Here is a 288,358-nt window from a genome sequence, read left to right as displayed (position 1 = left end):
TGTGACTCTCTGTGTCGCCTTTTCCTCCCTGGCCAGCTGTGTACCCCACGTCTGAGCATATGTGGGGCTTACTTAAAACCCAACCCAGTCATGTTGTGTTTCATGTTAAATACATTTTATTTGATAGTTTACTTATGACTTCTCTTTTGCTTTTCTCCTTATCGTTTTTCAGCTTATTATAAAACTTTTTTTTAAATAACTTTTTAAAAAACTTTTCATTAAAACTAATCACTTTGAGAACTGTGAGGAAAAGTCCAGGATGTCAAGAGATGTAGTAGGTCTTGATCAAAATGTATTGTTTACATTTTTGAAGAAAAAGGGAAACATCTATTTTAAGAAGTACTTAAAGTGAAGAATGGGTGAGAGGTTGACAGAGAGTAGATACTTTTGCCCCCGTTAGAAATGTGTTTTCCTAAATGAATCTGTTTTTGCCTGTTCAGAAAGATGAAAGTATTGTTTTAACTGAAGGGAAAACGAGGTTAAATAATCAAGCCATCAGGCAGAGGATTTAAAACTCTTCTTTTTATTAAAAACCAGTGCAGACTTTTAATATGAATACTTTTATTATTGTCATTCATTTCCCTTTAATGAAGTGAAACTTACCCAAAACTAACACATTCTCTTCTTCCCTCCATCCTTCCTCTTCTGTTCTATGGGAGAGACCAGCTTTTAGACTCTATAGTCCCTATTCCCGACACTATCCCTGTCAAATTGTACAGGCATTATTTCTCTCAGAGTTGCCTTATTCTGAATTTCATGTCAGTTTCTTTGTTACTTTAGCAAGTGGACCCTTCCTCCAGCTTTCTCTGTGGAGGTGGAGGGCTGTGCGAAAGTCACTTGGATTCCACTGGAGGCAGGACTCACGCTAGAGTCAGTGGCTCCTTGGAGGGCTGTGAGCGTTGCTGACCTGGGTGCTGTAGCAATTTAACGAAACACGGAGAAAGAAGTGCCTATCTGGCATGTGTATGTGAGAGAGACATTACTCCAGTTTAAACTGAAAACAGTGAGGAGACTAGATCAATTTTAGAGCCATTGTAGACTGGAAGCTCCTTGAAGGTAGGTCTGTGTTTGGTGTTTTATTTCCAGTGCCTGAAGGTGTCTGCCACATCGGTGTTCATTTGCTGTCTTCTTGCTGGCAAGTGACTACACAGAAACCCCATCCTGATGCCCTTATATAATTTACCTAGGTTTTTGGTAAGCATTTTTGCTTCCAGGTAGACCTGCTCTCATCCTCAGCATCAGGCCCATTATTATTATTTGAAAGTTTGAAAATACTGGCAGAGGCAAGTTACAGTGCACTGGGGACCTTAATTTTCCAACATCTGCTGCAAGTTCGTCCTGCCACAAGCTCATCTGACACATTTTTGGCCTGCCTGGCTGACAGTTTCGTTGCTTAGAAAGCAGAGGAAACACCAAGGAGGGCTGATAGTGGACTCCTAAGGAGGAAATGCTCACTGACAAGGAAGTGATGGGAATTTGGGAAGGTGACTTTGTCATTTTGGCATGGCTACCAGGGAGTAAAATAAACATTATATGTATTCAGACATGTGTCCCAGCCTTTGTGAAGGCAGATATCCAAAAGTTCAGAGAAAACATCATCTTGTGGGAAGAGATTCCATAAGTTTAGAAGCCTCTATAAGGTTTCCTCCTGTACACAAACTCCAAAGAGAAAGTAAAGGATTGGCTTCCGGAGAGTTCCAAATCGTGATGGCAATAGGGAACATGTAGGCAAGGCTTCCTTTGTGCTGGCCATGGTTCCAAGCTCTTTACAACTCATTTGATCTTCTCAACAATTCCATGAGATGGATATTGTATTTTTTTTTGGCAAATGAGGAAATTGAAGCACAAAGAGGAACTTGCTCAACATCACCCAGCTAAGAAGTGGCAGGGGTGGCATCTAAACCCAGCAGTCTGGTCCAGAGACTTTAAACCCCACAGCCTGAATGTGTCAAAAAGCCCAAACCCCCAAATGAACTGAGGCTTTTCAGCATAAAGTGAACAACAAACGGATAGGCCAATAGTTAAAGAGGATAGCATGGTGTTAGCAGGTGGCGAGAAGACCAGGCTACTCAAGTTTCATTCTAAAGGAATAACCTCCAAGCTGAGAACACTTCTAGGAGAGAAACAGAATCTGGCAACATACCGAAGACTAGCTCCTCCAAGTTAACTCCAGTAGTGTTGAGTTACATCCCGCTGCAATGAAACAGCTTGCAGGGGACACTGAGGAAACACTGTTAAGAGCATGTGAGATTCAAGAAAACGAGAGATGAGCAAGTGCCCTGGTTAAAAAAAAAAAAGAAAAAGGTTAGGGAAACAACAGACCAGTAAACTCGATGTTAAAACCTTGAAATTCCCAAAAGAATTAGAGAAAAAAAAAGGGGGTGATTTTTTCGGAGGCACAAAGGGTTCAATTGAAGAAGGCATGTCAGGACCACGTAATATGGAATCAGTTTAGTGTCTAGACTACTAAATGATGGGAATATAACCGTAACATCCTCATTGCCACCATCACTGTCATCCTAACGATTATGGAGCAGTTTCCACGTGCCAGGCACTGTCTGAGGCACTCAGCATGTATCTCATTTAATCTTCAGACCCAGTCATCATGTCATAGTCATCATCTCTCTTAATCCTAACTCACTGAACAAAATTTCTTAACTTTGAACAAAAATAAAATAGAGTAGTTGCTGGTATTATTGGGGGATTCGTAAGTGATACTTGGAAAAGAAAAGGATTTAAGCGTACATAAACACAGCTGTGTGGACAACAATACTTAAAATGTGTTGCCGTCTTCTGTTGGTTCTGTACAGTTTAATATTTTCATTAATTACTTAGGTAAAGGAATCAAAGATTTTTCAGATGATGTATTTTTGATAGGGACAGATAATATTAGAAATAGGATCAAGAGTGAAAAAGCTCAATAAGCTAGAAAAAGAGAATGAAAGCAATAAACTAGAAGCAAAAAGCACTTCAATTTGGGGATTTGGGGTTTTTTTTCAAGCTACATAACACAGTTTGGGGAGACCCAGAATTACTGAATTTCATTGTTGGAAGGAACTTTTGGTCTTCAGGCTCACCCAAGCAGTCCCAGTAAATAGTGTTCTAGTCCAGTGTATTTCAATCTGCATCATAGGGCATGGGAGGTGAAATCAACTTACTGATTAAAAGTCAAAATTTTTAGAAAGTAAAATGCAAAAAATCAAAATGCACCGTTTATAGTAATTATTAGTGTTATTGTGTTAGGCTTTTGTTTCCATTTTATCCTTGGTTATGTATGCATTTGGTGGTGATGTTATGTTTTCTACTATAGATTTTGGTCAAAAAATTAGCCACTGCTGTGGCCACCTCTTAAATATCTTTCATTACTTCATTAATAGACACTGTGGGGAAACCTGGAGATTTATACTTTGTATAGATATGACTCATAGGAAGATTTGTCTTGTAATATGGAATTTGAATTTGTCTCACTGTAGCTTGAGCACGTTGGTTGTGTCTCAGCCCTGCCACATACTGGCCATGTGATCTTGCTCAAATTATTTTGAATCTTTAATCCAAAAACATCCTAATCTGTGAAAATGGAAATATTACTAAAAACAAAGCAATAATACTTTCCAAACCTCATGTGATAGTAAAGTCTGTTTTTTTTTAAAAGAAGGCACTTTAAAAACTCTGAAGATGTTATCAGTGCTATTCCTTTGTAACCTCTGGACAAGCCTAATCTTTTCTTATCGGCTCTTGGGCTATTTGAAGACTGCTGTCATGAACTTCTCCCCTCAAGAAACTCCCCGTCTGTTTATCTGCTCTTCAGAAATGCGCGATTTGGAGTCCACAAACCACTCTGGTCGCTTTCCCGTTTGTATGTGTTTATTCTGTTTTATTTATTTCCTCCTGTATACTCATTTTAAAGTAAGGACACGACATGAAAAATGACATGCAAACAATGAAAATAGATGTGTTTGGTTGGAAGAGCTTATTGATGATTACTTTGCTGTTTCAAAAATTGTTTTGAATGCTAGTATATACCCATCTTCCATGGAAATAAAGCAGGGTACCCAGAAGCCAATTCCATATGCGGACTAGTAATCTCAGAGTATGATGGGAAAATTATATTCCTTGTTCAGGAGATAAAATCGCATTAAAGTTTTTTTTTTTGTATTGTGTTTTAGTGATATGTTTTCAGCTTAAACCTCTAAAGTTTTTTATTTTTATTTTTTTTCATGCCTGCTGGTGAGCCATATCTCCTCCATCTTGGGTTTATGCCATTGGTTTTTTTCTGACCTAAGTAAAGCACTTAACATTTGTCCTTGTTTAATTTCATCTTGTTAGATTCAGCTCATTGCTCTAGCCTGTCAAGATTATTTTTCATCATTATTCTGCCATGCAGTCATCTGCTTGCCCCTCCCAGCAGCTGATTACCCACAGGCCAGAGTCGCATGCCCGCTACACCTTCCTCTCTCAGCTCTGAAGGGAAGGAGCCACAGAAACCCCTGTCCAGGTGACGTGATGGAGCTGATTATCAGCATCCTTCAGGGAAGTCCTTCAGCCAATTTAGAATCCTTGTTGTCCTTCTGCTATTTTAGCCCACTTTTTCCCCTATAGTCCATAAAAATGAGAAGTAAGCAACTGATTATATTTACCTTGTTTACTTAGCTGCCAGGAAGCTGAGAACCTGGGCCAATCATCCATTTTTAATAAGTCTAAGCCATTCAAAAAATCCATAGAAATAAAATAATAAAACATGTGGTAAAAGCTTTTTTTAGAAAAATGATGAATTTGTATAATATGTGTAATTTTAAAGAATTTGGCTATATAGAGTAAATCCTACTTGGTACTGCTCCATATCTTGTGCATTTCAAATTATGTTATTTCTGTACACATTACATAGAAAAGCAAAACATCTTAAGGGACTGCCATATTTGAATTTTGTTTAAACTTAAACTATGTTCAAACGATGTTCTGCTTAACTCTGGATCCTTCAGTAATACATGGTGCATTTGGCTTTGGGATAAAAATACAGGTGCATGGTGAGAGGAGTAATACTGATTTTAACAGAAACATCCCTGTTCCTCAGCCTTGCGAGTTAGGCAAATAAGTCAGCGTCAGGTTTAGTGAAATGGTAGAGTTAAAGTGGTATTATTGGCTCCACCTGTGGTAGACCTGTCAAACTTTTAAGGACGCTGTTGCCACGTGGATTTTGCATGCTTCCCTGTAGCGTTTTTATGCGCAGGCACTGGCCTGGGAACTGGGAAGTCTGCTGTTTCTCCTTTCAGCTTTCCTAGACTGCTGTATGGTTGGAAGCAAATGAGTACATTTCTCTGAGGTGCCCCAAACTCACGGAGATGTGGGCCGCCCTCTCGTGTTAGAGGTGTGTGCAGAGGACACATGTGAATAATTCAATAATGATGCCGGGCATTTTGTTCCCCTGAGTGCTGGCTCAGACCCCCGGGGGTCACTGCAGGTGTAGTATTGAGGGGCCAAGAGGCTGACTTCTACTGCTGTTAAAGGGAGCCGGTGAATGAGGCCTATCAGTTTTAGGTGTCTGTTTAGTAGAAGAAAGGGCCGTTGATAACAGAACGTGACAGAACTATGCCTGGTTTGGGGAAAATGTGGACCCAGCTCTGGAGTTGAGAGTCATAAAGCAAAAGAAGAAATTTGTCCTGCAGATATGGTCTATAAAAGTGAACCAGAGGATCATTTTTGGAGTTTGGTCTTTGTTGGTGCCTTGAAAAATGTTTAAAAAGTACAAAAAAAGTAAAAATGTTGGGGTTGGCCCAGTGGCATAGTGGTTAAGTTCACATGCTCCACTTCAGTGGTCCAGGGTTCATGGGTTTGGAAGCCAGGGATGGACTTACACACTGCTCATCAAGCCGTGCCTGTGGCAGCATCCCACATATAAAAAAATAGAGGAAGATTGGCACAGATGTTAGCTCAGGGCCAATATTCCTCACCAAAAAATAAATTTGATGAAGAACTTTCACATTCAAAGATTTTGGCATTTTTCCCATTGCCAAGGGAGGGCAGAGGCTAACCAAACAATTTGCTTCTTCTTGGTACATAAAAGATAAGCAGTTTGGATCTCTTCTATAAAGGAGAATAAACCCTGTTTGTTGTGACTGTGCCCGAGATGGGAGATAAAGGGCCATGTGAGGGGTTAGAAAATGAACGATGATACTTAGGTAAGTCAAATAAACATAATGCTGCATTCTTTATTTTACAAAGAAAAGCGAGAAAAGAAAATATGTCCTTAGAATTTTTAAGTGTTCTTTAATTTGAGAAAATCTATCATGGATAGAAGGAAGGACAAACACTTGTTCGGCATCAAGGACTCCTGAAGTCTGGTTGCACTGCAGTGGCTTTCACCTGCGTGCTGTGACACCGTGGGTTTGCCTGCTCAGGTGGGTCTGCAGAGTAGACGTGCGAGGTCTTCGGTGAGGGGATGTTCTAGCCAGGTGCCCAGCTTACCCTGAGTGTCCTTCCACACCCTGGTCCCAGAAGTAGGGCATTGAAATCTGGCCTGCTGCCATTAATTTGCTATTTTGAACCATCACAGGCCACTCTCTCTGTATATTTCAGTTTTCTTGAACATCTGGAGGCAGTGGTAGCACCACGGAGGTTAGGAGCACAGGCTCCTCTGCAGAGGTTTACAACTCACCTCCTCCACTGATCTTAATCTTTCTGTGGCTCAGTTTCCTCATCTGTGAAGTGGGAGGGTATGAGTAGATGTTTCACAGGATCGTTGTGAGGCTTAGATGAGGTGATAAGCGAAAAGCATCAGATGGGTGCCTGGCACGTAGTAAGAGCCCAGTAAGTGGAAGCTATTGTTCCTACTTCCCTTGAAAGGTTGGAAGAAGGATGATTCAAATAAATGAAACATGTAGAGTTCTCAACAGAGACATGTGCACACCTTGATCTTCCTGAGCTTCTTGTCTGTGCTAAATTATTTAACAGATGACTTATGATGAGCGTGGTACTGTGCTGTGCATGGGATCTAAGCAATTTTCAGATGATTCCTACCCCCCAGGGCTTGGAGGTAGGTTGATATAAAAGATAGCACACACAAAGCCCATCCGTTGCAATGGAGGGCAGTAGGTGGGACCAGGTGCCCACATGAGGATAAAGAGTGTATGTGGAGTAGGATCCTAAGAAGGTGCCTCAAAACAGTCATTTATGTAGAAGTCCCCAGAATTATTTCAAAACTGATCTTGGAGAATAATTTCTGGCATCTAACCACAAGCTGTGAATGTTTGGTTTTTTTGAAAAGGGAAAAGGAAATTCATAACCCCCAGATCCTCCTCTTCTGACCTGCTGTGATAACATGTGATCATCTGTCTCCTCATCATGTATCTCCTTGTTTTGTGATCGTCTACTGATGCGTTAGTCTCCATTACCAGCCCTGGAGAGGCAGACACTGTGTGTTATTCATCTCTGTATCCCCTGCCCTGAGCACACAGCCTCCACTAAGTAGGCATTTAGCAAAGGTTGGCGGAAGGAATTAATGAAAGCTGAGTGCATTTCCAGCATATCTAACATTGAATGCCACCAACTTCCCTGTTTCAGATATAAGTTATATTATTCGTTCAGGCTTTCTAAATATCATTCTTTTTTTACAAACCCCTCCTTTGCCTCCATATAGTCTCCAGATCTTACTGATTCTTCCTTTACTTCCGTTTACTCCCATCCACATCACCGTCTCCATCGCTTTCCATCAGCGATGCCTCCTTTTATTTCTGGATAATTATAACAAACACAATGTGTTCCTTCCGCTTTCACACCTTTGTTCCAGCTCTCCTTCCTGTTTTGTGTGTTCCGTTACCCCTCTCTATCCATCCAAACCCACCTAACCTCCAAGATCAAGCATCTTTTCTTGCTCCTTGTTCAAATATCCCTCTCTACTCTAAATTCTGGTAGCCTGGCTTTTTCCCCCCTTCTGATAAGAGCTTTCTTTTTTTGGTGTGCATCATTGTGCTAGTACATCTAGTCCTTACAACATTCTTGTGAGAATTCTAATAGTCTCCCCCACTTTACAGATGGGAAAAACTGAGGCTCACCAACATTAATGAACTTGTCCAAGGTCACACAGCTGACTTGGTGTCTGACTTTAGAGCTCTTTCTTCTGCATCTTGCCACCAAGTAAAATGTCAGCTCCTAGATACTTTCTTGCATCAGCAGAGTATCGCTTTGCAAATAATAAGTGTTCAAATATTGATTAATTTTAATGTCCTGTTTGTATTGTTCTTTATTGGGGAAAATGGAGTAGAAATTGGGCAGAAAAAGAGCACTAAACCATTCCTTTTTTTAACGGAAGAAAGTGCACAGTAGCATGGAGAATGAAGCAAAAGTCAACAAACCTGCTAAATGTCCATAAATGTCCATTGATTTCCCATTTCTAAGAAAATTAAAGTTGAGTTTGAAGAAAATTGTGAGAATTTTTCTCGTTTTTACACAGATTATCCCAGCACTCCAGAAATCTGTAGGCTTTAGAAAAAATTATCTAGGTAAGTATTAAAATGCTCACTACAATATTGATGCTAGAATAGCCAGCGTCTATGTAAAAACAGTAGTCAATTTCAGTGGAAATTCATGATGAAGGCAGGAAAAAGGGAAAAAGGCTGTTAACGAGTTACCAAAGGCACATGATCCATTTCCAGAGAACTCTGAAAATGAAGGCTTTGTCCACGTGTCTACTGGAGTTAAGGACCCAGAGACGGGACTGGAACAGAGAGCTCTGTTGACCTATTGGTGCTTCCTTTCTGAGGATTCAATGGGCAGTTGTGAAAACTTGTTCAAGGCTAACTCCTGAGCCAGGAGTGATATGAGATGGTGTCAATGCTGGTAATATGTGCCAGCATACCTTTATGACTAAAATAAAACTTGAAGAATATGTGTAATTCTCTAGCTGGAAGAAATCTAAGAGATTTAGTAATTCAAACCTTTTATTTTATACCTGAGGCAACCCAGAGAAGTTAAGTGATTTGCCAAAGGACACAAAGCTTCTGATTTGTAACCATAAATCCCACCACGAGACTTCTTGTGTATGACATTAAAGTAACTGTTCTAGTCAGGGCCACGTGATGTTAATGTAACGATTTAGTCACGTTAATATATCAAGCCCAGCCTAACTGCTAGTGTGAGGTGACTGAAGCAGATTCAAACAGAAACCCAATGTTTTCTTACTTCCCGCACTGGGCCTCCTTCACATTGGAAACTCTGAGGTTGAGGGGTGAATCCGAACGCCCGAGGAGCCTCGCTCTCTTGCTCTCTCTCTGGTTCTCACTTCCCCTCTTGCCGTCTCTCACAGTCACACTCTCTGGCCCCCTCTCTGGGCCACAGGCACAGAAGCATCTCCTCTCTGTGCACAGGCTCCATCATCTTTAGCTCAGCCAGTTTTCTTTCCCAAACAAAACTTGTCTGTGCTCTTCCTTTGTGTCAAACCCCGTGCTGAGCTAACTGCTTATTATTTATTACCTCTTTGAGACGTCACAAGAACTTTGGGATGTAGGCACAAGAATTACAGTTACCTCCATTCTGTAGATGAGATTTCACAGGTGGTCGGTGGCAAAGCTGTGGTGAGAGACCACATCTATCACAGCCTGAAAGCTCTGTGACCTTTGGCAAGTTATGTAAATGCTGTGACTTGGTTTCCTCACCTGTAAAATGGGATAATAATAACTGGGACCTCATAGTGTTGTGAATATTAATGAGGTAACTTACTAACTGGTTGACCAGCTTTGGGGAGAGAGTAGCACAGGGCATGCTGCCAGCTCATCAGAGGCTGTGGGTGGCAGGCAATGAGGGTCATGTCCAGGGGAAGGCATCCTCCTGGTTTCCAACAACAGGAACTACTTCATGGGTGAATGGCAGGATTATTTATTGAGCTGTTTGTGTGTGCTCTCTCTACCTCTTTGCCACGTCCTCTCTCGCCTGGTGGCTGGGCCTTTTGAGGCCTCTGCTTCAGGGAGCTGGGGTTGCAGGGCCAAAGCAGAAGTGCGGTAGATTACCCTCTACCTGTGGTAGGTAGGTTATGCCGGGTCCCCTGGGAGACGGGGAAGGAGAGCCGGGAGACTTTTGGCCCTAAGACTGGGAAGGGAGTGGAGGGGAGGTTAGGCACGCTCCCCCCAGCAGCAGGAATCTGTGCCCCACTCCTAGGAGTACCAAGGGTGGGAGACCCTCAGGGGGCAGGGCCACACTGTGCATCTGGGGACGTGCAGCCCCCAGCCTGGCTGAAGACTTGAGCATGGAAGCTTCTGAACTAACTGCCTTCATGTGATTGGGAAAACTGGGACAGCAGCAGCAATGGAAGGCTCCCACCCCAATTATCTAGGCCTCCCAGGTTCTCTCATGACTTAACCGAAGATTGAGCTTTCCTCCTTCCTGGTGTGACAGCTTAGAGGAGCCAGATCTGATCAGTTTGATTTCACTGCGTAGGAAGTACTGGAGTCCTAGGCCAAGGCAGTGCAGCCTCCTCTTTTTCTAGGGTAGAGAGTCTTTACATTCGCCATGACAGGCTAAGCAGCTTGGCCCCAAAACCGACATGACAAGGATAGAACTGTCGTCTCTAAATTAGTGCTATGCCCCTTAAGTCGCTCATTTCATTAGGCTTTCCTGGAATGGAGACGAGGCCTAATCGTCAAACCATCACGCTGACCACTGTCAGCCTGGAGACCCCGCTCCGTATCACCCTGCACCATCTGTGTTAGGATTCTCTCTTGGACACCTCGCCTTCAGTCGGTCACCAGATTATCCCAACTCTACCTCCAAGTGATCTCAGCCCATCCCTCTCGCTAGCCCCATCGTCACTGTTCACCTCATCATTTCTTACTGACCTTAGTATAGCAGCCTCCTCCACAGCCTCTGGCTCTCCAGCTGTTTCCAAAACTGTCTTTACGGAATCCCAACGGCCTGTCCCACTACTCTACTGCTTACACAGCCACAGTAGCTCCTTATTTCCCACAGAATATGGTTCGATCTCCTCACTCGGATATACAAGTCCCTTCAGAGTTTGATTGCTACAATTCTCAGCCTTGCTTTCCTCCTCCCTCGCAGCCTCCTTTCCAGGCATGTCTCAAACATGCCAGAACCTTTCCAGGACTCCATAGTCAAGTGTCATAGGTGGAAAAACAAAAACAAGTAAGCAAATGCACAAAAGCCCTCTCAAACTAGTTCCAATAAAGGGGAAGGAGTACATTCCAGAGAGCTCTTGGAAATGAAATTCAGTTTGGCTTGCCGTGTCACCTATTCCAATCCTACCTTTCCTTAACCTTTTAGCTCAAATGATCTGTGTTTCTTGAAAAGTCCAGATTCTCAAGTCAGCTTGGTTGGTTGCTGCCCAGTCAATGATTGACGGGTCTTGGGTAAAGTGGCCATCTCTGACCAATCAGTCACGGTGAGGGGGTTGTCATATGGTATGTAGGGGCTCTTTCAAGGGCTAAAATCTGGGCAGATTCTCTAGAACAGTGCTTCCAGGCCTTACTGTGCCTATGAATCCTCTGGGGAGCTTGTTAAAACGTGGAAACTAACTCAGTGGATCTGCAGTGGGGCCTTGAGATTCTGCATTTCCAACCAGCTCCTTGGTGATACTGATGCTACGGTCTATGGACCACACTTTGAATAGTGAGACTCTACAAGGGGTTGTGGTCAGGGCATGCCGTAAAAAGTATTCAATACATTCCTTTTATTCTAGAATGTTCTCCATTCTTCGCTGCCAGGAAAAGTTCTGCTCAGTGTTTAAGACGCAGTTGAAATGTAACCTCTGCGAAACTTGTTTGGGCTCTTAGAGAGTTAATCTCCTGTAACTCCTTTGTGATAAACCAGTTTTCTTTTGCCTAATAGTTATTTGGGTATATTTGTCACCATCATTTTTTGTTTATTCTACTTTTTCATTTATGTACAGTAAAATCCACTTTTTGGTGTGCAGTCTATGAGTTTTAATAAGCTCATACAGTTGTATAACTACCACCACAATAGATTCAGAACAGTTCCATCCCCCAAAAAATTCCCTCGAGTGCCCTTTGTAGCCACTCCTCCCCACAACCCCAGCCCCTGACAACCACCGGCCTGTTTCTGTTCCTATAATTTTGCCTTTTTCAGAATGTTATATGAATGGGCTCATACACTAGGTAACCTTTTGAGTCTCCTCCATTTTGCTGTGTCTGTGGATTTGGGATAGTGTCTAATGCATCTTTGGTTTTGCCCAAATAAATGCCTAACACCAAGTTGGTGTTCAGATACTCATATTAATAACTTTTATTGTAATTAGTCAAATATCCTTTCAGAAGCCTGGCATCTTTATCAATAAATCCTCGATGGCATTGGTCCACTAGAGGCTTGGTGGTTTCACTGACTTTGTGGTGTTTCTTCAATTCAGTGTTTTCCCAACTTGCCTGGTCATAAGAATCTCCCGGGGTGTGTAATAAAACCAATACTCTCTCCTGCAGATTCAGATTTCACAGTCTGGAGAGAAGCCTGGGGAATCTATACCAGCACTTCTCAAATTTCACTTACATCAGAATCACCTGGAGGGCTGGGTTGTTGGCTGTCTTCCTGAGTTGCTGATCCAGTAGGTGTGGAGTGGCGTCCCGGAATGTGTGCTTCTAACAAGCTTCCACATGATGCTGATGCTGTGCTCTGGGGACCCCACTTTGAGAACCACTACAGGAGCTATGCTATGATCAGGTGTCTCAGGTGGTTCTTATATGCATCCAGATTTGTGAAATCCAGCTTTAGTGCAATTCATAGGGGAGGGAGTGTGCTGTGGTACTTTTTTGTACCAAACATTGCTCTCTGGCCATGACATCAATCCCACTTCACCAGGGTTAACTTCTTCAGCCTACATTGACTCAGAAGCAGAGAATGCTGAGATTTGATTCAATCATTCTCCTCTTGCCAGGGAGACCAAGATGAAGGCATCCGGCTCCTGCTGAGGATGCCAATGCCAGTCGTGTGCAAAACCAGTTCCAGTTCTTTCTAATTCTTCACACAGCCTTGAACAATGTTGATGTGGAAACTGTGTGAGTATGTGTATGTGGTCTTAGAGAAAACCAATGCGATTAAGGCTGGACTTGGACACGGAGGGGCAGTTCCTATGGATGCCGAGGATTAGCGGTAACAGCTGGTATCCTGCCCATTAGAGGAGATGCTGAAGGGAGAAGAAAAGACTTGTTTCAAGGATGTGTCTTTGCAGCTCTGAGGGGGGAGGCCGTTCCATCAAGCCTGAAGGCAAGTGTGCTCCTAGGTAAGTGGATGCTTTTCTGGGTTCAGTTAGGCAACGTGCTGGTGGGAAAGGGGGGGATTTGGCTGTGGCCATGAGCTGTGGGACATGGCCCTCACCCCCTTCCTCCAGAGGCATCTGTGTTTGATCTGCCTTTGGAGAGAGGAAGAGGAGACCATCTTCTGCCATCAACAAGGGCTCAGGGGGCATTTTCTCTGTGGCCCTTCTGAAACAAAATAGGAAGAGCCCTGAGTCTCCTCAACTGAAAATACGCTTTTACAGCTCATCATTTGTTATCTCCTAACGTGTCTGGGAAGCTGTCGGAATGCTCCCTTGTGGTGTAGAGGTTTTTGACTTTCAGTGCCTCATGGAAAGCAAACCTAGCAGAGAAAGGTATTGTCTGAAGGACTCTTAAGACAAGTCTAAGCGATCTGAGTTATGGGTCATACTCCTTGTGTCTCTCTTTGTCTGGTCCATGTAAAGAGTGGCGATCTGTGAAGATAGGATGGGAGTATGGATTATCTCCTTAGTCTACTGCTTTTAGAGCTAGTTTCACTAAATTTTTACATTTTATTTTTACATTTTAAAACCAACTTATTAGAATGGAAGGCTGTTGTTGCCTTACATTGCTCCTTAGATCAAAGTATTAGCAGAACTTTTAAAATACGTGTGCATAGGACTATAAAAACAATTTTTTAAAAATGCCCTGGCCCAGCCCAGTGGTGCAGCGGTTAAGTTCGCACGTTCCACTTCTCCGTGGCCTGGGGTTCACCGTTTCGGATCCTGGGTGTGAACATGGCACCGCTTGGCACACCATGCTGTGGTAGGTGTCCCACATATAAAGTAGAGGAAGATGGGCACGGATGTTAGCTCAGGGCCAGGCTTCCTCAGCAAAAAAGAGGAGGACTGGCAGTAGTTAGCTCAGGGCTAATCTTCCTCAAAAATAAATAAATAAATAAATAAATAAATAAAATAAAAAATAAATAAAAATGCCCAACAGTCCTGAATATTTATTCAAAGAGATTTCACCTATCTTATTTGCTCTCTCTCACTTTATTTTCATCTGTGAACTTCTTTACACAGTCAACTTTTAATTCTTTCTGTTGACGGGCATTAAAGGTGGCAAACAAAAATGAAATTTATTCTATAAATGTTATTTTATCTGATCGTTTTATTCTATTCCTGAGCCAGTTTTTTTGCCAGAATATTTAAGAAGGTATGGAAGAAATCAGCTTGAGTATAACTTTCTTTGTTCATCTTCTCTGCAAAAAAGTGGTGAAATAACTAAAAACGGTCAACAGGAGAAAGGACAAGGAGATATCAAAGCATTGCAAATTTAGCAATCACCTCTAAATAATTGATAGGTGGCAGACGTTTTGTAGCATTTAACTCTAGTTTGCAATTAAGAGATAAGACACTAATCCAAGCCAGCACTTGCCATGCTGGAATATTGGTGTCTCACTTAGCAATAATATTTCATAGCTCACTCTGCCGTTGTTATCAGACAGCTTGTAAGGAGTTCTCTGTAGGATACAAACATTTTCTGGCTCTGTTTCCTTGACTTAATTATTAAATTCTCTCTTTAAAAAGAAGCAGTGTGGTCTTATGAGAAAGTTACGAGAAGAGAGGTTTAAAAAAAAGAGGGTTTAGAAAGGAAATACTCCGTATAGGCTGGCCTGTCTTTTTGTTTTTGACCTTGGGCACCTGCGTCTGGGGAGGCAGCATTAACAGCATTTCAGGTTCAAAGGCAGTGTGGACTCTGGTCAGTCACATTCAAAAAGACGACATACCATTTTCTTAAGTAGTATCTGGATTGAAGCTGTTGTTTCTCATGACCCAGGAAAGGGCAGGATGAGGGTCCCCGCTGCCCTCACAGGCTGGGCTTGTGCTACCCTCTGCCTGGCTTCCTGCTCATCTGCCTTTTCCCACGGTGCCGGCTTGGTGGCCTGTGAGGACATGCAGCCCAAGCATATTGGAGCCCAGCCTCAGGACCCTGGGACCCACCACATCACCATTCACACCAGCAGGTCTTCCTACTCACCAGGTGACACAGTTCCAGGTACGTACGGGAGAGGCTTTGAGGCCCTGAGGAGCTTCAGGGCCCTAGTGACAAATCTCGAGTTGTGTTTGTCCCAGGCAGGAGTTTCCTGGGCTGAAGTTTGGCTTAATCCTAAGAGGCAATTATGTGGCCAAAAATAAGCATGAAATAATTGTATCATGAAAACCACATAACTAATCTCTATATTGACATTAATCTTCATAAGAGGGCACAAATGACATCATTATAAAAAATTATTTTTTCCTTATTATAAGATATAAATATAGTTATCCTGAACAAACTTTATGTATCATGTGTGTGTGAGAAATAAACTTTTTTCCTCGTTATTTAAAACTAAAATTATTTGGGGAGTGAAAAGAGTATTTGCTGCTATTTTAGTTTAGGAGCTTAGAAAAGCAGAGAAAGAACTTGAATGCAGGTGGTTTATTTGGGAGGTGCTCCCAGGAAGCACAGATGACGAAGAGGGGACAGGGAGACAGGGAAGAGGGAGACGCCAATAAGAGGTATGAAACAGAGCAGGTCACTGCTGTGGGCGACACACTGGGGCTCAGTTCCAGTGGAGACTCTCTGAGAAACCACATGAAACACACCTCTGAATCACCTCTCAGGAGAATGGAAGGAGTAGGGTATTTATTGGTTGAGGGTAGCCTTCCAGGGGCCTTTCCACCAACCCCTACTGCCCCCCAACACACCCACACACACACACACACTCCTCAGAGTCACACCTGCCTACCTTGGACCAAGCTCCCAAGGTGCCAGCTAGAAAAGGCAGGGAAGGAAGCTGCAGATGCTGAAGGTGGCAGCTAAATGTGGTTGGAGAAGTATTCGTGTGGCTACAGTGGTGTAGGTCCACGCCCAGGAACCAAACCCGGGTCGCCAAAGTGGAGCGCGCCAAACTTAACTACTAGGCCATGAGGCCGGCCCTCAGACAATGTATATAATAAAGGGCTCAAGGGAGCACCATGTGGACTCAGTGAGAATTGTGTTCTGATTACACATTTTTTTGCTGGGATCCCACACTAATCTGTGAGCTCCTTGAAGGTAAGGACCATGTATGTTATCCTGTTCATGGATGTATACTCAAGGCCTCGTACAGTGCCTGGTGTTAAATAATAACACTAAATATTTGTAAAACGTTTATTAATAAAAGTTCAAATGCATGGAAAACTGTAACGTCTGGGTTCCCTTAGCAGAGAATAAGTGGAGAAAGGCTTCTGGGTCGTGAACCTCAGTGTTTGCCATACTTATTTATGCAGGTATGTCAGTAGGAAAAATTCCTACAAGTGAAATTGGTAGATCAAAGGGTAACTGCATTTTGCGTGTGTGTGTGTGTGTGTGTGTGTGTGTGTAGTTAAAATATGCGTAACATAGGGGAGTTAGCCCCGTGGCGAGCGGTTGAAGTTCTGCTCACTTTGCTTTGGCTGCCTGGGTTCACAGGTTCGGATCTTGGGTGTGGACCTACTCCACTCATCACCCATGCTGTGGAGGCAACCTGCATACAAAGTAGAGGAAGACTGGCACAGATGTTAGCTCAGGGCGAATCTTCCTTAAAAAAAAAAAAGAAAAAGTAAAAAATAGTAAAAAAAATACGTAATATAAAATTTACCATTTTAACCAATTTTAAGTATACTATTCAGTGGCATTAAATACAGTCACGATGTTGTAAAACCATCACCATTATCCGTTTCCAGAACTTTTTCATAATCCCAAACAGAAGCTCTGTACCCAATTAAACAATCACTTTCTATCCCTCTCTTCCCCCAGGCCCTGGTAATCTCTAGTCCTCTTTCTGTCTCTATGAATTTGCCTACTCTAGGTACCTCATATAAGTGGAATCATGCAATTGTTGTCATTTTAGGCCTGGCTTATTTCAATTACTCTAATGTTTTCTAGGTCCATCCATGTTGTAGCATATGTCAGAGGTAACTGCATTTTAAATATGGAAAATACGATCAGGTTACCCCCTCAAAGAGTTGCCTGGTTTATAGTTCTAGCACTACTGAATGAAGGCCCTACCTTCTCCGTAGTCCTATCAATACTGGTTATAATTACACATTTTAAAATTTGTTAATGTGATAGGTATAAAAGAGTGTCTCATTTGTAATTTTTTTTTTTTATGAGGAAGATTGGCCTTGAGCTAACATCTCTTGCCAATCTTCCTCTTTTTTTTTCCTCCCCAAAGCTCAGTACATAGTTGTACATCCTACTTGTAAGTTGTTCTAGTTCTTCTCTTTGGGATGCCGTCACAGCATGGCCTGACAAGTGATGTGTATGTCTACACTGAGGATCCAAACTGGCAAACCCCAAGCCACCAAAACAGAGCAGTGAACTCAGCCACTACACCACTGGGTTGGCCCTTGTAATTATTTTTTAAAATATGATTGTACCTGTTTTGTTTTCTATTTGTGCCCTTTGATAATTTTGGATTTGGTCATTTTTTTAATTCCCTATAACTCTGTATATTTGTCAGTTTTGTAACTTACAAATACTTTTCTCAGTTTATCATTTGTCTTTTGATTTCTTCCATATTCAGAATTTTTAAAAATCATCTTTTTCCTTTATGGCTACTGGGTTTTGCTTACAGAGGCATTCCTAACTCCAGTATTAAAAAACAAACAAGGGGCCGGCCCTGTGGCATAGTGGTTAAGTTCACACGCTCCACTTCAGTGACCCGGGGTTGCGGGATTTGCCAGTTCTGATCCTGGGCATGACCTAGTACTGCTCATCAGGCCATGCTGAGGCAGCGTCCCGCATAGAAGAACTAGAAGGACCCACAACTAGGATATGCAACTATGTCCTGGGGGCTTTGGGGGAGATTAAAAAAAAAAAAAGAAGATTGGTAATAGATGTTAGCTCAGGCCCAATCTTCCTCACCAAAAAAGCCCCAATCAAACAACCAAACAAAACAAAACCAAATCATTGTTTTTAGTTCTTTTGTATTTTGTTTTCACCTATCTTTGATTCAAATGGAATTTATTTTGGGTGGGAAATAACACTTCAACTTTTTTTTTTCCCCTAATGAATTGTTTACTTTCTGGGGGCTGGTCTTAAGCTTTCAGTTTTGAAAAGCCCCATCTGAAATCGCCGAATGGAACTATGTCAGGCGCTCACCTTGAATGAATGTTTTCTGTTGCAGTGACTGTGAGGAGCGGTCGTAATTTCATGGGATTTCTGCTTCAGGCTCGAAGAGTGTCTGATCATCAAATAGCAGGCACTTTCGTTTTCGTTCCTCCTCAGTCCAAACTGATGACTTGTTTTGAAGAGGCTGACACCGTCACCCACTCTGACAAGTCTCGGAAGAGAAACCTGTCGTTCGAGTGGAAGGCCCCTGCCCAGCCTGTCGGGGACATCAGATTCCTGTAAGAGACAGTGGAGTGCTGGTTCTTAGTCACTGAGCCTTCCCCTTTGAAGACAGGGCAGCTTCTCCTTCCTTCAAGTTGCCTGTTCCCTACCTCTGGCCACCTTATAGCAAGGACAGGGTCACGGGGGCTGCCCCAGCTAGAGCCTATGCAGAGCGTAACTAAAAAAAAAATTTGTCCCCAGCTCACCCTTTGTCATAGTCCATGGTCCAGGGTTGTGATTTCCTCTTCTTCTGGGCCCAGATGAATCTTGGCCAGTCTCTCCAGGAAATTCTGACTAGAGCTGCTGGTGGGAAGGTAGGGAAAGAGCTGAGAAAGAGAGGGACTGAGGCACACAGACAAGTAGACACTTTCCTGGGCTCAGGGAAAGTCACAGAAGTCTCTGTGCCTTGGTTTGTTGTCTGTTAACTGGATGTGATAATGACAGTACCCACTTCATGGGACTGTGCGAAGGTGAAAAAGCCAATATATGCAAAGCACTTAGAACAGTTCCTGGCAACAGTAAGTACTGTACAAGCATCATCAGTACTCAAAATGAGACACTAGCTTTGACATTCTTTTCAGACACTTGCATTTTCCAAGAAAGACTTTTTCTTTTGCTTGTAGGAAAGGATGTGTGTTCTTCAGTTTCTTTTCCCCACACTCTCATGTATATAACATGGAGGCTGTGCCTGAGGGTGGAGGCATCCAGACCCCGTGTTTCCCCTCCTGGCTTTCCCCTCTGTTCCTCTGGGGAACAGAGACGAGTCATGGGGCCCCCACCCCTCAGTGTCTCTATTCCATCCCTTCCTGGTGGCCTAATGCAGCAGCAGGACAGCAAGGAGGCAAGCGCTGTGCCTTAACAATTTTGCCCATTTGGAAAGGCCAGTGCCCACTTGACTGTTGGTGTAACCCAACATCTGCTGTGGCTTTGGTTCTGATCCAACGCAGAGGGTGTGTGTTGATTGAAGTCCTTACATCTGTACAGGTACTTTCATTTCCCAAAGCACCTCCATTTCTATTTCCAGGTTATTATCATAGCTGCTATGTGCTACATGGGAAGTAGTCTAGAAGCTATTATCTCCATTTGACAGGCAAGTCACTTGATCAGAAGCCTCTCGCAAAGTCACCCAATGCTCTCTCACCTCCCAGATCCTTTCCCACGATAACATTGATCTGTTTGAGGCTTGAACCACGCCTCTGACTTGCACCTTACCTCTCTGCATGACCGCTGCTAAATCAATCACGTTTTTATAACTGCCTTATTTAAAGTGAGAAAAATGACACTTGCCAGTAATCCCTACCTCAGTAGGGAATTTTGGGGGTGGATAAATGAGATAATGTTTGTGAAAATGATTTTTACTGGAGAAAGGCATTATGTATACAAAATGTTATTTAGAGTATTAATGATTTATCTCTAATTTTCAATAGAATCTACAATTGCAATTCGAATTGTATGATTATACAATAGAACAAAATTTTGAATTAACAGTGTAATTCGATTAACAATATACCAGTAATGGCTAATATTAAAGTTGAAGATGAAACCTTTGACTCTAAACAGTTTAAGAAAACACCTTTTAGTCAAGAGATTTTTAATGACTCTATTTAGGAGGGTAATTGATTGGTACATATCCTCTCCTATTTTAATTATTTGCTGCTATCGAGTTTGTTTATGAAAAGAATGGACTCCCCCAAGGATAATACGGTCATTTCTTTTTGGTTCTGTTCGTTTAAACTTTTGTTCTTTATCTTTTTGTTTGTTCTCGCCTTTCTATTAGGATGGCCCGAGGTATTATTTCAGGGAAACTAAATCCTCGAATGCCTCTGCCTGCTTTTTCCACAGTTTATCAGTAGTCCAGTCGTACTTCATTTACTGGGCAAGGATTGAATCATCTGTTGTGTCTCAGCAGACACACAGCAGAGCCCATTCCGCCGGCCGTGTGGAGCCGGGCTCACGGATGCCAACCCCAGGGCAGAGGCCGGAGGGTGTGGAAGGAACCGCCCCAGGTACAGCTTGCCACGGTATTTGCTAGCCTAATTAGCATCATTATGTTTATAGTTATCTATTTTCACTTAAAAGTTACTCCTGCCAGTTTCCAGTTCCTGCACCACAAGCAATAAACACCTGCCTTGGCCGACTGCCCCCGTTCTTGGGGACGTGATAACAGCTGTGAGCAGGAGGGCCGTGATGACACAGATTGCCATTGCTGTGTTTGTTGCAGCAAACACACTTTGTCCGGCTCAACCTCACAAATTAAGTTGGGCCCTGGAGCGAAGAGGCAGAACTTTGCTGCAAACCCTCCAAACAGCGCACTCCTCCCCCTACCCCCACGTTTACCAATCATCACAATATTTCAGCTCTTTTCCTCAGACCCCTGCAGCTACACAGGGCGCACAAGAAATAAATGATCTTTTCTTCTTTTTTTATAAAAACTCATCCAGTTGTGTGTTTTTTGGAGGAAGATTGGTCCTCAGCTAAGATCCTTTCCGTTCTTCCTCTATTTTATATGTGGGACTCCTGCCACAGCATGGCTTGTTAAGCAGTGTGTGGGCCTGCACCCGACCTGGGCAGGGGAACACAGGCCTGCAAAGCGGAGCGCACAAACTTAACCCCTACGCCACCAAGCTGGCCCCAAAATCTCCTCCAGTTTTTACTGTTACTTTCTACATGTAGGTAGATGGCTCTTTGCAGCCTGGGTTGGAGAAGAGAATCAGAAATGAGAGGCTGTTTCAATGGCAATGGACTTTTTCCTGGTTCACCACATGACTTTAGACCCCATTGGCCCATGAACACCTGAAAAAAAAAACCAACCAGCTAGAGCGTGTTTGACCTTTGTGAAATTCCCTGCTGATATGGAATTCATTTTCATTATTTATTTGTAGTTAAATGCTGTGAACAGACACACTCATAAAGGCAACGGTCACTTGCACAGAAAAGCCAGTGTTTGATCCACTCAACCCCACTTTCCCTTATTCTTGGCTAACATGTGACAGCTAGGATCCGATTTGAATCCCTGACTTTGCTCCGTCTATCAGACCCAGGCACAAAGATGACCCGGGGCGGCCTTCCATACTCTGCCTGTGACCAAAACCTTTGCCTTCCCCACATTGCCCAGCAGTGCTCCTCTACCGTTTCTGCCAAGGTGGTCCTCAAAGCAGATTAGAGATCTCAGGGCCTCAGAGTGTGGTCTGAAGAACCTGCAAACCCAACATGTATTTGAAGTCTCATGTTTTGTTTTATAAATCATGCAAATGTTGCATTCGAATCCCAGGCATGTTTGTTTTAATATGAATATGAATAAAAGTGAGCCTTCAGGATGTTGCCTCGTGTTCACCCTGTAGTCTCTCTGATGGTTGACCCTGCTGGGAACCTTGTCCCCCAGGGAGTGACAGACTCCAGTCTGAGCAACTACAGGATAAACTCCTTATTATGTTCCAAACCTCACTCCCCTTCTGTACCCAGCCTGTTTTCCTGCCCTTTCCTTTACACAAACCCTACTGTTTCCCAAAGGAAAAAGGAGCGTGCGTGCATGTGCGTGGGTGCATGTGTGTTTGTTGGAGGAGGGGTCATCTAACAAAGAGAAGTAGATTTCTTAACTGTAAGAAGACTTCAGTAGGCAGGTGTGAATTATGAATTTTCACATTGGGAAGATGGTATATTGTATTTCTCAAACTTATTTCCCAACAGAGCCTTGGGACACTTTGACCCTATTAGGCATGATCTGTTTGTATAGCTCCATGTCTGCCTTCTGACATTTCCTCAGACTGGGCTGTTCCTCCTGATGATCTATTTATCTTTCAGGGGGTGGTTCATATATCTCCTTTGTAAAACTTTTCCTCATACTTCTTGGTGGGCAAATGTAACTGCGTCCTTAGTTCTGATTTTAAAGCTCTCATCACACTGTAATTTAGAAGGTTCAACATCTAAGAGTCTTTCCTAGATTTTGAGTTCAGAAACAACAATAACCAATCTGCATCACGTCTGCATCCCCTGCACACAGTGGGTCTGCAGAAAAATGTCCAAATGCATGTAGAGTTCAGGCAGGAGACGAAAACCGTCTGAGCTTTTCCCACATTCTTTGTGTCTGTTAGGCTTCGTTGTTTTTCACTTCAGTCTCAATGTTTTTGAGTGATGAAGGCCTTGGAACAAAGTGGCACCAAAAAAAAAAAAAAAAAGATTCAATCTAACCCACTTGGAGCCCTGGTCAGAGAAAGTTTTGCCAACACGTTTTTTTTTTTTTGTGAACACCATCATCATCATCCTAATATAACCGTGGTAAACTCTCAGTGCACGTCGCATGTGTGCCAGGCACTGTGCTTCATGCTTCCATATCTGTGATTTTATTTTACCCCCTCAATAACTCTAAGCTGTAGCTACCGTTACTGGTCCCATTTTGCAAAAAAGACACTGATGCTCTGGGAGGACTTGCCCCAAACCAGGAATTCGCAGAGTGGAGAATCGAACCCAGACAACAATCTGACTCCAAAACCAGTGCTTGCTTGCTTGCTTGCTGCACTGTGTGACGCTATTTCTAATGTTCTGGGCCATCATGTCAGCCAGTCATGGATGGGAAATGAGATGGTAGGAGGCAGTGGTAGGCAATGATCTTGTCTCTGCCCACAGCAGAGGCTCAAGTTATCACCACTGGGGAAACCTTGGTGTTGACGATATGGCAAGAAAGATCTAGGACTTTTAAAAATCTTTGACTTATAGGATCTACTTTCTTTTTCTAGCTAGAAGCAGTTTTGAGTAGAGGCGAGAAAAAATATAGTGGTTACAGAGGTTTCTATATTTCCTGGGTATAACTGTTAAGAATGCACAAGCTCAGAAGGGCCAGCCAGGGACATACTCTTTAAAAAGATGTAAGAAGGGCAGGCCCGGTGGTGTGGTGGTTAAGTTTGCATGCTCTGCTTGGATACCCCGGGGTTCACAGGTTCAGATCCTGGGTGCGGACCTACACGCTGCTCATCAAGCCATACTGTGGCAGTGTCCCACACACAAAATAGAGGAAGATTGACATAGATGTTAGCTCAGTGACAATCTTCCTCAAGCAAAAAGAGAAATTGACAACAGATGTTAGCTCAGGGCCAATCTTCCTCACACACACACAAAAAGATGTAAAAAATTGAGTCCTTTGCTGCTTGGTCAGAGGCTTGTATTACTGGGCAGATCATCTTTTTCTTGACACTTTTGAGTGTCTCACACTTACTGGTCTGTTCTCAAGGCACATTGAAGTCTCTAGTACTTAGCCCATTATAGTAGCTGTTTTTGCTAATCAAGACAAAGAAAATGCTCTCACTCTCTCTCTGTGGTGTTTTTGGGCCCCTCCCTAGCTGCCAGTCTCCCCAACACTCTTCTACAGCAGCACGCAGATGTCTTTGCTGTTGCCCTAACTGGACCTGCAGAGGAGGACAGCTTAGATCCTGTTCCCACCAGTTTTGGGGTGACAGAGTTTCCTGGGGGTGCAGAGACTCTGTTTCAACCATCTTCACACACAGCTACTGCAGTCAGCAATGGCCAGCCACCCAGTGGGGACAGCAGCCCACCCCTGGAACCATCCCTGGATGTCCGTGGGCTGGAGAGGCTGGTGGCCCTTGGGAGATTCTCCTCAGAGGGCTTTCCTTCCAGCCCTAGCACCTCCCACAGGTAACACCCCAGGGGGTGGGCCATTCAGTCAGGTGGTGGGATGAGGCCAAACACTGGGGTGCTGAGCAAATGTACACTTCTTGGAGCCTGACAGAAAAGGATCTTACCATATTTATTCTTACATGCCCAAGAAACCTTCACTGTGGAATGACTACTGGTCAGAAGGGGTGGGTGTAAAAACTGCCTGAGGAAACTACTTTCTTGGACAGAGTGAGGTCTCAGAGATGCTGTTGTAAAAAAAATAATTTTCTATTTTAGTTATGTAAATTTACAAGTTTTATGTAAAACAAATAAAAGCACTCACTGAGTCTTTGCTGCCATCTTGACTCACCTCTCCCCTTCCAGTCCCCAACTCCAAAATCAGGAGTCTTTCCAAGAAAATCTGATTTTATCAATATACATAGCAGAGATAGGAAGCATTGCTTTTTGATCCATATACTTAGTGGGCCCTTCTCTTCTTCCCTTTAGGACTCAGGATGATCCACGCTTTGATTCCTCAGAAACTTGCCTGCCCTCAGATAGTGATGCACAGGTAACAGCCTGAGTTGTGCATGGGCAGTGAGGTTGGTATTTTGACCCCAGAGTGGGAAGTTCCAGGCTGGGAAATAAGAGCTGTTAGAATAGTAGCCAAAATTAGAGAGAAGGAAGCAAGTGTATGATATACACACAGCATCGTTTCACTAATCAATACCAGCCTTTCCATTATATGCAGTGTCTCTGAAGTTATCGGCAATTGTAGAAACTGATGGTTTTAGTGATTTGTTTTCCCACTTAGCTTTGGTTAATGATTCCTCTCTCCTCCACACCCCACCCTTTCCTTCATAACATTGGCCTTAAAACACCATGTATGGTCCCAGAGGTTAGATCAATGGGCAGCGTAAAATATACATGCCCACTGATTTACTATTCCTTTGAAGTCTTAAAAGGACACAAAATAAAACATGATATAATATTCGTACTCAAATTTATCAGAACCTACAGCAAGATTAAATGGTCCCTCTTGCATGAGTCCTAGTATAAAAAGACTCAAAGCTTTCAGCCACTTGAGATGACAATCACCCATATTGGTCTGGAAGCCTCTTAGAGGACCCTGAGTTTATTCTTGTAACTGGCCTCCATGCTGTCTCTGTGGGGCTTCCATTAGCTGCCCCATTCCCATCTATAACAAGTGCATATTCATCTACTTGGGCATTTTACTCTGAGCTCTCTTAGGAGAAAGCACGAGGCTGGGTTTTCAGCTGCTGCCTAGGCTTCTTTAAGGAACACAGGTTAGTTGCAAAGTTCGGTGGCAGCTTAGGGGAAGACCAGCTCCTTTGACTTCTTTTTTTGTTTGCTTTTCTAGGACAAGATGGAGATCTCTAATAGGACTGTAATGAGGCCCCCTCTGTACACTGTCCATCCTACCTATCCTCAGCGCCTCCGGTCCTCTGAAGCACTTACTAGGAATGGGGCTGTGGCAGCCAACCCAAACCCTGTATTCCACACCTCTGCCACTCCCAGGCCACATGCTGCTGGTGGCCAGTCAGAGGCATCAAGGCCCTCTGTTAGCTTCTTGCCTCAGTCAAAGCACAAGGAGCCCAGAGTCGGGGAAGGAAATGGAGAGGGCAGAGTGGGACACCCTAGGAAGACCAACCCAAAGCCTGAGGTTGGGCAAGAGGGAGCCAGTGACCCTTCAGGGATCCATCTCAGGACTCCACAGCTGGGAATCCTGCTTGGGCTTTCAGCCACCTTGGGCATGGCCCTGGCTGCTGGCCTTTGCTACCTGCACACCCAGTATTGCCACAAGCAGACGGAAGTGTCCTTCAGTGAGCCTGCCCGGGATGCTGTTGTCAGGAGCGATGGTGGTGAGATTGTGCATGTCAGGAAGATTGGGGAGAACAGTTTTGTTTTGGTTGAAGCCGAATACAACTGGACCGCTCCCTCCGTGGGTGACAAGAAAACAATCCTCTGAGAAGCCCGGTGTCCCAGGCCTCTCAGCGGCCCTCCTTAGACCCTGTAGAGTGTCTCAGGCAGAACAGAGCTAATGAGAATAGCTGATGACAGGGATTCACTGTGCTCCCGTCGGTGAGCAGGGAGTGGAGGAAGCTGTGAAAGGACAGTTTTATCAACAGAGGGAGTTCTTCCCGAGCTTTGTTGTCTTAACATCTGTAATGTAGCTGCTTTTTTTCTTTCACAATTAGATGTTCTGTTTGAAGAGTTAAACTCAACACAATGAATATTGTATAACCTGCTCATTAACTAGACTCCTGTGGCCGCTAAGCTTCCTCCATTGCCTTAAGGAACCTGCAGAAATAAAATTTCTGTCCCTCCTCAGTGTGTCAGCCTCATCTCCTCTAACTCTTTGAAAAAACGTAATGTTGGGTTGTGTCTCCTGCAAGAAAAAGAACGGCAGCCCTGACTTTGCCTCTCCAAACCACACCAAAACGAATTTTGCTTCCAAAACTGGAGTTCAAAATTGGCAGTGATTTAGTTGGCTAGGCTAGAGTTAGGGTATTCCATCTTTTTGGAAACTCAAAAGCCTAGCAAATCTGCCATGGAAATTGGTCCAAAGCAAGGAGAGTTTTAGAGAGCTGTATTGAACACGTCTATGGGAAAACACATCCAAGCAGCATACACACCAGAGTGGCGTAAGCAAGCCTCTCCATCAGGTGTAAATGGATCTGAGACCTCCATCCATTTACACTTGGTGAGAGGCTCTGTGTCCTAGCAGCTGGCGAACAGTCTGCCTTTTGCCAAAGGTCAGGCTGAAAAAAATGATGATGCCACACAGTTTGAAGAACAGTGCTACTCGTCTTTTCAGAGGGGAATGGAAAAAAGCATCAAGGACGAAGACCATCCACCAGCTCCTAGGACTTTATGAGGATCACTTTGATTTAGCAGGAGTCCCATAAATGCTACACGAAGTCAAAACAACAGGTTTGAAAACACCTCTTGAATGTGCTCACCTAATATGACATATTAGCTGCCTTTTCAGAGGTAAACCTATTAGAGAGTCATGATCCATTTTAATGTGGAAACAAAAACTACCGTAAATTCGAAAAGGGTATTTACTGATTAAGCACCTAAAACACACAGGTACCGTGCTCAGAACTTTACATATATTTTCACATTTAACTCTCACGATAACTTAATAAGGAATACATTCAGTCACTTGCCAAAGAGACAGAGGCGTTCCTGACATCTCAATTCAACAACGAAAGCATTTTTTTTTTTAAATTGGGTATGTAAGAAGCTGTATTCCCAGCCCCTTTTTAACTCACTGGGCATCAGTTCCAAGACTGTTTCCTCTTTGATTCTGGGAGAGGCAGATCCGTTCCCCGGCTTCAGTCAAGTGCCCCACTGGGCTCATGGGACCTAGGTAATTGTGTGTAATGAAAGTGTTCTAGGAATGCTGTGGAAAGAAACAAGTGTACCGTATTCCAACAGGGGCCACAGGTATCCCTCCTACACACCCAATGCTCCTCAAAGATATCCTCCCAAAGGTGCAAAAGAGGGATCTCATAGTGAAGTGCTCTCATCTGGCCAAATCAGAGCCGGGTGCACCATCTATACAACATCTTCAAGATCTTTCCTGTCTAAGAGGATATTATCCTGTGTAAACAGACTGTAACAGATTGTTTTGGTTATCTATTGCTGTGGAACAAAATACTCCAAAACTCACTGGTTTGAAACAACCACTATTACCACCATTTATTATCTTTCACGATTCTGGGGTTGCCTGGGCTCCGCTGGACAGTTCTTCTGCTCCGTGTGTTGTTGAATGGGCTGGAACCTCCCAGGTGACTCACTCACATGGCTGGCACTGGGTGCTGCCTGCCAGATAGGGGCTCACCTGGGGCTGCTGATGAGTATAGGAGGCAATTTGCTTCTCCTCTTCGTGGCTGGGTTCCAAGGTGGAGTGTTCCAAGCAGACAAAACCAGAAGCTGGGGATCTCTTAAGGCCTAGCCTGGGAAGTTACATGGTTTCACCTCTGCCACATTCTGGTGGTCACAGCAAATTACAGGGCCAGCCCTCATTCTTTGAAGAGAAGGGCACTAGATTTCATTTTTTAAAAAAATTAAAAAAAAAATTTTTTTTGAGGAAGATTAGCTCTGAGCTAACTGCTGCCAATCCTCCTCTTTTTGCTGAGGAAGACTGGCCCTGAGCTCACATCCGTGCCCATCTTCCTCTACTTTATATGTGGGATGCCTACCACAGTATGGCTTGCCAAGTGGTGCCATGTCCACACCTGGGATCCTAACCGGAAAACCCCAGGCCACTGAAGTGGAACATGCACACTTAGCCGCTGCCCCACCGAGCTGGCCCCTAGATTTCACTTTTTGATGGGAGACGTGGCAAAGGATTTGAAGCTATCTATCTTTAATTCCCTACATCTCTGTTTAGACTGCTGACCTGCCAGGGGACTTATGTGAGAGCAGGAGAGGCTGTTCATCCCTAGGAGATGCCGTGAGTCACCTTTCCTGCAAAGCATCAAAGGGAGTGAGGGAAATCTCCAGGCTTCAGAGTTAAGGCATTTCCTCATCTCCAGCTGAGAACTCCAGCGAAGGCAAAACAGTGAAGTGATGCAGAAGAGTCAGCCAGTCTTTGAGCCTCAGCTTCCTCATCAGAGAAAAGTGGATCACAAAGTTATTTACCTCTTTGGCTTTCGTGAAGATTAGATGCATGTTCAACCCTTAGCTATCTCTAACTACCTACTTACTTGACATGCCATTGTAATTAACACCATCCTGCACATGCAACGGTATCTTTAAATCTAGACCATTTAGAGAAATTCTGTGACCACCCTTTCCATGACAGCTTCTGCCCCCTGCAGCTCCTCCATCCCCAGCCCAGCAAATGGAAGTGGTCATCACACCAGTTGTCATGGTAGCCACTGGCTACAATTCCTGCCAGGGTCATTTTTGCTGAGACATTCTGAGTAAACTCTTTTTTGGCAAGGGCAGCTGGAGTCCATAGGCCTGTAGTCAGGAGATATAAAACCCCTCTGTTACTGTGATCTTGAAGGTCCTCTAAGCTTGGCTTGGAGAAGCCCCAGAGGGGAGCAAGTAGGAAGTGTTAACTTAACCTGAATGCTCTTACTAAAGCACAAAGCCATTAAAAGTTAAAAAAAGGCAAAAGACTCAAATGCAACATCTTAAAATAGCTTTTTTGTTTTGCAGGAACAGCTACAGAATTGTTTAGCCAACCACTTCTTGGAGAAGGAGGTTTGAGGCTAAACACACATTTAAGGAAAAATAACAGAAAAACAATTGCTGAAAACTCTTTATACTTAGAACAAGTGTTTTCACATCTATTGTGTTAATTTAATAACCACAGATCGGAGGTAGGGGTGAGCCTTAACCTTTTACATTCAGAGATATTTCTGATATTTCTAATTAATTTCTCCCCTCGGATACAACAATTTTGGCCCATCACAACAAATGCTTAAGCATCGCCAGGCTGAGCTCTCTCACTGTCAAGGCTGTCTGGATTAATTTGCTGTTACAATGTTTGTTTCCTTTAAAAAAAAAATTCTAATTAACAACAACAAAAAAATGGGTCAACAAGCCAGTAAATATTTAAACAAGTGTCACGTTTTATTTGAAAAGTTGTCTGGGAAAGGCTGGCAATTTATGAATAAATTACGGAGAACATACCCTCTTCCCGGCTAGGCCTTCCGATATTAATTAGTGATCGCAGCCTTTCTGGAGTGCAGGCCCTGTGATTTGACTTCATTTTACTCCAGCCTATCCTTCTAAAAGTGGTGTGTGGCAAGGAATTTCTTTTATTCAAGTGAAATGAGTTTGCATTAATTTGTTTTATTAAACTTGAGAACTTTTTCAGAACTCTGCTTCATCTGGCTTCAGGGTGTTGCAAAACCAGACACAGTGATCTCTGGTTTGGAATATCAGGAGGGCCTTTATGATAAAAGGGAGGCCGATGTTTTGTTTATTCTGTTCTATAAATGCAAAAAGAAAATGTGAACATTGTGAGACTCTGGTCCGTTGACAATGATTAGTGGAGCAGCCAGGACAACTGAAGCCTGTCAAATGCAAACTTTTTTTTGCTTTTAAAACACAAATCAGTTTATGCCACACTGTCTCTAACTTCTCTAATGGCTTTCCACCTCTCTCAGAATAAAATCGGAACATCTGATTGGGCTGACCAGGTACTGCGAGACCTGGCCCTCTGACCACTTTCTTCCTGGCTCCAGCACATTCCCGCGCTGCTGTGCACGCTGCTCAGCCCCACTCAGCTCACTTGCTCAGGCTGTTCTTGTGGCCTGGAACCCCATCCCCCTGGACATCCACAAGCCTTCAGAACTTTGTTCCAATGTCACCTCATCAGAGAGGCTCCTCCTGGCCACTGCAACCTCTTCTCACTCTCTCTGCCCATCCCTGCTCTATAATGTTTATAGCACACATTACTTCCTGAATCTTATGTGTTTATTTGTGTTTTGTTTATTTTCTGCCTCCTCCTGACTAGGATGCCTTATAAAGGCAGAGACTTTGTTTTGTTCATTGCTATGCCCTTAGCACCTGGAATTGTTCCCAGTACAGAGTAAGGAATCAATAAGTATTTGTTAAATGAGGGAACAAAAAGTTCAATATTTGTGCTACTATCACCAGCTCTTGGTCTAGATCGAAGTTGATTGACTGTGTAGCACCTTGGGCAGCTCCCAGATGCTTGGGCATCCCGCAGTGCAGGGTTCTCTCTAGAGGTGAACTAGAGTCCTCAGGGCAAGGAATGGTCTGTGTCTCAGCTCAAAGGCTCAGGGGAGTCCTTGGAAGGGGGGAGCTGAGACTAGACAAACTCTCAGTCCGAGGTGAGGCAGAAGGAGAGCTGAATGGGGTCTTTCCACCACAGAAACTCCCCTGTGAGCATTCTTTCTTCAGTTCCTGTAGTCTGGCGCAGAGTTTCTCAACCTCCATGCTCTCAACATTTTGGGCTAGATCATTCTTTGTTGTGGGGGCTGTCCTATGCCTTATAGGATGTTTAGCAGTATCCCTGGCCTCTACCCACGAGATGCCACTAGCTCCCTCCTCCAGAGCTGTAACAACCAAAAGTGTCTCCAGACATGGCCAAATGTCCCCTGGAGGACAAAATCACCCCCATTTGGGAACCACTGGTCTAGTAACTAAGAGATACAATTATAAGTGCCAAGATGAAGCAGCATTTCTTGTATCATTTCCACACTCAGCGATGGAGTGGGCAGTTTTGAGATAGAGAACTATAGAATTTAAAAATTAGAAATGGCTTTGAAGATCGTCTGACTCAGTGGTTTTTGAATTTTTAATTTTGTCTGTTGGGTGCAACAATAAAAGCTGAATGCTCTAGTTGAAATTTGAGGACATCTTCCTCCTTTTCTCCCCCATTCTCCCTTTCACCTTACCTTGAGGCCTCAGGAATTTAGGGCTCCAACAAGCATGGGTTAAAAATCATTAAGAACACCTCCTTTTTACAGATGACAAAAGGCCGCTGAGGGGTCAAAGGCAAACACCAAGTTAGAGTCTAGGGTAGTCCTCAGATTCCTTCCTCCCATCCTGACTTTCGGTCCACTTTTCTTTTCACCATCCTTGGCAGATCATTTATTTTCTTGGAGCATGTTGGGTGCTATAAATATTTCAGTGGATCTAGAGAGAGCCTGGAATCAAGTAGAAAAACGTCCTGGAACGATTAATCTACAGCTGCCATTAGAGCCAGGACGATGAGACTTTGGAGACTGTCTACGCATGGTGGGCCAGGCCAATGCATGACCTGCTAGCTGTGACAGGGCCCCCACAGTGGGCTGAGGGGAGGAGACGTACCGAAGGGAAAAGGGACCCATGGGCTTGATGGGGAAGGTGCTGGCTGTCATTGTCCCACTACCCAGCTAAGAGCCACCACTGTAAGAAGGTGTTTCCTTGCCTTCCAGCCACCGTCTTGAACTTGCTGCCTCCCTTCCTCTGGGCTCTACACTTTCCTTCCTTCAAGTGGCACCTTGGGAGAATCTTCCCCTATCAGCTGATGATAGATGGTTTCTGAAAAGTGTTTTGTTACTTTATGGAGGAAAGAGGCTGCCTGGAAATCCATTCCATTGGATATTAAAGAATGTATTTTCCTGATTTACAGTCAGGCTAGACAGGGTTGTCAGAGAGGCAAGGAACCAATGGGGATATCCATTTTGACTAATGATTAATTATTGTATCTAAAGTGATGTTTTCCTATCAACTGATAGGCTGGAAAAATAGACCACAGCTTGCTAGGTTAGCACCACGGGTCACAGATGTTGCCTCTGCGTTTTCAGATTGTATTATCCATTACAGACAGTACCTTCTCATTTAGAAACATAATTTGTTGTTCTCTCAGACAAAAAAAAAAAAAAAAAAGCTGACATTTCACATGCAAGCCAGAGATTAGAACGACTGCACAGGGTTGCGTGTGGAAGTACATTAGGATGTGGTGTCCCCGAACCAAGGACGCAAGGCGGCTTGTGCTGAGAGAGATGTAGAAGGCACTGACTTCTGATCTTTATTATGCAAATGTGCAGCCCGTGAGCCAGGCCGTTTAACCTCATCAGGCGAATGTCACTGATCATTTCAAGCTCCAAATGTAGCACCACCATTAGTCCTATTATGTTATTACTATTATTATTTGTAGGGCATTTTGTAAGCCCAAGCCCTCCGATTAAGCAGAGCCCCTACTTGCCCAGACCGTCTAGAATTAAAAATCAACTCCTCTTGATAGTAACAAACAGATAAACATATTTTTTTCTCTCTCTTTAATGTTTGTGGAGCGGGTACTTTCCCAATCTGGGGTCTGCCAGGCCTGGGTGAAGATGGTGTCAGTAGTGCAACATCCAATTTCCACCCCCAGATGCTCAATGACAGGCTACCTTCTCTCTCCTCCAAAGCCTATGCCCCAAAGCAGGGTTGTCTAGATGAAGCTTAAAGAATGGCGTTGGGTGGCCAGCCCTGTAGCCTAGTGGTTAAGTTTGGTGTGCTCAGCTTTGGCAGTCTGGGTTCGCTGGTTTGGATCATGGGCATGGACCTACACCACCCATCAGCCATGCTGTGGTGGCAACCCGCATATAAAATAGAGGAAGACAGGCACAGATGTTAGCTCAGGGCTAATCTTCCTCAAGCAAAAAAAGAGGAAGATTGGCAACAGATGTTAGCTCAGAGCTAATCTTCCTCAGCAAAAACAAAAACAGAGAATGGCATTGGGATAGGAGAGGGATACATATGGGGGTGGGAAATGGTGATGAGGATTGAAAAGAGAGAGATGCTGCATGAAATTAGAGAAGAAAGCCTAAGGAGGGGAGAGGTCCTTTGTTCCTGCTCCTAGGCCACTGCTGTCCAAAGGAGCCATAAAGAAAACCGAGAAGGCTGCCAGATCTACAAGGTGCAGACAAAAAGAGCTTGGAAACAAGCAACAAAGGAAAGGAAGTCAGTGAGAAGGGGGAGAGTCACGGACAGTTAATGAGTGGTCCAGGGGTGAGAGAAGGTGAAGGCCGCACACCTCTGGGATCCAGATTCCAGGACCCAAATTGGCAAGGTCCTACTCTCAGAAGAAAAGACTCCTGATGTGGGAAACTAAGAAACAGAAGTAAAACATACAGCTGTAGTGAAATTCTGGAGGAAACAAAAAGCAAGTTGTGTACTTTCCCTTTTCCTCACACAGCCTGGTACTCAGGGAAAGATCCAGCTTTAATAAGTAACAGAGGAGGGAAGAAGACTAGAAGCTTCTCCACAGTCCTTCAGAGCCCCTCTCATCTAGCCCCTAAGCCTTCAGATAGAAACACTGATGTCAGGTTCCCAATCCAATTAAATCAGACTTCTGGGGAGTGGGGCCCATGTCCACATTTCTTTTTTTAAAGGTTCCAGGTGATTCGAATGTGCTGCCAGAGCTGAGAATGGCTGATCCAGATTCTGATGACTAAAACTCTACAAAGGCAGAGACTCGTGTTTGTGTATTTTCTGCTACATCCCCCAGCATCACAGCACATAGTAGAAATTGAATATAGATTTACTACATGAATGGATAGTGGGCGAAACAAGGCATTTCTGTAATAGAAACAAGGCTGTGTACAATTAGGGCATTCAGAGCATCTGTGCAGGGGGGTTACCTCCCAGGCCTCTAGGAGCCATGCTGTCAGGCACAGGTTTATTCCTCGTTGTCCCAGATTGGGTAGAGATGTAGCGTGCTCCCAGTTCTTCCTGAGCTTAAAGCCAAGGTTGTACACGTGGGACCAGCAATTATCTCTAGGGAATAGCACGGGGAGGCAGCAGGGAGCCCCTTCCATGGGCCATGCTTCCTGAAGGCTTCCTTTGAATTCTGGAGGAAACCCCTTTGCCTTCTCGCCAGCCCTCTCTGGGCTTGGTCAAGAGTGGTTTGGAAGAGGAGAGGTTGAAAATCAAAGAATAAAGGAATAAAAAGAGAAGGCTTAGACCAAAAGGACTAAGCAAAACAAATCCTAAGCTAGAGACTTAACTGGAGCCCGAATGAATTCAGATCACTTTGGTAAACATTGTGTTGGAGGTGGAGGATACAGAGGGAAGTAAGTCTTGGTTCCTGCCTCGAAGGAGTGGGCCAAAGGCAGGCTGGTGACATCATCTGATTTCAAAGCTGGACTAAAGGTTATTACACCCAGTCCCCACCCCAAGCCATCGTCCCTCTCTTCTGAGCATCAGAAGTCCTTTTTCAAAAGGAACCTGCTCTTTGTGTGTGTGTGTGAGGAAGATTGTCACTGAGCTAACATCTATGCCAATTTTCCTCTATTTTATGTGGGACGCTGCCACAGTGTGGCTTGATGAGTGGTGCCAGGTCCACGTCTGGGACCCAAACCTGCGAACCCCAGGCCGCCAAAGCAGAGCACGTGAGCTTAACCATTACACCACCAGGCCAACCCCAAAAGGAATCTGCTCTGAATGGGAGCCCAATGTGTAAATCAGGTCAAAGCACAGCCAGTCTGGATTGGAGAGAAGTCTGCCCCTCTCACCTCCTTTACTTGTCCCTCTGTCATTCCTCCTCAAAAATGCTTCCCTGAGTCCTTGGGGGCTGAGAACCCAGGTTGAAGACCACTGCTCGGAGTAACTGTTTCTCTAGATCTATGTTTAGCTGATACCAAATCAACAACCCCATCACCCAAGGAGTTGATCCAATTGTCCTCTGTTTTCCTGGGAATGTGGTGTGACAACAAAGCTTTCAGAGGAGATGGGGCTCAAACCGTCATACTACTACCTTCATGCAGCCCACTGTGGGTTGTTATCTTTCCCCGCCAGCAGCTGAGGAATAGTCAAGGGTCACTTCTGGTTGCCTTTTCTTCCTTCCTGTTCCTGCTCAGGGTCCGGTCAGTGATGAGTTTTGCATAAGTGGAGGGTGACCTTTCCCCAGAGTCAGGAGACCTGTCCCTGGGCTGCAGGATGAGAGGGGCCTTGCGAAGGGAAGCGAAGGAGGAACTCTGGGTGTGGACTCAGCTCTGAGTTAGTTGAGTAGAGGAGTACCTCAGCATCTCTTCAGGACAAAGGCTGAGGGAGTCTGAAACCAACTGTCAGACTTGTGTACCACTGTCAAGAGCTGGCGAAGCAACACACTTAATTGAAGGTGTAACCGGTGTGCTGTCTTGGTCCTTTCTCTACTCCAGCAAGAGTCCTTCAGCCAGATTCTGAGCGGTAGGTGGATCGGTGTCCTGGTAACCCACTTGAGACAGCGTGGCATGCCTTGACAAAGATGTTGGGATTTTATTGTTTATCCCCATTTTCACCAACCAACATAGCATAGGAAAAGAAAAAAATTAAACGTTTGAGAGTAAGATGGGCTTTAATTCAAACTTGCCAGTGCTACTGATGAACTCTATAACTTTTGGCAAGTCCTTTCATCGCTCTTAAACTCAGTTTTCACATCTATAAAATGAGCATGATGCAATTTACTTGGCAGATTTGTTGCAAGCAATAGTTCTTAGGGCTATTTTGAAATCCTGTTGTTTGTATCTTATGAAATTATTATTTCACCATTGGACTCTGAAGACTGTGAAGAAATGTACAGATAGCATTTTCTTTATCTTTGTATCCTCAACATCTAACATGGTAAATAGCTGGCACATAATAGATGCTTAAATGTAACCTTCTCAGAACGGTCTGCCCAAATGCTTCATCTAGGCAGGCGTCTCCTTGTTATTCATTACACAATGTCAGTTTCTTCATAGCCTCAAAATGATATCTTGCCTGTCATCTGTCTCCACACTAGGCTGTAATTTCCATGACGTCAGGCGGTGTCTGTCTTGGTAGTCAGAGTCTAGAACAGTGCCTGGGCCGGAGTAAGGGCTCAGAACATATTTGTTGAATGGAGAAATAAAGGAACGACAGCTGTTTTTTACTACCAGTAGTAGCAGTAGTTACAGGATGAATCAGAATCATCCCAAACAGATAAAAATTAATCCTCTTTGGAAAGCTCACCAGGAAAGGTGGGAATGATCAAAAGCCATTCAAGTTACCGCCTACAGACTTCTGCCTGAGAACCTGGATTTAGGACCAGTGATTTTCTTAGGCCTCCGCTAGGAGGCCCTTCAAGCTAAACTGAGCAGAATGAATGAGGTTTTATGAGGTGGACAAGAGCTGCCTCGGAGCCAGCACTGGGGCCCTGCGAGGGGGGGAGGGGGCACACCCTCCCCTGGGTTCTCCTCTATTGAAAGGCTCCAGACGGCTTGGGCCCTGCGCCAAGCTGCTTGGTTCCAGTGGGAAAGCTGACCTTGGCCAGGAAGAACCAGGAAGAGGCACAAATGACTCATTGTCCCACATCCTCCAAGGTAAAAGCCCAGCAGTGTGTGTGGCCTTTGGGGCTGGACATGATTGCAGCCTTGGCTCCCTCCGCAGCCAAAATAAAAGCACCGGGCCAGCAACACATGCGCAGCCTAGGAATACAACCAAGGGCTCTCTTCCATTGTCTCCTTCCACACAGTTCCCTGTGCCTAAAAGTTTCAAAATACTGTCCCCAGAACATGATTTCCATTTCCTGAAGTAGAGCACGATTTCCTTTTAAAGACTTAAGGCAGCCTTCATTTCCAATCAAGGCCATGTGGCATTTTATGGACTTGTGGCAGAAATTTGATATGTTTTCGGGTCACGCGTGAAGGAGGTCTCGCTGGAATGTGCTTTATTTTTATTCAGGAGTTTGGGATGCAAGTCCCTTGTTTGTAAGACGTGCCACTGCCTTCAGATTTCCACTAGAGGGCGCTCTTGGAAAATATTTATAAATACATATTTTATTGCTCTGTCTAGGAAATGCTGTTTTTAAAAAGAAGAAAAAATACCTCGCCCGTCTAAATTTCAGGGCAAGCCTTTTACCTCTACTTGGAACGGTTCCTGATTCTTCCAGAAGCACGGCTAGGGAAGGAAGTTGGAGAACACAGAGGCAGCTGCTTCCCTCTTCCCCTGTCCTTTTGTCCACATGGGATGCAGCTGGCCAAGCTGCTGAGCTGGCCCACGGGCCAGAGCCCAGAGCTCGTCCGCTCCGCAGGGGCCACGCCTGGCCCAACAAGAGAATCACCTCGGAAAGGGCCTGCGGGATGCTGAATTTGGGCCTCTCTGGTTTGAGTTCAGCCTTTGCTGAGATTCCTTCCAAGGAGTCTCGTCTTCTGCCCTTCCCTCACAAGCTAGCGGTGGCCGGAAATCCTCAGAAAAGTGCCAGGAAGGGTCAGGGGGCAGCTGGGGCTTGAACAATTAAAAATAGGGCTTCCGGGCAGGCAGCCATGGAGATCTCGCTCGATATGTAAATAAGTGTAAATAAGACCAAGTCTTGGTGCTGAAAGGACGCTGTGCACATTTTGTATAGCCAAGGTTGTCCAGGGCGGCCGTGAGCAGCCTTCTTTTTGCACATAGCCCAATTTAGAAGGAAAAAAAAATTTTTTTCCACCCAAAAAGAAAATAGCTCCATTGAGTTCCCAGGATGGTCGGGGGGTGGGGGAGGGGCGAGCGGGGAGAGGAGATTATTCTTACAACTTAAATTTTTTACTCCATGAATAGAAGAAGGTCAATGGGTAAATTAGAGCTGCTTTTCAGCCACTGAAAACAGTGGAGCCTGTTTGATATGCAGCATTCAACCCTCCCATCCCCGACGTTTGTGTTGCCTTATAGAGTTCCATCATTCACTGATGTGAGCGACCTCATTTCATTCTGGAAACAGCTCGCATCCCCGTTTCAGAGAAGGAAACCAGACTCAGGGAGGGCCAGTGATCTGAACGAGGACACACAGCGGTGGCAGGGCCGGGGGCAGAAGTAGTTCACTTTCTTCCAGGTGATGTTTCATTGAGCATCTGCCATGTGCCAGGCTCAGGGCTAGGTGTGAACCGGAGGCTGCTTCCTGCCCTTCCTCAAAAACAGGCTCTCTAAATGTCAGGGCAAGCCCTTTGCTTCCCCGGGCACCATTCCTCATTCTTCCAGGAGCATAGCTAGAGATGGAAGCTGGAGAGCACAAAGGTACTGCTCCCTTTTGTTCACGTGGGCATCTCCCGGGCAGTAAGAGCTTCACTCTGCTTGGGCTGGACCAGCAGGGAGCGCCCTTCCCTCGGGGCATCATACTTTCTGGAACATCAGGGCTTGGTCAGATGCTCAAGAGCATGGCTAGCTTCGGGCTCAGCCTGGCAGGCAGGCGAGCATCCCGCCTCTCCTGGGGGCCAATCCCCTCTGCTGACCCTGGTCCCTCAGTGCTCTCCCACTTGAGCAGATGAGCATCCTCAGAAGGCTTCTCTCTGTCTGGGGTTTGAGCTGCGGGCTGCTCCTTCTCTAGTTCCTGTGCTTCGGGGACTCTGAAAGGCTGCATTTGAAAGTAGCCTTGAGGACTCTGGGGAGAAGCAAGGTGGCCACAAGTGACTCATGAGGGGCTTTGCTGTGACCGAGGGGCTACAGCAGCAGAAGGTCAGAGAGGCAGAGAGCAAAGAGGGGCTCGGGGGCAGCGGTTCTCAAAGTGTGCTCTGCAGATCTGACTTTTCACTCCATTCTGAATTTTTTTCTGTGAGCATATATGGCTTTATAGCTAAACATGCAGGTGCACGTGCACACACACACAGCTTTAAAACCCAGTTCCTGTCCAGTTTGTGAGGAAAAGCAACACCATATGCTGTAGCAGTGACTGTGCATATGGATAGAGCCCCCGCAGAAATTCGGATGCAGCAGGGAATCCGTCTTCAAACTGCTGGTAGATATGAACAGCAACGGACAGAATAAGGCTGTCTCCATTGAATATACCAGTGTGTCTAACGGACAGTGCAAACAGAATGAAAAATGCAAATTGGGAATCTGGGGGCTTCTTTCTGCTTCAGAAAATCAGAGGAGGGGGTAAGAATACTGGGGCCCCAGTCTCTTCTCCCCAACTCAGCCAAACAAGGGATGAGTTCCAGCTCAGGTCTGGGGACCCCGTGCTCCTGCTGCTTCTGTCCAATGGGCAGGGCTGGAGGACACAGAGAGGAGGAGAAAATGGGTTTCCCAGGGACTGAAGCATGGTGTGGATCCCCTGGTCCTTTGCTCTTAGAGATGGCCCAGGAGGTCCCTCCACATGCCTTGGCCAGGTTCCCACAAGCCAGGTGACCCTAGAGTCTAAAGGGCCAACTCTGGTCAACAGAAGGGACAAGCAGTCTGCCCCACGCTGGCCGAGGGAGTCTCCAGACAGCAAACTCGCTGGGGAAGGACCCAAATAGACCAGTGGGCTTCTTCTGTCCAGAGTCGGAGAGTCGTGGGAGGACTGGCCACTTCTGGGCTGACCCAGGAGTGGCTGACTCTGCAGCAGCCCCCCAGGAGGAGTTGAAAAGAAGGACACCTTTGACGATGAAGCTCTCTGAGGGCCAGACTGGAGTTGCACAGTGCCGGCACGTCTCCCCGCCCCAGTGAAGGGGGAAGGGGTGGGAAGTTCGCAGCTGAGTCAGACCCTGCTCTGCATTTTCCAGAACAATCTGGGACAGGGTGTGAGTTCCTCCCACTTGGGCATGGGGAGGAAAGCCCAGTCTGGGGAAGTGTATAGACACTCTTCTGAGGGTTCGGCAGGGCTGTCTGTGAGCAGGAGGGGAAGAAGCATCTTTCTGAGCTTGAAATGCCTTTGGACTGGTGGCTAGATGGTTCTAAGAGGGAAGAAGAGAGTTGAAAATGGAACCGCAGAGGGGATTGCCCCCCAGTGCCGCTCATCCAGAGAGCTTTGTGGTGAAGGTGCTGTGTCGGGCCTACCCTGCCCAGAGCCCCACGCCTTCCACTGGACACAGCAGTCCAGCCAGCCCAGGCCCCCAGCCCAGGCCCCCAGCCCAGCCCCGCCCTGCCAAGGATAAAAATATCCCTTTAGATGTTTTTCTGTTGTGATTTTGGCCACTCTTCTTTCAATGCTGCAGATCAGATTTTCTCAGCTGTTCCATTACTTCAAACTACTTGTTTAACAAAGTCTTCAGAGGAGAAAAAACAACCAGATTAATAAAGCGCTCATGAAAGGGGAGGGGAGAGGAAGCTGTCAGACCCCCACGCAGAGAATGCTGAAGTGCAGGCCCGGCTTGGCCTCCAAGACCTGCCTGAGACCCGGGCCACCATCGCATGACTTCTCCTCCGTCCCCACAGAGTCGAGAGCTGCTTAGTGCCAAGTGTGATGTGGACACTTGCCTGCTGGACGGAGACAGAAACTCATTTTCCATCTGTCAGGCAGCCTGACACAGAGCTGGTAATGATTTTCTGTCAGGCGAGGCCAGGCTGGATCTGAACAAGTGACCCCGAGGTAAAAGGCCTTGATGCAGGGCTCCCTTGACAAGAGCCGGCCTGCCTGTGCCTTGTTACCCCTGGCCCCGTGCTCTCTTTTGCATCTGCCCATGTGTTCTCCTTGGCTAGTTGAGTTTTGGCTGGATCCTAACTTAGCATTGGGACTGATGGTTAATGTCCCAGGAGGGCAAGCTCGGGATGTGCTTGTGTCCTGGGGGAATGGGAAATGGAAGGCCGGTGAACGGCAGAGAGGTGGGGCCTGTTTAATTAGCCTGGGGCCAAAAGCCACATGCTCCTCCCAGGCTGCGTGGCTGACCCTGACCTCAGGACCTTTGCACGCATGTAGGCAGAGAGATGGCTCCCATGCAGAGGCCGCAACAAGAAGCATGTGTCTGGAGGGGTACTGAGGTCTAGATTCTCAGGGTCTCACTATTCTAGGGTTGAAATTGTCATCATTGTTTTTACTGATTGTTTTCATGAAAAAAGAAAAGTCCTTTAGGGAGCAATTGTAGATTGATTAAATGATGATTCAGGGCATGTGGGGTTAGGGGTGCCTTGAGAATACCCAGGTGGGAGTGTCCAAATGCATCGGAAATGTGGGCTCAGGGCTGCGGGTCTGGGAGCTCTTGCTGGTTTACAGAAGGTGGCCGACGCTGTGGGAGGGGCCCACAAGTTCCCAGTGGGAGAGCGTGTGGGGTGGGGAGAAAGCGTGGAGACCAGAATTTCTGGAAATGTTAAGGTTAAAGGGGCGAGTGGAAAGGGGGGCCTGTGATGGGAACAGCCAGCCACTCCAGGACCATGGCGTCACTCGACGAAGTGGAAAGGGGACATTTCAGCCTGCACGCAGCCAGAGCTCACGGGGCGGCCCTCCGACGGGGCCCTGATTGGAGTGACTGCTTTAGGGGGAGCCCCACAGTCGGAACTCCTCTCAGACAGGCGTCAGTACATCGGAATCAATACGGGGGCAGCTCTGTCTGTCAGCTGCTTTATCAGATGGTTCTCAGCCAGACTCGGGGCTTTTGGGAAAACTTCTGCTTCGAGTTTTTTTGGAGTAGGCAGAAAAAGGCAAGACCCACGCAGCAGTGGTGGGCTGGGAAGGCCTTTCCATCCTTGTTGGAAGCTGGGGATTGCTGCAACATCTTAAAATTCAGAATCAGGTGTCTTCATTAACTGATGAAGTGGAAGCTTATGCCCTGGTCACTTCCTGACTTGATTAGTGACATTTAATGGACTTTGTAATAGGTCTTTTGCATAGATTAGAAGTCATGCAGAATAGCGACTGACACCTGACCCCACACATCCAATATGGTTTCCCCAGGTCCCATTGGTGTTGAACAATAATAATAGCTGCCACTTATTCTGTTCTTGCCAATTGCCAGGCCCTGGGACAAGCTGTTTGGAGGAATTCTCTCATTCAGCCCTGATTACAAACCTGTGGTATTATGCATTTCTCACTTCGGCTTCAGGAGCAGAGAAGTGAGCTACACAAAAGATATTTTGCTTTGTCTCCAACATGCGTATGTATAGAGATATTCTTAGGCATGGAGATGGAGGAGCTGCTAAGGGGAGGGGGTGTTGTCAGAATGTACCACATATGAGATGATAATAGCAGTGGGTCCCAGGGTAGGAGGTTGTGGTAGACATTTATTGGTGGATGAGTTCTAGCCATGTTGGTAAAACCAGCCGAGGAGGCCACACTGACAACAGTGCTCTCTGTGAACACCTAGAATCAGAGTCTAGAACTTCCAGCAGTGAGCAGAAATGGATGTGGTTGCAAGGATTTTGAGTTTGGAACTGGCAGTAATGAAGGAATGCTCTATTTCCATGGCAGAGGCTGGGATCTATCTCCTCAGTGTGTTGTCTTTTCCTTCCAGTGGACTCTGAGGCCCCGTGTATGTCAGAAACCCTAGGCTCCTTCCTTCCCTTGTCTGGAATTTCTTTTGATTTGCCCCACATGAAGAGAGAACAACATCCTTTTTCAAAACATTGGTTGCAGAACTCAGGTAGAGTTCAGAATCATTGCTAGTTTCCCAAATTTTAGAACATGAGAAAATAAGATCTTGCAAGGAGCCTGTGATTTTCGGGTTGTAGGGGAGTGAGCTTGGTGGTTAGTCATGTGGGCTCTGGAGTCAGAAAAAGCTGAGTTCGAATCTCAACTCCACCACTTAAGAGTTGTGAACCTTGCATGCACCACTTAGCTTTTTGGCCTTCATTTCCTTATCCATACAATGCAGATAATAATGGCACATATGCCCCTAGGGTTGTTGAAAGAATTAAATGAAAAATTTGGGTAAAGCACCAAGTATTGACCTATAGTGCAGGGGTGTGCTGGAGTCAGCTTGTGTCACCTCGTGAGAGGCAATCGCTAACTCGAAGAGATATCTGTACCTCTATGATCCTTGCAGCCAGGATATGAAAACAACCTAAATGACCATCAACAGGCGAAGGGATAAAGGAAATGTGGTGTGTATACACAATGGAATATTATTCAGCCTTAAAAAGGAAGGAAATCCCGTCATTTGCAACAACGTGGATGAACCTGGAGGGCATTATGCTAAGTAAAATAAGCCAGAAAGAGAAAGACCAATACTGCAAGGTATCATTTAAACGTGGAATCTAAAAAAAAAAAATGAAGAACTCAAAGAAACAGAGTAGAAAAGTGGTTGCCAGGGGCTGGGGGGGTGGGGCAGGGGACTGGGAAGGGGTTGGTTAAACGGTACAAGCTTTCAGTCACAGGATGAACAAGGTCTGAGGATCTAATGTACAACATGGTGACTGTAGTTCAAAACATTGTATCATTGAAATTTGCTAAGAGTAGATATTAAGCATTCTCACCCAAAAAAGAAAAAACCCAGAAAAAATCATGTGAGGTGACGAATGTTAATTAAGTTGATTGTGGAAATCCTTTCACAATGAATATTTCTATCAGGTCATCATGTTGTATACTTTAAATATCTTACAAATTTTATTTGTCAATTATACCTCAATAAAGCTGAAAAAAATTTGATAAAAATGATGATGATAATGATAACCACAACAGCACCCCTCTCCTACATGCTGTACTCACTCATGTTGTTACTTCCTCAGAAGGCCCTTGGCCATTCTGCCATCAGACAGTTCTCCCTGGATTGTCTTTTCCCTGTCTGTAGCCATGTGGTAGGCTCTCTTCCTCTCTTCTTCCTCTTCTCCCTATTCTTAGACCCCTTGACTCCCTTTCCCATGCTGTCCACTCCAACCCAAAATTCTTCTCACCTCAATTCGTAGAAGAGTCGATTCCCTTGTCTTGCCCTCACCCACCTTGGTTGTGCTGAGAGGCCTCATCTTTCTCCACCAAAGACGTCTTGCTTGCCAAGTACGCCATGGCTCAGAGATGAACTATGCCATGCCCTCAAGAAGTAGCAGAGGCAGCACCAGTTTGTGCTTCATGCTTATTGTAATGCCTCCAAAGTGTAACTAAAATAAAACGTACAATTCAAAGTATAACCCCCTCCTCTGCATTCTTGCTTCTTTGGAGTAACCACTGTTAAGTAGTCTAATTGTGGTTAAAATGCACCCACTTACTAATTTTGCAGCCTTGAGCAAGACACTTAGTCTGGGACTCAGTTTCTCATCTGTAAAATGGGGATAATATTACCTACCTCACAGAGTTGTTGAGAGGGTTAGAGGAGATGAGGCACAGTGCTTGGAATAGTGCCAGGCATAAAGAATGAGCTCAAGAAATGTCAGTTCTATCTATCCTTCTGAACATTTTTTATACATGTAGTGTCCCTATACATATGTAACATATATTTTAAGTATGAAAATATGGGATCTATAAAAATAGGATGACAAAATGCATATTTTTTCCTGAAATTTATTTTTATGCCCACTGAAAAATACATTATTACAAGGTAATCTATCTTTAATTCTTTTAATGGCTAAATAATGTTCTTCAATGAGAACATACCATTGATTATTTAAACATCTCCCTGATTTGGGGAACTTGAGTGGCCTTTCAGCCTTATCAAGGCCTTGTCAATAGATCCTTGGGCGATTGTCTATTTCTGCAGGGTAGATTCCTAGAAATGAAGAGCTGGGTTGAAGAACACAAATATTTAAACTTTTGATGGTACCGCTAAATAGCTCTGTAGAAATTCCACTCCCATTTTTGCTCCCACTGGAAGGGCATGCGTGCCTTCTCCCCAAATGCTTGTCAGCATTTGGATATTATCAAACTTTAACCTTTGTGTCAATCTCATAGATGAAAAACAGTATCTCATTTAAATGTGTATTTCCCTGATCTCTGGTAAGATTGAATATTTTAAAATGTGTCTATTATCCATTTTTATTTCATCTTGTATAAATTACCCATTCATATAGTTTTCCTGTCTTTCTAGTGTTTATGGAAGAGTGACATATTCCCTACTCCTCTCCTCCCTGACATTTGGGGTACAGCTTGTCCAGGACACAGATAAATCCTCATATTGCCTCATTCCAAAGCCCAGTTTAGAAATGTGAGCTAGCCTGAAAGATAGGAAAACGGACATTATGAAGTTACCGTCATCAGGTTATGTAGGCGTCTAAGGGAAGACGGCTTTTTATAGGAGCATCCTGTGGCTGTTGCAAACAGGCCCTAGGGGATGTTCAGGAAGTCAGAGAATGAGCAGAGAGGGCTAAATGTCTGTGAATTTTGGGGTTGGGGAGAGAAGGAAGGGGGAGAGGAGGAGCTGGTAACAGGGCAGGTGGATGGAGCCTATGCGGAAGGAAGGTCAGTGAGGAATTCCAGGTGGCAGGGTGGCTGGGAGAGGAGTGGGAACAGGACGGCTAATATTCAATTTTAGGTTTGTACATCCCCAAACATTCAGTGTGTCTAGACTTTTGTAGAAATCAAGGAACTGGAACCGAATTCCATGTCTGGGTGGAGTGCAGAGCAGAGAACAGCTGTGGAGTCTGAGGCGTGGAGATCTGGAAAAGTCCATTGGGATCATCTGGATGACCCTCTGATGACTCAACATGGCCCTGTGATTTCAGTGCTCTCCTCTGCTCGGGTTCACAGGCACACTGGCTCCCCCTGATCGTTAGTGTGACAGCATTTAATGTTTAATACAGTTTCTCATAATTGGCTCCGTAGATAAGTTCTCCAGGGTCTATGAGAATTTTTTTTGCCTTTAAATAAGGTTAGTTTTTTACTCATATTTGAGAAGCTGCCCTATATTGCAAATAAGATTAGTTTGTTTGTTAAAGAGAACAAAATCTTATGAGACCTTTTGTATATGTCTACGTATAAACATGAATGATATGATGATAATCATAATAATTTGTATCCAGTCTTTATAGTATGTCAGAATTTCTATAAGAAAAACCCTTTATTTTTTATGCATATAAAGTATTCACTAATTCAGATCAACTCAATCTGAATTATTGAGGGTTTACTCTTCTATCAAAGCATACACAATGACAGTTGTTTGCACATCACACTTGCAGCCTCGCCTTGGAGGTTAATGTTTACACAGCTGGGAAGTAATGCACTTCTCTGAGTAGCACAATGCAGCTTCACAGTTTTATCAAGATAGGAATAGTAGAAAAAAGTCAGTTTTCCTTGTAAACTAGTAATGATCTCTATGTGAGGAATGGCTCTTTCATAATTTGAAGGCTCATGTCCTACTTATTAAGATCACAATTTGGAATGTCAATACACATTTTTTTTTGCTACTATTTTGAGCCATGCACTGTGCTGGGCACAGGAGAAAAACATAAATGAGGACCACAGTGGAGGAGACAGGTAAGTAAAGTGATGATTAGACGATGCACAGGTTTCAGGAGACTTGAGGGGCCTGTTCTAAGGGCACATCAAAAGGGGCAAGTCTAGCTCTGGCTGGGGAGGCAGGAAAGCCGTGTCAGGGAGGTGACATTTCCATCAGCTTCCAGGGAGAAGAGAAGACTGGCTCAGCCAAGACAGCAAAACAGGAACACAAAGGCATGGAATTCTACACAGGTAAGTTGCTCATTAAGAAACACTGGGTTTGGAAAAGGCATTCTAAGGTTTCATCTTTCCTATCCTTTAAAAATATGACAAGAGTGGCTAAAATTCAGATCACCTAAATTTTGCCCCTTCTGTTGGGTATGTTTCTCTTTTGGTCCTCAACCTGAGGTAGGGAACACTTATCTCTAATGAAAAAGCAAGGGCTCCTCCTGGACTTTAACATCATGGCGTGGTGGCAGTATGGAGATGGATGCCCCGAAGACTATGAAGCTTATGTCTATTTAACCATGACAGATATAACAGGACTGGAATGAATCAAGAGAAATCTATAGATACTTGGAAGGCATTTTGAGTGCATCTGAAGTCAGGTAAAAAATAAGCCACAGCTTCTCTTGTGATTTCTGAAACATCTCTTTGTTTAATCATAGAATCATTTTCATCTTCCACTCACCATAAATAATCCACTTCATGACTTCACCAATCCTTTGGAAAAATTTGGTATTTAGCATAAACAAATACTGAAGATTGGCCAGAGGTGTGTTAGTTTTAAACAGAATAGGGAAGAGTAAAAAAGAAAAAAACATAAAATTTTAAAACTAAGAACACATGAAAAGATTAACATTATCATCCATTAAAAAATCAAATTTCATAACAGCCATTAAGAAAAAATCCAGGTGGAAAAATGGGTAAACATAAATATAATCTAACGTATTTCTTTCATAAATACATTTAGACAAAATAAATGCATAAAACAGAGAGCTTGACAGTGTATATACATAGGGAAACATTTTAAGAACTGAATAATTAAATCCCAATAAACACAATTAAAAATAAATTTTGATTTTATTTTTTGTTCTTTATGGAAAAATATCCATGGCATTTGTGTAAAAAAAGAAATAGGCATAAACATATCACTAAAGCCACCAAAACTCACTATGTAGAGAAGGTTATTTGAAAACAAAACACATTTTTTAAAGCAAAAGATAAAATGTTATAGCATTTTCAGTTGAATTTTATCCCATAATCACACCTAAAACCTAGGTGTTAGACAATAGAGGTAGATAAGTTGAGGGGAAAAATCAGTATTCTACGCTAGGGAGAAAGATTTTTATGATAGCTCAGACAGACAGACAATTCCATTTACTCTGAAACTCAAAGAAGCTCGTAGGGACAAAACATGAAAGCCTTTCTTTGCTCCGTATGTAAGCATCAAGGTATCAAGCAAAATTACTGTAGTTTTAGACACCAGTGAAATTCTTGACAACAGAAGTTCTTGACAAACAGCCTGTTTAGCATAGATTTTTGCAGGGTCTGGCAGTAGTCTTGAAATTTACACTGAGGATAACTCTTGTGAAATTTATGAGCTTCAATGATACTGAAATGAGTCAGAAGTAGCACAAGAGGAGACCTGGTAGTAACAATAATATAAATTTACACTACTGATAAACTTGGTAAGTTTCAAAGGAATGATTTTTTTGTTGTTGACAAAACAACAAGACAGGTGCTGAGGAGAGAGTGCGGCCTCAGTGTGACCCAGGATGCCAATATCATCCGTCAAATCAAGAAGAGACACATAGAGACGATGCGACATGAGAGCGTGCAGGAAACAGAAGAAAAGTGTTCCCTTAATTCTATATATTGCTTTATTCTTTATTTGGGTCCAGTGAAAGCTGTTCCAGCCATAGTAGAAGCAAACATTGGATACTCCTTTGAAAGCTGATGCTCAATTGGGAACTAATTCTACTTGATATTTTGGCTAATGAATGCTTTTGCATTTTCTGTGTCCTTTTTTCTTTCCATCTGGCTAGACAGAATGTGTATATGTAACATTTGTTTGCATCTATGACCTTTATATTTTCATTTATTCATAAGAGCACTACGATTTAATTTTTTTAAAAATGTTGCAAACATTTGTCAAATGTGCCAAGAAAACTTTCCTTAATAACTTGTCTCAAATGCCTTAAGTGTGCTTACTTCAAAGATGTAACAGGCTGTTTCTGGCTAAAAGGGGCAATTTGTGCTCAGCACATCTGTAGAACAGGAAAAGAAATTTTGGTCTCAGTGTGGAATGTGAATTGTTGCCACTCTCCAACTGTAATATTTTTCTGTCTCACATTTGGCTGTTATGAGTTTGCAAGTGTGTTGGAAAACAGGAGAGAAAGAAATTATGGAAGAAAAAGGAAAAGCATATTGAAATATAATTTAAAAAATCCTGAAAACCAAATCCTGTAGTTTACCTCAAAACTTCACTTACTTGACTCATAACTCAAACATCAGACCCTTTCTTTGAAGCAGCTTATAATAAATTTAAGACATGTAACACCACAATCTCTTATAATGGGGCTGAGGAATTTCTGTGTGGAAACTATTTGAAGGAATGTCTAAAAAAATGATGCCAAGAAATGCAGATAAGTTATGATTTTCAGCATCTATGACCCCTGCTGAGTTGATAAGGAAGAGGCATGTCACAGTTGTAGAAAAAAAGAACCACAGACTAAATCAAAGTATTCATGAATAAGACTTTGGAAATTTTCGCTGTCATCAGAAGGGCATCTTCCTGATGGTGTGACCTCATTTCAAACAGTACAGTAACTAGTATAGAGTTGTATTGCACAAAAGGTGGAAAGAGAAAAATGTGTTTGCTTTTTGTCACTTACAATGACTGCTTTCTGCATTAGGGAAAAAACCATTAAACAACTCCAAAATACTGTACCACCCCTGGCAGTAACCAACAAAGGAGGTTTTGGGAATAGTGCTCTTGTCAAATACATTTTAAGGCACTTAAACAGTTATATCATATTTTTGTGTAAAAAAATAAAATATGCATCGAAGCAACTTTCACAAGTACAAGTCTTCAGAAGTGTTTGTATGTACAATCCTGTACATATATACATCGCTGCATAAAGAGCGCCTCTTTCATTATACTGTTGGCCTCGTCAACTTCACTCCCTACAAGAAAGGAAAACACGCTGTTCAGAGTTGGACAGTATCCACGAGCAAAGTGAAAGCCTCAATTAACACTAGATAATTTATGCTACTAGAAGGGAGAAGAGGCCCACCCAGATAGCATTATACAACCAATGAGCCAAACCTCTGGATACAGATTCACCTGGCCACCTCATTGACAGGCAGACTTTGTCATCTCTCCCAGCTCGGCCTGGCTACTCATATGGTCCCGCTGTCACTACATGGTGGCTGTGGGCCTCAATCAGTACTGATGGAAAGCAGAGGAGACACTCACGGATACTCTTAAGATTGACATTTTGTATTTATTTTTGTGGTCAAGTGGGATAGATAAATATTCCAAGTCTTCTGGATTATTCTAAGTTAGCCAGTGGTCCCCTGGTTTGGAGCAGTTTCTGTGCAAAGGGAAAATGAACAGCATTGCCCAAGTTAGTCTCCCTTTTGGAAACACTTCTGTTGCTCTGTAGAATAAATTCCAGAGCTTTTAAACATTTAGAGGTAAACTCCACTCTGATTAATTTGCTGTTCACTATGACTGCATATTATTGATAGAGTATTAGGATTTTCAAATAATTTTCTTCATTTTTTATCAAAATTTATAGGTGTAAATTCTGGCCTACAATGGCATACACATTGATAAACATAAGCATAAATATAAATAGACGTTTTCAAGGGGGATAAATAGTAAAAGAAAGAAAAAGTTACTGAACTACTCCTCTACCAACTCTGAGTGGGAGGACCAGAGCCTGGAGTGGTACCCAGCACAGAATGGTGATCACTAACATTTTATTAAATAATGAGACGAGTGAAGGTGCTGGATGGGCTAACCTTCCTAGGAAGGATCCTGGGGACCTAGGATGCTCCTTCTAAAAGCAATGTTATATTTCTGTCTGGAGTGTTATCATGGTGTAGTGGAAAAATTTTGGGGGCCAAATAGACTAGAGTTCAAGTCCTAATTCTTGCACTGACCAAACCACCAACATAACCTTGGGCAAGTTGCTCAATTCTTTGAGCCTATTTCCTAACCTTTAAAATGGGGATAGCAAAGCTTGCTTTGAATGGTGTTGCAGATAACAATAAACAACAATGACAATATAGTAATAATAGCAGCTAGCTTTTATCAAACACCTGCCACCTAATCTTCTACAACTCTAAGGAGTGGATATTGTCATTAGTTTTAGAGCTGCAGAAACTGAGGTACAGGGAAGTGAAGGAACATGCCCAAGGTCACCCAGTGAGAAGGTGGCAGAGCTGGCAGCCTGGCTCAAGGGTCTACTCTCTGAACCAGGTAAAGGCTGAGATGTGCTTAGGACACACAGCTCAATAGGTGGCATTGTGGCTATTCCATTTCAGGATGCTAAGGACACGACACAGGGCACTCCTCTGTCATTGGCTGTCTCTTCTTCCTACTCATCTCCCGATAACAGTCGCCACCTTGTGTACGGCTGAAAGATGTCGTATAAAGTCCAAGCCACTGGGAAGAAGCCCGCTCTATGGGCGCTTCCATGGTATATGCAGCATCGAAACTTCATGTGAATCACCTGGCTGATTTTATTTTGGCTTATAATTTAGGAAATCATATCCACAAATACCAAATAAATAACAAGACCCTGAGCTAAGTGTAGTGAATTGACATTGTGTGGGCTCCTTTGTTACTGAAATTTTATTTTTTAATGCCCAAACACATAGTTTTGCTATACAAAGAAGTTATTATGTATCTGGAAAATTAAAAATAAAGTAGGCATTCTAAAAAAGGGCAGCTGCTATGATATTTAGAAAGGCACGTGAAGTCAGGACACATGTGAAAGACCGAGTGGGACAAAGACGGTATACACCGGTTGGAGGGATACGTGTATTTATTGAAACTTTACTCCATTGCGATACGCCCTTCAGTATAAGCAAGTTAAAAAGAGCTTTCTAAAACCACATTTTAAGTATAATTCTACTTTTATAACAATATAAAACATTTAGCCCTCAATTCTCCTGTTCAAATTGAAATGGATCAATGCATCATTACTGTATTTAGTTAAAATATGTACTTGAGAACAAAGATATGCGAGCAAAAGTTAAAGTGTATAAACAGCTAAGATTCAGAAATAGCATTTCAATCTGATTTAGATTCAAATAAGATCCTTCTAGAGTCTCACCTTCTGCCTTGACACCATCCAAGACTTTATTGTTGGCACCAGCACACTGCCCAGCAGGATCTGAACCGGGTGGTAGATGAGCAGGGGGACGGATATTAACGAGAGGTGCTCGTGGCCTGCAAACACTATCTTCAGCATTGGAATCCCTGAAGAACAAAGAAGACAGAAAACCTAGAGGCAAATTCAGCCTGTCATCAAATTAAAGACATACTCCATTAAAATCAGAACTCTGGAATAGGCCCTCACCATATTTCCCCCATGTCTGTTCACAGAACTGAAAGGGGAAGGTCTCAAACGAGTCACCAAGTCTTTCCATCCTCCTTTCACTATATAAAGCTCTAAGCTCTACCTAGAACAGATTCAAGCTGAAAAGGTGGTCAGTGTTCAAGGGCACCGATGACTCTCACCGCAGATTAGCAGCCTGTCAACAAGGAGAGGAGAGAAGATCGTGTGGAATATAGCTGCTTCAAGAAGGCTCAAAAATACCAGTGAGGCAGAAGCTCAAAATGGACCTTTTCTTGCTTAGTAGTGAAAAGTCTGTTGGTCTTTAGGGAGGCCTGTCTGGCACCATTTCAAAGCCTTCAAGTTCACTTTTGAGAGTTGAAAGGATATGGTAAGATAATGAATGGTATATACTGCTATAAGTAGGAGGGTACTTGGGCCAAATAAACGTTAACAAAGGCTTTGCATGTTCTCTTTTGGCCAAGGATCTCAAAGCGCTTTACGCAATATTGTATATGGCATGTGAATTCTGAGATTGGTGCTGAATGTTCAAACCCCACAGTGAAGGTCTTACTAGAACTTAGGTAAACGAATACTACTTCATGAGTCTCCCATTCTATTAAACCCAGGGCAAGGTGTGCATATTTTGTAAGCAGCTGCCTATAGTGTGTACCTATTAAGCTTCCATAACAGAATTCAGACACTGGCAGTTTCACTATTATTACCAATTGTTTTAATATGGCCCACTTGTCAGAACTGCTGTGTGTATGTCAGCTTTTTCAACTGAACAGCTTTAACAGCTTAGCTTTCTTCTTGTTTCTTTGAGAACAGCCCCTGAAAAGGACCCAAGCTCCTAGCCATGCACAATGATGGCACATAAATAACTTTTTATTATAATCCAGCGAGGAAAGCTCTGCTTTTTCAATTATTTTTACCTTCTAATAAATTTCAAACCTTTATGCAAAAATGCATTTCATGTATTTCATGGCTGCTTCTTTTTTCATGGCCTCACATATCATTGCCATAAACTGAAAACACTTAACTCTTCCTAAACAATGTCCCTCTCAGAGCTTCAAAAGTACGTGTTTAGGTTTTTGCAGTTTCCGTCATCTCATGAATATAAAAAACAAAAGAACTTTATTTTAAAAAATAATATGCCTCATCCACTTATAGCTGAAAAGCAGCACCTGATGTTATAGTCCTGGAAAGTTATTACGATGAGAAAATAAGACTTGAACATGCTCATCCTTTCCCCAGGGATGATGCAGAGGAGTTGGGGGATGAGGATGGAGTCAAAGTGGGGCTAGAAGGAGGAAGTGATAGAAATATGGAGACACTTGTCCCTAAAAATGATCAGAGCAGGGGTTTCTGATCCCAAATTCGAGAACCATGGCTGCTGGGCTAGCTCACGTGAGTTCTCCTTTCTTGGCTAAGACTCAGGCTCTGTGTCGTTCTTCAGCAAGCTGACGTGGGCTCTGAGGGGAAGCCACAGAGACAATCACAGGGCTGCCGCCACAGTAAGTAAACAAAAAGTCGACTGCAAGGTATACAAGGTATCCTGCTGTAACCAAGGTCAGAAATTCACCATAGTGTGATGAATTAGGTACATGCAGTGTGTGCTTACCAGATGTCACGTGCTCTCAAGAGCTCGCCCATATTCACTGACTAAGCCTCACAGTAATGCTGGTAGGTTGATGAAAACGACTGTTGGCACCATTTTATTGATGAGGAAACGAAAACAGCCAGCAGCTGGGAAACTTTCCCAAGGGGTGAAGTCCGAAATGCAACCCAGGGGACTTGAACATCCAGTTCTCTGTGTCAGATAAGGTCCCAGGCCTCTGAAGACCTCAAGATGCCAGGGGGAGTGCAGCTCCATTATGCTGAAGAGGGCCTGGTATGCAAAATGCTTTCTAGTCATAAGTCCTTCTGGAACCCATTCCCTTTGGGCCCCTTCCGGAAGCACTTACAGGGGCAGCAGACCTCATCACACTTCTGGCAACCCACACCAGGATGTCCTGTGATTTCATGTGGGGGAGCAGCTAAGTAACTGTAACTGAGACTACACCCACAGTGGCAAGGGAACCAGAGACTGAAAGATGTGGCCAAGTCTTTACCCTCAAGAAGCTTCCAGTGTACGAGTGACCTTCTACCTTCTTTGGACCCTAAAACCAATTTGTAGGAAGGTCTCTTCTGGCCGTGTGCTGGTTCTTCAGCTCTTATATCTCATCTTTAAACATACCCTTCTGTACACTGCTCCTTGATGGAGCTGGGACTCCGCAGACATTGTTTCTCCTTGTCAGGCGGCTCCCTGGACAGTTCTACCAACAGGGGCACTGGAGGAAGGCCGGAGAAGGAGGAGGTGCTTGGGGCTCCTGCCGACAACAGCACCTTCAAGAGGGCAGCAGTAGTTGGCTCCAGCCCATAGCTCACTGTTCCCTCCTCGCAGGTCTGAGCTCCCATTTCCTCCTCCAAGCTTGTAGGTTCTGAGAACCCAACTTCTTCCCTTTGTTCCCCAGGCTCGGGCTACTTCCTGCAGTGATTCCTCATTTGGTCCCCAGTACGACGTACTGCTTAATCTTCCCTGTATCGAAGGAGTGGCGTCTGCCTTCCTCACGGACCCTGGGGAGACAGGCCCCTTTCTTACTATGCCTCACACTGTAGTCATTCACCGCGTGCTTGAAAAAGAGAAAGGATCCATGATGACCTGCAGCTGCTGTAGATATTTGTCCAATTAAACAGGGATTTCTTTTCACCACTCTATGTGCCTGCAATGCCTTCTTGTTAATCGTTAATCAAATTTCCTATCACCACAACTCCAAGTGACTAATGTTAAAAATATTATTGAAAATAATATATCAGTGGAAAAAACTTAGTTTCCCAGAGATTAGGGCCCAAGCCCCTTTCACGTGTCCTTGCTTGTCACTCTCATATGGTGGATTCACAAGTTGATCACTGGGCGAGGCGAGGAGACTCCAGCAATGCAAGTTATGTTATTTGTTTTGAGAACCTTTATTTTCCTTCAGTCTTAAGATCTGCTTTACTTTTCAATCATTTGATTATCTACTTTCCTTTTCAAATATTAGAGTTTTTTCTCTATCTCCTGTTTATCTCCATCTTTCTTCTTTCCTGCTTTCCTGCAGTTTCTTCCCCACTCCCCTCCCCATCCCACACCAGCAGGGTGTCCACTCAGTGCTTTTTCATTTTCTCAAAGGTCAGAGAAGAAGGAGAAGTTGGGAGAAGCAGAGTGAGAGTTAACTTCTCCATGTTCGAGTGGCCCATGCTGCGGGGCACTCATTTGGATGCAGAGTGTGATATCTGTTCTAGGGTATCTTTGCCATGTCTCCAGCACTATCGGACGACAACTGGAAACTCAGCAGAGAGAGGCTGGAGCATGGGAGCTCCACAGCACTCACCATACCGTGATTTCTGATGCCTGGCTATGAATTTGGCAAAATCTGATCTTCAAGTCAAATCAAAGAAAATCAGCTATAGCTTTTATTCCAGAAGCCTATGTAATGAACCACCCTTGCATCCTCTTCACTCACTTGCTTAATAATTCATTGATCACTCATTCATTCATTCAATTAGCACTCATGCAACTGATTAACTACTCTGTGAACAGGCTAGACAGGAAGGGGGATATGACATAACCTTGCATTTAAGTAACTTGCCGGGCTCCTCTGTGCCCATTCATACTTCCCTCCCCATAACCTTCCCTCAGGACACAGGCAGCTCTCAACTGCACTTCCTGCACTATCTCCAAACCAGTCTCTGCCTTCAGGCTTGTCCTGTTCAAGCTATTTTCCACTCTGCAACCAGAAGGAACATTCTTGATTACAAATCTGATTATGTCAAGTCATGCAGGAGTTTCTCACACAGGAGGGGCTCCCAAACGTGGTGGACCAGGATCTTCAGGACCCGGCCCCAACTCCCTCTGTGTCTGCCCTCTCCTGCCCTCTTCTACCTCTGTGCTCCAGCACGAAGAGTGCCCCACCCCTGCCCAGGTGGCCATGCCCATGCTGTCTCACCTCTAGGCCTTTGCACATGAGCTCCTTTCGCCTACAATGCCCATCAGCCACTTCTCGACCTGCCCAATGCTTTAGCTTTCAGCTCTTAAGTCGCCTCCTCTGGAAAGCCATCCTCCAAGTCCCAAGGCTGGCTTTACATCAGTTTACTCTATGCCTGCCTAACCTAGGGCACATTCTGGCCTAGTGTGCACAGCACTTATTATCATTGCCTGATTCTTGTGTTTCCCTCACTAAGCTGTAAGCTTCTTAGGGTAAGCAACTATTTCTTCTTCATCTTTGAGCATTTAGTGGGTGCTCAAAAAGAGTGTGTTGAATGAATGGATTTGTATTTTTCCAGATCCCATCAAAAAGTTCCTGTGCAGACTATCACTCTATTTTCACTACATTCATTAACTAGGAAAAAAAAGAAGCAATAATTTAAAAAAACCAAACAAACTTCCTAGAAAGAGTTTTCTTTTTAAAGTAAAATTTAAATATAGGACTCTTTTCATCTTGCTATCACTGCAGTAATATAAATGAAGCAAATTAATTTTAATGCTCCCAGGTACTGATTCTGTGTCACCATGGTTGACAGGATCCAGCTAGACTTTATGAGATGGCATTTGACTTTATGGAAGTGAACACTAGGCACGCATTTACAATTTTACAGGGACTTTAAGCTGTCATGCTGAAAAATGTTTATAAAACATTAATCAAAAAATGCCTCTTTAATACAATGCATTGTCTGAAAGATGTTAGAAGGCGCATATTGTAAATGGATTCTTCTTCTGACTAAAGTAATTTCCACCAAAAGCATTTCCCCACTGCTCTACAAGTACACTGTGTGGAGAGATAAAGAGCACTTTCCCAGCACATTACTACCTGATCCAAACACTTGGGAAATCACTAATGTACAGCATGCCATATTTCCATGTCACACATGACACATTCGTCTAAAATTATCCAACAGAGTTTGACACTGCAGCATATTCCATAAGCAGAGCTTTCAACTGACATCTGCCAAGTCGGAACTTCAAGTGAGAGCTTTCTTCTTCTAACAAGCAAGTAAGGGGTTTCTTTTATCCTATACCCAGGATGGAAAGGATAAAACAAGACGTACAAGAACAAGTGTTTTTTTTCTTATTTTAAATATGTTTATTTTATGTCCTCTGAATTAGAAAATTCCCTTTGTTATCAGTGTTCAAGTTGCAACAGTTACTACTTTCTATTGGATGAGCAGGTTTTTAAATTTTTTCCTTGAGAAATAGACATTTTTCTTCCTATATTAAATACGGACTTTTATATAACTCCCACTGAAGGCTGCTCTATGGTTCACAATATAAAAACTATCTACCTTATATCATTGTTCAGAGTTTACTTACTTATAGGTGTACAATGTTCTCACCATCTATTCATTCAAAAAATAGTTTCTGGGTCTCTGCTGTATGTGAGTTCCTGTTCTCGGTGCTAAGGATCTAAGGAGAAGAGCACAGACAAAGTCCCTGCCTTCTTGGGGTCCCCTGTCTAGTAGCTCTTGCCCTGATGGCCTCAGCTTTCCTCTGTCCAAGGGATGAGTGCTGGGATATCGCGTGTCATCCCTTCTGTCACTGGTTTACCCAGTTTCTACAACTCAAAGCCTGGGATCATCTTTGACGAATCCCATTGTCTTTTTACCTCTAAATCAAACCACCAGATTCTGTAGATTCTTTCCTCTACCTACTATTCTCCTTCTGAGTTTTCACTGCCACCTTCCTAATTCAGTTGCTCATAAAATGAAGCCAAGATTACTCTTACAGCCTCCTGACATAACCCCTTGTCTTTCAGATTCTTCCCTTCATCAATCCTACAAACCGCAGCCAGATTAATCTTCCTAAAACCCACATTAATTAAAGCCAATACCTTGCTCAAGAATTACAATGACTTTCCAGTGCCCATTCATCAAATCCTCTACTTATTCAACTTCAGTGAAAAACCATTGCTCCTATCGCCATTTTGTAAGTGCTCACTGCATGCTAAGTGCATTGCTTGCATTATCTCATTTAATCCTGCAAAGGCTCAGTGAAGTAGGTGGAAATTTTCCCATTTAAAGATGAGGGAACTGAGGTTTAGAGCAGGTAAGTGACTTGCCTACCATCATACATCTGGTAGGTGGTGGAGGCAGAATGAGAGCTCAGTCTATTGACTTTTAATCACTAAGCTGTGTTAACTCGATTAAACCAAACTTTCAGTTGCCAATTGCTGTCACTGGCTCAGGCCTTGCACTTCCCTGTCTTTGTATAAGCTGAGCCCCTGCCTGGCTCTTGTCCTCTCTCTCCATGTACCTAAACCCTATGTGTTTTTGGGTTCAGCTTTATATTTTCCTCCCCCATGAAGGTAACCTCCCTACAGATTTCTTCTTTGGAAGGATGAAGGCACTCTTCCTAGTTAGACCACATAATTTAGCATTTGCTTATGCTGCCATTATTTTCTTTTGTGTAGGTTTTCTTTTCCCCTGAACACAGGTAAAGTATTATATTTTTCTTTTACTCTCCAGCGGTGTTTAAGCACAGGACTGGTGCTCAATACATAAAGGATCGATTATTCAAGAATAGGTGCTAAAGGCATGTTTCCTATCGAAAAAAGCAGGATAGAGAATAAATACCAGTGGCTTTACTAGATGGTGAAGAGAATCATTCACACACCCCTCTGGGAAAGGACTGTATTTCATAGGACAAAACACATATTTGATATGGCAGGAAGGTAAGACACTGGACTGACTGTGGAATGCAAAATTTGAAATGAGTAGTGAGTGTGGAGTACGAGAGGAAATATGTTGAAAAACCCCCCTCTGTGTCTTCTGAAGTCTGACATTACACTTACTTTCCCACTTAGCGCAGAAAGAGTACACTCCAATCACCTGGATCATTTCCTGTCTTTCAAAGATTCATTCGCCTGAATTCACATGACTTGTTTTCCATTTAAATGCTTTCTCAGACTTTTCACTGAGTTCTGGAAAGAGCTGCTGGCAAATCTGGAATCCAGTTGCTTCTCTCTTTAGTTGTCATGGTGATTTCCCACTTTTGTTTAGTTTGTTCTTAGTTAGAAACATCCATAAGTTTAGTACCCAAATGTCCTACACATTGTTATTTGAATTCTCTCTCTGCCCCCTAAGTGAATCTCTCAGAAAAGCCCATGTTTGCCTTCAAAAGTCATTGGGATGGATGGTCTCCCGAGTCATAATGTAACCCAGGAAGGCAGTCGCTGCTTGAGGAACATAGCCATTCTTTTCCAGCATCTCTAAACTAAACTAAACGCCAATCTCTGTGTCCCTTCCCCACCACCACACGAACACACACAAAAACACACAAACACAGTCTTTCTCTTCAGAGACAAATAGTCACAGAAAGTCAAACTCACTGGCACTGATTTATTTCAATTACTTAACAAAGGGGCAGTTATATGCCATCTCTAGAGCACGAAATGATGCCATGATAAGGTAGAACAACACTTTTGGAATTTGCTTAGAAAAAGCCTTCAATTGGTATTATCCTACAGCAAGCTAATCTTCAGTGATACAGCTGATTTCACGCCATGATTTACGGTTTATTATGTCCAGTAGCCGACGTGAGGCAGTCCAGGGTAGCAGTCGAGAAGCCTGACCCAAGAGTCAGCCCTGGCTTGGAATCCCATGTCTACTACCTACCACCTGTGTGACCTTGGTTGGGCTGGTTATTTAACCTCAATTTTCACATCTGTAAAATGTACGTACTTTGTTTTTTTTTAAAATAAAATAAACATGAGTGAAATACTACACAATGTATGGCGAGTTGTAAGTCTTCATTCATTATGTGCCAGACACTGTTCTAGGTGCAGTGAACAAATGTAAGAAACCCCCCCACCTTCATGGAGCTTCTGTTCCTACTCCTATAATGAGGAGAGAAGATAGAGCCATTTCAAAGCTAGACAAAGAACAAATTCCACTCAATAACAAAATCACGGCACCAGGTGGTGAGAAAATGCAGCACTGCTGTCTAGCAAAAACATGTTAGGCAAAAAGTGGATCAGTGAACATTTGGGTTATGTTAATTTTTTTTTGGTAAGGAAGACTGGCCCTGAGCTAACATCTATTGCCATGCCAATCTTCCTCTTTTTGCTTGAGGAAGATTGTCACTGAGCTAACATCTGTGCCAGTATTCCTCTAGTTTGTACGTGGGATGCCACCACAGCATGGCTTGATGACCAGTATGTAGATCGGTGCCAGGATCTGAACTGGTGAACCCTGGGCTGTGCAAGTGGAGCGTGCGAACTTAATCACTATTCCACCGGGCTAGCCCCTGGGTTATTCTAATTTTTCTCTCTCTTTTAGAGTGGGTAAAACCTACTTCCATGTTGACAGGTATGCCTTGGCTTGCTGTCCATCAGAGGCCTGTGAGATCAGGCAAACACTACTTCAAGATGTGGCCTTTTGGAGGAGGTGGTGTTTAGTCGGCACAGCCCCCAGAATTATATTCTGCTCACAATCCTGGCTATTCTAGGACATCCCCCAAACCCATTTTGGAATGTTGCAAAGGCTGACAAGTCAATTCCTGCGGATTCCCTTAGGAAGGGGGACAGAAGGTCACAGATCATGTGACCTGCTCTCATTCACTCCTATCTAAATGATTGGTCTTTTGCTCAAATTCTCCAGGGTATTTTAATACCTTGCCGATGATTTACATTTTACTTGCTTCCCTGTTCTTTTCTTGGCGTTCCATCTTTAAGTGAAAACTCCTGCCATATTATCTTTGGTATGACTTCACCACAGCATTAGAACCTCTCTTGTTGCTTTAGGACACACAGAAGAAAACATTTTTGTCCTTTTTATACAAAGAGTCATCCAAAATGAGGTACAACTAAATAGTACATGCAAATAAGAGCTCTCTAGTAGTTTTCTCAGTGTTCGAGTGATGGGATCAGGGAACCCACATAGATGTAGAGCATTTCCAAATTGTTGCACACGAAGCAACAGCAGCAGCTCCAGGATGTCTAACAACCCCCCTTGGCCAGGCCTCTGGCAGAAAAACAAGATAATCTTGTACCAGTTTAAGAGATATGTACAAATGGAATTTTAATTTCCAACCTCTGAAACCTGAGAAATGTCATATGGTTATCTCTGTGGATAGCGTGTGAGAGGGAAGGGGCACTTCAAAATCCTTACAGGAGACGTCAGTAAATGAGCTTCACAAACGGGACTCAAACACTCTCTCTGCCATGTTCTAAGGGCTCCCACTGCTCCCGCGCCCCCTACAGTTGGGGAGACTTTAAAGCTCCGTGTCTTTTCTGGTGCAGTCGGGAGCTATTTAGCTATGCTAAATAGAGGTTTATGTCAAACTTCCCTAAGAGATTTATCCTTCCTTCATAGTTCCAAACCAGAATTCCACAATATTCCTTTATCCAGAAGGGAGAGTTAGGCCTGGAAGAGCTGGAAAACGAACAAATACAAGGTCACAAGCTAAATGTCTGAGGCCATCTTTAAGAGAAAGGAACTCTCTTCCCAGCAATCAAGAGCTTTAGAAAAAAGAGAGCAGTATTCATGTCTCAGTCCTTCAGCAATGCCACCTCACACAGACTTTGGAAGCCATGTCGGGAGTTCAAGGACATTTTTAGTCTTCATCTGGATGATACTAGGCTGAATAGAGATTGCAGAAAATAATTACGGGGGCTCACTATGCATCTGGCGCCATTCTGAGAGTGTGCAAACATAAACTCATTCACTCCTCACATCTACAATGTGAGTAAAGCTACTGCTATTATCTCCATTTTTCAGATGAGGAAACTGACAGATGAGGCAGCAGATGAATAAAAATTTCCTGAAGGCCATAACAGCCAGCGACAGGATGTAGCTGGGATGCGGGTACAGACAGACTGGCTCCAGGGCCCATGCTCTTCACACGGTCTGTGCCTGCAATGCCTGAAATGGTCACTTATTAGAGTACTTGCGAACCCTAGAGAAAAGAGATGCCTGATAATATCAACATAGACTAACAGAGGGTGAAACTTAAGGAAAATAATATTTACACAAGAAAGGTCTGGAAGGAAGAGAGGCACTCCTTTCTACAAAGGTGCTTATGTGGCTGGCCTTTACTTGCTTCGAATAAAAGTTGGTTGATGAGCATTTTTGGCCCATTAGGAAAATTAAAGATTGTGTTTTTGCCTTCAGTTACCTGGGCTGTAATCTTACTACTTTGCTGAAAGTTTTATGTAAATAAAGATGCAGGAAAAGACCATGATGAGCAGCTGGTATTATTTTCTTTTTGAAACAGGTATGTTCTGATTGGAAAAGATGTTTAATGAATGACCTGAGCCAACTTGCCAGATGCTGACAATGAAACATTTAACTCTATCAATTGAAGGTTTCTTCCTCGGAAGATTAGGTACACCCTCACCTGCCTGACAGCGTTGTAGGAGTAATTAGCAAACAGGGAAATCAAGAATGAATTAAAGAACTGAGCTACGGAGTCTTCATTCAAATGCTGGCAGTGGTGTCTAGAGCAGGGGGGCCACCATATTTACGGAGACAAGGTGGGCAGGAAGTAGAGTGAGATGACCTTTTTCCTTTTCTAGGCTGTGAATGAAGAGTTGCTCATCTTCTAAAGAGAAAATCTAGCTAATGTTCACACTAACAGGATGTGAAAACATCAAAAATAGAGTGAGAATTTCATATGACAAAAATAACACAAGGTCATCAGAAAATATTTAACATGGTCACCAACACAGAACTGGCTTCATCTGACTGGCTCTGGAAAGCTGTGTCTAACTTCATAGAATATTTTGATGTGCTTTATATAAAGAAAAACACTTGAACCTTCTAAGTCTCAGGCAAAGAGAAGCTGGTGGGTGTGCTATGCGCTTTCATGGATTCTGCCAAGCTCCCACCACCTAAACTTAGTTTTCCCTAAAATTTTGCATTCATAATCCTCTTAATAATGGAACTTCTGGAAGGCTTCCAAATCTTAGTTAAGTGGTAACTGTGAGTAAGCTGTGACCCAAATGCACATTATTTTTAATATACTTTTTGTTTTGTTTTTGTCATTAATCACCCTCTGGCAGTAATTTTCTTCATGATGGGTCCATGTTATGATGAACATAAACCTAAGAAGATATGTCTTCTGACAAAAAAGAACAAGACAGTTTTGATTTGGGGATTAGGAATCACAGTTATTTATTCTTAAATCCATCTGTCCTAAAAAGGTTGTCTTCAGTTTCTGTGATTTAACTTGGCTAGAAGATGCCCTGCTAATTTACTCTGCCCTTTTAAAATTTATTCTCAATAACACAAAAATTGGGGAGTTAAGACCTCATTTAGAAGATTTTTGAGCAAAGGAAGAAATTAAGAAAACCCTGGAAGCCATTTCTGGAAATAATGATGTTTTTCTAATCCCCTTGGTTTCCTTTAAACTCTGAATACTTAACACACCTAATCATAACGCAGAGAATTGTGGTTTTCACAAATCAGTACAAGCGGTCAATTTTATTAACAAATGAGTAGGTATAATCCTAACTTGCATGTTTTCGGAACACAGTAGAGCATAAATACATATAAATATAGAACGTAGTCTGGCGCAGTGGTTCCCAGGGCCAGCTGCACATTAGAATCACCCGAGTGGCTTTTAAACACTATGATCCCTGGGTCTATCCTGAGAGACTCTGAGTTAACAGGTGTGGGGAGGGGTCCCAGCAGCACTGTTATTGAACAGCTCCCAGATGATTCTAATGTGAGTGGGGTTGAGAAGCTGGGTCTGGTAATAAGGGAGAGCTAGAGGACTCGGGAGGATTCTGGAAGTAGCCAGATGGGCCACTGCATACTGGCTCTGCCATTTACACATTGTGTGAATTGGAGTGAGTTATTTGACCTCTTGGAGGCTCGGTTTTCAAGTTTGGATAATGGGATCAATAATAGCTATTGTGCAGGGTTGTTGTGAAGATTAAATGAGATAATAAATGCCTAATACAACTTGCAATTTACATGTCTAATACAGTTCCTAGCATGTAGTAGGTACCAAATAAATGCCAGAGCTTTCTCCTTTTAATGTTTCAAAGTGTCTTCACATCTACTTTCTGAGTTAACGTTCACCTCAACCTCGTGAGACAAGGAGGAAAATACAGGCTTGCCAGTTTGGATGTCTGTATGCCTGGCTGATTTAGATTTTCAAATTTTATTATCAAAATAATTTTAAATCCTCTCTAATCTCTGGAGAGCCTCAATGCTCAGTCCTCAGAGCTCTTCTCTCCTCTATCTACCTAGTCTATCTACAGGCTGATAGCTTAAAATAACACCTATATGCTGAAAAATCCAGCCTGGATCAGAATTCCAGACTCATAAAACTGACTCTCCACTGGGTGTCAAAAAGACACCTCAAACTTAACATGTTTAAAATGGAACTCTTGCTCGGCCTCCGCAGCCCTCTTCTACCACTGAAATCTGCCTTTGCAGTCTCCCCCAGGCCAGTAAACGGCAACTCCATCCTTCTAGCCCCTCATGGCAAACATCTAGGAATCATCTTTACTTCCTCTTTCTCTTACATACACATCCAATTCATCAGCAAATCCTAGTACAGTTCTGCGCTCAAAATACATCCAAAACCCAACACTTCTCACCGCCTCCACCTCTATTACCTTTGACCAAAGCACCCTGAGCTCTTGTCTGGATTAAAGCTTCTTGACTGCTCTTCCGGTTTCTCACTTCTTCAGCCTTCCACCCACCCAACCATAGGGATCCTTTCAATGTGGAAGTTGGATGTTGTCACCTGTCTACTCAAAACCTTCCAAGGCTTTCCCTCTCATTCTGAGTAAAAGGTAAGTCCTTACCACGGCTATAGGCCTCGTACAACATCACTCAACGCAACCTCACTCCTATTACCTTTCACCAGGTCTCCTGTCACTCCCTCACTCATTCTGTTCCCTGAACACTGGCCCCTCCCTCTTCCTCCAACTTGCCAAACCACTGTTGCCTTGGACGCTTCACCCTTGCTGCTCCCTCTGGTTGGAATCTCCTTCCCCTACATGCCCACAGGGCTTGCTCCCTCTTTCCTTCAGGTCTTCGATCCAATGTCTCCTTTAAGCCTGAAACCTTTCCACCTCCACTCTGGCACTCCTTATTCTCCTTCCTGGTTTTATTTTCCTCCATAACACTGACCACCATCGGATGGGCCATATATTTAAACAGTCGTCTGTTTAACCCCACAAAAGAGGAAGCTAGATAAGGGCGAGAATTTCTTTGTGTCTGGTTCACTGCTCTACCCCATAGGGCCTAGAACAAGTCCTGGCACATAGTAGGCACTACAGAAACACTTGTTGGATGAATGAATGAATCAAGTAGATTGTGTTTTAAAAGCACCTTTTCATTGGCACCAGTGCTTCCTGTTCATCTCTGTACGTGTTGTCAGTTGCAGAGGGTTTTTTTAATTATTATTAATATTTAGAAAATTTGCTCGAGTAGCATTAGAGAAGCAGAGTACTAGTACACAGAGGAGAGTACTAATACACAGAGGAGAGTACTAGTACACAGAGGAGAGTACTAGTACTAGAGCAAACCTCCAGCAATGGTGGCTCTGGGAAGGGTCACCACTACAGTATCATTGGTGTGCCCAGCTTCAGGATAGATGACATTCCAAATGGGCTGTCTTCCTGGGACCCAGGAATCTTTTGCATTGCATCCAAGTTTACATCTGTCCCCAGGGTAACTTGTCAAAAACCTACGTATAGCCCATGGCTTTAAAAACTGGGCAGTCAACTTTAATTTCTGGCTGGAGTTCCTAGGATGGGGCTGTAGATGGGGACAAGGAGGTGGTGAGTATGTCCCTCAATTTGCAGCTACAGGTTCATTTATTCTTTATTGTAAAGAAGCATGGAGCTGGCTGTCATTAAGTACATGCCAACTGGTTTATAGTGTCTAGTTCAGTTAAGGGAACTTCTGGGAAGAGATAGGACCAAATAAATAATGGAGAGATGGAACTCTGAAATGACAATCGTTATTCATCGATCTCTGTTTGCAAGTTGAGATTGAGAGATATAAACTTCAAGTGAATGAGATCTCCTGAGTGAGATTCTTCACTTCAAACACAGTAAACAACTGTTGTTCTGTGATGCACATTTTAGTACTGCTAGAGGCAAGCTTTCTAAATATTAATAATAATAATAATAATAATAATAAAACCCTCTACAACTGACGGTGAGTACAGAGATGAACAGGAAGCACCGGGAAATGGGCCCTTGTCTGCTCTCCTAGATGTGGCAAAGTCCTCATCAGAAAGGACAAGCTCCACAACAGCAGAATGTGTTCCTCTAACTTCTTGTGGAATTTCCCTTTCAGAGCATGGGGTGTATACGACTTCAGGCACATGAGTTTATCATCAATCTGTAAAATTATTTTCTTTGGAGCTACTTCTAACTAGAACAAGGTGGTTTTTACTTTGAAATAAGTATGCAACTATGGAATTAAAAGCTTCTACCACCAAGAGTAGACATCAAGAAGCATACAGGGATAAAGATTCGGTATATGGTTTGAGGTACCACTGTATAATATGTGGGATTTTTATGTTTTCTTGCTGTTGAACTGCAGAGTAACAACTCCAAGCCAAGCCCAGCTGTAGTGGAGCTGATGCATGGAAACACTGGCCTCTCTGCTCCTGCTCGATCCCTGAGACTGAGCGAGCAGCACACAGCTAACATGCCACGCTCAGTATTTCTTGAGGACTGGGTGGTGTGACGGGAAGGACCTGAGCTTTGATGTCAGAAACCTGGCTTTAGATCCTGACTGTGCCACCCACTAGCTATGTGACTGGGGGATCTAACCCTAATACCCTCAGTTTCCACATCTGCTCAAAATGAGGTTAAAAGAACTCTCTCAAATGGTAGTCGGAGGTTTCAGTGAGACAGGGTATGTCAACTACCTAGTACAGCAACTGGCATAGAGTCAGCACCTCCAAAATGAGAGCCATCACTATTATTATTAGAAATTGCACTATGGAACAGTATTGAGGGGCTTAGTCTATAAAACTGAGCAGGGAAGGGGTTTGTCACTGAAATCGTCTAGGATAAAGTCTGAAGCATTCCTAAAACTTTTGAGAACGGAGGCTGCTGAGAATTGCCACAGGAACTACAGCCTCCTACCTCGGATGCTCTCCAAACCTCCAGTGGCCTCCATCTGTTTACAGCCTCCCGATAAGAGCCTATGATTCTATTGGGTCTGCTGCCCCTTTCGGAGCGCTGACTCCTGGAAAGCCGTGATTCTATCTTGTGTTTCTTTTCTTTATCTTTCCACAGTACAATATCAATTATGCTGTGAAATGTTTTGGGAAAATCATATATATTTCCTTTCATAAAGGGACTTTCATATAAGGTAACTTTTCATATAAGGGTAACTTTCAAATAGTAGGCATTCTGAAATTATTTTAAATATGCTTACATTTTGCCTTCAGCTTGATAGGAAGACATGGTCTTAAAGAAAGCAAGCCCCACTTTTAGAGTGAGCGCTAGGTACGATGGGCACTAAGTCAATGGCTTTCTTTTTTTTTTATTTAAATATCAACTTTATTGAGATATGATTTACATACCATAAAATTTACCCTTTTAAAGTGTGCAATTCAGTGGGTTTTGGTATATTCACAAAGTGGTGCAACCATCACCACTATCTTATTCCAGAACATTCATATCACCCTAAAAAGAAGCCCATACCCATTAGCAGTCACTTCCCATCCCTTCCTCCCTCGGCTCCTGGCAACCACTAATCAACTTTTTGTCTCTGATCTACTTTCTGTCAAATCTATGGATTTGCCTATTCTGGACATTTAATATACAGTCATGCACCGCATAACAATATTTTGGTCAGTGATGAACTGTGTGTACGATGGTTATCCCATAGGATTCGTACCACACAGCCTAGATGTGTAGAGGCTATACCATCTAGGTTTGTGAAAGTACACTCTATGATGTTCACACAATGACAAAATTGAAGTCAATGGCTTTCTTTTGATCAGGTTATAGCTTGTTAAATATTGGCATACTTCTACAACAAAACACTGTAGTTTAACCAAATTGGTACAAAGAGAACTTAGGAGAATATTCAAAGGCAAAACTATGGCAACCCCAGCTACAGATTAAAAAATGGGTGCGGGTTTTATTCTTCCTAGACACGACCATGAAGCCATAGAGGAAGGCGGTGATTCCTAGAAATCAGGATCCAGGCCTAGTGAGTTGTTGTTTTTTAATTTTAGTGTTTATTTATTTTACAGTGCTTAGTAGTGTGTCATGAGTCTCTATGTCCTAACTGTCTCATTTTGGCTAATGATGGGATAACAAGTAGCTAAAAGTAGGGCACACCATGGCCAGGCCAAAGTTAAAAAAAAAACTCAACCACCTAGGTTGGCCCAAGCTGGTTCCCACTGTCATCAAAAAGCACTTACACAACACTTGACTGAATGCTCTGCTCGATCAAAAGCTTCCCTGAGAACCTGGGTGCGTGAGCTGGCTTCTCTGGAAGCTGAGAGGTGATTATGGATGTGTGTAATATGGTGGCTCTTAAACTTGCATGTGCATAATACTCTTTTTTGGAGTATGTTACAAAAATCAGACTCCAGGGTCTTGTTCTTAAAAATTCCAAATCAGTAGGCCTCAGATGAAGCCCAGTAACCTATGATTTTTTTTTTAAGAAGCAATTTGCTATAATTTTGAGGGCCACCCTCAATGATCTTATGGGGTCCCTCTGAATGACTCAAGATTCTAAAGCTAAATACATAAGGGTTTGAAAATCAGAGAATTACTGAATGTCAGAACTAGAAGGGTCCCAGAGATTGTCTCGCCTAAACTCTTCATGGCTGGCAGACCACAGCACTGATTCCAGAGTCCAGGACTCTCTGTAGAACTCTGACTATAGCTCAGCACAGTGGCTCAGAGTCAGATCTGGCCTGACTTCTGGCTCTGCCACTTGGGGTGATGTGACATGGGTAAGCTGTTATCACTTTGGAACCTCACTTTCCTTATCCGAGGTGATTGTGGGAGTGATGTGAGCTGGTGCATGTAAAGGACTGTTGGTGCACGTAAGTGACCCACAGCAGGCTGGCCATGCATAAGTTCCAGATTCTTTCTGGCAGATAGTGTGTAATAGCTAAAGAAGTTTAAGGCAGTGAAGATTAGCTACACCCCCACAACCTTGCCAGCAGGTTTGAATGAAGGTAAACTGCCACCTATACAGGTATTTGTAACTCAACACATATTAGCAGTCAAACGCAAAAATTGTTTAAGCAACTATCCTGTCAACTCAAAGTCCCAGCTCTGACCTTCCAAGTGCCCTCACCAGCACCTCGCACGAGAGGGGCAATCAGAGCACAACAGCTCCGTTCCAGAGCAGGATCTAGGGACCCCTACAGTTAGCCTCGGCAACCACAGACCCTGCTCACAGTAGCTGGGCACAAAACTGGGTAGAGATGGAGCCTCCAGCACAGCCCTCAGGATTTCATGTTCAGGCCATGGGATTTGCTAGATTCTTTTAGCAAGTGGGAGAGTGTCTCTCAAGTTTTGAGGCAGTCTACATATCAATGAGAGGCCATTTATTACATTTATCACGCAAAGTAACAAGTCAGTAATTTCATCAATAAAAATCTATTTCTGAATTTACTATGCTAATTAGTAAAGTTTCTGGTTGATACAGAGGATATAGATAACAAAAACATTTGTTGTGGCTGCCTTTGGAATATTTCTTTTCTGATAAAATAGTAGCTGAACACTCCAGTGAGAATTTCCCATTACAGCAACTGGCTGCTCCTGGCGCTGGTCTCCACTAACTAGAACACACAGGACATCACGCTGTCGGTACGGAAGTACTTTCAAGTAAATTACTTCTTGCATTAAGCACTTAGCACAGTGTTTGCCTATTAAGTACCCAATTAATGTTAGCTGTTATTACTATTACTACTACTGAAAACATGTTAACTAGAGAAGCAATTTAAAAGATAAATCAACAAAAGGTATAGAAACTCTGTTATAGAAGCTGAATTAATACAATCTCAATGTAGGTGATCTTACGTTACCGCAAATCAAGAATTAATCTGTGTCTTAATTTAGCTCTGGCTCCTACATAGTATCAGAAATTTGGGTTCAAGTTCAGTGAAAAAGGGATAGCAGTAGCCAAAGCCTACATGGTTACTATTTGAAGAAGAGGATAAAATCTCACCAAGCAAGATATAAAGTAATATTTTTCAGACCTTGGATTATGAACCATTAATGAGTTGCGAAATCAGTTTACTGGGTTTTATCTAGCACTTGGCTAGAATAGAAATGTATCACATAAAGTAAGAGTAAATGTTGTTTTGTAAAACTTGTACACACATGCAAGTGTTTCCTGGATCACACTGTAAATATATTTCTAACTGGAGGCTGTGTCTGCAAACACAGTCCCCGCATAGGAGACACGGAGGAGAAGTGTGGGGCTATCAGGGCATTGGTCTTCCAGCAGCACATCTCCTGGCATATCGTTAAGATGAACGGTCCTGGAGGGAGAGGCTGGGGATCCCCCAAAGAGGTTTTATTATCTTTAGTTTCATATTTGATGCCTAGAACCTGGAGCCTTCCTAATTTTTTACTACAAAGTCTAGAAATGCTAGCAACGATTTTCAGACACCAAATCCAGAATCAAAAATTCAAAACAAAATAATCCACAAACCTTGTAGGAACATAAATGTATCACTTTTTTGAGAACTTGCATTTTTCTCTTTCTTTTTGTGGATCAGAAAATGGCACAAAATGACAGACGCTCCCCTGATTTTCTTCAGCATGGCAGTAAAATCTACCCGATCTTTAATTTCAGTGGCATCTTTAAAAATCTGTCAAATGGCAGGGGTCCCCAAACTGCCTTTCCTTACAGAACTATAACTTCAGGGATGGACTGCAGGACAAAAATGTATGTATGGCCATGTCCCAAAGACAAATTTCCATTTTCTGTCTTTACTTTGGATTTCTATTTCTTCTTTAACAGTTTATTTCAAAAGCACCGTGGCTCTTAGTTTGCAAGAATAGAGTGCAGACAGTGATGCCTCATGAAAGGTAAGGATGGCTCATCAAGACTCACTTTAAACACAATAAAACTTTTTGTTAATAAAGAAAATATAAGGAATGAGTACCAGCTTATGACTGGGTTACATGGAAATATATCCTTATGGGAACAATTACAGATATTAACTGTTTTATAACTAGCAATGCAATCAGAATTAATTTTCTTTTTTTTAAACAATTAATAAACTAATGAAAACCCATGCTGAGATTACACATTTACAATATTGGAATCAGTACAGCACTTTTTGGTCTTCAAAGTGCTTTCATAGCCTATGATCCAATGCAGTGCTGGAAATTAGGAGGCTTGGAGTCTAGTCTCCATTAGTTATATAATCTGGAATAAGTTAAAAAATTTTTCTATGCTTTCACTTCTTTGTATGCAAAATAAGATAATAATTACTGACTTGCTAATATTCAAGGCTGTTCAGGTAACATGACTTAATGGTTAAGGGCTTTAAAAAAGTGCTTCCCATTTGTAGGGTAGTTTTATTAAGATAGTAGTCTTTATGCATCAAATAGAATCACAGATAAGCTTTAGGAGAAAAAAAAACAGAAATGCAAACTTTCATATTTCAATACCATTTCCTCTCGAGAAAATAACCCAGATGTTATTAAATGATCTTTTCAGCCCAAGTTGGAGGTAATCCTTTAGCATTCTTGAAAGCCTTCTGAGTAAAATTGAAAACAAGATCCTTTTCAGATTTTGTTTCTCCTATAAAACTCTTGAGACTCTGAAGATAATTTTAACTTCTTTAGGAATAAGTAACGGTCATATTTCCTTTCCTCTAATATTGTAACATTATTTACATAACTGCCTTTTAAGAACTCTTTTCCTTTTCACACATAGCAGGGAAACGTTATCTTATAGAACGGAAATATCAGTCACTGAGCACAGCCTCATAGAAACCTACAACTGGAAGGAATCACAAGCATCATCTTGTCCATCTTCTCATTTTACAGATGAGGAAATTGAGGCCTATAGCATTTAAGTGACTTGTTCTAGCTTTTGGTGACAGAACTGGAACTTGAATCCAGACTAGAAGCAGGTATGTTCTTTCCATTTTTTCCAGAATCCTATGTCTACTAAAAAGCTATATTCTTTTTTGCTTAATGCATAATTTCTTGACACAGTTTAGCTGTATAACCAAAACCACAGACTCACAAATAAGTTCAATGTGAGGAATAGCTGCCTTGATTCGCCTTTGTATACAAATGTCTATAAATGGTAAGACACACGGTGGACTTTTAATAAGCATTGATCATGACATTCTTAAAATTTAAATAGCATTCTTTCAATTCAGAAATGCTTTTGGAAATAAACCAACTAGGAATCTCACAATTGATTGCCAATAGTCAGTTGACATGCTCTAAGAGTATGTGCTTTCATTCTGGTATTTAAAAACATTAAAAACTAATATAAACATACACAACTTAAGGATCTCAAACATCCTGAAACATTCTCTTTCTAGGTATAGTGAAAAAGTTTTCTTCATATATTAGAACTCTAGATAAGCAAAGTGATTTGAATACTCAAGAGAAAAAGATAAATAAAATAAAAGTAAAACACTAATTCCATAGGGTATCTTGGATCGAATTTGTTTCTTGATGAGATCAATTGACTGTGCACTGAGCCATTGTTAACCAGGGTACAAGCTGTTCTTCAATCTCTGCTATGTAAATTATCTTCTCCTTATTATACAAATATCACCATCCAACTAGAGAATAATTTAGGAGAGTTCATGGCTTTTATAGCAAACGACAGCAAGTGATGCTGTCTTGACAAAATATAAAATCGCCTCCAAGCCTGAGCTGAGACTACGGGAGAGCAGCAAACAAGCCCTGTAGTATTGTTTCAGATGAAGCACAGTGATAGCCCTGCACTTCCTCCCGGCCTCCTCTTTCTTCCTGAACGAACTCCAGGGAATGGCATCATGTCAGGCTTTCCAGATGGATTATGTGAAGCCATAGCTCAATGTCATTTTCAATAGGAAGCCTCATAATTAAAGGTCAAATAGTCACTTCATCTGCAATCAATCAATAGAAAAAGTACTAATACGAAGAACTAATCAATCAATGGCAAATGCTCTAATAAAAGCAATGAATCACATTCAGCATGTGTGTAGATGCAAGTACATGGAAGAGATTGAGACAGGGCAAGAGCAAGAACAATAAAATAAATTGAAAGTATATGTTCAAGAGAATATTCAGAAAGCTTCTCAAGCAAGAGTTTTCATCTTTGGTTCATTAGTTACGTGGGTACCTCTTGGCCTGCAATGATTTATTCTTAAATACAAATACTGGATGTAATAATGAATGGTATTTCCTAAGGCTCATTTAATTATTCTATGTGAGATGTTATGTGTTCACAACAAGGAAATATTGTGACAGTGATCGCAAACGGAATAGGTAGATTTTCTAAATGCCAAATAGATATAATGTGTTGTATTTCAACTTTGTGTAAGAGGTGAGAGAAAGTATAACTCTGAGTGATATTACCTGAAATTTCCCCCTGCTTTGTGGAATATGAATTCTTCACACTTACTGTGATGTGCTTTCATTTCCATGCAGATGAGAAGTTCCATTGGGATAATTATTAGCCTGTAGTTCATGTCACTGTCATGGCACCTCCTCTGTACCAGTGATGTCAGGTCACCAGTAGAGGGTAATGTGCATTGGATCTTGTGAAAACTGATACAGTAAATTGACAGAGCTTAACAAGGTCATTTTAGCAATAGGATCCAAACATCCCTGCTATATGTGGAAATAAGGGCGCTCCTGGGTCAAGAGTGATCCATGCCACCTCGGAGACATGGTAAGTGGTGAGAAGAGGCCATTTTTACGGATGTGACCTAGGAGACTGCAGGGGGGAAGCCAGGTGTGATCATGGCATGATAGAGTAGTTGAATTAGAAGTAAAATTCCCTAACCTATGGAAACTGAGGCCTGAAGGTACCTTCCACTGAAGGTATCAGTGGAAGAATCAGAATAAGTATTTAGGTCTTGCAATTCCAAGAGAGCGTAAGTGTGTCATGTTAGGGAAGTAACTAAGGATTTACATTACACACTTACTTAGGTATTTAGTTACACTAACATCTTTTTGGAGGGTCTAAGTATCTATTTCATGGGAGAACACTGCAAAAGCAAAGCAAAGTCCAAGTTAACCTAACCCTTTTTAGCAAAACAGCTACTTCTGATTGGTGATCAGAACACGTACCTGTTTGCCTGAAAATTAGCTTCAAAAAGCATCAGGACAGAATATGGCTTTGGGATTAACAAAAATGAAAGGACAAAAAAGATTGAGGGGGCAGGTATTTTTCTCATAGAAAAGAAAAGAATACTGATCATGCTGCAGCATGCTTCTTGGGTAGAACTCTTTGTTCAACACAGCCGGCTCCAGCACAGAAGAACATCATGGAGAAACAAAAAAAGTCATTTTGGTTTTCCTGACAAAAGCAAACCCCTAGGGGTGGGTCGGGTTTAAAAGCCCATTGCAAAAAAGCGTGTATCTGGTGTAGCCATGGTTCAGCACCTGCTCTGAAAACATGGGATCATTTGATTCCTAACTCTGGACATCTGAGGCATCTGGTGGCACCCCTCTCTGGACTCCCTACATTTATAACAGCCCCTTACTTTTAGGGAACCTGGAACATAAGAAATTACACCATAATAACCACATGGGAAAAAAGCTAAAGATGCTTTGTTTGAGATCAACAACTGAACCACACTTGTTACACGAAAATCTACAAGACAGAGGTCAGGGGACTGGAACCCTGGAAATGCCCACACAGTCATAACTAATATAGCTAATAATAATTAGCAACAATAGCTATCGCTTAAAGAGTATCTGCTGTGTGCCAGGCAGCATACCAAGCTCCTTAGGTGGCTATCTCATTTAGTCCACAGCAATCTCTATATAGTGCAATTATTGCACACATTCTGTCATGTACTGACTACCTATTATGTACAAATACTGTGCTAAGTACTAAACAAATTTTATGTTTAATCCTTACAATAACCTTACAAAGTACATATTATTCTGCCCCATTTTACAGATGAGAACGCAAGGGTTCAGGGAGGTGAACTGAAGTGATTTGTCCAGGGTCACAAAAGAAGGATTAGAAAGTGGCTTCCAAAGCTCGTTCAACTCAATTTGATGATGATTAAGAGAAAACCAAACAAACGTACTGCAATGTATGGAGAGCATATGTATAATTTATTCAAGGAAGCTGAAGCCCTAGATAACAACTGTTCCGTAAGGAGTTTGTCCAATTTCTAAACCATTTTCCAAACTTGCTAAGACTGACAATAGCCTCTATCAGACAAATATGTAGGGGTTAGTAAAAACATAAAATGTCTTAGTTTTCAAGTTTATAGACGGAACTTCTTTAACATGAGGCAAACTTAGGGCAACGTCATGATTCTTCATTTCTCTTAATATGCCAAAAAGTAAAGAAATTTTTAATATGAGTTTTTACCACAGTGTCCCTACGACCCCATGGAGTTTGTGAATGATGCAAATTTCAATAAAGTTTCTGATTATTTAATTACTTTTAATGACTAAAAACATGGATTCCAGATGTCTGGACAGGTTATTGGGATAATGCCACTAAAATGGATAAAGCTAAGTAGTAAACAGCATGCTTTTCTTCTCGATCTATTTTTCTCTGTTAAATAAGTACTTATTTCACTTTAGGTGCTAATCAGATTGAGTTAATGATAACTATAATGTGTTTATGGAAATAACATAACATTCTGAAATGAACTTCAACCTAATATCAATATCAAATTAGAATAATAACATTATTTCCACCTTGCTTCAAGCTTCCAGAATAAGTTAACCTTTTCCAGGGGCAACTCTAGAGAGCCTTCCAAAGCGGAGTTTTCGCCCATTCCTTTTTCAGATGCAGTTCCCTGTGCCCTCTCCCTCCCCCCCCCCCAGCTTTTAACATTAACATTCTATGTTGAAAACGTTTTATGAGAATCAAAAACCTAATCACAAATCAAGCTAAACCCTACATTATTAAATTTAGGCCCTCAAAAACTGGTTCAGTCAAATAACGGTATTCCAAAGCAAAGACCCATCCTCACTTTGCTACTGTTCTTTATCTAACAGAGTGGAGAGTACCCATTCCATTTAATTTGAAGAGTTACTTGAATTTCAAAATCATTACGATGTAACTATCTAAAGGGAATATTAAGTTGGTTTTTAAGTCTGCGAATCACTTACCCAGCGTGAGGGATTTGTGTGTAGAACAGAAAATGATAGCCACAGTGTCTGCTGGTGTGAAGCCCGAATTATTCCTAGGGGCAAAAAAAGTGTTTTATAAATACTTTTATAAAAAAACCCATTTAACACATCCTAAATCAAATGTAGTACCTACCTTCATGTTAACATCCCTTTGATGTTAACCTGGTGACAGAAGTAATTCTGTGCCCAAACGTACAGAAATGTCTAAATTTCTTTTTAGAGAGTCACTTCTGAGACATTTATCCATGAAAAGGAGACAGTTTTAAAAATTTGTGGTAGGGGTCTCCTGAGATCATACATGTAATCAGCCAGTGGTGCAGGACTTTAAGGAAATCATGCAGCAAGGAACTCTGTTAGCAAGTCACTAGGTTATCACTTGATATTAACCCAGTGGCTTGAAGGGGTTAACGTATCTCCAAAACTGTTCCCCTCAAGGAGCAACATATCCTTTTGGCAGCAAACACAGCCTTTTGAGGAATACATGGTATGAACAAAAATCTAACATCACACGTTTTAGTAAAAAATAATATCACTCTTTGAGCATTTACTGTGTATCAAGTACTCCTCTAAGGTCTTTCCATGTAAAGACAACAACCCCATAAAGCAGGTGATACAACATCCCTATTTACAGATGAGAAAACTGAGGTACACTGAAGTTGTGTAACCTACTCAGGGCCCCATAGCTAGTAAGTGACAGAGCCAGGATTTAGATCAAGCCTGGCTCCTGTGTCTATGCTTTTAACTGCTCTGTTCTACTATTGTTATAGAATATGTTAAGCTTAGAAAAAATCTCGCTTAGTTAAAATCCATTAAATCTCAAGGAGGTCAGTTCTGGTGACTATCACATTCGGATTTCCTCTTTTAGATTATAAAGATTTAGAGAGCCAGGAGCCAAAAAGGTTAGAAATGTAATTATTATTGTGTCCTTGATTTGTTGGAAATTGTTCCTTCCTGCAGAATCAGGGTTTGAAGATATGGTGAGTCTATTCCTTGCCTGCCCTAAACTCAGACAAGAGCATTAGCAAAGGAAAAATGCTCTAAAACCTGATTGCAGGTATATAGTTGCAGATACAACAATCTGTCCAATTTGTAAGAACCTCTAAAGAAAGAGATCCCACCATTTGCCTCAGTAACCTCATCCTCATATATAACTTTCACTGGGAGAAAAATCTTCCCTGAATGGATCCCACATCTGTTTTCTTTGGTATATACTCACTGGAGGGGAGAAAGGCCTTCTCCCCCTCCTCTTCCACATCTCTGTGCACATGTTAAGAGAATATTTAAGTTGCCCTTTGGTCTTCTCTCCTTTGAAAGGTCACCTATGTCATGCTTCCTAATCAGTCTCACCTCCAGCTCTTTTTTGATAACAACTTCCCAAACTGAATTTTTGATGTCTCACCTCAGTTAAGAATCCCCTACAGCTGTGTATCACTTAAGAATAAGATTGCCTTACTCTTCCCATATTTTATTCTCATATTTATATTGTGATACTATTCTTGTTTCTTAAACATTGCACTATATGGCTGACACATTCCTTGACCCCTTTATTTGTCATGTAGGCCTAATGTGGAAGCAGCTATGTAAGGTTCTGTAAAGGCATGGATGAAAGGAGTATAGATATATACTTTATAAAAGAGAAAGAGATTGAGAATGAGAGAGAGTGAGTGAGTTTTGGCACCAAAGAGAAGGATTATCTCAAGCTCGGCAGGGGACTGGGGGATGATGACGGAGCACACAGACAACCTTCTTGGAGGACATAATAAATGAGCTGAGCTTTAAAGAGCACGGTTAGACACATGAGATGTGTATCTGAGGGAAGGGATAGTGAAACTGAAGTGTGGGAGTGCAGGGGTGCTGTTGGCAAAGAGCAGATTCTTCAGGCTGACTTGTGTGCAGGGCCACTGGCATGTGACCAGGAGTGTGGACTTGATAAGATGATAGAGGGGGAACAGCTGAAGGACTTGGGAGAGTACAGTGACATGACTGGACCTGTTCCTAAGGAGGAGTAATCACACAGCACGGTGCATGACTGAAGATGATGAGGCCAGGCAGGAAGCAGAAAGCTCTAAGGCCTGGAGAACCACAGCGCAGGCAGGAGATGGTGGTAAGAGACATGAAGATAGAATTTAAAAACTTGTCAACTGTTAACCTCTATGAAAGATTCCCTCCCAACACTTAAGAGCACAGGCTTTGGGGGCAAATGAACTTGAATTTAAATTCAGACCATCCTTTTGCTTATATACAAAAGAGGGATAATATTGCCTGCCTCTTAGGGTCACTGTGAGGATAAATGCCAATGTTTGGTAAGGATTTGGCACATTGCAAGTGTTTATTTAATACAGCCTAGTCGACATTTTTATTGTTATTGTTGCTTTGAGAGAGGAGGAAGAATTAAAGAGAAATCAGAAGCTCTGAGCATATATATATGAGCATTAAGGCATGAATGGAAATAGGGAATGGGAGAAGAGGCCAATGGGGTTTGGGGAGGAGGCCAAGGAGCTGATGTTTAAACGTACTGAATTTGTAGTAGTGAGAGGGGACAGTGTTTTCAAGAAATCTGCTAAAGAGAAGAAAAGAGTCATGGGAGATTTTAACATGATATATAGAGAGTGAGGATGCAGCAGGTAGAAACAACTGATGAAACCAGGTCCCCAAACACAGCTGAGAGGACGAGACTGAGGGTGTCAGCCTGAGAGGGGAATTCCCTACAGTCTGTGAGCTGGAAACAAAAGGCCATAAGGTGAGTAAACATACAGAAATTTTTCAGGTGGAGAACGGGAAAGTGGAGGCAACTTATATCAGAGACTGTATTTTCTTTGTAAAGCGTGAGACACTTCACTCATCCACAGAGTCTGAGGTAATACTGAGGCCCGGGAACATAAGATATTAGAAAAGCCTGAAATGGGCAGATTGGAGAATATGATCCACAGTCAATTCACAATGAATAAGAAACTTCTACAGGAATGGATGCCCACCTGTGCTTGTAGCACATGTAACATAACCAACTGGCCTAGTTTTGGGCTGTTCTCCAGCAATGCCTGTGGTGTCAGTAACACTACAAAGGCCTTTTTGCTCTTTTGCTGACCTTGTTTATAAGCAACTGTTGCTGCATCTGGATTTATGCAGTTTGATTTTCTTCCAAGAGAGTCTGGCAAGACACCTCTCCTTTAGTGAACTCTATTCTGCTTGATATCTTGCTCTTTTCCAGAGTATAGGACATTTCCAATGTGTCAAAATCTCTGGCCAAAAAGGCTGTGATTTCATCTGGTGCTGGCTGCCATTTGTTCGAGCAGCACTTAGCGTGTAGCTGAACAGGATCTTTGCAAGAATGCTCACTTGTCCTCTGTTTCAGGTAAGGAGACTGAAGCTGGGCCTGCACTGGGAGGCTTCTGGCCTGATTTGAATTGAAACGTTGCCCTATCATTCTATTGGCACAAAGCCTGTCAGTCGGGAGAGAGGATCAGGACATAAAAATGGAATGTTCAAGGTCAAAAACGATATTTCCCCTAAACAGCACTGACTTATATTCTACCTATAAAGTAAGAGACTCTTCTACAGCATGGATCTCGGGGAAAGCCAATAGAGCAGATGCTCACTTAACCCTCCATTCAAAATGAGGATGACGATGACGATGAATGACCACAGCAGTAAACATTTATGGAGCACTTTTCTAAGCACTTTGCTTCCAGTACTTCTTCCTTCTTCGAACAGCCTTATAAGGTAGATAATATTATTGCCTCGCTTTTTCCACAGACGGAACTTGCAGCACCGAGAGGTTAAACAACTTGCTTAAAGCCACGCAACTAGTAAGTAGGCTGCCCTAACTCTTGGAAGTAAGTTTGCCTTCTGAGAAGGAAATTATAAAAAAGTAAAACAAAAACAAAAACCACCACACAATTTAGTGGACGAGAGCAGCTATCTTAGGAAGAGACCCTCCCTCAGCCATGCTATGTCAAAAGGTGGCTTCATGGTGGAAAGTCATGACAACACACAGGAAATAAAGTGTCCTGGACATTATATTTAAGTGGTAATAACTGTAAATATTTTCAGTGATTAACATCTCTATTGTGTCTGTTCACATTCTTGAAAGGAATCACATTATTATTTATTTTCTAACTCTACCTTATCTCTTTTTAATATTGATTTTCTTTTTATCCTGTTTTTATAATTCTTTTGATCACTTTGGTTTCCCTTGAGATGTTTATTTCCTTTTCTTCCCAACTGGCCTTTTTATTCTCTCTTACAAAGCTTTCAATCAGTGTTTTCCACATAATATTTATTTTGCCTTCCTTTGCAGTACCCACAAAGGAAAACATGTCAGAAGGTTTTACTGGTAGAATCACGGAATGTGGAGCAGAAAGGGTCCTCTGAGAGAGTTCCATCCAAGCCCACAGTTTTTAGAGGAGGAAACTTCCATGTGAATACTTTCCTTTGTTAACCTCTGTACCTGTGTTTTGTCTTTGCTCATTTTAGGAGAAGACCTTGTCTGTCGTCAGCCGTGTGGCACTAAACAAGGTACCCAGTGCTCTGTGGCTTAACTGCCTCATCTCCGAAATGGTATGGAGACTCACCGTTAATAATAATGCCCTCTTTCTTCCCACCCTCCCTTCTCTCTCTCCCAGCCTTCATGCTGCCCTCCTTCCCTCTCAGGGCTATAGTGAAAGGCCCATTGAGAAATCTGCTTGAAAATGTACTGATAAGCATTAAAACACCTTCACAAATATTTGAATCTTTGTTTTCTTTTCTTAACGGTTTCTGTTGTCACTCCAGTGACAGGTTTCTATTACTCTAGTTCTCAGCTTACCAAACTGTCTTTTATATATTTTTTAAAGGCTCCCAATTACTACTTTCTTTTTCTAAGCTTTTTCAACATTTTTTTAAAACTTTGACAGCTTCCCAAAGTTGCAGAAAGCTTGGGTCACTATGGACAGCTGACTCTTGGTTTAATGAATCAACTCATTTCCTAGCAACTGTGACAGAGAAACGACAAAAAGAATGTATTACAAAGCTGGAAATGCTAATTCCCTTACTTTCATAATTAGTTTTTGAAATATAAACTATTTTGATATAATAAATAAATATTCTACAGTAGCTAACATTTAATGAGCACTTACTAGATGCTAGGTATTATGCTGAGGGCTTTATGTGCATATTATTTAATTCTCTAAATGACTCCAAATGAGATAGGTATTATTACTATCACCACTTTACAAATGAGGAAAGTGACAAAGTTATTAAATAGGATTGAAACCCAAGTCCATTTGATTCCAGAGTTGGAGTTTTAACCCTGACACTATTCTGTACACAGATAAATGAGAACACAGAGTAATAACTCTCAAATGTATTTTAAGTACTCAAAGTAGAAGAGATTCACATGCCACACACTAGAATGGTAACATGTCAGGTCAGTAAATCTAAGAAATGTTAATCAAGCAAGTGGAGTGTTGCAGGAAAGTAGAATTTTCTAGGCTGGGTCTCTCCTGGTTTATGCTGAACTTCCATCATCAGAGGTCAGCGGCATGCTGTACAAAAAAAGACATACTGATTTCCATGCTGAGATTTTTGTCTCTTGATATCTGGATTGGTTTTAGATTCACTGAATCGGTAAGAAAAAGATTAAAAAAAACCCCAAAACCACAGGCCAATTTCACAAATTTTAAATAGGAAGGAATAAAAAGTAGGAAAACAAAACAAAACTCAACAGAGTATAAACCAATGGGTCCTAGTTCAAACTCTTGCTATCTTTGACTAATTTGTGTATGTATGTGTTAATTTGAAGAATCCAGTTAAACACTCTCTACAAATTCCCTAACCAAAACAAGTATATGAACTTTAAAAGTAATTGAAGTAGTTTAGTGCAGTGGAAAAAGAATGGGCAAATGCTTTTGGAAATGTCAAATGGAAATGGATTTCAATTCTATATGTACTATTTGCCATCTGTTATTAAACTACTAAAATCTGATTTTAAACTAAATTAACCACTCTAAGGATGGGTTCTCATCTGCAAAATAGCAACAAAAATGTATAGCATCATAGTCTTTGCTGTCAAACTTACATGAAGTAACACAGGCACAATCCCGTGCACAGAGCCTGGCACAGAGGAGGGTTCAATCAATGCTGGTATTTTTAATTCCTCCAGTAAAATCCTCAGGCACTATGGGGTCTCTCAGCATGAAAAAAATGTGAAAACCATCTTCTAAACTCTGTCTAGTTGAAAAATCCCCAAATTTTAATGGAATATTTTGGGGCTACACAACCATTACCCAAGAGCATGGTTATAGCCACTCCATATTCTGTTGTTTATCAAAGCACACGCCTGTCTGACAGTGGGCCAAGCAAGTTCAGAATGCGACAAAACTTCAGTGAAGGCAGAATAAGGCAGAATAGAAGGGTCTCGAAACCATGAGAGCTTATGAAAGTCCAGTCTACTCCATGATGAAAATTCTCAATTTTAATTCAACTAGTTGTGATGCCCCCTCCCCTGCCTACAGCAATCCCAATAGTGGCTATTCTGCGCTTTTCAAGGAATTTTTCAGTCACTGACAGGATATCTGTATCCTACCTAGTCTGAGAGGATCGGCTGGGTGGGTCTGATTATTACTTCTGCCACAAGAACCAGCAAACAGCCGGTGAAAGGGAAACATCTTTTCTAAGGTGACATAACAAGCCATTTACAAAAAGAACTTTAAAATAGCTCCTACTCTCAGACTTACACAATTAAGCCACATTTTCTCTGTGACTTAATGGCTCCAGGCTTTACTCTGACTTGATAAATCACAACCACAAGCTCGGGAAAATGCTTCAAATTACTCCAATCGATAAGTTTTTATTGACTGTTTACAGTCAGCCTCGTGCCAGACCAAGTGCTATAAGAGCCAAGCGCCTAATGTGGGGCCTGAACCATCCACTGCTCTGACACTGTTTCAGACCTCGGAAACAACCCAGGCCCTTTCCCTTGTGGCAACTCATTGCCGTCACCTGGTGTTCAAGGGCCTGGCAATCTGGTCCAAGCTTCCTGTTCCAGTTGCTATTATTGTTTTTAATCTTCCTCTACTCCTATTGTCCCACCGTGTCTTGTTTTTTTGGTGAGTGTGTGTCCACATTTGAATTATTGTTTCTTCTCCCACCGAGAACCCTCTCTCTGCATCTGTTTGTTGAACAATTAACCATTCTTTATGATTCATGTCAAATCCCGTCTCTTCATGAAGCCTTGCTCCACCACTCTCTTTGAAAATGCTTTCTTCTTTGAATTGACTGCAGGATGACTTACTGTATCACCTAGAGGACATTTAATTATCAGTGCATATACCTAGTCTATGAACTCATGCAGGATTGGAATCATCTCTTATTTGTGGTATTCACTATAACTTTCTCATACCAAAGGCTTAGGTAATATCCGTTGAATGTATAACCCTAGTAGAAGAAGTTGCACTGGAGGTGAGCTTTTAAGAACAGGAAAGATGAACTAGAACATGGAGACCAATTTAGACACAGGATAGCCTAAGCCAGGTACAGAAATGAGAATGCATGAGGTTCCTGTGGGGAACAGCAGAGACTTTTACCTCAACCTAAAGCTTAGACAGCATGAATATTAGTCTTGGTTCACTTAGCCCCCCAAAATGAACTTCATTCTGCAGGCACTAGATAACCATTGAAGATCTTTGAACAAGAGAGCTATTATCAGAACTCTGAGTTATTGGAGGCAGTAGGAGATGTATAAGAAAATTTCAGCCTAGAAATGAAGATACTAGTAAGATATCCATTGCAATAGTCTAGGGAGAAAAGAGGCAACAAGAGCCTGAATTAGGGAAGTGGCTTTGGGAGCACAAAAAATATTACACAGGTAGAATCAAGACATGTTAAAAACAAAAATGCGAAGGATTCCAGTTTAAGTAATTCTGCAGATAGTGGTTCCATTAAAAATAAAGAAAGAAATGAGAGAGAAAGATGAAGTGCTGGGAAAAAAGATTAATTCCATCTTGAATATCTTGAGTCTGAGGTCTTGTTAAGACAGTCAGGTGAAGATATCTAGATGGAAAGTGATAAGTAGTGCTGGAACTCAGGAAAAATGTTGGAATGGAAGGTCTAACTTGCAAATCATCAGCAGGAAGCTGACAGCTAGAGCCAGTAGAATGGAGGAGGGTAGCTAAGCACATGATGTGAATAGATGAGACAAGGGCCAAGAATAGATCCTTTGGTAATGTCTACAACTCGAGGGTGGCAGGAGCAAGATGGAATGGTCAGGAGACAGGAGAAAAGCAATAACAGTATAGTGACATAGAAGCCAAGTAAAGAGCGTGATTTGTCATTTAAGAAACTAACAATAAGAGATACCAAATCACTTACCTTGTTGAAAAGATGAAGGTTAAAAGCATAAAACTCAGCTGAATAGAAAATACTGAAGAAAAAAAAGATTGAATCTAAATTAGTACTGTAAAAGCACATTTACTGGTATGCTTAGTTTTATCTGAAACTAATGGGAACTCAAATAGAAAAAGAAACAAATGAATACACAAACATACGTTGCCCTAAACTGATAGAATCATTTAAATTGATGGGACCCAACTTGTTCTTATTGAAGACATCCCCAGATATAATCTATGATATCTATTACTCAGGGCAAGTCTAAAACTCTCTTTGATTTAAGATTTGGTTATTTAATTTGCTCAATTTAGAAACAGCTGGTTTATACTATAAATATTTATAGCAAATAGCGTAAATGTGGTAGCATAAAACACATATCTTGGAATAACTCATGTTGATATTAATGACAAAAGATTCTTTGATATTACAATTACTAAAAGTTGTCTTTGGTATTACAGCATGAATAGAACAAAAGGTTGATTTTTGAGCCTAGCAGTTAGTCATGCATTGCTTAATGAACAATGGGGATATTTCTGAGACATGCATCCTTACTACCTTAGGTGATTTCATTCTTGTGTGAACATCATAGAGTCTACTTACACAAACCTAGATGGGATAGCCTACTACAAAACTAGGCTATATGGTGCTAATCTCTGGGACCACCATCATATATGTGGTCCATCACTGACGGAAGCATCATTACGCAGCATGCTTGTACTTGGATTTCATAGTCTGCTGCTTCTTACAATGAAATAATATTACATTGGGCATATTTTAATAGAAAAGATGATGTAAAGTCACATTTTAGCCAATGCAGCCAGTTATTATAATTATAAAATAATAGTATCATACAGTATAAATCCTACTCAATTCACAAAAACGGATAAGATTAGCTTGAAGTTATAGTAAAAGAAATTGGCAAAAAAGTGCTCAATCTAACATTTGAACGTGACAGATACTATGCCTTCTTTCATCTGGCATCAACTACTGTAAGTCAAAAATAAAAAACAAAGGAGATTAAGTCATTAGTGCATAACTGATGTATTTTCAAAGAACAGATACAAAGGAGATCTCGTCAAGAGGGCGGCATGAGCAGACTTTGAACTCGTCTCCTCCCATGAACAAAACCAGGTTACAACTATTTTCGGATAAATTACGCTGGAGAGAAAACTAAAGAACAGATACACATGATAAAATCACTGAGTACATATAATATGATACTAAGTATTCTTTTCTAATCAAATGGACATTCGAAATGAATTTAGGGAACACAAATCGCTACACTTTCCTATTGAGGAGACAGAGGGGATAGGAAGGATATCCCATCGTCCAACTTACTTATGAACAGTATGAGAATGAGGCTGAATTTATCCAGGTCAATATTTGGGTTAGAGAACGTGTCACAGAATGTCGTGTAGATGATCATGAGGAGCACACTGCTGCTGATAGCACCAAAAGGCGGTTTCTTTCTTTCAAGCCAATCCTTGATGTATCTTCGGACGATCTGAAATACAGAGATCAACAGGTTGCCTCTTTTCAGAGAGAGAGGGAGTTGAATTGGGCATTGCAAAGTGATTCTGACAGCAGAAAGACATAAAGGAAAGAGAATAATTTGGATGATGGCCACAGTGGATTTCAAAGCTTCCCTGCCACACCACTCTTCTTCTGGGGAATATAACATTTGTAGTGCAACTTCCACTGGTGTCCATAATGAGAGTCATATTTTCAACTGCATTCAAATCCATCCTTAATCATGCCAAATGCTCTTTGCTAGCTGTCACTGAGACATGCCCATTAAGCCTCCCCAAAGTTTACCTCCTCTGCTGATCCTAATGGATGTGTGTAATTATCATAGTCCCCTCTGCCTCAACAGACAATTCCAAGTGCAACTTTGGGAATCTTAAAAATCTGACATCTTTAAGAATTTCAAGACGGTAGATAATCGAAAGTGATCCATGGAACATATTAATATTTAAAATGCTAGCAATGCACCAGAAGTTTTTAATTAAATTATAACTCATGCTTGAAAAGCAAAAGTGCATGTGTTGTGGGAGTTTAAATAATTCAAACTCTGAATATCTAGAGTTTTTGTGAATCCAAAGACAAATGCCATTTGCATGCTTTTAGAATCCTAGAATTAACACTTAAAAATGAATAAACCTGTCCTAACTTTTCTACAAAAGGATGAGTGAAATACAAAGTTGTATAGAAATCCTCTCTTATTTTAAAATCAAATTAGATATTTAAAATCAGCACAGTCTGAACACTGGTGATAACTTTTGTTTCGTTATAAAAGTGAACCACTCTATTTAAAACCTTTCACTTTTGAAAGAAGCTGAATGAACCCTATAATAAGGACTATGGCTGAGACATATTAAGTTTTGAGTCACTCATTATCCTACATAATTGAACACGAGATTTCACAACAGGCTGAATTACCATGATCCATTAGCAATAATGAGGTCAGGGGACTTCTGACAAGGCTGATGGGGTTCTATCATCATCTACTCTGTCACTAAAAAGACTTAATTCGCAACGGAGCATACCTTCACAGATACTCAAGAACAAAATAAACTACTTTCAAGAGAACCTTTGAACAAATGGCTATCGGATCAACTCCATCCACTCGCAAGGACTCAGTAACTGAAATAACAGTGTTATTAAAGGGAGTCCTGGCAGAATGCTGACCAGTTGGTTCAAGGTATAGGTCCAATCCCTTGAAGGTTGGGTGGGGTGGGAATGAGGAGAAAGAGTGTTTTATATATATAAATAAATGGTGGTTAAATATGTTTAAAAAGTAGATCTTGTAATTAAAGTCACAGCTGGATTTATTAAAAAAATATATATATTTTCTTGGTAGAAGTGATCTCAAACCATAGTAATTTATCACTGTTCATTTCTTTCCTTAAAGTAAAACGTAGTGAGGTATAGAGAAATAAGAGCAGCTCTGTCACACAGTGTTAGGCACTGATGTATTAGAATACAAGTTTTGGATAACGATACTCAAGTACCCAGATGGCCTCATGTTCAGATATGTCACTGTGGGGGTAGCTGCTTATTAGAAGGCTGCAGAGAGACTTCATTTAAAAGGTCATTTCATAATCTATGTGTTTGGTAGCATCAAGCTGGTAGTTGCCCAAATTTAATGAAACTCAACTCCTTTAGGAAATAAAATAAGTGGAAATTTCATGGAGTTATTGAAATTGATGCTGTCCTCCAATCCTGTTTTAAAATTCAGTGGTTAAAAACACAAAAGTCCTCTCTCTGCAATTGGTTATAGAATGTGTGATCTCAATTTCAAAAGTAAAAGTATCTTCTTCTTCCACCACCATCGACCTCTCTGACAAAATAAACAAATAAACATGAATGAGGTATAACTTGGAATTCAATGCCATTTTAAAAACGAGGACAAATCTCTAAACATCAATCAACTTTAACTTGACTTAGTCGACCTAATTACCTCTTTCTTCATTACAAAGTACTCTGAATCTCATAATATAGTAGGATTCTTTTAATATGGCAAGCAACATGGGCTCCTGAGTCCTGCATCTTGCTAGCCAAAATGCCACAATACCTTTCTTCTAACCACATCAACGTGTTCATGCTGGATACTGAGTCTCGATAAAGAAAACAGCTAGAAAGTTGGAAACTGGACAGACCCACAAGGGAAATAATAACCCTAGGGGAAAACGATTGTCTTTTACTGTTTTTAGCTTATAGTGATATATATCTCTGATTTCTAAGTAAACGATTTTATAACTTGCCAGGCTCCATAGAGCTTTTCCATCTTCTTCTAAAATTAAATTCACAAAGCAGGTGCTTTTATACTGTGGAGCTAGAAAATTGTTAAAATGTTTCATGTACTACCTGGTGAAGTAGTGTTGCTATGCCTCAAAGATGTGCTTTGGACATAAACTCTAGGAAACTTTGTCTTCTCCTGGTTCAGCTGCTTACACTTTTGACACAATCATTCTCCATTTGTCAAGAATCACGTCATTTTTAAATTCTCCAAACTTCCTTACCTTAAGAAATGTTTAATAACCTTATAGGAAACAAGATTTTGCTATGGATAGATCAACACAACCTGATATAGAAGCCTCAGAATTCTCTCTTGGGAAAATGAAAAAAAAAAACCAACTCGAGATGAGATGGGAAAAGGCATTCTGGGGAGGTGGCCAGCTGTGGCTTTCTTTAGAATCTATACTAATTCAGCTGCCCACACAGCTCACAGAAACTTAGGTATTCAAAATTAAATGACAAGTCCTCATTAACTTGTTCGCTTTTCCCTATGGAGAGAGGAGGAAAAAAAATCTTCCACAGGAAGCTTTTATTGTCTTACGTTCTACATTTTAATTTTCTTTGTTTTACATTAAGGACCAGGAAAGGTTAAAGGGAAACTTAAATTCGCATCCCTGTACTTCTAACAACCTGAGTCATATATCAATTATTGCATGACCTCCAAGCTGGAAACCTGGAAAAATAACACGTCTTGGGTGAAGAATGTTGATATATCGAGATAACTGAGAAGTGTAATATCCATCATTTTAGTTTTCTTCATTTTTTTCAGGGTACTTTCTTGCTGTTTTCTTTCTACTCTGTCTTTACATTTATAAATTGATTTCTGAGTGGGGATATATGATGGATAATGTTTCATGTTAAGTCTGAATTTTAACATATATTTTTCTTCAAGGTGGCTTTAGACTGTTTCTTCAACTTTTATCCTCTATTCCAATGAATCCATATGTTCTCATAAACTGTTTTGTTTCTTCATTAATATTCTGTTGAAATGTATAGTCGGGGATATGAAATCAAATCCAATTTATATAACGCTTTTCTTTAAAAGTATTTTTTATTAAATACTGAGTAAATTCAAAATAATATCTGTACACTTTCTAAAAAAGCATAAACAATAATAATAAATGGATCATTAAGTATGCATCATCTACTCAACTTTTTGAAAATTCTTTCCCACTATTATTTAATTTCATTCACATGAGAAAGGTCATGCCGATATTATCCTGCTCAGTCTACAGTTGAAAACAAAGGCACAGAGAACCCAAACAAATTGCATAAAATGTTAAAAAGCTAATCAAGTCGGGGCTGGCCCCGTGGCCGAGTGGTTAAGTTCACGCGCTCCACTGCAGGCGGCCCAGTGTTTCGTGGGTTCGTGGGCGTGGACATGGCACTGCTCGTCAAGCCATGCTGAGGCGGCATCCCACATGCCACAACTCAAGGACCCACAACGAAGAATATACAACTATGTACTGGGGGGCTTTGGGGAGAAAAAGGAAAAAAATAAAATCTTTTAAAAAAAAAAAAGCTAGTCAAGTGGATGAGCAGGAACAGACCTCTATCTCCTGAGGGAACAACAGCATACTGTTTAATGTACAGACTTTGGAACTTCCCACTCTGTGATCTTCCCTGTGCCTCATCTGTAAAATGGACATAATAGTAGCTGTACCGAGAATTACATAATTAAATAAATATAAAATGCTTTAGAACCCAGGCCTGTACATGGTAAATAATGGCTATTCTTACTTCCAAGTCCCAGGTTGGTGATGTTTCTATCACAACTCTGTTTACCAGTATATCCCAATGCATAATGTAACAGCTAGTTTTCTCTCAAAGCAATTCAAGTGAAGCAATGAAAACAGTTCATATCTAATATAATTTTATAAGTGCAAAATTTTACTAGCATTAATAACATTAACTTCTGCTTTTGCTGAAGACTAAAATGAAAAGCAATCTCAAATTGTGAAACAAATCACTAATGCCAGACCAGAGAATGCATGAATGATAAATGATAGACACGCTTTTTTATTATTCATTTATAGAAAAAAAGTGGGGTTTAGTGTGCTGTTCTGAAAAATACTTTTCAAAGGTGGTGGAAATTCTATTTTATTACATTTATTCATAAATCTCTCAAATATAATGCATAAAATAAGTATTTGTCACAAGCACTTAGATGTATTGAAGGGTTTATCAGAAAAGGAGAAGAAATATTACAATAACCCACATTTTATTTCTTTCTAGAATTGACAGAAGAAGCAATCCCTCAACCAACTATGGAGAGACTAATCTTATCTCACAGAGCCACAGCATCTTTGAGCTGGAAGATATTAAACTCTTTGTTCTACAAATGAAGAAGGTGAGGCCTACAAGTTGCGTGTATAGGCAGGCGGTAGCATATCACAGTCAGTCAATAATGAGTTCAACAAAAAGAAGTATTGCATGGGAAAAACACAGAAAATTAAAATAAAATTCACTCTCAGAAATACAAATAAAAATCTGAATGATGAAGTTTTATCATCACTAAAAGATTAAGGAAAATATTTTCAGCTCACCTTTCCCGGTCTTTTTCTTCTCCCTCTACTACCACTGATTATTTAAAAGGTTATGATAAAATCTCATTTTAAAAGATGCATACAAAAATCTAGAGAAACATCCATTTTCATAACGTGGCACCTCTAGTTATAACTGAGAAATGAGGCTACCTTGCCTGGCATCTATTTCCTTACTATGTAAGTAGTCCCTATGAGCACTTCTAACAAGGTCCTCAAAGATCACCTCACAAAGTTTAGGTGAGTCAATCGATTACAAATAAAAACAGAGATAAACGAGCAGACAAGGTCCCTGGTCTCATGGAGTTTATATCCCAGTTTGGGGAGATAAATAAAAAGTAACAACAACAAACAAATAAACTAGAAGTAGACAATGATCCATACTAAGTAGAGGTTTAAACTGGATGATATTGATAGTGACCGAGTGGCTTCTGGGTAGGCCCTGGAGGAGGGTCAGGAAAGGTCTTTCTGAAGAGGTGAAAGGTGAGGCGTTCCAGGCAGAAGGAACAGCCAGTGCAAAGGTTCTAAGGCGGGATCAATGCTTGCATGTCTGAGAAACAGAAGCAAGGTCAGTGAGACTGAGTGTAATGGGCAGGTGGGAGAATGTTAGGAGAAGTAAAAGGGACTTGAAAATAGAGGACGGGGTAGAATAATCCTATAAGGAAGTAGAGCAGGATTTCTGGGAAGTGTTGAGTGACATTTTAAATTTCAGGTCATGAATTTAAAACAAGATGAGACCAATTATGTGTTTCTATCTAGCAAAGAGGGAGATCTAGGGAAAATGGCTGCTGGGAGCTCTGTGAGGGTAAATTCAGAGTTTTCTTCAGCCAATCTTTTCACATAGCTCACAACCTACTGCTGAGTATGCTATTAAATATACTAGAGTCTCTGCTTCTAGGACGCTTACAGATAAATTATAATCTCTCTTGACAAATATTATGAATCAAGTACCATGGGAGAGCTGGAGTTTAGTCGAGGCCAGGGGAGTCTGAGCAGGTCCACTGCACATCAGAGGGCATCTCGGCACTGAGTCTTAAGGAATGAGCAGGAGTTTGCTGGCTGAAAAGATGGGAACAATAAGATGAAAGGCATGAAGCAATGAGGGGTGTGGTCAGGAGAGGGAGCAGTGCGCACACAGCCTGGCAGCAGAGACACGTATATGAAGGGGGTGGTAGGAGGCGACTCTGGAGAGCAGGCTGGGGCCAAACAGTGAAGGGCTTGTGGGCCATACAGGCGTGGGCAACAGGGAGCCCAGAGGGAAGTTTTTAAGGAGAAGAATAACATAATCTGATTTGTTTTTTAGGACTACCCTGGAAGCAGTAAAGACGTTAGATAGGAATTGGAAGAGACAGCACAGAGACAGGTTTGGGAGGTGCAATCATTCAGATAAGAGATGACGAAGGTGTGGTACCCTCTCTGGCAGGGTGAATGAGGCCACAGATGCCAGATCTGAAAGATTTCTGAGGCAGAAATGGTGACATTTATGGGGCCAGCCTGGTGGCGCAGTGGTTAAATTTGCACATTTCGTTTCGGTGGCCTGGGGTTTGCCAGTTCGGATCCTGGGTGCAGACATGGCACAGCATGTCAGGCCATGCTGTGGCAGGTGTCCCACATATAAGTAGTGGAAGATGGCCACAGATGCTAGCTCAGGGCCAGCCTTTCTCAGCAAAATGAGGAGGATTGGTGTCAGATGTTAGTTCAGGGCTAATCTTCTTATTCTTCTTCAAAAAAAATGGTGGCACTTAGTGACTGCCTGCACGTAAGGGAGTAAGGCTGTAAAGAGAAGGAGGAGGCAAAGTGGTTTCCAGAAGTGGAGACGGGGGTGTGAGTGTTAATTCCTAAGACAAGAACACAAGAGGGGGGCAAGTAAATGCAAATATAAAGGTTTTTCTCTTTGAAAAAAGCCATTACAGTAGTTTGGTACTAGAGTACTTTTCAAAAACCACTTACGTTACTTTTTGACTACCTTGACTGTTTTATAATTTACCGTAATACTTTACTACTTGGGCACACAAAGGATAAGCACTCTAACAATTCATTGTTCTCTCTGGATAAAAAGTCTTAATTACATAAATTATATGACCCTATATATTAACAAAAACCATTGAATAGCTTAGACAAAGGTTTTTTTTGTCCACATGTCTTAAGCCAAACATTTATTATTAACAGAGATATTTCCAAGATCCAAGAGAAGAAGGTATGCACCCCAGATTATTATACGGAATTATTTTCAGAACCAAGAAAATAAGTACGGGTTTAAACTAATACTCTGCACAGCTGAAACCGTGGATAGAGCTGAGAAGGGCAAGGAGGCTCTGTTATGCCTCTCTAAGACACAGCGTTTCCCTTATTGATCACAGAATTCCTCTCACTCATTCACTCCCTCACACACTCATTCCATACATAGTTACCGGGTGCCTGTGGTCTGGGTATGTAACAGAAACAAAACAAATATGGGTCCTGTACTCATGAAGGTGCCAGTCTAATGGGGGAGACAGTCAACAAGCAAGCAAAAGATAAACACACACTGTGACAAACGCCAAGATAGGAATCGAACAAGGTGCTGCAGTAAAGAATAGCCAGGGAAACACACTTCAGATAGGTGGTTCAAAGAAGACAGGAACTAAAGAGTCACACGAGCAATGAGTTGGGGTGGGAGGGTGGGTAGAAAGACATTCTAAAGAGAAAAATTAAGCAGGAATTAAGAAAAAGCCAGGGAGGGTACAGTATAGGAAATGTGGCAAAGAGGTTAGCGAGGTAGGCAGGGGACATGATGTTTATTCAGAAGACCTGTTATGTGAGCAGCACTGTGGAAGAAGTATTTTTTCAAGTATCATTCTATATTTAATTAAATAGTTTTCTCTGAGTGCCTTTAAATCCTCCCCTTTTACCCTAAATTTAGTCCCTTTTCTAAGTATAAAATTAAAAAAAAAATGAGTGCATGAGTAGTGGATGCTGTGGTGTGCCACCCAGATCCATCTCTTCAGGAATGAGGTGCTTATTCCCACATCTGCAGGGCATGTCATACGACTGAAAGACGTCAGCTGCGTTCCTCTTCGGGAACTGTTTTCAGCTCAGCTGAGTTCCTCTTTGCGAACTGCTGCCAAGAGAGCAGACTCACCCAAGGCCATACCTCTCACGGGGAGTGGGATCTAACGCCTGGTCAGTGAAGAGTAGAGAGACCAGGCGCTCTTGTCTCAGGCAGGACAACTCTGAGGGGTCATGCCACTTGAGGTCTTTGCTGGGATGGCATCACAGTTCAACTCTTCCCTCAACCCAACCGACTTTTTTCACTCTCCCAAAGGTGTTGATCCTAAGGGTACTCCCCAATAAACTTCGTGCATGGAAACCTCTGACCCAGTCTGTTTCCCAGAGAACATAATCTAAGGCAGCATGTACACATTACATGTTTATACATACATAATTTTTTATAGTTGATATTTCAAAGACTTGCTTCCTGCTTACTATTTACAGGGAATTTGAAAGTGATGATGATGATAGAAGCTCTAGACCACTTACCTGTGTCAGGCTCTATGATGACAGGAACTTTGTATGCATCCATATTGCACTTAACCCTCCCAACAACCCTTTAAGATAGGTACTATTACATATTATACAATTTGATCAATTACGAACCTGGACCCAGGGACATTAAAGGACTTGCCCAAGCTCACACAGCAAATAAAAGGTAGAACTAAGAACTAGAGTCTAGTTGCTCTCAAACCAACATCTGTGCTCTTAACTATCTTAATATACTATTTTCCTCAGACTCACTCATTTTAGCAGTACATTAAATTCTGTTCTCCATTACTGTGGCTACCTATGATTTAAATAACAACAGTCTTGTTTCTAAGTTTATATGCTTACAGTTAAATTATACGCTTATTATTAACTTGCAAGAAGTTAAAATAGAAGATTTTCTTCTACTAGTCTAATTCAATGAGAATGATAAAGGACACTAAATTTTCTAAGATCTAATTTTGAGAGCTAATAAGATTAAATGTTTATTTTATCAATTACACAATCACAAATATGACCACCACTGTTGGAGGAGTCTGTGAAGCAGCCAGCCAAAGACAGATGCTTGTTCTCAACAATGGTCAGAAACGCTGAGACTTTATGGGAAGTTGCAGAATAAGGTAATTATCTGCTAGATGTTTCCAAGCTAGCTACACAGCTACAAAAAAGGGAAAATATATTAAAAAATCAAGATTCTGTGCAATTGTCCCTATATATAGCTGTCTGTAAAGCAGATTGATATTAATTAGAAAAATAAACAGATGAGAATATTGTGATTGATGAAACCCTGTGTTTCACAGTCTTATATTTTCATTTAACTGTCTCTTGCTCTGTCTTTTCTCTCAACTGTCCTGACATTACATAAGAATTCACAATTTGATCTATGAAGAAAAGAACAGAATGAATTAGAGACCTTACCTGTCCAATAATGAGAGGAACCACAACAGTCATAAAAAGCTGAGAAAAAATAGACGTAAAAGGCACAGAAGAGGATGAGCCAAGCTGTAAAACAAGAATATAAGAGTAGTTAGAATTACTTTGAATCAGTTATCAAATATTCCTGTTAATTAAATAATACAATAAATGAATTCTCTCAAATGCACCAAAAATTTGCTAGCTATATACAAACAAAGCCAAGTGAAGTTACCTTTAATTTTCTAAGTTTAACACAAAATAGACTGTTAAGTAGTTTAATACATAATTTTGGGGCGTGACTAAGATTGACGAAAAATAACTATCGTTTTGCAATGAACTTAAATTGCTTATTATTAAATACATTTCTAAACAGTAAAGTCGTTCTGTGTTCATATTGTCTATAATCATATGGAATGATATTTCACCTATTCTTACAGTTTACGGGATTTCTATTTCACCTGTCTGCAAATACTTGACACAAACCAGTATGCCTCATTATTCTCTTATCAAGATAATACATATATTTTTCTTTGTGAAGAAGATTGGTCCTGGGCTAACACCTGTTGAGCTAACATCTGTGCCAACCTTCCTCTATTTTTTTTTTTTTATGTGGGATGCCACCACATCACGGCTTGATGAGTGGTGCTAGGTCTGCACCCAGGATCTGAACCTGCGAACCCCAGGCTGCTGAACCAGAGGGCGCAAACTTAACGACAATGCCACCAGTCGGCCCCCAGGATATTTTTATTTAGGCAAATGAAATAGTTTCTAACTTTCCTACTCCTTCAAAACAAAGGCAACGAGTCTTATATCTTTTAAAATTTATTCTGACCCCAAATCTAGGAAATGGGAAATCCTGAAACATAACTTATTTTTCAACTTAAAATTTCAATATACCTCTTCTAAATTTGTATGTCTTAACACTGTTCATAATTCCTATTTTTCTTCCCTCCTCATTTTTTGGATCTTTCTTTGCTAATGATTGCAATCTCAGCTTCGTGAAGATTCTATTGCCAGCAGCACCAGATAGTGTTTCTCTATGAACACAGTCACACACTCACATTAGCCTCAACCACCAAGAACTGCCGTTTTCTTATTAACTTTCCAATGGTTTTCAAAACCTCCTTTGGTTTTCAAACCGCTCTGGACAAATGATAGCCTGTTCCATAGATGGTATCTATGAGTCCCTTTTGCAACCAGGTTCTCCCAAACCATCAACAATGATCTCCCTGGCCCTTGGAATTTACTTCACCTTTTCCCTGCAGACCAACCTTCAATTTTCATATTTACTTAAGTTTAGTTAAACTTGAAAATACCTTTTGGAAAATAATTTTTATGAAAGACACTGAGGTGATAAGGACTGAGGGCGTAGAATGTTAAATAAAACAAATAAAAAATTTAGATAAATGAAGTCAATAGCTCAGAATGAAAAGATGTGGGATCAGTGTTTTCACTGATTTCTGATATCTGCATGAACTCGCTTACCAAAATCCTTTCTGCATTCTACAAAATTTGTCCCCCATCCTCAGCCCCAATCTATGTGTGCCCAAAATGTCAAGAATGTATGTCCTGCTCCTCAGTGGCCTGTATTCATTTAATACTAGCTTCAACACTGACCACTGGCTGTCAGTTTAACCCATAAAAATTGTAGCCTCTAGCCTTTACCCTCCATAACCAATATAAACTAAAGAAATAAAGAAAGACAAGGAGAAAAAGTAAAACTGGTGAAGAATACATGGATTCGTGGTGTGTCAAATGTTACATCACTGTTAGATGTTCCTTTTTATGCAAAGCCAACGTATTAAAAGCTAATAATTATACCCTATTTTAGAGCACCTATGTCCTTGAAGTGCAAGGTATTTCACCAACATGTTCTCTCCACAAACATTAACCCTAAGAATGCTCCTGGGGCAAGAATTGAAATAAAGAAAATATAGATTTTACAGAGAAATTGAGGCAATGGATGAAAAAAAAAACTTTAAGAAACAAAGTTTTCAAATTCAAAAACATCTAGCTCAATGCTTTATCCAGAAGGTTCACAACATCTGGAGAGAGGCAGTAGGATTCAGGGTGAGAACCTTCAAGGAAAAGGTATCAATTCCTGCCTGGAATCTCATGAGTGATCTCCCCTATCCCTGTTCCTCCTTCAATCTCAAGTTTATTAACTTATTTAATGAGGTTTAAACATGTTTTAATGAATAACCATGTCAAGCCATATTCCCTCTGTCAGCCCAGGGCTTACCCAGGACATGGCACAGAGAATGACTGCAGACAAATAAAGCTGTGCAGAATGAAGAAATGAAGTAACGTATAAATATGAGATGCTAAAAAGTGACAAACTGTTATTCAAAATCATATCCCTGTTTTTTCTAAAGTTAGAAAAACAGGAAACTTAAGTATATCTAAAAACCTCTTATTATGTGGTATTCTATAATCACTTGGCATTGTTTTCTTACTGCCTGTTTATCACTAGTGACACAATTAATTCTTATGTGCGCCTAGAAACAAAGGGCATCTGGTCATGATAAGAACTGTGTGAATAAAGGACACACGCGCACGTGTGTAAAAAGCAGGGTGAGGGCAGCCTGTGCGTGTTCTCTGCCCTCTGTTCTCCTCCCTTAGCTCCTTAATGCTCCTCTAGAGGGGAAGGCCTAAAACTGATAGAATCCTAACCCTGAAAGAGAATTAGAGTCCCATTCCCTCTTTTAAAGATGTGAAAACCGAGGTCCAGAGAGAAGTGGCTTGTAATTACTACCTCTAGTACCTGCATTATGATGTGAAATTGGCTGTGCTTCTCAAACCTATTCAAGCAACTCTTTAGCCAAATCTGCTCCGTGATCCTAGTTCTCCTACACTGGGGAGGCCTGTTTGTGTAACCACAAAGTGTTGCTGCAGAGCAGTAAACTCAGAGACCACATGGAGAGAAAAGTTGAAACATTACTTCACTTATTAAGTTAAATTTGGGAGTTACTTTTACTCCCTATCTAAGGATTGAATTTGGAAATAAGAGAAGTAAAGGAAAATGCATTTCAACTTTGGTTTTAAAGAATATTATGTGTTTAAATTTCTTCATCCATCACATAATAGACTACTTGCATGTTCAATGTTTGGAAGCCTCATGTTCCTGGAAGACAGTAGAAAGGGGTGTGGGGTGAGGGGGCGGGTGTCTACAATCTCCAAGGTCCCTCTGTCCTCTAAAAGGCCTATGATCTATGAGCCACTTGATTAGGAACACAGGTTAGACCACCCCTCCTCCAGGGCTTTGTCAGATCAGAGGCCAGAGTAAGTTAGCCAGGGATGTAATTAACTGGGTACGCGAAGCCAGACTAGGTACAGTGGGGATGCTGGGGAGGAAATCCCGCAGGAGGTTCCCTTAGAAGTGGCTTTGAAAGGAAGGAAACCTCAGTGCTGGGGTCTAATTTGGCACAAGTCCTTTCTTTTGAATTGGCCACCAGACCTGTCGCTGTGGTCAGTGTGAAGATGCAGAGGTCCTCCTGGGGAAGTTTCAGATGCTATGAAGTATGCCCTGGCTTCCAGAAGAAAGAAGAGTGAGCATCTGGCACAGGGCAGCATATGAGAACATGACTAGAAGAGATCCAATCATTTCGTATGCAGAGTTGATTTTAACTAAAACGGAAAGAAATATGCTGCCTGGATATTTGGTTCTTCACTTTTTAATGAGGAACCTGTTATAGTTTCTATTGTAAAAACCAACGTATTTATAAGAGGCATCAATAATTCATACATTTGGATAAAGTTGCAAGTTCAGGATAAGCTTGTATCAAGCAAGTGCTCTGGTCCTCAATGAGCTACAGAGATTTAGAGGGAAGAGGTCTCACACGGCTAACCCATGCTTTCAGATATGGCATGTTAAATAAACAATCCAATGAACATAGGGGTGCAAGTATCTTTATGCCTTTGTGTTTTCAAGTTCTTTGGATAAATACCCAGCAGTGGGATAGCTGGATCATATGGTAGATCTATCCTTAATTTTCTGAGGATACTCCACACTGCTTTCCATAGTGGTTGCACCGTCTGCACTCCCACAATAGCCAAGACATGGAAGCAACCTAGGTGCTCATCAAGGGATGAATGGATAAAGAAGATGTGGTACCTATACACAATGGAATACTACTCAGCCATAAGAAATGATGAAATTCGGCCATTTGCGACAACATGGATGGACCCTGAAGGTATTATGCTGAGTAAAATAAGTCAGAGGGAGAAAGTCAAATTCCATAAGATCTCACTCATGAGTAGAAGATAAAAACAACGACAAACAAACACATAGCATTGGAGATTGGATTGGTGGTTACCATAGGGGAAGGGGGGATGGGGGAGGGCAAAAGGGGTGATTAGGTTCACATGTGAGGGGATGGACTATAATTAGTTTTTGGGTGGTGAACATGATGTAACCTACACAGAATTCGAAATATATTATGATGCATATCCGGAAAAAAACAAACAAACAAACAATCCAGTCATCGGCTAATTTCTTGCAGGAATATAGTGCCTTAAAGCAGAAGGAGTGCTTTCAAAATTAGGTTTATTTGTTTTAATATCTTATGCTGAGAAGAAACAATTCAGTGAAAATCAAATATGTGGGAATTTAGGACCTTTGTTTCAATCATTCAAATTGTTACTGGTCATCCTGCAAGCCAGGGGCATGTTCCAGGTGCTGGGGATCTAACTGTGAACAAAGCACAAAACCCCTCCTCTCTAGCTTTTCAAAAGTTTAAAAGTTGAGGTCTGGGGCTGGCCCAGTGGCACAGTGGTAAAGTTCACATGTTCCGCTTTGGCGGCCCGGGGTTCGCCATTCGGATCCAGGGTGCAGACATGGCACTGCTTGGCAAGCCATTCTGTGGTAGGCATCCCACATATAAAGTGGAGGAAGATGGGCATGGATGTTAGCTCAGGACCAGTCTTCCTCAGCAAAAAGAGGAAGATTGGCAGCAGTTGTTAGCTCAGGGCTAATCTTCCTCAAAAAAAAAAAAAAAGTCAGGGGGGAGGTCTGCATGCTAGTTTACCCATCACCAAGTGCACATGTGGTCCTTTCTATGGAATGTCTTTCCCCTTTGTTTATAACTGGAAAAGTTCTAGTCTTTTTCTAAGACTTAGTTCAAACGTCACCTCTTTAGGTATTCTTTCCAAACTCTCCCCCCAAAATGCAGACTTGGCCGCCCTCCCACTCTTGTGGCTCTGTTTCCATTGTACCTCTCAGAATCCTCGGTTGCTCTTGTCTACAAATCCACCTCTCACATAGACTGTATGTTCCTGAAGGTTAGGGACAGGGTCTTATTCATGTTTATATTCCCAGTGCCCGGCAGAATGACTACATTTTACATCTAGGACAGTGGTTCTCAAACTTTAGCACATCAGAAGCATCTGCAGGGCTTCTGAAAACACAGATTGCTTGGGCCCACCCTCAGAGTTTGGTTCAGAACACTGGGGAGAAGGTGGGGGAGGATACTGAGAGTTTGCATTTCTTTCTTTCTTTCTTTCTTTTTTTTAAGGAAGATTAGCCCTGAGCTAACTACTGCCAATCCTCCTCTTTTTGCTGAGGAAGACTGGCTCTGAGCTAACATCTGTGCCCATCTTCCTCTACTTTATATGTGGGACGCCTACCACAGCATGCCTTGCCAAGCAGTGCCATGTCTGCACCCGGGATCTGAACCCGCGAACCCTGGGCCGCCGAAGTGGAACATGTGAACTTAACTGCTGCACCACCGGGCCAGCCCTGAGAGTTTGCATTTCTAATAAGGCCCCAGGTAATGCTGATGCTGCTGAGCTAGGGTTCACACTTGGAGAACCACTAATCTAGTATATAGTAAATGCTCAACAAATGTGAGTTCAATTAATGAATGCACACAATACATACGTAGAAAAAGAGGCTTGACAATGTTTTCTTTTCTTTTTGTTCTTCCAAATACAAGTAAGCTGCAAAGGCCTACTTACTTCACAGATCCAAGAAAGATCAGTAGCCTGGCCTCCTAACCAACTGTCTCCTATAATTTCAATAATGGCAACATTTACTGAGCACTTTCTATGTGCCAGACACCGCTCTAAATGCTTAATGTATGTTGAATAATGTAATGCTCACAGCAACCCCTTCAGGTAGGTCTTATTAGTTCCCCCATTTTCACATGAGGCAGCAGTGGCACAGATCAGTTAAACAAGTTGGACAAAGCTCACCATAGCTAGAAAGTGACAGAGCCAGGATCTAAACCCAGAAGTGTGCCTCCGCAGCCCTCACACTTAGTCCTTACACTCTAGTGCATACTAACTACAGAAGGTACAGAGCAGCGAAATGGGGAAAGGGGCAGGAGTGGAAGCCAAAACCAGGCTCTCCTTTTCTTGCCCCTGTGGGCGAAAGAGAGGGAGTATGTGTATGTGTGTGTGTGTGTGTGTGTGTTTATGGGGGGTGGTGGCTGCTTGGAGATGGGGAGCTGGAAGGCAGGCAGAAGCAAGAGGGAGGAAAAGAAAGAAAAAAAGGGGTGGGGGGGAACTTGATAAGCAGAGGTTGATGGTGCAGCCTTTCTCAGCTGATGTTCCAGCTTTGAAACACAGGCCACAGAAAATTATTGGAGTAACTATTTTCTCAACTCTCTCAAGGGTGGGATGTAACTAGTACCAAGGTAGATGCTCAGAAAGAGGTAATTCAATACATACAGTGGATGCCGTAGGGCATTAGGACTTAATTCTCTAACCAGGCGAAGAAAGGATGAATGGAAGCACGATGGGCTGCTATCAATCCATTCAATTTAGAAACTATTTGATTTGGAAAGAATCTGAGGATCCAGTCAGCAAAATATTATGAGGCCAAACTAACCAGACTCAGAAAGACAAATAAGTACCAATTCTTGATGAAGAGCGTTGACTGTCTGTAAAATCATAGTTATCAACCTACAGCTAGAAAACAGATGGTGTGTTTCAAATCACTCCTGTAAGTGAGCTGACCTGTAAATTGTCATTAATGCACCAGGTCTTCACTTACTCTGCTGTGTAATCAGCCTTTTATCTCCTACCAGGGAAATCCATTAGCCACAGGCGTCTCTGCTATTTGTGTCTCTTCTCAGCTATTAAAACATTATTCTATTAAATAATTCACCCTTGATGATTGGTCTTTGCTTTCATTAGCACCACATTCAGGGAAAAATAAGACTAGATATTTACAGTTTATACTGTAGAATGGCAAATGTTAAATCTCTTTTGTGAAAAAATCAGAAAGAAGCTGCTTCAGACATACAGCAGAATTTGTTCACTTCCTGCCCAATTTCCACCCTCCCCGCATTGCCCACAGAGCCCAGCCCTGGGGGAAGGGAAGGGATTTGCTTACTACTGGATCTAACTTTCTTGTCCCCACACACAGACACACTTATATATACTTGTCTCCTTCTCATTACAAAGAGAGGCATTCAGACAGAAGATGGCAGTGTCCCTAGCCCCAATCTCCCAAACCCTTCTAGATTTCCATCTTTCCCCAGAAACTACAGTTCAGCCTTTCCTTCATCCCGGCTGCCCCTTCTCTCACAGGGACACATGGAAACTAAATTGATTACTTACACAAAATCGATGACTTCACATCAGCTGACAGGCTCGATGCAAAAATGACTGTGATTTTTATCAAAATTAAGAATATGATTGTTAATCAGCCATATTGATTCAGCTGCATGTATCAAACTAAAATTTGGTTACTGCATGGAAAGTATATATTGAGTAGAGAGAAGGATCCTTTTTCTATCTAGATGTATGGTAATTTTCCTTCTCTGAGAAGTAGAGAACAAAATAGGCTTTAAGTAATTTTTTAGAGGTAAAAAATTATGTAAACATTTTTTTATATGCTAATTTAAAATGTAAGATGGAAAGATTATCATCTAATAACTGACGGAAATTATGTACACTCATAAGTTTTGGTTACTCAAACCACACAGAAATTTCAGTGAAATGTACCCAAATGAACTGTAAATTGGCCTATCATAGCCCAAAGAGGAAAGCTGGGGGAAGACGGAGTTCCGGGACATGGAGGGCTGGAGGCACACATACTCTGAGGCATCGAGTAACCAACTTTGCTCCTAATTCCCTGACCACAGGATTTGGTCTTGCCAATCTGAGTTTGTTCAGGAACCAAAGAGCCTACTGTTGCTAAATAGTTTCTTAAGTGGAGCAAACATTTAAGTTCCTCCAGACGAGTGCTCTAAGCTTGGGGACCAATAGACAAGGGTGGCACAAGGAAGCAGTGTCCTGCTCATTCTGGCTGGACCCTACCTGTTCAAGGAACATCGCCAGCAGATGGTGTTGGAGAGGGAACCACGGGGCAAGGGAAAAGCCTGGCTAGGACAGTGCTGTGCCTAAACTCATCCAATGTCACTGCCTCCGCTCAGTTAATCTGAGGAGTCCCAGACCAGCAGTGGAGTTGGCCTCTCTGGGTCAGTGGTCCTTAAAGGGGGAGGGAGTTTATCAATGTCACCTTTGGAGCATTGGAAGACAGCTTACCTGACACTCCCCCTAGCTTATTATGGTTTAATACGGTCTAGGGGGAGCCCTTGCATGAACATTTACAAAAGATTTCACAGATTATTTTGCTTCACAAAATTCTCTCCATGTAAGAATCACTTCTGTGCGATTTACACATGCAGTCAGAAGATAAGCTACTCTCCAGTTCAAGAGGAGGAGATTCGTCCTCACTTGCTTTAGGAACAAACATTCCTGGGCACAAGGTGGAGAGACTTCTGAAGCAGCTGGGGCAATCAAATGGATAGTTTCCCTTTAAATGCTTTATGTCTTATTATCATTTTATACATTGCACACGTGTGGCCATGTTATACGACCATCATTTGGAACATATTATAAAAAATAATGATGAGTGTTGTACATGACACTAATGGCAGTATTCATTGCTTTTGTTTATATTGATGGGATCAAAAGTTGAAGAATTTTCTGACAGGTAGCCAATTACTTGGATAACTAATGATGATTGTAACTTCGAAAGCTGCTGCCAATCTCTCTCCCCCACCTGGATCTCTCTTTTCTATGAACTCTTATGAAACTCAGTCTCAATCGCATAGTTTAGCTTTTAATTTTTCCTCTAAATTTCTCCCATATTCTTTATTCTTGTTTACCCAAATAAGCTTTAAGTTTCTTCAAGGAAATAATTATGTCTTATTCTTTTTTGTCTTTCCTATGTTTCCTAGAATATAGATGTTCAAGAAATAGTAACGGACTGCTGATAATATGTCTTAAAATAAACTCTCTCCCAAGAGGCATGCTTTGTAGGCATATCCTGCAGGAAACACTCAAGGGGAGGCAGGTCTGGGTGAAAGCTCCTTGTGTCCTTTACTAGTTGTGCAGTCTCAAACGCAGTCACAAAACCTCTTTGAACCTAAGTTTTCTCCTATAAAATGAGGATAATACTTACATCTAAAGGTGGTCATGCTTTTCACATGGGAGTATGTATAAAGTACATATTCTAGCTACTCACTAAAAATTATTCTACCTTTCCTTTCCCTTCCACTTCCCCTCCCAGAAAAACAAGGTTTCTTATACAGTGTTGTGGGAATTCAAGCCTATCGGATTTAAGAACTGCTGAAATAGGAAGTAACAGAGGAGACAGATCAATGGAATATATAGTTAGCCTAGAAACATGCCAGGTGTGCATGCATGTGAGTGTACATACATGTTTGTGTGTGTGCATGTGTGTATGTCCAGCTATCACAATGCCTTATAAATATCTGCTTGAGGAGGTGCCAGATTCCTAAGAAATCAAGTCATATGAAATGAATTGATATAATAGCTGAGCTAGCGGTGTTCCTACTTACTTAAGGGGGTGCTCACACGTTACTGAATGGGTCAGCATGTAGGTGAATGTTGATCAAATATCCTAAGGTATTGACGTGATCATCCCCACATATGAAGATGGTCTGATCTATAACTCTGAGGACATGACTTTCAGCAGTGGTCAAAGTCTGGACACTACGTGTTTCCAGAGGTCTTGATGTTCATTGACGTTTATGGCTGGGGTGGAAGAGAGGCCTTGATCTGTCGTTCTAATGGCACAAACTCAAAGTGATACTGACCTTCCCCTGCCAAGCTTGAACTTACTTAAATAAATTGGTGGGCTACAGAATTACGGGGCTTGAGACCATGAATATGATCTCTAACATATGATTTCCTTAGATCACAATTGCATAGAATTAGATCGTCTTGTTCTATAGTGTGTAGACAGTTATCCCTAACTATCCCACAGTTATCTCCTCCTTTGTCTTAACTTTCAGAGGGAGTAAGACATTAGAAGTTTAGACTTCTTTCCATTCCTCAGAGTAAGCCAGATGTGGTTGGGAAGAAGGTGTGAGGTAGCTGCTAAGGAGACTTCGGGGGAACAGGAGTCAAGGGAGCAGGAGCTTCACAGTGCCTGACGGACCATCCCAGTGCTGTTCACCAGGTCTTCCAACCCGACCGGCTGACTTCACAGCTCAGCAGTATGACCTCTTCATCTTTACCACCACACTCACTACACTACGTTTCAAGTTTTAAAATCTCTCTCCCTCAGCCTTCTCTATTATTTGCTGCTAAATAAAGCCTATAATAATGGCTGGTAAACATAGTGTAAGTGATAAATCACATCAAAGGACAGAGAAGATAGGCAAGTTTTTAAGTGGTGTTAGACATAACAGAGAAGCAGAACCATGCACGTGAAAAAATCTGAAGTACGCAGGTCTCCCGAGAAACATGAGAAGTTTCCACCTACCTTCCTTCCCTCAAAATAAGTTTCCTCTCAGTATACAATCCATTGTAAACAAGAAAAAAACTACACTTCTATGAAATGAAATGTTTTCTATTTTAGTAATCTCCTTTGAAATATTATACTTGTGATACAATTTCTACCTTAGATTTTAATTATCTGTGAATGTATTCTATTTTCTCTATTAAATCATAAATTCTTTGAGGGGATGATCAATGTCAGATCGATCTTTGTAATATTCACAGTGCACAGTAGGCATTCAAACACTGAATAAAAGAATGGATGTTTTGTTTAATATTACTGAAAAAAACTGTGAATTATTTTTCATAGCAAATACAAGGTATGATTTTATGAGTCAGGCTGAGGTCCTAACCTTGTAACCATTCATTTATCATCTGAACCACTCTAATCATTCACTACTGACTCACCTTTCTATTCCCATCCTTCCAAGAAACGTTTATTGAATACTTGGCATCAGAGATAAGGTAAGAAGGCATGCATGGTTCCTGGCCTAGTAGAACTTAAAATCTAGTGGGTGCTTACACTTGTAACACGGTTTTGTAAGGAAAATTAACATGGAATTCTAAGTAATGAATTTATAAATGCAATTTTTAAAGCTAGACAAGGCCTTATTTTATCCTCACAGATAGGTACTCCATGGACTGATGCATATCCACTGACAAAATAAAGACATAATAAAGACGATAATTTCTGATCCTGCCAATATCAGAAGTATGTTATCAAGAAAGTTGAGGTAATACATGTAAAAGCACTTTGAGTCTTAGGAGAAAATGGTAATATTTCAGGAAAAGCTTCATTGCTCTCACTGTCAGCCATGGTAAACATTGTATTTGTTTACATATGAGATTATAAGATTATAGATTATATAGATTATATATGATTTTAGAATCTTAAAGTTTTAAGCTTTAAGACTCAGCCCATCATTAAAGTCTGGACGAGATGGACTGTTGCTGCATTTTGGATAAGTCCTTTTGCACTTATCTAGACATCCTTCTTGGGATTATTTTCTATTTTCCTTTATAAAGTGTCAAATAATTAGCATTTTCCTGGTTCTTTACTGTTTATAATATGCCTCCACATCAATTAACTTATTTTATCTTATCATAATCCTCATTTTACAGAGGTAAAAACTGAGGCTGAGCAGGGTTAAAAAAAATCCACTGTTACAGAACTGGTACTGGCTGAACATCGAACCAAAATAGTACACCTCACTCTACCATGTTCCCTCCCTACCAACAGACTGTTAACAGAAAGTGAAGTCAGGCCCTTCAAAATGGCTTTACAATAAGGACTGTGTGCCTGAAGGTAGAGCATGTAACAAGGAAACACCAGTCTAAAGTAGCCCTAACCCCATTCTGGGGACAGATGCGTCCATCCATTCGTCCAGCTGAGATGTGATACAGTAAGAAATATATATTTGGTCTTCGTCCCCAGTTCCTGGCACAGAGCTTCTAAAACCTTGTAACTTCCTGAGTGATAGGAGTATCTTTTATTATAATATTTGGTTTTTGTTCTCAGTTCCTGGCACAGAAGGGTTCAGAGAGCTCCCATATTGGTGAATGCATCCACACGTAGGGAGAATAGTGCACCCCAAACTCCATGGGGCCAGAAGCTCCTGCACTTGGGACCCTTGTAGACCTCATCCTATATCCCTCTGCATCCAGCTGTTCATTGTACCCTTTATAATAAACTGGTAATAGTAAGTAAAGTGTTTCCCCGGGTTCTGTGAGCCATTACAACAAATTATTAAACCTGAGGAAGGGATCGTGGGAACCCTTGAGTTGTAGCCACGTCAGGCAGAAATGTGGGTAAACTGGGAAACCACTACTTGGAACTGGTGCCTGAAGTAGGGGGCACTCTTGTGGAACTGAGCCCTTAACTTGCGGAGTCTGCGCTAACTCTGGGTAGTTAGTGTCAAAACAAATTAAATTGTAGGATGTCCAGTTGGTACCTACAGAGAATTGGAGAATTGTTTGGTGTGAAAAACCCATACATTTGGTATCAGAAGTGTCATGAGTACAGACACGGTTTTCCTTTACCAACTATCTGTTCAAAAAATGTTTTTAAGTGGCTTTGATGGCCAGGCACTATTTTGAGCACTGGGGTGACAGTAGAGACCAAAATAGATAAAGTCCCTGCTATCCTGTGATGCTTACATTGTAGTTGGAGAAGACAGACAATAAACAAATTAACAAATGATTAAGATGCCACGTGATAATAAATGTTAAAAGGAATAATCAAGCGTGGTAGGTGGGGAGCGTGATGGAGTATATTATTTCACATGAAATATGAAATAGGAAAGGACTTTTTCCTAAAATGACACTTGACCAGAGACCTGATGAAAGCAAAGGGGAAAGCAATGTGGATGGATATCTGGGGGGAAAGTCCAGGCTGAGCCAGTGCCAAGTATGGTCCTCAGTGCTGCTGGACTATCCCACTACATCTGCCCATTCCATTCACTCTGTCTCTCTCATCAAATCTTCAACATCTCCTTGCCTTTCTTGTCTTCCACCCCTAACTTACTTGCCATTTCACTGAGAAAATATAAACATTAGGAGAGAACTTACACACGCTCTTATAGTTACATCAACTAATTTACTTGCATCTCTGCCCCTACACCATGGCTTCCTTCCCATTACTATGGAGGAACTATCTGTGCTCAGGAGGCCACATTCCTCCTTTATGCATTAGAGCTCACCCCCTTTCTCCTACTCAAGGACACGGGTCCATGAATTCTCCCTTCTTTTTTCTGTATCAATTTTTCCCTCTCTTACTGGATTAATCTATCAATATAAATATGCTAAAAACTTTCCCAACTTAGAAAAAGAATCCTCTCTTGATCCTTCATTAACTTTGCTGCTGACCCACTTTCTGCACCCTTTACAGCAAAATTCCTCAAAATAATTAATGATTACCACTGTCTTTAACTCCTCTTCCTTCCTTCATTCTGGAACTAACATCAGTTAGGCTTTCACCTCCACAACTCTGCTTATTGAAATAGCTGTTATTAAGGTCCCCAGCAACCTCCATCTTGTTAAAATCAACCGCCAATTCTCAGACTTCATTTTATCTGAACTATTACCAGCATTTGAAGTAGCTGACTACTGTCCACATCTTGAAACACATTCTCTGCTAAGCTTCTAGGCCACCAAAATCTCTTGGTGTTCCTTCTAAGCAAAGTGGCTATACTTGGTCTTCTTTGCTGACTTCTTAATGTTAGAATGTTCTAGAACTCAGTCCACTGATATCGTTCCATCTCTATTCTCTCTTGATGATCTCATCCAGTCCAACTTAAAATCCTTCTCTATGCTGACCTTTCTCAAATATGTATCTCTAGCCCAGACTTCTCCCCTGAATTCAAGATTCATATAGTCAACTGCTTACTGGACTTCTCCACTTGGATGTCTCAAATGCATCTTAATCCAAACATGTCCAATACTGAACTCTTTATGAGTTCCTTCAACCTGCTCAACCCTACAGTCTTCCCCATCTTAGTAAATGGAAACTCCATCCTTCCTGCTGCACAGGCTTGGAATCCTCCCTAACTCTTCTTTTCCCTCATAACCTTCATTCAACCTCTCAGTTCTTTCAAGTTCTACTTCCAACTACTTCCCAGCAGATTTACTCTACCATTCTGGTCCAAGCTAACAGCATTTCTTGCCACAGTATTGCACCAGCTTTCTAACTGGTCTTCCTGTCTCCACCATGATCCCCTTACAATCTATTCTCAACCCAGCATCCAGAACTAACCTTCTAAAAGGTATGTCAGAACATGCCATTTCCTTGATAAAAAGTCTTTCAGTGGTGTCCTGCCTCTCTCAAATTAAAATTCAAAGTCCTTACAAAGGACTTCAAGGTCGTACATCATTTGGCCCCTTCCATGACTCTGACCTCATCTCTGTCTACTCTCCCCCTTGATTGCTTCATTCCAGTCACATTGGCCTCATTGCTGTTCCTTAAGGATACCAGGCACACTCTCAGGACCTTTGAACTTGCTGTTCTTTCCACCTGGAACATTCTACTGCCATAAGGCTTACTCCTTTATCTCCTCCAGGCCTTTGCTCAAACATCGTTTTCTCAGCGAGTCCAATCTTGACCACCCTGCTTAAAATAGCAACCCCGCAACCCACTCTGGCACTTCTTATTCCTCTTCCTTACTTTATTTTTCTCTTTAGCATGTATCATCCATCTTACATATTATATTTTTACTTATTTGTTGGATGTTTCTTTCCACTAGTATGTAACCTCTGTGAGAGCAAAGATATATCTGTTTTGCTCATTGCTATACCCTTGGCACCCAGGAAAGCACTTGGCATACAGAAAGAACTCAATACATATTGTTGAATAAGTGATGAATAAGTTTAAACAACTTCTTTGAGGAATTTTGCTATAAAAGAGAACACAGACATGGAGTGCAAGTAAGATGAGGTGAGATTTAATTTTTAAGATGTGAAATACTACAGAATGTTTATATGCTAATAGAAATGATCCAGTAGAGATAGAACATTTGATAATATAGAAGAAAGAGGGAAATCTGTGTGAATCATATTCGAAGTAGGTAGTAAGAGATGGCACAGCTGGAGGGACTGGACTTAGATGGGAGCAAAGACAGTTTATCTATAGAAACAGGAGAGAAGGCAAAGAATATAGATGAACATAGGTGGGATCTTGTAAGATTTCTCTGATTGCTTCTAATTTCCTCATCAGCTAATTGCCTGTCTGCAACAGTTGAGATGAAAAAAGAGAAGAGGCACTGGAGAATTGAGAGGCAAGGAGAAGGGGTAAAATGATTCTCTACAGGGTGGGAATGTGAATTAATGAGGGTAAGGTGTAGCGTTGCCAGGCTCACCTACAGTTAGTTGTTATGAAGTTCAAATGAGACCAGTCAGCATGATAGTGTGTGCTGCAGCCATGTTCAGATGCATGTGCAGGAAAGTGCAGAGTTGGATTTAGGCAGGCTTGGCACTTGGCCAGGCAAATATGAAGCAGTAAGAGATGAGCAAGGTTGTTAATGATGTACACAATAAAGTAATTATAATCATGGGCCATGAGATCTAGGCTAGGTCAGATGGGATGTGAGGGTAAGGGGGTGAGGGTTGGGTGGATTAGTTAGAGGCGTTGTTAAGGTAAAAAGGTAAATAAATTGGCCATTCTAGAAAGTTTAAAGAATTTTTAATCTGGGGAATAAGTCATAAAGATAGGAGCTGTTGGTAGGAGAAGACAGTGAAAATAGGATTATGGAAGGATGCAGTTATTGGCAGTAATAAACACAGGGTCTGACTATAGGGGTGGTTGGCTGAGAGGAAGTGAAAAGCAATCTTATTAGAGAAGAAGTCAAGAATTTGGAAGCCAGGGTATTGAGATGATCAACAATGTGAATATTGAACACATGAAAAATTAATCCAAGTGTACTGTTAAAAAGAAGACAATGGGAAGATGCGAACATTTTTGGACTCAGAGAGAGTGATCTGGGGTTCTACTGATAATTACAACAAGGAGCGGTAGCAGGTAGGATAGGCGTATTGCCATAATCTTCAAAGGAATTAGGGGATTTTAAGGAGAAGGCATGGGGAATGATCTGTAATCGGTAATGAGGTGCAAGAAAGACACCTTACCCCATTTCAAGTCTCAGAGATATGAAAGACGCCTGTAGCAGAAACATGAATCAGAGGATAGGTTTCAGATGGAGCAAGACTGTGAAGGGAACACTCGGAGAAGAGGTTAAGAATATAGGGAACTGAGGAGGAGTTCTCGTCAAGAAGGCGCTGTGAGTACACGTTGAACTCGCCTCCTCCCACAAACACAACCAGATTACAACAATTTTAGGAAGAATCACCCTGGATTGAAAACTGAAAACTGGATAAAAAGAACCCCCACAACAAGGGACAGTTCTGACAAAAGCAGAAGAGGCAGTAACTCTGGCCAGAGAGGAAAAAAGCCACCTTTGGGAGCAGTGGAGCTTCTCAGCTGGCCAGGTGGGAGCCAACCCAAGGATATCCAGATAGCATCTCAAGATGCCTAAGAGTCTCCTGCTACTATACATCGGAAGGCGGACAGACGTCCCCCCGGGAGGAGGTGGAAATAGGTGAAAACTCTCCGACCCCTGACCCCTGGACAGCCTAGTTCCTGCAGGAGGCTCTCTTCCAGCGGACTCCCCCATAGCATCACCACACACCAAGGGCGGGAGTGTGCACTCACCAGTGGAGCGACAGTGGAAACAGGTGACGACAGCCCTACTCAAGCCCCCTGCGATTACACCTAAGCCCAGGGGGAATCCCCAGGGTCCCGCACCCACCAGCAGGGAAGGCCTCCGCTCGCCATTAGCAGGGAGGCTTCACCCAGAATCCAGAACAAAGGGAAGCTCCCGTCAGGTGGTTTCTCCAGCACGGCACCAGACCGCAAGCTGCTGCTGGGCCCACGGTCTCTGGCACACGGGTTGGTGGAGGGGGCACCCAGGCTTCCCGTGGACATGCTTGGGGACACGGTTAGAGGTCCAGTGCCTGGCTCTGTGGCCCGGGGGGAGGCTCCGGGGTCCCGCACCCCCCCGGCAGGGAAAGCCTCTGCTCGCCATTAGCAGGGAGGCCCCACCCAGAATCCAGAACAAAGGGAAGCTCCCGGCGGACAGATTCCCCGGCATGGCACCAGACCGCAAGCTGCTGCTGGGCCCACGGTCTCTGGTGCACGGGTCGGTGCAGGGGGTGTCCAGACTTCGTGTGGACGTGCTTGGGGACTGGGTGGAGCTCCAACACCCGGCTCTGTGGCCCAGGGGGACACTCCAGGGTCCCGCACCCCCCCAGCAGGGAGGGCCTCTGCTCACCATTGGCAGGGAGGCCCTGCCCAGCATCTGGAACACCAGGAAGCTCACTAGAGCAGAATTCCCCACAAGGCAGCAGCTTACAAGCCACCGCCAGGCCCACGGACTCTGGCCATGTCCCAGACAAGGCAAGGGGCTCCCAGAGATCCCGTGAGAGTGGAGTGGGGCAGAGTGGAGCTCCCGTGAAATGGATACGTAGCCCAGGGGGGAACTCCAGGTTCCTACAGCAGCCTCAGCAAAAGCCTCTGCACAGCACTAGTTGAGAGGTCCCAACTGGCAATCGCAAGGCGGGAAGGCCCTGGGGCAAAAGTAGCACAGCTAGGTGAGCTAACGACAGACTGCAGAAGATACCCATAGCTAAGCTGGGACCTATAGTGGACAAGTGTGATCTTGTGGGCTCTGTTAGAGACAAAGCAGCGATTATAGGTGATCCAGCTCCTGGCTGCTGGGAAAGGCCACAACACCGCTGCAGACCACAAGGAGGGAGCACGTCTAAGTGGGCTGCAACAGTAGGCACCAGCAGCCTGAGGCCCCCTTGCGATTGCCCCCACAACTTGCCCCCATGATTGCGAGTGGACCCCACAGGACCACTGCGACTACAAGGAGGGGTCCAGGTCCAGTCAGTAACAGCTGACAGGGTTCCTGGTTGGTGCAGTCCAAACAGCTGCCCCCCTACACCAGTTGCAGCAAGTTGAAGCAGCAACTAAACTCTATCTCTATGTGGAGGCACAAATCCACACCATCAAGCACTATGAAAAAATATATTAAATCTCCAGAACAGAAGGAAAATGATAAGCACCCAGAAAACAATCCCAAAGACAATGAAATCTATAACCTAAATGACGATGATTTCAAAACTGCCATTATTAAAAAACTCAATGAGTTAAAAGAGAATTCAGATACACAACTCAATGGGTTCAGGAGCTATGTTACAAAAGAGCTTGACACTATAAAGAAGAACCAATTAGAAACACTGGAGATGAAGAACACAATGCAGGAGATTAAGAAAAATCTGGACTCTCTGAACAGTAGAGTCGATAATATGGAGGACAGAATTAGCAATTTGGAGGATAGGAATATAGAAATGCTGCAGACAGAGGAGGAGAGAGAACTAAGACTAAAAAGACATGAAGAAACTCTCTGAGAATTATCCGACTCAGTTAGGAGATGCAACATAAGGATTATAGGTACACCAGAGGGAGAAGAGAAGGAGAAGGGGGCAGAAAGCCTGTTCAAAGAAATAACAGCTGAGAACTTTCCACACTTGGGAAGAGAGATGGAACTTCATGTGACAGAAGCCAATAGATCTCCAAACTTTATTAATGCAAGAAGACCAACCCCAAGGCATACAGTAGTGAAACTAGCAAAAGTCAATGACAAAGAGAAAATACTAAGGGCAGCCAGGCAGAAGAAAATAACTTACAAAGGAAACCCCATAAGGCTATCAGCAGATTTCTCAGGAGAGACCTTTCAGGCTAGAAGAGATTGGAATGAAATATTCAAAACTCTGATGGACAAAAACCTGCAGCCAAGAATAGTCTACCCAGCGAAAATATCCTTCAAATATGATGGAGAAATAAAAACTTTCCCAGATAAACAAAAGTTAAGGGAGTTCATCGCCACAAAACCTCCTCTTCAAGAAATGCTCAGGAAGAACCTCATTCCTGAAAAATCAAAAAAAGGAAAGGGGTTACAAAATCCAGAACAAAGGAGATAAACAGAAGGACAATAACACAAAGTAACAGCTCTCCATCAGGACAAAATGCAAAAGAATCAGAAAACAAGTGATAAAATGGCAACAGTAGGCCCCCACGTTTCAATAATCACTCTAAACATGAATGGATTGAACTCTCCAATCAAAAGGCACAGAGTGGCAGGATGGATCAAAGAACAAGATCCAACAATATGCTGCCTCCAGGAAACACACCTCAGCCCCAAAGACAAACACAGACTCAAAGTGAAGGGATGGAAGACAATACTTCAAGCTAATAATGAACAAAAGAAAGCAGGTGTTGCCATACTTCTATCAGCAAAGTAGACTTCAAAGCAAAACAGATAAAGAAAGACAAAGAGGGGCAGTATATAATGATAAAAGGAACGCTCCACCAAGATGACATAACGCTTATAAATAAATAGGCACCTAACACAGGAGCACCAAAATTCGTAAAGAAACTATTAACAAAACTAAAAGGAGACATCAACAGCAATACAATAATAGTAGGGGACCTCAACACCCCATTAACACCAATGGACAGATCATCCAGACAGAAAATCAACAAGGAAATTATAGAATTAAATGAAAAATTAGATCAGATGGACCTAATAGACATATATAGGACACTTCATCCAAAAACAGCAGGTTACACATTCTTCTCAAGCGCACGTGGAACATTCTCAAGGATAGACCATATCTTGGGAAACAAGGCAAGCATCAATAAGTTCAAGAGGGTTGAAATACTACCAAGCATCGTTTCTGATCATAATGCTATGAAACTAGAAATCAACTACAAGAATAAAGCTGGGAAAGGGCCAAAAATGTGGAGACTAAACAACATGCTACTGAACAAACAATGGATTATTGAAGAAATTAAAGAAGAAATCAAACATTATCTGGAGACAAATGAAAATGAAAACACACCGTACCAAATGATTTGGGACACAGCAAAGGCAGTCCTAAGAGGGAAATTCATTGCAATACAGGCTCACCTCAATAAGCAAGAAAAGTCTTACATAAACAACCTCAAACAACACCTAACGGAATTAGAAAAAGAAGAACAAACAAAACCTAAAGTCAGTAGAAGGAGGGAAATAATAAAAATTAGAGCAGAAATAAATGATATTGAATCGAAAAAGACAGTAGAAAGGATCAATGAAACAAAGAGTTGGTTCTTCAAAAAAATTAACAAAATCGACAAACTCTTAGCCAGACTCACTAAAAAAAAAGAGAGAAGTCTCAAATAAATAAAATTAGAAATGAGAGAGGAGAAATCACAACAGATACCGAAGAAATACAAAGGATCATAAGAGAATACTATGAAAAACTATATGCCAACAAATTGAACAACCTAGAAGAAATGGATAAATTCCTAGACTCATACAACCTCCCCAAACTGAATCAGGAAGAAATAGAGAATCTGAATAGACCAATCACAAGTAAAGAAATAGAAACAATAATCAAAAACCTCCCCAAAAATAAGAGTCTAGGACCAGACGGCTTCTCTGGAGTATTCTACCAAACATTCAAAGAAGATTTAATACCTATCCTTCTCAAACTATTCCAGAAAATAGAGGAAGATGTAGCACTCCCTAACACATTCTATGAAGCCAACATCACCCTGATCCCCAAACCTGACAAGGACAACACAAAGAAGGAAAACTACAGGCCAATATCACTGATGAACATAGATGCAAAAATCCTCAACAAAATTTTGGCAACCTGAATACAGCAATTTATCAAAAAGATTATACACCATGATCAAGTGGGATTTATACCAGGGAGACAGGGATGGTTCAACATCCTCAAGTCAATCAACGTGATTCACTACATTAACAAAATGAGAAACAAAAACCACATGATCATCTCAATAGATGCAGAGAAAGCATTCGACAAGATCCAACATCCATTTATGATAAAAACCCTCAATAAAATGGGTATAGAAGGAAAGTACCTCAACATAATAAAGGCCATATATGACAAACCCACAGCCAACATCATACTCAATGGACAAAAACTGAAATCCATCCCTCTCAGAACAGGAACAAGACAAGGGTGCCCACTTTCACCACTCTTATTCAACATAGTACTGGAGGTTTTGGTCAGAGCAATTCGGCAAGAAAAAGAAATAAAAGGAATCCAAAGAGGCAACGAAGAAGTAAAACTCTCGCTGTTTGCAGACGACATGATCTTATATACAGAAAACCCCAAAGAATCCATAGAAAAACTATTAGGAACAATCAACAACTACAGCAAAGTAGCAGGGTATAAAATCAACATACATAAATCAGTAGCATTTCTATATGCTAACAATGAACTAACAGAAAAAGATCTCAAGAACTCAATCCTATTCACGATCGCAACAAAAAGAATAAAGTACCTTGGGATAAATTTAACCAAGGAAGTGAAAGATCTATACAACGAAAACTAGAAGACCTTCTTGAAAGAAATGGACGACAACATAAAGAGATGGAAAGACATTCCATGCACATGGATTGGAAGAATAAACATAGTTAAAATGTCCATATTACCTAAAGCAATCTACAGATTCAATGCTATCCCAATCAGAATTCCAATGTCATTCTTTACAGAAATGGAACAAAGAATCCTAAAATTCATATGGGGCAACAAAAGACCCTGAATTGCTAAAGCAATCCTGAGAAAAAGAACAAAGCTGGAGGCATCACAATCCCTGACTTCAAAACATACTACAAAGCTACAGTAATCAAAACAGCATGGTACTGGTACAAAAACAGATGCACAGATCAATGGAATAGAATTGAAAGCCCAGAAATAAAACCACACATCTATGGACAGCTAATCTTTGACAAAGGAGCTGAGGGCCTACAATGGAGGAAAGAAAGTCTCTTCAACAAATGGTGCTGGAAAAACTGGACAGCCACATGTAAAAGAATGAAAATCAACCATTCTTTTTCACCATTTACTAAAATAAACTCAAAATGGATCAAAGACCTAAAGATTAGGCCTGAAACAATAAGTCTTCTAGAAAAGAATATCGGCAGTACACTCTTCGACATCAGCTTCAAAAGAACCTTTTCGGACACCATAACCCCTCACATGAGGAAACAATAGAAAGAATAAACAAATGGGACTTCATCAGACTAAAGAGCTTCTTCAAGGCAAGGGAAAACAGGATTGAAACAAAAAAACAGCCCACTAATTGGGAAAAACTATTCACAAGTTATTTATCCGACAGAGGGTTAATCTCCATAACATACAAAGAACTCACACAACTCAACAATAAAAAAATCAAATAACCCAATTACAAAATGGGCAAGGGACATGAACAGACATTTCTCCAAAGAAGATATATGGATGGCCAATAGACACATGAAAAGATGCTCATCATCACTAATCATCAGGGAAATGCAAATCAAAACTACACTAAGATATCACCTTACACCTGTTAGAATGGCAAAAATATCCAAAACCAAGAGTGACAAATGTTGGAGAGGCTGTGGAGAAAAGGGAACCCTCATACACTGTTGGTGGGAATGCAGACTGGTGCAGCCACTATGGAAAACAGTATGGAGAGTCCTCAAAAAGTTAAGAATAGAAATACCTTATGACTCAGCCATCCCACTACTGGGTATCTATCCTAAGAACCTGAAACAGCACTTCCAAAAGTTCCATGCATCCCTATGTTCATCGCAGCATTATTCACAATAGCCAAGTCATGGAACCAACCTAAGTGACCAGCAACTGATGATTGGATAAAGAAGATGTGCTATATATATACAATGGAATACTACTCAGCCATAAAAAAGGACAAAGTCGTCCCATTCACAGCAACATGGATAGACCTTGAGGGTATTATGTTGAGTGAAATAAGCCAGACAGAGAAAGACGAACTCTGTATGACTCCACTCATAGGTGGTAGTTAACATATGGACAAAGAGAACTGATCGGTGGTTGCCAGGGAAAAGGGAGGTGGGGGGAGGGCACTAGGGGTAAAGTGGCGTACCTACAACATGACTAATAATTATGTACAACTGTAATTTCACAAGGATGTTAACTTTCATAACCTTAATAAAAAAAAAAAAGAATATAGGGAACTGAGATTCTAGCAGCAAAAATGGCCGTTACCAGCTTCTACACCTGAATACTCAGACATTTCCATTTTTAAGATATGATTTTAAAAAGACAATTCAACTTTCAGGGGTTGTATTAGCATCTTTGGCTTCTGTAACAAAATACCACAAACTGGGTGGCTTAAAACAATGGAAATTTATTGTTTCATAGTTCTGGAAGCTCTAAGTCTGACATCAAGTAAGACCATGCTCCCTCTGAAATCTGCAGGGGAGAATCCTTCCTCATCTCTCCTAGCTTCCGATGTTTGCCAGCAATCCTGGCATTCCTTGGCTTGTAGATGCGTCACTCTAATCTCTGCCTCCATCACGACATGGCATTCGCCTTGCATGTCTCTGACTCCTCTTCTTGTAAGGACACCAGTCATCCTGGATTAAGTGCCCACAATACACCAGCATGACTTCATCTTAACTAATTACATCTGCAATGACCCTATTTTCAAATAAGGTCACATTCTAATGTACTGGGGGTTAGAACTTCAACATAACTTTTTGGGGGACAAAATACAACCCTTAACAGGGGTGTTGATAAAAAATACAACATCTTTTATGGAATGTATTCATATTTTAAGTTGCTCAGGTTTTGTCCTGCTCGGTAAATGAAGCCTGCTAATTCAAGTGTTTAAGCAATTCCTATTGTTTGTAAAATGCACGACAACTTAAAGAAAAAGTGTTACATACTGTAAATGCAATTTAAAGTCATATAACACAGAAGTATCTACTGATGTTGTGTGATGATTCCATTGAACCGGTTGGGACAGCCCAGTGAGCTCAGAAGGGAAGCATTAAACTTTTAAGTTGAAGGTCCTGACTTCTCTTCACTATTTAAAATGTTGAACCAACTAAAGCTAACAAGCCTCTGGCTCTAAGAGTAGGGGAAAGCTTGCAACAGCATGATGCCATATTAATCAGCTGAGAACATTTTATACTATAGCATGGAGATGGCAAGGAGAGGGAGAAAAGTACCGATCTGATTCTTTAGTCAAGCTGAAACAAGGTCCCAGACATTCTTGACTGTGAGATACTCAAAAGTGCTACTCTAGGTCCCAGCCCCCTACTTGTGGCTGTGACTCCTTCCCTGCTCTTCTTAAGAGTTACATGAGTAAGAGATGCCATTCTTTTGCAATGGAGAGAACCTAGGCTACAGAGCCATTTATTGCACACTTACTAGATGCTCAGCTCCATACTAGTCCTCTGACCCACTGCAAGTGAGGACCTCAGATCGGCCAGCCTCCTGTGCCTGTTGAGGGATGCTCTTGGGAAACTGTATTCCCAGGTCTTGGAAAAAACACTGAGGGGTGATCCCAGTTCCTCAAATCCAGTGAGCAGATAGGTACATACCAAGTCTTCTTTTCCCAAATGAATGCAAATCAATATTCACTTCGGCTTCAATTTGACTCACTGCAAATTCTGAATTGGTGCAATCCAAATTGATGAAGTTTGTTATGCTAAGAAGTGATCTGATTATTTGACTCTTTTTACTTTGTCAGAATGGAGCTAAAACTTCAGAAGGGATGGTAAGGCGGAGGTTTATTACTTGAAGGTAATGTCTCTCATGAAAGATGCAGAATCCAACTGTTTAGTAGTGTATCTCTCCCTCTCCACTTCCTACACAGCTTGTAAGAAATGAAGTCCCTCACTCTATTACTCTAATTGAATTCCATCTTGGGTAATTACACTATAATTAAATAAATTTTCCCCATAGTTTTAATTCACTGACAAATAGTGCTAGTCAAATAGCCACATTTCACTCCCAGAAACGCATCCCTCCTCCATTTCAGTGATGAGTGGAGTGATTTATATTTGGGAGATGTGTGTATGAAAAATGCACAGTTCATAAAATATTTTAGGTATCATTCATGATTACATATGCTTTTCTCAGCATGAGATAACATTAATTTCTATTATAATCTTTCATCCACTTTCTCATATGCTTAGTGCCAAAAGAAATAAGACAGTTAATTAGCATTTCCTATTTTTCAGAACACTTTCTGTTTAGTTAACCAGTAGCTTGTATTTTTTATTTCTAAAGAACATTTCATTATCCCTGGGAGACAGACTGGCATAGGTATTACTGTTTCCCATTCTACAGGTGAAAAAATTGAGGGAGTATTTCTCAAAGTGACGAAGCCTATTACTATCAGTACCAGCCTTGGAACTTAAGCTTCCTCTGGTTCCCTGGTCCAAGGCACTTTCCATTAAACACTGGATCATTAGCAATCACTTTAGTTTTACTAATGAGAAAATAAAGAGCAGCACATTTGTGACCTATGTCATAGGTCACCAATTTGTAATAATTAATGATTAACCAGGAGTCAGAGGTCTAATAACTGGGTCCTGATGATGATCTTGGACATGAGATCACGAAGATTCTTTCTGTCCACATGTTATGACTTGGTGCAGTTCAACTAGAAGAACAGTTCAAAATGTGATGCAAAGTGATACAAACGGATTCACATTTCAATTTTATTCTAATGATCTTTCTTAAAGGGTTGTAGATGGCTTTTAACAAAAGATATGAAAGACAACATCAAAATACTCACAAAAAGCAGCAATAGTAAGGGTGTTATAACGATGCCCTGAAAGAGATAAAAGAAATGATGATTATTTATTAACCTAGAAAGCAAGACAGGTTCGTTGCCACTTTTAACTCTGATGCATGGAAATACTTATCCTCCCCACTTCCATTTAATAAAGTCTAGAAGGTAAAGAAGATGGAGCTCCAATCTTGGCTCTCCCTACCATAATGACTTAGCATCTGTATTACAATTATTTGTATTAGCATCATTAAAAGTACAACCACCAATCTTCCTTAAACTCATCTTCCCTTTTTAGAACTCCAGTTGCCTTCCCCATTGCATATGCATCACTCCGGTGGAAGCTGGCAAGCTTCCTCACTCCAAGGCTTTCAACTCTAACTTGGATAAAGTGCCCTTTTTCAAGAGAAGACAGGTGGTTTAGTCCCAGTTGGGGTCCTCTCCTGAGCAAAGACCACGTCAGTTGTGATGAATGAGATGTCGTGATTTTGTAATGTGAACTGATCTCCCCTAGGAAATGAGCTGGGATCTCAAAACTCATTTCACTTGATTAGACTCCGTGTCTCCATGGTGGAAGGCAAGTCTTTCATCTAATTCAGCCACATAGGACCACCTCGGTCCCTCTGCCTCCCCTAGGCAGAAAGGAGCAAAAGATTTGTTTTCTGCAATGACAGGGAACAGTTTGAGGCTGTTGTCAATGAGGCAGGATACAAGCTTTTAGGTTTATTGAAGGTAAATCTTTAAAACTAGGTGTTTGAGTTGGGAGTTAACATGACAGGTTTCAGTTTTAGAGAAGCAGATGATTATTCGTCTTTCTTAGTTCTTCCTTTAGCTCTCAACACTACACTATGATTTATACAAGACAATGCATTTCATATTTTTATTAATAAATTCTCTTTGGAACTTTAAAATTCCAAAGAGTTTATACCTGTGTGTGTGTATTGTATGAAAGAGAGAGAGACAGACAGACAGAGACTATGCTGTGCCCAGGGTCTAGGTCTGCGACTACTTCGTTACTTTTAGAAAAAGTCATTTTGGTATTTATATAAAGTCCTTTTGTCATTACAGTAACTAAATTCTCTTGGATGTGGCCCAAGAGGGACTAGCTTACCTTATATGACATTGCTACTATGACTTTCTTAGGCATCTACTCATGTGAATACTCACACACAGGCTTGTTTTATTGTTAAATAATAGAATAAATGCTTCTTTATTGTGCAAACTTTTGCAATTGGCAATAGGGAATACAACATTTTAATTCAAGTGCTATATTTTTTAATCTATTTATTAAAACATGTATTGTGGTTTACCAACTCCATTGGTGTCTTACAAACAGGTTTCATCAGCACATTTAGGAGAGCTAAATGTGCACGCTGCCAACATAATGTTTAGAAGCTACTGTCCTTCAATGACATGGAATATATTCAGACTTTAGGAAGAATTCCAAACTTTACAAGGCTATGTGGAAATGAAAATATCTGCTGTTTCAGTCCATGTGGGAGCCATCTGATTTCAAGTTAATTTGTTTTAAACATTTGCTGAAAGTCCACTTATATGCCAGGCACTGTTCTGTTAATTAGAACAGTTATGGAACTGATCTGCAGAAAGGGGATAAGGATACTCCAGGAACAGGGAAGGGCATTCACAAAGCTACAAAAGTTGAGCAAGGTGGGAAGAAAAGTATGAAGTGGAGGAGTCAGAGACCAGATCACCAAAGGCCTTGCAGGCCAGGAGAGAGGGCTTGGAGTTGATTCTACCCACAATGGCAAAGCAGTGAAGAACTTAAAGCGAGGGTATAGTGAGTTGGTAAATAACTTAGGATATGAGGAAGGGATTTGACTTAGCTCATAATCTAGTGAGTTTTACCTTTGTTATGTATCAGTTTACCTAAATTCAGATAAAAGGAAACAGAAACATTTTAATTATGTAATATCAATAGCACTAATAACACTTCTGAGAAACAAGACATGATATCTATGATAGGATGAGAACTTTCACTCAGGAAGAAGGTTGAGTATTGTCACCACCCTGAGGACATTTGTCTTATATTAGAGGAGTTGAAGCCACCTGGTGTCATATAGCACATGGGAACCCATGTTCTTCCTGGTGCCCGTTTAGTTTCCTTTGCAATAGTGGAATAGTAATAGTAATAATACCAGTACTATTAATGGTATTTGCTTCAGCACTTTCACGCGTATTTTGAAATTTGACCCTCCTCTATTGAAGGAGTTAGGTCACATCATAGCTCCATTTTATAGATAAGGAAACTGGGTTCAGAAAAGCCAAGCAACCAGCCCAAATCACACAGTGAATAAATAGCAAAGCCTGGATTTGAGCCCGCTGTCTCTAACTTCAAATCCAAAACTGAATCCACTGCACCACTGGTCTCTGGGTAGCAGGTTTCAGCAACCGGTACAGTTTTCTAGAGAGTTCTGCTTAGGACATATAGGTAGTGATTATTTACTGTATGATCTTAGCCTCAAGTTGATAACCAATTCTCAGAGATGACCTTATTCTGGAAGGCAGAGTACTATTATCTGTAGGTTTTCCTACCTGAATATTTTAAGCGTATATTCCCCAACACACAATAGTTTCTTTGCAATTCCTCCAAGAACTTACAATGTTTCTTCCTAAAGTATTGAAAATTTCCTAGCGAATGGGATGTATTATCCAATTCTGGACTGAAGATTCCTCATTTTCTCAAAATGGCTGCTCAATTTCATTAACTAAGAATGAATTGTTAGATAATGCTGAAACCTGCTTTTCAGTTGTTTTAGGAAACGAGTCAGCTATGATGCCATTAATACTGACAAGAGCACCATAAAGTTTTAGTGAAGTTATTATAATTATTATTAAAATAATAATAGCTAATATTTATGGAGTACTTATCTTACATCAGATGATGCGTGAAGGACTTTATGTATGTTAGCATATGTAATCCTCGCCACAACCCTATGAGGTAGTTTCTATTATTGTCCCCACCTACCAGGGAAGGAAACTGAGTCTCAGGGATACTGACTGAAGCCGGAAGAGGCAATGCCAAGAATTCAATCTCTATCTCCCTGAATCCAGAGCCTGTGATCCCGAATGGTGTAAATAAAATCTTGGCAATCTTATCCTATTTCCTCAGGGTTTTATTTTAAGAGTAAACCAGAGAGGAGCTTCAAACTCAGCATGTCTTTTTGATGACATGAAACAAATTGAGAAATAAGCCTTTATGTGACACAGCTGATACATTTTTTTAAAGTCAGGTTTTTGCAAATATTAATGGTAAAAAGGGTGAAGTAAAACTTTAAAGTGTAACAGCAACAATCATTGGAAGCTGAAAAGTCAAATAAACATGTTATTTTCTCTCGTGTATAAAGAAGGCTCAATTTGATGCCTTCCTTCATCTTTCTCTTTCCCAAGGAAATTCTATATGAATGGATAAAACCAGAGGTGGTGGATGAGTACTTCTTGCAAAGGATGTTACCTCCCTCTTTGCAGATTCAAGGTCAAGATAGAGTTTTAGCATCCTTGCAACTGGGATGGTGTGTTAAGCTTTCTGATTGCAACACCTGAAGAAGTCAAGTCACAAAGTGACTGGCTTTGATTGTCTCTTAAAAAAACCTCCAGAAAATCCATTTACACCTCTGATGTGAATAACTGGGTGAATATATTTCAATGACTTTAGTGGAAAGGAAAAAAAAGTGTCAGATCGGAGACACAGAGATCTAGTCACATTAAAATACAAACCAAAAAACTCCCAAATAATAACAAAAACAACAAAACTGTAAATTCACTTCTCTCAGGAGTAGGACTTGTGAAAAAGGCAAAACTGAAGTGAATTATTACTATTTTAAAAATAGAAAATGTTATCGAAAGGTTTTGCTGCAACAACTATTGCGATCACACAGATACGAAAAGTGACTTCTTAGCCTATGTCTCCAGAATATGGAATGTTAACCTTGGAAAAGGTGCTTTTTATTTTTTAATTAAAAGGCAATAACTCAATTTTTACAGGATGGCAGCATCTCACTTTGCAAGGGATCTTAGTCCTACGCTGGTCCAGACCTCATCTCAAGTGTGACCCCCTCCATCTATCTCCCCCGTTAGCTCACCAGTGATGTGAGGCTGTGATGGTTGCACTTTGCCAGAGAACCCGCAGGGAGACACTGTCCTTGCTCTCAAAGCACACACTGCCCTGGCTGAAGCGCTTTCACAGTGAGGAAGCTCTTTCTGACACTGATCCCAAATCACTCCTGTTGCTGCCCTGTCTTCCCCTTGGAGCAACTTAGGGTACATCCCAGCCCTTCTTCCTTGTGATGGCCTTTTAACCGCTGATCTTGAACAGTGTAAACAAAACCTCTGCACTCTTAGACTATTTCCTCAGGATGATATTTTAAGAGTACTGCTGAAGTGAGCATGTGGGTCCTGACACTAAGTCTTCCCCAGGCTAAGAGGCCTCAGGCCCTCCCACTGTTTCTCCTCAGAAAGGGTTCTGAGCCTTCTGGTAGACATAATCCCATCCAGATGAATTTAAGAGGCCACAGCACTCGCTTAATAAAAATCGACCAAATCTTGGAAATAAGGCCAAAAGAGGACTGCATGTCCTTTCAACGTCATCCTGGAGCATTGTCTAACAGGCCAATTCAAGGATTATTTAATTACTTAGAGGGATATACCTTTGTTTGACTTCTTTTTACTATTGATTAGGGCCCAGACTGTGAAGTTAGATGTTAACTTAAAAAGTTTTGTCTAGCAGAGATAGGAATAATTTCTGTCTAGCAGAAAAAAACAACCAGAAATGTTACGGCTTTATTACCCCGTAGGTATTAGCCAGTTTTGTCTGTAACTTAGCAAACTTGTCTCAGTATGCTTTTCTGATGGACTATATAACCCCCATTTCTATAATCTCAAAACCAATTTTACCATCCTGGTGGGTCCCTCATTATTCAGTTAAAGAAATATTTGACATGTGTTCCTTCTATATTTGTAAGAAAGTTGTGTTTTCAACTTTTGAAAACTATATTTTGAGAACTCCTTTACTCTGAACTTTGTATTTATATCAATATAAAATCTTTTTTTTGAAGAAGAAGATTAATGCCAACTAAAACTCCCAGGTTGTCTTCACATTTTGTCCTGTGCTCAGTATATAGTGATATCTTAAAAAGTTACAGACAGTTTATTCTTCAAGAACGAAATTAGGTCAAACCAATAGGAAATGAGAGTGACTGGCCAACACAACCTAATCAACAAATTATAAAGGAGGGGAGGTATGGGGAATTTTGGAGACATCTAAATTAAACAAAATGGTCAGGGTATGGTATCCAGAGAATATGACCTTATAAACATGGATGTCAAAATATATTGTTGAGTAAACTTTATAGAATAAAGAAAAAGGCATGAGCCTAGGGAAGGGCAGTTGGAAAGAGAGTGGTGGTTCGTTGGTGGGTGAGGGCCTCTTTCCCCTCCTCTGCCTATACTTTTCTCTTGAAAACTGGACCTCCACAGAGCAAGTGCCTTAATATCCCCCAAATTAAGCATTTCGCAGTACTTTCATAGCTCTGTCAGGGGAAGAGGGTGTCCTCGCAGCTGACACGAGCCTTCTAGTTTGTTTCCCAGGCACAGTGCACTGTGGCAAAGACAGCTGCATCCAACTATTTGAGCTAGATAACACCAGCCACTGAAAACACGCAGTTAATTCTCCCTGGTCTGAGTCCACGCTTTCCAAGAATTTGGAAAGTAATTGAATAATAATTTTGTTTTCTAAATAGCATTTCTGATAGGAAGAGAACACACTGACTAGCTGACACGAGTCTCCTAGAACACAACCACATTGGGGTGTGCGAATGACAGTGAGTTTCTGAACCTGCGAAGCTAAGGATCTATTCCTGGATTGTGGTGACCCCATTCAAGCAATGTCACCCTGTGAGCCCCTGCAGGAATGACAGTTGGCTTGTCTCAATGACATACACTTAATTAGACAAACATTTATTGAGTGCTAACTATGTACGAGACATCCCGGGTGCTGAGGGGCAAAGGATTCCAAAGTCTCCTAAGCACATAAAACTTCAGTCAGTTTGAAGTGGACTTTGACATAAAATTCCAGAAAATGGTTTCTGTGGAGTCCTTGGGGTTGTCTTTGAAGACTGTCTTAGAAGACTGTTGTTCTTTCTTTACTATTTTCTTTCTCCTACAACCACTCTTGAGCATGTTTACCCCTCACTAGTGCACTTAGAGTAAGTTTTGGTTTTTCACACCAAGTCTCTGATATGATATGTGTATGTCTGATCTTTGATTTATGCCATGGTCCACGTCCACAAGGAATCCTCATTATAGAACGCAGTTCTACCTTGTCCTTCTGTGACTTCAATGCTTCCGTTAAGAAATACCTCTACCATCTTACTCTCAAAGATTGTGAGTTTTTTCAGACCAAAATTAAGGGTTTATACATGTTCATATTAAGTATTATCTTACTAGATTTGGCCTATTATCTTTTTAGATTTTGATGTCACTGCTAAATTTCACAACAGCTACTTAGTGACTACTGCACCAGGCCCCGTTAGATGAAGAACAATGGTGAATGAAACATATATAATTGGCGCCCTCAGTTTCTTAGAGAAGACAGACAACTAATCACAATAAACTGATGAGTGTTTAAAATTAAAATCTCAGGGTGCTATGAGAGTGCTTATTAGGAAGGTGAGAGCAACTAAGATGAGAGCTGAAAGCAGAGTAGGAGTTAGACAGGCAAGGGAGGGCCAGACCAGAAGGGGAGGGAGAGAAAACACAGGCAGGGAGAAGAGACTGTATAAAGGCTTTGGAGGCAACGAGAACATAGAGAAACTGAAAGTGAAGAGCACAGTGTGAGGGGTGCAATTGTGAGAGATGAAGCTAGAAACCAGATGAAGCAGGAAGGCCCAGTAATTCATGGTAAGGAGTCGGGGCTTCATTGCAAAGCAAGGGGAAGCCACTGAAAGAATTTACACAGGCATGGCTGTGGGGGAAGAGCCAGTGGCAAGGGCTGGATGATATCTGAGTTTAGGTAAAAATCACTGTGCGTGTAGTCTAGAGAAGAGATTAAAGTGGTGGAAAATTAAAGGGAGGGAGACTAATAGGAGGTTGTTCAGTAATCCAGGCAGGAGTTGATTTGGGATAAAGTGATGGAACCTTAGTTATCAAGATAGAGAGACATAACATATTCAAGAAGTATTTGAAATGTAGACAGGTAGATTAACTAAATATTGGGGGAGGGGTGTGATAAAAAGGAAGGAAGGATAGTTTCTTAGTCTTCTGAATTAAGTGATTTTTTAACAAAATAGGTGGATTATAGACCCAATCACTGAGCCAGGATCGAATTGGTATGTATAGATTAATTTTTCTTGGTAAAGATGACGAGTTTGAGGTGTCTACAAGGCCTCCAATTAGAGATACTGTAAGTAGTTGGATATATGGGACTGAAGCTCAGAATAGTGTGGACAGTGGCTATAGATGAGTGAGTTCTCAGTACATAGCTGGTGGTTTACTGTCACAGAGAAGGTAAGAAATTAAGGAATATAGAATATATATTGAAGCTCAGAGGAAGCCTAGAAAAAAACAATTTCAACGGAATGATTAGTATGGAAACTACATTGGAGTAGGCTGAATGCTGAGAAGGAAGAAAGGAAAGAGAGACAGAGTTTGGCCAACTTTTTCAAGAAACCTGGCTGTAGAGAGAAGAGAGAAATAGAGTCATAACTTGAGGGGACTGAATATGAGGTAAAGGATGTTTGTTGTTTTTTGTTTTGCTGTTTGTCTGCTTTGTTTTAGAAAGGAGAAACTTGAGGATTTCCAAAATTCATTAAAAAGTGGCAAAAGAGGGCAGAGGAATGAAGAGTCAGTAAAGAGAATGGATTATACTTATTACATCTAAGGAGGCAGAGGGGAGGCACTTCAGTGCACAGCTGGAGAGTTTAACTTTACAAAGGAGGTGGGGCTGACACTTCATTGCAAAAGCAGAGAAAAGGACACGTTAGCTACAAATGAAGATGGACTTGAATGCTTGGTATTAGAAAACTGAAGAGACTTTCATTTAAGAGCTTGTTTTTCTATATTAAGTAGAAGGTGAAGAGTTTTACTAAAATGAGGGGAAGACAGGTTCAGAGAGCGGGACATCAGTGACTAGACACCTGTGCTGTGACTAATGGGAGAGAGGGTCTGAGAAATGGAGAAGGGGCTGAGATTTTACCACACGTTGAAGATAACAAGTTAGCCTGTCGTAGTTTCATGGATGTTGGAAGAAGACAAGACTCTTTGGTCAGAGTCAAAGGACTGTATCAATCACAGCACAGCAAGGAGCCTAAGCACCATGTTAGCATCAGCTTCCCTTGCCCCTAAGTCAAGCAGGATGGTACAAACTGGGCTCAGATGGATGCCTGCATCCACAGTGGGCTCCATTACAGGAAAGGAATACTGACTTTAGGGAACCCAAATCTTTCATAATGGGTAGAAGGCATGCCTGCCTTTTGCTCAAGAGGGAGATACTGACTTTATCTTCCAAGGCAGTAAGCAAACTTCCCATTTGCTTCAGAAGGAGACACTATTTCTATCTTTCAAGACAGTTCACTAAACAAACATCCATGAAAACATAGTTGGGGACAAAGGACAGTCAGTGCCTCTGCTCACAAGATGTACAGAAATGTGAGACACATGGAGAATTGTCTCCCAATAGATGAAATGTCCAGCAGGCCAACCCAGTTGATATTGGTCATTTAAATATTTGAGCTATCAAGCTCATTATTCCCCCTTTCAAATATCACTACTGAGGCAATGTCCTTATACAAGGAAAGATAATTAGATAACCATTTAAAAATGACCAGAAAAACTTCTAAGATAACATTGTTTCTCTAACACTCCTTGCACATTATGATTCAAATAAGTAAAAGTCTAACAAACTGAACTGACTTCCAACTAATTCATCCCCTTCACTCCCCTCTCTCTTTTTTAAATGGAAGAATTTGCTAAATGTCTTTTTGAAATCTAGATCCTCAGTAGATTGAATTGTGGTCTGTGGACCAGCAGCACTGGCCTCGCTGGCAGCTCGTCAGGAACTGCTGAATCTCAGATCCACCCCAGACCTACTTATCATCGTCTGTGTTTTTAACAAGATTTCCAGATAATTTGTAGACACATTAAAATTCAAAAAGAGCTGATTTAGGCTCTAAAGCAGGGGTAGGCAAACCTTTTCATTTTAGGGCTAGATGATAACTATTGCAGGCTTTGCTGCCCATACAGACTCAGTTACAATTACTGAACTCTGCTGTTGTAGTTGGAAAGCAGCCAAAGACAATAAGTAAACAAATGGGTATCGACAAATTTGGCCCAAGGGCTGCAGTTCAGATCCCTGCTCTAAAGTATTGTTCTGGATTAGCAATTATATTAAAAAAAGAAACGTTAGTGTAACAAACTTTTATTTTTAATGACTTGGTTTTTAGTGAACCCATGCTGGCTTCTAAACATCACAGCGTGTTCCTTTGTAACTGCTTGTAACGCGCTACTTAATTACCCATCCTTCAATTTTTCTATAGACTGAAAAGAAAATGACCAGTTAATAGTGTGTAAAATCTACTTTCTTCTCCTTGTTGTTATTTGCAGTGACATTTGCACATGTCCAGCTGCTGATTCTATTCCTTTCCTTTATGATTTGTCAAAGATAGTGATTCAGCAATCTCAAATGTTAGTTTTCTCAGGACCCTATGAAGTAATTTGTCTGGACCAGCAGATAGGGTCTGCTTATCTTGGGCCTACTTTTCTTTTGCCAACATTTACTTTACTATTTCTAATCTGAAGATGGTTCTCTTTGCCAAAGATGATGGAAGCAAAGGGAAGAGCCAGTGGGGAGAGGGAAATGAAGGATACTGAATAGCAGGCAGAAACTATGCAGTTTAGGGTCCTAATATCCAGAGCTGCATAAGAGAAAAAGGAAAAACACAAGAACACAAAAGAGGAATAACATGTAAATTGCTAATTAGAACTGATACAGCGATACATGTCAAAGCTGAAAAACGGTGTTCAAACTCATGAGTTTTCTTTTTACTTTTTAACTGAATAAGCGAATCGTCTTTTCAGACTATGTAAACCCATACACCTGCATTAAAACTATTAACAATTAACTTGGCTTTTTCTATCCAGATTAAGAGTGATGAGAACAATTTGAAATTCAATTAAAGCCCAAAGCGAGATGGATATAGGAATTTTCTGTATTTTCCAAGAATCTTTCATATAAATGTCTTTTAAGTTTATAAATTTAGGATGCCATAAGTAATTTTCCAAAGGAGCTACTTAAAAATGCTTATCTGTAGAGTATATATTAGACCAAAGAGGCAGCAAAAGGAAATTAAGTCAAAATTTCTTTTTTGATGACACAAGCTTTCATAGCTGAGGAAAGATATGCCAGGGTTCATTCAGCCACCACTGCAGTTTTATTTTCCCTGGGAATACATATGGCAGTCTATTAAGGATCATCAGCAGCATAACAAACATTATACGCAAGAAGCACAACTCTCTTAAAATGTCAAGAGAAGGGTCTCACATTACCCAATGGTCAGCCAAAGTTCCTATGGCCTGAATCTTATACATAGTCTATACAGAACCTAATCACATGTGTACATACATAGGAGCTTGCACTATTCCTTGCTTTAGAATCACTGCTTCAGTGATACCAAATACCACCATCATAATAACATCCAACATTTAGTAAGGTATATTATGTACTAGGAACTGTGCTAAGTGCTTATTTACAAACATTATCTAACTTAAAATTCCAGTAGGTAAATTGATTATCCCAATTTTATAGGAGGGAAAAGAGAGGCTTATAGAGACTATGGCTAAGCTGTAGGAAGTACCAGGAGGCAGAATCCCAGCCCAAGAAATAAAAGCAAAAGTTGAGAGGTCAAGAGATGGTCCAAAGGGAAGAAAAGCTGTTAGAAAGAAAAAAAAGAGCAAAAAAGAGGTAGAAAATTTAAAATAAAAAGATATTCAGGAAATGGATTGTAGGAAACCAATACAAAATATGTTAATACAAATTAAAGACGGGGCCAATCTGTCAATGGTATTGGAATATATGAAAAGAACACACCAAGTAACTCTCTCAGGCCACTAGAGTAACAATGAATATTTATTACCCACTGGCTTAAAAGATTTGACATTTACCTGCCATTTTGCTCGGATGTCTACAACAGAACAGTACCTGGTACACATTAGGCACTCAATACGTTTTTTGCTGAACAAATGAATCAATGAATGAATGAATATGTGTCCACAAATTCTTCCCTCGGGGAGCAGCATATTCATTTGATGAGAAACACATACTTTCTGAAATGCTTTAAAACTTTTACATTTGTAATAACGACAACACTAGTTGACATTTACTGAGTGCCTACTCTGTGTCAGGAACTGTTCCATGCTCTTCACATGTACTAACTCATTCAAACCTATGAGAAAAGTGCCATTGTGATTCTCATTTTACAGAGGAGAAAACTGAGTTATACAGACAGAAGAATTATACAACACTCCCAAGCAGTAAGTGACAGAATGGAAAGCAAGCCACGCATCTGGCTGCAGAATCCACGGCTTCTACCATTAGGGGTTTATATAGTGGTTAAGAGTTCTTTGAGAATTTAGAGATATCAGAGAATTCTAGCTGAGATGGATATTGGGATAACTTGCTGTCTCTCTTTACAGATTGCAAAGTTGAGGCCCAAGAAGGCAGTGTCTCTCATTAACAGCCTCAGAGTTAGTGGAAGCACTAGGACTGGGACAGTAAATGTCCAAATTCCCTGCCCCATTCTTTATTTCTGATACCACACTGCCTCCTGTAAACCAGCTGAGTTGAGCAAAAATCACATATGGAAGGCCTGAAAACTATTACTCAGCACTATGTTATTTATCATATGTATAAAGCAAAAAAGACATAAGTAATAAAAGAGAAGAGACCATAGGAGAGGTTTTTGAAGGAAATCAAATCATGAAACAGGTGCTCCCTTCCCCCCAAAAAGGCTCATGAATTTCCAACAAGACGATGGGAGAACATTTTTGCAAAATTTTGCAAAAGCAACGCAGAGATGTGGAAGATGGAAAAGAGGGGTACTATGAGGGTCAGTGAGGAGAGAGAAGGGAGGCAATGAAAAGTGATTTGTGGGGATGTGGGGAAGGGGTTTTTAATGCAGCCCTCTGGATGTCAAAATAAACTTCTAGAATAACTATAAATTGATTTTCTTTTAAATAAGACATTCAAAATAATGGTTTAATCAAAACTAGTGTTCAAACTTGTAACTGACTTTTACCATAAACAAACAACAATAAAAAAACCAGACTGCGTCTACACTTGTGAAATGATTGGGTTTGGCACAGCTCGTGGATTCCTTTTGGCTGTGTCTAAACGACAGCACACAGTGCTGTTAGATCTAGCTGTGACGATCAATACTCAGTGTAAAGATGGACAAAATGAATGCAGACAGCTGCACTCCACTTGCCTTGTCTCATATATCAGTGGTCTGATTGACTCTGGTTTTTATAAGATTCCTTAGCCAGAGCCATTCCTACAGCTTAGAAAACTGGCCCTGAACTTTGTGACTCAGAGAGGCTTCAGCTGGGAGAAGGAGGTGGCTTACCCAATGGTCCTAAAACAGTTCTGCTCCTCACGTGAGCATCAGCAGTCCACAAATCCTCCCACCACTACCAAGGCAGGGCAGTAGGATTCAGATATTCTGGCTGACTTTTGGGAGTCTTCCTTCCCCATCCACCCTCCACCATCAATGGCTATTTTAAACAGATTTCTCCTGAATAACATGTTTATTTTTATTAAATATCAGTGGGCAGGAGAAGAAAAACATACAATGTGATATTAGGGTCTGAATAGCATGGAACCTAGACCCTGAACCTGTCTAGGGTAGTATTCTCAAAGCCTGACAGAGTTCCTGGAGGCAGAAGGAAAAGCAATGATGAGGTGACTGAGGAAGAACACTGATCAATTCACAAGAACTGGTAACAGACTTGCCATTTTATGATCATGGGGGTTTGAATTTGGTATAAAAAGTTCAACAATTAATACAAGTAAATCACTTATGCATAGTCAAATTTCACCTTATAACCCAGGAAAATGAAACGGAGCTAGCTAAGAAAAATTTTTAGTGCTTAGATTTTTATCCCCAAAATTCCGATGTTGAATTGTTAAAAAGTCGTGACTAATTTTTCTTGTCTAATTATATACAACTAATTCCCTTTAATGTTTCAGCAACGACTCATTCCTACACAATTACTTCTGGATCTACACTATTGAGTGTTGTCACTAAGGAGTTTTAAAGAAGGAACAGCCAATGCTTTCACTCAGAAATGGCTGTAGGTATATTCACATCAGATATTTATTTTTAAATGTGCTCTGCCAACCATTTCAATATCTTTGAAAGTTAAAGGTGTCAGAGAGCAAGAAGTGATCATCTGGTAAATCACATCAATGCACTTAACTAAGAGTCTTTAGAGAAATTGAAAATCTATGTCAACATAATTTTTCTAGTTGCCCAGTAGAGGGCAACTTCTACACACTTAGTTAAAAAAAAAAAAATCTATGTACACCACATCAGTAAGAAGCACTGTATGTTTAAAATAAAACAATACAGTTCATGACTATGAATGGATTTTCACTATCAGGTAGCTATAAAATGGCATGAAATTTTAAATATGTAATTAGGAATTGAGTATATTTAATAATGAGTAATCAGGATTTTATGATTAATGTGTTATTGCAGGAACTTTAAAGTAGCAACCATTTAGATTACTATGATAGAATTACCGGTAACTGAAATAAAAAAGGAAAATGATGAGAGTACTGTTCTTTAGTAAACATTTTTTTTTTTGGTGAGGAAGACTGTCACTGAACTAACATCCATGCCAATGTTCCTCTATTTTTTTTTGGTGGGATGCTGCCACAGCATGGCTTGATGAACGGTGTGTAGGTCCATGCCCAGGATGAGAACCCATGAACCCCATCTGCTAAAGTGAAGCACGTGAACTTAACCACTATGCCACCAGGCCAGCCCTTTAGCAAACATTTTGATTGAATTTCACTATGACCGAGTTACAAATAAAGCTACTGGGAATGCATAAAGTCTTACTAAGAATAGGCAGAAAAAAAAAGTCATAACACAAACATCTCAAAGTATAATTGAATGCCTTTGTTATGATAAAGTCTGAAATAATACTTACCAGTGTTCATGCTTTAAATGACATCAGATATAAGAATGTAACTGTACATATATATTTATGTATATGCAAATTGAGTATAATTAAATTCTACTATAATACATCTCATTACTGAGTATAATTAAATTCTACTATAATACATCTCATTACTATATAGATTTGGACACAATGTGATATGTTGCCATTAATTCAATCATTCAACACTTATTTACAAAGTGTTTATTATGTGTCAGATACCATTCTAGAAGTCAAAGATACAGTGTGACAAATCTGACAAAATCCTCTGCCTTCTTGGAGCCTACCCTCCCCATAACAAAAAGTAATGTATCATAAAGCCTTCTGAAAAGGTAAGCCTATAAGATAGATGCTTACTGTGTCTCATAACACTAGTTTCGTTTGTTTTTATTTTAAAAATTAGGCTTTGTTTTTAATACAGAGAAATATTACAAGAAAAAATGAAATGGCTCATAATATTTATACTCAATGAACTCCTGTTGATCTTAAAGTAATACATGAATTTGATTAGAAAAAATTTAATTTTACAGAAAAGTAAAACATAAATTGAAATTGTTCAGCAGCATACTCTCCCCGGAGATATGAACAGTTTCTTGTGACTCTTTCCAGGAAAGAAAATAACATACCAGTATCCATCCATCCCTCTACCTACCTATCCATCCATCTAGTCTTCTTAAATTATTCAAATTTACACAGTTTCCTTAAGACAATTATATACACACAGTAACGAGCATATAGCTTTATTTTTTCGCACTTCACTATATTTCTTGGAGTACTTTCCATAAAAGAATATATATGTGCACCTTATTCTTTTATTTGACTCATTTTATTTTTTAAGGTAGAAGTATTTTATAACATTCCATCTCTACATATCTCAAAATTCTAGTTTTAAAAGTGGTTATACAATTCTGTCTAAAATTAAGAGCTGTGATATGTGATGTTAACTAGTGTAGTTTAACCTATGAAAGCTGGAAATTCATGGGCTTCAAAAACAAGCCTGGAAAAATGACCTTTAATTTATTATAGAGTAGTGAATAAAAAAATAAAAGGAATCAGCATCTGCTTTGGATAAAAAACTTGCTAATAACTCTATTAGATCACACACAATGTAACAATCTCCCAAAGAGTCTCTTTGGTTGTGAATTAGAAATATTAGTAATTTTTTTTACTAGTAAATTTTTATAATAGTTCTGTTATACAATCAACATTTTTTTGAGTTCCACTTAAAATCTTCAATTAAACATGTAAGAATTACCTTATCTTATCCTATTTATAACACTGCTTAAACCATATATTTATTTCATTGCTGTATTTGATATTAAAACGTGATCAGAATGTTTAAATTTACAAAAATATTATGCAAAACAAAATACAAGGCACTAGGTGGTGCTGTGGGACCTTCCAGATAAACCAACGCCACAAAGTTCTGCACTTGGTAAATTAGTTGTGGGGCTGATTCTTTATATTTAATGTACATTAAATATTTTCTCTAGATAAACCAATGCCACATAAATAATAAAAGTAACATAATGCAAAAACAAAGTTCTGATAGATGATCTCTTTCAGGAAGACATGATTCCTTTTCATAATTACATGCCCCAACTCCTATGTCAAACTAATAAATACATCTTTATATAATAAATATCATCTTTGAGGCATGCTTCTCAATCAGTCATAATTTTTCACTTATCTTTAAAGTTATTTTTTCACATGTCCAAAGTAAAAAAGTCAGCAATTATATATTCTTGTCAAATAATTTTCTATTAGGCAATTTTTTGTCACAGTATATATTGTAATCTCTCTTGGGTTCTATTTTTCTATTCTTCCTAGATGTGACTACTTGTTGTACAACTGTTAATTCAAATGCTGACAGTGGCCAGACTGTCAAGGTAAATGCATGAATCAGGCCACATGTAAGATAATAGGGGGTGGGAGCAACCTAGAAAAATATAGAGCATATGCATTCAATTCAGATGAGAAACAAAACCAACACACACACACATACACACACCACTATGCAGGCCAAAGAAAGCACATCTGTGGTCTGCATGTGGCTTGTGGGCCATTCATTTGTGACCTCTCACCAAGACCAGCATGTCCCCAACCATTTATCTATGAGTGACACATCTTAAAAGAAAACCCAAGAATTTCAGTTCAAATGGAGTGCAAATGACATTTCAACTGTTATTCTAGACTGTTTTTTTAATCACAAATGTGTGTCTCTCCTGAAAGACAGAAATTCCTCATGATTCAGGAGAGAAACTGTAGTAGTCAAGAGCATTACTTCTCCATGATGAGATACTGGTTTAAAGAAAAGCACAGATTTAGCAGCCTTTTTCCATGGGCACAGTCTTCCTCTCCCTGCAGGTACTTTTATTATGGTGAGGAGGGGAAAATGAAGTATTTAATATTGAATGGATAGAAATATATGCTTAACGTAAATGAAAAAAGGGCAGAATTTATTCTCACTAATAGCGATTGTGGAACTTACATTATAAGCACAAGGTGGGATTAAAAGGAATGAAAATGACTTTTTGACGAACGCAACAAAACTCATCTAAAGGAATGTTGTTCTTCAAGTTTGTCACCGAGAGAAGCCAACGTCATTTTTAAATGATGCATCGTTCCAAACATTTCTAACTGTCTTCAGAAAGAGCTTGTGTGCCACATAAGAAAATAATATAAAATCATGTCATTTCTGAACTTGAAGAGACCACAGAAATGAACAACACTCTTTTTACTTTAGCTACACCTCACAAATCAGTTCTTGAAAGATAAACACAGGGAAGCCGCAGTCTTTAGGCGAGGCTGTGTCACAGGAAGCTAAGTGACTTCAAGCTCACAGGAAGCCACGAGGGAATCACAGTTTACTTTGAATTGGGAATAAGCCTTAAACCAGTAACCAAGGCAAAAATATCATGTTTCAGGAATTTCAAATATTGTCTAAATACTCATAAGAGTCTCTCCTAACACTAAAAATCATTTGGAAACTTTAGAGAATTTAATGGGTTCAAACACAGATACATGGAAGGAGTGATGAAAAGCAGAAGTGGATCAGAGCCACACTGCCTGAATTCTTTCAATTTACTTTTAAGACTCGCTGCAATGCCATTTCAGGTAAGAGTCTTTTAACTTAATAAGCATCTTGTTTTTTGAATCGCATGCTGCCTTCTAGATCTTACAGTGTGGTCAGGGGACCCAGCGGTCTCTAAGACCATTTTGGGGGTTGGTGAGATAAAAACTACTACTGCACTATGATAGTAAAACATTATTTGCCTTTTTCACTCTCATTCTCTCACAATCGTACAGTGGAATTTTCCAGAGTCTACATGACATGTGATATGGAAAGATTTAATACAGAAACAGATATGAGACTCTAGCTCTCTTGTATTAAGCCAGACATTAAAGAGATATGCAAAATGTAGAACAATGATACTCTTCTCACTAGTTTTTCTTTTTGTTTTGGAAAATATAGTTATTTTTCATAAAAATATGTATGTTTACATAACATGGGGTTTATTGTTAAGTGTCTGAATAATTTCCTAGCTTTAATTTCAAATATGATAAATACAGATAGATATAACTGACACAAATAAAAGCTCTCTGTGGTTGTCAACAAATTTTAAGAGTATAAAGGGGTCCAAAAAGTTTGAGAACACTGTTCTTGAGGTAAGCTGCTCACATTTTAGCCTAAATCAATTCTATCAGTGTGCTTTCCTCTAAATACTTATATGAATCTAAAATGTCTACCAGAACGAGATTTTATTAGAAGGAGGAAAGGTAGAGCATTTTTGAGCAGGAAGTGCTTATATGGGCAAAGTGGACCTGACTAGCTTGATGCAGAGGGGTAGACAGTAGCATGAGAGCTATGAGCCTAGGTGAAATGACCCAGGTAGAAGAGGGAATTGAGAGGGAGTCAGGAGGGTACAATGGCAAATATTTTGATTCCAAAATTTGGCCTGGGACCAATGCTACAACTAGGAAGGGTCATTTTTCTCCACCTTCTCTTACCTCATACTTTGGGACACTCCAAGTCTCTACACTGAAATGCAATCCTTCATTGGTTTTCCACTAGTCTTTAAAGACCAGTCATGGCCCTCAACATCCTGTATGATTTGCATCTGCCTACCTCTCCATTTCCATCTCTCCTCATTCTCCACCTGGCTCTCCATGCTCCAGCCATGGGGCCCTTGGTCCATTTCCTTGACTGGGCTATGCTCCCTTCCACCTGCAGACCTTGGTTTCCTTCAGTCATCAAGGAAGGCTTCCTGCAAATATCAATTTCTCCTGAATATGTACTCTCAAGGTATCATGGATTTCCTTTACACCACTTACCACAGTTGCAATTTTACATTTATTTGTCTTTGTATTTGTTGGCTTTATGAGGGTAGGGACCATGCTTGTTTTCACTCCATCTTGTATTCTCTGTACCTAGTAAAATGCCTGGGACATAGTAGGGGTCAATTAATATTTTTGAATGAAGGACTAACTGATTTCTTGTTTCTAGGACTAATTATAATAACAATAATAGGTAGTATTTATTAAGCATATCTGCCAGACACTGTTCTATGCACTTGGCAGGTGTTACATAATTCTGAAAACAAACCAATGGATAGCGACAATTATTATCCCCACTTACAGGTGAAGAAACCAAGTTACATAGAGGTTAGCTATAGTGCCAAAGTCAAACAGCAATTTTTGAGGTCAGAATTTGAATTCAAACAGTTTGACTCTAGAGCCCTTAACACTATACCGTAGTTTAGTAGATTAGTACTTAGCATATTATTAGTGGGCCTAATCTCCATTTATAAAGTTGGGATTCAAAATTTTTTGCCACAGAAATCAACAACTGATTTACAAATTTTAGGAAGCTAATTTGCAAACTGATGAGTGGGTCTAATGGGGAACAGTGGAATATGTTCTGTAATTAAAAGGTACTTAAAAAACAGCAAACAGCCATTTTTACATTAGATAGAACTTTAGTAGCTTTCTGTTTCATTGGTCAAAAGAGGAAAAGACATTTGTGCATTCTGTTTTCTGAAAGTATAAGGGCAGTCCGAGAACTAATGACAAAAATGATGCTCTCTTCCAGATATAGAACTAAATAGTACACATTAGGATTTAGGAAAAAATTCTTTGCACTTCTGAGAAATTATTTTTAAAAAGTGGAAGTGAATCAAAATAAAGCAATGAGCCTAAACTTTCAGAATTGAATAGATACATGTCCCCCTCCCTAATGTGGTATAATTTGAATTAAAATTTCCAGCTATGTTTATTTCTTAACTAACACACGTTTTTATTTATATTAACCTGGTCATTTGAAATTACAAATTAGTCTCATGAGTCTTTAAATGCAAAACATAATTGCAATTCAAATCAATTTTTTTTCTGTTCTCAAAGCATTCTTAAGAATATGTATTATTATAGGAAAAACAAAGTGAAAATCTAGGAATCCTACAAATTCTAACAACTTGTCATCTAAAATCTAATAATCCATATCATCATTTTTATGTTTAAGTTCAATTTTATATTACTAGTATCTTTGCAGTTTCATTCAACAAATAATTAATGGACAGCAGTCTATGTTGGGCATATCCTAGAGGTTGGGGAAACAATGATAAAGTTGGCCTGATCTCTACCTTAAAAGATCTCACAGTCTAGCTGTGGCAAAGCAAAGAGGGAAAGGCCAGGTAATGGGGTAAGGAAAGGCTTCTTACTTCATCTTACTGAACAAGGGATTCCGAAAGAGGTGATGTTTAAACTGAGATCAGAATGATGAGTAGAAATGGCCAAGAGAAGGGTGGAGGTGGAAGGTACCTAAAATGGTCTGGGAAGATGGGAACAGCAGGCACAAAGGCCTGAAGACAAGTGTGCTCATGGTGTTTAGAGAAAAAGCAATATAGGCATAGTGAATAGGACATAACAAATGCCACTCCCATGACGAGAACCTCACAAATTCCTCACGAAAAGATAACCACTTATATCTACTAGCCTTCTTATCTTCTAGTAAATCAAAGAAACAGAAAGGGCAATTAGATTAAGGAACACCTCAAAGAGTGCCATTTGGAATTTAACTTTCCTCAGCACTAAACTTTTTTTTAATATTATTACCAAAACGCCAGCAAAACCAAACATAACCAGTGCTGCTAAGTTGAGAGACGGTTGGAGAGGAGGATATGGTAATAAAGTTAGGATGTTAAGACTCTCCATATCTTCCACTGCTGGCAAATGCTTCGTTCTCTGAAGAATATTTATTACTATGGTAAACTTACTCCTTCTGGAATTTTTGTTATTTAGCAAGGAGTTATTTCTATTCAGAAATGGAAAATTCAAAACCTAAAACCCCCCATTGTATGGTAATCTATATGGCTTGCGTACTGGTGCTGTCTGCTGGGCCCCAGGTCATCAATTATGTATAGAAATGTACAGCTACAGCAATAGCCAGTGTCGTGGGCCTGTCAGGGATTTCTTAAGAGAAACAAAAACATTTGATTGTGTCTTCTTTTAGAAAACACAGGCTAGGTGAAAAGAGGAAGATCTTTGAAAGAAAATATGAGTAATCCTCAATACACAAATTGACTTCTTGTAATGAGTGAAAAATGCATTTTAAAAATGTCTTTGAAATGAAACCAGAAATATAACTGAGGGAGAAGCCTCAGAGATGGATACAAGAAAGGCTGACATTAGTTTATCAAAACCACACATGTTAGAATACAAATTCATTCCTTATACATTTGAGGAAAAATAACTAATGGGGGTCACTCAGCTCCAACCTCTCTGAACCAAATTCAGTGGATTCACTGTTTACAACAAGGAGTAGACATGTTATTTAAAATAAAATGTTTTTAATCCCCAAACCTGGCTGGCTTCTGAGGTGTGAGTTTTCATTTTAAATGAAAGAATCATGTTTACAGACTGACCAGAGAGCACAAGGACTATGAAGATTACCATGAAGGAAATGCAATCTAAGATATCTCATGGAATTTTTTCCTATTATACCAAACACAACAAAAGCTTTCACTGGGATTTCAATAAATTTAGTTCTCCACATTGCTGCAGAAATTTCGTTATTCCCTCTTTCTCTAGTGGATAGCTGAGGTAGCAGCTGGTGTGTTTTGTATTTAAAACATGAAAAAGAGCTCTCGTTCTCTCTCAGTACCTACATCAATGTGCTTGAGAAAATTTGGAAAAATGATTTACTTTAAGTAAAATGACTTTATTTCCTTTCCTGTAAGGTACTTGACATGCTTTCAAACATCTAAGAGCAAGAGTTGTGTTTTCAAAAAGCATACAGATTTCTTCTGGAGGAAACTACGGTGCAGAAAAACACATCATTTAAATATGTGAATTTAAACACACAAACTTGAAAGTATATCTTCATTCTTCAACACTTTCTGGTAGGATTCTTAATGCCTGATTTTTATAAAATAAATTAGGTGACCTGTAAATATTGTGAGATAGCCAGACAAAGATATCATCATATTCTATTACTTTAAAGAGTGTGGAACAGTCTCATTTTGTCATTAGTATACAGGTCACATGTTATATTATTCAGCCAAATTCTGTAAAATTGAAAGCATATTTAAAAATCAATGCTCAGACATTAGCGAATGCCTGAAACAGAGGAAAACCTAATCAATTTTCTTATTTCTTATATTTTAAATGAGAATAATTTGCTGATCACACATAGAAACTGTAATTTAGCAAAACAGACTCCTATGAATGCTGAAATATTTAATTTTCTTAGCTCTTATTTGTTAAACAAATGATTTCTGCCAGTTTGAATATGAAAAATTCCAACATAAACACCTTGCAGTTCACGACAGGACACATGACACAAAACACATGACATGACACATCAAATTAACTACTTGTTACCAATATAGTCCATTAAAAAAGACAAAACCACAGTTCCACAGCTATCATAGTTTAATTTATTGATTTCCATATTTTGTCTTACATACACAGTTAATTGAACATTTTGCAAATTCAGTGAGAAGCTGAATTGAGACCATTTAAAAATATCTACCATTAAGAATTTTTAAATTTATATTTTATTACACACATGAAATGTGAAGAAACTCTTCAGTCACCTGTCTGCTATATGACTGGTGCTTTACATAAACTACTTTACTTAATCCTCAGAAATATATTATTGAGTTTTGTTCCAAGAAGGTAAATAACTTGTCCAGGGGTCACATGGCTACTGAGAGCTCCTCATGTTACTCTGTCACTCAACAGTATTTGACTTCCTCCTTCTTGAAACACTTCCCTCCTTTGGCTTCTGGAATATTACAAACTCCTCTTTTACCTTCTTCTCCTGGATCTTCCTCCCTCACTTAATTCAAGCGTCTTATAAGACATTCCCTGAGCCCCCTCTCTACAACAGATACACATATGCATAGAGACACACACACACACACACACACACACACACACCCCCATCTTCCATCCCCTACTACTTTCTATTCCTTATCTTGCTTCACTTTTGTTCACAAGACTTATCACTACTTGATATTATATTTAGTTATTTGCTTATTGTCTGTTTCCCCTACTGTTCACCCATCCCCACTTCCCAACAAAGCTCCACAAGGTTGGGATCTTGTTTGTCGTTTTTTGCCCCCTGTCATCTCAGTGACCACAACAGTGAGGGCACAAAGTAAGCCCTCAATAAATGTGTTGAATAAATGAATGAACGAATGACTAGAAGTTGTGGAGCTGGGATTCAAATTCAGGTCTTACTAACTCTAGGCCTATGCTTATTTTATCACATCTGGTTTAATTTCAAATATAGCATATGTTTATTAATTTCCAAATACTAAACTCAGCATTCTTTATAATGAATCCTAGAGCCTTGCCCCTCTCTGATCTACCCAAAGCCTATAATGAAAGAAAGCTGCTCTACTGAAAGAAAGGGAGTAAGAGGTCACATCAGGAAGAAAGAAAAAAGGAGTTAACATTTATCACACACTGACTTTGTTCTGAGTAATATACGTGTAGTACATATGAATGCACATGTGTATATTTCTGCATATGTGTAATTCATTTCTATTTTATCCTTATGGAAATAATATAAAGCATGTAATATTTATCTCTTATTTTTAGATGGGGACAGAGAGGCTCACAGAATTATTCACAGTACCCAGGAAGTCCCAGTAATCTTTGTGCATGGGAATGTGTGTGTACATGATAAAACTTATATTTCTTTTTATTTATTTATTGCAGTAACATTTGATTATAACATTATATAACTTTTTCAAGTGTACATCTCAATATATTTTGAATTCTGTGTAGACTGCATCATGTTCACCACCCAAAGACTAATTACCATTCATCACCACACCTGTGTGCCTAAGCTCTCCTCCATCCCCCCTTCCTCTCTGGTAACCGCTAATCCAATCTCCAATGCTATGTGTTTGTTTCTCGTTGTTTTTATCTTCTACTTATGAGTGAGATCATATGGTATTTGACTTTCTCCCTCTGACTTATTTCACTTCGCATAATACCCTCAAGGTCCATCAATGCTGTCACAAATGGCTGGATTTCATCATTTCTTACGGCTGAGTAGTATTCCATTGCGTATATATACCACATCTTCTTTATCCATTCGTCCCTTGATGGGCACCTAGGTTGCGTCCAAGTCTTGGCTATTGTGAATAAGGCTGTGATGAACATAGGGGTGCATGTATCTTTAGGCATTTGTAAAAGCTATATTTCTCAATCTTCTTTTTTCTACCCGAAATATTTTTGAAGTAGGATATTAAAAAAACAAAAACAATTGCACAGTATTTAATATTCCAGAATGCTTCCTTTCATTCAGAAAAACCTCGAGTAACTGGAAAAGAAGGTGGAGCAGGTAAAATGATTACTTCTCTTTTGGGCAGGACCATTGATTTGTCCTCTAGCTTAAAACAGTAACTATGCTCTACCATAGGTTCATTTCCCACTTTCAAGATATGCCCAAAAGGCAGAAGGAAGATTGGTAGAAGCGACTTCTTTGGGGAGGGTTGTCCTTGGACCACATAGATATCCACTCCCCACAAGGTGGTTCCCAACCAAGGTAAGTGAGGGGAGCTTCAGAGAATCACTCGGAGAATGCGTCTCCTGGAGTTTGGGGAAGGGGGAAAGGGAACACCAGAGAGTAGGCCTCGTTCCCTCTTAGAGAAACTTCAAGCTGAGAGGCTGGGAGGGGAGAGAGGCCACAATGGGAGCAAATGGCAAGTTCTCCACTGGCCAGGCAAAGACATATTGGTTTTCCTCTGGATCAAGTGACCCAAGGAAGAGAACTGGACCTGAATCATTCTGACCAGGACTCCACCCAGAGAAGCAGATCACTAAAAGCCAAGAGCTGTGGCTAGAGTTGTAAGAGGATCATTGCCCATGCAAGGCAATGGTGTATTAGAATGTTCCTAGTGAAGCAGGATCACTGGAAACCCACAGAAGTACTCCCACATGAGAAAGAGCTAGATTTTGGAGATGTGCCACACTTAGAGGGCTTCAAAGCCAGATTACAAGCCAAGACACATCAGACTTTGTTCATTCTTCTCCAATCCATGTGCCTGATCCTAGAGGGGACAAAAACAGTGACTTAAGAATGGGAGACGGGGTGGACCAAGGATGAGAAAAGGAACCTGTAACAATTCTCCCTTCCCTACTACAGATTATTGATTATGGGTTGATGGTGGAGGGGAAGAAAGGAGAAAAGCTTTCAATTGGATAAGAGACTGAAATTTTGACACTAGACTAGACTAGGTCTTTTCTTTGTTTATTGAAGTATAACAAACATAGGATAAATCTTTACATATATATTTCTTACATATATACACATACCTAGGTAGCCACCATGCCGATCCAAATATAAAACATTTCTAGTAATTCAGAAGGATCCCTTATGCTTCCTTCCAGTCAATACCCACCTTGCCAAAGTTACCACTATTCTAACTTTTATCACCATAGGTTAATTTTTCTTATCTTGACCTTCATATACATGAAATCATACATATGAACTCTGTTGTGTCTGGCTTCATTTGCTCAATATGATGTCTGTGAGAGAAGAGTTAACCATATGTTTGGGTGGGGCAGTAGCTCATCTTTTTCATTCATATTTTGTGTTACATTGTACAGTTATATCACAACTTATTTACCCATTCTCCTGATGATGAAAATTTGAATTTTTTCCATTTTGAGTTATGAAAAAAAGTTGCTAAACGTCTTCCTGAACCTGTTTTCTGGTGAACATATGCATTCATTTCTGTTGGGTATACACCTGAGAGTAGAATTGTTAAGTTATAGAATAGGCATACGTGTAGCATTAGTAGATACAAATAATTTCCCAAAGTACTTGAATCACTTTCCACTCCCACCAGCAATATATGAGAATTTAAGTTACTAGACATATGCATTAATATTTGATATTGACAGTCTTTTTAAATTTTAGCTATCTTGATGCACGTGTAGTGGTATCTCATTGTGGCTTTCATTTGCATTTTCCTGATGACTAATGATGTTGAGTCCTTTTTTACACGCTTATTGAAGATTTGGATATCATCTTTTATACAATGTCTATTCTAATCTTTGCTCATTTTTCTCTTTTTTCTTTTTCTTTTTCTTTTCTGTTATCTTTTTTATTGGGGTAACATTGGTTTATAACATTATATAGATGTCAGGTGTACATCATATTTCGATTTCTGCATAGACTACATCATGTTCACTACCCAAAGACTGATTATCATCCATTACCATACACATGTGCCCTTTTACTCCTTTTGCCCTCCACCCTTTCCCTCTGGTAACCACCAATCTAATGTCTATATCTATGTGTTTCTTTTTTGTCATTGTTAATTGTCTACGTATGAGTGAAATCATATGGTATTATATGGCTTTCTCTGTCTGACTTATTTTACTTAGCGTAATACCCTCAAGATCTATCCACGTTGTTGCAAATGGCAAGATTTCACCTTTTTTTGCGACTGACTAGTATTCCACTGTGTGTGTGTGTGTGTGTGTGTGTGTATACACTACATCTTCTTTATCCATTCATGCACTGATGGGCACATAGGTTGCTTCCAAGTCTTTGCTCTTTTTTTATTGTGGCACCTACATTTTTTATTGATTTGTATGAGCCATTTATATAGTCTGGATACAAATCTTTTGTGACTATCTGACAGACAATATGTGTATTCTAACTAACTTCTCCGACTCGAGGCATGCCTTTTATTCTCTTAATGTTGGCTTTTGTTGAACAGATGTTTTTTATTTTAATGATGCTCAATTGATCAATCTTTTTATATATGGTTATATTCTTGTGACAAGAAGATGTTCTCTGATGTTTTCTTCTAGTGGTCTAGACTTTTTAATACCTGAAAGTGACTGGAAAAACTGGGTTCATCTTGAAATTTTATCCAAAAAGAGGGAGGAATGATTTCACAGAGCAAAAGTGAGCTAATGAGTGACAGTAATATTGTTCTCTGCTTGTACCCAGTAAAGTCTAGCTCATTCAGTAAGTCAGTTATACTTGGCTTGACTATGAAGATTCCTTTGAGAAGTAAGTACATCATGTCTTTTTTTTAAATGACCAATCCTCCTAGTGTATGTATGAGAGACACTCCTGATTTATCAGCTAAGTTTACTGTAGATATGACATAGATACAGAATCAGAAGACTTTCTAGTATTGGATACATATCGAGTATACTAGGGCAATCCACACAAAGATATGCTTCTCTTATAATTTGATTTTCTTAGAAATGGTATTTGCCATTGGAGTTTTGTGTGTCATACTGAAAAGATACTGGGCAGGAATTTAGAAGTATTTCCAGTCCACTCTGTCACTGACTACCTAGCGATAGCTCTTCCATATCCATAGAGTTGATTTTCCACAACTGTATGGTACGAGGTTGGATTTGGATTTCTAATCTGTCTTTCTGTACCCACTCAATGGTCCCAAACTAGAAACCTAGGAGTCATCCTTAACTCCTCTCCCTCTCACTTGCTATATTGACAGTCACCAAGGACTGTCTATTTTACTTCTAAAATAACTTTTCAATATATATTTGCTTCTCATCATTCCCACTGCCACTACTTTACTCTAGGCCAATGTTCTTTCTCCCTTGCATCACCATACTAGCCTTTGAATTAGTCTCCACACTCCAGTCTAGCCCTGCTCTAATCCATTTTCCACATGCAGTCAAGTAAATGAACTTGACTCTAAATTAATAATAGTTAAGTTTTCTACAGTACTTACTCTGTGCTTGGTACTTTATAAGCATGATCTCATTTAATGTTTACGACAACTCTAAGAGAAAGTAATATATCTCTCTTTCTTTTTACTTGGAGACACTAAAGCTTAAAGAGAAAGAGTAACTTCCCCAAGGTCATTTGGTAAGGAAGAAGTCTACAAATCTGATCAGGCCACTCACTCCACTTCTTGCTCATAAGTTCACTGAATGAATCAGGTTATTTCTCTGTGCTAGGCCTCTGTGCAGGTGGTTCCCCTGCCTGGAACATGGTTTTTACTCTCTACTCCCCACATCCCTTTTCCTAACTTGTGCCTACCTTCCAGTCATCAGCACTGCTAAGGTCCCTGAGGGTTAAACTCTCTACTTACATATTCTCATAGTTTCCTATCTTCTCCTATCACAGCATTTATTACATTTTATTTTAATATTTGTTTAATTGTCTTTTCCACTAGATGTAAATTCTTTGATGGGGCGTGGTCTATCTAGCTTATTACGGTTCCTGTGGCATCTGCATAATGCCTGACTTTTAGGAGGCATTCGACAAATATTAAAGAAAAATGTCGGCAAGATATTTTGTGATTTGTTGATTGCTCAATGAGAAGCACAATGGACCACAAAACTGCGAAATAAAGCCTCAAATAGAAATTATATTCCCTTATCAAACAGTCCCCAAATAGATCATCAGGAAGGTTGTACATGTGCCGTAAGTTCCTTGAATGCAGTGTCTGTATCTTATTCATTTCTGTAGTGCTTTCCACATGATGGGTATTTATTAAATAACTGTTCAGAACTGCTCATGATGCCTCTCCGTGGATGATCTTTCCCAACCATCACTCAAGGCCTACTCATACCTCCCCTCATTTGAAAATACAGACTAGTATGGATTCTGGAGCCAGACTACCTGTGTTCAAATTCTAGCTCCACCAGGTGTATCACCTTAGCAAATGATTAAACCCTTATGTGACTCAGTATCTTCATCTGTGAAATGGAGATAATAATTGTACCTACTTTATAGGGCTGATGTAAGGATTAAATGGCTTAAGATAAAGTATGAGAATGGTGCCAGACACAGAGAAAGTGCTCTGATACTGCTGCTGCTGCTACGATTTGTACTACCACTGCTACTGCTACTGAAACGAATCCTCCTTTTCTCTGAACTTCTTGAAAGCAAATGCGTTAGTTACCTTTTTACCTCCCTCCACAATGCCAGGACCTTGTCAGTCCATAATAAACATCAGTTGGGTAGATTGAGGGATTTTTGCATTTCTAAAAGGAGCCAATGCCAGACACAGACAAAGATTTTTTTTTCAGGTGGGTCAAAGGTTCACTATTTATTTCAAGCTAAGTCAAAGTTGTGTTTTGTAGGTAAGTTGGAAGAATGGAATTGAAAGGCATTAGAAGAGTTCTTTTGAGGGAGCCAATTAAAACGGGGCTGCCAAAGCTAAAGCACAAAGAGGATTAGGGTGTTGATTCTTGCTTGATTTTCCAAGACTCCAACAAGTACACAGTTTAAGAAAACAAACAAGCCAATACATAGAGTAAGCTCTTCCATTTCCTTTTTTAATCCTACTTTCATTGAAGAGTATCTGATGAAGTAGACCACCCTAAAAAGCAGACTGCCAATCTTGGGCAATGACTGAAGTCATAAGATAATGGACTGAGCAAAGTGTCAGGGGACTCTGTAATTCTGATTATCATACATTAAGATCACATTATTATAGCTTAAGGTCCACTAAATGCAGAAAATACAAAGTATTACAAAAAATTATGGTTCACTAATAGTATCTTTTGTACTCCTAGAAAGCACAAAGCAAAATAATATCTTGTATTTATATAAACAATGAATTCTATTAATAATAAGACAGATATTTACTTCCTTTTGTCAAATACCTATATTTGCCTTTTTATGTTTAATTTTTATCTGGATGCCTAACTATGTAAGATACAATAAAAATCACATATATGATTTAAAAATCACCAAGTATACATCAAAATAGTATTTTAGTATTTATAACTGATAGCAGATAACTTTATGACTGCATTCAACATTTAAGTTTATCTCTACTTAAAACACAGTTAACAGAAGTTTTAAACTAAATTGTTAAATCATTAAATTCAGACTTAGAAATTTAACAAAGAATTTTCTTATTATTGATGAATAATGCTTCAAAATTATTACACTGAGTGGTAAAGAAAGGGATGGTTACCAAGTTATCAATATCTAAAAATTCTGCTCAGCTCTATAAGGTGGGTAGGTTTATATTTACTATTTCTCAATATATAGCAATTTTACTGAAATGAAGCAATGTTTTAGGATCTTAAATTCTAGAGTCAGAGAAGTCTGTTTGACTCTTGGCTCTATTTCCTCCTGGCCATGAGGACTTGAGCAAGTTATTTAGTGTCCCTATGTCTTCTTCAGTAAAACTCAGATAATACAGTTTTACATTCTTTATCCGAAAATCTTGAGGCCAGATGGGTTTCAAAATTTTTCACATTTTTGAAAGAGTATATGTATATGGTATATATATTATATGTATATGTATCTACATATATGTGTACATATGTACATAAGTATAACATATATGTATATATTAATCTATATTACATTTATACATGTATATATATTAAGTAACCACTCTAGTAGACTCTGGGGAAACACTCTATAATCAAATACATTACATATTTTTGCAGCAAAACATATTAGTATTCATATTTAGTGAGACAGATAAAGTATACAAATAGCCTCATGGCATTTCAGGTCAGATATTGCTCTTACTCAAACTCTTTCTGGTTTGCTCTTGGTTTTCAGAGCCTTTCGGTTTCTGAATGTGGACAAGGAGTGGAAGACCTGTAATTCCTCCTTCACAGGGCTGCAGTAAGTATTAAATGATAACCTTCATGGAGAGCACACAGCACATACTAAGTCATACATAGCTGGTAGTGTCATCTCTGTCGTCAACATTATTATAATTTTGAAAGACTAGAAAATACATCAAAGTTTTAAAAGTAATGACTGCTAATTGATAAAATTCTAATTGAATTTTATCTTGTCTATACTTTTCTATATTTTATAAATTCTATGTAATAGACAGTTATTACTTTTATGATAAAACAGCTTTATACAACTTAAAAAAATACGTATTCTCCCTTAATTTGAAAGGATTTACTTTCTTAAGTCATTGTATTTCCTTCCAGATTTTCTTGGTCTTGCCTTTTATCACACAGACAAAAATTCTTCTGAGTTTTCTTTGTTGACAATCTTGGGTTATAAATTCATTAGGAGCAAAGAAACTTTATTCTTTGAATCAATATTCAGATTTTTTCTCTTCTGACAAACCTATAAACAAGGCTCTTTTTTTGCTATTCACACTAAAAACGTGGTGTAGCTAATCTACAAGGCGTTTCTTCAGTTCCTGAATTACCTGAATAATGTATTTACAGATCTGTGAGCTGCTGGATACCATAATAGTAAGATATCAAGGTGAATACCAAAATTCTCACATTAATTCTCCTAACACTTAATAGTTTCTGCTTCCATAAAAGAATATTTTAAAATTATAACTAGAAATCAAAACCACAAACAACAAAACAAAGACTTTCATTGGCTTTCCTTATTATTGTCCAGTGCAGTGCTATCCAGTAGAACTTTCTGCAATGATGGAAATGTTCCACAATCTGCACTGTTCAATACAATAGCCACCAGCCACATGGAGCTGCTAAACACTTGAAACATGGCTAGTACAACCAAGGACCAAAATTTTAAATTTTATTTAATTTTCTAGTTAATTTAAATTTAAATTTAATTAGCCACATGTGGTTAGTTATTAATGCATTAGCTGGTAGAGGTCCACAAAACTTCAATTGTTCATGCAGTCCTTTTCAATGGAGACACTGAACACCATTTCTATTTTAAAACGATTTGTAATGCTATCCATATGATGAAATTTGGAGCTCTTTTCTACAATCTTACTTGAAAAGAATCATTGAAAATCAAATTGTCAGAGCTTCCGTGAATGAAAGTTTCTGCTTGAGTGTGCTATGTTGGTAGTAGTTGGTTAAAGAATTCATCACTTTACCTAACATTTGTGCTTGTCTTTATTCTCTAGTTCTGTAGGCTGTTCTATCCACCCTACATTGTCAATTATGTCTAATAAATAAATATCCCCAAAGTGGCTTTAGGCAGACAAACATTAGAAACAAAACAAAACAAAGAACAACCAAACAACACATAGTCAATAACAAATGAGCCTTCAATCAAAGAACTGTAGAAAGTGCCAAAAGCCAATTAAAAAATCTATCACAGTAAAAAAAACAACAAAAAAAACCCCTTTAAATTCCACCTCAGCACACTGATCCTATTGTTCAGTATTAAAAACCTTACCCAGTTTTTGGAAACATCCAGAAAGCTTCTGTTTCGGCATTTATTATACTGCAGCTCACAATTAACACTGCCAGACTCTTTTCTAATCAATTATTCGCTAAGATGTCTAGCATTTCTTTGGAGCCCCTTACCTCAACATCACAATGGTTTAAGAGATGACACATGCCTGTGTACTTTTCAGAATAAAAGGCGGACTTTAAGCAGGTTTTAACACTAAATGAGAACAAGGGTAGGAGAAGAGAAATCAACCCTTTTAGTCAAAGTTGAGCTTCCGGCAAGCTGCAGGCAGCGCACAGCATGAGAGAATCTGGCTCCAGAAAGTGCCCATGTGTTGACAGCTGAATAAGAGTTTGAAGGCTTAATGGTACAAATGTTCTGTCAATGGTACTGTTACACAGGGCTTTACTTGACCGGAACTGCCAAAAGTCTCCAGAGCTGTTGACAACCAATGATGTGAAATTAATTCACTCTAAGCTTTGACATTAAATTAGCAAGTTATTGTTTTTACAAAGGTAGTAACTCTGCACTGACTTGATTAACTGAAGAAAACAAAGGATCATTTTGTCCAGCTTAAAACTTTAAAGGAGTAAGACTTAATTAAAGACTATAAAAGAATACAATTTGTGCCCCTTCCTTCCTTCTTGAACAAACCCACTAGATATTAAATTGGTATTGTGTAAGATTTTTATCAAGTGTAAATTCAGTTTATGTCCCAGGTGAGAGCTCTACAAATGGGAAGTTTCCCCGAAAGTGTGAATATTCAAAATAATTTGAGAGTAAATTAGAACCAGGAAGAGAGAACTCCTACAGGTATCTAGAATCACATGTAAAAATAAAGACACTGAAGTCTATAAAATTACTTCCAATATTAACATTTGGTGTTTGGAATTTTAAAGCTTCTTCTAGGCATCTCAGTTTTAGGTAAACAATGACAAGTTAGTCTGAAAGCTACCCCAGCTATAGTAGTCCTTGTCTTTTCTTGAATACCTGCAGCTCCTATCAGAGGGCCCTTATCTACTTAGTGTCTGTCTTCTATTAAGACTTACTATTCATGATTAGTATCATCAAAATGGGAAAGTGGGCCAGCCCCAGTGGCCTGGTGGTAAAGTTTGGCACACTCAGCTTCAGTGGCCCAGGATCAGTTCCCGGGTGCGAACCCATGCCACTGTCAGTGGCCATCCTGTGGTGGCGGCTCACATACAAAAAAAGGAAGATTGGCAGCAGATGTTAGCTCAGGGCAAATCTTCCTCAGCCAAAAAAAAAAAAAAAAAAAAAAAACTCCAAAAAAGGGAAAGCAAGCCACTGAGGACAGAGACTACATCTCTCACATATTTTTCTAGCAGGTACACTATATTAGTCAGGAGCATGGGTTGTAGGGCCAGCTATCCTGGGTTCAAATCCTGTTCTACCTTTTACTGTCTATGTGACCCAAGGCAAGTTATCTAACCTCTCTGGGCCTCAGTTTCCTCAGTAAAAAGGGGATAACCACAGTACCTACATACCTTAGTGTTATTGCGAGGATTAAATAAATTTATATATGCTAAAAGACATTATACTTCCTGGTACTTATTAAGCAGTCAAAAAATTATTTTATTGTTAATTATTTTATTGTTAGTTTTTGTAAACAAATATAGTTAAGAAATAACAAAACAGCATCATTTTTAAACATCAGATATCAAGGTAAATAGAAAGAAGAAAGGCTGATAAAGGAAATGAGGTTATCCTCTTTTGACTATATCTTTTCGGTAATATTGACAGGTAAATTCTTCTATCCTACATGATGTTTCTATGAACATTCACCTTGTGATTTGTATAATATGCAGACTCTACAGTAGATAAATGAGGCTTATTCCTAAGGCCTGATTACTGATAGAACATAAAATGAGTAGTGTTAGAGGCATTATCTTGGTTATGATACTGAATGATTTATTCTATAACATAGCTCAGGAATCCTAATATTAACATATCGTGCAGCAATCAATCATATTCAATTTTGACTTTCAAATCTATGTGAAACATCAAATGATACTGCTAAGCATACAGCTTAATTGTATAGACTGCTGATGTGGACAATAAAGCCATTAGTGGGCCCAAAAAGCTAAATCAGCAGTATCGAGTCTGAAAATAAGAGCGGTTGGCATTCTGAAGAAAAAGAGTTAATCCACCAATTTAAACATGATAAAAACACTAAAAATAATTTGCAAAACAATTTTCCATGCACTTAATAAATGTGTGTCAGAATAAACAAAAATCACAAAAGCTGAAAGTAAAAAAAATCAATTAAAATAAAGTCACAGGGCATGATAGAGAATTATTTCTGGCAGTTATGTGATATAATATGGTTAATATTTCTAGTCAGTCAAATTAACACAATTTTGCCACTGTAGATTTACAGTCACAAAGTGCATACTCTCAAGAGGCTTATTTTAAGAACCATAGTAACAAATTCCTTTTAGGCAGAGAACAACTTGACCATTTTCTTCTGAACAGAAGAAATGAAACAGAAATCGTCCCTCAGAAAAAATTAATTTGCTATACATTCACATTTGGCCATCTTTTCCCTCCTTGATTTCCCCTTCAAAGTCCTTGGATAGAAACCGGTCCATTTATCGCTCCATCTGTATCAACAGATATGCTTTTATTTCTTATCGGTCTGCCTATTCGTATCATGTGTACTCCACCATGTTATTGATTGAAAGAAGCTCAGGCAAGGTGGTGTCAGCTTATACTCCTAAAGGGAGTCCCCTGAGCAGATTGGTGAGGCACTTAAGGTCAAGTCAGAATTGTCTGTTTCTATATTAAAACTGCAGGGCACAAAGAAAAGAAGAATGTAGAATTTTCAAGCATGCAAAACAAATACCAGCTTCCAAGCTTTTTGTTTTTATCTTTCCCCACAGAGCTCAGAGGTACTTTTCATGGTAGAAAACTTGGCTTTGTAGAAACAAAAGTTATTTTAAAGCATTCTTCTTACTCTCCGTGCTTTCTTGTTACTCTCTTTTATCTCTCATATTTATCTTTCCAAATGGTTACTCCAAAAGAAGAGAAAGCATAAGGCAAATAAAGTCAGTAAACCACATCATGGCTAGAGAGAGAGGATCTAGTAACTATCCTCGGAGGTTAACGTGGCATTTTCCTGATGGCTTGTGAGGTAATCTGTACACTTTGAGGAAGGAGAATGTAAAGTTAACTACATTTGCCAATTGTATGCTTAGCTCCATAAAAATTTCCCAGATCTGGCTTAATGGAAGAACCTCAAAATTCATCCATCAAACACCTTCCAGAGCACATTAGACATGCCATACTTTTTCTGGAACTAAGGTTTCAGAGAGGAATATAATATGCTTGCCCTCAGGGAATTTCACAATTCATTATTTTACAGTATGATATATGCTGTGATATGCCATGAACAACATGTCAAAGGACAGAACAACATGTCATGGCATAAAGAGCTTGGGAGTTAGAGAGATTGGGGTTCCAATCTGCTTTTCTCCACATATTGGGCAACTCTTGGAAAAATCCTTCTTCAACTTCATTCTACCCACATATAACATGGACATAGTCTTATTTACCTTACAGTGTGCCCTAGGTTGATGGTTAATATATATTAGGTTGCCTTCCTCCTTGTATACCAAGTCAAGAACAATTCATTTGGTCTAAAGGCGGTGAAGATGACATGAGAAGGAGCCAAAGAAAGGGCAGAGTTGATGCTGGGTTTTGTAAAGCAGAATTTCAATGGAGAAGAAAGGGAAGTAAGGGATTCTGAGCAAAGGGAGCATCATGAGGAAAACAATGGAGCTATAAAAAGTACACGGCTGAAAAAAAAGGACATAGTGTGTTTAGAGGCAGGAGAGCATAGTGGTTAAGAGTGGGAATTATGGGGTCAGCCTGCCTGAGCTGGGATCATGTTGCCTACTAGGAGTCACAAATAACTTGCTTACTTGGCGTGTCACTTTTCTCATGCTTTGCCCACGTAGCAGTACCTAAGTCATAGGATGTATTGAGGATTAAATGGAGGAGATAGTTATATAATCAGAGCACATCCATAATAACATTACTGCTATTATTGTTAGAGCTATTATTAATTGAGAAATCTAGATGTTTGGGGATGGCTCAGGCATAAGGGAAATGGAAGAAGTGTGGATTATCAGAGTGAGATTTCTCATTCTGCCTTTGGACTCCCAGGCATCTGATTACTTAGTATTCTGGAAGCAATACTTTTACCTCAAATGGGTGAATGGGTTACTTCTATCAGGCTACTCTGTGTCTCTTCCCATTGCTAAATATATTCTGGTTCAGTGTTCTTAAACCTGGCTGTGCATCAGAATCTCCTCGGAATCTGATAAGAAACAGGGACTTTTAGGTCTAAATCTAGAGATTCCTATTCAATAAGTGTAAGGTGGAGCTGAGAAACCTCCATTCTTTAAAAGCTTCCCTGGTGATTATGAAGAACAAGCAAATTTGGAGACCTTCACTGTAGTCAATTCAGAAGCCAGGTCAACATGTTTTACTCTTAATACTCACTGAATAAAATAACATCTAGCTTATCTGATAATAACAGATTCATAAAAGCACTAGCCTCTTTTTTATCTTTAATCTTAAAAAAAAACTCAGATTCATTTAAAGAAGGCATTAATGAGATTAGAATTTCTTTCTTAATTAGTTACTAAAGCATTTTGCAAGGATGATGGCACAACAGAGCAAGGAAAGACAGAGGCAAGTTAACTTTTCATCAAACAGTAAAAAAGTAAATACCATTTTCTCCAATTAAATATCACAACAGCACCAAAATAAGTGGTTTCACCGTTATTTACTCTATTCTCAGTTACATTTAGCAATGACAATTACAAAATGAGAAATCCAAGTAATTCATCTCAGTTTCAACATTATTATTAGAAAGATCTAAATTTTGACATGCCAGAGTCCGTTTGTTCTTTCGGTAGGTCTCTCTTAAAAAATACCAATCAGCCATCTCAGAGAGCTCCATGTGTTTCACAAAATAACTTTTATTTTATTAAAATCATTTATAGCTTCTTAGCACACCTATGGCTTTGTTGATCATTATTTTACAGGAAGTTCTAGAGGAAGAACATTTTAAGCAAAAGGCTGATAAGAAATACAAATAAATATCCCTGAAGTTATAATATAAAAATAATTTTATATGATTTATAAATAAACTCAAGGCCAGGGCAAGATACAAGGGCTGGCAAGGTAAGCCCAGGGACGAGGTCAAGTAGGGCCACATTAAAAGTCTGGACTTTATCCTGAGAGGGAGGAGGAGCTACTTAGGGATTTTAACGGTATTTACGTTATAGAAGCGCCTAATACGGTAGTTTTTGACCTTGAATACATATTAGAATCACCTGGGAGCTTTTAAAAATTATCAACGTTTAAGTTTCTCTACACTAGGATCCTAATTTAACTGGGCTGGAGTGAGGCCTACACATCAGCAATTTTTTAAAAAACTACAGTCAAGATTGAGAACTACTGCTCAGACTGGAAGCCTGGAGACCAGCAAGGCTATGAGACGACGGCTGAACTAGGGCCCTGGTGGTGGAGGTGAAGAAATGTGGGTAACTTTGACAGATATCCAGGTGATGAAATCAACAGAATGCATTGATTGGTTACCTGTGGAAAGTGAGAGAAATACATGAAGCAAAAATTACCATGAGATTCCCCTAGAAAAATGGGCAAATTGTGCCATTCATTGGCATTGAATTCTAATAGACCTGGGTTTGGATCTCACTTCTCCATTTCCTATTTTTTTAGGCTTTGGGAAAATTATTTAATCTCCTTGAATCCTATACAAAATGGAAACAATAACACGTCAGAGAAGTATTATAGAGATTATATGAGATAACATATATAAAGGACCTTGTACAGTGCCTATCACAAAACACGTGCTCAATAAATGTTTTTCCTTCCTTCTTAAAACACAGCTACTCCAGGTGTAGCTATTGTGAAAAGTCAGATGTGTTCATTTAAATTCCTAAAGAAATCAGATTTGTTTCAATACATGAAATTTTGTAAATATAGTGTTTAACAAATACTATAATTTCTATTTCTCAGAAGATGCAAGACATTTCAAAGGATGTCTTGGATGTTGGAAAATAGTGTTCTATCATTTCTAGAAATATAGATACATTGAGAGAAGCCATCTGCTTCTAATATTGTTAAATTATTCCAAATACAAACAGTAAGGATAGACATGAGTTTGATAATGAAAGACTGATCTTGGGAAAAGCCTTCTAGTTTCAATTTGTAAGAACAAGGTCTCTGAATACCTGGAGGATGCTTTCAACTTAGGGCCTTTGCATTGGCTGTTCTCTTTGCCTGGAATGTTCTCCAGAAATCTTCATGACTAACTCCCTCATGGCCCTCAAGTTTTTGCTTCTCCTAAATGAGGCCAACTTGGTCACCTATTTAAATTGCAACCCCCTCACCCCTCCTCCAGCACTTCTGGCTCCTTTAACCTATCTAACATTTCTTTTTTTTTTTTTCCTTAGCTCTTATCTCCCCCAACCTTTTTTTTTTTTGGTGAGGAGGAGCAGCCCTGAGCTAACACCTGTTGCCAATCTTCCTCCTTTTGCTTGAGGAATACTGTTGCTGAGCTAACATCTGTGCCAGTGTTCCTCTACACTGTACGTGGGATGCCGCCACAGCATGGCTTGATGATTGGCGTCTAGGTCTGCACCCGGGATCCAAACCCGTGAACCCCAGCACGTCAAAACAGAGCACACGAACTTAACTACTATGCCACTGGGTTGGCCCCTCTTATCTCCTTTAACAAACTATATAATTTACTTATTTGTTTTATTTTTTTATTCTCTTGTCTCTTCACAATAGGATGTAAACTCCATGAGGGCAGAGATCTAAGACTGTTTTACTAGTTTGTTATCATTATGCCAAGTACCTAGAACACTGCCTGGCACAAAGTAGGTATGAGATGAATATCTGTTGAATAATAAAAGATTTAAAAATTGCCAACAAAATTCCTAGGTATATATCCCTGTATTGTAAGTAAGAATACTACTAATAGAAAAAAAAAGTCATCAAAACTGATTTAAAACAAAAAAAAACAGGATAGATGAAGGGGTTGTTGAAACCAAAAATACTTGTTCACTGGTATTAATCAATGCTCTCTCCACTCTTAGAGCATCTGTGCCAGGACTAGCGGAACAGAGGAAAGGGTAAGTGTGTTAGCAGAAAAGCCTGGCTTTTGTAGGCAGTACTTCGGGAGTGAGGCCTGATCTAGTGTTAAGAACAAAGATCAGGATTGAAGAGTCTGTCATTTTGCTCTTAAGCATTAGAGATGTTTTCTTATGCCAAAAAAGGGCATAAAAATCTACTTCCTTATCAACAATTTATCAGGGTACTACCCGCCTAGCCATAGAGAAGATTATAATAATTTATATCTGGCTAAAATATCATTAGTGTTCATTCTCTCTCTCTCCTTCCCTTTCCCCCTCTGCTTTCCTCCCTCCCTTCCTCCTTCCCTCCCTATGTCCCTTTCTCTCTTTGTTTCAGAAAACATAGGAGAATGATGATAATATTCTGGTCTTTGATAAAAATATGATCACAATCCAGCCTGACTTCCTAATCCACAGAAACTGTGACCACAGAGATAACCAATCTTTCTTCTGACTGAACCACAGCTGCCTTGAAGGGGACAATCAAGCAAGATTACCAGGGCACCGAGGATAGCCTAGGCTGGAATGACTTCATGAATTTCCAGAGAAGAAATTAAATTACATCATAATGCGATACCTACATTACAGAGAACATGAAAAAAGGAAAAGTGTTTGATAATTCCATTTTGCATGGATTTCATGATACATCTGTTTTCTAGTCTAAAGATTTCTAGGAGATGAGAGTAAAATAAATGGGGTTTAGGCAATGCTAGAGAATACAGATTAAGACAGAGAAAACGCCAGACCAAATAAGCCTAAAGTCATTTAACAAGGCAATGCCTGTTGATTGATTTATATTTGGTTTTGTAATGGGACTGCACACAGAGTCCACTGTGCCTAACTTCTTGCACTTCACATTTTAGCCCCATCCTCGGCAACGGAAAGCCCAATGGGAAGGCTGATGATAGAAGATCAGATAATCTGCAAAGCAGATAATCTGCTTCTCACAATTGAGTATTAGAACAGTCTAGTAGGCCACCTGAGCCCGCATAATATACCCTTTCCAGGCCCACAAACAGGGCCTTTCAGGTTATTGACCCGAGCCCAGAGGCATCATGGAGGCTCACAATTAAAAGGCTTTGACCCAACTTCTGACCTCAATGTTCGCTTCCTGTGGAGAGTGTCTGAACTGGCCTAACAGAATTGCAGACTTAGGAATGCTGCCCAAATTACTTTCATTCTACCTTCAAGCTTACAAAACCATTAGGATCCTATTTGTTCAGATATATGCTGGTCCAACAGCTCAAACCAGTTCATATTAGTCTTTGTTACACAGAGGGCTTCGATGTTCCCAACAATTACTTAGCCCTTACTCCTATCAAAAGTGACAATCTTTACTTTAACACATGTAGTGTGTGTATTTGAAGCTTCAGCTCTATGCTTAATTGATGAGTACAACATCTTTTATTGATGCAGATTTATCAGAAGCCTCAGCAAGATCATCAGTATAAACAGGTCTTTGAGAAACAAGACTGCCAATAAAAGTTACTGTTTACCTTACTATTGTAATTGCTATTGCTGGGAGAATAAATGTATATTCAAAACTAGGAAAGCTGGGCTAAAATATTGAGATTTGAGATGAAACAAATATTTCATCTCATTTAATTGCCTGTGAAAACTGCCCAAATAACTGAGAAAATCAGAAAAGTGAAAAATAAGCTTCTTCAGAGATGAAAACCCAAGTCTTGAGAAACAGTCAGAAAAAAAATTTTCAAAGGGCAATTTGATGCTAGAAATTAAGTACTTCATTCTAAATCAATGTATTCCTTTCTATATTTTTTGTTCTCTTCAAAGAGCATGGCAGTAAGAGATCATACTCTTTCACTGAGTATTTCTAGATCATCCCACCATTGAGTACTGAACCAGATATATTACTCTTAGCTGAGAGAGATAAAATTCTTGACAGCTTGAAGAATGGTCTCAGCTCTTGTCAAATTATGCAGTTCAGGGTTCATTCAGTGATTCACACTACGCAAATATCTGCTTACCAAATAACTATCTGTGTGTGTGTATTGTGAGTGTGTGTGTGTGTGTGTGTACACAAGAGGATGAATGAGTAAGCAAAAGATAGCTAACTTCCTTTGTCTTAGAAAGCAGTTGAAACAAAATTTGATATCCATTGGGAAGAAAACCATCCAAAGGATACAGGTTTCAGATACAAGTATATGACTAGTCAAATAAAATTTTGTCTAAACCCAAGTATACTCCATTAGTTATAACTTCTTGAGGTCAATCTACAACCTGATCAACAGCAGGAAAACAAAATCTACAACAACAATAAAAAATAAGGAAAAAAGATCCCCAGATCTTTTGAGCCTATGTGAATTTTCAGACAAGGCACATAGGATGCCCAAGTTAACCATGTACTCACTAATCAAGTAATAACATGGTAGCAGGTTTGTGATATTATGTGAACTGTACTTGCCAAAAGATGATCATGTAATTTCTGGAATGGTAGAGAGTTTTGCTCTATAAAAGTTACTCGCCATCAATATGCAAAGCACTATATTTAGGTTATGTGTTGTATTTTTTTCAAGCCAGACAGATTCTGCTAGCGTTTCTTCTTAGTTTTAGAGCAATTCAATTCACAACATATACTTAATTTCAATTCAACAAATATGTTTTGACCACCTACTATGTATAAGGCACTAAATTAGGTATTGCACAAGGGCGCAAAGATGAACTGTGTCACAATTCAGAATATAGGAAATCTGTGAGTCTTTTTACAACGAATCCATTTGATTCTTATTTACAATTATTGTATCAGTACACAGAAATATACAAACTGGTACCTTTATATTATTATAGAGCCTTTTTCTACTTTTTTTAACATTACTAACACTATCTTTAGGGAATAATCACTCTTATTCACAAAAACTAATTAGCTAGTACACGGTTCATCTCAATTCCTAGAATTTCCAAAAATAGATAATTTAGAGTAAACAGATATAGATCTAAGCAGTATTAAACAGTTACAGAATCCTTAAGAAGTGAAGAAATGCTGGCCTTCGTTTTGGAGAACTTTTCAATTTATGCCAGATCACTCATTTATAATTGGAATTTTATGAGCAAGGACAGATCCAGGTTTTGTGGGACCTGAAGGCTATACAATTTGGGGGCTCTTCTTTAAGAAAGGAATGCAAAATTAGTTCCAGGGCCTTAGAAGGGGCCCCTGTAAGTGAGGGGCCCTGAAGTTTAAGCTTCATTAGCTTCAGAGCAAATCTGTCTCCGGTTTTCAGGCATCAGTAACGAGCTTTCATTAATGACATGATGTAAAACAGAGCAACAAGTATCTGAAACTTACGTTGAGGCGGAAACATATTTTTCTGAAATTTAATTATAGAAGCTATGTGGACTTTTGTGAAAATGAGCTCCTAATGCCCCCCCCCCCCCCAACCTACTCTAACATCACCATGCACGGCATCAGGAGGAGGCTCAAGGTTAACCACTCATTTCCCCTTTCAATCTGTCTCAATTACTGTTATGGGATGCTTCAATTAGTCATTCTCATTCTCTCCAGGGACAGGGAGAGATTGTAGAGAACTCATTCCAAATAGACTTCACAATTTGAATCCCTCCACCCTGCAAAAGAAAAATCACTGGAGACAAGCAAGATTTGCTATCATCCACTCTGTACACTGTCAATGCCACTCTTTCATCAGACAAAGAGAAGCCATAAGTCTTCTGGGATGCAAGGCCTTCTTTTCTCTTCCCCTCAAAACAGCAAGTTCTTTTCTACCACACACTCAGCCCAAGACAGCCCTAGGCAATTGTTCTTAAAACTACCCTTGGAAGGCCCTTTCCAGAAGCTAGCCCCTGAGACAGACAACCATATTATCAATCACCCAGACAGCATTTACACCTTTTTCTACACCTGCTCTCCACTTGTCATAAGAAGACTGCCTAGCCCTAGAGTCTAAAATCTGCAAAAGGAGATACTCAATGAGTCTTAAAGAAGCATGTGTGGTATCAGTAGTTTACAGAAGACTACATAGAAAATAATGATTTCTAAACCTAGAAAGAATAATGCCTTTGATCATTAGAGAAGGCATTCGATCTCTCTCAATTCATGGAATAAGAAAAAATTCTAATCCAACAAAGGACTTTGTTGCAAAGTTTGCGTTTTCTCCTTTGCAAAAAATCTAAGTGGTCAGGGTTCTGTTATGATATGGAGATTACATACGTTGTGCAATTACAGCAATAGTATAAAATAAGACCGAGAATGGATAAAGATGTCTAGTTGAGTTGGCATTTTGGTAATTGTTTATTCTCCTGTAGAAGGACTAAATTTGCTCAAGGACTGTGTAAAGTAGTCTATTTCTGATCAGTCATTTCTTCCTTTGTGCTATCACTGGATTTACACTATCACAGCACTTATATCAGGCTGTAATTACTTGTCCTCATGATTATTTCACCCAATAGACTATAAACTCCAAGGCATGGGTGCAGGAGGAGCATTTGGGCTGTTATCATTCTTTTAACCTTAGTGATGAGTGCTGACATAGTAGGCACTCAATGAGTGAATCTATATTGAAGAAGAGTCATGAAATTGATAATATTATATGGTGAATTTATATATTCTAAAAATTGACTTTGGACTGTGCTCTTCAATTAGACATGAATGGCAGGAGCCCAATATTTTAAGAATTAACATGGCACATTGAAAACCAAATAATAAAGCTACTTTAGAAGGAGCTGGCACAAAAGATGCTCTTGATGGAACTAAGTAGTACTAAGTATGGAGTGATTTTTAATACACAGTAATGTCTCCTTCCAGAAAAACATTTCAAAACTCAGGGATTAAAAATGTTCCAGACGTGTTTAAAATTACACCATTTATTTCAAATTTCTTACAAGATTGTCACTTTATGTCTTGATTTTCCTTCTCATAACATTTGTATTTTTGCACATGAGAAAAATACAAAACTCAGTAGTGACTTATGAAACTCTCCTTTATGACAAGCCCAAGAGATCTCAAGGCAGAATTATGTCACTATTAGGGGGAGGGAAAGAGGAAGATTTAACTGATACTGGTGAAACTTTCCTTGGTGCCTTCTAACCTCCTCTTGGCACCACCTCCTCCTTGCACACCTCCCACATTTTCTTTTTGCATGCAGGCCTCTGAAACAATTGAATGTTCAATTTGTCTCCTTATCTATTTTGTACTCTGCTCTCTCATCACACAATTTAAGTGAGCATTTTTATTGTTTCAGTGACCACTTTAGATAGTGCTTACAATCACAAATCCAGGAGGGGGTGGGAAGCAACTATTCAAGATTGGTCGGCTCAAGCTGATTCTAGGAGATTGAGTGTTTCTACGATAATATTATTTTACATAATATTTACCTAACGATTATTTTGATCCAGGTACTGCTCTAAGTGCTTTGCATATATAGCAAAGCATATACATATATATAAAAGCCAAACTATTTCTCTCAATTTCCTGTAAGTTAGGTTCTATCATTGTCCCCTTTTATAGTTGAGAAACCTGAGGCTTGGAAAGGCTAACAATGCACTGCTAATATCATTGAGATGCAATCTTTGGCTTCAGAATCTATGTTCTTTATGAATAATGATGATAATACCTTGACAACAGCAAAGTAATAATAATAGCTAATACTTAGGGAGCACATATTAGGTGCCAGGCATGTTCTAAGTACTTTGTACGCATTTATTCATTTATTTAAGAAACGACATTAAGCTGGAAGTCAACAAGCCCAGGATTCGGGGCCGCCTGGTGGTTCATGGCGCAGTGGTTAAGTTCGCACGTTCCGCTTCGGTGGCCTGGGGTTCGCCGGTTAGGATCCTGGGTGCGGACATGGCACCACTTGAGCAGACTCCTTCAGAGTGTTCAACAAGCAGTACGGCAAACAACTTACTTAAGCTAACATTTCTTCCTTTTCATAGGCAAGTCTTCCTTTCTTCACCAACTTCTCTTTTACAAACAAATAACAATGACACTTTGAGTTTTTCCTGAGCTCTGGTTCCTCTTCTTTGTTCTCTCAAATGCAGTCAGGTGCCAAATCCCATTAATCCTCTTCCATTTCCCCTGTCACTCTGCTAGTTTAGGTATTCATTATCTTTTATTTGATAATAGTAATAGTAGAAGGACATGTTGTCACTGAGGTCTTTTACGTGGCAGGTACTTCATATCCTCTGCTCTCTGATCCCTACAGCAATCACAGAAGGTTGGTATTCACATCTCTTCATCTCACATACCCACCATATGACTATACTTAAAAAATGGTGCAACCAAGTGGGTGAAAAGTAGTATCTCATGGCATTAAGTTAAATTTCTCTAACTCCTAAGAGATTGAACATGTTTTTATTTATTTATTGGCTATTCTTATATTCTCCTGTAGCATTTCTTGTCATGTTTGCCCATTTTTTTTAACCAGATAGTTTGTCCTTTGTTTATTGATTATAGGAGTTTATGTATTTTAATTATTTTCCCTCAACTCTTTTTTTTGGAAAATTTCAAACCTCCAGAAAAATTGCCAAGAATAGTATAATGAATACCCACACACCCTTCACCTATATTCACCAATTACCAATTGTTAACACTTTGCCACCTCTCTCGCAAACCTCCACCCCCACAAATTCTCTGTTACTTGCAGACTTCACAAATATTGTGACACTTCTCATCTAAATACTTCAGCATGTATTCTGTACTTATTAATACCTTCTGCTCCCCTGGCCCTTCATCTCTGCTTTCTCCAGCCTAATGAATTCTCACCACTTCCTGTATCATGCATTTAGTATTTCCTTTCCTTGGAATGTACTTCAGCTATTCTCCATGTCCAAATCTATCCATCCTTCAAGGCCCAACTCAAATGTCCTTTAGTTCATGAAGGCTTCCATTCTAAATTTTCTTCTGTTTTCTGTGCCTCTTTTATACCACTTACTGCTTTCTTCTTGGCACCACAGTTATTTATGTATATTTCTCACATCCCCTAATAGTCCACAAGCACTTGAGGACAAGACATCTGTGCAAAGCAACTTGTATTTTTCACAGAGCTTAGCATAGCTCCTACCAGATAGAAGACGCTCAACAAACATCTGCAAAATCGACCAGCAAAATCACTGAATAAATATGAGTTTGTTAGAGAATCAGAGGGAGATTTAGATTCTATTTCTGCCCCTTTCAGCAACTCTTTGTGATTTTCCACAAATCACTTAACTTTAGTAGTGATAATATTGATGATAAAATAATAGCTCTTTCTTTTTCAAGACTAAGCACTTTACATATACTGTCATTTAATCATCACAACAACTTTATGAGGTAGACATTATTACCATATTACAAGAGGAAACGAAAGTGTAGACAGATCCAGTAACAAGTCCAAGATCACACAGGTGAGGTGTTGGCTTACGATTTTTGTCTTGTTCATCTTTGTATTGTTTGTATCACTCTCCTGACCTGTAGCAGGTGTTCAATAAATGTTTGAAAAGCAACTAGTTAAAACTAGGTGTTTCTTTGTGCCTGCTTAGGTTTATATGAATTCAACAGCTAATGCTATTTAGCCAAAAAACCAAACCCAAACAAACAAGTAATTCAGACTTGATAGCAGATAATTAAGGAAAAGCTGATACTTCTGATATACACAAAAAGTGACATAATGATCTTTGGGACTCTATAATAGATTTATTTGGATTTTAACTTTTTGATTTATCACGAACAGCAGCAATCCTTGGAGAGGTACGTGCTTGAAACATATGCAAAATTAAGGGGCTTTTTCTTTAGGGGGTTCTGATAATAAGCTAGGTAATTTTAGCTCTCCTTTCATAATTGGCAATTCTACCAAAATCCCTGAGATGGGAATCTGTGATTTCTCTATTAAACATTTTATATTAGAAAAAGCTCAGGCCAAGTGTCCAGTGTCAGGGCCCTTTGTTACCATACAGGAAATCTGGTCCCCAGCTCTCAGTGGTCTGAGAGTCAGTGGGCCAAGTAACTTTCTGGTTGACCAGGGCTGTGGAACCTCAAATAACCAGGCTATAATTCCAGTTCTCTTAAAGTTTGATGCCGAAGTAACTGAAAAGCTTTGCTCTTTAAATGAAAAAGAAAAAAGTTAGTGCACAGAATGATTTTTATCAAATTTCGTTTTCTTGAATTATACATTTGGTGGTTTGTCTCCCAGACCACTGCTGTGTTTTAGTTTTGAATGCATACTCTTAATGAGATTTATTGACTCTTTTAAAAGCAGTAAGCAGCATCAAGACAAATAACAGACCTTCACCCCCACACAGAACTTCAGTCTCTTTGGTCCAGTCTCAGTGTCTTCACGGCCGACGTCAGGAGATCAGCTTCTAACATAACGGAGGGTGAGGGTAGGGACGGCTGTTGTATAGACAGAGCTCCAGATTAGGAATTAGGAGGCCTGGTGGGTAGGCCTCCTGGCTATGAGACCCTGAGCAAATCACTTCCTAGCCTGTGTGATCCTCAGAGTCCTCAGCTATAAAATGCAGGTGACCACTCCTCCTGGGGGAAGCTGTCATGATTTGTGAGATAATGGATGTAAAAGCACTTAGCACAGTTACCCAGCTTAATAAATGTTCAATAAATGTTAGTTGAATGCAATCTATGGGGACACAAAGCATATTTTTTTAGGGAGTATGATAATGAAAAATGTAATAACATATGACATTATTAAGGTGTGTCTGAATTTTAATCTTTTAGTAGTAAAATTTGTTGAAGATATCCTAGATTCTGCTATTTGAAGGACTATTTTTACTCTTATTTTATACCTTACCCAGAGCAATCAATCAATAAATATGTGTGTTCATTGAATGAATAGATGAACACATGGCTGAAAACAGGGTTTTTGGTTATAAACATACCTATTCACAAGATAATGTATTGAAATTGACAAAAGGTAATCATAATGTTTTATGGTTTCAATTACTGATAATATTGCTAAAACTAGTAGTTATTAAGGGCCTAAAGTGTGCTAGGCATTGAGAAGTGTGGGGGGAAGGATACAAGACATGTAAAAGATAGTTATTTAAATACAAATCCTAGAACTAGGAAGGTTCAGAGCAGGAAGAGCCAAGAAAACGTGCAATTTTCCCTTCCTATTCTACCAGTTACATTACTTGTAAGTTATTTAAATTTACTCAATTTAAACTTGCCTGCATTGCAAACACTTTTTGCTTTTAATTCTCACTTTAGATTTAGCAGACATAAAGACAGAAAATTCCTAATGGACATAAATGGTTGTAAAGATAGAGAATATAAAAGCAAGAAGGGCTTTAGAAGAAACTAATGCTCAGAGCAACTTGAAAGGGAAAAAGAAAGAGACAAACCTTGATCTATTTTCATTAAAGAGAAGCTAGAAAGGGCAATATCATCCTGCTAGGTAAATGCTGATGTGTTATGTAACTGAAATTTCTGGTTGTTTACAAAAGATGACATATACATAATATGTCATCTTAATTATAAAGAAAATTTCTGTTTTACTCAAAAAATGACATGTAGACCACATAAACTCATGCCTTTAGTACAACAATTAGCAATTATCTCTATTTTTTATCTTTATTATCATTCTCATATACATATTAATATAAAGTATACCAGAGCCTTTAAATATTGGTCCCCCAAATTCGAACACTGTAAACGTGCTAAGAGGAAAACAATGTCAGGTATCCATTTGTGACTGTGCAAATCAATGTCTCTAAAAAGAGCAGTCTGGACTATGGGTTATTCTTGTTACCAAAAAGAAAAACAGCCTGCGTGACCATCACCAAGGAAAAAAAGCGTAAAGTAAAAACACTGCTAAAAGCAAACAGAATTCTTGAACTCTTTGACCTAATTTGAGTTGAGAAACAAAGTGAACCTCAGCCCCTTAGTTGATAGCCCACTCAGATCTGTGGGGCTGCGGAGCTGGATTTCACTGAGTAACTGAGTGAACCTCAGCCCCTTAGTGGATAGCCCACTCAGATCTGTGGGGCTGCGGAGCTGGATTTCACTGATCAACTGGTCAGCTGTTAGGGACTGAGCTACACAAAAGGCAGAGGAAGTCTTCTCTCCCGAAAGTCAATACATCTTCTCTAAGGTCCCCAAACATCCTAACTCTCATCAGTAATTGTCATGAAAAGCTCTCATTATGTGAAGTAAGTGTAATTAGAGCATCTTGCCCTCACAGGGTATACTGCACCGAGAAGGCTGGAAGAGTTCATAAATTAGTGCCAATTCACTCTCCCTCTGTTTACCATGTGATCTGCTGTGAGAGAAAAAAATCGTAATTGTACACATTAAGGCAAAAGCCCACTGGCCCCTATAAAATTAACCTAAACACTAACTGTGGTTATTTGAGGGACTCCCTATTTCATTACGTGTCTCAGAAATAAAAGAGATAAAGTTTGCTGCCATCAATAACACGGAACATATCTGCTGAATCTCGCAGATTCCAAGACATTAATAATTCAAAATCTTGTGGGAATTTTCTCATGGTGGAGATATGACTTGTCTGCAAACGGAGCTCAGGGGATGCTCTGTATGATCTATTCTTGCATATGTGCACGACTGCTGCGTTCATCACGACGCGGAGAACAACATAGGATTCTCGGGTGTCTCTACAATTACTGAAATTTTGGAATCTTTACTATAAAGTCATTATGTATAACATGTTTCCAAACTCACATAAAGAGTAATTATCATGACATATCATTATACCTTATAGATTAAAGGGATTGGTAAATATATTTCCTCTCCCTTATCTCTTAAACATACATGCCATAACTCAAAAAACATTGAGATTGAATAGTCAGGGGCAGAAAACAGGACAGAAAAACATGTCGGACTCTCTCCCTACTGGGAGACAGAATATGTGTGTGTATGCACACACACACGTGCATATTTATACGTATATACATATATGTATATATACACACACGTGCATATTTATATGTATATACATATGTGTATATATATATACATTCATAGTGTGTTTATATATTTACGTATATATGTACATACACATATACACACATATCTATGATCCCCAGATTTACTGAAGAACTAGAAATTGACATTGTCAATTATGTCACTGATTGTTGGCCCAGGGACCAACACTCAAGAAGGTGACACTAGCAAAAACATTCACAAATATTTTCCCCAAAAGGTCCCTTCAGAGATGAGTCAGACCTTCAATCCTTGATGAAAGATTTTGAACCATTTTCAATACTAATGACAGAACAATCTTTCTAAAATTCAAATTTAATCATGTCATTTCCCTGTGGAAATTCTTCCTATTGCCCTTAGAATAAAGTCTTAAATCCACCTTAACAAGGCCCATGAGACCCTGCATGATCTAGGTACCCAAGCCTACCTCAGCCTCATCAAGTCATTCTCCTCTTCATTTTCTGAGCTCCAAGCACAATAGCCTTCTTCCAGTTCTTTGGAAACATCACAGGCAATCCTGCCTTTGGGCCTTTGAACATGGTGTTTTCTCTTATAAAATGTTCTCCACTTAGCAAATGGAGTGGAGAACACTATCGTTGTTCAGACCTCAGCTTAAAACTCAATTGCTGGGCGTGGCCCCGTGGCTCAGTGGTTAAGTTCGTGCACTCTGCTTCGGTGGCCCGGGGTTTCACAGGTTCGGATCCTGGGCACGGACATGACACCAGGCCATGCTGAGGCGGCATCCCACATGCCACAACTAGAGGGACCCATAACTAAAATACACAACTATGTGCTGGGGGGATTTGGGGACAAAAAGCAGGAAAAAAAAGAAGATTGGCAACAGTTGTTAGCCCAGGTACCAATCTTTAAAAAAAAAAAAAAGTTAAAAAAAACCCTCAACAAACTCAATTGCTAAGAGAAGGCTTCCTTGACCCTCCCCCCTTAGCAAAAAAATCCCTAAAAGGTAACAATTATCAAATGCTACTATGTGTTAGGCACTATGCCCAACTTCTCTTTTCTTTTCCTTTTTTTTGGTGAGGATGATTGGCCCTGAGCTAACATCTGCTGCCAATCTTTCTCTTTTTGCTTGAGGAAGATTGTCGCTGAGCTAACATCTGTGCCAGTCTTCCTCTATTTTATGTGGGATGCTGCCACAGCATGACTTGATGAGCAGTGCTAGGTTTGCACCAGGATTCAACCTCTGAACCCTGGGCCGTCACAGTGCAGCGCCTGAACTTAACCAATATGCCACCAGGCCGGCCCCAACCAACTTTTTACATGCATTTTCTTTTTCCTTTAATTTCACAACAATCCCATGAAGTTAGCATTATCATCATTATTATCATCATTTTACAGTTGTTAAAATCAGTCCCAGAAAGATTAAGAAATATATGCAAGATCAAACAGCTGGTATATGGTAGAAGAGGAACTCACTGAGATGGCCCCTCTGATACACTCCCTTTTCACACCTTATACTCTTTGGTAACATTTGCTAAATAATCACTTGCTTATTATTTGCTTTCCATACTAGAATGTAACTTCCATAGAGGCTGAAAGGGTGTTGTGAAAACCAATAAATAAGAAACTTCATTAAAATGGAGTCAGGAAGCCAAAATGGGGAGCTCTCAGCCCTTGACAGCTGGGCCCAACAAGAAGAACGTCCTCTTCTTGATGGGCAAGAAGCTCAGCCAATAAGAGGCTGTCACAACTCATCCAATGAAAAGCCACTACACTTCAAACTCTCAATTCCTCCAATGGACTCTTTGTTTACAATAGCCCTCCCAACTTCCTCTTTCCCTCTACAAAAGAGTTTCTCCTCCCCTTGTTGCTCTGGACTTACATTTGGCTCTCCAGGGTTGCAGATCCTGAACTGAAATTATTTGCTGATCCTTAATAAATCCATTTTTGCTGGAGAAGTAACTGGCTGTCTCTTTGTTTAAGGTCAACAGTGTTTACTTTGCTCACTAAGATGCTGTGCTGGTGCTGGGAACACAGAGGTGAGCAAATGTTTCTTATTGAATGAATGAGTGCATGACACACCAAATCATTTCTAATGCAAAGAAGAGAAAGACTAACTAAAAATGATCATGTTGCTACCTATACAATTCAAGCACTGAATTTGGAAAGCTGAAATAGGTATAACTTATTATTAAGTACTATATGAAGTCCAATCGAGTCCATAGTAAATATAATCTGAATAGGAAATCTATGAAGTGTGTCTTTAAGGAAAGGCAATGCAGTGTGTACATCTAACTCTACACTGGAACCTGTCAGTAAGAGCAGTTGCTCAAAGCACTCTTTGAAAATTCAGTTCTCCATAGCTTTCAGACTAGGCTTGATAGCTCCCAACTCCAATTTCAAAGTATAAACACATTTAAAATCACATTGAAAAATTACGTATAATTAAAGTAAAATTGTTTCAAAGACCCACAGAAGATCAACCTCAATGAATATAGCTAATCCTTGCATCTAAACAGTGAGTATTACTCTGTATTATATTGGGAAATCTAATCAGAATGATTGCAAATTTTCTTGAACTTAATATGAAAGGCCAGTTCCACTGACTCTGGGGACTGGTCAAGGTCAGCCCTAGATTTCAAATTCTCATAATCCATGGTTAAACGTGAATGGAAACCTGATTTAAGTCTTTATTTCAACATCCTACCTCATTAAATCTGTGCTGCAATTGAAGAACAAAATAAATATGTCTTGTTTCATATTCTTCCTTTCTACCTTTCTATAACAAGGTGGTTAAAGAGTACTGAAATAGCCAAAGGCATGAAGCAGCCTGCTTTGAAAAATTTTCAAGGAGTACAAATATTATACTTCAAATTGCAAATGATAAAGGCCAATTATACTAGATCAGTATTTATGTGAGGACAACAAGACAAAAGTCTGTAACCTTATTGTTAGCAATATATCTATTTAGATACACACACAATAAATATGAACCATATGAACAAATGAAAATATGGAAGACCTGGGAAAGATTCAAGGACATCTTCCTTCAAAGTTCCTTTTCTTATCCATGGGATCCTATTCTTCCATATTCTTATTCATAAGTATAAAATGGATACTTTATATTTTTCAAAACCCATGCCTTATTAGACATACATGAGCTTTGTTCAGCTATCAGAAATGTTAAAAGGGAATATTAGTCTCTGATCAACATCTCTACATCTATGAAGCCTTATTGATCATTTCCATGTTTCCCACTAAATCTCTGAGGCCTTACTCCGTCTTACCATATTACCTGTCCCTCCATTACGTACTTCCCTGTTAAAGCACACGGTTTCTTCTATCTTGAATTTCATATACATTTATGTACAAGTCTTCCTTTTTAAAGCAGAAGCTCACTCTGGGTAGGATTTTCATCTGATTAAATTTTGCCTCCCCCTCTCCCAGCACTCTTTATAATGGATGCACATAATAGATAGATAGAACAATTCATTTCACTAATAAATGAACATGGCTGTTTGCGGGTAAAATGGAGTCAGGTGCTAATATATATTTGCTTCCAACATAGACTAACATGAGACATGCTCATTAATGCTAAAATGTAATAAGTGAAGTGAAAACTTGAAACAACAAGTGTATATACATTGCACAGCATGAACAGCTTGAGAGGAGTGTTATTACTTTAGTTATTCAATATTTCGATGTATTTTGTATCCCTTGAGGTCTCCCACACACTGTACTTGGAGATAATCATAGATATCATTCATTTTTCTTTGCTCAATATGGACTTTAGAGAAGTTACCATTCATAAAAATCAGTAAGATGTCCTCATAAAAGTAAGCCAAGTTGGCCCTTGAATTTGAGACATGGATCATTCTCTTTGTTATGCATCATGGATTGTTCTCCTTATAGGTCAATCTACAAGTTTTTTCCCCTCCACATCCTTCCAATATTAATTATTCCTTCTTCTCTCTGGCCCAGATCAACTATCAACAGGTTGCTTGGTCATGTCTATCTGAAGAGAATGGATAAGGTAACCAGACTGACGTCATTTAATATTTTGTTCCCCAGCTTAATCATCCTACTTAGTCCAAATCTTTGGCCACAAAAGCGGTTCATTATGTTAGCTTTTAAATAAAGAGACAACTAATTAAACCAAAGTAATTCAAAGAGCTTAGAATATTGAAAGACATACAGATACTGGTAGAAGAGCCTATTTCAATAGAGGGAACATATTTAACAAAAATTTTCCCTCCAGTGATAGACATTTTACCAAAAGCTTAAAATAAAATGCATTATTTTATGCATTACAGTATGAAAGTCAAAAGCTCATGAAAGCACAAAAGGTTGATGGTTTAAGATTATATTACTCTAAATAGAGAAGGAATTGTTGCTGACATCACCTTAAATATATTGCATATTGACATGTTTTTGAAGGAATTACAGTTCTGTGGCATGAGTCAAAATCAAATTTAGTTCAATCAGCTGCAGCATATATTTAAAAAATAAAAACATATTAGGATACAAATATATGAAAAGGCCTTCATCAACCTTGCTCTTTATGCACCAAATTTTTAAAACCCTACTTATTTGCAAGCAAAAAACATGTATATTGGTGAAATTGTGGGATTATGCATATATTCATAAAAAGAGTAGTGTCACACAGAAAAAGATTCCTGACTACTACTTCTTCAAAGTTCACTGAAAAACGGGAGGGAGGGACCTGCCCCTTTAGAAATTCAGTACTAAATGTTTAAACCCATAAAATGAAAAGTCACCAAGATTTAAACATAAACAACAAAGAAAAAAGAGAGAAAAAGAAACAAAAGAATTAAGTCAAACACTCTGTAAACTGAATTCAGACTTTAGGGTTTTAGAGGGCATTAATCTAATACATGTCAAATTAGATTTTCGAATTCCATAATATTTGATTTCTTTTCTAGAATTGGTTTACCCTCAATCCCAGAAGTTTTTCTTTCAAAGATAAACTACAATTCTAAGTGAGATTTCTATTCAAGTAGGAGCTCTATTGTTGTTTTTAAAAAGTATTTATGAATCATATTTATGATTTTACCCTCCCTAAACATTACTTTTGACTTTAATAAAGCTAAGACTGATTTAAGAACTAAAAGATGGTTTAACATGGATTAAATAATACTCATTTAAAAACAAGGCCATTTGTACACTATTTGTCAACTAAAATAATGTCAGAAAAGTTTTCAGACATCTGGGAATTTCTTCCAACTTAACAACTACCAGCAACACCAAAGTCATCCACAAATTTCAGGATAAAATAGGTCTGCTTTTGCAATGTAACCCCCAAAATACAAGGAAACTTCTCCGTCTTTGCTGTAGGACTATAACCTTTAGCTTGAAAACACCATGACTATGGTCCAGTCTACACCAGGAAGAATTTGCACAGCAGCCTAGGATTTTCAGCAGTTAGACCATTTGACCTTTCCTTCACACCCTGCTTAATGGGGCTTCTCACTAATACCACTCCTGAACTTAAAGTCACAGAGTGAGATCATCCAACAGAAGTCCTTCAGGCCAGTTCAGTCACGCTGAAGTGGTGTTAAAACATAAGTCTGTGGGTTGTTCAAAAGCAAATGAAAGATTGCAGCAGGATATCCAAATATGCAGTTGTTGGATAGTGAGTAGATCTGGGGTAGTTTCAAAACAGGAGAGCAGAAGAAATACCTTTAAGAATTTTCTGGAATATGTTTTAACAATACAAAACAGGAGTGGAAACTAAAGCTGAAAGAAAAACCGGATAAAACAATAACAAAAGAAATTGTTCATTTTGGGCAGAGACTCTGGGGACCAGAGTTAAGAGGTGGAGTTGTAAAGCATAGTTAGCTCTTGAGGCAGTGCCTCAAATTTCATTTGCTTTTGAACAACCCACAGACTTATGTTTTAACACCACTTCAGCGTGACTGAACTGGCCTGAAGGACTTCTGTTGGATGATCTCACTCTGTGACTTTAAGTTCAGGAGTGGTATTAGTGAGAAGCCCCATTAAGCAGGGTGTGAAGGAAAGGTCAAATGGTCTAACTGCTGAAAATCCTAGGCTGCTGTGCAAATTCTTCCTGGTGTAGACTGGACCATAGTCATGGTGTTTTCAAGCTAAAGGTTATAGTCCTACAGCAAAGACGGAGAAGTTTCCTTGTATTTTGGGGGTTATATATATTATATATATATATATATAATGTCACAAGTGTTCAAAGTGTTATTGATACAGCATTGGTATTTTCTGCAACATCAGGTAATCAGAACACAATAACTCTTAGGAGCACCCTGAGATTTCTAGCAGTATGTGAACATGTGTGTACATGAGCAGATGCCTGTAAATGAGTAGAATCCCTCTTCTGCTGGGCCCTCTCAAAAAAAAAAAAAAGATTCTAGAACTAAAAAAAATAGATAAATCTCTTTACACAAGTAAGTGTCCCACAATTTGGTATTTATTTTGGCAATGAAATATCAATTAGGATATAAGGAAGAACCATGTGAAAAAAGGTAATAGCTATTTACACTTACACACACACACACACACAGTGAATGTGTGGTATCCATTATAGCTTAAATATTTTGATTATCTTTCTAGTTAAAGAAATAATAAGAGAAGTATCAAAAAGATTCTTCATCACAAAAGAAGTCAGAGAAGACAAATTAAGCTCATGAAAATCAGAAACTCCAAAGGAGAATCTATATGAGATTACACCACTGGTAACAACAGTGGAACATTTGTTATAAGAAAAGTAGACAAGCCTTGGACCAGTGATCAGGAAGTCCTTTAATTTGATATAATAAGAACAGCTTTACATACCATAACATGCTGGAATTACTACCCTTTAGAAAAGAATCTCTGGGTGATGTCAAAAGACAAGAAGGATGAAATGTGGCTTTGTAAAGACTGTTTAAAGATGGAAACAAAAGACAAGTCCGTCCTGAAGAAGGAGAAAAGAAGGGAGAGAAAAAATAGCCAAGGTGGGAACAATGAAACCTTGCAGGTGAATACTATCACAGACTACTAACAGATAAGACTCACAAATCCCCAGGCTTTTTGTTCTACCTTGAGTTCAGGAAAATGATTAATTTATTGTACAACTATTTAGCAGAGACTAGGTGCCAGGCACTATATAAACAGCAGGGATATTGGAATGAAGAAGACACACAAGGACCCTCCTCTCTCAACGCTCGCACTCTAGTGGGGATTGAAACACAACAGACAAATGAATGAGATAACTTTTGATATTGATAATGGCTTTAAAGAAAATAAAACACGTTGATGTGATAATAAGTACTAGGGAGGAACTCAGGGAAGGTCACTGAGGAGATGCCATTTAAGCTGACACCTGAGTGACAAGAAGGAGCCAATCCAGTGAAGACCGGAGGGGATGTTCCAGACAGCACATGGCTAGTGCAAAGGCCCCAAGGAAAAAAGAGGGTTGGTGTGTTTGAGGACAGAAACTGTGTTGCTGACGTGTGCTGAATATGGGGTGTGGTAGAAGATGGGGTAAAGTAGGAAGGCAGAGCCAGATAATAGGACCTTACTGGTGGATAAGGAGTCTAGATTTTATGCCAAGAGCAAGAGAAGACAACAGATGTTTTAAAACTGGGGAAGAGTTGGGGGAGAATATGGTGACACAATGTGAAGTTTATATTCTATTTTTTTAAAAAATTTATTTTTATTGCAGTAACATTGGATTATAACATTATATAACTTTCAGGTGTACATTGTAATATATTTAGAATTTTGTGTAGATTACATCATGGTGACTTCACCACCCAGAAGACTAATTACAATCCATTACCACACACATTTGCCTAATCATCCCTTTTGCCCTCTTCCCTCCCCCCTTCCCCTCTGATAACCAATAATCCAATCTCTGTTGCTACGTTTGTCATTTTTACAAAATTTATATTCTAAAAAGATTACTTTAGCTGATGTGTAAAGTCAACTTCAGGGAGATCAGAGTAGAAGGAGGGTAGCAAATTAGGGGTTAACAGCAGCATAACAGGCAAGAGTTGATGGCACCTTGAATTTGGGTAGGGATAGTGAAGGTGAAGAGAAGTTGATGGACTCATGACATATTTTGAAGGTAGAGCCAATAGGATGTGATAACGAGTTAGATATGGGGAAGGGGAGATGGTGGAAAGAAAGAAATCCAGAAACACTTAATCCACGAGCCATTTACAGAAATGAGAGAGATTGAGGGAGGAGCAGTTTAAGGCTGAGGAGATCAAGAATTCTATTTTGCATATGGTAAACTTGAGATGCTTATTAGATGGCCAAGAGGAGACATCAAATAGACATTCTGATATATAAGTCTGGTATTTGGGGGAGAAAGAGCTGAAGATATCAATTTGATAGCAGATGCATTTTGATACTACATAAATTGGATGAACTTTCCTAGGGAGTTACTATAGACAGAGAAAAGACCAGGACCCATGACCAACCCCTTCGACACTCTAACATCTAGAACTCAAACAGAGCAGAGAACCCACATAGGGAACTGAGAAGGAGCAGCTGGTGAGGTAGATGAAAACCCCAGAGATGGAGGTATCATGGAAATGAAGAGGAAAACATGTTTCAAGGAAAGAGTGATCAATTGTGTCTTGTACTACCAAATGTTTGAGTAAGACAAGGATAGAGAAACCACCACTGGCTTTGGCAAGATGGAGGTCACCGGTGACTATAACAAGAGCAGAGTCAAGTTCTAAGCAGAGTGCTAGGGAGGCTTGATTAGAGTAAATTAGGGAGGTGTGGTGCTATAAGGAGTGAAGACTGGGACAGCTGTCTCAAATTTTGCTTGCTTGGAAGAGAAACTGAAATGAGGCAGTGGCTGGAGGGGAACTTGGAAGGTGTCATAAGAGCATGACCCAGTAGAGGTCCACACTGAGTCCCATTCTAGTTTCCAAGCTAAGTACAAATATCTGGGATGAAAAGCAGGATCTGGAGTTATTTACTGAGTCACTGGTACAATAAACCCTTAATGAAACATTTACTGAACATCTACTCAATGTGAGGAAATGCAGTAGGAATCAAAATAGAATTAAGGATACAGGCTCAGAATTTCAGCACCTGAGCTCTTCGTAGGAAGCAGAACCCTAATCCTAGGCTTGTGGAATTTGGTTCCAAGGAACTAAAAAAAAATGGTCTAAGCTTCAGGTCCCACTGGACTTATTGTGGCTCACATCTGATGACAGACAGATGAATGGACAGACTATCAACAAGAGCGCCTACTCTCCACACACATACAATGTTTATCAGTCTGGCCTTGCAAATACTTTTTTCTTTAGATTTTTTCAACTGGAGGTTAGTACCTTTTTACCACCTTCAGCCATTTCACCTACCCCTCACACCCTTGCAGATATTAAAGAAAGAAGAAGAATGGAAAAAAAAATAGAAGTGAAACTAACATGTAATAAAGCTTACATAAAATATACGTTGACATTTAGGGAATATATATTTATATATAAAAGTGTAAAGAAGGTTAGTAACAAGAAAAATACCCCAAAAAGAACAAAGAAAAAAATGAAGCTATCAATGAAGGAAAGAAACTGCACACACTGAAGGGCCCCAAGACTCAGAACAGCTAAAATTTATTTTCTGAGTAAAGAGTCAGAGAGGAAAATCAGACAGTCACTGGGCCATGATTAATCAGTATTTTTCTTAGAGATCATGAGCTACTCTAACAGCAGATGAAAACAGTCTCCAGGTTGGAAAGCCCTACTCCATCCTGTTGTCCTCACTGCCACTAGCTACTGGTCCCCTAGTAACCCTCAGTGCTCTGGCAATCCTCTCATCCTCTCTCTGCTCTACTCCCATCCTCCTCCCAAACTGTGATCACCATCTGGCTTGATTCATCTTCTGATTGATGACGGATGAGTTAATTATAGAAATAAAGGCAAGAATCTGATACAAGGAGGGAAGTCAAATATGAACAAAAGAGCAGGGACAGAGCCCTTTTCCTATGGTCCCCTACTAATAAGTTTTGTATTTCCCTGTGCCCAGGAGGCCTGCATGAGCACTTCTGGTGAGGGAAGGGAGGAGGAGAGAGCGGGCATCACTTACTGCAGGCCTCTTACATGCCAGCAACTCTGCTTAGGCTTCTCATGTTTCCACATTTGTTCCAGACAATAACCCTGAGTTGCCTAAGGATGAGGAAACTGTGACCAAAAAAAATATGAGAATTTTGCCCACATTCACATAACTAGATAGAAAGAACTGGAGTGTGAAACCAAGTTTGTCTGACTCTAAATGCCATTCTCTTCCCATTATAAAACACTGTGGGGTGGATTCTGTATGTTTAAAATATATTAAGAAGAAATTATGTGAAAAATAAGTAAAAATACATAAATGTAATAAATTTGTGATTTGGGGTGCTTTGAATCAACATTTTTTGTTGAGACTGCAAAGGTCAACTAAGCTAAAAACTAGATCGAAAAAAACTTTATGAAACATTTTTTAGAAACCAGGTTAAAGGGTAATAATTAGGTATTATGCAGGTCTGTTTAGAATGGAATAAAGATTTACATCTACATAACCACTGCAAAAGAGGTATAAACAGGCACACACACAATCATTATCTTTAGAATTAAATGAGAGGAAGTCGCAGACATGATACACCATTAATACTTTGGTGTGTATTTCCTAAAAAGACAAGGACACTCCTCTCCATAACCACAGTAAAACTTGCCAAATTAGGAAATTATCTTGATATTGACACTACTATCTACCACCAAATCCACAGTCCCATCAAATTTCACCAATTGTCCCAATCTTTTCCCAATCTAGAATCATGTTTTGCATTTAATTGTCATGTCTCTTTCTCTGGAACAATTCCTTAATCCTTCATGCCTTTCATAGCCTTGGTATTTTTGAAGAACACAGGCCAGTTATTTCGCAGAGTGTCCCTCTGTTTGGGTTTGTCTGTCTCATTCTGTCTCCTCACTCAGAAGTGATGCTGTGCTCTTCTCAATCTACCACATCAAGAGGCAAATGCTCCATTACTGGGGATGTTCACTTTGATCACTAAGTTAAGGTGGTATCTTTTAGGTTTCTCCTCGGTGAAGTTAGTATTTTCCCCTTTTAATTTTTTTATTTTTATTTATTTATATTTTTTTTCATGAGGAAGATTGTCCCTGAGCTAACATCTGTGCCAATGTTCCTCTGTTTTGTATGTGGGACACTGTCACAGCGTGGCTCAATGTGCAATGTGTAGGTTTATGCCCAGGATCTGAACCTGCGAACCCTGGACTGCCGAAGTGGAGTGCATGAACCTAACCACTATGCCATGGGGCTGGCCCCTATTTTCCCCTTTTTAATTAAAATACTTTGAGAATACTACCATCCTGTTCCTTTATTATCTTTCATGAAGTAGTTTTAACATCCACTGATGATTTATGCCTGAATCAATTATTAGTATTATTCCTATGATAGATGCCAAATGGTAATTTTCTAACTCCATCATTCCTTCAATGTTTATTGCCTAGCATTCTCCCCCATTGACTTATTTATTCATTTATTTATTTATATCAGTATGGACTCCTGGGTTCCTGTTTTATTCAGTGGGGTATAACCTTTTACTTTTACTATCATTACCCCCTCCCAAGGCCCAGTCCTAGTCACCTCCTTAGCTCAACCACTGACTAGGTCCAACACCCCTCTTGGTCCTGACTACCTCCTCAGCCCTGGGCCCACAGGCCACCCCAACCCCAGCTGCCTCAAGGGAAGAGAACAAAACTATTTTTAAATTATTTTTTTTAAAAAAAGACTTGAGGAAAGAAAGGGGGAGGAGGAGGGAATAGGAGAAGAAGAAAGTTGTCTTTTCTTTTTAAGCAGTATGCGTAGTGGTTAAGAGCATAGACTTGGGACCTAGATGATTTGGGTTCAAATCCCAGCTTGGCCACATACTAGCTGTGTGATCTTGGGAAAATTTAGTAACTTCTCTGTGCCTTATTTTCCTTTTCAATAAAATGGGGATAATAGTGAGTTACAATCCATAAATAAGTTAATATATATATATATATATATAAAGCACTTAGAAGATTACCTGGCACAAAGTAATCACTATAGAAGTGTTTGCTCTTACTGTCAGTAGTAGTTGTAGGTGTGATAGTCTTCGTTCTATTGAAATTTTATTCTGATATATAGGTGTGGGTTTATTTATACTTATCCTACTTGGGACTTGGTGAACTTCTTCAATCTAGGGATTCACATCTTACTAATTCTAAAAAATTCTCAGCCACCCTCTCTATTTTCTCTTTCTGGAACTCTTGCCTGGAACTAATTTTCACATTAATTTCTAGGCTTGGAGTTTCTGGTCCCATAAATATAGTATAAACTCATACTCGACAACCACCTGTGGTTCAGGCCTGGCATTTCTACTTTGCACAGGAGACTTATTTTCTTCCATTCGAACTTCCAGACTAAGATAACCCCGTCACTTATCTTGGCCAATGAGTAGAGTTTTCCCCAGTACCCCTTTCACTGACGGGGCACCTTTCAGGTCCCCAAGTTTGTCCAGTGCTCTCAGTCCAGCTAACTGCCTTGAATATGCCCAAACCACATTTCAGATAGCTGTGTGTATACTTAGCACCTAAATACGAAGGTATACAACATAGTTATATGTAACATATAACTATGAAGGGATATAACATTCTTGTGTGTATACTTGGGTATTTGATGATTATCTTTTTGACATAAATTCCTAGAATTGGAACTGACCCACCAGGAGCAGGCTGACCAGCACAGTGTTCACCTTTGGGGAATCTGGAGCTAGAAAGATGTAAGTTCAAATCTTGACTTTATCATTTAACAACTGAATCACTCTTGAGCAGGGGGACACAAACTCTTTTAATTTCTGGTTTCCTCATTTATAGTACAGGAGTCATAACAGTTATTGTGAGGACAAAATATAATATATACTAGGTGTTTAGCACAGCACCAAGTCCATGGTAGCTTTGATAGATGCTATTATTATTGCTGTTATTATTCTAAGTGTTTTCAATTTTGATTCATACTGTGAAACTACCATCTAAAAAGACTGTATCTACTTACACACTTACCAACAGGTCTTGTCAATCTTGTTAAGCTTTGCTAATTCTATAGATGGAAAATATTTTTATTTGCACTGATACGATTAGCAGTGCAATTGTACATCTTTTCATAGGTTTATCGCTCATCCATAGTTGTTCCTCTATTAATGGCCAGTTTAAGATCTTTGCACACTTTTCTCTTGGTATATGTATTCGTTTCTTCTTTATATGTAGGGTTTGTTTATATATTAAAGATAAAAACATCCTTGTCTATATTTTGGTTCTTTGTTAGAGCGAACTTCAGATAGTGAAAGCACTTCCTTTACACAGAGTGAATTCACTGATGTATCACTGTCTCAGTTTCTCTTCATTCTAAACAAATTCACCCAAAGCTTTTAAAAATTACTTTTCAGTCCCTGTTAAGTAGCTGTGGTTCTTATTTTTCAAGATAGTTTCAAGAATGCCCTTGCATCTTTCTATTTCCAGATCTACCATCTTGGTCCATGTTCACCTCACTCATGTCATTTATGATTTGATAGATTTCTACTTTTCAGGCCAAGGAGTCCTAATCTTTCACTTTGTCTTCATATGTCAATTCCTCTTCCCTCTCTCCTACTCCTCTGATCATTTTATAATGAATTGGTAACCACAATAATGAAATTTACTGAGAAAACTAAATTTTGAGATGCTGCCATAACTAATGGAGTCAGAGAAATGATGAAAAGGGCTTTAATGAGGTTTGAGATACGGTTGGAATATTACAGATAGAAAATCAATTTGGAAAATGCTGTCAGCTTCATCCACAGGGGAAAAAATTATTTAAACACACCCACATCTAAAGGACAGGAATAAGTGTGAAGGCAATGATGAACTGAGAATTGTTTTATACTAGAGAAAAATAGTTCTTTTTTATCTACCTATATCTCTGTATCTCTATATCTATCTATTTATCTACCTATCTATCGTCTATCTATCTATCTACCTATTTATCATCTATCACTATTTTGCTATCACTTTTTGTTAAAAGCCTAACTAGGTAAACACCCAAACACCCTGAGTATTCAAATTCTGGAAGGATTAGTGAATAATTAAGCATTTGACTTTATAACTAGTTTACCCTTAAGTCTACATAATCTTGGATGTAGAAGAAAGAGTTTTATGGGTCCTTTGTATTACCACTTACAAAAACAATGCATAATTTTGGACATCCGATATGACATGTTTTATCTTCCTCAAAAGAAAAACTGAATTTTGTGGATTCAGGACTGATGAATACTTTGGAGAAAAGTATATCTTTTCCATAAAGTCATTAATGTCATATACTGCACATAATGTAAAGCACAGTATTTATCAAAGAGAAATTACTGTTTAAATAGATTATCAGGTCACAGAACAATTAGAAGCTGCAGTGCTCTTAAAATAACTCTACTGAGACCTGGAAAATGGCTTCAAGTCTGGGTTATTTAAGCATTCAACAGATTCTCTGTTCTTAATCTTTGAAAATAAGATGAAAACTGTGGGCTTTCTCTCTAGAAAAATCCATATACAGTTATAGAATAAATTTTATTAAATAAAATAAAATAAAATAAAAATAAAAGAATAAACTTTTATTAAAGCTTTTAGAGTTTACTAGGATTCCAAGCCTCCAGCCTAAGGAACTCTTGTTCTAGAAGAAATTTTGTTTTTAAGATGAATACTAACTACCTAATACACGAACTAATCTCCTGTCTCTGCCTCAGGTGCTCCATCTACTTGTTTTGGAGTGCAGAAGACGTAAAATTTCACTGTAAGTGCCAACTCATCCATAAGCTCATCATCAGTGCTTTGTAAAGCAAAGCCTTGTCAACCCCTAAAACTCACTGCTGATGCACCCCCTACCTGACCTCCACTTTCAGCTATGGAGAAGTTCCAAAGAGCATCCTGACTGACTATATTGGAGACCTAATGATTTGCCAGAGCATCTTTTGCAGTTCGACATATAAGAAACCAACTACCCCCAATCTGCTCAGTGGCCAGTTCCTAGGATCCTTCCTTGTGAGTTTACCATGCAGCTCTGGTCTCTCATACATAAACTTGATTCACTGTGGTGGCAAACCCTTTCCTGTCCCTCACTTTCCCTTTACAAACTACCAGGAAAACTCAGTGTATGCAGAAGTTGTACTACCACAAGTAAGGCTGAAAGTATACCTGAAAAAAGAAGTCACCTTTCCAGCTCCAAGCCTCTTTCACACTAGATAATAGTTTAAAAGGGGAGAAAAAGTAACTTTTGAGAGTAGCAGATATATATTTACTCAAATACAAATACAGCATACTCCAAGATCAAATATAATTTATTTAAACAAACAGCTACCATACCAGACTCTATTAATTGCCTACCTAATAGCCATTCCCACCTTTTTTTAATGCTAACAGAAACCTGTTTTCTTTGGGGCAACAATATGTCCAATCTAGAATATGACTCATCACTAGTCTAAACCAGTCATGTCTAACTAACATGAGCTTCAAATGCACCCCACAGATAGCCAAGACTTTGGTTCCCCTTGACCCGCGGGGCAGAAGGACAGGGCCTAGGGCAGCAGGAGCACTCTGTTTACACCGAGGATGTACAACAAATGTTACATTTCCTACGTGTGCCACAAACGGAAGGTCAAGAAGCATAGTTCAAAGTCAAATTCTGTTCCCTGTGATACTCACCCCATGTCCTTTCCTTACAGCTAACAGTAACCCTGTGATCGAGTTCTGGCCAATGAAATATTAGAGAAAGTCTGCTGAGAGCCTCTCAGAATGCTTGTTTTTACTAATTAAAAGAACAAAGATGAGAGGAAAGCTTTCTAGCAATGCCCTTGCTCTTCCATCCTACCTTGAACAAGGACACAATGCCTGAAGCCACAGCAGCCATGTTGTCACTACGAGGCAACAAATCATGAGGATAAAAGACCAACAGCTAAGTAGAGCAGAGCAGAGAGATGGAAAGAGCCTGGGACTCGATTACATCATTGAACATCAGATTCAAGATCAGCAATTGTCTACTTCCCATCTTTTTGTCAATGGGGATAAAAAAATACCTATACTGCTTAAAGTCAACTGATGCACCGTGGTGAACGGGAAATTTTAAATGAACGTTTTTTCTCTGAAGCATCCTATAGTTCTCAACTTTGTAGGAATATCAGCCCTTCTGTTCCTTCCTCCCAGCTTATCTAGTGCTTTGTTATCTTTTAATGCCCCTACCACTTTGAGCCTTACTAGGGTGACGCCAGGTTTAATGCTATGAATTTCTATTGTACTCTTCATAGCTCAGAACTTAAAGTCTTCAAGAAATTTTAGTCTATTATGGCAGTACTGTGTATAATTTTGCAACTATGTGGAAATTCCTAGAGCCCTTGTAAATCCTTACATTCAGGGTGTATTAGTCTGCTCAGGCTACCATAAGAAAACACCACAGACTGGGTGGCTTAAATGACAGAAATTTATTTCTATGTTTTGGAGGCTGGAAGTCAGGGATCAATTGGCCAGCAGTGTTGATTCTGCAGAGGCCTCTCGCCTTGGCTTGCAAAGAGCTGCCTTCTCGTTGTGACCTCACATAACCTCTTCTCTGTGTAGGCACACACCTCTGGTGTCTCCTTCTCTTCTTATAAGGACATTAGTCCTGTTAGATTAGGGCCTCACCCTTATGACCTCATCTAATTTTAATTACTTCCTTAAAGGCCCTATCTTCAAATACAGTTGCATTAGGGGTTAGGACTTCAACATATAAATATGGGAGAAACACAATTGGTTCCATAACACAGAGCTTGGGGTATTAAAAAAATTTTTTTTAAACCTCTGAACTAAAAACCTGGGAGCAAATATCTTTTCACATATTCTGAAAGATAATTTAACTATTTTTTTCCATATATGAGACACACAGAGAGAGGAATTTTCAAATGGTAATATACAGTCAAACGCTCAGGAATATTTGGATACTCTCAACCTATTTATAGATATACAAGCCATAAACATCAACTAGTGTTTCTCAGTAAATGAAAAGCAGACTCCAAAAATGCAAATTTGGAAGTCTTTTTAAGAAATAAGTGCAATAACACTCTTGTTCCCAAATAGAAAAAAATGGTGTTTAAAAATGGTATGTTAACAAAAATGCCACATTTGTCAAACTCAAAACACTATATAACGTATGATTCAATTTATACAACATTCTGGAGAAGTCAAAATTACCGGACAGAAAACAGATCAGTGGTTTCCAGGGGCTAGGAGGGTAGGTGGAGGGACTGCCTCCAAAGAGGCAAAGGAAAACTTTAGCATTGATGGAATGTTCTACATCTTCACTATGGTAGCGCTTACATGACTATAAACATTTGTCAAAACTCGTAGAACTGCACAATAAAGAGTGAATTTTATGTAAAGTATACTCTAGTTTTTAAATGGGGGGAAATGATACATTTATGAACTGATATGAAACCAAAGAGTTATTCTGTACTGGGTTAATCCACACTTGGTAACCAGTCAAGAACCCTAGAAACAGAGCAGTCACCCACATATGATGTAAATTTTTAAGCTGTAAATGTCTACGGCAGAAAAAATCTTGTGTTGTAGGATACTGTGATATGTGTTCAAGACTTTTATAATTGTATAAAACTTATCTGAATTATGTATCAAATTATTAGATTTAATTTGCCAATACGGGATCACAAAAAATGATATCCTTTGCTGTAGAAATAAGCAATTAAACTTACTATTTTATAGCATAATTGTGCCTTCCAATGGGAAGAAAGGCATATACGATATATTTGATAATGATAATTGCAGATGATGATGACTTACGTAACCTTAAGGAACATTTAACATTTCACAAAGTATCTCACACACATTGTCTCATCTGATTCTCACAGTAATTCAGTAAGGCTAGATAGGCTAGGTATTATTATTATTTTCCCCACTGTACAGATGAGAAAATAAAGGCCCAACAGGTGAGAAGACTTGTCTACAGTCCTAAAATTAGTATATATAGAGTCAGAAAATGAACCAAGATATTCTAACTCCAAATCTAATACTTTTCTCCATATATCAGTCTGCCAATTAAAGGCGCTATATCTCAAAACTCTCCAAATCTCTAACTACAAAGCCAACAAAAACTGGAGAAAACCCATATCAACCCTCAATGCATTTAAAAACCTTTACAGCATCTTAAATGGTTCTATAAAATTAAGATGAGAATGTAGCAGAGGCGGGATATTCTATAAGGCTAGCTACTGCCCCAACAAGAAGGAAGGGAGATACATACTGAGTTCCTACAGTGTATGAAGCCCACTGTTTTGTATTCAATCTCACAACAATCCCCAGGAGTAGGTATTATTATTATCCCCACTTAATATTCAGAATAATTTGGATCAAAAGATGTTAATTTACTTGCCAGAGTCACACAGCTTATAAGGGACAGAAACAGGATTCTAACCCAGTCTGCTGGATGCTGAAGCCCTTTGTCTTAGGACCCAAAAGAAAGATATTTTAAACCTACATCTTGCACAGATTGAGTAAAAACTTCAGTAGTTCCATAACTTTGAATCTCAATGTAAATAATAAATAAATAAATAAAAGCATAATTTGTTCAGAGCTTCTTCACCTTTAAAATGAGAATTAAGTGTTTATGTCTCCCTCCTTGACATATTTAAAACCTCTTTGGATGCTTTGAAGTGATCCAAGTTCACCAAAAGCAGGCGTTTTAATACTGGTGTCAACCTCTAGGTACCAGTGCAGTGCCCTGTAGCAAGGCCAGCCAGCCCTCGAGACCAAAAAGCAAAATGAGTCAAAACGAGTAGAAATAATTCCAGGAATTGTGATATTTCCCTTTTAAAATGTCACTCTGGTTTAAAATTACATATTGAATGCTTTAAAAATCTCAGTTTTATCTTGAAAAAAATCAGGATGCTTACTTATAAGATTAGAGAAGGAATGGCTTATTTTTTAAAACTTCTTACCCAGCACAGAATAATGCAGGCACTTGAGAAATACTTCCTGGTGAGGTTGCTGGTGATGATTAGATAGCTACTTGCACATTGATTTGTCTTTAGTGGATTTCATTATAACAAACATGAGGAAGAAAAATAATTTCCAGTTTCTACTGTTTTATATTGTCCCTTAAATCTGTGAGTTATCTGTTCCTAGGTGTGTATTTTTTTTCACATAGAATTGTAAGTCATTCACTTGCTGGAACAAAACTTACAAAACAAAATTCATTTTGCTTGTCAAGCGCAGATAAAAGGAAAAAGGGGAAGAAACAGTTTAAACGTAAAAGGCACCTTTTTCCTAACCCCTGAACTAGTTCACACAATAAAATGAATAATTTAACTTTCTGAAACTTCATATGTGCAGAACACTGCACACAGACCAGTGGCATTTTCACTTCAAATTTGTATAGTCTTTAGTCAATACACTTCATCTGCATTTCTAACACCCGCTTCAGTCAGCGGTGGAGTAGGCTGTTACCTCTATGGTCGTCTTTTATCTTTACTCCGTCCATCTAACAACAAAAAAAATTACATTATAGAATATAATTACTTGGCCTGAAAGAGATAGAGAGTAATTCACATGATCTTCTGAAAGGCATTTTCCTTTATCTTATCAAAAGGCAATTTTAAAACAAGTTACTAATTAACGTCACTCTTTATTGTATATATCTCCTTTAAACATTAATATTAATTTTTACAGCAAAAATAACAACATGACACCTCTACAATGAGTATCTGTTTTAGGAGCAAAGGAAAGTAAAAAGTTAAATGCAATGACTGATATCATTTGTAAAGTACACAAATATCTTTTCTATACTTATTATTGCACTGTTACTAAAATGATACTCTTCCAGCTTATCCCACCTAACACAACCTACATTAAAGTTTTAAGTATGTCAATGTAAATATCAGCCAAATTTTGACTGTCAGCGTCTACTGTCACTGACCGACATCATCTTTCCAATATTAAACAACTACATATGGAGGATTTAAGCAAAACACTTAAAGGCTGAGTTTCTTTGGTAAAGAAATTATCTTAGGAGAGGAGGAAAAATGGGGAGTAAGTGAGAAAAAAATTGGACTAAAACAGAACAATTTCTGGTTTATCATTATTCTGCTTATTTCCTTCATAGCACTTAATTATAATGTAATTTTTTTATCTATGGTCCATCTCCTTACTTGAATGCAAACTCCACCTGGACAAGGATTATGCCTGTCTTGTTCACCACTCTATTCCCAATGTCTAGCTTAGTTCCAGGCACACAGTAAACACCAAAAAATATTTCTTAAACAAATGAATTTCAAAATTTTCTACCAGAATGAATTGAAAGGGATTCTGAAGGACCAATTAAACTTCTCTATTTCCTTAAAATAAATATACATGCTCTGCATATATACAAGAAAAACCCATCATTTACCTAGGGTCATTATAGGATAATATTTTCTATATAAATTGATTTTCTCAGATAGCCAAAGATGATTTCTTTAAGATACCAAAACATTTTAATTCCAAGCATTTTAAACATGGGTCATTTAAGCATACATCATTATTTATTTCTCCACCTTGTTTTAAAAAAAGTAGGTTTCACATAATTTAATCATTTCTTGATGCCTTACAATGAAAATTATATATTAAAACTATTTTACATTCTGCCATGTAATATAGTGGTCCCCTCAGACGTTAGTGGAGTAGATAAGGCTATGTGTCCCTAAACCAAGGGGACCTTTCAATATAGACTTACATTAGTGATTTTGCTGTCTCTTTTCTTGCTTTTAACTTTCAGTATTTCACCTTCTAGGTGACTCTCTTCACTACAGTTTCCTGCTCCTAAAAAGTTATAAGATATTACCTAGGATGAATTAAAAGTTGCTAATGCAATCATGCTTGTGAAATCAAAAACCTATAAGAGGAATATTATGAACATATTCAACTACATCTTTTTCTTTTTTATTCAAATGTAAAACTAGTCCTTACAGCCTTTCCATTCAGGCTAAGCCATTAGGCTATCACTCAGAGCAGGGTGAACATAGTTTACAGCATTAAAGTTATTACTCAGTTTTGACTGTCAAGTTAGGTTTATTTGAGTTCCTAGAGAGACAAGAATCTTGAAAGACATACTTAGTGTTCTTGAGAGAGAAAAGAATTTCCTAAAGTCTTCAAATTTCTATTACAGATTATGGGTCAAATTTGCTAGAGTTAAACACCAATCTTTACCACAAACAAAGAGAGAAAATTCAGGATATGATGCAAGGGAACTCTTAATGGCCCAGGGAGCAAGCAGGCTATGCTTCTAGAACTGCAGGAAGGAAAATTCAGAGAAATATGGAGGAAGAAGAGGATGGGAAGGTCAGACACTAAGATCTTTGTTTGGAAGGGATGGTGAAATAGAAATATCCAAAACCCAGAACGCTGAGTTAATCAACTGCTTGTTCAGGAATAGCTCCAGGGAGGCTGCAAATTCCTGGATGCCTCACTTTGGGCCATACCCAATATAGCTAGGAAATAATAGGAGATCCCTGGCAAAAGGAGGTTTCTAGATAAATGACCATTAAATACAGCTCCTGCACAGGAGATTTAGACATGTCCATGTGCCCCAGCAAGGAGATACCAAGGGCCACTTGAAAAAAATAGCAACCCAGGGGCTGGCCCAGTGGCGCAGCAGTTAAGTTCCCACACTCCGCTTCGGTGGCCTGGGATTCGCCAGTTCCGATCATGGGTGCAGACCTACACATCACTCAGCAAGCCATGCTGTAGCAGGCGTCCCACATATAAAGTAGAGGAAGATGGGAACAGATGTTAGCTCAGGGCTAATCTTCCTCAGCAAAAAGGGGAGGATTGGTGGCAGATGTTAGCTCAGGGCTAATCTTCCAAAAAAACCCCAGCAAACCAGAACTAATAATAAGGCTTTTTCACAACCCTTCTAGCCCATTCAAAAATCCTACCAGGAGCTGACATCAATTTCGTCAGTGTTCAGAACTCACTGAGAAATGCCTACAAGCCTGCACAGATGTTTGGACTTGACTTCCTACAGGAACGTGTGTCCTACTCACCAGTAAAATACCCAACAGTGGAGGCCGGACAAAAACAGAGGTAAAAGTCAGATTTGGGAGCAGATATCTCCTTAAAGTCATAATTTAACAGTCCCAGAAGCACTACTTTCATTCCTAATGAAACCACTAAATAGTGAACTGTTGAAAAAACAATAGAAAGAAATTAAGCAATTTCTAGAGAAGGAATAAATTATTAATTCAAAGGAGGTTCAAACGTTTGGACTACTTCAAGGAAAGAAAAAGCTAACCTTTATGAATAAATAGATACATGGGGAAATCCTACTTATGTGGATTAATTTCAGAAGGAAAGAGTGTGGGTCAGGATGGAAGACTGAAAAGTTCAAATTATAGACTATTTTAAGAGAAAGAAACTTTTACTACCTTCTTTAATTTGAACTATCCTCTTTTAAACTGGAACTCCTTCAGCTTCATGATACAATGGAAAGTAAAGTGTATGAGAAATAATAGGAACTGGATTCTAGCTACGGTTCTTCTGATTAGAAGCTAGATAAGTTTGCACAAACCAATTGACATTTTTGACTCAATTATCTATTAGATGACTAAAACAATGACAGCTAACATTTATTATTTGCTAATGCACCAGACACTCTACTAAACATTTAACAAAGACTATTTCATTTAATCTTCACACTACATAAGGTTGGCACATTTGCTATTCCCAGGAACTGGGGGCACAGTGAGGAAATACAAACCCAGGCAGTCTGACTCCAGAATTAGTCTCATTTGAAACCTGAGTCTCACAGTACTGTGCCTGACTCACAAGAGAAGTGTGGTGCTTGCCTGAGAAAATATATGTACAAGAGCTTTGAAACCTGTAAGATACTATACATATATAAGTAACCAAGGGAACAGCCTGTGAGAATGCCCTGAGGCTGTAATGCGCTTGGTTCAATACATCCTGGTTGGAGGCACCATCTCCTGGCTGAACTAGTGCAAACATTTCCTAACTGGTCTCCCTGCTCCTGCCCTTAATCCTATAGTCCATTCAACCCAGCGGTCATTAAGAGGGATCATGTTACTGCTCTGCTCAGAACTCTAAATGTCTTCCCATCTGCTATGAACTGAATTGTGTCACCCCAAAATCCATATGTTGAAGCCCTAACGCCCAGTGTGACTGTACTTGGAGACAGGGCCTTTCGGTGGTAATTAAGGTTAAAGGAGGTCATAAAGACGGGGCCCTAATCAGAAGGACTAGTGCCTTATTAGAAGAGGAAGAGACATCAGATCTCTCCCTTTCTCTCTCTCAGTCTCTGTGAGGACACAGTGAAAAGGCTACCATCTATAAGCCAGGAAGAGATCAATCACCTGGAACTGAATCACCTGGCACCTTGACCTTGGACTTCCCAGCCTCTAGAACTGTGAGAAATAAATTTCTGTTGCTTAAGCCACCCAGTCCACGGCAATTTGTTATGGCAGCTCAAGCTGACTTATATACCATCTCAACTAGATTTAAACCCAAATGCCTTTCAATGGCCCACAAGGCCCTAACTATATAATCTGGCCCCTTGTTACATATCTGAATTTATCCCTATTGCCCACTCTGTTCTGGCCTTTTTCCAGCCTCAGTACCTTTGCACTTTGGGTTCTGTCTATATGGAACACTATTTCCCCAAATATCTTCATGGTTTGTTCCCTGACCTGCCTCAAGTCTCCGCTCAAACAATCTATGCAAGACTGTCACTTGTCACCTTTTAAAAAAATTGCAATCCCTCTAGCTTCCTCCTTATTTCCCCCCATTTCCTGCTTCATTTTCTTCCATTTGACATATATATACATACAAATAAATGTAACAACTAAAATATATAGATTTGCAACTAAAATATATAAAATTATATATTATATAATATATATTTTAGTTGTTATATCTGCTCACTAGAATGTGAGCTCCACGAATATTTGTCTGTTTTATACATTTCTGTAGGCTTAATACAAAGTAGGAGCCCAATAAAGTATTTGTTGAATGAATGAACTGGAGAAACCACAAGTTATGCCCACATGGAAGGTGCCTTGTGGGTGAAGACGGTGGCATGGGATGAAGCTGGAGAGGAAGGCAAGGAATAGATCATGCAGAACCTTGTAAACCATATAAGGGATTTTGGTATTTAGCCCAAGAAACATTGAAGGATTTTAAGCAGAAAAATGACATATCAATTTACATCTTTCAAGATCATTCTCACTGCTATATGGAGAACGGAAGAGAATGAGCTAAAAAAGAGATGAAGAAATCCAGAGCAACTTCCATCTCCAAGGTTAATGCACATTTTAGTGTCTCTCCATGTGAGGACGTGTACACCCTGAACATGTGCTGATGTAAAAATAAGTCATTGCTCACCTATCACAATTACATTTGCAGCTCCCAATACTATTTCTTGAAATTTAAATGTTTCTTTCCCAAATCTTTTCCTTCTGAATAAGCTCGGAAATAAAAATGTACTTACATAATGACGTTTAGCAAATTCTAATTACTTAGCCCCCATACATAATGTAGTCAGTACTTTGAGCTTGCGTAAAACATCTCTGAACAAGGTCCATAAAGGTTACAAGTAGCCTAATTTTCTGAGATTCTTTTAGCTATAAATTTGGCTAAGAGCTGGGGTAGTATGGGAAAGAAGATAAGTGAGAGAAACACTGGTGATTTAACCTCCAGTGTTCCCTTAAGGACAAACATTTGTCACCTTGACAGCAAGGTGAAAGGTTTGTGGCGAGTGTGCTTATAACAGGCCTTGCCCCACCTTCTCCTCCGTGGGGACCTGTGATTTCTGAACAGGCATTATCTGAATGGATGATGATGATGACGATGAGCCACAGGAAAGGCCAGGGGAGGAAAAGAGGTTGAGACCTGCATAACTCAGAGCCTCAAACTGAAACGCTGCTCCAGGGACCATCACAAAGATTTACCATTTGCTGCTCTTCTTCCTAAGGTTCCACTTGAGGCGGGAGTAATCAACCCTATAAATTATCACGGAACATTCAAACAGTGACCAGTGTTAACAGCATGGATCCCATCGCTAATAATTATGAGTGTGTTATAAAGCTAAAGTAGGTTCTAGCCATATAAATCTCCACTTTCTACACAAATCTCTAATTTTTAGGGTTTATAATTCTGATGTGAAAGTCTGCTGCAGGCTGAAACCAGGCAGTGAAACAAACCTGAGTTTTACTCTCAATAAATACAGATAACCCAAACTGACATTAATGTGATGACACTCATGCCCCAAAAAGAATAATGGGATCCCCATTTTGGCCTATAAGCTAAATTGTTTATACCATTTTCAAAGTAAAATAGAAAGAGGTATTTTGAAAGCTAAGAACTTTTTAAAAAAGAAATAAAGTTGCTAATTTATGAGCATTTTGGGTTCTAATTTAATTTCAGGAACCAGTGGCATTTATTTATGTGTTCTTTTAATGAAAGGAACTTCGTCTATGATACTATTTTATACTTTTACTTTAAAAAATACCTTAAGCTGAAATCACTACAAAATTAAAATCAAAGCTATCATTCATTCTATTGAAATAGTTTTCATCAGCTAGTCATCACTGACTCTAAGTACTGTCAGAAGGGTCAAAATTATTTTTAAGAAGAAAATGAATGTTTTAACATAATGAACTAAAAAATATACAATTAATGGAAAAGTAAGGTTACAAAGTATACCAAAAATTGTATGGGAATGGAGGAGAGTGGCAGTAGAGACATGGAGGCTGGAACACAGGATGAGATCAAAAGTTTTTTTTTTTTTAAAAAAAAAGAGGGAAAGGAATTAATGGTCAACCTAAAAGAATCTATATTGGTTTAAGATCGATGTGTCCTTCATTCACGAAGAAAGAACAAATATCAACCATATCCACCCCTAGACACCTTTGGATGTCCCGGCATCACCATGTAAGTAATAGGTATCAAATCAAACAATCATCTCACTCAAAATTATTCTCTCGCCTAAACTCCCTGATTTTGCTCATGACACCACACTTACTAATCCTAAGATCTTTGAGTCCCCAGTCTGTTTATGTTCCTTGCATTTCCTAGCCTTTCTACCATAAAGATATCCCAGACGCTTTCATGAAAAACTTGGCCAGTAAAAGTCTCTAAGTAGGAAAACAGCATTATAGTTATGTTTAAAAAACAAGAGAGAGCCCTTTCTTATTAAATTCATGTTGAAATAAAATGATGACTGAGGTTTGCATCAAAATAATACCTGAGTTGAGGAAAGTGCATGGGGGTGTAGAGGAAACAAGACTGTCTTGAGCCAACAACAGCTGAAGCTGAGAAATGGGTACACAAGATTCACTAATATTATTTGATCCCCATTGTATAAGTTTCAAAGTCTCTAATAAAAAATGTTATTGCTGTTTTTAAGAGACCAGAGGTTTAGGAAAATATCATATCTAGAGACTAGATAAAAAGTCTAGATATAGGATTATAAAGAGGGTTTTGGCCATACTTAGGTAAATGGAAAGAGGAAAGGAACGAAAGGGAAAATTTCTCCTGTATGGTATAGCTGTCTCCCAATCATGTATAATACTTTATAAGTTCTATGAAACATCAGTCTTTTTCTTTAATTCTTGTATTTTGTAGAACATAATTTAGAGATACCATAGACCATAGGTAATTTATACATACCATAGCCCAAATTTAATAGAGTTCTGCTAAGATGTCAATAATATCGATAAAAGCAAATGAAATTTTTACTTGTTTAACTTTTATAAAAGAAAAACTATTTTTCAACAGAAGCAAAGATTAATATTCTGTATATAGAGACTAGATATATGTGTATATATACACATATTTTTACATTTACCTAAAATGAACATTACTATATTTTAATCATGTGTAAAAGTGTAACTAAAAAGTCTAATAAATAAATTTGCAGGCTTTTCATGTCAAATATACCTTTCTTGAAGAAATTCAGCTATGAAAAATATTAGACCAAGCCTCCTTCTATCTATTACTTGTCCCTTTTGGATTATTATTTTGGATTATACCAAATTTTGTCTATAAGATACCAATATTATAACTCATGATAAACTTAGCCTACTAGAAAGATTTTTACATAGAGAATCAGGAATAGTAAGATCCCCTTAGCCTTCTGGAATAAACATCACTATTTTCCCAAATTCTATCAGTTCTGCAAGGCTTTTTCTCATACCGTCCCTTCCAGGAGGTAATCCCAATTGCTCATACTTTGGCTATTCTTTTACATATATTTTCGTACATATTTAACTACTACAGTGTAAGCTCTCTGAGAGCAGGATCTGTGCATGGAGACATCTTTGTACTCCTTTCAGTAGCTGCTGAGAACCTATTATCTTTAAAGTACTCAATAAAACGTGAGCTTTTCTAATGATAAGAACAATTGTGTATAAGAATATGGATGAATAAATATATATCTGAGTGTATATAAATACACCCCAGGAAGTTCTTTCACGAGTCTACCAAGCTCACAAAAATTCCACAAGTAAAAGTTATATATATACGTATTTTAAATGTTACCTTAAAAAACATATTTTTACAAACTAGATATTTTTTCCTAAAATTCTAAGTTCATGACAAGTGAGCTATATTATCCAAATATTCCCCAAATAGATTTTTCTTTGAAACTATTCTTAGGTCTACTTAAGTTATTTTATGTTTAGTCCTTTGTTTTCATCTTCCTCCAACTCTGGAAGAGATACCATTTCTTTCTAGCCCCTACAGAGTATAACAAAGACAAACTTAACGCAGAGTACGAATTAGACAAATGAAAATTTGGTTAACAGTTGGCATAGCTAAGACTGTTAAATAACTTTTTGAGGGCTGGCCCCATGGCCAAGTGGTTAAGTTCATGTGCTCTGCTTCAGCAGCCCAGGGTTTTGCTGGTTCGGATCCTGGGTGTGGACCCAGCACCACTCATCAAGCTTTGCTGAGGTGGTGTCCCACACAGCAGAGCTAGAAGGACATACATCTAGAATATACAACTATGTACTAGGGGGCTTTGGGGAAAAGAAGAAGAAAAAAAAGAATGGCAACAGATGTTAGCTCAGGTGCCAATCTAAAAAAAATAATAATAACTTTTTGATAAATCACCATCACTTATCAAATGTTCTAACTGGCCTGATTATACTATAGGATTTCCTTGAATAGAGACAGTCTTTGCCTATGAATAGTATAGAATCTACGTCAAAATTATAATTTAAAACACCAAATAGAGGTGGTAAAAAGATCAACAAAGATGAAAACCAACAAACAAAGGGTGATAATTTCAACAGTGAAGAGCTTAGGCAAGAGACTAGTCAAAAGCTCTAAAGGAATAAATGGGAAAAATAAGAAGAATATAGTCTATCAATGATAAAGCTAGATTTATTCAAGGATGCCTGAAATACATCCTTCTGGGTTTTGTTTTATTTTATTTTATTTTATTTTGGTCAGGAAGATTGGCCCTGAACTAACATCTGTTGCCAATCTTCCTCTATTTTGCATGTAGGACGCAGCCCCAGGAAGGCTTGATGAGTGGTGTGTAGGTCCACACTGGGAATCTGAACCTGTGAACCTCAGGCCGCTGAAGCCAAGCGCATGAACTTAACCACTATGCCACCAGGCCGGGCCCTGGGTTTTATGTTTAAATGTCTATTCTTTCATGAAATGATGATAATAAATGGTAGTTCTTATTTAGCAAAATAAGTAATTAAAAACATGAGGCACTCCCCAAAATTTCTTTTGAAATTTTACCTATCAGTGAAATCCAAATGCTAGAAAACCACTGACTAGTCAAATTACCAGGTAAGAAAGACCAGTCTTAGTGAAAATGCTTTTTCAAATGTGAAAGGGGTTAAAGCAGATTAAAAAATTTAATAGTCCCATGAGAACAGTTGTTAAATGCAGAAGAAGGCACACAAATTAAACATAAAATCATATTCAGACTTTGAAAATGAATTGACTTTCAGGTGCCTCTAGCTAAAACATTATACTGTTTTTCAAAGGACATCTCTTATACATATAAGGTTGTATCTATATTCCTGGCACTGTGAGCATTTCCAAAGGAGTGTTATTAATTTATCAAAATAGCACAGTGTTGAAAAAAGAAATCTACCATTATAAGTCAAAATTATGAAAATTGCAATGTAACAAATAAGGAATGTTTTGGCTGTGCAGTAGTGTTTTTTCTACTACTTGACAGTAAATAGTCCTTTGAGTAACTAAAGGAGAATTGCAAATGAAATTCATGAGCACTTTTTAATAAGCAAATGCTTAGGTGCTGGATACTTAACCAACTAGTATCATAACAACAAAATCCCTATCGGGCTGAACATGTATAGACAACTGACTTCAAATTCACTAGGGAAGACTGAAATAGTAAGTTGGGCTATATCTGAAATAAATACACAAAAATGAAGACAAATTAAAATATTGGACTCTAAGTTATATTCAAATAGATAACTGGAAAATAGTTTGTCAATTAAACATCTCTCTTTAGTGGAATCCAATAGAATTTTCTGCAGTGATGAAAATGTTCAACATTTTGTGCAGTACTGTAACCAGCAGTCACATGTGGTTATTAAATACCTGAAATGTGGCTAGTGTGACTGAGGAACTGAATGATTAATTTTATTTAACTTTAATTAATTAACTTTTGAATAGCCACACGTGGCTTGTGGCTACCATATGTTTGTTCAGCTGTATAGATGATAAACAATGAAAATACTAATGTATCTTCTCCCTCTCTGAACTTGGAAATAAGGGAAACGCCTTTACAGCAAAGACAAGCAAAATAGCCTTAAAATATTAGAACGTTTCCAACGTCAGCAAGACTTCACTTTAAGGTATGGTGAGTCAATAAAAGGGGAAAGTGGTCAGCAATGGGAAGCAGTGAGAAAGTACCTAAAAGCAACTCTTAAAAACATCTATCTAAGCACCATCTAGGAAAGAAGATCCCTGATCCAAATGATGCACCTGTCTGTTTCCAAGGGCAACATACCCTTGTTGTGGAGCCAGACACATTCACTTACAACAGCCTGATAGAATCAAACTTGTGAATTATCTCTCTACCTCTTCTTCCTCCAATTCCACTCCCACCAAATAAACTTATTAAAATTTCTTCCATGTGAATTTAACCACGAGGAGAGAAAGCACCAACCTAAGTGTCTAAGAGTTTCTCATAACTGTTTTTCCAACTCTCAATTAATAAATTAGCAATCTGCTGCATATATCACTATCAATGAGTAGATTAATGTGAGTCCATCCCTGTGCGATAGAGCCACAAAATTCGTGTTTGAAACAGGATCATAGTAAATTTCCAAAGTACAAGCCACCTATATCCCCAGCAATCAGGAGAAAATATCTTAAAAATGGATGGCTCAAACAGACAAAGAAAATAACAAATAATATTACTGGAAATGATTCTGTTTATGGGTGATATCAAGCCAAGAAAGACTTAAGCCAAGAATCTTCATGGTATCAATGGTGATTTGCAGCAAAGAAAGAAAAACTTCCTTAAGAACTGTGTAGCACCCAACTTCTCCTCCTTTAAAGAGAAAAACTTCCCCTTCTAGTCTGTATTTTTAAAAACATATATCAAAATACGGACTTTAGGTGACTCACTACTTACAGTTCCCATATAGAAATGAAAGGCCAGCAACATCTAGTAAAACTAAGACGGAGATACAGAATGCTATTTGAGATTTTCATTAGTTCATGATATTTTTGGCACTAGAAAACCCTTAGTGATTGTGGTGCCAGGTTGATAGAATTTTTTAAAAAGGCATACATGATGGAAGATCAGTTTCAAGACTGAGGAATGTTTGTTGAGATTGTTCTTTAGAGACATCTTGATGCTACTTTTCAAATATATCTTGAAAATTCATACAAAAGAGAACAACAGCATTCTGTTACAAGAGGAAGTATTCTTCCTAATGTGGATATTTTCTACTGGCACACACTTAAACCCTTTTTTTAACCACTTGTCTGCACTGGGAGTTTTTATTCAATTTTTTTTAGAGCTGGAAACTTAACCTTTTGACTTCAACAATTGTTTTGTTTGAAACTACATGAGATATGGACCCAAAATTCTATAGAGACATTTAATGATACAGAATCAGGATTCAACCATCTTTGAGGGAAAACCCCTGTGAATTAAAGGGCAAAAGGCAGAAAGTCTACATTTCTCTAATATTTTTCATGACTTCTAATCATTTTTTTCCTGTTCAATTTAAAGAGGTAGAAATAAATGAAGAAAAGAGAAAAAGCAACATGTAAAGTTACTATTTTTTTTGTAAACAAGAAATCACCTTTCTTATTGCTGATTTTAGTTACTGAAAAGTTGTCCTGCTTAAAATTTGTATACCTCAGCAGTTACTGATCAGGAATTCTGAATGATTTGTCAGGCTGCTATAAGAAATATAGATAGCACAAATGTATTTTTTTAGGCTATCATAAGAAAATTGAACCACCTTTACCATTAAAAAATCATGTCTGATTAACGATACATCCCTTCTTTTAGTATCTAAAAATTCTCTCTTCTTTTCTCCATTATATAGAGATATATATCACTCTCCAAAGTTCCTCCACCCTAAGTCACATCTTTATTTTTCTATATCTCATTTGACAAATTTTAATCTCTGACAAGATGATAAGACCAAAGTCAAACAATATTCTGAATTATGACCCTGCCAGACTCCATTGCGGAGAGCTGTAAGAGGATGCTTCTACAGGAGGACTGCATTAGCTTCCATTTGCTACCATATCATATTGCAAGTTCAATTTATCTGCTTCCTCATTATCACCTTGGCTTTTTCTTTCTTTTTCTTTTTTGGTCACTTCTATTCTTTAAGTACTTCTAATGCCTCTCAGATATGGATTTTATCTAGTTTTTATATACCATTGAATTGGTTCTTCTATTTTTCAGGCTTACTTGTATTTTTACCTCTTCTCTAAGATACTGTAAAATTTCTTTTTCAACAATGTCTAGAAATTTGGCTCTCACTTGTCAATTTAATTATATTATATATTTCACAAGTTGTTAGACAATAAACTTTAACAGCAAAATACTTTTTTTTTAATACCAACAGTGCAATGATTCTCTGCAATGCCATATAATGGCAATCCCTCACTATATCCTCTTATCTCTAAATCTTCAGCTCTTTATATTTATGAGGTATTCACACTTGTAGGAGTCTTTCATGGAAAACTTTCTGATATTTAAACTCAATCATTTCCATGACAAGAGCGTACGGATTGGTAATCTATTACATACAAATAATCTGCCTTAAACTACTCACAGGGAGTTATTATAAGAAGAAAGCTTACAAATGCCCCAATATTAAATTTAGACGTGGAAATGATATTCCACCCCCATTCTTAAATCAACACTGTGAAAACAAAGTGATACAAATTCCTTATGGCTATAGCATATGTTTTATTGAGACTAAAAACTTATAACTTAAAATCACTTTAACATAAGTAAGAACTATTTGATGGACAGTCAATTAAAGTGATATCAAGATTTTTCTCAAATTAATTCAACATATAATTGTAATAATTAACAGGCATTTTAAATGTGTACTATACAAGGTGTTTTACAATCTTAGATATATGAAGAAGAGAGGTTAAAATAGCATTCATTGAATGATTTCTCTTTATTCATTTAACAAATATTTTTTGAGTGCTTGCCACATACCAGGTACTACAAGTGCTGTGGATAGAGCAGTGAACCAAACCAGCCAAATCAAATACCTGCCTTCATGGAGTTTTCATTTGAATAAGGGGAGATAGACAATAAACATAATAAGTAAATATATACTATGTTAGAAGATAAGTATTTTAGAAAAAAATAGTAAGAGCAGGATAACAGGAAGTGCCAGAGGTGGGAGAGAAGGTCAGAATTTTAAACTAACTATACTAACCAGTTACAATCTAGGTGCAAAGTCATCCCAAGAGCTAAATAACCATAAAAGAAAAGATAGAGAAATTGCTTCAAGGGGAAGACATGGCTTGTGAGAGGTGGATAGGAAATGGAAAGGATGAGAATAGAGTAAACAAAGAAGTGGGAGCCCCAAGTGTTGGAGGAGAGGGAAGAGAAGAGTGAATCAATAGTTAATATGGGAATGAAAGAAGGTGAAAGAAGGACACCCGGGAGAGAGCAGAAGCGCTCCACTAGAAGGATTCCTGAATGGCCAATTAGGTGGAGCAATTAAAAGCCACTGAAGGCACTAAAGGCATAGGAGTGACAGAGCACATGAAGGTAGTTTATCTCACAATGATGTATAGAATGGTGAGAAAGAAGATAGGATTATCAAAAGCCCCACAGTGTTAATAAACATTGTCTCTCCTAAATGAATGGATAAAAAGAATAACACAAGCTTTCAAGTGAAAAACTAGGAACATTTTAGAAAATAACTATTTAAAAGAGAATTGCCTGAATGATAAAAAACGAAACCACAAATATTGACCACTAGACCAAGCACTGTTACAAAGTAAAACTATAAACACAGTGGACATTTCTAACTTAACTACTCTACTTATTAGAAACATTACAGAAAAAGCTAGTCAGGAAAAGTAAACAAGTACGTGGTTCCGTCAAAATACAGGCAAATGTATAAACTGCAAACTCAGAGTACAAGCATCAGTGAACATGTAAAGTATGAATCAACATTCCTCTTATGAGCCTGGAGATCTGTGATGCTTTGGCTCTAATTTCCAAGATACCGTGTTTGCATCATGAGGAGACTTTTTCCCCGTGACCAGCACAGCCTGTTCAATTATAAAGTTAAAATCAAACTGATCAAGGTTTTTAAAATTATAAATTTTACTTTTAAAAAGTCCTCTACTATTTAAAACTGTTACTGAGAGCTATTAACCTTACTCCACACTCCTCCAAATAGAAACATTTTACTGTTAATTTGTGTAAATATTTGCAAATTAAATTGATAGAGATCAAAATGAGGTTTCTATAATTTTCAATCACTCTTTATGCATCTATCCATTTTACACTTTGAACAAATGATTTTATCTTACGTAATTGTATTAATGTCATGTGTAATATCCTAAGATAGAGAAACAATTTTTAACAGACATGAATACTGATCTAATTATTTTCAGGGACAGGCATATATGACACCATGTAGATATGAGAGTAACACTACAAAGCCGGACTTACACAAGAAAAACACCCAGTAGGGACAGTAACGATGGAAAACTGACTTCTTTAAACAACGATATCATAATCAGGTGAAGTACTTTCAAACTGTTATTTGTGTTTATTGAACTCTCATATAATGAGCTTTGCTTTTTAACAAATATTAGATATGCATTTTATCTATAAAACTAAAAGAAAATACATGTGAAACTTTACCTGACACTGTGATTAGAGAAGGACTTTATAAAGTATAAAGGCTATGGAAAAATCCATAAAGGGCAAGACAGATACATTTGAGAAACATAAAAACTTGAAACTTCTACAACTGTATGCAAAGTAATGAGTCCCAACTCGTACATGGCACCATCTATAAACATTAACTCAAAATGGATCATAGACCTAAGTGTCTACTATAAACTATAGTTTTATATATTATAAAACTATAAAAATTCTAGAATAAAATAAAGGAGAAAAATCTTTATGACTTTGTGTTAAACACATATTTCTTAGAGAGAACACAAAAACCATGAGCCATAAAAGAAAAAAACAGATAATTTGGATTTAATCAAAATTTAAAACTTCTGCTCTTCGAAAGACATTGTTAAGAAAGTGAAAAGATAAGCCAGAGACTGGGAGAAAACACTTGCAAAACACATAACTGATACATGACTGTGATCCAAAACATATTTAAAAGTTCACAGTCCAGTTATAAAAAACCAAATAACCCCATAAAAATTGGGTAAGAGGGGCCAGCCCTGTGGCCAAGTGGTCAAGTTCGTGTACTTCACTTTGGCGGCCTGGGGTTCGCTGGTTCAGATCCTGGGTGTGGACCCACACACCGCTCATGAAGCCATGCTGTCGTGGCGTCCCACACAGAAGAACTAGAATGACTTACAACTAGGATATACAACTATGTGCTCGGGCTTTGGGGAGAAAAGAAAAGGGGAAGATTGGCAACAGATGTTGGCTCAGGACTAATCTTCCTCACCAAAATGTATACCTTAAAAAAGAGGGGGGGGGGGCTGGCCCAGTGGTGCAGCAGTTAAGTTCGCATGTTCCACTTTGGCAAGCCATGCTATGGCAGGCATCCCACATATAAAGGAGAGGAAGATGGGCATGGATGTTAGCTCAGGGCCAGTCTTCCTCAGCAGAAGGAGGAGGATTGGCAGCAGATGTTAGCTCAGGGCTAATCTTCCTCAAAAAAAAAAGGGTAAGAGATTTGAACAGATACTACCCCAAGAAGAAATAAAAATGGCAAATAAGCACATAAAAAGATGTTTAACATTATTAGCCATTAGGGAAATACAAATCAAAGCTATGATGACATATCACTATACAACTATTAGAATGGCTAAAATAAAAAGTGCTACTAATACCAAAGGCTGGCCAGGATGTGGAGCAACTGGATTCCTCACACATTCCTGGTAGGAAGGTAAAATGGTACAACCGCTTTGGAAAATGGTTTGGTGATTTCGTATAATGTTAAACATATACTTACTATATGACTCAGCAATCCCAATCCTAGGTATTTGCCCAAGAGAAATGAAAACATATTCTATACAAAAACCTATACGAAAATGCTCACAGCAGCTTTATTCACAATCATCAAACACAGGAAACAATCCAAAGTTCATCAACTGGTAAATTGATAATGGACATTCTTCATTTTTTTTTCTTAGTTCTAGAACCTAGCCCAGCGTCTAGCACATAGTAGAAAGTCCACAAATGTTTCATTAATAAAATTGATATAAGGCCAAACAGTGGCATGCAGTGGATTAGAGCTAAAAAAAGATTGATATTCGATTTTTTAAATTTCAAACTACAATCTACCATTTCCAATAATACAGACTATTGTTTTTCAGAAGTGCTAAATGTTTACTTGAAAACCTGAGTCAGCAATGGAGTGTAGATGTCTAACGTTGCTTTCATCATACAGACCAATAATTAAAAGGAAGGTTCTTTTTGGTTGGTAGAATCCACAAGTTTATACAGTTTATACACCCTCAGATGCCCTTTTGCTTCTTTCCACATATCCAGATTTATTTTGGAATGGCAGTGGGGTCTGAGTCAATGAGGTATATTAATAGTGGAAAATTATTACCTCTCCCACCCCTACTCCCACCATGGGACTTGAAATTCTCACTTTAAGAATCTGTATTGTAGATAAAGACAGGACCCTTAATTGTTTGGCTCACCACACTACTATCCCCAGATCCCTCAAATATTAGCTTAATAAATAGATTAATCATGGTAAATTTTTCGTTAGGAGAAACAGAAGCAGAGAAATGAGAACTATCTACCATATCATCATCAACTAGTAGTCAGTGGGTATCTCCTACTAAAGGCCATAAACTGAGCAGTTCTGTAGTAGGTTGGATTCAAACTAAGGAAATTTAGTCATGGTTTTAACCAACTACTAAGATCATGTTTCTTACAAGGCCCTTTACAAACATCCTGCCCCCCTCAAATTTATATTTATTTATTTTTACCTAAATGAGCATAGGAGCAAGTACTTTTCCAGTTTGGGAATGATGACATTTTAAAAATTAATAAAAATAAAAATGAAAGCACATGGCATTTGTTAAAGGGTAATAAAATAACTTCAGTCAATTGGCTAGTTCTACACCAGTAGATATCTTTAAATAGTAATCAAATCATTGCTTTAAAAAAATCCATCATTATTTAAAAAAAAAAAAAGTTGCCTCAGCCTCCACCAAAATTAGATTTGTAAGTTGCTGGTCATTCCAATAATTAAATCTATGTCACAAATTTGCAAGAAAAATGGTCACTGTGACTAATGCATTTACTTGCTACACAAGTCCTGTCAGACGGCATAGAGCATTACGCTGCTAAAATGGAGTAGGTAAGGATTCTATATATTTGTATTAAGAAACAAAGACCATTTTTTATTTACAATGACTGTACTTCAGATAAGAGTTTGTTTTAGAAACAAAGTCAAATGTAGTTATCACGGGGTTTTCCTTACTTAAGCATTAGAGCATATTTTACCTCTACAAACGCATTTGGCACACATGCATGCTGCTTTTCCGGACGAGTGTTATGTAGAAAATACTCTAAGGAAGAAACACGAACGTGATCAGGTTGCCACAGCCCCTGATTCTGGAGGTTTCCTCAGTTGACCTCCCCCAATGGTTTCAACTGACCTCTTTGATGAAATGATTGAGAAATGACCTTAAGGAACAGTGCTGCCCAAAGTGGAAGTGAAAGCAGGTGACTTAAAGGACACAAGGACAGAGAATTACTGATAAAACTTACTCTCTTTTCAAAAAATCTTTCTCAGTCCTTCAGACTGCAGGAAGGGACAGTTCTTGCTTTGGAATTGGTACAAATTTACTTTTTTATCTAAAGGAGGGCAGGCACTGGACTCAGAGCCTTGTGTAGGCAGCAGAGTTTAGCTATAAATTAATAATAGATTTTTTCCATTTGATTTAATTTCAGTTACCTTCTATTCATGACAAGATTGTTTACCATGTGGATGTAAAGTTTTGCTTTAAGAGGAATTTAAATTTAAAAAGTGAGTCTTATTTAATAATATAAATAATATGTCCATGTGGCAAAAGTCATACGCTGCCTGAAATTTGGAAGACACTGCCTTGAAGGCAGTTCCTAAATTCCCTCTTTTTAAAATCTTTTATTGCTCATTCTTTTTACTCATTTTCTTACATATTTATGTTTTAGGTATTTGCTTCGGCATCTAGAAAAGTGCCTTGAATCTAACGGATTCTGACTATATGTGTGTTAATTTTATATCCTATTTTCCTATTTTATGCCATACTGCTAATTGAACCAAGGGTATTTTTTAAAGAGAAAGTAGTCTGTTCTCAGAAATATCAACTTTTATGATGTTCACTTGCCCAAAGAGGTGATCAGATGAAAGGCATACCATGATGATGAGTTCCATTTTATAAAGGTGGAAACCAACTTCCCATTGTCTGAACATAGTTCATAAGATATTTTAAAGCCCAGAATAGGTTATTTTAAATCTTGGTTTTATCGAGTCCTCAGCAGTAAAAGTACGAACCTGAAATGACATCCTATAACGTGGTACTAAATATTGCTTAAAAATTCTGTTGTTTGTTTTGGCATTTAAGCTTAATGAAAATAAAAATCTGTTTTATAAACAAGTCATGAACTTTTGGGGGGAAACCAAAATCTTAACTGAATAATTTGAGTTGGTTAAGATTTTAAGCAAATTAAGAAAAAAAAAAGTCAACATAGTTTTCAGTATTGCACAAAATGAACATTCCATAAACATAAACTAAATTAAAAATTGACATCCTAGATTTAGGTGAAAGGAAAACCAAATTAACAATTGAGTCTTGTCTCGTACCACCCTTAACCCTCTTCATCAATATTTGAGATTCTTGCTCTGATTTTTACAAAGTAGTGTTACGCAGCAATTAATGAGTAACAAAGTTGGTGTGCTTCCTCTCTGACCGTTGTAAGTGTGGCTGAGCACACTTTGTACAAGCAAGGAAGAATAAAAGATGATAAACATATATCCCACGTTATTAAAACATGGCATTTGTGTTTGGGATTTGTTTTCTTTTAGCAACTACAATAGCATCAGTTAACTGTTCAAATCTTTCTACAAAGCTGGGAAGTAATGGCAGACCAGCCAGAGCAAAGAGGGAAGACAGAACAATTGGGTGAGGGAAGAAAAATATGTGCTGGCCAGTTCTTCAGCTCAAGGCAAGGAGCTCCTTTTAACCCTTGGTCTGGCATGAAAAGAAACAAAATTATTCATCTTAGAATAGCTTCTACTGCTTCCAGCAATGACTATTTTAAAAGAGAAGGATTATGGAAAATAAACCCATTTCTTGATATCTAAATGAAGAGATTTAGAGAGTAAACAGTGATTCTTATAGATCTTTTTGAGACTAGACGTTATGCATTCACAAGGAGGAGTCAACTCTGCTTATAACTCTTCGCTGCTGTTTCAGAAATCTTTACATTTATGTTGCCATGAATTGCTATCATGTTGTATAACATAGTTATTAGAAACTCAACTTGGCATGATCAACTCTGTCACTCACTAGAGTTTCTCTTTAAAATCAGGAGCTATCAAAAATAATAAAATGGGCTGAGGAGTCTAATAAGAAAAAGTTCTACCTTTTCCTTTTAAATTTCAACCTATAATTCTTGAAGACATGGAAACACTGAATTCAGCCTCCAAACTAAAAATGCTAAAGGTCTAAATAATCACGTGATCAAAGTTTTCTCTAACACAGTTGAATTTTTTTAAAAGAATTCTTCAACTGGAATTTTTCAAAAAGTTGCCAATATCTATTTTTTTAAAAATCTTTCTTTTGATGACGAAGCAACATGTGAGAAGGCTGAACTTGAAATATATGGTTTTACATAGAAAAAAATAATATATAAATTTTGATAACATTTATTCAGGGTAGTTGACTATTTTATTAGTCAAATTTTATTAAAATCTCATCAAGAGGAAAAATCTCAAAACACTTATTATGCTCCACAATTATTGTAAACTGAACCATTTAAATGAGAGGAGGAGATAATGGCATTAACTCCTTAACTTAAAGCAATCCTCTGTGGCAGGATTTTAAAATATTTTCTTGGTCTGAAATTTATGTAAATTAAATTCATCTATCATTGGTTATTACCAGCCTAGCTACATTAAAGAAAAAACCCCACAGTTTTCTGTAACAATTAGTTCTTAAAAACACTGTGTTTTAATTAGACCTGGGACATTATTAAACTAGCTATAAATATGTACAGTACTTTAGTTGGTATACCCAGATGTCTGAAAATCAGCAAGAACGCCCTCAGAGCTCTTTCTTCAAAATTCTTCAAACAAAAGCCTTTCATTCAAAGTTTTAATATAATCTAAAGTAAACACTCTTTTCAGATTCCATTATGTAAATATAAGAGAAATGGTCACTCATAACCAGAGAATAATAATCATTGAATCAGTGTATTTTAGAAGCCACAGGGATTAATCACAGATAACCAATTTCTTCATTTTATGGATGTCCATGATTATGCAAAAAAATTCATGGCAGAGCTTGGACAACATCAGATCAGTTATTTCTACCACATCAAACAAGTATTTTATATAGATTACCCCATTTAATCCTCACCACAACTGTACAGTTTAGGTACTATCATTACCCCATTTTACATATAGGGAAGATGATGTGGTTAGGCTAGTACTCAGTCAAGTAAAGGATTTAAACCCAGACAGTCTGACTCCAGAAAACATACTACATGAGTAATCCTAAATTTTAAGGATAGATGGATGGTTTCCATTTACAAAGAAAATTCAAAAAAAACTCCCAAAACTCTAACAAGTACCATGTTTTACGAATAACAGACTAAAATGTAAAAGTTATAATTCAGAATTTCCCTCCTCTAAAATAAGTCTTTTTCCTGAGCCCAACTCAAGCACCAACTTCTCCCTGAAGCCTTCTCCTATCATTCAACTGAGATTAATCTCTTTCTTCAAACTCTTGACACTTGCTGTACAGTGCTCATATGCAGAAAGTGTTAGCTGCCTCTTAATATGCATTCTCTTCTTCCTTACTAACAAAAATCCAATTTTTAGCTCTTAGCAAACTGTCACATGTCCCAACCTCTCCAGGGGCTATGTATGACCACGTGACTAAGTTCTACAATAAGATATTACTGCAAGTATGGTGTTGGAATTCCAAGAATCCTATTTAAAGAAAGAAGCCTTAGCTTTTAGGGGAGATCTTTTGTTGTTTCCCAAGGTAAATACCTTGTTATCCAGGTATCCTTTTGGCTGGAGCTCCAGCAGCTATCTTGGACCATGAGGCAACCTTGAGGAAAGAAGCTTCATGCCGTGGAGGGTGGAGGAGAAAGACAGGTGTCTCAGTCCACAATGAGACCATGAAGCCATCATACCATGCATGGACAGCCTCCCTCCAGATTTTATATAGTACAGAAATAAACCTTCATTTTGTATAAGCCTCTATTATTTTCGTTGTTGTTGTTGTTATTCTAACTGATTTAGTTCAGACTCACACATAGTTCATAATCTAAGGCTTGTCGTAACTATGGTGGAAAGGGAAAAAAAGGAAATAGAATTATTTCTCTTGAAACCCTGGAGCAAAAGATTTCTGATCATAATTTTCATTCTCAAACCCTTTCTGGTAATTTTCAACTTTGGGAAAGAAAAAGGAGGGAAAGGAAGAGTAGAAAAAGACACTTCTGCCTCTCTGCCATTGCTCGTGCCATTTCCTCTCCTCTCTTCTCTGCTAGCTAAGTTCTACCATACTTCAAGGCCCAGCTTGGCAAAATTGTTTCTGTCTGACCTTTGAATTCAGAGTGCATATTGCCTGTGCTATTTGACAATCATATATCATCTAGTAACACCTTCTGTTTGACCTGTTAACTTTTACATTGTATTTCTTTTTCTATGTGTGATCTCCACAATATTTCTTTGCATCCTCCACAGCTACTAGAAAACTACCTCTGTGTGGCAAGAGATCAATAAATACTTCTAATTAATTAATTGAGTTAAGGCTAAAAAAAAGATGAAGAGAGCAAAAAGAGCAGGAGACTGAGGAGAAAGGATGCATAACTTCTTAGAAGCAAAAGAGCAAATTAAAAATCCCACAGAATCCCTAGAACCAGTTTTACTTTACTGGACCTTATCAAAGAATTGGGTCTGGTGGAACAATATCATATGTTCATTGTACACACAGTCAGTGCAAAGCTCAAACCATACTCAGTGAACTTGTCCTTCAAGTCAGGGACAGTGTATTTTGCTTTAGTTATCAGACAACTGCCTCAGACTTATTTTCTCAGTTACCCTAGACATTTTAAAGAGTAAGAGTCCAGCTTAGGCAACCATGCTTTGATAGCGGATGTGGATGACTCCAAACCATATAAAAAAATTGGCTTCTAACAAGATCATATTTTATAGATATTATTCTGTTAATTGTGACAACATATAGAAAATAATACTTGAACATATGAAATAATGACTTAAAATATATGACAGTCTAAAATAAGTAGCTCAAGAGACCATTTTCATTAAATAGACTCTGTTACCTCTCTTATAAAACCCAGGAATAATACAGTATCAGGAATAACATTACTACTTCTTTAAAAATAAGAGATACTCCAAGCATATATTTTGCAGAAGCTACATCATTAAAAGCTCTGTAACACTGGGACATTAAAAGCTGTAGAACATATGTAACAATATGTTTAAAAGCTTCAACTACATTTAAATACATACAATAATAAGTGACACGAAGAGCATTTTAAACAGAAATAATTGATATTTTGCCCAGACTCATGAACCAGTTTATACACCACTGATTTTATTCTCAATTATTTGTAAATAAATGTACTACAAATCTGTGAATGAGTTATATACCTAAAAAAACAATATTCTCATTTATTTTCACCAATTTAGCCAAATTTTAGAGAGAGTATAAATAAAAATATTTAATTAACAGGAAACTTAGTTTCTTTCTCATCCTTTTATAACATAAACCAAGTCTTTGTCATGTCATTTACTTAAAAAATAATGATTAAAAATGCTAAAAGAGTATTATCCTTATAATTGTATTGGTTCTATTTACGAAAGTTGAACTATTTTTTAACTTTTTGAAATACAATTTATAGTTCATATGTCAAAAAAAATTGCATTTTCTTGCATATTACTCATTAGTTATTTCCTCATTTCAAATTTTTTTTATATAGATTTCCCAGAAGTATCCAAGACAGTAGCTTCTTTGACAGTGAAATGTACAAAATAAATGACATGTCAACAAGTAAATTAGCATTCCCTTTCTGACCAGCTGGGTCATGTTTCCTTTTCAAAATCCTCAGTCCCATGATACAAAATAATAATAATCTAAAAGACCTCATTAAATGATCAATATATTGACATAACCTCTATAAGGAGACACATAGTGTTTTAATTGATTCCTTGAATCCATTAAATAGAATATTAAACTCAAGCCTCCAAACTGTACTGTAAGAGAACATTTCCTTTATTTATTAACTAATTTTCTTCAGGGTATGAATAATAGCACATGAAAAGATTCAAGAACTTTTATATTTAACCAAATAGTAAAAGGAGTCTAATTTTCACTAAATCTTTCATAAAAACATCACAACAGAAGTTATAACAGACAAATTAAACCATGTTTACTTACCAAAAAACTTCCAAAGGCTGAATTAAATATTGCAGCTGCCTATGGAGAAAATAAATGGGGGGAAAAAACTCACTGAAAGTAAATAGGAAAAGGAAAAGCAAAGATTATCATTCTCCCATCCCCCACTATTCAAAACCTTAAAACATTGACTCTCTAAAGCAAAGTTAGTCATTGCTTACAAAAATTGCCAGTGGCCTGTAGTTTACTGAGATAGATGAGCTGCAGTTTAGGAATTCATATATAATGGGTCTCAAAAGCAAGCCAAAAAGCTTGCCATGAGATGCTTTGAACCTATACGACAGTACCAAGGAATCATCACCAATAGTAATTTGAAACCTTTTTGCTACTGATCTTGTTAGTAGACTTAAAACAATCAGAAGTTGATTTATTCACCAAAAAAATCATTCTACTGGGAAAAGGAAAACCAGAGTTGTAAAGCAAACATTACCTACTCTCTCCCAGGGAGCATAAGTCCCATGAGCTAGACCCACAAAGTGAGATCTGTTGTTCCCATACAACACACATCAAAAATATGTACAATACTGTTAGACCATGGAAGTTATTGCTATACCATTAATTCTAAAGTAGAAACTAGCAAGAAAAACTTCCATTTGGTGTTCAAAATTCAAAGAGAAATACTTGACTTTGTGCTTACCTAAATATCCAGGGAATACATAGTAGATGTAATATAGTTCTTAACTTTAAATCAATCACTATATTACATGAAGCTACACCTGAATCCTGAAAGCTTCTCACCTTACCCAAAAAGGACACAAACTTGTATACCATCCAATTTGATGGAAAAAAAAAAGAGAGAGAAAGAAAAAATAATAAAAGGCAAAAGGAGGGGGAGAGAAAATCTATTGACATCTCCTGTAGATCCAGAGCAGAATTAAATTAATCATCATGGACATCAGCAGCCACATCGTAGCAAGAAGAGCATGTCAGTTTAGCAAGTTTGAATAAAGTCCAAAGCCGAGCTAAGAGCTGTAGCTGAAAACGCCTTCTGCTCCAGAAGAGGATGCAACGAGAGTGCATGGGTAATGAGATCCTTGGCTCCAGAGAGCTTAGCTCTCCTATTCAAGTTCATAATTAATTCAAAGCTTTGATAATTTCATTAGATTTCTCCTTTGCTGGCCCTATCAATAAAAGATGGCACTGGACCACAGCTCCTCTGTGGCATAAACATAGGCACAGGCACAGACCAGGGAAACCTTTGCTTCCTGACAGGGACAATGGCATATGGTGTTCTGTGTTGTACAGGGAGTAGTGAAAAAAAAGATTTAGCTAAATAAAACATTATAGATGACAATTGTAAACTATAGCAACATATTTAACACATCTTCCTGGGATTCTACCATGGATGATTGAGGAAAAAGTTTTATGTGTGAAGAAAAATAAGTAAAGCTGTATAAATAAATGAGCTGTAGTGAGATCAACAGAGAACACTGCCTTCCTTCCTACAAAAATGCACCTTCCCCACAAACAGTGTTTATTTCTAGACCCTATTTTGTGCTTAAAATAGCTTTATCTCTCTTTTTAGTAAAAGAACAAGGTATTCCCTTTGAGCTCCTCTCTTCCAAACTTGCTTCTGCCCAATGCCTTTCGCCAAAGTTGTATTAGACAACTAATGGTTTTGCCTAGTGTTTAACAACACACGGTTGGGGGCCAGCCCGGTGGCGTAGTGGTTAAGTTCATGCACTCCACTTTGGCGGCCTGGGGTTCATGGGTTCGGGTCCTGGGCATGGATCTACACATCACTCTTCAAGCCATGCTGTGGTGGTGTCACACATACAAAATAGGGGAAGACTGGCACAGATGTTAGCTCAGGGCCAATCTTCCTCACCAAAAAAAAAAGAAAGAAAGAAAGAAAAGAGGATCATTAGAAGTAAAAAGACTCAGAAGTCAAAGTGAAATAAGTATCAACTACTACTCATCAGATCAAATCATAATACTCTCACTCCATCCAGTTCTCTTTTCTAACCCAAACACAAGCAATATATTTCATGTGGATCGGCTGTGTTCCTGCATTTTATAAAATGACAGTGATGACAGTGACAGGATATCTTTGGTACCCAGAGATGCTGCAGGTCAATTCTTCTTAGTTATTTTTCTGACAGTGGTGATGGATTTGAACTCACTCACCTACACTATCACTTGGTGCTCCCAAGCAGTGAGCTCCGGCAACCATTTGTGAAACGGCTGATTAAGGTTCTGGGTACAGTAAAGAACCATGTGAAACAAGACAGTGAACCAAGGATCTCGGGCTCAACAGCAACAGATAATGAAGCTAATAGTTGGCTCAATTCTGCAGTTGCATGAATTCATGAAGGAATTATGTTTTCCAGAGTTCCAAAGAGTGATGATAAATATTTAGAAAGTATTTAATTGATATATAAAAGACATGCATGACTTTTGACTTAAGGAGGAATTCCCAGCTCCTCAGCATGACGTACAAGGCCTTCCATGAACAGATGTCTTCCATCTCACTTCTTGCCTCAAACTTTATATTCTGACAATGCTAAACTCTTGTGATTCCCCAAACTCATCATGCTTTCTTACCTCTTTGCTCCCTGGCCTGGAATGCCCTTCCCCTTCTCTCTACCTAGGTAACTTCCATTAATCTTAGCTACTCGGCTTGGGCACTGTCCTTCCAAGAAGCTTTCAATCACCTCCGCCAACACACACACACACACACACCTCTAGGTTGACTGAGTGTCCCAAGCCTGCTGCCGCAACATTCTGAGCACACCTCTGCAATGGCACTTGTCACACTACTGAAATGATCTATCTATATGCCTCCCTGCCCCACTAAAGTCTTCTAAGGAAGGAATCTGATGAAGCTCATCCTAAGTACCTACATGTTTGCTAACTGAAATGCTGAAATAAGTAGGATGCCCAGGAATGTCCAAATTCTACCTCTTTTACTATGTTATGCTTGGCAGAATCCAAGGAGTGGCAGACACAGAGGAGTGGACCTGACACTTAGCACCACAGCCAAGCAACAGCAATGACAGACTTAGACTTTGGTCTCCCATCCAATATAAGCAACTCTTTCACAACATCTCGATTTACTTCCCTTAACTTAATACTTGCCCTATTATGATATGCTTAACCTTATGTAGCTATTACCTTATGTATGCTTAACCATTATATAGCAATCCCTATTATGATATGCTTAACCTTATGTAGCATTACCTTATGTATGCTTAACCATTATATAGCAATAGAGTTAGTTACATAAAATCTAGAATCACCAAGGAATACTCCGCAGCCATTAAAAAGAGGAAGATCTGCATAATCTGATATGAAAGCAGGCTAAGATATTTTAAATAAAAAAGTAGGTTTCAAAACAGTGTGTATAATTCTTTCAATGTTTTTTTCCACACCGCTAAGCAATTCTCTGATACCAGCTGGGAGTCCTGCAATTCAATTCAATTCTGCCACTATCTACCTGAGCTAGTGTCAGATCCCACAGGTTAAAGGCTCAGTCCCACAAGACTGTCCCCACTTCAGATGTTAATCACAAGTCCAGGTTGTCACCTGTGCTTCTGAACAACTGGCTATAAATGGGGGATTCCTACAATCCCATGCTCCAATTCAATAACTTTGCAAGAGTGGCTCACAGAAGTCAGGGAACCAGTTTATTCACTAGATCACCACTTTATTATAAAGGATATAAGTCAGGAACAGCCAGATGGAAGAGATGTATAGGGCAAGGTATGGGGAAAGGGTGTGGCGTTTCCATGCTTTTTCCAGGCAAGCCACTCTCTCAGCACCTCCGTGTGTGCACCAACTCGGAAGCTCTTCGAACCTGTTCTTTTGGGGTTTTATGGAGGCTCCATTATATGGACAAGATTGATTACAACACTGGCCATTGACAACTGAACCCAATCTCCAGCCCCTCTCCCCTCCCCAGAGGTCTGGGAGTCTGACCGGAAGTTCTAACCCTCTAACCACTGGTTGGTTCTCCTGACAACCAGCCCCATCCTTAGGTTGGCTAGGCGCTTTCCAAAGGTCACCTAATTAACATAACAAAAATGCCTTTTATAGCTCTCACCACTTAGGAAATTCCAAAGGTTTTAGGAGCTCTGCATCAGGAACTGGGACAAAGACCAAATATGTATTTCTTATTATAAATCACAAGATCACATTCCTATTGTGTACATGTGCATACACTCACATACCTTTACACAGATAGGTATAAAAAACACTATTTTTTCAGAAAGAGATCACAAAAACCCTCCTAACTAGGGTTATACTTGTTGAAAGGGATTGGGTAGGGGTCGTTTCTATTTTCATTTTGCTCTGTCTGTCCTGTTTGGCTTTTTGTTTTTAACATGTTATTTTTCTATATTTCAACAAGGATTATCTGGGCAGGGAGATGTTGAGCCATTTATTGTTTGCATTTTTAATCCCTTTGTGTTAAAAATGTAATAAATGTTTTAGTTTAAAATAAAATTAAGATTTCAATCTCTATTTTGCACATTAGTGGTATCTTTCACTGGTTGCTTAACAAGCTGACGGGTGAGTACCCTCTGGAGGACACATCATTTGTGCTGGGGGTATAAGAAGCCACAGGATGAACAGAGGGCCTCTTCCAGGAGTATCTGTAGCATGTGAATACTTGGTTTTGAAAACAAACCAAAAATCCACTATTGTTTTCATATTAAACATGGCCATCAACATACAAACTCCATGTACTAAGATCAAACACGAGCCACCAAGGACAATTTGTCCTGAAGATAGGACCCTTCAGATTATACAACTAGGATCTTAGGATATGAGTTTCCTCTCCACTGCCTTCCGGAAGCCATAGCTGAGACAGTCCACTGATTTTTAAATATAGCATTTCATTTGTTATTCTCTTTTGCTAGAAACAATTTAATTACCCATTCCTCCTCTAGAATGCTACATATTACAACAAAACTCACGTCTAATTTGTACAAGATTTTATACTCAGTGCCTAGAACAGCACCTGGCTCTCAGTAGACCCTCAATAAATATTACTCAGTTAAAGAATGAATGAATACTTCTTGCACTAACTGAATGTTCTGGACAGTAATGTTTTCATTATTAACTTGTGAATCTCACCTGCAAAGTGTATACCTTGGTATAATCACATTTGATGGATAATTAGATCAATGCTAAGTGAAAAAAGTTTATATTGAGGTGGCTTTTTAATACTGAGTAGATTGGCTTCCTTTATATTACACATTTTTAGAGAATATATTGCTTTCAGTATCAGCCCAATTCTACCCAATATATGGCATTTTACTGATGTTTCACTATATGTTGTACGGTATGTCTTTATTAAATTATTTTGGAAAATTGAGCAAGTTCAATAATGAATTTCTTCATAACCTACTTGGAATTATTTGAAATAAAAAAGTAAATTAAAAAAACTGAAAACAATGGGGATAGAGTTCTCTAACTATAAAAGCAACCTCTCCCATTGCTGAATGCCTTTAAATGTTAGGAAGTGCTACCTTACAGTAAGCCTGAAACCTTCATCTTCTGAACTGCCGTGCAATGACTATGTTCCATGCTCTGGAGTTACGTAAATTTGTAGTCCTTTTTGAAATGACTATACCTCAAGTATATGAACAATGCTGGGACCTACCCAAGTCTTTTCTTACAATACTCTATCTAAAATTTTCATAATGCTGGCCCAATACCCCTCTTTTTCCTTCCTTCCTCAGTCCACTAAATAAAAAAAATGAATCCATTGCTTATAGTGAGTGTGAATGATCTTTTACAAGTTAATTTACGAAATTTCCAGCTTTCACTGTTGCTTCCCCAGTCAATGTATACAGAAATGTTTACCAAAATGTTAAAAATGGGACATTTATGGTTGTCTCAGATTTCTAATAATGCTCGAAGTCAAGGAGAACGTGTGGAACGTATGCCACTGTTCTAAAGTAAGATACCAGACATAGTCATGTAAGTACTTATAAAAGACGTGAGAACTAGGCCAGGGACCATTTCTTATGCAGGCTATACAAGAAAAGACTAGAAATTCTAGAGGAGGTTGATAAAAGGAAATTTCCAGGATAAGTGGGTCTTTTGACTTTTTTCTTCTCTTCTATGGGAGAAAACTGACCTGCCCATCACACCTCCCAAGTAGAGGAAAGGGGCAATATATACAAAAGATCGAACAGTGGGGATAGGAGAAAATGCAAGGAAGCTAAAGAATGGCATTGCTGTCCTGTGCTGGAATGTTTACTGAGGGAGAAAGAACTGTTAGGCTGCCAGGGGAGCAGAGAGCACTCTGTGAGAGTTCTTGGAAAATCCGAGTGTATTTCTTAGAGTTGAGGTAGGGGAATAGTGACAGTGTGTAATGACCAGAGACAGGTCTTGCTTGCTGTCTAAAAATAGCAAAGGTGAGGAGGCTGCCTAGAACAGACCGCAATGACGGGGCAAGGAGAGACGGTTAAAATTGGGCAAAGTATACCTCAGTTCCGTCATGGGGCAAGGTTCTGTCAGTTCCATATAGGCCAAGTAGATGCTTCAGAGGACGGCCATCAAACTTGACTCATTTTGAAAGACCCAAAATAGCACCCTTCCAGGGTGAAGAGACTCCAGCAGAAGATGCTGAAGGGATGTTTAGGGGCAGAGGCTGGAGGTGTACTCTGAAGAACTCCCTCCCTTAACCTGTCCAGCATAAGAGACAGCCTGTGGACGCCTGCTATGACAGAGGGCACTGAGGCCCAGAGTACAACAGTACCAATCAGACAAGACTCTGTCCCACTCCATTATGTACTTGTCCTACTCTCATCCAGGCGCCAAAGAGGCCAGAAGTAGGGAGAGGGAGGAGGTAAAAAAATAGTGCAACAGACCAAGCCCTCCTCCCCACCGGTCCTGCTGTCTATCCCATGTTTATATTCTTATCATATGTGTATATATCCATTTACAAAAAAGTATAATTTTCTGTTTTAAAAACACAGGTTAGGCCTAGGTTGGGGAAAAAAGGGGAATTTGGAGTTTTAAGCTAGACTGTCCTGCATTATTTAATACCAAAAAGTTTATCCTAATTACCAAATATATGACTATTTTTGTAACTAAACGTCACCAGAAAACCATGAGATCTGCCAGAGATGCTGTCAAAGAAGAGGGTAGTGGTAGGGAACGGGAATATGTGAGACAGCATTTCATGCATAAGATCCTCAAATTCACACCACTCAACAAAGAGATTATAATAAAAACACAACATTTTAAATGTATAGTTGAGCCAAAAGAACACAAAAACCCCAGGTACTAGACATATAGAAGCTAGCCAAAGAAAGAGCAGTAAAGCATGTGAGTTGATGTTGCACTCTCCCAAACACAGACTCATGCCCGTGAAGCCATGAGAAGCATAGGCTTTGGCCTGTGAAGGGTGAGAACTGGACCTGACACACCTGCAGTGGGCGGAGCAGAATGCTGGAAGGACTGCCGCACTATATAGAACAACTAGAAAACTCTACTTACAGAGTCAAGAAAGGAACATAAGGCCTGCACCAAGGGTGGGCACAAGACTGAATTTACACTACACACGAGATTCAAGAATCCGAAACTAATGATTAATTCAAAGAAAAGACAAGACACAATGGATCAGAGACCAGTGGAACTTCTGAGGCCCTGAAAGAAACAAACGCAAAACTTCTCTTTGGGGTCACTTCAATAGTCCAGAACAAAGTGGATTCCCAGATAAAACAACCCTCGCTGAACGGGAGTTTACAATAAAAAAATTACAGACAATGTGAGAAAGCTGTACATGACCATTATAAGCACCATTCAAACCCGAGAAGAGGAGGAGAAACTGAGTTTTTCACAATATACTAAAAAAGAAAATACTAGATAAATTAAAGACGTAGAATTGGAAGCCAAGACTTTAAAACTTTTTGAAGAAATTATGAAACTATCTTTACCTTCAGAAAAGGAAACAATTTTTTAAATAAGACACAAAATGTATATATATAAAAAAGGAAAAGCTAGAGTTGCCATGCAACACAGATCTGGCCAATGAGATATAAACTGACACCCGCTTGATGAGAGGGGTTGGGGAGGTTAGCTTGGCACTGCCCTTCTTCCCTTCTTCCCACCCAGAGCAGTGAGAGCTCTCTTGAGACCAGAAGAGAAAGGCCAACAGCAATGCAGAGACAGCCACTCTAATATCACTGAGCCACAGAACAAATGCCAGCAACCCCTACCTCCAGGCATCTTGGTATATGAGAAAAATAAGTCCCTGCTTGTTGAGGCCACTTTCAGTCTGATGTTCCGTTACTGGAAGACTAACTGATAGAATCACGTTCCTAAACAAGGGAGAGAATTCTAAAGGACTAATCAGGCAGGCTAGAGGAATCAACAGCGCTTCTACCTCTAAGGTATAAATTTGAGTAAGCATATTAAGTTTTATTTACTACCACTATCTCTTGTTCCCATTGTAAACAGCATAAGACATTAAAAAGGAAGGAAAAGAAAATTGACTATTGGTGACAATTGTTGGAGATCAAAGTTGCATTGTCTCACCCTGGAAAAGTTCCCTAGCTATGAGAATTTATGTCACTCCAGCCTCTGATTCACAAGAGGACGGAAACAGCCTTAATATTTATTTCCTTTTTAAGCATAGATTCAGTTTGAAAAAACATAAAGACATTAAAGATTGAATTCCAATCCTTGGTCTTTAATTAAATATGGAAACACAAAATATTTTCTTTTAACTTGTAAGATATTTTGCAAAGAGCTATATAGAAATTCAAAAATAAAAAAATATTTAAAGTTCATTCTGTCTGTTTTAAATGCCAATTATAATTGGCTTTCTGACAGGCACCTTAGTTGCTAGGACATTTCAATGTTGCCTATCTAATTACCACTATTTTCACTGTATAAATCTCATAACAAGTAAAATTTGAGTTATATATGTCTATATTACATTTAAATATTATTGAAACACACCACAAAAAGTAAATATATAGGATATCAATTAAAATGCGAGTTTATACACCATGCTCAACATTAAAGGGGCACTCTTCATTTGATTCTATTATTTACGTTTCTGTATTTTTTAAGCAGCAATGACTAAAAAGCAGAATGTTGTTTTAAAATCATTGCTGAATATATCTTCTCAACAAATAAATCTAAATGAAGACTACAGTACTACTACAAGGCATTCACCAATTTAAAGAAAGATTATTTTTAGAACATGTACCATTAAAATTCACCATCCTAATGACCATTTTAATTCTTTGTTTTAAAACAATTACAGGAATAAACAGAAGTTCACATATCTGCAGGCTAAGAGTAAATGACATCTAGCTGCTTTTCTGGGAGTAAGCCACATTTCTTGCCTATTTCTACAGGTCCATTTCTTGATACCAATGGAAAAAATTATTTAATATCCTTAATCTTGAAGTGAATGGAGGATGGCTATTCTTGTTTGTAACTATTCATCTTAATTCAGGCAAGTAAAAAATATATTCAAGTTACTGTTTCTGGGTGCTAAATTGAATCAGGTGTCCTCTTCTCTTAAGAAAATTAAGTTGCTTTTGTGCAAGAGTGTTTTAATGAGAACACAGCCCGCCGACAGTGATAAATGGGAATGACACCAGAGAGAGCATGTAAGCAGGACAATATGTGCATGTTACAGTCTTACAGCCTATTTTTCACTGACTATTCTGAATGACTTCGCTGTTTCTTAAGGGGCCTATTAATCTCAAATTTAGTTATTACACAACGTTTATTTGAACATATATTCTGTGGATGATGACAGTTAATAAAGGAAATCTTTCACAAGCTGTATTTTTACATATTGTTCCAACTACAGCTCCCAGTCATTTGATGGTATTGACGGAATAACCTACATTGTGCTGAGGCTTTAAAAAAAAAGGCACATATATTCAGATTCCTTTCTAAGCACATGGGGACTCTTAAATAACCGTTAAAATGCATACAAAAAAACCCTACTATATAATGGTAAAAGTAAAAGGACATCTTAACTATTCAACAAAAATTGTTTAAAGTGAAAACTGACCCTTCTAAGACAAACCAGATACCTTTCAACCCTTTTAAAGCTTTGGTGCATAATATGCAATAGTCCTTGCATACCAATCTATATCTTCACAATATGCGTGGAGTAGGGGAGGGAAGACAAAATCAATTTTCTTGAAGTGCAAAAAGAATCAAGTAACATGGCTGCTTTGATTTTCTCCTTGGTATGCTTTTTCGATAAAATACCATGTATTTAAAATAGTGGTGATGCTGTATTTCTTATTTCTGGTAGCATACTTAAAGGCTGACAAGAATTATTTTGACATTTTCCTAAAAGCATATTTATCAGCTCAAATAACTTCATCAGTTCAGATTGTGGGTCTTGTTCCAGAAGAAATTTGTCACTTTAAGTATAACTGGTTCATGACCGCAAAACCTATTAGCAGGAAATATTTACACTAGTTTAAGATTTTTAAATCTGCTTCATACTTGAGATGAATATAGACTTAATCAAACATTTTCAATTTTATCCTCCTGAAATCTCAGTTTTCAAAGGTGTTCAATTTCAATGAAATCAGAATTTCCAAGTGGGAAGGGCCCTTAGATACTATGACAATCCTTTTATAAATGAAGAAACAGAACTCTTGAGAGATGAAGGCTCTTTCCCAAGGTCATGATGGCTAGTGGCAAAGCCAGAATAGAACTCTTCTCTAGACATTCCCTGTACCTTCTCTATTATACCCACACTGCCTATTTTACATATTATCTTGAACAGATGTTTGTAGATATATAATACAAAAGAGCATATACCAAAACATTAATAGTGGTTATGTTGGGGTATTGGGATTATGGATATTTTTTTCCTTTGTGCTTTTCCTTGATTTTCAAAGTTTTTGTACTGGTTGTGTATTTATTAGGAAAGAAGCATACAATAAATGTTATATGTTAGTACAGCTAACATTTTAGAGGCTCTCTCTTTAATCTTTAGGCAAACCTTGAACAATGCTGTGCACATATTAGGTGCTCGATCAATGTCAGACTAAAAATTGAATGAAACTGAGGATAACACCACGAACAAACTACCTAAATAGGCTCACTTGTTATACTAACATTGAATCCTCAGAGGAACAAACTGCGAGTATAACTCAGAATATCAACTATTAAACTAAAACACATATTATTTATTTATTAACAGCTTATTAAGCACTTATAAATATCTCAGATGAAGCTGAATGAAAATTACTTAAAATATTACACATTGCTTGATACTACATTTTTTTAAATGCCAATTTTTCAATATTCTTGAAGTTTAATTGTTCTTACTCTTTTGGGTTTCCTATGTCCTGCCAAAAAGGAATAAAATAAATACTCCTGTAATTATTCATTTGTTCAACACAAATTTATTAAGCAATTTATTAAGCTTAGCACTGAGAATACAAAAATAAACACCATAGAGTACCTGCTCACAATATAGGGCTAGAAGCCAGACATCATAACAGCTTTAAGACAAGAAGTTCAACGGGATCAAAGAGTTATGGCAGCACAGAAATTAACTACTAAAATTTCCTTTAAAGTGGTCTTTTTCAGTGCCTCCTAGTGATATACAGCAAGCACTTCTCTGATCAATTAATGGAAGCTCTATTTAATGCCAACACGCGAACTAAGCTCTCAGAACACCAACAGAGAAATTGGCCAAGAATTCCCCTAACACTTTGTTTAGAAGGGCATCCACAAAACATAAGTGACAACTTATGTCAAACCATCTAATGTTTCTTACAAATTTTAGACTCTAGCTACCTAACTCTGTTATTTTTGCTCTTTTCCAACCATTAGGTCTGGGAATCTCAGAGCTTCTTAAGAGGGCAATGGATCAATCCCTCAGCAATAACTCTCTCATCAGCTTTTCATTAGCAATAAAATAGCTTTCCTACCATCTTCTGGGAAATAACTTACCACAGATTCACAGAACTGCAACGGACCTCTACAGATCATCTAATCAAGGCACTTTTTCTCAAAAAAAGACTACACTGAAATCACTAACAAATGGAACCTACCTATCCTATTCTTCTTGTCTTCAGGATCAGAGACTGCATAATCTCTTTTAGAATCCTAGATTTAAAATCTATAATTTAAGTCATATTTTTCACTAGCAAGTCCTTTCCTTTTCTGACTTAACTTTTCATTTGAGATCATCTTTTTATGTTAGGTCCCCTGAGAAGATTAAAAAAGAGCTGTGTTATTGCTATTACAAGTAGTACGCTGATAAATGTTTAACAACTGGCTCTCAGGATGAGGGAAGGAACACCAGTTTGTAATGTTTGTTGATTTTTGTGCTGTAAATACTCCCACCATGGCCAATTTCAAGCTGCAAACATGAACACCAAGATAGGAAAAGATGGCATAATTCCAAAGCTATAAAAAATTAGAAAAAGAAGGGCAAATTGAACGCAAAATAAGCACAGGAAGGAAATTAAGTAAAGATATGAGAAGAAACTAATGAAATCAAAATCAGAAAGACAATGGACATCAATGAAATCAAAAGCTGATTCTTTCGAGAAAGAAGAACAAAGCTGGAGGTATCACATTCCCTGATTTCAAACTATACTACAAAGTTATCTAATCAAAACAGTGTGGTACTGGCACAAAAACAGACGCATAGATCAGTGGAACAGAACCCAGAACCCAGAAATAAACCCACACATATAGGGTCAAATAATCTACGACATAGGAGGCAGGAATATAAATGGGAAAAAGATAGTCTCTTCAATAAATGGTGTTGGGAAAACTGGACAGCTATATGCCAAAGGATGAAACTGGACCACTATCTTACACCCATATACAAAAATAAATTCAAAATGGATTAAAGACTTGAATATAAGACCTGAAACCATAACACTCCCAGAAGAAACACAGGCAGCCAGCTCTTTGACATTGATTTTAGTGATATTTTTTTTGGACAAGTCTCCTCAGGCAAGGGCAATAAGCAAAAACAAACAAATGGGACTATATCAAACTAAAACGCTTTTGCACAGTGAAGGAAACCATCAACAAAACAAAAAGGCAACCTATTGAATGGGAGAAGATATTTGCAAATCATACATCTGAAAAGGGGTTAATACCCAAAATACATAAAAAAGTACACAACTTAATATCAAAATCCAAACAACTCGATTAAAAACTGGGCAGAGGACTTGAATAGACATTTTCCAAAGACATACAGATGACCAACAGGCACATGAAAAAATACTCAACATCACTAATCATCAGGGAAATGCAAATCAAAACCACAATGAGACACCACCTCACATCTGTCAGTACAGATGTTATTAAAAAGACAGAAAATAACACGTGTTGGTGAGGATGTGGATAAAAGGGATCCCTTGTGCACTGCTGATGGGAATATAAATTGGTGCAGCCACTATGGAAAACAGTATGGATGTTCCTCAAAAAATTAAAAATAGAACTACCATTGTTGTTGTTAGTGCTATTGTGTCAATTCTGACTCCTAGTGACCCTGTGTACGGCAGAGCAGAACCCTGCCTGGTCTTTTTGTGCTGTCCTCTCACCTTGTAGTACTATATCAGACAATGCTCTGCTGCTAATCACAGGGTTTTCATGGCCAGTTTTTTTGGAAGTGGGTGGCCAGGTCCTTCTTCCTAGTCTGTCTTAGTCTGGAAGCTTTGCTGAAATCTGTCCACCACAGGTGACCTCTGCTGGTATTTGAAATACCACTGGCATAGCTTTCAGCATCACAGCAACACACAGCTACCACAGTATAACAACTGACAGATGGGTGGCATGGTTTCCTGACCAGAAAACAAACCCAGGCCACAGCGGTAAGAGCACCCAATCCTAACCAGTAGACCACTAGGGCTGGCTAAAACTATCAAAATATCCAGCAATTCCACTTCTGGGTATTTACCTGAAGAAAACAAAAACATTAATTTGAAGAGATATATGAACCCCTATGTTCATTGCAGCATTATTTACAATAGCCAAGATATAAAAGCAACCTAAGTGTTCACTGATAGATGAATTGATAAAGATGTGAGAGATATATACATATATATATGTATATATATACATACACACACACACAATGGAATAATATTCAACAATAAAAAAGAAAGAAATCTTGCCATTTGTGACAACATAGAGGGACCTAGAGGGTATTATGCTAAGTGAAATAAGTCAGACGGAGAAAGACAAATACCATATGATTTCACTTATATGTGAAATCTAAAAAACAAAACAAACAGAACAAAACTGAAACAGACTCATAAATATAGGAAAAAAACTGGTAATTACAGACTGCAGAAGGATTAGGAGAGAGGCGAAATAGGTGAAGGGGATTAAGAGGTACAAACTTCCAGTTATAAAATTAATAAGTCATAGGAATATAACGTACAACATAGGGAATACAGTCAATAATATTGTAATAATTGTGTAAGGTGACAGATGGTAACTAGACTTATCATGGTGATCATTTTGTAATGTATATAAATATCAAACCACTATGATATACACCTGAAACTAACAGGCTATGGTATGTCAATCATACTTCAATTAAACAAAAATCCTGGTTCTTTGGGAAAAAATCAATAAAACTGATACACCTTAGAACGTGGATTGGCAAACTTTTTCTGTAAAGGGTCACTATTCCATTTCAACTCAACTGGTCTAACACCAAGTGAATATATATACTGCAATACAATTCTGACACTAACCACCTGGAGCCAGTCCACAAGTTAAAGGCTCAGTCCTCTACAACACTGCCCTCTCTTCATATGGCAGCTGCACTTCAGGAGTCCCCAGACCATCAGCACTTCTGACCAACTGGCTATAAATTTGGGGATTCCCACGACCCCCTCTGGTTCAATAATTCAATAGAACAACTCACTGAAAGTGTTATACTTACAATTACAGTCTTGTTAAAGGGGTACACATGGAGTGAGGTCTGGGGGTTTCCCTGCCCCATCCCCATGGAGTCAGTGTATCACTCTCTCAGAACATCAACGTGTTCACCAACCAGAAGTATCACTGAGCTTCAGTGTCCACAGTTTTAATTGGGGTTTCATCATGTAGGCATACCAGACTAAATCACTGACCATGTAATTGAGCGCAATCTCTAGTCCCCTCTCCTTCCCTAAAGGTCAAAAGTTCCAACCCGGTAATCAGGTAATCACTAGTGCTCAGCCTTTGTGGTGAGCAGCTGTCTTCCTGAAGCTATCGAGGGGCCCATCATGAGTCAACGAGTCATTAGCATAACAAAGACACTCCTATCACTCAGGAAATTGCAAGGGTTTTGAAGCTCTGTGCCAACATCCCAGGGACAGAGACTAGACATATTTTTTATTATACCATAGCAACATAATAAATGTTTTAGGCTTTGTAGCCATTTTGCTCACAAATTCTTAGCTCAGCTGTTGTAGCACAAAAGCAGCCATAGATAATGTATAAGCTAATGAGTGTGGTTGTGTTCCAGTAAAACTTTATCTATGGATACTAAAATTTGACTTTCTTTTATTTTTTTACCTGTCATAAAATTTCATTCTTCTTTTGATTTTTTTCTAACCATCAGAAAAATGTACAAGCCATTCTTAACTCATTTACTACACAAAACATGCAGCAAGCCTGAGTTAGCTTGCAAGCCACTGTCTGCCCACCTCTGCTCTAAGAGAAAAAGAGAAGACAGAAATGACCAATATCAGGAATCAAAGAGGCAACATTCTGAAATCCCTCAGATATTTAAAGGATGAATATTGTGAACATTATGACCCCAGATTTGACAACTTAGATGAAATGGACAAATTCCTTGAAAAACACAAACTACCAAAGCTCTCTCAAGAAGAAATAGACAACCTAAATAGCCACTATATACTAAAGTCATCGAATGTGCAGTGTAAAACTTTCCCACAAAGAAATCTCCAGGACCAGATGGCTTCAATGGTGAATTCTACCAAACATTTAAAGAAGAAATATTATTAACTATGTGAAAACTCACCCAGAAAATACAAGAGGAGGGAAAATTTACTAAATCACTTTATAAAATCAGCATTAGCCTGATAGCAAAACCAAATGAAAATGTCATAAGAAAACTACAGAACAATAACCCTCACATACGTAGACAGACACAAAACTCCTTACAAAATGTGAGCTAATTGAAGCCAATAATATACAAAAAGGATAATACATCACGACCAAGTGGGGTTTATTCTAGGAATGCGAAGTTGCTTTGAGATTTGAAAATTGATCAAGGCAATTCACCCTATCAACAGACTGAAAAAGAAAAAAAACATATGATCATTTCAATAAATGGGAAAATAGTATTTGACAAAATTCCACATGTATTCATGATAAAAACTCTCAGAAAACTAGAATTGATAAGACTTTCTTCCATCTGATAAAGAACACCTTTATCAAAAACTGACTATCACACTTAGTTGGAAAAGACTGAATGACTTCCCCCTAAAATCAGGATCAAGGTAAGGATGTCTACATTCCCTACTACTTCTAACCAATGTTGGCCTGAAAGTCCTAGACAAGCAATAATGCAAGAAAAAGACATAAAAGGCATACAGATTGGAAAAGAAGAAATAAACCTATTTATGAACAAATTATATGATCTTAAAAACTTCCCATCACTCCCTAAAAAGACTACAAGAAATAATGAGTTCAGCAACATTGAAGAATATGAAGTCCATACATAAAAATCAATGTATTTCTATATACTAGCAACGAATAATTTTAAATTGAAATTAATAAAAATGCCATTTACAATAGCACATGAAAAATATGAAATATTTGAGAGAAAATTTCAAAGTCCTAAATAGATAGACATATATGTATTGGAATCCTACATTAAGATGTCAAATCTTGGGGCCGGCCCTGTGCCCGAGTGGTTAAGTTCTCATGCTTTGCTTCGGTGGTGCAGGATTTCGCCGGTTCCAATCCTGGGTGCGGACATGGCACTGTTCATCAAGCCATGCTGAGGTGGCGTCCCACATAGCACAACCAGAAGGACCTAAAAGTAGAATATACAACAACATACTGGGGGGGTTTGGGGAGAAGAAGAGGAAGAAGAAAAAAAAGATGGGCAACAGATGTTAGCTCAGGTGCCAATCTAAAAAAACAAAGATGTCAGATCTTCCCAGAATGATCTATAGATTTAATGTAATCTCAATCAAAATCCCTGCAGGAATTTTCATAGAAAATGACAAGATGACTAAAATTTATTTGGAAAGCTTTTTCTTGAAAAAAAAAGAAAATAACAAAGTTAGAAAATTCACACTACTTTATTTCAACACTTCGTATAAAGTTACACTAATCACGACAGTGTGGTACTGGCTTAAGGACAGATACCTAGATCAATGGAACAGGATAGAAAGTCCAGAAACAGATCTTTACAGATATGGTAAATTGAGTTTGGACAAGGGTGCTACAGTAATTCAGTGGGGAAAGGATAATCTTTTCAATAAGTGGTAACTGATATCTATATGTGAAAAAACAAAACAAAACAGAACTTTGACCCTTACCTCACACAAAACATAGATACATCTATATAAACATATATACACATATAAAAACCTTATATAAAATGTAAGTTGGAATAGATCATAGACCTAGATGTAAGAGCTAAATCTATAAAACTTCTAGAAGAGAACACAGAGAAAATCTCTGTGACTTTAGGTTAGAACAACATATTTCAGATAAATCATAACTCTAAAATTAAAAAATGATAAACTGGACTTCATCACAACTTAAAACCTCTTTCCTTCAAAGATTTGTTAAGAAAATAAAAAAGCAAGCCACAGATTGAGAGAATACAATTGCAAAAGACATATCTAATAAAGGACTTGTATCCAGAACACACTATAAAAATTCTTACAACTAAATAATAAGAAGACAATCCAATATAAAATTGCAGTAAAGATTTGAACAGACACTTCTGTGGATACTTAAAGACTCTATGGCCTTATCTGCCATTCAAAAAAGATACCCTTGTTTTACACTTATTTAAAGATGATAAAGATATCATGTTGTTTCAATTTAAAATCATCATAGAGACATCTGTGAAATACTAGAAAAAGTACTGATAATGAAGTCAGAGGACCTGGTTTCAAAACAACTTGGTCACATACACAGCCATGATAACCTTTAAAAGATCTCAGTTTCTTCACTATATTAAATGGGAATAACAACATTCACTTCCTAAAATTTTTGTGAGGGTTAAATGAGATGGCAAATAAAAAACCCCTGGGTATTCCACAACCATATAAAGTAAGGCCCAGTGAGCCTTCATTATACGACTGCTCATTCTTCAAGTCCCTGTAGGACTAAGGTCGTACATCGAAACGGGAGACATCACAGCAGGAGAAGGTTCGCTAACGAACTGATCGCTCCTAAAACGATCCCCGAGAAAACACTTTCCCTTCCCACACTCAGACCTCAACTACTTCACACGAACATCTGTCTCTGTACTTCAGGTTTGTATGGTCTACTCTCATGATTGTACAGTATTTTGAACACCTGATAATATTTCACAAATAAAACACAAATAGGTTGCTAAATATAACTGCAAGTCCTACAGCGATGCAGGATTTCATTAAGTCAATGAAATCAGAACAACATCAATAACAAGCAATTAACAAATAAATGACAGGATAGGTGCTTAAAAGAAGAGTAATCAGAATATTTTTTTAAATGAGAGCACCTGTGAAAACTGAAGAAGCCTCAATTCTCTTTGCAAATTTGTACCTTTATGACTGTGTTGCAAAAATAAACAAGAGGGGAAGATGTGATATTGTGTCATCACACAATTTTCTTGGGAAAATTACATTGATCCCCCATCCTCTAAAACAACACGATTCTTTCTTCACCCACTCCAAGAATTAGTGAATAGTACAATATAACCTGAATTTTGTTAAATAAATAAGCTTATTTACAGTTTCATTTTCTCAAAATAAAAGCTAATTAGACATATTTTTCAGTAGTTATCACTAAATGCTAATTCACTTTTTAAAGTTAATTGACTGTATAATTTGCCATTGGATAATGTGAAATCTTCTCTTTTTTTATTCTAGTTACTCAAATTTTTATAGAGGGCAGAATAGAGCAATTCCTTTTATTTCCTGTAAAAGCATAGCTGAGATTTAAAAAAAAAGATTCAATGTGTTACATTCAACAGAAGGTGATCTTAACTGTCTACAAGTAATAGAGTAATACAGGAAGAAATATTAGAGAATGTCTTCCCAATTTCCTAATTTTACATATAAGGGTTGGACAGAAGCCCAGTGTGGGAAGTGACTTGCTCAAGACCACACAGTTTCTGGCAGTGGCCAAGTCAGGATCACAAGGAAGAGCTCCCAAACACTCTCCTTCTCTAGATCGTTAATCTCTACTTGACTGTAACATACTATGTAGATAAGATATATGCGAATATCAGAAATACAAGGAAGGGAAATTGTATAGACACACTAAAACGTAAAACACTAGTCAGCAAGCAGTGAAGCACTAAATCGACTTCAAATTTTTATTAAGGCTATCCCTCCGTTAGTGATTGAAGGTATATTAGCTTAGTGGGCCATGCAATAGCTGTAGCACCACAACTAATGGACTGCCAAGAGATGATTTAATAAAGAGGCCCAGCTGAACAACGGTGTATAAGTAACTCTGACAACCTGAGGCTTTCTTCCGGTCAAACGTTTTCTATCTGTAAGTGACTTTCTCTAAAAAAATTACGTGAGAAGATACTCTCAGAAGGTTTCACTGTAATAACAGCAGCCGAAACATTCTTATATAAGTTCAGATTCTCCAAGATCTTAAGATGTGATTAAAAAAAAAAGCTTGAAGGTCTTGTCCCCAGATCCTTCTACAGGCACCATTTATAACATGGTAAGAGATCTAGTCAAACACATTCAGCAACTACAATGTGTATTTCTTTGGTTGAAGTAAAATAAAGAAATAGGGCAACTTTTTAAATGCTGCCCTCAAGATTTTACTCTAAAATATGAGCACTAGAAATTGGGGCAAAGGAGGTTGAAATAAAAATATTTATTAAACACACATTTCTATAACATATCACGTGGACTCCTCATCTTTACAACATGGACTGACTTGTATTGAGAAGAGAAAACAAAAGTAGTATGGGGAGAAAACTATCAAACGAGCAAAGATTTTTAAAAGTAATAATGCATATGATTGATGAGAGTTCAGGGAAAAGGTGCCTTTACATCCTTCATAACCTTGCTGGAAGTGTAGCAATAAGCAGCAAAACCTTAAAAACATCCATGCAGACCTCTTGACACAACAATTCCACTTTTAAAAATTTATCTAAGAAAATAATACAGATTCAAGAAAAGACTTATCTAAAAAGATCTTCATCACAATGTTATTTTTTAGGAGCAAAAATTATCCAGGGCTGAAATAAATCATTGCACATTCATACATGAGAATAGCAAGTAGTCTTTAAAAAGAATGTTTTAGAACACTGTGGAGACATGTTCACCAATACTATTAAGTGGACAAACAGGATTACAAAACAGTATGCATTATATGATCTCATTTTATATTTAAACATGTACAAATAAAAAGGTCTGGAAGATACACATATAAATATCAATATGGTTATCTGACCAGCGGGATTATGGTATTTCTTTGTTTTGCTCACCTATGTTTTCTAGATTATCCACTAGGAATACATACAGCTTTTGTAATAAGAAAAAAAAACATTAAAACATTTTTAAACAATTTTTTTAAATTCAAAATTTTTAAATTCGAGAAAATAAAATTTTACACCATCATTCTGGAATATTGTAAGTGACTGGGAGAGGCCACAATACAATGTGCTTTAAGATAGGTAAGCCTTTCCCTTGACGTGCCATTGGTTAAAAATTATGTTTACGTCATAATGTGGACATAACCCAAAAGAAAAAAAGTCAAGTATAGCAGTAATTTTATGTTATTAGAAAAAGAACCCATGACAGCCATTATCAATTTTGGGGAAATTAAATTGCAAATAAATGAAGACATTTATGTGGAACAGTTTTAGGTTGCAAGCAAAATGAACGAGAGTTTAAAGCCACAGTTAGTTTCTTAGGTAAAAACAGAGTTTTTATTTCCTTTAAAACAGAGTTTATTATTTACTCATTTAAAAAACATATTTCCTTAACTACCACTTGCAATGGCACAAAGCTGAAGAACTTTGTTCCAGATGTAAAGTCATATTAATGATTCTTTTTTAAGGATGCTGGATTTCTTGCAAAAAAAAGACAGAGCTTCCTATCTGAATTTTCACATGAAATATTTCTACTAAGAGAACATTTTAAAAGACTTTGAAATTTGTTTTTTAAAAAATTATCTATTTATAGAGTCCAATAAAATATTAAGTAGCCATTGTGTGTAACTCTCACACACACACACACACACTCTAGCAGCGGTTTGTGCATCACATCCATGGTATGACATTCAAAACAGGTTAATGAAGTAAATATTTTGCTCTTCTAGACACAGTTGAATATAAAGAAATGTCTTAAAAATAGGGATAATACCTTGGCATTTAAAACTGTGTTTGGATCACCTTAAAATAAATTGATTTAAAACATATTCCTAGGAAATTTTAAGAATAAAATAAGGCTTACAGGCACAGTGTTATTCCAGTAGCCTTTTGAAAAACTGTTTTCAGATTCAACATCAAATAATCCCAATCACTGAGAGATGACTGCTTAACACTTTTTAAAAACCTTAATCTCAAGTTTTAGTATTCTTTAGAAATTAGGAAAAAATAAGGCATTTGTTTTTCTTTCATCGCTACTCTTTATTTTCATTAATACAGTGAAGTTGTCATATAAAAAGCACTGCTTAAATATGAATCATCTATGCACAAAGTGCCTATTATATCTAATTATTCATAAGACACCCCGTTGGCCAGGATGCTGTAAGGAAGACTGAAGCATCAGATAGATGACAGTTGGATTGAAAGGCCTCTGTTGCCACTTCCTTCCCAATCATTCTCTGCAATTCTTAAAGATCTCAGTTTTACTGAAGTCTTCACCAGATACCAAGTGAGTTAACATGTACTGAAAGACTCTTTAAGAATATAAATGAGGAGGTTACTCAAATCAGCCTTCCTTCTCTAACCACAATTAGCTTAAATTCAAGATCCAAATTGTGAACATAGTTTGAGGATTTTTCTAACGTGTCCTTTAACCTGCTTCCTCCTTTTCTCTTCTGTGTTTCCTTCATCTTTCTAATCTTAAAGTTGAAAGGGGTTTACATTTTTTTAGAAAAATATGGATGCTTTTTAAAAGTGTATTCCCTTAACTCCTCCTTACATCTACTTTCTAATCCCCAACTCACTTAATTAAATTCAGCGTGAATTTAAATTGCAATTAACCTCTTTTGAGGGATTACATGTTCTAATCACAATTATGCAGTGGATATTTGAAACACATATTTTGTTATATTATCTGAAATGCAAATTGCAGTCCAAAAATGATGTTTAACAAAAATGTAGAGTACTGAAGACTTTATTATGGAACCTGAGGGACTAGAAATAAGATTAAAAAGAGTAAAAGCACTGATACAAATACAAAAACAAATTGCTTCACCTCCAAAACCCCTGGAAATGGCCCCACTTGGCTGCCAGTTAACTGAGCTTCAGCACAGTTTCAAAACAGCCTTCCAAGAGTTTTCATTAACCAAACTGAATTTCATTTTTTCCCCTAGATCAGTAGCTCACAGAGTCTTAAATGAGAGATGATGCATAAAATTCTATAATAGCAGGAGACAAAACCTGTTTTTCTGACCCAGGAATTTATAATAAAATGACTTCTTTTACTTTACTTTTCCTTCAAAATAGCATTTCATAAGCAGAAGAAAAAAAGCTGACATGTGTTAAGTATCTTCTACAAGCCAGATAACAAGTGCGATTTCACTTAATCCTCAAAATAACCCTATGAGGTAAGTATAATTCTATTTTGTAGATGTGAAAAATAAGCCTCAGAGAAGTTAAGCAGTTCAGAGAAATAAGCGAAATAAATCAGTGGTGAAATTGGGACTCTTAAACCCAAGCTCTTGTTGTAAAAGGACAGTATCCTAAATGTGAGACGTTAGGAGGAAAGGTTAGGACAGCGTACCTATTTTCAATTTGCTATCATAGCTATAATCCTCTCAAACAGGCTGCTGGGATTTCGATGGCCTCACAAGACACCTTCATCTCTGGTGGTAAGCTTGGATAGAATGCTTCAAGAAGTTTCCCTCTTGGGGCTCGCAGGGCTCTTTCTGCAAATCCAAGTTCTTGCTGAGAGCCAGGCTTACTCTACCATCTTCTCAATCAATGTCTGGCAGTCAGGATGGGCTTTAGCATGAAGTAAAGATCTGCTTTATTAATCTAGACCCAGCTTCCTTTTGGTAACTTTCCTTTTTTATCTCAGGGTCTGTTTGTACTTCTCAGATTGTTAGCTCCAAGGTAAAAGTAGGACTAGGTAGGCTAGTTCTCACTTTTTCCTTTGAGATAATACCAAGTTATTAAACTGCCAACCCAGTCAATCCTGAAAAGCAGGGTTTAAAAAGACTCGTTAGCATAGCTTTTCTCTCATTTATCCATGATCCATCCTCCTAGATCTATGTGATATGATTACACTTAATGTAACACAACCTCCTGCACAAGAATAGATATGGACACATTCCAAAGGCTGGAGGGAGGCAGCTTGGACGAGAGGACTGTATTTCAGTACATAGTTTAACACCTAAAATAGCCATAAGATATGCAGGCACTAGAGGGCGCTAGATTTAGCTTACCTGGGTCTGAATACAGCTGTGCAGCTAAAGGACCTCAAACAACTTTAACCATTTCAAGCCTTTGTTTCCTCATCTCAAAAATAGGTGTAATGTTAGTATCTACTTGTAAGCATTTTGTGAGAATTAAATGAGATAATTCATGTAAAGCATTAGCATAGTAAGCAATAAATATTAGCTATTATTAACTATATCATCATCACATTAGTCATTAGAGACTAAGACCAAGATTATCCACACCTTCGTATTCCCAATTACTATGTACAGGTACCAAAGCCAGACTATGAAGAACGTTAATAGGAGAAGAATTGGTTCATTTGAAATATGGTGATAAAGAAAGCTCTACAGATACCCTGGACTGCCAGAAAGACAAACAAGTGGGTCCAAGGGCAAATAAAGACTAAACGATTGCTGGAGGCAAAAATGATAAAACTGAGGCTGTCCTACATTGGGCACATCATGAGAAGGCAGGCTCTTTGGAAAAGACAATAATGCTGGGAAAAGTAGAAGGCATCAGGAAAAGAGGAAGACCAAGTATGAGATGAATTGACTCCATAAAGGAAGCCGTAGGCATGAGTCTACAGGAGCTGAGGAGTGCTGCTGAGGACAGGATGTAGTGGACATCACTCATTCAGAGGGTCTCCAGGAGTCGGAGCTGACTTGATGGAACATAATGACAAGGTGGTGAGAACCATTAATCAATGAGCAGCCAAATTAGGAACCTAGAAATAGAGATAAAATTTCTGGTAAATGTGGAAAAATAGAAAAAAAAATAAACATTTTAAGGTGGGAAGAGGACAGGAGGATAGCTATTGGGGTGTGAGGCCAGCCTTTTAAAAAATGCAGTGTTCATTTTTTAAAATATAATCCACTGTGATTTTAGAATCATAACCTGTTATGTAGAATTCTTTGCTAATATTTAAGAGATTTGTGAGACCTAGGAAAATATGCAACATTTTTTTTTCCTGAGGCAGATTTGTCCCGAGCTAATATCCGTTGCCAATCTTCCTCTTTATCTATATGAGCCACTGCCATGGTATGGTAACTAACAGACGAGTGGTATAGGTCTGCACCCAGGAACCAAACTCAAGCTGCCAAAGTGGAGCGGGCCGAACTTAACCACTGGGCCACCAGGGCTGGCCCTCAACATTTTTTTTTAACATCTTTGGGAGAAAAATCTGAAAGAAGTCCTTAAGGAAAAACAAACCTTTACGGAGGAATGGGTCCTAACATTTCTAATTAGGATAAGGGTTTAGAATAAAAGAATCATTTGGGGGTAATACTAAAGTTTCCTGAAAAGCAAAGGATGAATGGGGAACACAAACAGAGGGAGAACATAGTCACTGGAAAGGCTAACAGCTTCTAGAGGAGTGGAAACCAACCCCTCTGGCAAAATCTTTGCATCTTTCCTATAAAGTGCATCTCTTAACTCGGTCATCATTTCTCCAACTCTGGTCTTTCCTGTGCCTCTAATAAAATAACAAAGTAGGGAGGGTATAAAGAGGTGCAAATGGTTGGTGGAGGTAGGATGGTGGTCAAAAGAGGCGGAAGTTACCATTGGTGTCAGAGAGGTTGGAAAGTTAACTCAGTCAGCAGGTTTACAAAGCTGCCACAGGGCACATGGATAAAGCTCCTTGAAAGTAGGGCTAAGGAAAGGTAAGAGAAAACAAAGAACACTGCGATCCATGAATTTAAGTCTGAGTATTATCAACAAAATCAACCCAATTATTCAGTCAACAAGCAGGTGATGAATTCCTACTGTGTATAAGAAAGTGGGATTTTTTTTTAATATAAGATGTGACCCCTGTGCTCAAGAACATTTCACCCTTTAAGGGAGTATAGGATGTGTCAAATCCAAAGCTACTTAAAAGAAAAACAGTCATTGGACAAATGTTTATTTACACCAAATAGACAACATAGATTTTCTTCCAAGTAGACTTCCTTTAAAACAGAGTTTCTTATTTGCACTGTGATGGGCTTTTTTCTATGTACAATGGCTACGTTTGGGACAGATGTACAACTACGTTCTGATAACAGGCAGTGTACACAGCCTGCCCTGTCGGTTGGTAGAAGAACAAGGATGTAAAAAAGGTATAACCCTTTGACTATTTCTCTACCCATCTCATGGTCTTAGTGCTTCCTCTAATGTTGTTTCTTCAAAGTCTTAACAATTTAACTATTGTTCAAATTTAACGCATTATTTAAAATGCCATTTTTAAGGAATGTGCTTGACTAGAGCTTCTCTTGAAATACTCCTAGGTGTATGTCACATTCTGCGATGTAGCTCAATACATTACATATAGCTATAGATACACATACATATGTACATTCATGCACCCACATATATAGTCATGCATATACATTTATATACACGTATATCCACATATCCCCCCCACCATATATGTAAGTAACTAAATGAGTAATATGAAGACAGGTTATAAAAGAATTTTGCTATAACTACAAAAAAGGATTGAGTAGACAGACCTGGCTCCTTCTCCCTTTATTCTGTAAATGTAAAGTTAAATGCACAATTACCTTTTCAGGAAGGAGTCTCTTTTCTAATATAGCACAAGGTATCTAACTCAAACTTTAACAAAGTCTTCATTGGAATATTACAATGATTAGTGGTTCATTTTAAAATCATGTGGATTTTTTTTCACCAGATATATGACAACCAACCTACTACTCGATGGTGCCTATAACCAGACCCAACTTTCTGCATTTGCTGACCTTGAGAATCTCCCTGAAGTTCCTCCTTTTAAATCTGCAGAGCATAACTAGCACAGGCTGGTCTGTTGGCATGGAATATGCGTTGATACTAATAACAATGACCACCATTTCTCATTTTCTCAATATATGCCAGGTACTGCACACACATCGTTTTTACATACAGCATCTCATGCAATAGGTGCAGTGCAACCAAGTAAAAAACACAAGAGATATATTTAAAATAGTTCCGAGCCATATATTGCCATTTTAAATTAGTTTAAATAGATACGTGTATTAGAAACAGTTACACAAAAAGGGATATTTGGAAACATTCCCAAATTTAAGCATACACTAAATTTCTAGAAGCTGTCTAGAACACTGGTCAACTAGATTTTCTTTTCCATTAACTTTCCTTTTTAGCATTTGAAGTATAGCTTATTGTAAAACTAATTGTTTAAGAACATATCCTAGCATTAACCCTTTAAGTTAAATAAGGTCTACTCGAATATTTTTCTGTCTCAAATTCTAGTTGAAGCTACAGTCATTCCCATTTGGTGAGGCCTGGTTAAAAAACCTAGGAAAAAGATAGAAAATCTTCAATCCATTGAACATATAAGCCATACATATTAAACTAATGGTCTAATAACTTAAAATTATAACTATTACAACAATTAAGGGTCATTGCTATGGCAAGTATTTATGAATACTCACTCTATGTCAGACTAAATGATTTATATTCATTATCCTCTCATTTAAAATTCATATTATACCCATTTTACAGCTGAGGTGGATGAGAGGTAAAGTAATTTATCTAAAATTGGATAGCTAGTAATTAGTAGAGCCAGGATTTCCACAGCTCGGTAGACGCCAGAGCCCACACTCCTTTCACTATGTTACGGTATCAATGTTAAAAACCTCAACTGAAAAAATTCTACTGCAATTTGAACCACCATTCATACCAAACTCATAAACCCAAGAAAACATCCCTCTGCCTCATCCAACCATTTCCTCATCTCCACCCCCACTCATTCCAAAAAGACAGCTTCATGCAGTTTTCTAAAGCTGCATCAAAAATAAAAGAAACAAAAATGATATCAACACAAAATATAAATCCTTCAGCATCTTAAAAAAAAACTTTTCTATAAAATATAGTGGAATAACTAAGGGATGAATATTAAAAGGTAATGAAGGTGCAAAAAAATGCACTACTGTCAGCACTCCACCTAGGTTACCAACGTGTTAGCGCCTCTTGGTTGAAGACTAATCAACCTAAATGCCTGTTTTGGAAAACATTTTCATGTACTGTATTCCAGTGTTAGGAAGGAGAGCAAGCCCAGAAATTAATTAAGAAATGAGTGGTTTTACAGAGTGCTATGAGAAAAAGAACTTTCTAATAAACTTTCTCTCTATACTTGGAGTGAAATCTTCCTACAGATTTCCTTCCCTCATTTACATGTCTGTGCAGGCCTATTCTTTTTTTTTTTTCCTTCCAAGCCCCTTTGCCCTTTCAATCATGAAGCATATTACTCTACTGTCAGTGCAAAGCAGTTCCTAACAACAGGGAACCCAGCTGGGATAGGAAGAGGGCAGCAGGCTCATGCATTAACATAATAATCCAACTGTGTTCCCATAGGCCCTTAGGGCAGACAGCATATTAGGTAGGCCTCCTGTGCAGACCCTGGTGGAAGCTGCCTGATCACCTGCCTATCAACCTGTGGCAGCTACAGCCGGCTCAATAGCACCAGCTCCTGCCAAGCAGTGGTGCCCAATTACCTTACTACAAAAGACAGAAATCCATTTTTCTATGTCTGTTTAATGTACTCAATGCATTTCCTTATTTACAATTTGAATCTACAGTTCTGCATCATTTCCAGGGGATTGACTTATTGCCTTTTAACTTTTGAAAGTAGTTGTCTAAAGGCCGTATCGCTGCAAGTAGGCAGGAATGAGACTGAAAACCAAATTTCAAATACAAAAGCCCAGGTTGGCAAAGCTAACTCCTTGGTCACTGGTTGTATGAAGATTCTTTCATTGATACAGAGGATCAGAAGTGTGAGGAAGACCTGAATGGCAGCCATCACTATTTCCTCAAGGGGACAAAGGTGGGGGGCAATCCTACACCAACGTCTTCTTGAAATGTAGTTTTTTAATTCTAATCCAAGCATATTCTAAGCTTCCCATAAAGCATAAGCTTTTGTGCATAGTGCACACTGATACCCTCACGTGGAAAGGGCGTGGATCACTACAACTGGCTGAAGGAGTAGAGAATCACAAAAGATAAGACAAAATTATTTTTTAAAATCTCAAATTATTATGGAAGACTCTTTTAAAAAAAGACTGGTCCATTTGTATGTTTTTTTATTGTTTGTATGTATGAACTGCATGTTTTATTTTAATGCTGCTCAGTTCCTGGAGTCTTTGATTTGTTCCATGTGTGGTTTTCTTTCCAAGCCACAATACCTATCAAATAAGGAAAAGCAAAAGGGGTACATTCCACTGAAAACATATTATTTATACATCACACAAGATCATCTTTAAAACCCCAGAAACATATGTTTGAAATGATAATTCACTTCAGTGAATTAAACACAGTAGTGTCATTCCTTAATGAAATTTCCCCCTTATAAAGATTGCAAAGAAGGTACACAATATGACATTTAATTTAATATGGGAAAAAGTACTTTTAGAAGTATTCTAAATAATGCTACTTAAAAGAGTATGAGGCTACCAATATGGCCAGGGAAACTTTCTACTGATCAAGTATTTCTTAAAAAAAGGAGTTCCTAGAAACATTATATTCTGGGTTTTTTTATGGCTATTTTAATAAAAAATGAATCCTCAAGTCAAACAAAAGTGCATTTATCTAACATTTCTATGAATTTTAAATGTTAGGGAACTAATACTATTATTTAAGCCAACCAACCTGACATGTTTTATATACATGCTAATACTTAAGTATCAAGCACCATATCCGCACATGGCACTGATTTTCACTGTCAAGGTTAGATCTGGTACCTTAGCATTAATAGTTTGTGCATTACATTAACAGATGATGGTGACCCTTCAGGAACTTGTCAGTCCTTTGGATGACTTCCATACATACCAGACAGGGTTTTATATAAGGTAATACCCTCATTATGAACAAATTTGTTTGTTCTTTACTAAACATTCTGGGGAAAATCCAAGTAAAAGAGAAAAAAAAGCCTAAAAGATTTTTTTCTTTTTCTATGAGTAAATTCTGAGCTATTTAATGGTTTCTAAACAATAGACTATAATATATGTTGATGAAAGTATAAATACAAAATACTAAACTCAATAATAAATATTAATGCTTATATATGTGTTAAGTTGCAAAATTATATACATCCCCTTCTTGATCTTTTGGGGATTCCAGAGGCTCTTTATTCTTCATAAATTCTTACATTTTGACAAAATGTAATGCATCTTCCAAGTCATTAAATACAGAAACTTGAGTTTTGATTAAAAAACAATAAACAACAGCCATGTTGTGACAGGATAAATGGTAGCCTAAACTTTACCATTTTAATTCCTTCCAAGGGTATGCTTCTACTCTAGGGTAAACAAAAGAAACGCATTTATATAAAAGAAATCTAGCTATTACATTAGTAAGAACTTGATTTTAACATGAATAGCAACTTACGCAGCTAGACTAATTTGGTCTCTAAAGGATGGTAGAGAAGGAAATAGGAGACAGAATTATAGTATCGTTTCTAGCATAAGCAATTCAATTTTGAATGAAGTTAAAATTAAAAAAACAAAAACTAAGCATAAATGAAGGAAAATGTTATTTCAAATTTAAGTGAGAGTAAATAGAAATAGACGATGTGAAAGAAATCATATGTATGTTTAAGTATGATATACCAGTTTTTAAATCTGCCCCTCCTCTCCCCACAGCAGTTCCTTAAGCTGTATATTCCTACGTTTGAAATACATCACACCTTCATTTTCATTCTGCTAGAGGATGCCCTTCCCTCCAGAGAATTACCTAGAAAGGACCCTCTTCTCCCCATAGAAAACTATTTGATTCTTAAGGACTTTATCCACCTAGTTCAATTTGGTAGTATAGATATGGCTTCGGAGATGGTTTGCAGCTCGTATATTTTGACATTTCTGCCAAGAATAAGATTAAGTATGAAATATCGAAATTACACGTTAAAATAGATGCCATTTTACTTTGTTTCCTCCTGAATAGCCCTTCAGCTGTTGAGGCACATACATTTTTCCCCAGGCAAAATCCCCAGGCTAAAATAACTAAGCCTCATATCTTCAGGAAACCCAGCTTCCCAAACATTATTCTTAGAATATCAGCTGTAGTTTCATTTCATATTTAATCATGTAAATCTTATTTGGAAAAGGAAAAATACTCCACTTAAAACATTTCTTTTCTGTCAACTGCTTACATGGATACAACCAATGACAATACTTAATTTTCTATTACTTCTTTTTTTAAATGTTGCTCTTTATTTTAGCATTAGAGTTAGAAGTCACAAGGATTCAAGAACTGATCATTTTTGTATTCAAAGAATAACTTTCCTTCCAGGACTGCCCTCTTGAGCAGCATGCTACCACACATTTGCCACTGGGGAGAGGACCCTCCCATCTGCTAAAATCTAATCCCATCACTTCGAAACCTCGGACTCTCATGCAACTTAGAGTCAAAGACCACCATTTTACAGCAACAGATGTTCCAAAGGCCATTACTCCACACCTCAGATAAGGATAACTAGAACTTTAAGTTAAAACGAAAGAAATGAAGCAAACAAGTAAAAGGTAAATAAATAAGTAGCTCTTAAGATCTTTCAAACCATCATAGATTAAAAAGAGAAGTTTAAGACTGTACACTTAACCTGAAAGCTTTTAAAATGAAGAGAAATTAAAATGCATATTGAATCATCAAATTCTAACAAAGCCAACTTGATTTATATTGCAAGCATTTTTATTTAGCACATAATTCTATCACAAAAAGTTTATAGATTACTACTTAATACCCACTCAAGTACTAAATCATTACGCACTAAGTTATTAAAAGAATTTTTAAAAGAGATCTTAATTGCTTGCTCTTACAACTTAGCTCTTATTTCAAACCAGAACCCACCCTGGAAAGCTACAAACAGAATGCTGAAACATAATTAAGAACTAAAAGATGAAGAAAAAGAGAAACAAAACATGACAGAGTAGAGGAGGAGGTGATATAAAAAAAGAAATCTATAAATAAGGAAGGTAGAGCAAATAAATAAAAAGCAGGAACTAGAAGACTAACACTCTTCACCTCCTTAAATTTAATAATATCTATTATTTTTAAAGCATAATTAAATGCCTTTCTGTACACAGTGTTGTGGGAAAGATGCCCCACAAAGAGATGATACACACAATAATGGTTCATAAAGTAAAAGGGAGGGGAGGGGAAGGGATGAGGGAGAAGGGAAACGGAGAGAGAGAGAAGAGAGAGAGAGAGAGAGCACCAATATCCAATGAAGCAACCAAAGACGAACACACAAACAGGTTAGTGGCCAGCAACATTGGTAACTTCTGGAAGATAAAAAGAGGAGTCACCTTTTGGTATTCTCCTTAGCAAATCCCTATTTTAAATGTGTGTGTGTGTACCCGAGTGTGTGTGTCTAAGAGTGAGGGGGAAAGGGAAGGCACAGGAGGAGTTCTCTGAAAGGAGGAAACGAGAACACGCCCCTGAATCGCAATAGAAGGGAATGCTACTTCCACCACTGAACCTTACTCTTGGAACTGACTCTCATTCCCTCAGCCCAAATCTTGTTATATAACCAACTCCAAGGAATTGACAATAATACTGTGGTCCTAGGAGGTGTTTTGTTACACTGAATAGTACTTGCTTAAAGTAAGTCATTAACTGGGGCTTAGAAATATTTATGGTACAGTGGTCATAACTGACTCAACTTGCATTCAAAACAGGAAAACAAAACCACACTCTTTGGTGATAGCAAATGGCATTGTCCGCAATGAGATAGCCAGTAACAGAAACACAGGTGTAGAGGGAAAACTCAGATCACCCTGTCATTGAGGTAACAGCAAATTCTGCTCTGAAAAAAAACCAGTTGCCTCTCCAGTTCTTTATGCCAGAAGCCAATTTTCATCTTGCTTTAATACTAAAATCCAGAAACAAAGAGAAACATCGATTAACCCTTATAAACTGCTTCTAGGAGCTTCATTTTCCTCAAGGAGTTAAAAGAAGCCTTGACCACTACACAAAGAATATGACATCTCCGTACCATATTGCTAACACATATCTCCAAGTAGGTTTTAAAACATTTTCACAGCTTTTATGCCAAGTTTACATTACTAGATGTTAAAGAACGTGTTGTAGCACTGAGAAGTGCTAAAGCTGGCTAATCACACTCTTGATAACAATGGTTTATGATTACATCTCAAGGAAAGCAGGAATAAGGCTTTTACATGATTTTGTTGTTACATGATGCTATTGAACAGAAACAAAACAAGTGGCAAAGCCAACCAAAATCTTTTGCTCTCTCTTTTGATATGCTCATCCAGAGGCTAAGACGTCAAAAGTTATAATTAACTTTTACCCATCCCTTGGAATAAATTCAGCTAAAAGTTTTTAGAGGCTTTAGGATTAAGACTAACTTAAAATAGCAAATGAATTCATGTTTTCCAAATGTGGATGTGTCTAAACAATGCAAAATTGTACCTCTAAAGCAAACAGGTAAAGGATAGCGAGAATTCTTCATTAGTATTTCATTATAAAACCAATGTGAAAAGAAAGAGGTCAACTATTAATAAGGTACAGATTTCCCACCACTGGGATTTGTTCTGAATTCATTTTAAGACCAGGAAGCTGTGATCTAAAAATCTCCACTCTAAAGCAGTTAAAAGTTGAAATAATAGTACTTTAAAAGTAAGGATCGGGGCTTTAAGAATAGCTCTTGGTACATATAAGCCATTCAGTTCCTGATCATTAATTTGTAATTTTAACTTAGAACCACAATGTTCACTTATTTCACGATAAATGATCACACATTGGACAGCATATCTATCTGGATAAGAATAACAGCTCAGATTTCAGTCAAGCACATGAATTCCTTTCCATTTCTCTTTTTTGGTATGTGCACTTCTCAAAACTACACAAAAGAAAACATATCAAAAGAGAAATATACTCACTAAAATTTAAGGTTACTCCAACAAAAGGGTTAATTAGAGAAACAAATTTTCTCAGACTGTTAATAATGGGAATGACACATACTATGTGCCCATAAGTAATTCTCAGGTATCTTTGATCTTCAGCCCCACGTGGTTTCTGTTGCCTACCGTAGCCTGGCCTCTGGGACTCTCTCAGAACCAGACATCTGGCTACTTTGTTCTTTTAGACTAATCTCCTCCCAAGAGAGCTCAAGAAATGACACCAGGCAAGGAGGGTCCTGGCAAGGGAAAAAACATTACAGTATTAGCAGATTTCTTTTCGAGTGGACGAGAGTATCAAAATTGTCTTCAAATTTCTACAGGGGTCTTAGGAGCTCTTCTGTTCTGTGGTTTTTACACTGGCATAATTTAAATAGGATGTATATATTATGTCTTTAAGGCCCATCAATCATCTTTAAGAACTCACTGAATGTTAATCATAGACTATTACAATGTGTAGGAGAAAGTTGTGAGGAAAAATACAAATCAGGTTAATTCTTCACCCATCTGTTAGGGTTGGGTGATGGCTGATAAAAGATTTTAATTGTCAGCTGAAGGTTTACACCAAAATTGTGGGATAATGTCTAAGATTTGCAAATACAGCTGCATGCCTCCCATTACCCCAACTCCCTATCCTGTTTCTTCTTTTAACTGGGATTTTTGGAAAGAATCTTAGCTACCAATCTACCAGAAAGCTTTTATTAAAGAGTACTTCTGTAAAGTGCCTCTGAGGAAACAAAGCGGGAGCAAGAAGTGATATAAGCTTTAAAACAAACAGTTAAGTCCAGGACAAAATGTTATTTTTGAAGTGACAAAGAACATCAATATTTTTCCCCAGGCAACAAATAATCAACATCTTAATACCTTTTTAGGGACTATCGTCCAATCCCAAAAATCTATACATTCTGAGAAAGAAAAAATAATTTACCATTTGTTACACAAATAGAATATAAGCCAAGTGGAATAGCTGTTTAATCTGTGAACTTTAATATTTTATCCTAAAATCACATTTTATCTATTTCTAATACATTCAGATAATATATGAAATCAAATGTTATACTACAATATAACATTTATGTTCTTAATACCGAGTGACAGAAAATTCACTGGATGGCTAAAATACCTAATGCACTCATCTCACATCTACTCTTGAAAGAAAGTCCTTGTTTCATGTTTCAATTGTCTTTATAATATTAAAAACACATCCCTATATAGTGACTTCTACCTTGTACTGTATTTTATAAGTTAATGATTCCAATATCCTATTTTATAATAACACTATATACTCCATTAGCCAGACCTGGTGGTCTAGTGGTTGGGATTCAGTGCTCTCACCACCATGGCCCAGTTTCATTTCCCAGTCTGGGAATCACACCACCCAGCTGTCATTTGTCATACTGGGGTGGCTGTGTGTTGCTCTGATGCCAAAAGCTCTGCCACTGGTATTTCAAATACCAGCAGGGTCACCCATGGTGGACAGGTTTCGGTGGAGCTTCCAGACTAGACAGACTAGGAAGAAGGACCTAGCCACCCAGTTCTGGAAAAACTGGCCATGAAAACCCCATAAATAACAGCGGAGCACTGTCTGATAAAGCACCAAATAGTGAGAGGATGGCACAAAAAGACCAGGCAGAGTTCTGCTCTGCTGTACACAGGGTCGCTAGGAGTCAGAGCCAACTCCATGGCACTAACAACAAAATACACTCTGTTAAAATCCATTATAATTTCCACTATAGATGAAAATCTTCTTCAGAAGATGAACATAAGAAAGACAATCTTAGGCAATAATAATTCATTTAGGATTAAATAGTTTGCCGAGTAAAGCAAAAGAATTATGTTACAGTGAAATAAGCCAGTCACCAAAAGACAAATGTTGTATGAGGTTTCTAAAGTAGTCAAATTCATAGAGACAGAAACATGAAAGTTGGTTGCCAGGGGTTGTGGGGAGGGTTAGCAGGCTGTCTCATGGCCTAAGATTTTGCTCCTCAAGCTCTAGCCATCAAATCAATATTCCAGTAAGCAGAGAGAAGAAGGAAAAACGGAGGCTGTACCACCCACTTTTAAGGAGGGGTCTTGGATATGATATACAATACTTCCATTTACATTTCACTGGACAGAATTTAGACACATGCCCACTAGAACACCAGGAAGTCTACTAAGTACAGTATTTAGTCGAGTGGCAGTGTGCCCAACTGAAAGTTCGGGTTCTGTTCTAAAGATGAAGAGGGAATGGATATTAGAAAGCAACCAGAGGTATCTGACACATATATTAAATAAATGAGTTTTCAAAAGAGGGGAAACAAATTCGTTACTATTACTGGTATCTGATTAATCTACTTCATATAAAAGAATGGGAATTATCAATAAATTACCATGATGAAAATAAGAAATTTAAAATTGGGCCAATTTGAGAAAATACAGTAATATCCAATTAAAGAGACAGACACAAGGAGTCAATTCATTACCTTGCAACACAGTGAATTTCCTTTATTTCCTTAAGTATGAATTAAGTATTTACTAAATGAATGAATCAGGCAGATTCTCCCAATGAGTGTGGGCTTAGACTGAGTCAATGCAGAGACCAGAACATAACTTTAGGTATGGACCAAAGTCAATGATTTTCCATCACCCCACCCCATCTCTCCCGCCATGGGGAAAAGAAATGTTGGAAAAGAAGTAAAAGAGTGAAAACCAGGATAACCAATTAATTCGTTCTAAGGCCCATCTCCCAGATCACATGAAGAATTATTCGTAGGAAGGAATTTAAGGAGTTGCTATGATTCAACTCTGACTGGAGATTTTAGAGAGTTATAGTTATAGACCAACTTCCTCTCAGCTGGCTAACTATCTCCTTGACTTCAACATCCAAACAAAGCTGCAGGGATTCATTTCAAGAAAACTTTGGAAGCAGCACTTCAAAGAGTAGGTAGCTACCCACTTTTTAGGCCCAAAAAGTGTGTAAGAATAGCAGCAAGCTTTGGGATGGGTCTTGTAGCCATACAAAACAGGGTCAAACCTTCCAGAGGAAACTTCCTAATATCTTGGTGCTGAGGGTAGAATGCTTCATGGAGTCCCATAGACCCTGCAAAAACCTGCTATTCACAGAGCTGGTGTGGAGGGTAATCGCCTGTCTTAGAAAACCTTCAGAGACTATTACTGCCAGAGCAGAATGACCTCCCTGACAGCTTCTGGAAAACACAGTGCCAGGAAAGTACATACTTTTACCACTATAAGGCCAGGTTCAGGATTTGTAAACCTGAGATGTCCCACTCTGGGCTGAAAACTTTATGCCCAAAGGAAGAAACCACACAATGAGATGACAATGAGGACAATGAAAACAAAAGTGCCAGAGGACCAGGCAGGGACCTACTATATGAGTCTAGCTTGGTCAAGACCTGATTAGTGGAGGAACTAAAATTCACCAGAAAAGTGAGGTAGACACAATGATGAAAGAAAAAGAGAAGGACAAGAAAGAGAAAGCGAGAAGCTCAGAAGCCAAAAGCATAGATTTTAAAAATAAAAAGATAAAAAATGAAGAAGCTTTAAAAAAAATCAAGTAGACTATCATAGTATTCTCTCTTCTCAGCCCTATAAGCAGAAAAGAACTATGTGAAGCAACTTAGGCAAAGAAGAGAGAAAATGCTAAATGTTTTTTCGGGTATCATGATAAAAGTATGGTTTTCTAAACGAAGGTGGAAAATACCACATTTAACTCCTAACCCCCAAAGAAATAACACAACACTCAATAAGACAATTCAATACTCAACTAGAAACTGTAGGTCATTCAAATAAGCTGTTGAGAGAACAATGATTAATTTATGAACAATCAACTATATCCAACACACTTTCCAATCAACAAATATTTTAAAAGCCAGTCATTTAATAGAAGTAACATAATTATATAATGTTTTATAATTTGCAAAGCACGTTCACAAATGTTAATTTAATCATTTAACAAGATAACACTAAACAACATATAACTATTGCCAGGAAATATTTTATATAACCCAAGCAGTGGTGGGAAAAATGGGTGTGTACTAATAGGGTTTCTAATATTGAAGTTAATGTTTTCTCATTATTTAAACAAATAACATTTAAAGAAAAAACATTCAAATGATGTCTTACAGTTTCAGATACTGGAATAACACTTGCTAGAAAGGGATATATTTGCTGCTGTGTCCCTGGGTGGGAATGGCTTCCTGGTGGTAGAGTTTGTATCTGTGGTAGCAAAACAAATTCAAAACAAAAGGCCTCTTGTGTTTTGTTTTGTTTGTTCTTTGTTTCGTTTTTTCAGATTCCATACATGAGTGAAATCTTAGGGTACTTTTCTCTATCTGACTTATTTCACTGAGCATAATACCCTCAAGTTCCATCCATGTTGTCACAAATGGCAAGATTTCATTCTTTTTTATGGGTGAGAAGTATTCCAGTGTCTATTTATACCACATATTCTTTATCCGTTCATCTATCAATGGACACTTGGGTAGTTTCCATATCTTGTCTACTGTAAATAATGCTGCAAGGAACATAGGGGTGCATAGGCAGTGGTGGTCTTTTCTTTTAACTCTACAACTGCCATGATGCAGGGCAAACAGGCTTAGCCTACCTGTGCCACTGACCCACCTGATGAGGATTTTTAGGCTGCTTAATTTTAAAATGGCTTATGATGAGGATTTTTAGGCTGGTTAGTTTTAAAACTACAGATGAGATTCAGGCTCCAAGGAGTGGAATTTGTTTTGCCCCTTTGTTGGGAAACATTTACATTTCTAAGGGAAACCTCTATCTGTGAAGATGCCTTCCTCTCTGTGCCAGGAAGAAGGGGGAATGGTCTTATCTCTAGAAGCTCTTAATGGGGAAGGCAAGAACTTAAGTTGGTTGCTGTCTGGCAATCTCATGTAACTGGTTTAGGGTGGTGGTGTCTAACCTTTCTAACCTTTACTTAATCCGATTTGATTCTTGTCTAAAAGTCATGGGATCACCCAATGACCAGACCCCACCCGCACTGATACCATTTTAACTTTTTTTCATGTTTTTTCCTTTGTCTTGTAAAGAGATGAATCATATACCTATGCCTTAAATTTAGCCCTAACCCTCAACTCGGGGCAGCAGCAGGAGCTCTGACTGCCCGTGGGTCCTGTCCCCACGCACCAGCTCTGCCTGCCCATGGGTCCTGTCCCCATGCCAGCAGGGGCAGCAGCAGCGGCTCTGCCTGCCCATGGGCTCTGTCCCCATGCCAGCGGGGGCAGCAGAAGCGGCGGCAGCAGAAACTCTGACTGCCCATGGGTCCTGTCCCCATGCTATTCTACTCTCTAAATAAAAGAGCACTACTGCCAGATCTTGAGAGTCTAAGAAATCTTTCTTTCGACTCCTCGGCTCACCGACCCCGCATCAACCCACACCACCCAAGTGTTTGGTTATTCCACTCAGATTTTGTATCTATGGAGCACAGCAAAGCAATAATTCTGCCACCAACTCACTATAAGGAAGCAACATTTGCAGCTGAATTGTCAGGCACAAAGCAATTGCTTCCTCAGCCAGCCTGCACTCCTGTTCCCACGTGCCGGTAAGTATATTCTATCGACCAGGCCACTGGAACAGGATTTATGAGTAGTACCCCTTCCATCAGACCCATTCTTTTGGATCTTCCAACCACTTTCTTATCTTAACCCCCCTGCGGAGGCCTTTCAAAAAAATGACCTAATCACTGGGAGAGAACCTGAAAGCCTATCACTTCCAAGAACCAACTTTCAATCAGAACCCATGGGCCTGGCTCAAGCTCTAGGGACCTCTCCAGCCCCCTCCTTATTTACCCTTCTTGTTCATTCACATTTGCCTATTGTTTAAGCTCCTGCCAATTTTCCCCATTTCATTACCCATCTCTGTGAAAGCAGACTACATCAGATTCTCTTCATACTCCAGCTCCCCACTCCTCAAGATATTAGCTCAGTGCTCTGTAAGCTGCAAATGCTAATAATTTGTTTTAAGCTAATATTACACTGACATTCATCTCTCAGAAAAATTTCAAGCCATCCGCTTTTAATGAGGAGCCAACACAAGAACTAGGGATTCCTTCTTATCTGAATGATTTCTGGAGTTTTGTTGTTTTTGCTTGAGATATTATATAATAGGATGAAAGTGTCCTGGAGAAGGAGTCCTACTTCCCAGCTGTATGACTTTGGTCAAGTCACTTCACCTCTAAATTCTAATTTGACCAACTACAAAAATTAGCATAATATAATACCAGTCCCATCTACTTCATATAATTGTTGGGAGTTAGAAAGAGACAATACAGGTAAAAGTTTTCCATAAAATATGTAAAATAATTTAAAATGTATTTCTAACAATAGGAGATGACCTACAGAAGTATTCTCAAATAAATTTTAATTCTATATGTACTGAAACTTCCACAGAGAAATCACAATTTATTTTAAATAAAGGAAAGAAATTTTACCTCATCATTCATTGAAAAAAATTTATCAAATATTTATTAATGTCTTCTAATGTAAAAATCATTTTTCCTGCATGAGATATTTTCTTGACTACCAAGTTTAAGATCATTCAAAATTAAGAGGGGAAGAAAACAGACTAAAAGTCCCATTCAGCTACTAAAATGTGTACGGTTTTCATCACTTAATAGGTTTGAAAATGCAAGATCAACCCTATAGAAGTCTTTTATTTCCTTCCAGGCAAGATCAACCATATAAAAGTCTTTTATTTCCTTCCAAGCATTAGAAGTCTTTTATTTCCTTCTAGGCATTATGCCAGCCATTTTGGAGGTTGCCACCATGTAAATGGCTGTGGCTGCTGATGCTTAGATGAAGGAGAATAGGTGTGAATAATTGAGAGAACCAAAAATATTATGAGACAGCCAATTATGTATCTCGATTTTTCTATAACAGTTTATTTAACATAGGACAAAGTAAAACTTAATATGAATTATTACCTTAACAAGACATATTTAAATTGAGACACTGATAGGGCTAGATTTAAACAAATTCCTTCAAAAATATTAACATGTTTACTGTACCCTGATACATGCCAAATACTTCACTAGACACAGAGGATACAACTGTGAATAAGAAATACACATTCCCTGCCATCTAAGGAAAGCCGCAGGGAGACGCACAGACATTTACAATATCCTGTGCTATATGTGTCTTGATGGGGTATGTACTGCAGGGCCCAGACAGAGCGATGGGAGAACTTCCTGAAGGGGGGCTTGCAGTCAAGTAGAAAAATCAACACCCACACAACTTTGTGGGGATCATTTTTTACCAAACTACTGGCTTTTTGGTCTACTCTTACGTCAACCTTTATTTTTCTCACCTATGTAGTTCGGGCACTAAGCCATGTGGCGAGGGAGCACTTTTAGTGCCATCCATCCTACCTCCAGTGTTAACTGAGAGACTGGCAGTAAAGAGGAGGTTAGGAGTACAGGCATCGAAAGCACAGTGCCTGGGTTTACATCCTAGCTCTTCTTCTTTTGCAGGGTATAACCCTGCATTCTTTTGCAGTGTATAACCCTGCACAAGTTTCTTAATCTCTTTCTGGGTCAGTTTTCTCATCTATAAAGTGGGGATAATAACAGTACCTATCTCAAAAGGTTGTTAAAAGGATTAAAGGAATTAATATATGTAAAGCACTGAGAACAAGGATTGACACATATCATGAGCTATAAAAGCACCAGCTATTCTTATTTTGATGGCAAGAGCTTACCGTGATTGCAGCCATCTCTAACTGCGCGGGTTAGCAGCTAGCTACATCCTCTTAGGGTGGAGGAATTGCCCACAAAAGTTAAGAATGCTTCCTGGAATTGTGCATTGTTGTAGTCCTGAGTCATTCCACCAGCCTATTGTGCCCTTTTTTTTTTTCCAGGGCAGAAACTTGGAAAGTGCAGAAAAATGCTAGCATTTCTTCACATCCCTAAGAGGCTTTGTGAAGCCTGAGGTTAGACTTCTCCCAACCAGCAAAAGACTCCTTTATTTAGCAAACAAGCTTCTAACTCAATTAACTTTTTTCCTCTTTCTCTATTGGTAATCAATTTATAATGAATTGGACCTGACGTTGTAAAACTTCATCAACCACAGGCAGTCTTTCTTAAAGTAGGCTCTTCGTTTACCCTCAGGAGTATTTCAAATACAATTTGAAAATAAAAAAATTTTAAAGGGAGCTACATAATTCCCCCAACAAAAATTCCATTTTTGGTCATCCACAAAAAGATAACACTAGAAACGAACAAAATTCATTTCTCTCTTTATAGACTATTTGAGCATAGTAGATCCTTTTTTAATTTTAATGCCAGCTCTCATTGTTCATATGAAAATGTAACTATGCAGCCCACCTTTAACAGCAAGTGTGCAAAGACACAGCAGAATAGTTGGTAATTAAAACTACTGTCAGGGAATTGGAAATATCAAACTTTGGAGGAACAAAAGGAATAAATGCACGCTAACAACTCCATTGCACAAATGCAATGAGTTCTTATGATGGCTTATTTTGACAAGGGCTTTTTGTAAAGTCAAATGACAGTTCAGGCCTATCAGTCCCTGTTGTCCTTGATAAGGAGAGCCACAGAAGTTCACAAGCATTCTTCAGGCTAACTCAATATATGCTCAAAAAAGATTAGCACACATAAATATACAAATGCACTTTATCTCATACAGTCAATTTCTTAGACCGTTTTTCAGAATTAAACTATCATGGTCTGCCTATTTGAGAAAGTACTATACCATTTCCAAACCAGTGTGAACTTAACATAACTGTAATTAGACTGGAACTTTGTAATAACACTGTCTCAGAGTCCACGTCTGAAGGATCATTAAATGAGGAACACCATGGGGCATAAACTGTGAATAATTCCCACAATAAGCTCTCTTAACAGGATCTAAAATGTACATGCAATAGTGAGAAAATACGTCTAACCTAGATAGAACATTGTTCAATTCTATCCCACTTTATTCTGGCACAGTAAATATATGAAAAGAGCCTTGAAAGAGAGATTGAGAACATAAAGTTTTGGAAATTATTTCAATGTAAGTGACTTCATCATTGTTCTAAGCAACTCTGTTGGGACCATTACATGACTATGAGGAAACTGGAGTCATTCTCTAGCTTCCCCAATCCTCCTTTGCCACTTTTATTATGGATTTTCTTGTATTGCATTAAAGGGATACAAAGAAAAGCAGTTCCTGCAAAGAAAATTCAAACATTGCTTGGAGAGGCAAATATATGCAAAAATATCTATAAAATAATCTAAAAGTAAGGGTGAATGTCACAACAGGGGTATAAAAAAAGTACTCTTTTGTGGAGGGAAGAAAAGATTAATTCTGACGGGATATCCGCAAAGCCTTCTTGAGAGGGAAATGGCATTTGAGCTGGGCCTTGACTGATGCAGGGACTTCAAAAGGTAGATATTGGGGGATAAGCAGGTCTCTATTTTAGGAACAGACCAGTCAAGAAAGCTGACCACAAGCAGAGAAGAATTCATCAGGAACACAAAGTTCTCAAAGTTGTCTGAGGGCCAATACCAAAGGAATTGTCTGCAAATAACAGGAGGCCAAGAATCCTCCTGAGAATAGACCAAATGCCCAAAAGTTTGTCCAGAGGATCAGAGTTGCAGACTCACAAGGAAATATGGATGGCAGGTGTCCACTACACTCTAGGGTACTGTTTTTCAAACTGTGGCTCACAAAATCAATTTAGTGAATACTGATTGTAATTTCCAAAATAGAAGAGAAGGAAGGAAAGCAGAAAGGTGGAGGAAGGCGGAGGAGGGAAGAGGAGAGGAAAGAATGTGAATTACACATTGAATAACTATACTTTGGAAAATTTTCAGTTTCTATCTGTGGGTTGTGTTTGAAAAAACAATTGAAAATCACTCATTTAGAGGGCCCTGAAAGTCCAATATCTTGGCGCTTGATTAGGATGCAGCTCAGTCCCACTCAATATATTCAGACCATTAGTTTGGAGCCAAATGTTCTTGGTCACGAATAATCTGCTTGAAAAATCTTATTGCACTAAGCAGGATGTTCTCATTAGTTACTTAGAAGTCATAGCCTGATGTCTTCATAAAGCAAGTAAAGTTTAAAAGGGTCATTTCCAAAGTTTGTAGCAATACAGTAAAGATTAAGCTTGATTCCTTGAGTCTGATAGATACTGAACACCTTCATATGAATGATACATGTATAATGCAATCCTCTTTTATGAAGCATATGATCTCACAGGGAGAAAAAGTTGAAAAAGCATAAAGATCTACAATGAATGCAATAAAGTAGATCATATTTCACCAAGAAACAAACAGCTTAACATGACAGATTACCTCCTCTCATTTATATAGGCCCGTTTACGTTTTCTCCTAAAATATTCTCATCTAAAACAACCCTGCCTGCATCTGATCGATTAAAAAGCTAAAAAAGACAAACCCAAGATCATAGAGGCCCATTCACCACACATTCTAATTCAACAGGTCTAAAGTGCAGGTAAGGAATTTATGCTTATTTTTCCTAACCACCCCAGGTAATGTCAGTGTGGGTAATCTATGGAATTCACTTTGAAAAACAAAAAAATAAATAAACCAACATAAATAACACACCTGTAATCAGTACACTGCTATTAGTGGTGAAGGTGTCTTATTTTCATGGTTCAAATTACCAGGCTTAGCCTTAAACACAGATAACAGAGTTCAGCATAAAATATTACTGTCAGATATGACTGGAAATTCTTTCCTAACTTGTGTTGATTTTTATCTATTATGATTCACAACTCTTTTCTTTTTCTTTTTTCCTTCAGAGATCTGGATGAAGAAATCCTTAATTATATTTCTCTCCTACTTGGTTTAATACCCAGACTTACAAAATTTTACACAGTTATATAGCTTTGCAACTTTACTCAAAGAATTAAAACCTCGTATTCACTTCACATTTTTAGGTAATGGCTTTTAGCTGAGTCCTTCTCTTTCTCAGCTTGCAAAAGAAGAAATATTGAGGTAAAAGAAGATGGTACAAACCCTATCTTTCTTGATTTTGCATAAAATACCAGTATAAGTGATAGAGAAATGAAACATCTCTATAACAACAGCATGAAAACTACATAACTCTTTCTCTCCAAACTTAAGGAAATACTTTTCTAGCTTCTTAAAAAAGCAACTTCTTTTATAAAACAAATCCCCATGATAGTTACTACGAGGCAGAAGTTACTTGAATTTAAATACAACGATTATCCCTTAGCAAGTCCCAAAAGGTTGAAAACCTTTGTGAGACTTTTGGGGGAAAAGTCATATTTTTTTAATCACAGAACTTTACATTTGGAACAGAAAATTTAAACCAAATAAATGAATACAGTTTTAAACTAAGAATAAGTGTTTATCCTATGTCTCTCATGTTAGAATAAAATAGAAAACATTTTGATCTATCTTCTTTCTTATATTTGGCAACTAAATTAGGGTTCAGCAAGTCTTATTACTTTTTCTATTATTTAACAAAGGGACTAAAACCGCATCCACACATACACACACACACACACACACACACACACACACGTGCGCGCGCGCAACTACCATCACCACTAATCAGACCATGTCAATACCACACTCTACAATCTTGCATTTTTGAAAAGCTGCATTTAAAACATTGGAATGAATAAATAACAATCATAAAAAAGAAAGAACCTAACCATGTTTCCAATATTTAAATGAAAGTAGTTTAAAATTTAAAGGCCACAAAATAAGACTGTAGTCAGCTATACCCTTAAACAGTCTTATTTTAATACCTAAAGCATAAGCCAGCATTCCAGCATTTCTGCATAGTTATGCACATATATTGAGTTCCTTCTGCTGCTAAAAATTATTATAAATTCTATTTGGCTCACTGAAACAGAAACAACCTAAGTTATAAAAACAGAAATTGTTTTTTAACTTTAACAAAAAGTAACAAGGCTATTTCTCACCACAGTACAAGCTGTGAGATTAAGGAATGCAATAACCTTCGATCCATGACAAAACTTTTTGGTAACTAAGAGTTTTACAGAAAAAGCATTTAAAATGAAAATTGTATAAGTAACAGAAAAAATTTCCTCCTAAATTATATAACAACTTTGCAAAATAAAAATACGAGAATCATTTCAAATGACACTATTTTATCTGCATACATCCCCAAATCATTAAATATAAACATGCTACACACTCACTCACTTTCCTTAATACATGAGAGCATATACTAAACATGTGTATATATATGAAAGATGTATATATAAATACATGACAGAATAAACTAAACGTAAAGAAGTTTACAGAAAATCTGGAAGGGAAAAAGTTTTCTTACATGTCATAAACACTGCAAAGAATAGTCAGTTTGAAAGGACTGTGCAACATGAAAGTGTGCTCCAGCCAATCTTCCTACCATGTTGAAACCCATGAGGGTAAAGAGCCACTGCGTGCAAGGCAGAGCAGAGAATCACAGAGAACTAGAGCCAAAACCTTCACCCAATGGCATCTGACACTCGACTCAACTTTTGCACTTCTTCATTTACAGGCACCAATAAATTCACTTCCCATCCTGAGATTAGATTTTCCAATATATTATACAAAAAATTAACCTTCCCTTAGATTTACTTCAACAAAAGCCTATATTCAGTTACCTTATAATATTATTTTAGAAAAACATTAAACTTAAAATTATCTAATATCTTTAGTTACAGATCATTTTCTTCTATAATCTGAAATAAATGTAAAATAGTTTACTCATTTTACATCAGATGATATGATCAAACTGGACTTTGCAAGCTCAATGTTCAATATTTATGAAAAATTGTATCTTACTCCCCAGGATTACAAAAATGCTTGATAGTCATGAAGTTGCACAACATAAACATTTAAACAACTAGACCAATGATATGAGAACACAAAGGAGATATTAGTAAATTCAACATTATTAACATGTGACATTAATGTAAATAATTTAAATATCTACTGGAGAATGAACATGTAAAGACACTTTATAATGCTATATGTTAACATCAAGAAAATGAGTGAACTTTGAACTTCTGCCAAAAGTCATTTGTGAGAACAAAAAGGATTTTTTTTAGTCTTAAAGCTCCTAAGGGAAATCACATTAGAAAAAAAGAGATAAATGACACCTTTAAGCCAATTAACACTGGTCTCAGATATACCAAAAAAGACCTTTTTCTCAAATTCTTTCAAAGCAATAGAAAGATAATCAAAGCAAGCACTAGTCCAAGACTTCTATAACTCCGCTAGCTCACTAATTACGTGGCAACTGAAAAAACTACCTGGCGTAATGAAAACAACCTGCCAATTCCATTCCCACACCAAGAAGCTAAGTGTGGCTAAGAGGAAACATACAACCAGGATGCCTGTCTTTACTTTAAATGCACGACTATGGATCTTTGCTGGATCCTTAGTGCTTCCTAGCAAGGCAACCATACTCTCCAGTTAATTCACTCTCCTCACCTAGATGGCAAGTGTACATTTTCTCCTCTCACCTCAAACATTAACGTTATTAACATTATCATCACTCTCAGAAGTTGAGAAAAAATAAAAGTCATCAGAAGAGAACTCCCAAGTGCACCCCTTCTGTCCATCGACATGGGTCTATATTCACACACTCTGCCTTCCTCCCTGTTTTTATGATTGAGCAGTCCAAGCTCATACAACCCGATAGCATTCTCTTCCACTTGACCAAATAAATGACTCCAGTGCTCCCTCTTAAATCAACAGCTCCCTCTCTACTGTAAAATTCTCATCATGATAGAAACATGCTGTCATTTCCGCATTTTAAAAAATGTTGACCACACATCCCCTTTGAAATACAGCCCCATTTCTCTCTTCCATTTTATCACAAAGGACCTCAAAACAATTGTCTATACCTCTTGTGTCTAATTCCTCTCTTCCGATTTTTCCTTTAGCCCACTCCAAACAAGATTTTGCTCCTACACTCCACCAAAACCACTCTGATCAGGGTTACCAATAACCTCCATGCAGCTTAGTTCAATGGTTGATTCTTAGAAGTCATCTTACACAACTTATATCAGAGAATTTGACACAGCTGATCATACCCTCCTCTTTCAAACACCTTCTCCACCTGGCTTCCAGGATACCACACTCTAGTTTTTCCTTTTAACTATTATGCTTTCCCTGTTGCCTTTGCTGGTTACTCCTTATTATTCTAAGCTCTTAATGTGGGAGGGTCCCAGGGTTCAGTCCTTGAACCGCTTCTCTTTTCTATCTATGCTCTCTCCCGAAGAAATTCACCAATCTTTGCTTTAAATATCATTTATTCACTGATGACGCCCTAATTTATATCTCCAGTTTCAGCCACTCCCTGAACTCTCAACTCTTGTATCTCTAATTGCTTAGTGACACTTCCATTTGGATATGCAATGGGCATTTTAACACATCAAAAAAACAAACTCTTGATCTTTACCCATATGGCTGACATTACAAGTATCACCAATATCCAGTTCTCCTCTCCTTCAGGGCACACAAATGACAACACATCGTAAGGCCATATGACTTATTCAGGCCAATTTAATGTGCAGAAATGCCATGTATCACTTCCAGCCTGGACAGTGAAGAGCCCATTTGTGATCCTCCAATCTCTCTCTTTCCCTTCTGCGGCAACTGAAAATGCTCTGTGCTCCATGCAGATGGTGTACCTTCAAGATACGATGCCTCCACCAACTAGTCTTCCTTAGTGAAGGCAAAGACCTTCCCACTGACCCACATGGGACATGTACCATTCGCAAGAAATAAACCGATATGGGGCTGGCCCCGTGGCCGAGTGGTTAAGTTCACGCGCTCCGCTGCAGGCAGCCCAGTGTTTCGTCGGTTCGAATCCTGGGCGCGGACATGGCACTGCTCATCAAACCATGCTGAGGCAGCGTCCCACATGCCACAACTACAAGGACCCACAACGAAGAATATACAACTGTGTACTTGGGGGCTTTGGGGAGAAAAAATAAAATAAAATCTTTAAAAAAAATAAATAAAGAAATAAACCAATATGTTTAATCACGGCGATTTTGATCTTGAGACTTTGTAGCTCTTTGTTATCACAGCATAGCCTCACCTACCCAGACTAATATCCCCCAAACCTGCTCTCACATAGTACTCTTCTCCATGTCAGCAATTCCATTCTTTCAGCTGCTCAGTCAAAAACCTTAGAGTCATTCTTGACCCCTCTCTTTCTCTAATATCTCACATCCAATTCATCAGCATATCCTGTGCCTTCATCATACATCCAGAATCCAACCACCTTTACTAGCTCCACTACCATCTTGCTCTTAAAAAGACACTGGCAAGAAAGTGAAGACAAGCCACAGACTGGGAGAAAATATTTACAATATTTACAAAATGTATATCTAAAAATATTTACAAATATATATCTAATGCATATCTGATGAATAACTTGTATCCAGAATATATAAAACTCTCATAGCTCATCAATAAGAGAACAAACCACCTGATTTAAAAAAAGCAAAAGATTTATTAGACATTTCACCAAAGAAGACATGGATATCAAATAAGCACAAGAAAAGATAATAATGCTCAATGTTATTAGTCACTGGGAAATGTAAATTAAGTAAAACACTGAACACATATTAGAATGGCTAAAATTAAAAAGACTGACAATACCAAGTGTCGATGAGATGTGGAACACTGGAACTCTCATACACTGCTGATTGAAATACAAACTGGTACAACCACTTTGGAAAACAGTTTGTCAATTACTTTAAAAAGTTAAACATACACCTGTGGCAAAAGAAGAGGGCTTATATATTGACAGAAATGGTCTACTTCAGAAGCTATTTGTAGATGATTAATAACTATTTATTGGTGATTCTTCTCTTGGTTGAAAGGTGCTCAAACATATACCTCCAGATGATCCAGACCTTCCACTCCTTAGATTCCCAAGATTAATGCAAGTATACATTGCATTAAAGCTTTGTACACAAATATTCATAGCCCCAAACTGGAAAGTGCCCAAATGTCCATCAACAAGTGAATGGATAAACAAACTCTGGTATATCCATACAAAATAATACTACTCAGTAATAAAAAGGACTGAACCACTGATCCACACAACACAGATGAATCTCAAAATAATTATGCTGAGTAAAGAAGCCATAAAGGAAAAAAAGGAGAGTACACACTGTATAATTCCATTAAATAAAACTCTAGAAAATGCAAACTAATCTATAGTGACAGAAAATACATCACTGGTTGCCTGGGTAAGACAGATGCAAAGAAGGGCAGGAGCAAGCAATTTACCAAGGGGGAACAGGGAGACTTTTGAAGGCAATGGATATGTTCACTATCTTGATTGTGGTGATGGTTTCACAGGTGTATGCCTATGTCAAAACATTAAAGTGTTTAAATTTGTGCAGTTCATTGTATTTCAATGATAATTCAATAAACCTGCTTTTAAAAAGAATATAGTAGCTGCTCAATAAATATTTTTAGACTGAATAAAGTGGACAAAAATGAAAATAGATGCTAAGAAAGCAAAATCCTAAGAATGAACTGAAGTAGGAGCCCCTTATATCTTCCCTCATCAATAGTATTCTTTTCTGAATGAGAGCATATAAGTGGAAAAGGAGGAATAAGCTGTTATAAAGCAAAGTCCCTCGGTATAAAGTTGTAGGGTCTTTCAAGCATGAAGAACCACCTGTAAGTAGCTCCTGAAATGGACAATCACTATCCCACTCTTCTTTCGCCATAGTCCTCTAGCAGTTGAACAATGTCTTTGAACTCATATAGAAACCTCACCTCATATCTCCTTTTTATATCATCTTCACTTGCCATTAAACTTCTATCAACCCTTTTTCCATGAATTTAGTTTGCTGTAAAGTTTTTCCCCACCCTGAGGAAGATTCTCCCTGAGCTAACAGCTGTTGCCAATCTTCCTCTTTTTTCTTTTTTTTGCTTGAGGAAGATTAGCCCTGAGCTAACATTCACGCCAATCTTCCTCTATTTTGTATGTGGGACGCTGCCACAGCATGGGTGACAAGTGCCGTAGGTCCACGCCTGCAATCTGAACATGAGAACCCGGACCACCGAAGCAGAACACATGGAACTTTAACCACTCAGGCACAGGGCTAGCCCCTGCTGCAAATTTTTTAAGAGCTATGGAATGGCCATAGTGAGTGTCCTCAGTTTGTGAGTCTTGGATAAAGTCCCTTTCCATGGATTCCTGGTCCTCTGTCTCCCAATTTCCCACTGAGGTAGAAAAATCACCATCTCTATTTCATTCACCTCCCTTGCTCTTCTCTTTGAAATCCTAAATTCCACTTCTCATCATCAATTTTAGCATCATCCTAATATATGAACACACGTGCTTCTTTCATAAGCTGCTATGGTTATGCATTTTCTGTAACATGACTCCTTTCTCATAAAATAATATAAAATAAAGGCACAGCACCCACTAATGTTTAAATAAAGTCAGCCCCATGACTCACCTCATTCCCACCAACTGCCTTGGTTAAAATCACTGCAGAAGACACAGGGGGAGGCATGCAACCTACTGTCTGCAAACTGAAAAAGAAAAGAAAATGCAATCATAAGTAGGTTTTCTTTTCCAATTATAAATAGTTTCTTCACACATTCATTCTAAAATAGCAGAGCTGAGTAAACGAAAATAGGAGAATGTTTATTGATGCACACACCCTGTTGAGTTGAGACAATTCTTTATGAGGCAACATGGCAGATGCTGCAAATGCATGGGGAAGCTCTGGTTCCATCCACAAGGTTGGGTGATTTTATTTTTTTAATTATTTAAGCTCTTAGCATACAATTCAAAAAACAGTCGAGTTATAGTGAGTGTAGTCACTGAAAGATAACCAAAATGGTTAATCATTTGGTAAGTGTATATAATTTTAGCTTACTTTCAGGTATTTTTTCCTTACATTTTTTGTAGGAAGTCTCTTGGCACAAATAAAATTTTAAAACCACTTCCAAAGTTCAAAAATACCTAAGAAAACACAAGCTTACATTTGCTGATTCTTTCTATAAAACAGTAATTCTCAAACTTTCATCTCATAAAAGACATTCTCATGTTGTTGTAATATCATTATAGAAATAGGCACGACACAATCATATACTTCTTGGATTCAGACTCTGTTGTAAACTCTAGTGTCCATTCTAAATTTAGTTTTTATTAAACTATGTGTGTACTCCCCAGATCATGTCTTAGTTTAGGAGAGAAAATACATTGCATGACAAGCAAAATTACGAGTAGCAAATCTAAGTACTAAAGATAAAAAACATTACCCAGCATTCATATAGAATATACATTCTGGGGATAGTGAGTAGCTGGCCCAACTAAAGTGGAAAATTTATACAGGGAACAGAGAACACAGACTAATATTTGACTAATATTTGGAATGTAGGATTACAGATGATTTTCATTCACTTTTATAATAATGTATTGGCTAAATATTCTGCAATGAGTTTATATTAGCTCTGGAATAAGAAAAAAATAAAAGTTTTAATTCATTTTGACTGAAAACGTAAGAAAACACCTTTCATGGAATTCTCAGCTCAATTCAATTCCATATAGTCTTCTTTTAAGGTCTGTTTTCCCAAGTGATGCTAAAGTAGTCTGTCTGATTATGAATTCCCAATCTCTGAGCCTTCCTTATGCTTATCACCATCGTCAACAATACTCACTGAGCATTTACCATTTGTAGTAGATACTGTTCTAGACACTTTACTCATTTATTCCTCACAAGTATTTAAGATCATTATTATTCTTATTTTACTGAAAACTGAAGTTAAGAAATAAGTTAAATAACTTGCCCAAACTCACAAAGCCTCCTATCTAGGGTTAAACTCTTATGCTGGAATCTGTGCTCAAAGACTTATCTAGGCCTACTCCTCCGGCCCTCTGCCTTCTGTTTCCCCTACCACCAATACTAGGATCTGGTCCTCTCAGGTATTTTCTATTTTTCTAGCTTTTTCAATCTTTTCTTCTCTTCTGGCTCCTTCCCTTCTATGTACAAAGAAGCAGAGTTTTCCCTATCTTAAAAACAGAAAGAAAAAATAAAGCCCTAAACTACACATTGATACATATACATATATCTTCTATATGTAGGACACTACACAAGGGTATAAAAATAAAGCATAAGACATCATTCCTGCCTTCAAGGAGGCAGAAGATTCAACACATAAATGTAGATAACCAACCTCAAAATTAGCACTGTTGCCTCTTCAAGATGTAATGCTACTTTTTTCATTGTGGCTCACAGCCGACCTTCTTTAAAGAATGCTCCACTTCCATCACCCCAAAAAGCTCATTATCTTTTCACTTCCCAAGAATCTGACTTACACCCCTTCTACTAGTAAAAGTAGTTACCTTAAAAGTTAACGACTGATCTCCTATTCACCAAATCCAATTGTGTTTTGCCTGTATTCATTCTCCTTACCTTCTTGCTTCTCAAAGCACTCTGTGCTCTTGGTTATCAGAGTACTTCACCATTCTAATCTATCTCCTATCTTTTAAGCCAGCCCATTCTAGTTTTTCTGCTCACTCTCCTACCTTCTTCTCAATCTCATTTTCAAATCTGAATCTGTAGGAATACTTTCAAATTTACATTTCTAGCCCTACCCACCATTTCCAAATTTGTAGTTGCCTATGACTGCCACTTCAAGCTAAACATGTCTAATGTTGAATTTATAGATTTTCTAAAAAGTCAATTTTGCCACTCAATTTACCTATTTCTGTCAATGGGACAGTTTTTTCCTAATGATCCAGTTTGAAACTTTGTGGAGTTATATGTGGCTCCACTCACTGCTCATCAATCAATCAATCATCACAACTAATTTTCCATGACTGTTGCCATCACCTCTCTTCTGATGTTTTTCATCCACGTCTGGACATTTCCAAATGCCTAGTGAATAGTCTTTCTACCTCCACTCTTTCCCTGTAACATAACAAGGTAAGGAGTATGTGCTCAGAATGTATTTATTTTAATGACCTAAACATGATCCTGATGTAGAAGTCTGCAGCTCCCTCAAGTTAACATACTAAATGTGTACTCTCAAATTGGGGAGGGGAAGGGAGAAAAAGTGAGCTAGGAAGAGCTTTCTCTAAGTGAGTCAGGCTAAGTTTGTAATCCTTTAAGTTTAATATCCTGAGGTGAAAATTGTATGCTTGATTTATTAGCACACTGAGATTGAACGTGCGAGCCCTGCTCTACCCTACCTATATATCCAGTACAATGCTATTAGATTAATCTTCCTTAATGACTACTTTTTAGTATGCTATTCTCTTGTTTAGCACATTCAAGAACTCTCCATCATCTACAGATTCAAACCCAAACTCCTCAGCCCAATAGTTTCAGCCTTCTGCAACTTGGCCTTAAGGAAATTTTTTATCTTTGTCTCCCACTAATGCCTCATTTTTGAACTCTCTACTTCAGGAGTACACAACCCCTTGCTGAATCTCTTACCCTTTAACTGATTATATCACTCATCTGACAAATCATATGCTGCCCCATTTTGGTTGGTTACTATTTTATATATATATGTCCTACACATCTAACTAAATTGGAGGTTCCCTGAATAGAAGGAAAACAAGTTAATATCTTCCTATTTCTTGACTGCTCTATACATGGCAGATACTCAGTAACTATTGGCTAACACACATCATACACTGTTGCTCTAAAATGATGTCATCATATTTATGTGGCATTTTATGCTTTCCAGTGAAATTTTAAGTTCATTCTCTCAAATTCAGTCTGGCCAAAACAGCAGTCTTGATTTCCTTCTCTCATCCTAACCTGTTTCTCCCCAGCTAAGTAAATGGTGCCACCTATTACCCAGTGGCTCATACCCCAAATCCAGAGTCATACTTGATTTCTCTCTGTCCTTCTCTCTCCACATCCTATCCATCCATGGGTTCTGAGAGCTCTAATTTTACTTTATTTTAATTAATTAACTTATTTTTTGGCCCTGAGTTAACATCTGTTGCCAATCTTCCTCTTTTTGTTCCTCCCAAAGCCCCAGTACATAGCAGTATATCCTAGTTGTGGGTCATTCTAGTTCTTCTATGTGGGAGGCCACCACAGCATGGCTTGATGAGCAGTGTGTAGGTCCACACCCAGGATCCAAACCGGCGAACCCCGGGCTGCCGAAGCAGAGCATGCAAACTTAACCACTCGGCCATGGGGCCGGCCCCTCTAATTTTAAAATATATCCTCCACACATCCATCTCTCTCTACTGCACGGCTACCTCACCACACTAGCCTCCAAGATCGTCTAACTTTCTCTCAGGCCCTTCTAGTATCTATTCTCCACACAGTAGCCAGAAGAATCATTTGCAAATATAAATCAGACCACATCACTCTCTCATTTAAATCTCTCCAGTAGTGCCCTGTAGCACTCAGAATAAAATCTGAATGTTTTACCATTGCCTATAAGGCTCTGCATGTCCTCGCTCCTGCCCACCCTTCCAACTCCAAGTCATATTATTCATCCTCTATCTCACCAGGCTTTGGCCATCATGTTGCTTTCCTGACCTTGGAACACACCAGGCTTGTTCCTGCCTTGCAGCCCTTGCACATTCCGTTTCCTTTGCTTAGAATATTCTGCCCCCACAACTCTGCACTCTAAATTAATCACCAGCCTGCCCACCTGACCAGTTTCAACATATACTGTTTTACCTCACATCACTTATCTCTGTCTTGATCCTCTATTTACTTGTTTATTACACTCACACCCAGAGGCTCTTCAATGTGCAAAACTAACAGGTACTTTGCCAATTTTGTTCACTGTTGTTTCTCTAATACCTGTAATAATTCCTGGCACATGGTAGGAGCTAAATAAATGAGATGAATAAATGAATGAATAAGTGATCTCAGTTGATAACTTCAACATCGTTATTAGGCAGACAGTAAAAGTATGATTATCCTCACTTTATGGACTTTATGAGGATCAAAATTATTAAATGACTTTCCTCAAAGTCACAAGGCAAGTCAGGGACAGGGTCAGAACGCAATCTTCGGGTTTTAAGTTCAGTGTTTTAGCTATTATACTATAATGTTAAAATATGGTTAGTTTTAAACTACTTCAAATAATTTTTAAAAATCATTAAATCCTCCTAATAAACAGGGCAACATTTTTAATAGGGGAATAGATTCTAACAAAAATCTATTGTTAAATCAACTATCCCATCAAACATAAAACAGAACAGGTGAAAAATTAAACGTTTGTCTCCTACGTATTTTTTTCTTTTTATAAATTTTAAAAACATATATTATATTCAGCTGTTATCTGTATACATTTGGTAAGATACAGAATGCAAAAGTTAAAGCATCCAATTGACAGCCTACATTGTACACATCAGACAGATCTGACATCCTCTAGTAGCTTCCATTTTTCTACCAATACAACTAACTCACTTAAATCCCCAGAAAAGTCTCCATCCTAGAACCTTAAGATTAAGCACGAGGGAATATTTTACGATTCTATTATAAAATTCTTTGATGAACCTCCTTGATGAAATACTATCATTTTAAAGGATAATAAAAACGTTAAAAGTGCTTTTATTTCCTTATATGACACATAAGCCTCTTTGTACACAGTTGCCACAGAAACAATAACGTCACTAGATGCCTCATTAAAAGTGGACCCTTCAAAACATTTAGACATACCCTTTTAAGAGCCATTCATTGATGGGTGTGATTGATAAAAGTTGAAGAAAAAGCCATATTGCTGCTGGGAAGAATGCAAGTGTAAAGATCTGAATAAAAAGATGCAGTTTTATATGCACCAAAGCACTGGTGAGTTCCTGTAAAAATGAAGGACAAAAATAACAAAGGTAAGAACACTATTTCTGAAGAGAGACTGCTACTAAAATAACATCACATGAATTAATTTTTTTCTACTGAGATATAATTGACATATTATATTAGTTCCAGGTATATGATATAATGATTTGACATTTGCATATGTTGTAAAATGATCACCACAATGTTTAGTGAACATCCATCAATTTGGAGTTATTTCATAGCTAAAGTTTTTACCTATAAGCATATGCGTGAGACAGACTTTAAGGAAAAACAAGTTATTTGTGATGATTATAAAGTATTTTTATATAAAATTTCTGAAATATTCTAATTTCTTCTGAACAAACAATATACCTTAAGAATTCAGATTTTTAAAATTCTGGACCAGGACTAAGCTAATAACATTTACACTAGATTTGAGGATTATTGACATTGTAAACAAACACATATGTTAACTACCTAATTTACTATGATAACCTCTATTCATTACACCAGACCTAGCAAGGCCTCAATTTGGCAAGATATTACTAAATCTACACACAAACCATATATATTTTTTTTTCCTCCCCTGAGGAAGACGGGCCCTGAGCTAACATCTGCTGCCAATCTTCCTCCTTTTTAGCTTGAGGAAGATTAGCCCTGAGCTAACATCCATGCCAATCTTCCTGTTTTGTATGTGGGACACCACCACAGCATAGCTGACAAGTGATAGAGGTTAGCAACTAAATAATTTAAGAGAGAAACAAAGCGTTAAGAACTATTAAAAGCCATGTTAAAACTGCGTCGACAAGGCTGTAAGAGTATGAAGTCTCTCTCTACTTAACCAATAGAATGTAAATTGGCACAACCTACAGAGAACAATCTGGCAATTCATTCCTTCATTCAATTACTTCTGAGCACCTGCCACCATTCTGGGTACTTAGAATATCTATCACAACTTAAACTACACATATCATTTGACCTAGCTATTCCACTTCTAGGAATTAATCTTTCACACATGGTCCCAGATGTGGGAAATGACAAATTTTTAGGTTACCCTTTGCAGCATGTTTGTAATAGCAAAACCTTGAAAATTACCTAAATGTCCACTAATAGAGGACCAAGAAAATATCATGACACATTCATAAAATGGAATACTTTTCAGGATATAAAAAGAAACAATGAGTTCTTTATGTGTTGACATGAAGCAATTGCCAAAATATGCTTTTTGAGTAAAATAAGGAAAGGTGACAAACAGGATAAAATACCACAGTTTGAGGGGGTAAAATACACATATGTATGTTCTGCATAGAATATCTCCACAAAGATACACGGAAACTCTTAACATTGGTTGGCTCCAGAGAAGAGAACTGGATGTCTGGTGGAGGGGTGAAAGGAAGACTTCTCATCATATATACTTTTGTACCTTTCAATTTATGTTCATAAAAGTAAAGAAAATGTCAATTACCCTACTTTCAAATACATAAAAATGAAGAAAAATTAAATTACATGAAAAATTATTATACAACGTCACATAGAAAAAGATTATATATGTGTGTATATATACATACTTGCATATATACACACATATATGTACAATTTAAAAAATATATTTTACTTTTAAAATATTCCATATGTAAAAAATATGTTTAGAAAAAAAGAACTAAAAAACACATAGATGTTAAAAGTAGTTATTTTTATTCTTTCTAACCTTTCTACAACAGGAAAATACTACTTTTGTAATCAGAAAAAAATTATAAAAAATAAATATCGTTAAAAAATACTAGCTGACCTATTAAATGACAGTAACAATTACATCTCATCAGAATAATGGGACAGTAAAAAACCCAGCGAAATGAATCACAAGGGCCTATTATGTTGGGTCATGAGGGTCTTCTTAACAACAGGGAAATAACAGACATGAAGTTTTCCTAAGATTTTTCAAGTGTCAGAAAAATCCAGTGTTATATATTTTCTTTATCTTCTTTACACAACCTTAAAGACAAAACAAGGTAACACTGGAAAAGAAAAATCAATAAACACTATGCAATCCAAAATACTATTATTCTATATATATCCATGTAGAATTTAGGGCCACATAATCAAAATAGATGCCATAATGCATAATTGAAAAGTTGATCCTGCATGAGATTTTGATTATTTACATGTAATACAGGTCAAATCCCATTAAAATAAGCTTAGGCAGATACTCCACACACTGATTACACCAGTCTCACTGACAGCATCAAGAATTGCTTAAAATCAGAGACTCTGGGAAGTAGAAATATTTTCATTACATATCAATTTCCCTTCTAACCCTTATTTGACCTTTATTTGATTCACTTTCTGAGAGTCAGCCTCATAGCTCTGGGCTGGAACCAAGCAGCATGAGCCCAAAGTTAAGAATTTGCTATATTTACTTCTAAGCTAATAGGATTTAAAAAAATAATCCTTTTGGGAAAATAAGAAAAAACCTGTATATCCTATCTGACTCAGGACCCTCTTCAGGCACTACTGAGCTTCCTGTTCCATCTTTGTTTCTATCCCCAGTGTCAAGCACCGTACCTTGTAGCCACAGGCACTTGACAGTAATTTGTTTAAACGAGATCAGTCCTGCCACAGTCTAAGTGACAAATTTTTTGAAACTGTAGGTTTGAAGTTAGCTAATTATAAAATATATTTCAAATGTGACCTTATTTCATTTCAGTACAACAAAATTTCAGAAATCATTTCAACAGGTTATTTCAAAAACTAGAAATCAACAGTCACAAAACTGAAGATTTAGTATTAAATCTTTTTAGCATGAAGTCTTAACACAGAGTTCGTTATAATTTTAATAAATTAACAAAACAAATTTTAGGATACACATCAGTACATCAATATAGGAGTAATACTATATGAAATGTTCAATATAAATCAAACTTGTATGGGACCAATGTAAATGCTCTTAAATAAATTCAAGTCAGTAATAACTTCCTGTCTCCTGTATGCAAAAATGCAGTATTCTAGAACCTAAAAGGATACAAAAATAGTTGTCCCAGCTGAAATTAATTTAAGATTATTAACTAGAAAACAATTAACAACAAGATTGCTACCTCCTAACTTAGAACTGTTAGGTTGCCCAGGAAACTGTCAGGATTTAGAGATGGTTTAACACTACACAATGATGCGATCTAGGGCATCTTAAGTTAAACGCATCTTGAAAATGACTTGATGTTGTATTAGTTTGAAAAGGGCATTTGATGGAGGAAAGGGTTTTGATGGCTACTTAGATACCACAGTAAAGCACAGGATCAAGGCATTTCATCATTAGATCCAAACGAGCTGGATGACTCGGAAGGTTTCCTAGGTGCTTACAGAAGAATTTGGTCCTTAGAGAAATGCTGAGAGCTGTGACATTCTTCCTTCTTCGACTCCCGCATCCCATGAAGTTGGCTGCTTTACAGAATAGCATTAAGCAAGAAGCTAAAGGAGTGAGAGAATCAAGTCTCTTGCCAGATTTCCCATGGCATAAGTAACAGCTGGAGCCATTAAGCAGCCACCAGGGGACGTAGTTAGAGCAACGCCCCGAGTAGAGGACTTCGGTAAGGCAGCTGCTCCACAAAGCGCATTAGCCAAGGCCAGCAGGAAGACCTCCAGGGTACATCAGTCCAGCACCACATGAGTGGCAAGTATCTTTCGGTATCACTGGGCCCCACATTCGAGAACCAATAGTAGAACTCAGGTCATGACAGAAAAAGCCTGTGCCCTCCAAGCACTAATCATAGTCCTTTCATATCAATATAATTTAGAAAAACTAGAATTTAACATATTTAAGAAATCCTGTTCCATGTCAGTTATTTTCAGGAGAACAGGTAATTAGTGAGAATATTTAGAGATTCCTGAGACACAATTTATCAGACACTACACAAGGATCTCATCTATAATATCAAAAAAAATGACCCAATGAAAATATTTATATCAAACTGATAACTACAGAACACATAAATTTAGTAAAACTATATTTTTTCCATGTTGCTACCTGGATGATCAAAGAAGGAGGCAACTAAATTTAATCTTCATTCAAATCACACTCAAAATAAAAGAAAATAAACCTAAAATAAGTAAAGGCAAGACATGATGCTGAAACAGAATTTTAACTTTTAATGCCAAAAAATTTCAAAAAAAAGAATTCTTACACAGTAAGATTTCTTTATCTACATAAGAATAAGCATCTGTGAAAGACAACTTTAAAAGTTCTATGCAATTTATTCAAAAGCAAATCAGTATTTTCTCCTCTTTTTCTTCCCTTATAAGTCAAAAGAGAATCATAAATTCTACTCATTCTTCTCTTGGATGTAAAAATGTCTGAATTTTTATAATTCCAAGAGAATCCCATGTTCAGTGACACCTGGATCAGTAAATAACATTGCCTCTATGTCTTCATGTTAGACTGTGACTTAGTATGAAAAATTCTAATATTTCTCTTAAAACATTTATTAATATTTAATAGATATACCAGCAAAGAATATACTTTAAAAAAATACTAATTAGTTAAAAGTTATAACAGAACAAGCATCACTTGAGCAGCACGAGTCCTGGACACAAAAGATGATCCACGAAAGTTGTGGAAACCTAACCAAACATCAACACCCCGCATGTGCCACGGCAGACACCACTACAGTTACCACCATCGCCTGAGAAGACCTCAAGCAGATGCTCCACCGCAGTTGCTGTATTAAAAACAAACCCCCATAACCATGCTCGCAGGGTCCATGCCGCTCTACTCTCAAGTTTCCATGATATGAAGGTACAAAACACTAGTCCTCTGCTGACGTCCGAGCTGTCTTCTGTTACAGCGAAGTCTTCAGACTATAGCTACACACGGCTTTACAAAAGGATTCTGAAATTTCAAAACAGTAAGTACAAATTAAATTTTTCTCCCTGCTTTCCGCATGCCCCATAGGTGACAGTACCTCTGTTTTCAACGATAGTCCACTGTTAAAGAATATTGTTGCGACAGCAATGTAGGAGACAGTTATTTCTGGCTTCAGTGGTCCTAAAGAGAGGGAAAGGAGTTGCTGTTAGATAGGGATTTCCAGTAGATAACTTGGTAGGAAGGAAGAATCCATTGAAGGAGGACAAAGAGTACTTTAAATCTGCATGTTGCCCCCTAGGACACTACTGTCCTGACAGAGGTAAGCGTTTGCTGGGATGCAGCCTAACGCCAGAGAGGATTTTCCAGAGGGCAAGGATCATGGCTGTCCAATTCTGCACCATATCCTCAGACCAGAAGAATAAAAATAAACTCTGCTCTCGCACAGGAGAGCAGATAGGCAACATCCTTCAATATTAGGTCCTAACTATATCTGCCATAGTGTCAGTGCTTTTATAACAATCAAATTCCCCAGACCAAAAGAAGAGAATCAATGGAAGAAGTTCGCTTCTTTTTAGCAAATATTATCTTATTCCTTCTAGGATACCAGAAGTAAAAGCTTGTATTCATGCATACTTTCAATTCTGCCCAAGAGTATTCAGTCTACGAATATTTATTGAGCACATACCATGTGAATGAGATAATGCATATAGAGAATAGAGAACTTAAAAATATATTGTTAAGATTGTAATTATTTTTAAATTATGCCAGGTCCTGAGCATACTGTAGTGAACCAGAAAAGCTTGATCCTTGCCCTTCGGAAAATCCTCTCTGGAGTCAGGCTGACATCACCCCGGATGTGTCAACGCTGTGAATACAACAGGGGCAAACCTAATATTTATTTATTTTTGTAGCTTGTACACAATTGGCTTAAAGACCTGAAGTACTAACCAAAGAACAACATTCTTTTAGAAGATATTTCTTTGATATATCTTGAACTATATATCTTGATATACAGATACAGTCCTGAGGAAATGCCATTTTTTATGTAGTTATGTAATTTATACATGTCATACCTGTACACCAGTGGTTCTCCAGCACTGGCAATTTTGCCCCCCACGGACATTGGGCAATGTTTGGAAACTTTTTTGGGTTGTTATAACTCAGGGAATGGGGTGGGTTACTGGCATCTAGCAGACAGAGATCAGGAATTCTGCTAAACCTCCTGGAAGGCAAAGGATAACCCTTCCCTTCAACAAAGAATTACCACGTCCAAAATGTCAATAGTGCCGAGGTTGAGAAACCCTGGTGTATACCTGCATTCTAAAATCTGAGACTATCCCATATTTGACACTCTGTTCAACTCTTTTTTGCTGGGTTGAATAGTGCCCCTAAAATTCATGTCTACCCAGACATGAATGTGACCTTATTCGGAAATTGGGTCTTTCAAGATGTAATCAAATTAAGATGAGATCTTATTGGATTAGGGAGGGACCCTAACCCAATGATTAGCATTCTTACAGTAGAGGGAAATTTGGACACAGTGACACACAGAGGGAAGATGGCCACGTGCTGGAGTTATATTACCATAAGCCAAGGAACACCAAGGATAGCTGGCAACCACAAGCTAGAAGAAGCAAGGAAGGATTCCTCCCCAGGGCCTTTGGTGGGAGCGTGGACCTACTGATGTCTTGACTTCAAAGTTCTAGCCTCCAGAATAATTGCTGGAAAATAAATTTCTGTTGCTTTCAGCCCCGCACTGTGTGGTACTTTGTTGTGGCAGCCCTGGGAAACTAATCCACACCGTTAAGCCAAACAACAGGACCACGGTCACGGTCACGGCTCTTCCATTCCCTGCATCCCTCCAGATTGCACAGATAACCTAGAGATAACCTAAGAAATTGCACAATAAATACAACTGAGCTCAGGAAAGATCACTATTCATTCAATCAACAAGTATTTATTGAGCAACTACTGTATTTTAGGCACTTGTAGTCCACCAGTGAATAAAAGAAACAAAGATCTCCTCAAGAATTGCAATAAATTCTTTTATATACCTGGCACTTATATAAATCATTACACTGAGATCTGAGAAGAGCAAAAAGGATAAGGTAAGTGGAAAAGGTATTACATTTCAAGGCAGTAAAAGCTGTTTAAACACTTAAAAAGAGGTAACTTTTTTTATGCTTGTGAATGAACCTGTCTCAGCAGCTCACACTAAGAAATAATATTTCCTCAACAATTGAGGAAGGTGATTCAGGAACAGATTTTAAAGTCAAGGACTCTGGCTTGTTTTGGAAGTAAACGCCTTCCAGGAATTTTAAAAACCCTTGGTTTTTTTTGTTTTTGTTTCTAACTCATAGCATTTGTATTTTCCTCCAATCCCCTGCTTTTTATGAGACTTCATTTTGGTCAATTGTGCTTCTGCCCACAGCGGTGTCCCAGAATTTCTATATAGGATGGGTTAGAGTTAGCAATAGGGTTGCAAGTGAGAGCTAGGGGCCGTGTCCAAAGATGTATCTCCATAGAAAGCTCACAGCATTCACTTAGATTGCATGTTTCTTGGGGGCAGCTAAAGTATCTACTTTAGTTGGCCAACAACTGTATTTTTTTGGTGAGGAAGATTGACCCTGAGCTAACATCTGTTGCCAATCCTCCTCTTTTTGCTGAGGAAGACTGGCCCTGAGCTAACATCTGTGCCAATCTTCCTCTACTTTGTATGTGGGACACTGCCACAGCGTGGCTTGATGAGTGGTGTGTAGGTCCGCACCCGGGATCCAAACCCACAAACCCCGGGCTGCTGAAGTGGCATGCTTGAACTTAACCACTATGCTACCTAGCCAGACCCAACAATTATATTTTTTAAGAAGCTAACTCTCTAACCAGGGACTTAGGCCACAGAAGGGTACAACTCTTTCCATACTCCACACCCACATATATAAATACACAGGATAACTATTAATTGATTGGCATAATTCAGTGGAATGATTCTTGACTTTTAATGTTTTAAATCCTAGAAACAGGGTATACTGTCTTTTGTATTAGGTGCACATCTAAATACCTCTAGTCCATGAAAGGACATAGTGAGGATATTCCAGGGCTACTTACAGGGCACCTTTTAAAAGGGAAGGAGGAATTAATTCTGAATTGGAGAAACCTAAGGCTCCTTTGTGACATGATCAACGGAGATACTAATAGATCACCTAAGTTGGGAATGCGGAACTAGAAGTCACTCAGGGTGGAAATAAAATATTTGCACAAAGGTAAGAGTTGAAACTATAACACAGAAATATTTGGCCCCTCTCCAAGGTAATAATTACATCCTCCACGTCACCAAAATCATTAGATTGAGATCTTAAGACAGCGATAAAGCTCAATGTATAAATACTAAGTTTTAACTTTTCCTTTGAACAAAAGCAAAAAATCTTCATCAGTGAAAATGGAATGGAGCAGCAAAATTTTAAAAAGTTGGCCATTAAAAACGAAGCAATTTTTGGGCTCCAAAAACCCATGCTTTTTAATGGGGAGAAAAGAGAAAATGATTTGGGATGCTTAAGAATGCAAGAAACTATTACTATTTCAAAAAATCTACTCATCACTAACTAAATTTCACTTTTAAGCCTAATCTAAGATATTCATGCTAATATACTTAAGCTTATAGCATGTTTCTGGTTATGTTTTTTTAATCGAAAAACGAAGCAGTTTCCTTTTTCGGATTTATGCCTTATTGATGGCAATAATTTAAGATGCAGGTAGAAATGAGACACTTACTCTGTACTTACAAAGAAGTAAACTTATCTCTTCCCGAAAACGAATAGCACAGTTTTGAACTCCGGTAAACTGTAAGGTGTGCATAGCTCAGAGCTTCCCTGGGTCACAATGGAACAGATGATTGACACATCAGAATCTACACATTCACATCTACTGTGGCTCTTTTTGTCAACCTTGTTCTATATATATCTAAAAACGAAATGTACCTGAGTAAAAAGAACACTGAACTAAGAATTAAATTAATGAGGCTAGTACCTATTCACTGTTTCCCATTTGGAAAGTCATTCAACTTCTCTAATTTTAGGGTTCACACATCTATAAATTTCCTGCTATACATAACTTGCCAATTGGCTGTAAAGATTTTTTTTAAAGGAAAGTCAGATCATAGATGTGATACTTTAAGTGTAGAAGTCTTACACTTAAAAATAAAGAATGTAGTCTTTGAGGTATTGATCAGGGACAGGTGAAGTGAGCATGTTAACAAGTTGAAGACTACCAAAACTTTTCTATTTGAAAAAATGTCGAGAAATCTCTTCTACTGAAAATTATTCAACGTGAATATATTAAAAATCACATTCCCAGAGTACAAAACCTAGAAATGGAGTCTTTGTCTAAAAGTTACAAGCAAGAAGAGATGTTTTAGACCATTCTAAAAGCAGAATATGCAAACATTTTCAGCAACCATTCCGCTCCTTGTTCCTAGATTTTAGTCGTTTTAACTACTGGAGTGAAAGTGCTATTTGGTACTATTTGAAGGTTTGTTTTTATTTAAGAGGTTTTACAGGTGGGAATGTCAATTAAAAGCTCAACAGAAGGGGCCAGACCCATGGCCAAGTGGTTGAGTTTGTGCCCTCCACTTTGGCGGCGCAGGGTTTCACAGGTTCAGATCCTGGGCACAGACATGGCACTACTCATTAGGCCATGCTGAGGTGGCATCCCACATACCACAACTAGAAGGACCCACAACTAAAATATACAACTATGTATTTGGGGGATTTGGGGAGAAAAAGCAGAAAAAGAAATAAAAAAAGATTGGCAACAGTTGTTAGCTCAGGTGCCAATCTTTGGGGGGAAACAAAAAAGTTCAATAGAAGTACGGAGACGTTAGCCTGACAGCCTATGTAAGAAATCCCAAACAATTGTTTGCTTAACTTTTGTTTTTAGAAAAATAACTTTTTCTTTTACACATGCACAGCTATCAAAGAAATCATTTGAGTACATTCTTATCTAATATTAGCTGATTCTGCTCTGCTCCTTTGGGCTAAAAATCAGGGCATGGAAAATGTCTTTATTATACAGAGCCTTTCTTTATAATGATTATTCTTTTTTTCTTTTGGTGAGGAAGATTGGCTCTGAGCTAAACATCTTTGCCAATCTTCCTCTATTTTGTATATGTGGCCCTGCCATAGCATGGCTGGATGAGCAGTGTGTAGGTCCACACTGGGGATCCAAACTGGTGAACCCTGGGCCACCGAAGCAGAGATCGGGAACCCAACCACTACCACCACAAGGCCATCCCCTGATTATTCATTTTTAATGATTTTTGTGCCAAAAAAATTTGTATGGATTTTGCAACTTGCATGAAATATGGAGGAGTCCTGATTTCCAGTCCTTCCTCTTTCCTAAGCCAGCTAACTTAACCTAGGCTGAGTCACCTGACCTCAGGTCTCCATATCGCCAACTGTAAAAGAAGCATGTTGGCTTAGAATACTTTAAAGGTCCCTTTCAGCCCTTAACATTCTACTCTTTTATAATTAAAGAAATGAATTATCCTATATGAATGGCATAAGGACTAGTGAAAATGGGAAACAATACTTCTAAGATACAACAATACACCAAAACTTCAAGAAGTAGAGTCCACGGGAACAAATAAGATTACAGAACCCATCTCACACATGCCACTGCAGGGAAGCCCTACGGAAATGATTCAGCATTCAACGACCCTTCTTTCCACACTGTAGCCCAGGAATGTAAGATAAAAGGTATTTTACCAAAATAGCCCCTGCAGATTTAAACTTAAAGGTCATGCATCACCTGTAATTTCACCTTAACACTAAGCGAAAAAGAGATCTAACACCAGAAGCTATAAAGTGTGCTAGTGAAGTGTGCATTCCAGATCACCACAAAGACACTCTCTAACTTTAATTCTTACTGTCCAGCTAGCTGCTGGGATGGGGTACCCATTTGACAGAACCTGATACTCTAGCATTCACAAGTTTCCCAAAAGCTCACAGAAAAGCTGTGTCAAACAAGAAATGGGCATCTTCAGAAGGAGAAACTGCGGTGAATAACAGCTTTATTCTCACAGTTACATACTGTACACATTTTGTACTAAGTTGAATATAGAAGAAAAAATAAACAAAAAAGTTTTAATCCCCACAATCTTAACAATAATTTCTTTTAAAATGTTCCCTGAAGCTACTTCTAAATGAAGGGATTGCAGGCAGAGGGTAGAAGGAACCACTGTTCTCCTGAGAGATCATTTCATTCATTTCCATCACGTCTTAATAAAAAAGTACAAATAACTTCAAATATCCTCCTGAGCACTTCCTAACATAAAAAGATTGTGTGTGCTCACTTCTGTCCTTTTTTGCCCCTGTTGTATGACGGATACATTAAACCTGCCAATAAGCATGAAAACTGACAAACAAGGTCAAAAACACAATGAATTGAAGAAATTCAATTAATGAAAAGTGGGACATGGAAAGGGGGGGATCATAAAAGACTAATGATATTTCCAGTCATTTCCACCAATGCCCACCCCCACATTACAAGGCTTCCACTATTCAGAGATCTGAGTATGATTTCAGCCCGCCTACATTTCCTTGCCAAAATACACATTACACAGTCTAACACAGCCTGTATCTGTTCGGCTGCTGGGGTAGCAACTGAGTCCTGGCAGCACACGGAAGTAGTGTCCTGTAATAAAAAAGTGCAACGTGTCATTCGGCTTGGGAGTTTCTGGACCGGCAGCAACTGCAGCAAATCATCACTCTCCAACATGTGGGCCACAAAATCTGAGTTGGAGGAGGAAGGAGTGTCCCTTTTTCTTTTTCTTCTTCCATTCTTTTTTTTACGTGTGGGAGAGGATGTCGGAAAGTGACAAGGTAATAAGGTCCACTCTGAGATAGATAAGGAACTCCCGGCAACCTAACGTCCCTTGGGATAGGATGCTACTCTGAAGGCAAGAGGAATAAGTTTCATTCTCAGTAACCTCACTCCTTGACGCTGAGGGTACTCACTGATTGCTCGCGGAAAAGTAACCTGCGTTCAAATTCCTTTGCCCCATTTCTAATTACAAATCCTCTCTGATGTTGGCAATTAAAAAATCAGCAAAAGGGCCAAAGGACACCCTGGGCTAGTCAGTGCCCCTGGGAGAGGCAAACGCTTCCCAATTACGGTCTCCCCTCCTTTCCAAGACTCGAAAATTAGTTCTGAAGTGGGAATCGCGGTGGAGCGTGCGGAGGTGCAGCACTTACCCCCATTTACCCCTACGGACGGCTCCAGCTTTGCTCCGGCGATCGCCAGCACTATTCCAACCATGAACCATTCTTTCCTCATTCTCTCCAGCAGCCTCATGTTTGTTAGGGTGGGTGGGTTTTGTTTATTTGTTTGGCTTTTTTTCTTTTTAAGCTGCGATCGCTTAATCCCCGGGGCGTCTCCACACTTTCCACGGTCCCTCCTGACATGCAGCAGAGCAAGTCAAATTGCCACTTGTAAACTAAGGACCAGGGGTTTGCTCCGGCGGCTTTGAGGAGGGCTGGGAGTAGTAGTATCCAGTGACAGGGAAGTCTCAGTGAGCGCCGCCATCACTACCACACGCCTCCGAATAGACGCGCACATAACCACCGCGGCTCTGACCCGGGCTCCCAAGTGCAAGTGTCCTGAAAAGGACACTTGGGCCAGACTAGCCGGCGCAGGCGATCGGGGAAAGGAGGCTGGCCACCGGGGGCGGGCTGACAGGTTCGTTGCCGCCAAGACCTGTGGAACTTTAGGAATGACTGGGGCAGCGAGCGGCATGAGGCGCCACAGCCACCTAGCCTTATCGAGGGTCCCGCTCCAACAAACATTTAGACACAGCTGCCGGCGCCCCTGGAGCACATCCACGGACAGGCTCTTTTTTAACTCTCCATGAGCCTGTGGGAAGGGCTAGCGTCCGCTTGGGGCAGGGATTGCTCTGTCGGCAGCAGCAGCGGCGGGGTGCAGGGGGTTTTTTTTGTGGCGCGCTTCTTTGGGACATTACGGCGCTTCCCAGACGCCGCCGTTGACGTGTACGCGGGCGGCAGTGGAGGCCGCTCCCTGTTGCCGGGTTCCCGGCCCGAGCTGCGAGAGTTAGACGTGCTCCGAGGTAGGCGCGGGAAAGCGGCTCCTTGGTAGCGGGAGCATTAGCCCTAGGAATGAAAATTGGGCGCCGAACCGATGCCCGAGACCGTAGGACCCCTGCCTTCCAGCGTCCGCTGCAGCCTGAGAAGGCAGGCGGTCATCGGCAGGTGGGCGCTCACCCCTCGCCCCTTCGCCTACACCTTCCTGGGAATCGGGAGGACCCAAGGGTTGAGCCCCCAGCGGGAGGTGGGGACCAAATCTTCCTTCGGGGGCGGTGGGTGAGTGCTCAAGCTCCCTCACTCCCAAGCAAGCTGACGGCGGGTGGAGTGGGTGTCTGAGCTGGAGAGTTTGAAGGGTGCGCGAGTGCACGCGCTTGCTTGACCCCCAGAGCTTGCCCAGCTAAGCAGCGGGGCAGCTGTGGGAAGGGCGTCAGGGACCCCAAGGTAGAAGTGGTGAGGGACCCAGGCGAGGGGGCTCCTGCCTTCCATTGCCCCGTGTACTAGAGTCTATCCGCCTGCCAGTGTCTTCTGCCCTTGAAGTGTTTCTGGCAACCGGTGACATTGAGAGTTTCATGAATGCACTTCCTACCCAGAGAGCCTGTAAGAGCATCAACTCCTTCCCACAATGCACTCAAATAAATAAATAAAATATTGTGTGACATTTTGAAGTTGTCTAGTATCTAATCCTTAAGTGGTTAATTATGGTACTTATGGTTTGGAAGAGACTTCTGGGATTGTTCAGTGATGCCAGACTTGAATTCTGAATTTATTCCAAGATTGAACGGAGACTTATCTTTTAGTTTCCTCCATTTAATTTAGCTTTTTCCTGATGACCTGGCTTGCTAAGCTGGTTTATGTGGTTGTGCTACCAGTTATAGGTTAGCAGTATGGATGTCATCTAATTATACATGAGGCAGAATAACAAAAAGTGAATCTCAAGATAAAATGAACTTAATAGGGAGACACACATGATGTTAAACAACTTAACCTGAAAAGAGTAAAGAAAGCACGTGAGGTGTGATGAAATCTCATGTTAAGTATCAGGCAGTCACAAGATAAGTGGAGATACATGAAAGATAGTTTACAACACAATTATTTTCTTAGAGTAATTTTTTACTAGGTCAAAGAGTCATACATCTCAGTCTTTGAAGGTGTGCTCTTTATTAAAGATCATTAAACATTATGCTTACAGAAATTGAGCTGATTTAACTTTATAACTGTTCGCAAATTCTTATCTACTAAGAGCTGTTTCATCTGTTAAGAGCAGAATCTAACTCATGGAAAAGTTTTTTCATTTTGTTTTTAATGGCACTTAAAGGAACAGAATACAGTGCACTGTGAATTCTGTTCTGTTCTATTAAGGCCTTGTATTAGTTTCCCATGGCGGCTGTAACAAATATCTAAAAACTGGATGGCTTAAAATAACAGAAATTTATTCTCTCAGTTCTGGGAGCTGGAAGTCCAAAATCAAGGTGTTGGTAAGGCCACACTCCCTCTGGAGGCTCTAGGGAGAATCCTTCCTTGCCCCTTCTGGCTTCTGGTGGTTGTCAGCATACCTTGGCTTCCTTCATTTCTGGCCATGTCACTCTAGTCTCTGCCTTTGTCTTCACGTCACATTCTCCTCTGTGGGTCTAGCTAGTGGCCACATCACTCCAGTCTCTGCATCTGTCTTCATGTTGCCGCCTCCCCTCTGTCTGTGTCTGCTCCTCTTCTGTGTGTCTCTTATTTATAAAGACATTTGTCATTGGATTTAGGGCCCACCCATATAATCAAGAATGATCTTATTTTAAGATCATTCACTATATCTGCAAATATCCTTTTTCCAAATTAGGTAACTGTACTGTGTTGAATAGGGTCCCCCAAATATTCGTGTCTACCTGGAACCTCAGAATGTGACTTGATTTGGAAATCCTGTCTTTTTCAGATATAATTAGCTAAGATGAGGTCATACTGGATTAAGATGGGTCCTGAATCCAACGACTGGTGTCCTTATAAGAAGGTCGTGTGAAGACACATAAGAGAGACACACGGAGGAGGACGCCATGTGAAGATGGAAGCAGAGATTGGAGTGATGCGTCTAAAGCCAAGGAATGCTGAGAATTACTGGCGACCTCCAGAAGCTGAGAGAGGAGCATGGAACAGATTTTCCCTCAGAGACTCTAGTAGGAACTAACCCTGCTGACACCTTCATTCAGACTTCTGGCCTCCTGAACTGTGAGAGAATAAATTTCTGTTTTGTTTTAAGCCACACAGTCTGTGGTACTTTATTACGGCAGTTCTAGGAAATGAATACAGTGCCATTCCCAGGTTCCAGAGATTTGATGTGGACCTATCTTTGGTGTGGCCATGATTCAGCTCACTACAAGGCCCTTCTCTGCTTTCTCTCTCTTCCATTACTCTTTTTTCAATAATTCTATCACTCTTCTTTCTCACTCATTTTTTCTTGTCATGTTTTTCTTTCCCCTGCCTCCTCACCTCCATTTTTTCTCTTTGTTACCCCTGCCACTTTACCTGACATGATGACATGAAGACATCCCAACCAACATGTACATTTGAAAGCACACATCTCTAAAAGACACATAAGAAATGCTCTTTATTCACTAAATATGATGTTTGTTATTGAACAAATATTTAATGTGCCTCCACTGTATGCCAGGCACATGTGAGTGCTGTGCAGTCAATTATGAACAAAAAAAGACACAAAACCTGCCTTCTGGAGCTTATAATCTAGTAGAGGAGACAGATGTAAACAAATACATAGTTTCAAATTGTGATAGCAAAAGAGCAGGATGTTGTAAATAATCTAGACTGGGGAAGACCTCCCTGAGACATGAAGGATGAGCAGACATGTGGGAGAAAGCTATTGCTCAGCAAGGAAGAGCTTGACACCGTGGAATTCAAACACCAGGGTAGCTAGACTAGTCAGTGAAGGGTCAGTGATATGAGAAGAGTGGAGAGCTAGGCAGGGTACAGATTATGTTGACCTCTCATGTTGTCATAAAGGATTAGATTTTATTAAATGCTGTAAGAAGCCACTGAAGGATTTTAAACTAGCTAGTGATGACAAATCCAGTTTTGCTGGAGAGATTACTTTAGAAGCAGTCTCTGGACAATAGTTCAGGAAGTGGCTAAGTCAATGGAACTGGAAAAGGCAATAGTATAAGAACCGTTAAGCAGGAAGAATAAAAAATAAATGACCAGTCGTCTATGGGGGAATGGTGAAGTAGTCAAGAGTGACTCCCAGGATCTGTTTGTCAGATCGATGCCTGTGCTATACATTCAGGCAGGGAATCTTTACAAAGTAGATTTGGGAAAGAGATTATAAATTCAGTTTATATCTTGTGTTCAAAGCCACTGGAGCATGTAAATAGAGATGTCTAGAAGGCAGGTAGAATGGAGGTTTGAGCTCATGAGAACAGAGTTGCTGTAGCTCTGGGATTCTTCAACAATAGATTGTGCAAACCATAGGTGTTAACGTAGCAAATATCTACTTGTAGACTTTGTCTTTTACATTGGTTAGTCAACCTCTTTGAATGTGGTTCATTTACTCACATTGTTTTATGAATGTTTACTATGTGCCAAGAACCCAGATACACCTTATGATTGCTCTTGTGGACTTTATGTTGAATAAAATGGTGATAGGAATGCTATCTCACTGAGCCATTGAAAAGATTCAGTGGGATAGTGTATGTAACTGAACAAATGCTCAGTTATTCATTTATTCAACAAATACTTATCGAGCTCCTACTTTATGCTAGGTATTATTCTAGATACTGGGGTTACAAGGAAAAGAGAGACAAGGTTTCAGCTTTCCTCGTGTGTTCCAATAATGACAAAAAAGAAAAGTAACAAGTAGTGATAAATGCCATGATAAAAATAGAAGAGGTTATGTGGTAGAGTAACAAGTAGGTTACTTTGAGTGTTCAGGGAAGGCCTTTCTGAAGGGGTGCAATTTAAGCAGAAACCCAAATGATGGGGGAAATGTCCTCGATGCTAATATCTGGAAGGTGAGCATTTCAGGTAGAGGGAACAACCAGT

The 288,358-nt window shown here is 38.9% G+C and overlaps 2 protein-coding genes and 2 long non-coding RNA genes across 23 annotated transcripts; 2 read left to right on the top strand and 2 right to left on the bottom strand.

Annotated features, from left to right (window-relative positions):
• The first annotated feature begins 12,886 nt into the window (after positions 1 to 12,886).
• REELD1 (reeler domain containing 1) lies at positions 12,887 to 26,564 on the top strand. 2 transcript variants are annotated; one of them, XM_008531974.2, is made up of 7 exons: positions 12,887 to 13,231; positions 15,048 to 15,266; positions 18,403 to 18,625; positions 20,451 to 20,614; positions 23,942 to 24,254; positions 24,723 to 24,786; positions 25,597 to 26,564. In XM_008531974.2, exons 2-7 carry the CDS (start codon positions 15,059 to 15,061, stop codon positions 26,203 to 26,205), a joined length of 1,581 nt encoding a protein of 526 aa, XP_008530196.1. In that variant the 5' UTR covers positions 12,887 to 13,231; positions 15,048 to 15,058; the 3' UTR covers positions 26,206 to 26,564. The 2 variants fall into 2 exon arrangements, with proteins under 2 accessions (XP_008530196.1, XP_008530195.1); XM_008531973.2 differs by lacking the exon at positions 12,887 to 13,231 and having other exon boundaries at positions 13,993 to 15,266.
• LOC139081793 (uncharacterized) lies at positions 16,392 to 24,770 on the bottom strand. The gene is made up of 3 exons (XR_011537109.1): positions 18,815 to 24,770; positions 18,378 to 18,623; positions 16,392 to 16,812 (listed from the first exon to the last, which is right to left on the bottom strand). It is a non-coding gene; the product is annotated as an uncharacterized lncRNA (long non-coding RNA).
• Positions 26,565 to 47,297: 20,733 nt separating the features above from the next.
• On the bottom strand, positions 47,298 to 283,833 carry SLC10A7 (solute carrier family 10 member 7). 18 transcript variants are annotated; one of them, XR_546834.2, is made up of 13 exons: positions 283,478 to 283,829; positions 276,328 to 276,410; positions 271,259 to 271,395; positions 266,066 to 266,141; positions 214,931 to 214,969; positions 121,634 to 121,669; positions 95,698 to 95,781; positions 86,258 to 86,423; positions 84,902 to 84,953; positions 76,535 to 76,608; positions 52,014 to 52,159; positions 50,144 to 50,261; positions 47,298 to 49,851 (listed from the first exon to the last, which is right to left on the bottom strand). XR_546834.2 is itself a non-coding variant. In XM_008531975.2 (12 exons), exons 1-12 carry the CDS (start codon positions 283,575 to 283,577, stop codon positions 49,822 to 49,824), a joined length of 1,023 nt encoding a protein of 340 aa, XP_008530197.1. In that variant the 5' UTR covers positions 283,578 to 283,833; the 3' UTR covers positions 47,298 to 49,821. The 18 variants fall into 18 exon arrangements, 13 of the variants coding, with proteins under 13 accessions (XP_008530197.1, XP_008530198.1, XP_070465038.1 ...); XR_011537119.1 differs by lacking the exon at positions 50,144 to 50,261 and adding an exon at positions 212,515 to 212,589 and having other exon boundaries at positions 47,727 to 49,851; XR_011537121.1 differs by lacking the exon at positions 271,259 to 271,395 and having other exon boundaries at positions 283,478 to 283,812.
• A 389-nt stretch (positions 283,834 to 284,222) lies between these two features.
• LOC139081798 (uncharacterized) lies at positions 284,223 to 286,568 on the top strand. 2 transcript variants are annotated; one of them, XR_011537122.1, is made up of 2 exons: positions 284,223 to 284,346; positions 286,245 to 286,568. It is a non-coding gene; the product is annotated as an uncharacterized lncRNA (long non-coding RNA). The 2 variants fall into 2 exon arrangements; XR_011537123.1 differs by having other exon boundaries at positions 284,252 to 284,488.
• Positions 286,569 to 288,358: the final 1,790 nt, after the last annotated feature.

This window comes from Equus przewalskii, chromosome 2 (assembly GCF_037783145.1).
Source record: "Equus przewalskii isolate Varuska chromosome 2, EquPr2, whole genome shotgun sequence".
In the NCBI taxonomy this organism is placed as follows: Eukaryota; Metazoa; Chordata; class Mammalia; order Perissodactyla; family Equidae; genus Equus; species Equus przewalskii.
This window is presented reverse-complemented; position numbering and strand designations above follow the sequence as displayed.

Excerpts from the sequence above, each read along its gene's own strand:
- REELD1 (XM_008531974.2), top strand. The coding sequence starts at position 15,059 with ATGAGGGTCCCCGCTGCCCTCACAGGCTGGGCTTGTGCTACCCTCTGC. Across the intron at positions 15,267-18,402 it reads ACCAGGTGACACAGTTCCAG|TGACTGTGAGGAGCGGTCGT; the intron begins GTACGTACGGGA and ends TTTCTGTTGCAG. Across the intron at positions 20,615-23,941 it reads TGTGGAAGGAACCGCCCCAG|CTGCCAGTCTCCCCAACACT; the intron begins GTACAGCTTGCC and ends GCCCCTCCCTAG.
- SLC10A7 (XM_008531975.2), bottom strand. The coding sequence starts at position 283,577 with ATGAGGCTGCTGGAGAGAATGAGGAAAGAATGGTTCATGGTTGGAATA. Across the intron at positions 266,142-271,258 it reads AATGAATGGCTCTTAAAAGG|TTTGCAGACAGTAGGTTGCA; the intron begins GTATGTCTAAAT and ends TTTCTTTTTCAG. Across the intron at positions 121,670-214,930 it reads CAGCCTTTGGAAGTTTTTTG|GGCATCGTTATAACACCCTT; the intron begins GTAAGTAAACAT and ends TATCTCTTTCAG.